The sequence below is a fragment of the Limanda limanda genome, chromosome 4 (assembly GCF_963576545.1).
Source record: "Limanda limanda chromosome 4, fLimLim1.1, whole genome shotgun sequence".
Lineage (NCBI taxonomy): Eukaryota > Metazoa > Chordata > Actinopteri > Pleuronectiformes > Pleuronectidae > Limanda > Limanda limanda.
The window spans coordinates 26,498,146-26,784,128 of record NC_083639.1 but is presented as its reverse complement, the minus strand read 5'-3'; the positions used below and the strand labels follow the sequence as shown (position 1 = coordinate 26,784,128).

The 285,983-nt window shown below is 41.7% G+C and overlaps 18 protein-coding genes across 22 annotated transcripts; 12 read left to right on the top strand and 6 right to left on the bottom strand.

The window, feature by feature from the left end:
- Positions 1-1,026: 1,026 nt before the first annotated feature.
- pdhb (pyruvate dehydrogenase E1 subunit beta) lies at positions 1,027-7,013 on the top strand. 2 transcript variants are annotated; one of them, XM_061069266.1, is made up of 11 exons: positions 1,027-1,091; positions 1,181-1,234; positions 3,029-3,136; positions 3,241-3,303; positions 3,461-3,496; positions 3,590-3,780; positions 4,508-4,602; positions 4,775-4,885; positions 5,095-5,186; positions 5,272-5,413; positions 6,288-7,013. In XM_061069266.1, exons 1-11 carry the CDS (start codon positions 1,053-1,055, stop codon positions 6,431-6,433), a joined length of 1,077 nt encoding a protein of 358 aa, XP_060925249.1. In that variant the 5' UTR covers positions 1,027-1,052; the 3' UTR covers positions 6,434-7,013. The 2 variants fall into 2 exon arrangements, with proteins under 2 accessions (XP_060925249.1, XP_060925248.1); XM_061069265.1 differs by having other exon boundaries at positions 3,461-3,780.
- A 544-nt stretch (positions 7,014-7,557) lies between these two features.
- On the bottom strand, positions 7,558-14,342 carry LOC133000700 (uncharacterized). 2 transcript variants are annotated; one of them, XM_061070656.1, is made up of 5 exons: positions 13,482-14,342; positions 12,427-12,597; positions 12,152-12,330; positions 9,228-9,468; positions 7,558-9,041 (listed from the first exon to the last, which is right to left on the bottom strand). In XM_061070656.1, exons 1-5 carry the CDS (start codon positions 14,076-14,078, stop codon positions 8,544-8,546), a joined length of 1,686 nt encoding a protein of 561 aa, XP_060926639.1. In that variant the 5' UTR covers positions 14,079-14,342; the 3' UTR covers positions 7,558-8,543. The 2 variants fall into 2 exon arrangements, with proteins under 2 accessions (XP_060926639.1, XP_060926640.1); XM_061070657.1 differs by having other exon boundaries at positions 12,427-12,594.
- Positions 14,343-15,596: 1,254 nt separating this feature from the next.
- On the top strand, positions 15,597-21,666 carry kctd6a (potassium channel tetramerization domain containing 6a). Its single transcript, XM_061069558.1, has 6 exons — positions 15,597-15,675; positions 17,265-17,380; positions 17,932-18,101; positions 19,083-19,335; positions 19,615-19,773; positions 20,676-21,666. Exons 2-6 carry the CDS (start codon positions 17,354-17,356, stop codon positions 20,784-20,786), a joined length of 720 nt encoding a protein of 239 aa, XP_060925541.1. The 5' UTR covers positions 15,597-15,675; positions 17,265-17,353; the 3' UTR covers positions 20,787-21,666.
- A 3,940-nt stretch (positions 21,667-25,606) lies between these two features.
- Positions 25,607-38,298, top strand: ccdc71 (coiled-coil domain containing 71). Its single transcript, XM_061069421.1, has 2 exons — positions 25,607-25,687; positions 36,624-38,298. The coding sequence occupies exon 2, from the start codon at positions 36,634-36,636 to the stop codon at positions 37,693-37,695; it is 1,062 nt and encodes a 353-aa protein (XP_060925404.1). The 5' UTR covers positions 25,607-25,687; positions 36,624-36,633; the 3' UTR covers positions 37,696-38,298.
- A 7,379-nt stretch (positions 38,299-45,677) lies between these two features.
- Positions 45,678-101,206, bottom strand: stab1 (stabilin 1). The gene is made up of 70 exons (XM_061070599.1): positions 100,974-101,206; positions 97,303-97,430; positions 96,420-96,535; positions 95,348-95,433; positions 95,158-95,227; positions 94,923-95,018; positions 94,122-94,235; positions 93,472-93,659; positions 91,926-92,062; positions 90,963-91,090; positions 90,634-90,710; positions 89,941-90,063; positions 85,217-85,354; positions 84,831-84,902; positions 84,126-84,239; positions 83,755-83,808; positions 82,745-82,825; positions 82,481-82,639; positions 81,249-81,311; positions 80,441-80,533; positions 80,257-80,343; positions 80,048-80,159; positions 78,757-78,943; positions 77,679-77,772; positions 77,110-77,268; positions 76,757-76,852; positions 74,995-75,087; positions 74,806-74,853; positions 74,493-74,629; positions 73,099-73,210; positions 72,899-72,976; positions 72,664-72,765; positions 72,459-72,563; positions 71,922-72,056; positions 71,634-71,762; positions 71,124-71,177; positions 70,727-70,840; positions 69,985-70,180; positions 69,033-69,128; positions 68,845-68,890; positions 67,515-67,594; positions 67,307-67,432; positions 66,754-66,827; positions 63,609-63,680; positions 63,192-63,311; positions 63,043-63,090; positions 61,984-62,064; positions 61,635-61,781; positions 61,200-61,334; positions 61,067-61,126; positions 60,728-60,904; positions 60,489-60,581; positions 60,169-60,315; positions 59,590-59,646; positions 59,349-59,508; positions 58,397-58,546; positions 56,511-56,615; positions 56,048-56,164; positions 54,875-55,007; positions 54,720-54,780; positions 54,098-54,242; positions 53,100-53,233; positions 52,145-52,310; positions 50,944-51,050; positions 50,473-50,592; positions 49,852-49,986; positions 48,799-48,903; positions 47,700-47,849; positions 47,281-47,385; positions 45,678-46,278 (listed from the first exon to the last, which is right to left on the bottom strand). The coding sequence occupies exons 1-70, from the start codon at positions 101,028-101,030 to the stop codon at positions 46,222-46,224; spliced, it is 7,641 nt and encodes a 2,546-aa protein (XP_060926582.1). The 5' UTR covers positions 101,031-101,206; the 3' UTR covers positions 45,678-46,221.
- On the top strand, positions 86,843-88,437 carry LOC133000471 (E3 ubiquitin-protein ligase TRIM35-like). Its single transcript, XM_061070417.1, has one exon. The coding sequence runs from the start codon at positions 86,927-86,929 to the stop codon at positions 88,328-88,330; it is 1,404 nt and encodes a 467-aa protein (XP_060926400.1). The 5' UTR covers positions 86,843-86,926; the 3' UTR covers positions 88,331-88,437.
- Positions 101,207-106,658: 5,452 nt separating the features above from the next.
- Positions 106,659-125,490, bottom strand: nisch (nischarin). Its single transcript, XM_061070468.1, has 28 exons — positions 125,273-125,490; positions 123,891-123,974; positions 123,149-123,331; positions 121,714-121,762; positions 120,943-121,106; positions 120,736-120,831; positions 119,351-119,446; positions 119,102-119,254; positions 118,701-118,769; positions 118,268-118,453; positions 117,901-118,029; positions 117,414-117,527; positions 116,053-116,251; positions 115,501-115,625; positions 115,004-115,146; positions 114,408-114,671; positions 113,975-114,267; positions 113,580-113,791; positions 112,323-112,762; positions 112,040-112,215; positions 111,853-111,910; positions 111,441-111,579; positions 111,027-111,177; positions 110,761-110,880; positions 110,461-110,622; positions 109,888-110,060; positions 109,461-109,648; positions 106,659-107,705 (listed from the first exon to the last, which is right to left on the bottom strand). The coding sequence occupies exons 1-28, from the start codon at positions 125,351-125,353 to the stop codon at positions 107,378-107,380; spliced, it is 4,575 nt and encodes a 1,524-aa protein (XP_060926451.1). The 5' UTR covers positions 125,354-125,490; the 3' UTR covers positions 106,659-107,377.
- A 3,540-nt stretch (positions 125,491-129,030) lies between these two features.
- On the top strand, positions 129,031-154,868 carry wu:fb55g09 (coiled-coil domain-containing glutamate-rich protein 1). 2 transcript variants are annotated; one of them, XR_009678169.1, is made up of 2 exons: positions 129,031-130,229; positions 154,859-154,868. XR_009678169.1 is itself a non-coding variant. In XM_061069619.1 (1 exon), exon 1 carries the CDS (start codon positions 129,459-129,461, stop codon positions 130,116-130,118), a length of 660 nt encoding a protein of 219 aa, XP_060925602.1. In that variant the 5' UTR covers positions 129,031-129,458; the 3' UTR covers positions 130,119-130,826. The 2 variants fall into 2 exon arrangements, 1 of the variants encoding a protein (XP_060925602.1); XM_061069619.1 differs by lacking the exon at positions 154,859-154,868 and having other exon boundaries at positions 129,031-130,826.
- hgh1 (HGH1 homolog (S. cerevisiae)) lies at positions 142,221-149,665 on the bottom strand. The gene is made up of 10 exons (XM_061069659.1): positions 149,557-149,665; positions 147,375-147,497; positions 146,642-146,780; positions 146,373-146,510; positions 145,319-145,470; positions 144,914-145,014; positions 143,657-143,755; positions 143,287-143,378; positions 143,052-143,174; positions 142,221-142,884 (listed from the first exon to the last, which is right to left on the bottom strand). The coding sequence occupies exons 2-10, from the start codon at positions 147,482-147,484 to the stop codon at positions 142,663-142,665; spliced, it is 1,176 nt and encodes a 391-aa protein (XP_060925642.1). The 5' UTR covers positions 147,485-147,497; positions 149,557-149,665; the 3' UTR covers positions 142,221-142,662.
- zgc:153675 (uncharacterized protein LOC768179 homolog) lies at positions 150,480-156,505 on the bottom strand. The gene is made up of 3 exons (XM_061069621.1): positions 156,172-156,505; positions 153,889-153,979; positions 150,480-151,942 (listed from the first exon to the last, which is right to left on the bottom strand). The coding sequence occupies exons 1-3, from the start codon at positions 156,178-156,180 to the stop codon at positions 151,656-151,658; spliced, it is 387 nt and encodes a 128-aa protein (XP_060925604.1). The 5' UTR covers positions 156,181-156,505; the 3' UTR covers positions 150,480-151,655.
- Positions 156,506-158,534: 2,029 nt separating this feature from the next.
- Positions 158,535-167,325, top strand: rbbp5 (retinoblastoma binding protein 5). Of its 2 annotated transcripts, none has more exons than XM_061069615.1 (14): positions 158,535-158,701; positions 160,939-160,964; positions 161,122-161,294; positions 161,608-161,748; positions 161,834-161,996; positions 162,251-162,360; positions 162,474-162,593; positions 162,696-162,849; positions 163,004-163,075; positions 163,221-163,338; positions 163,524-163,593; positions 163,932-164,164; positions 164,483-164,560; positions 166,955-167,325. In XM_061069615.1, exons 1-14 carry the CDS (start codon positions 158,683-158,685, stop codon positions 167,005-167,007), a joined length of 1,530 nt encoding a protein of 509 aa, XP_060925598.1. In that variant the 5' UTR covers positions 158,535-158,682; the 3' UTR covers positions 167,008-167,325. The 2 variants fall into 2 exon arrangements, with proteins under 2 accessions (XP_060925598.1, XP_060925597.1); XM_061069614.1 differs by having other exon boundaries at positions 158,536-158,701; positions 164,483-164,710.
- Positions 167,326-170,798: 3,473 nt separating this feature from the next.
- On the top strand, positions 170,799-185,173 carry ippk (inositol 1,3,4,5,6-pentakisphosphate 2-kinase). The gene is made up of 14 exons (XM_061069616.1): positions 170,799-170,979; positions 173,845-173,904; positions 175,669-175,764; positions 177,085-177,151; positions 177,263-177,381; positions 177,479-177,568; positions 177,659-177,717; positions 178,065-178,137; positions 180,095-180,247; positions 180,333-180,459; positions 181,228-181,363; positions 181,468-181,570; positions 182,033-182,130; positions 182,356-185,173. The coding sequence occupies exons 1-14, from the start codon at positions 170,899-170,901 to the stop codon at positions 182,606-182,608; spliced, it is 1,515 nt and encodes a 504-aa protein (XP_060925599.1). The 5' UTR covers positions 170,799-170,898; the 3' UTR covers positions 182,609-185,173.
- Positions 185,174-186,774: 1,601 nt separating this feature from the next.
- cenpp (centromere protein P) lies at positions 186,775-258,883 on the bottom strand. Its single transcript, XM_061069617.1, has 9 exons — positions 258,823-258,883; positions 257,695-257,852; positions 257,260-257,414; positions 256,909-256,997; positions 254,183-254,271; positions 249,497-249,593; positions 187,813-187,892; positions 187,562-187,653; positions 186,775-187,198 (listed from the first exon to the last, which is right to left on the bottom strand). The coding sequence occupies exons 2-9, from the start codon at positions 257,850-257,852 to the stop codon at positions 187,068-187,070; spliced, it is 891 nt and encodes a 296-aa protein (XP_060925600.1). The 5' UTR covers positions 258,823-258,883; the 3' UTR covers positions 186,775-187,067.
- On the top strand, positions 188,867-209,968 carry ecm2 (extracellular matrix protein 2, female organ and adipocyte specific). The gene is made up of 13 exons (XM_061069622.1): positions 188,867-189,305; positions 192,601-192,714; positions 193,157-193,318; positions 197,955-198,143; positions 199,712-200,391; positions 200,452-200,587; positions 201,727-201,842; positions 202,068-202,203; positions 202,588-202,745; positions 204,427-204,566; positions 204,662-204,774; positions 205,805-206,018; positions 208,026-209,968. The coding sequence occupies exons 2-13, from the start codon at positions 192,603-192,605 to the stop codon at positions 208,219-208,221; spliced, it is 2,352 nt and encodes a 783-aa protein (XP_060925605.1). The 5' UTR covers positions 188,867-189,305; positions 192,601-192,602; the 3' UTR covers positions 208,222-209,968.
- aspn (asporin (LRR class 1)) lies at positions 219,143-223,817 on the top strand. Its single transcript, XM_061070377.1, has 7 exons — positions 219,143-219,395; positions 219,926-220,038; positions 221,018-221,231; positions 221,567-221,677; positions 221,886-221,979; positions 222,628-222,766; positions 223,617-223,817. The coding sequence occupies exons 1-7, from the start codon at positions 219,143-219,145 to the stop codon at positions 223,815-223,817; spliced, it is 1,125 nt and encodes a 374-aa protein (XP_060926360.1).
- Positions 240,734-245,533, top strand: ogna (osteoglycin, paralog a). The gene is made up of 6 exons (XM_061069618.1): positions 240,734-240,889; positions 243,550-243,613; positions 243,699-243,863; positions 244,139-244,341; positions 245,096-245,188; positions 245,363-245,533. The coding sequence occupies exons 1-6, from the start codon at positions 240,734-240,736 to the stop codon at positions 245,531-245,533; spliced, it is 852 nt and encodes a 283-aa protein (XP_060925601.1).
- A 549-nt stretch (positions 258,884-259,432) lies between the features above and the next one.
- Positions 259,433-268,219, top strand: nol8 (nucleolar protein 8). The gene is made up of 18 exons (XM_061069684.1): positions 259,433-259,464; positions 260,420-260,567; positions 260,850-260,912; positions 261,069-261,147; positions 261,423-261,579; positions 261,989-262,287; positions 262,421-262,770; positions 263,077-264,641; positions 264,865-265,068; positions 265,253-265,381; positions 265,711-265,804; positions 265,954-266,086; positions 266,210-266,290; positions 266,660-267,000; positions 267,090-267,231; positions 267,372-267,436; positions 267,590-267,672; positions 267,833-268,219. Exons 2-18 carry the CDS (start codon positions 260,447-260,449, stop codon positions 267,890-267,892), a joined length of 3,966 nt encoding a protein of 1,321 aa, XP_060925667.1. The 5' UTR covers positions 259,433-259,464; positions 260,420-260,446; the 3' UTR covers positions 267,893-268,219.
- A 1,185-nt stretch (positions 268,220-269,404) lies between these two features.
- On the top strand, positions 269,405-278,575 carry gpr37l1a (G protein-coupled receptor 37 like 1a). The gene is made up of 2 exons (XM_061070001.1): positions 269,405-270,181; positions 277,565-278,575. The coding sequence occupies exons 1-2, from the start codon at positions 269,405-269,407 to the stop codon at positions 278,573-278,575; spliced, it is 1,788 nt and encodes a 595-aa protein (XP_060925984.1).
- The last annotated feature ends 7,408 nt before the right edge of the window (positions 278,576-285,983 follow it).

Below are 285,983 nucleotides of genomic sequence, written 5' to 3'. Positions count from 1 at the left end.
GAGAAAGAGACGTAACCTTTGCAAGCCATAAAGTTTCCTTTGATCTAGGAAGACTGACACTGCAGGAGTGGAGTTGTTTGTTTACGGCTCAGCATCAAAGGATCCATGTATGTCCGCGATACAGAACATCGTGCTTTAATGGCGTGTTATCAAACTTTTGACGCCACGCCACGGTCACACCGTGTGACGGGAAAAAAATCCCTCAGTCAGTTTTTATCTCCATTTTGTTGTGATGACACTCATCTCAATTTGAAGTTGATCCGATGAAAGCCCTGGTAGAAGTACATCAAATTAAAAATGTGGAATATGGCCAAAATGGCCAATAAATGCAAAATAGCAGGCTTCCTGTTGTGTTTTTCCAATTCCACCTCCAGACTTTTTTGTTTGTCTGGTCATGATACACCTGTATATCGATTTTTGTGAAGACCGGTCAATGTGAACACGTTCCAGGGGTCTCGGGGGGCACTGTTGAGCCATTTTGCGACGCCAATTGAAAATTCCTCCAGAATACTTAAATTTTCACCACTTTCTAACTTTCTGCAAATTTTGGTAAGAATTTGAGCATGTTAAAGCCCTCAAAAAGCCAATTAATTTGCCTGAATAATAATAATCCTTACAATTTCAATAGGGCCTCCCCATACTGACTTTGATGTCAGTGCTCGGGCCCTAACTAAAATGCATATTTGTGTAAGACATGGAATTAGTAAGGTTTCTGCATTTAGTTATATGACTGAAGAATACATTGTGGAGTCAAATTCTGTGATAAAATAACATTTTCAGATTCACATCCATACATTTGTTAAACATATATAATGTAATATAATATAATATATTCATTACATGGCACGTTTTGTCCGCCATACCTCTTGACTCTCTGTCCTTGGGTTTTCCTCTTGCGCTTCCTCCCCGCCCCCTTCGACACCGAACCGCTGCGATTGGCTGACTGACGTGACGCAGGACGACGTACAACGGAAGCGCGGCGCTGATTGGTAGCAGCTCTCCGACCTCAGCACAGACCCCGCCCCTTCTCCCCAGCAGAGGACAGGGTGAAGATGGCGGCCTCCGTGAAGAGTTTCTTGCGCTCCGCTAAGGTCTGTTACCCGCTCCACCGTCTCTGTGCGTCACTTTAACCCGCAGGACGAGGTGCTCACTGCCGCTGTGTGTGTCTCTCTCTCCCCAGGGAACCGTGTCCACGCTGCGGGCGTTTCACAGGACCGTCCCGGCCGCGGTGCAGGTCAGTTAGCAGCTAACAGGCTAACAGGCTAACGCTAGCTAAGCTAACACACTTTCCTTTCCTTGATGTTTAAAACTGTGTAGTTCACTGACAGACACACACCTGTGATCAGTGTGTATCCAGGGGAAGTGTGTGTGTCCGCCCGGCCCGGTGTCACCTTGTCGATCCTCCGGGGGTGTGAGTCCATCCCTGAACCGGTTGTGTGTTTTTTTTAGCCTCCTGGTGACACTCGTTTCCTCAGGAGCGAGTTTTCAATGTCAACACAACATCGGACAATGTGTCTCAAACCGTGATCACCTGCAGAGCTCCCGGTGTGTGTGTCCAGGCTCCGGTTCCAGGGCTGACGTGTGGATGTCAAAGCTGTAAAACGTGTCTTTAAAACCCACAAACCCGCTGTAAATGAGATGGTTAAAGGTCCAGTGTGAAGGATGGATCAGCAGACATCGATTCTTAGTGATTTCATGTGTGTACGATCACCTGGAACTGAGATTAATTTGGTTTCGGTGACTTTAGAAAGAGCTTTTATATCCACATCACAAGTGGGTCCTCTTCCCTGGAGGCTGCCATGTTGCAGCGCCATGTTTCTGCAGCAGGATCCTTCCTCTCTTTATCCCTTCCTGTCAGACGTGACCTGCTGGTAAAAGCTGGTGAACTGGCTCCAGAGTTTATCTGGAGTTTTGTTTTCACACATGCACAACAGCAACACAACCTGTGTGTTACTCATGGAGAGGTGGAGCAGACAGGAAGGGATGTTTCACAGCTGTCGTCAGAACCTCCTTTGACATCCACTCCACTCTTTGTTTGTTTGATTTTGGCACCTGTGGCGTTTTAGAAGCATCATCAGCCCCCCCACTCACTTACAGATTCCAGGTGGGGGGGGGGGCTCTGTTCACACATAGACTCCTCCTGCTTTTCTATGGGCTTCATACTGGGAGTCCAGACCATACCAGCCCATATAAAGACTGTCTGTTCCTGGTCATATTAGCCCCTATAAACAATATGTTTGGTTTTGGTCTGACTTGTTGTCACATAATTTTAGTGTTTTTTCACACAACAACTGACAACCTGAATATTTTCACACAATCCTTCAGAAACACATTCTTACCTTTGCACAATATTTTTTCTTTTGTTCTAAGGTTACATTTGAGAATTTACACTCCTAAATAGAAACGCCCTTACCTTTTGCACATTAGAATTTTCAGTTAGATTTTCCTCATTTAAGTTTCAAACTTTCTTAAATATTATTGATCATGACTTGGGTTTTTTATAGGGCTGGGCAAGTTAACTCGTTTTAATCGAGTTAACTCAAGCGATGAGTTAACTCGATTGTTTATCCGCCAATTATTTTCTTTTTTCCTGTTCTGCAGCAGTCAGCAACAGACTTTCACAAAATAAAAGCCTGACTTTCACAATAAAACAATAAATAATCAAACCTGAGTGAATGCGAGATAAAATAATTAATCGAGTTAACTCATCACTTGAGTTAACTCGAGACTCCATTGAAACGAGTTAACTTGCCCAGCCCTAGTTTTTTATCAGCCTTTTACTTCAACTCTGCATTTCTTAAGTGAGTTTCTTTTAAATCTGTCTGTTTGGATGGATGTTGTGTTTTTAACAAACCTTTTATAGAACTTTTTGAAAACGTGAGCAAAGACAAATTTCTGCCTCGACAAAGCAAGACCATAAAGTATTTATCTATATCTATCCCTCTGTCCGCCTATCTCTCTTAGTGCTGTTATCAGAAAGTGGTTTCAGGATAGTGATAACTCTCCTGCTGCTGCTGTTTGTTATCAGATGAACGTCCGTGATGCCCTCAACCAGGCGATGGACGAGGAGCTGGAGAGGGACGAGCGGGTGTTCCTGATGGGGGAGGAGGTGGCTCAGTACGACGGAGCCTACAAGGTGAGTGGACTCTCGTCGGAGCAAGATGGCGTCCAGGAAACTGGTCAAACAGGAACTGAATAATTGTGCCGAAGGTCTAATAAATCCTTAAAATGTGTGTGTAGGTGAGCAGAGGTCTGTGGAAGAAATACGGAGACAATCGTATCATCGACACTCCGATCTCCGAGGTGAGACACTCCACGTTCGACCTCTTGTTCTCTGTTGTAAATAAAACCTGAAAAAACGAATTTGGCTCTTTTCGAGATTGTTTTGTTTGTGATGAAAACACTGGAAACGCACGAGAAACTAACATTCTCCTTCTCTCTCTCTCTCTCTGGGACACAGATTGGCTTCACTGGTATTGCAGTGGGAGCTGCCATGGTGAGCTCACTCAACACACACGGTTATTACACTGAGGGAAGTTATAACCTTATTTGTCAGCACTTATTGATATTCATCTGTCGCCCCCTGCAGGCCGGCCTCAGACCCATCTGTGAGTTCATGACCTTTAACTTCTCCATGCAAGCCATCGACCACGTCATCAACTCGGCAGCAAAGACCAACTACATGTCGGCCGGGCTGCAGTCGGTGCCCATCGTCTTCAGGGGTCCCAACGGGGCGTCGGCCGGCGTCGCTGCTCAGCACTCGCAGTGCTTCGCTGCCTGGTGCGTTCACTGTCACTCTGGTAGCTTTGATAGAACTTAAAGGTTCAGTGAGCGGGGATTTAGTGACATCTAGTGGTGAAGTCGCACGTTGCAGCTGAATTAACGCTGCACATTTCCCAAAGATGTTCTATTGGATTCAGATCTTAAAGGGACTCTTACCTTTGTTGCATTTGAGAATTACAGCACATTCAAATCATCCCGCCTTCCTCCAATGCCCCACCCCCTCGTTCCCATCCGCGGTGTTTTTTTGAAGAAACTTTATTTACAAGCAGACTTACAAGCTACTGCCTCCGCGCACGCACGTGAGTTTTTGTTTACCAAAGCAATGGATTCGGTAAGTTATATACATTTACATTCACATGCCTTGATGACGCGGGCCCGAATGCGCCACAAGAAGCAGACGGAAAACCTGCATGTCCATGCAGCAAACAGACAGGTCTGTCGGCCAATAAGGTCCTTCGGTCCGAAGAATTTTATTGGTTGAAGTTTTCACTAAATATTGTGAAGTGAAAATAATTGTTTGTTTTTACTCCTGGTGGGTCTGTCCTGCATTTTAGAGTGTCATTACCTTATTAATACCAATTTAACCTTATCCAAAAAAAGTGTAAAAATGCAACAAAGGTAAGAGTCCCTTTAACTGAACTCACCGTCACTTACATGAAACCAGGCTGAGAGAATAATATCCTTTGTAAAATTAGTTTTCATTGTGATTGTCGTCTTCATGCAGGTACGCTCACTGTCCTGGTCTGAAGGTCGTGAGTCCCTGGAGCGCAGAAGATGCCAGAGGTCTCATGAAAGCAGCGATCAGAGACGACAACCCCGGTGAGAGACGGTCTTTTGTCGGGGGTGTTCCCTTCCTCCTTCCTTTCAACAGCTTTTTTAAACCTTCTGCTCATTTATATACAGACGCATTATAAGCTCAATTGTGTACTTATTGTCTGTTGATATGTTTTAGCTGTAACCGTTCCCCTGTGTGTGTGTGTGTGTGTTACAGTGGTGTTCCTGGAGAACGAGCTGATGTATGGCGTTGCCTTCGAGATGTCGGAGGAGTCACAATCCAAAGACTTCACCATTCCCATCGGCAAGGCCAAAGTGGAGAGACAGGGTGAGACTCGTGCTGTCCTGATTCACTGAACTTGGCGTCCAGACGGTGAAATGCATCAGTTTGTCTAAGTGTTAAATATATAAAACAACAACACCTCATATTTATACAACACTAGTGGATGGAAATTGACCCGAACTGGTATTTTTTTCCTGTTGATTATCTGGTCATTATCTTGTTTCTAAACTCTGGTCTTGTCCCGTGTGCTTCAGGGACTCACGTCACGCTGGTGGCTCACTCTCGATACGTCAGCTTCTGTCTGGACGCCGCTGCCGTCCTCGCCAAGGAGGGAATCGAGTGTGAGGTACAGGAACCACACAGTCGATGTCTGACACAGGCGACCCGTGCTCAGCGCTGGGTTAACCACTTCCTCTGTGTGTGATTGTCAGGTGGTCAACATGAGGACCATCCGTCCTATGGATATCGATACTATTGAGGCCAGTGTGATGAAGACTAACCACCTGGTGACGGTGGAAGGCGGCTGGCCTCAGTTCGGCGTCGGAGCAGAGATCTGCGCCAGGGTCATGGAAGGTGAGCATGATCCCACAGCTGAGTTCTTTTTTTTTTTTACATGTATTTTTATTGGTTGTTAGACAAGATGTACACTGTCACACATGTTGCAATATTTCAATTAAGTTACTTTTTGTGTCAATGTACAATGAAACAGTAGCATTTTAACAATTCACATTTTTATAAACCCCATCCCACCCTAACATTCCCTGTGCCACTAAAAAAAAAAAAAAAAAAAGGAGGGGGGAGGGGGGGGGAGTTCTCCTAAGATGAAAGCGTGTACTGATGAGAGGGGAGAGTGACAAGTTTGTCAAAATAGACCAGTAAATGGTCCCAGACTTTGTTGAATTTTCCGGTTGATCCTCTAAGAAAGTATTTAACTTTTTCAATTTTTAAAAACATCATCATATCAGAAAGCCACACAGATGCCTTCGGTGGTAATTGTGATTTCCATTCCAAGAGAATTCTCCTTCGAGCAATTAGAGTGGCAAAGGCAATAACATTTTTCTTGTTAGTGGCTGTCGCAGTGTCGTTACCCCTTACCCCAAATATAGCCATTAAAGGGCTAGGTTGTAGATGTAGGCCAAAAGCAACATTCAAAATCCCAAATATTGCCACAGCTGAGTTCTGATCTGTCGGTGAACTTTAAACCTGGATATCTCGATTTAAACAACCTATGAAACTGATATATGTCCTCCTCCTCCTCCGCCTCATCCTCTTCCTCAGTACTATTTGATTCTGAATGTTGACGTGTCTCCAGTAGAAACTTGAAGCCCTGGGGGCATTGTCCCAGATGTTGACAGCAGTTTTGGAGACTTCTTGCCCCTACCTTTTGTTTAGGCCTGCAGATTGGAAACATATATTTTGTGTTTTAACCCCCTGTGTGTGTTTGCAGGTCCTGCTTTCAACTACCTGGACGCTCCAGCCACCAGAGTGACGGGAGTCGACATCCCGATGCCCTACGCCAAAATCCTAGAGGACAACAGTCTGCCGCAGATCAAAGACATCATCTTCTCTGTCAAAAAGACCCTCAACATCTGAGACACACACACACACACACACACACAGGGGACGATCCGACCAGAGTCCTCTTTGTCTTGCTCTCACAGACATCGGTCAAATATTTAAACCTTGTGTAAATAACAGTCAAACACTTTCTTTAAAAACTTCTCCCGACTGTTTAGATTCCAGCCAGATGTTGATCGATGAAACGCACAGATGTTCAACCTGCTGCACCCAGAGCGGCTGACACACACGAGTTCGGTCAAGTCGTCACTTCTGTTACTCATGTACAGACTTAACCCAACTCTGCTGTGTGTGGCTCTGGTTGCTCTGTCCACTTCTTCCTCTTCAAAATAAAAGTAGCTTTATCCTGTAGATTTTTAAACTGTATTCCTGTGACATTTGGTGACAACAAACTTCTGAGTGAGCATAAAAAAGGTGAAGATTTGATCAGTTACTTAATTATGCCGACACTTTGAAAGCAGCAGTGAAGAAGAATGACCCAGCCGATCACTGGAGGTGGAGCGTGGTCAGGATATTTATTGTAGCTGCAGCAGCTCTGTGGATGTTTTTGTTTGCTGTAAATGACTGTTACAGAAATAAAAACCTTTGTCCTTCACGCTGCCTCGATCTCTCACGTCATTTATATTTGGCGATGTTCCCTGTGTCTGCCGTGCACTGGCTCCTCCCACTGTCTGACTACACGGTGACTGAGTTCAGGTTAATAAAACTGTTGGCGTGAATGTGATTTGTTTCTAATTCACTGGTGATCTGTTCAGGAAAAATGTGTTTTTCTGCTTCTGTGCTGGCAAGTCAGAAGCATGTTCACAGATAATCTGTCTTCTTGTGAACACGGTATCTCAAATACATCTTGAAAGAATGTTTTCAAATTCTGAACAATGTGAACTGATGAAATGTTGGAGGTCAAAGGTTAAACTCTGTGACCATGGTGCCTAACAAACACAGGGAATTTCATAAAAATCTGGAAAAAGAAATTCACTTGGACTCAAAGAATGACCTTAAAGGTCAAGGTCACTGACCTCAAACTCCTTGTTTTCCTTGTGAACACATTATCTTAACACCTCCAGATAATTCTTTTGTTTTCATTTAAAAATGTGAACATTCATCCGTTTGATAAAAAAACTACCTAAAATGACACAAACCACATTTCAGAAAATTTTATTCAACGTGTACATTGACTTGTTAGAATGTTGATCCGTGTCCCATCCGCTGAAATGGAGGAGGCGGGGTTTATGACCTGTGCTGCCGTGGATCCAGACGCTTTGGCTTGACTTGTGGGGATCTGACATGTCGTCCATCTTTATTTACAGTCGGATTCAATCTGGTTCGGAAGCTTTGAATCTGTTCAGTTCACGAACAGTAAAGATAAAAATAAAAGTAGAAATCCCAGGTCGTTAACTCAGCTCAGAAACTTTTCAAACAAGAAACACACAACTTCAGATTGTGATCACAAACAGTCTGAGGCTTCCAGTGTTCAGAATCCACCAGAAAACAGTTTCTGCTCCTTCATCAAACTCTGAACTGAGAGAGCTGCTCTCATCGGTCGTATAAAAAAGAAAATCCACCTGAATAAGGATTTGAAAACAAAACAAGTTTTTTACTTCCCCATAACTTGAATCACCCGGCAGCTGGAGAAACATCTGGAAGTTCACCAACAGATATTTGAACATTTACAGACTCATCAGTGGCTGGTGGTTTTATTGAAAGTGATTTCAGTCTCCATGACGATAAATCAAAGAAAAACACAACCAGGAAACATTATTGGAAATTAAAATACTGCTTTTAGGAAACAAGCAAATGATACAAAGTGATAATTTATCGAGTTTACAAATAGTTGAACAAAATGTTATGAAACCATCGTTTATTTAAACCAAAGCATTATGTTATTATTATAATTTATAATAATAATAATATAATAATTAATTTATTATAATCTATCGAGCTGTTCAGGCCAAGAGTCAAAACACTGAATCATAATTTTGAGGCTGTTTTGTAATATTGAGTTAAATTTAACGATGAAACAAAGAAGCGATTTAATGATAAAATGAATAGAGGTGAGGGCGGAGCCTCTTGTTCTGTCTGGTTGTGGGTGTGGCATGTTGAGTTCATGGGTGGGGCCTACAAAGTCTTAGGGAGCTGATAGGTCGGATCGTCCGACCTCTGAATGTCCCTTCAGCAGGCCGAGCCTCACCACCACCACCCTCCTCTTCTTCTGCTCCGACTCCTCATCTTCATCCGACTCCTCATCATCATCCTCCTCCTCTTCCTCTCTCTGCTTCGCCTTTCGTTTGCCTCTCTCCTTCCTTTTCTCTTCCTTCCTCTGCTTCTTCGCCTTCTTCCTCCTCTTCCTCTTCTTCTCCTCTTTTTCCTCTGCTGCTTGATCCTCCTCCTCCTCTTCCTGTGGCACTCCATCCGGCACCTCTGTCTGCTCCACTGCCAATTCTAGTTCCGCCTCCTCTTCCACTTCTTCTTCCTCCTCCTCCTCCTCATCATCATCATCATCCTCTTCTTCCTCCTCCTCCTCTTCCTCCTCCTCTTCGATATCGTCATCCTCCACATCGGACATCTGTTCACCTTTCAACTGCTCTTGCATCAACCTTGCCCTTTGTCGTCCATTTTGTGTTGACTGAACAAAACACAAACACACACAAACTTCAGAAATAAGACCTTGAATAAAGTTCCTAGAAAAGTAGTGACACATTTAATCTCTTACAGAACAACATCATTTATTTGAATTCTGATCTTTACTGATGGATGTTAGATCAACATTCCGTCTCTTTGCACCCCCATCACCGCTGGTCCTGACACTCACCGTCTTCTTGCCGTTCCGCAGCCGGTGCAGCAGCAGCCGGACCGTGTCCTTGTTCTGACACAGTCCCATCGTGTTCAGGGCGTCGAGCGCGGCGCCCGAGCAGCCCTGCAGACGGAGCTCCGCCCCCAGAGCCGCCTGCATGAAGTTGTTCTTCCAGATGTTCCGAGTGAAAAGTGGGATGGAGAGCGCCACCACGGCCCGGCGCTCCAGAAGCGTCTGCGCCTGCTCCTCCGACAGCAGGCTACAGCACAAAGGAAAAACAGATACTCGTCAGACCCTCAACCCACATCCGCTCAGATTCACAGGCTTATGATGAAGTAGATAATAATAAAAAGGTAATTAGATAGATAGATAGATAGATAGATAGATAGATAGATAGATAGATAGATAGATAGATAGATAGATAGATAGATAGATAGATAGATAGATAGATAGATAGATAGATAGATAGATAGATAGATAGATAGATAGATAGATAGATAGATAGATAGATAGATAGATAGATAGATAGATAGATAGATAGATAGATAGATTTAGATTCACAGGCTTATGATGAAGTAGATAATATTAAAAAGGTAATGAGATAGATAGATAGATAGATAGATAGATAGATAGATAGATAGATAGATAGATAGATAGATAGATAGATAGATAGATAGATAGATAGATAGATAGATAGATAGATAGATTTAGATTCACAGGCTTATGATGAAGTAGATAATATTAAAAAGGTAATGAGATAGATAGATAGATAGATAGATAGATAGATAGATAGATAGATAGATAGATAGATAGATAGATAGATAGATAGATAGATAGATAGATAGATAGATAGATAGATAGATAGATAGATAGATTTAGATTCACAGGCTTATGATGAAGTAGATAATATTAAAAAGGTAATGAGATAGATAGATAGATAGATAGATAGATAGATAGATAGATAGATAGATAGATAGATAGATAGATAGATAGATAGATAGATAGATAGATAGATAGATAGATAGATAGATAGATAGATAGATTTAGATTCACAGGCTTATGATGAAGTAGATAATATTAAAAAGGTAATATGAGATAGATAGATAGATAGATAGATAGATAGATAGATAGATAGATAGATAGATAGATAGATAGATAGATAGATAGATAGATAGATAGATAGATTTAGATTCACAGGCTTATGATGAAGTAGATAATATTAAAAAGGTAATGAGATAGATAGATAGATAGATAGATAGATAGATAGATAGATAGATAGATAGATAGATAGATAGATAGATAGATAGATAGATAGATAGATAGATAGATTTAGATTCACAGGCTTATGATGAAGTAGATAATAATAAAAAGGTAATTAGATAGATAGATAGATAGATAGATAGATAGATAGATAGATAGATAGATAGATAGATAGATAGATAGATAGATAGATAGATAGATAGATAGATAGATAGATAGATAGATAGATAGATAGATAGATAGATAGATAGATTTAGATTCACAGGCTTATGATGAAGTAGATAATATTAAAAAGGTAATGAGATAGATAGATAGATAGATAGATAGATAGATAGATAGATAGATAGATAGATAGATAGATAGATAGATAGATAGATAGATAGATAGATAGATAGATAGATAGATAGATAGATAGATTTAGATTCACAGGCTTATGATGAAGTAGATAATATTAAAAAGGTAATGAGATAGATAGATAGATAGATAGATAGATAGATAGATAGATAGATAGATAGATAGATAGATAGATAGATAGATAGATAGATAGATAGATTTAGATTCACAGGCTTATGATGAAGTAGATAATATTAAAAAGGTAATGAGATAGATAGATAGATAGATAGATAGATAGATAGATAGATAGATAGATAGATAGATAGATAGATAGATAGATAGATAGATAGATAGATAGATAGATAGATAGATAGATAGATAGATAGATAGATAGATAGATTTAGATTCACAGGCTTATGATGAAGTAGATAATATTAAAAAGGTAATATGAGATAGATAGATAGATAGATAGATAGATAGATAGATAGATAGATAGATAGATAGATAGATAGATAGATAGATAGATAGATAGATAGATAGATAGATAGATAGATAGATAGATAGATAGATAGATAGATTTAGATTCACAGGCTTATGATGAAGTAGATAATATTAAAAAGGTAATGAGATAGATAGATAGATAGATAGATAGATAGATAGATAGATAGATAGATAGATAGATAGATAGATAGATAGATAGATAGATAGATAGATTTAGATTCACAGGCTTATGATGAAGTAGATAATATTAAAAAGGTAATGAGATAGATAGATAGATAGATAGATAGATAGATAGATAGATAGATAGATAGATAGATAGATAGATAGATAGATAGATACATAGATAGATAGATAGATAGATAGATAGATAGATAGATAGATAGATAGATAGATAGATAGATAGATAGATAGATTTAGATTCACAGGCTTATGATGAAGTAGATAATATTAAAAAGGTAATGAGATAGATAGATAGATATATAGATAGATATATAGATATATAGATAGATAGATAGATAGATAGATAGATAGATAGATAGATAGATAGATAGATAGATAGATAGATAGATAGATAGATAGATAGATAGATAGATAGATAGATAGATAGATAGATTCACAGGCTTATGATGAAGTAGATAATATTAAAAAGGTAATGAGATAGATAGATAGATAGATAGATAGATAGATAGATAGATAGATAGATAGATAGATAGATAGATAGATAGATAGATAGATAGATAGATAGATAGATAGATTTAGATTCACAGGCTTATGATGAAGTAGATAATATTGAAAAGGGTAATAAGCCATCAGCAGGATTCCGTATTCAAAGCTCAAACGCCACTCACTGGCTGCTCTTGGCGAGGGCGTTGAGGTCGGGGAACAGCGAGCGCAGGCAGGTGGTGACGAGAGGAGCTTTCTCCTGAGCCCAGTTCAGACACCGGCGCCAGGGGAAGGAGGTCAGCGGCTTCCTGCTCGTCACCTTCTGATGGAAGGGACTTCCTGTCTGCCGCGACAGCAACTTCATCTGCACCGCAACAGGGAATACACAACAAATAAAAAAACGTGCTCGTAATGAAGACTGAAGCGAGTTGTCCTGAATGACGGGAGCGTCTGTCCTCACCTCCTCTTTCAGCTGTTTGCACCAGAAGTCCATCATGGGCTTCCGGGCGCCTTTAGCCGACCAGAGCATTTTGAACGCCGCCTTGTAGCAGGACTTGCTCACCAGCGCCGCCGCTTTGCTCTTCTTGCCCATCCGGCGGCCCTTCTTCTTCTTGTCCCTCCCGTCTGGCTGCTGGCACCAAAGCACAGGAGGAGGTTTCAGGTATTTTGTCTTTTTGAACATAATGATACTCATGTTGTTTCAAGCAAAAAGATACAACTCCAGACTGTTTAGGTTTTGGAAAGAAAAAGGGTTTGGACACATTTTAAAACACCAGATTGGTTTCTTTAAATGACTTTCAGGAATCTGGAAATGTTCTCCTTAGTTTTGTCGTGAGATTGTCAGAGAAAACAATCTGGGTCAAATGTGGCGCATGCTCATACACTCACACTCACACACACACTCTCTATCACTATCTCTCTCACTCACACTCACACACACTCTCTCTCTCTCCCATCTACCTGTTTGGTGTCCGGTGGTTTCAGCTTCTCTCTCTCTCTCTCACACACACTCACCCTTTGTCTCTGTCACACACCCATCTACCTCTCTCTCTCTCCCTCCCATCTACCTGTTTGGTGTCCGGTGGTCTCTCTCTCTTTCTCTCTCTCTCACCCATCAACCTCTCTCTCTCTCTCTCCCATCTACCTGTTTGGTGTCCGGTGGTTTCAGCCTCTCTCTCTCTCTCTCTCTCTCTCTCTCTCTCTCACACTCTCTCTCTCAAACACACACACCACACTCACCCTTTCTCTCTCACACACCCATCTCTCTCTCTCTCTCTCTCACACTCTCTCTCTCTCTCTCACACCCATCAACCTCTCTCTCCCATCTACCTGTTTGGTGTCCGGTGGTTTCAGCCTCTCTCTCTCTCTCTCACACACACTCTCTCTCTCTCTCTCTCTCTCACACACACACCCTTTCTCTCTCACACACCCATCTACCTCTCTCGCTCTCACACACACACACACACACTCACCCTTTCTCTCTCACACACCCATCTCTCTCTCTCTCTCATCTACCTGTTTGGTGTCCGGTGGTCTCAGCCACACTGACCGCTTCCCGACCTGTTTGCGTTTGCACTTGCTCCGGATGACCTGTGCACACGTCTCGCAGAGGAAGGACCGGTCCTGCACCACCGTGTCCGGGAACACCCAGGTCACGGTGTCCGGGGAGGTGAAGGTGTGCACGGCCCGGCGGTTGAAGCTGCGGCCGTGGCGCTCGAACTGCGACTTGCAGCAGGAGCAGTGGCCGTCCTCCGGGCCGATCATCCTCCGGCGGCCCCGCTGCGGGGTGGGAGAGCCGGCCTGGGTCAGGAGGGAGGTCGCCTCCACGTAGTTCCCCACGGGGCAGTCCACCTCCGCACCCACGGCCGGCTCGGGCAGCTCCACCGGCAGAGAGGCAGCCTGCACCGGGGTGATCTGCTGCTGCTCAGCCGGGGCAGGGAAGCCTTCCCCCGCAGGGACTCCGCTGTCCTCCGCTGACGTCCCGGGGAAGGAGGGCGCCTCGGCGGGAGCTGAGCCGCTGTCCACGGAGTGAGCGTAGTCGTGCTCGTTCGGGTCGGACCCGGGGACGGGGCCGTTCGGGTCGGACCCGGGGCCGTTCTCCCCCGGGTTCATGGTCTCACTCGACGTGACGAGCAGCGGATCTCCGGTTTGAGTCAAAGTAGAACTCTGTCCTCGGTCATCGCTCCAGGCTAATGCTACATGCTAATGCTACATGCTAACGCGACCTGCTAATGCTACCTGCGACCCGCGGGACTCCCAGCGTCTCCTCCGTGGAACCAGTCCGCCCAGTGGGATCAAAGCTCCCAGAAACGCGATGAACGCAGAGTTTAACGCTGAGACCAACAGGATGTAACCGCGTATAAACAAAACAGCTTCCGGTTCCTGTTGGATGTGACGCTGCGGCTGCTGCCCCCTAGCGACGGGAAGTAGATGTAGTTTGTGCAGATGACGTGTTGATCGTTTCCTAGAGGTTTACACAGCTAAGAATGATTCTATGAATATTAGAAAGTGTGTATAAGTACCTAATGCTAACACATTGTTAACATAAGCTAAGAGTTGCTTTAAGATTTTGAACATATTTTGATGTATTTAATATTTGAGTTGTCTCTGTGTCTTCGACTGTTTTGTTTATTTTTCTGCACACGACTACATTGTAAATCAGGCCTCACACTCAATGTATCCTGGAGTTAAGATGAGGGTTGAATAAAATAAATCAATCATTGAATTTAATTATAGTCATGAATAAATTATGAGTGGTACTGATCAATAGAAACTAGATGGAGAGATGGAGAGATGGTTAGATAGATAGATAGATAGATAGATAGATAGATAGATAGATGGATAGATAGATAGATAGATAGATAGATAGATAGATAGATAGATAGATAGATAGATAGATAGATAGATAGATAGATAGATAGATAGATAGATAGATAGATAGATAGATAGATAAATAGATAGATAGATAGATAGATAGATAGATAGATAGATAGATAGATAGATAGATAGATAGATAGATAGATAGATAGATAGATAGATGATAGATAGATAGATGGATCAATGGATATATATAAAGATAGATAGATAGATAGATAGATAGATAGATAGATAGATAGATAGATAGATAGATAGATAGATGATAGATAGATAGATAGATAGATAGATAGATAGATAGATAGATAGATAGATAGATAGATAGATAGATAGATAGATAGATAGATAGATAGATAGATAGATAGATAGATAGATGGATCAATGGATATATATAAAGATAGATAGATAGATAGATGGTTAGATAGATAGATAGATAGATAGATAGATGGATAGATAGATAGATAGATAGATAGATAGATAGATAGATAGATAGATAGATAGATAGATAGATAGATAGATAGATAGATAGATAGATAGATAGATAGATAGATAGATAGATAGATAGATAGATATAGATAGATAGATAGATAGAATGATAATTAGGTAGTAGATGGATAGTCTTTATTTCAATAGACCTTATTATTTTAATATTCTACCTTATTATCCCAAGCTCTTTTGTATACAGTCTTTGATCCCAAGCTTTAAATAACTCTTATTTTGAAAATCTCCCCCTGCTTCCTGTGACCCAGTGTAAATAAAGGAACCATCATGGCTGCTGGTTCTCAGATCAGTGTCTCCTGCGGATGAACCCTGCTCAAGCAGCGATGGATCAGAGGTGAGACTTTTATTTTTGTATTAATTCACGTTTCCCACTGACGCTGTGTCTCTTCCGTGACGCGTCATGCTAACTGGCTAGCTAGCAGCTGCTAACGGTGCACACAGAGAAACATCAGCTCATCATCTGCTTCTCACATCGATGCTGAATGGAGACAAAACAACAGACACGTGTTTCCTGTGTGACGCAGCTCGGTGCTGAACCACCAACATGCAGCTCCGTGGTGAAAGGTTCGATTCCCTGACGTCACACACTGGTAGATTCAGGCTTCAGTGCAGAGACTCAATGGAAATAAATCAGTTTTAAGCCAAATAAAAGGTCAAATATAGTAGAAGAGAAGAGGTTAAGTAAAACAGGAGAGATAATAATAATATATTCTATATATAGAGTAGAAATCACATGTACAAAGTGCTCTACAAGCAGGTCATAGGATCATCAGGCAGCTTGTTCCAGACCTATAGTCTATAGAAGCTTCTTCTCCATGATTTAGATTCTGGAATCTGTGGCTAGATCTGAAACCAGATGTGTATGTGACTGCCAATGTTATATCTTCTGGACTGTTGACAAAACAAGCACATTGAAGATATCATCAAAAGGGCTCTGATAGAAACCCTTGATGCCATTTGTTTCACAACTTTGAAATTAAACTAGAAATTAGTACATAAAGCATTAAGTACTCAAAAGGCACTTCTGGCAAGAATGAGTGTTATAATATGGGAAATATATTTAAGTGTGTATTTACAGACGTCAGTATTCATGATTGAAAATCAACAATTACTATATATTATATCACCTCAATATTAACAGCTAGTCTATCCTTGCTGGCTGCTGTTCTGGAACATCCTCTTCTGGAAGTAGAGACTGATGAAGCAGGACTTTGAAAGAATCCCCTCTGAGGTATTTTCAGGTTTGTCTTCAGCTGGAAGAATGGGAGTTAAATCCACTGGAGATTGAAAAGCAGATAAATATCTATCCCTGTCTTGGAAAGACTGCAGTGACTCCTCCTTCTTTCATTTGTTGAGAATTCAACTATCAACTCCAAGTATTCAATTCTTAAAACAATGGAGAACAACCAGGCCTTCTTGATAAATAGAAACTTTCTTTTTCCAACATATTAAGTGAACAAAGGGATGATTTAACTACTTGGCTGCCTTCTGTAAAAAGATTTATTGTGGTTTCTGTCTTTTGTTTGTGACGCATAAGGAAAAACACTGCACTGGATTGTTTGGTTGCATTGAGTTTGATCTGCTATTTGAAACTGTCAATGAATGAGGAATCAAAGCGTCTCCAGTTCCTCAGCTTCTAACACACAGCCGGTGCACGGTGCAGCCACAGCTCATTAACATGCTCGGTTCCTTCATCAGCCACAGGAAGCTTCATTCATCTGTTTTCAATCTGCTTCTGAGAAAAGGAGTCGACTGCTCCGCCTCCTGCTCCTCACTGGCTGCTGCTGTGTGGACACATCAGGACATCATGGAACACAAGACTAATCATCCGTATGATGTCTGGGCCACGGGGACACTGCTGCATCAGCTGGCTGCTCATCACCATGGCAACGACTTCTCATCTCCTCCGTCCTCTTGTTGCAGGTGTTGGTGGGAAAACGCAGAAACGGATCTTCTGGACAATTTGACCTGAAGAGAAGCAACACAGGCTGTGAGAGACTCCAGGGCTGCAGATGGAGAATGGAGACCTGGGTCACATGGTGAGTGTGTGTGTGTGTTTGTGTGTGTGTGTGTGTGTGTGTTTGTCTCAGCTGCAGACAACTTCCCGAACTGCTGCTTTCTGTTGGCTCAGCCTTTGAATAATGTTTTATTCTGCTACTTCTGTTTTTCTTGGTAGTGGAAGCTGAGGCTACATCCATGACACCATATTTTCGAACTCTGTCCACACAAACGTCTTGGCTCTGTATCAGTTTAAATACTCGTCCGTACTAACACAACTACAAACATGCATCATGTGACCTCTCACGTTTGTAACTGGAAAGCATTTGGTGGTGATTGCTCAAATAATAGCTCGTATCCCATGCAAGTAAATAGTTGTAAAATAGAATTTAACTGCACAACAGTTGTTAGTAAGGACAACAGCTGAAAAAGCTTTTCAATGATTATTAATTTCGTGCTCTACACTGGTAGCCGAGGCTAATGTCAATTGTTATCCTCAAGGAAGAAGGTCGTGTGATAGGAACCAATCAGCGAAGGTCGTGACAAAATACCCAATCGGTAAGCGGCGGTCTGTTCTTCCTGTTTTCTCCAGATGGGGGCGCCAGTGACTCTGAACGTGGGCGGTTGTATGTACAGCGTGACTCTGTCCACACTGCAGCGTTATCCAGAATCCATGTTGGGAGCCATGTTCAGTGGAGACTTCCCCACAGTGAAGGACTCTCATGGAAACTACTTCATCGACCGGGACGGCCCACTGTTTCGGTTTGTTTGTGTGTCCTAGTGTGTGCGTGTGTGTTAATGAGTGTTAGCAGGTTACCAAACTACCACGATAAATGTTAGATTGGAAACCCTTGCCATTCTGATGAGGCTCATCACCGGAGGGCTTCCTGAGTCCATTACAGGATCGATCTTTATATCGGGAAATATCTACAATCACCACATGTACAATGCAAACTATGTATTTTGAAGCTCCTTTTAAAGATATTTAGCGTCAGTTGGAACTTAAGCTCAGGTTTTGAAGCCACATACGTAGTAAGGAAGTGAAGTGCAGAAGAATGAAGAGACAGACGCATCCTTTAGTTTTTTTCATAGGAACAAATCTGGAGATACAAGAGGCTGGAAACACCAAAGTTATCAAAGTGTATTTAATAAGGGGCTTTCTGCAGAAAGGATCAACACAGGGAGTCACAAAGATTTCAGAGTGAAGATGCAGGACAGTCAAATACAAGAGTCTTATATAGGAGGACTAAGGCTATCTCTCTCAGCCAATCCAGCCTGGTTCTGTAGGCACAGGGAGAGAGCTATCTAAACACAGACAACTGATTTACATGTGTTTCCTTTGGAGATAAGCAGACATACATTCAGTTCTTTGGGGAGTCTAAAGGGTCTAACAGTTTTCAGGTCATACACAGTTCACACAATTAAAACAGTCGTCCAGGTCATAAACTATTTGAACAGTTTGTATATGTATGTAGAAAGGTCATTAAAGCCTTTAGACAGAGCTACAAAAACTTACTTTCCAACTACAACATAGGTTTCACACATACTTAGTTAATTTTTCCATTACACATTATTCTCTAACACAGGAGTCAACTACACTGTCAGGAAATCCACAACAAACTTTTCCCACCCTGATAGAGTTTGTATCTGTGTGAATGAACAGCAGCCCCCCCCCCTCTCAGAGTTCTACAGACTCATCAGCTCAGCAGTCCGGACTGATCCCGTCTGTTTCTGCTGTTTCAGCTACGTCCTCAACTTCCTGCGGACGTCGGAGCTCACGCTGCCGTGCGACTTCAAGGAGAGGACGCTGCTCAGGAAGGAGGCGGACTTCTATCAGATCGAGCCCCTGATCCAGTGCCTGGGAGACCCCAGACCCGCGCTGCACTACCCCACTGACACTTATGAGGAGGTGGTGGAACTGTCCAGCACCAGGAAACTGTCTAAATACTCCAACCCCGTCGCAGTCATCATCACACAGCTCACCATCACCACCAAGGTCAGAGGGAACAGGAGGGTCAGGCTGGTCTCATATTGTGTTGAGTAAATATTACAAGATTGTTCAGTTATTACACCTTATTAAAATAATAAAAACATCTGTGTCACATGTAAATAACCTTAAGCAAAGTAGGAAATGCTAATATGTTGATTGAGAGTTTCTGTTTATTACGTATAAACAATTTAATATATGTAATTTTATAATATACGGCTTAAAAGATACTAATCAAATATGAATAATAAATTGCATATATTTTGATCACTCCCTGTCCTTCTTCAGGTCCATGCAGTGTTGCAGTCCATCTCCAGCAGTTTCACAAAGTGGAACAAACACATGATGGACACCAGAGACTACCAGGTGTCCTTCACCTTCGGACCATGTGACCACCAACAGGAAATCGGCCTGCGTGTCCACCTGCTGGACTTCATCTCCAAAGCTGTACGTGGCTTTTATCTCACGTTCGAAATTTAGTTTTTGTGAAGACTTTGTGATGCACCTAATGTTCCAAACGTGATTTTGTGCACTTCCCATTTTGTCCAGGTGGGTAGTGCATTAAAATGAGGCCGGGTAAAGGGAGATTTCGGGTATTTTGGAGGAACATTTGTCTTGGACTTTGCTCTGAGGGCAGACGTCTGCTGCCTCTTTGGTTATTTTATCAACAAGAGACAGAGCAGATGTGCAACAATAACAAAATAATGCTTCATATGTAAATTGTTGCTCTACAACCAATCTAAACATACAAATTTGGCTTAAAATTGTTTTAATGGTATTTTAATCAGGAATGTTAGTAAATATAAAATACCTGTATTTATCTATAAACAACTGTATCCGTTGTCCACAGCTGCTTTATACTATAATTATCCTTCTATTCATTAAACCCCTGCAGCTATCTGGTGGCAACCGGAAACACATTTACTGATAAACCTGAGGCCTCTGGTTCGAGAAGTGAAATGCAAACCCACACTGTCTGCCCCTGGCTACAGAATGTGTGTGTGTGTGTGTATGGGCTGGATGTGAATTTGTTTATCACCTTACTTCCTGATCTACACTCCACTTCAGCCGGTCCTTTAGCACTGGGCTCTGCTGCACCTGCATGACAGTTCAAATAAGACCGAGTGTGTAGAAATGATCTCGACACAAAACGCTCCTTCGATGTCGATATCAACCCCTAGAGATGAGACAGTTTTAGCTTGTGGACAAAATTAAACAATTCATAGAGGTCAGTGAGTCTTACATGTTCAAAAGCTGATTTGTAACATAAATTCAGCATTTTCCACGTCATGATTTAAAGTGAAATGATCACTTATATGATGACTGATTTGTGTCCTGTTATTTTCCAGGGTTTCGCAATACGCAACACACGTGTTCACCACATGAGTGAACGAGCCAATGAAAACACGGTGGAACATAATTGGACGTTTTGCCGACGAGTTCGGAAAGTTAATGACTGACGGATTAACCAGAGGGATGGACTGGACTTTACCATGGTGTCTTCAGAGAGACAGAGACCTGTTGGTGATCGTGGTTTTGTCGATATGTGTTGATGTTTTGCATGATGTGTGTTTGTGAGTCTGCTCAGATGAGTTACTGTCAGGCTAGCACATTAGCCGCTTTTGGTACAATATCGTGAAGATTTAACATAAATCTCATTTGCTCTATTATATACATACAGTATATACATATGGCTAATACAACAATTTTTTAGGAACTAGTGGTCTTTCAGGTTAGACTGTCTGAAGACGAATGACAAGATGGCTTCCAAAGGTGAAGCCAAAATATCTTGAGCGCCCCCTGGTGGCTGGTTACAACAAAGGTCTTAAACCCTTCCTCCTCCACGTTAACAGAGAGGACATGGACCAAAGTACAGATCTGCCCTATCACAAATCTGTTATGTGTCAAAAACTATGAATGAATAATAATTGCCAATAAAACAATCTGAAAAGTGATCATCTTGGGTTCTTTTTACTTCTAAACTTCAGATCTCAACTTGTCTACTAGACGAGTGTAATGGAAAATGTTACCAGTATAGCACGCTTGTATTATCTCTGTCTGTGCAGACTATCTCTCCCTGTGAAACTCAGAGCCACATATCTGCAGAATGCTTGTCTCCCACCACCAAGACCTTGAGGAGGCCTTCAGCAGGTGTTTGGGTCTTATCTCCTGGAATTTCACTATTCACTCAGTTTGCACACACACAACTAACATAGTTAACACACACACACACATTTCTTCATTGTATCTTCATAAAAAGCATACGCCTGCAGCTGTTTCTTTGTCATTATGTATGCCTGTCTGACCTTCCATGAAAGGAATAAAATCATCTCAAAAGACTATGTGTCTCGAATCTCTTTATTTCAGAAGTCTCACCAGGTCAAATTTCCATCCCACAAGCTTAAGTATAGGTTCACTTTCTTTCCAGGCGGGATTTATGTCGTGTCAAATGTCAAACTTATTTTTCCAGAGCAGCAGCATGTTATCTAAAAAATAAAACACTGAGGGAGCAGTAAGCCGGCCTTGTTTGGTTCAGTGTAAACAAGCAAAGTTAGCGTAATAAAAGGGATTCTTCTACTCACATTTACTCATTTGGCAAACGCTTTTATCCAAAGTGACATACTGCGGGACAACAGTAAAGCTTTAGTGCAGTGGGAAACCTTTTAGAAGTGTTCAATGAGACAAAGTGTGGGAGATGAGGTAGAGAAGTGTACTGAAAGTGCACACTTGCTAGTTAAGGTGTCAGAAGAGAAGGTGTTCTTAGAAGATATGTGTCTTAAAGAGGTTCTTGAAAAAGAAGAGGAACATGTTTGCTCTCAGAGCATTTGAGAGGCTACCTCAATCCACCTTCAGGGAACCAGAGATGAGCAAAGTCTGGAAAAAACTGCAGGATCACTGTTTAAAGGGGGTTTAAATATATGTTTAGACACTCAACAGCATATTTAAATTCACAAATGGTAAATATATGCTGCTCTTCTGATCCAAATGTTTATGTTTAGTTAAATTAACAAACAGGGCCGCCTCTGCTGCATATCAGATCAGTTTCTTTTGCCATCTGGCGTCTGGTTGAATTTCATTTAGTGGTCAAACCCACAATTTAAAACCTTGCAGTACTGTGTGAAACAGCACTGTGAAATGGCATCACGGTGTTGAGGCAGCAGGGGTCCTGACAGACAGAGAAAAACTGCAATGGAGTCGACTTTTACCATAAACTACAACCAGAAAGGCCCTTGTGTTCCAGGATCAGTTGGATAGATGATCTCTGTAGTGACTTCTGAACAGATCCCAGGAGACATTGTGAACAGATGCCAGGTCAGCTTCAACTGATTCCCTGGATTCAAAGGAGCAGCGACGGCACTTCAGGCTCTCAGAGCTCTTCACACCCGATGGAGATATCCCATGCTGGCTGTTTGAAAGATCGGCAGATTAGATAGGTATGCCTTCCAGCTCAGCTCCTTCTTCCCAACTACAGTCTGGTACAACTCCCACATTATTGCTGACACCACACCAATCATCTGACCATCCCCCGCTTGATCCTCCCCTCACCAGTTATCTTGGGGCAACAACTCACTCCAACCCCAGAGACATCAAAAGACCATTTCCCAGCACAGAATCCTGGCCTCAGACTATGAGGGACTGACTCTCATCTTGAACGTATCACACATGGCTGCAAACTGCCCCTATGGGCTTGAAGGTTATCCATGGACTAGATGATCCCACAGTATATCTATAAATGAGAAGATATTCTTGAAGCCATCAGCTATTGTCCGATGACAAATTAGACTCAGAGGTAATTGGCCAATATTTTTTGTCTTCTGGTTTAGATATCTGGCCCAAGACTGTCTTACATTTGCCATAGATTGTTTCCAGTCCAACAATTCAACATGAGTTTATCGTTCTAGTGCGGCACCACAGCCAATTCGTTCATAATCTATATCAGTAATCCTTTGAGGGTTGCCAGTCCATCACAGACCATCCAGTCCATATAACAACCATGCTCACATTCACACCAAACACCAATTGCGATTCACGAATGATCCCAAGCTGCACGTCTTTGGACTGGCAAGGGGAGAACACACAAACTCCACATAGAAAGACCTGCATCAGCCAGCAGGTTGGAGGTCGAGGTGACTGTGCTAACCATGGAGCCACTGTGCCATTCCTGAAGCAACCTTAAAAGAAACTAAATGATATATGACCTACAGGGCTCAGCTGGACTTTGAGTTTATAGCAAACAAGAAATAAAAATCTGGATGCTCTTTCATCTAGTGTCCAGATAATGTTTGAGAAGAGAGGGATTTTGTGAGTTTATATGCAACACATTTAAATTGGATTGACATTCATGATTTGAACATGATTAACACATAATATTTAGCATGGACAAGGCATAGGGCGTTGATTAAAACTTACTTTAAAACATTTTAAAGTAAAATACAAAAGATAAAGATGACTAAATGCTGTAAAAAGAGGAAACATAAGGAAATTATTGTAGAGAGTGGCAGCTCGGCCGAAGCCGCTTCTCTTTTCCTACCAAAAGTCTTAATTCTGTTGAAAACTCCAAACTCAAAGTCAAAAAATCCTCTCTCAAAATCCAAGACTTTTGGCTAGAGCAGGCAAAAGTGTCAACAGAGTAGTATCGCCATCCACAGCTCCATCCTCTCTATGTTGAGATTTTAACTCCCCAATATGATTATTCTAAGATAAAGTAGATCTACTCTGTAGAGCTTTCTCTAAGACAAGAGAAGACAGCATTCTCTGTCTCTCGTCTGTATCTGGGAAGAGACTTCACCGGTCAGCACAGCCGCCGCAAACACAAAACCTCTATTCCTGCTAATTCTCTCCTTATATATGTCTTGATATTAGACCCGCCCACTGACTGGAACACTGTGCTGTTCATTAGTAGCTCTGCTCCGCACCCTGTCGCTGGTCCCTGTTGCGTAACGTTAGTTCCTCTTTTACACCGTACTGTCCCTCTTTAGGAACAGGGGAGTGGCATCAACAGATTCCGCAGTGTTAGCAAATCTCACAGAATGTTCCAGTACACACAGTGAGTGACAAACAAGACAACAATACATTGAACTCATTTGACCTCATCCACTTAACCTCATTAATCATTACTTTTAAGAATTTACTTCAACATTTCATTCATTTCACAGAGGCTTTTAACTCTAAACACCCATGACCTCTTTTTCGACAATATATATAATAAGATAATTGCTAAAGAGCTTCAGCCACGAAGACCAACATTTTCATATATATACATCTATATATATGTATATATAAGAAAGTAATCGACACCATGGACATGTGCCGTATATAAGGAAATTTCAAATGAAGATTGACTCTCAAGCCCGATTAATTGTAGAGATATCTAGGATAATGTATAAAATTTGTTAATTGCTAAAGCTATTTAGACACAAACACAAAAAAATAATAATATACATATATATGTAGATATAAGAAAGTATCGACACCCAGGACATGTGCTGTATATAAGTACATTTCAAATGAAATAAGATTGACTCTCAAACCCGATTATTTGTAAAGATATCTAGGATAATGTATATATGTATAGATATTATTAGTTAATTGCTAAAGCGCTTTAGCCACGAAGACAAACATTTTCATATATATACATCTATATATATGTATATATAAGAAAGTAATCGACACCCTGGAAATGTGCTGTATATAAGGACATTTAAAATGATATTAGATTGACTCTCAAGCCTGATTAATTGTAGAGATATCTAGGATAATCTATAAAATTTGTTTATTGCGAAAGCTATTTAGACACAAACACAAAAAAATAATAATATACATATATATATATGTAGATATAAGAAAGTATCGACACCCAGGACATGTGCCATATATAAGGACATTTCAAATGACATTAGATTGACTCTCAAACCCGATTATTTGTAAAGATATCTAGGATAATGTATATATATATATATATGTATAGATATTATTAGTTAATTGCTAAAGCGCTTTAGCCACAAACAAAAAAATCGGCAGAAGCCCCGCCCCCGCCGTGACGTCAGTGTGTTTATTTATCGCTTTGTTATAGATTCAAACACATGTTGGTTTATTTACTCAGTCGTTATATAAACACACCAACGTCTGGTTTTAAATATACAAACCTTCTCGTATAGCTTCTCTTTGTGAGATGATTTAGTTTTGTTGTGCTCTTCCGGCCCCGCCCCCCCCCTCGGAGCGGACAGACCCCGCCCCCCCCGCCTCCTCCGCCCCTCCTCCCCCCCCCGCTCCTCTTCCACTCCGCTGTTGTTGCAGCCATTTTACTGAGGACCGTCGGCGCAGCGGCGGGAGGAGGATGGCGACTCGGCCCCGTTGAAAGGTAACGTTCTGCCGCCACGTTCACCTCGGTGCCTCGCCGGTTTCCTCCGGTTCTCCTCCGGGTCCAGCCCGGGGGGAGGTGGAGGAAGAGCCGGGTGGGGGGGGAGCGGCCGCGGCGGCGGCGGCGCAGGCAGCTTCAACTCGCGGCAAAGATTCAGAGTGTTTGTCGCTTCCACTTCTCAAGTCCCTGTGAGACAAATGACGACGTCTTCGATCGTCGACCAAACAGATGAAAGTTGTGAATGAGCTTCTGCGTGGAGGCGACGTGAAGATTCAGCTACAGTTGAGCAGCAGCTGGAAGCGATTTGACTGTTATCGGCGCGGCCATGTGGGGGCGCTATAGAGCCAGCGAACCGTTCAGGATTGCGCACATCTTGTAGCTTATCCCTCATTTGCTAGATCATTTTCCCATTATGTCAGATTATTTTGTGAAAATGAGTTGACCGTAAGTGTGGTTTCTTTGTTCTCTTTAGTAGAGTAAACGGATCAGTTAGCTTGTTTTGTCGGATTAGCTACGTTCAAATCGAGTCACATGTCCACGAGAACAAGCCACATGAATGTCTTCATTGTGTGGCCTTCACAACTTCGTAACCCGGGAATTCTCCGTAGAACTGCGAGTTCTCTAGTTATGACGTTTTTAAAAAGGTTTGTAATTCGGGGAATGTTATTTTTATGTGAAATAGAAAGTCGATATATTAAGTCTTATGGTTTTTATTCTGAATTGTGTCTGAGGAAACATCTGATATCTCAGGTTTCATCCGCTGTTAATATACCTTTGCATTTCCATCATGACGTTACACCCTAGCTAGCTCACTTTATGGTTAGCAGCTTCAACTCGCAGCAACGATTCAGAGTCTTTGTCGCTGCCACTTCTCAAAGTGCGTGAGAAACAAATGACGACGTCTTTCACCGCACCTGGAAGCGATTTGAGCGTTATTGTCTTGTCCATGTGGGGGCGCTATAGAGCCAGTGAACCGTTCAGGATTGCGCACATCTTGTAGCTCAACACTCATTTGCTAGCACGTTTTCCCAGCATGTCAGATTATTTTGTGTAAATGAGTTGACCGTAAGTGTGGTTTCTTTGTTCTCTTTAGTCGAGTAAACGGATCAGTTAGCTTGTTTTGTCGGATTAGCTACGTTCAAATCGAGTCACATGTCCACGATAACAAGCCACATGAATGTCTTCCTTGTGTGGCCTTCAAAACTTCGTAACCCGGGAGTTCTCCGTAGAACTGCGAGTTCTCTAGTTATGATGTTTTTAAGAAACTGTAATTCGTGGAATGTAATTTTTATGTGAAATACAAAGCCGATATATTAAGTCTTATGGTTTTTATTCTGAATTGTGTCTGAGGAAACATCTGATGTCTCAGGTTTTATCCGCTGTTATTATACCTTTGCATTTCTATCATGACGTTACACCCTAGCTAGCTCACTTTATGGTTAGCAGCTTCAACTCGCGGCAAAGATTCAGAGTCTTTGTCGCTTCCACTTCTCAAAGTGCGTGAGAAACAAATGACGACGTCTTCCACCAAACAGATGAAAGTTGTGAATGAGCTTCTACGTGGAGGCTGCGTGAAGATTCAGCTACAGTTGAGCAGCAGCTGGAAGCGATTTGAGCGTTATTGTCTTGTCCATGTGGGGGCGCTGTAGAGCCAGCGAACCGTTCAGGATTGCGCACATCTTGTAGCTTATCCCTCATTTGCTAGATCATTTTCCCATTATGTCAGATTATTTTGTGTAAATGAGTTGACCGTAAGTGTGTTTTCTTTGTTCTCTTTAGTCGAGTAAACGGATCAGTTAGCTTGTTTTGTCGGATTAGCTACGTTCAAATCGAGTCACATGTCCACGATAACAAGCCACATGAATGTCTTCCTTGTGTGGCCTTCACGACTTCGTAACTCGTGAGTTAGAGCTGCGAGTTCTCTAGTTAGGACATTTTTAAGAAACTGTAATTCGTGAAATGTTGTTTTCATGTGAAATACAAAGTCGATCTATTAAGTCTTATAGTTTTTATTCTGAATTGTGTCTGAGGAAACATCCTATGTCAGTTATTATACCTTTGCATTTTATTAATCATGACGTTACAAGCTAGCTAGCTTGCTTTATGATTAGCATCTGTGGTTTCACCGACAGCAGTGTTTCCTGGCAACGACTTAACCTCTTGTACACCAATCGAACTCAAATCATAAGGCATAAGTTCTGTTTTGAAGGCATCTGTACTGGTTATGTTGTGTGGTCGCTGTTGAAGGCTGTGTGGGCGCTATCAAAACCTAGCCGCACCATGATGGATGAACATTTACTAAATGCCAGTGTGCGCTGTATGAGTCATCTTCAACAGATGAAAATTTGTCATTAGGGCTACAACAACTGATTGATTTAAAAACAAATATTTAGCTGGCTAAAGTTGAACAGCACCTGAAAGCAATTTGAGCGTTATTGGCGCAGATATGTGGGGGCGCTATAGAGCCAGCGAACCTTTCAGGATTGCGCAAGTGAAATACAAAGTCGATATAGTAAGCCTATGGTTTTATTTGAGGGCCAGATTCTAAGTCCAGACTTCAATTCCAACACGTTAACGTCACGATTACTTGAGGTGTCCTATTAGTGTTCAGAGGAATTCACTGGAGATGATCAAAGTTCTTTCAGAAGAGACAAACCCGAGCTGGCTCCGGAACCTTAACCTCGATACTTCTGCTTATATAGCCCAAGCTCGCCTCCTATCAGGTGGGTTTCTCCAACTGCTGCTTTATAGTTTACATTATTGTTTTATCCCGAAAATAATGGTGCCTGTCTCCCCCTACTGGCCATTATGAGCCAATTCTATTGGTGTCAAACCTAGACATGTCCAGTCTTGCCTTAGGCACCCATAATTCTGAGGAGCCCTTCCAGACGGCTGTGGAATCTTGGGGGGGTCAGACTGTTTTGTTGACTGCATTTTGTTTAGGAGACTTCAGACTGTGTTTTATTAGAACTCAGAATATATGTTACTACAATAGATGCATTTCTAGTACAGGGTGTATGTACTGTATCTTTAACACAGGGTATATTAAATAAGAGGATTCCACACACAGAGTAAACATTAAACCAAGGTTTTCCACAACAGTGAGAGCCGGCCAGCTAGAACCGTGTCTTGTGTTGCTGTCTTGAAGATGCCGTCTCCTCTTCAGAGTAAATGTTTTCTAAATGGTGTAGACGAACGTCACAAAAACTGCTGTGGAGACGTCATTAAAGCCCTCAAAGACAAGCGTTGACTGCAAATGTACGAAGCTGATTTTTCCTGGCCTCGCAGCATAACATCACAAAAGATAGGGAACCAGGTCTTTGTTAACCTTGACTTTTGACCTGTTGTCTCCGAAAGTTAACCATTCAGAGATACCCCACAAAGTAATAATCTCCCCAAAAACCTTTGAAAATCCCTCCATGTGTTGTTGACGAATTTTTTCCATAAACAGACAGGTAAAAAAAATCATGGCTTTGTAATTCACTATTAACTCAGGGACAAAACTGTATAGTTATGCATGAGAAAGAGAAATACATTCAAGGTCACACCTGCAGCTGAGCCAATGAGGTCTGCATGGACAGTAAAAACGTTATGAGCCATAGTGCACGCAGTAGCTCACAGTAGTGCGATAAGGCAGTAACTTGCACACATACGCACTCTGTCACGTGGTATCTTAAATAGCGCTGTACACACACATTTAGATCTTTCTGTTTTGGTTTATTATGATACTGTGGTGGGTTGGAAAATGGCGGGCCGCCACAGTCCGCATGATTAATAGGAAACACTGAACGTTATCTCACCCATGTTTGAATTTGTCCAGGCTAGTGTCTAGAACATCCACGGCCAGTTTACCAATACAGAGTTGTACCAACCTAGAGCTGAAAACCTGATCAGAGATTCCAGTCAGCAAGAAGAATCCCGGTTAGTAAGACGACCGAATTGTTCCATAACCCATCAGTCGGTTGTACGAGCCAAGAACTTCTGCTTTAGCTACTAGCTTTACGTTTTTGTTCTTTGCGTCCGTTCAATGGGTAATGGTCCGTCTTGTTGTCGACATTTGGTAATTTGTCTATAGTTCGGGGCAAAATGTCTTTCTCATTCTTTGAAAATGCTTTGTGGGTTATCTCGTTCTCTGCATTGTTCGCATTTTCTTCATGGTAACATGGAGGACAAAGTTTGTTGTCATCTATCTTCAACTGACTGTGGATGTTTGCTTTGAAAGTGGTCTTGCATTTTATTTGTTCTTCTGCTATATTTACGGGCCATAGCAGCAACAGCTGCAAGGGCCCTATTGGGATTGCTCTGATTATTATTAGGACCCAAGCAGCAATTCATCATTGAAAAGACATTTTTATGCCTCTGCTCGGCCCAGTGGCCGAAGACATTATGATTTGAGGTTGTCAATCCCTCCGTCCCACTCTTGTGAAAGTGATATCTGTAGAATGCCTTGAGAAAATTTCTTCAAATATGGTACAAATACTCATTTGGACTCAAGGATGAATACAATTGATTTGGTTGATCAGAGGTCATAGTCCTATGATTTTGAGTTGTTGTAAATGCAGTATATCAGAAATGGCTTAAGTGAATTTAATTATATCTGGCACAAAGATTCACTTGGACTCAAGGATGACCTGAATATAATTTTTTAGGTCAAGGTCACCCTGAGCTCCAAAAGCACATTTTCTGCTTTGCGACATCTCCGGAACGCCTTGAGGGAATCCTTGGCCAGCTTAGATTTAATTTTAGTAGCCACAAGTCTCGGTGGCCTCTTGAAGTATGCTGATGTTTTTCTTAAGCTTGATTTCAGCTTCAGGGAATGTCTTCAAACTTGGTACTACAATCTTTGGGATCAAAGATGAACTGATTTGATTTTGTTGCCTGGCAGTCAAATGTCAAGGTCCCAGTGCAGCACTGAAGAGCACAGAGTAGACATGCCTTTTTACACTTCTAATACTGTCAAAAGATTGCTAATGTTGTGGTTTGTGTTTTGATGTTGAGGTTAGTACAGCTCTCACCTTCTCTTGAACTCTCTCTTACAAACTTAGTGATCTATCTGTCACAGATGGGCCATCGGCAGGGTTGGTAGATAGCCAACCAAATCAGTAGCCAAGTGGTCCATCAAAACAACCATAATATTTTTAACATCCTCTGTGTGCAGGCAGACACCGGCACTGCATCCAGTGCTCATGAGTGTGAATCAATTTCATTTCAACTTCAGAGGCAATGGAGAAGCAAAAGCGAGACAACCCTCCAAAAGGCAATGGTTTTGCATTTGCCAGCCACAGACCTGCTCTCTCCTTATACTTGCTGACTGATTCTTCTCTAGTTTTGTGTTCTGTTAGTGTCCTTGTCACTACTGGTAGCATGAAGCGGTAGATAGATAGATAGATAGATAGATAGATAGATAGATAGATAGATAGATAGATAGATAGATAGATAGATAGATAGATAGATAGATAGATAGATAGATAGATAGATAGATAGATAGATAGATAGATAGATAGATAGATAGCGTACTTTATTCATCCCCGAAGGGAAATTAAGTTGTCATAACAGCCGGTATATTTGAATACAATAAAATACAATACAATAGAATAAAATAAAAAATATTGAGGTAGAAAGAATAAAAAACAGCAGCACAAGATAAAATAAAATAAAATAGGCAGATAAAGTGCAGTGGCAAGATGATGTTAATAGTACTGATGATATGATGGTAATGTTATTGTTAGACAGTATATAAGAATAGTACAGTATATATAGTATATAATATAACATAATATAAATTTATATATGATAGTAATTATACCAATATAAAAGCAGTATATAGTAATAATGGCAGCAACAGTATACATAATAGTAATAGTGATATAATAATAGTAATTATAACATGTACACATGTATAAATATGTGTAAATAGACTTATGTTTACATAGAATATACAGAGAGTATGATATAATATATGATATATAGTAGAGGTATGAATATAAGTATTTGACTATACAATAGGTAATATAATATACTATGAGTGTAAGAATATGTAGACAGAGTGTGCAAAAGACAATATTATTGTATAAAATGATATATAATATCAATATGGTTTATATTAACACATATCACATATGATGTGAAGTAAGTGTTTATGGAGCGGAGTGTTGTACAGGTACACAGTGCAGGAGACAAGTTTAGTGCAGTTCTGTGATGGTGGCTCTGACAGAGGTAGAGGAGTTGTACAGTCTTATTGCAGTTGGGAGGAACGATTTCCTGTATCGTTCCTTCGAGCAGCGGGGTTGAATGAGTCTGTGGCTGAAGCTGCTCCTTAGCTTGTCCAGTGTTTTGTGGAGGGGGTGAGAGGGATTGTCCATGATTGCCAGCAGTTTTGCCAGCATCCTGTCCTCCACCACCTCCTCCAGGGTGACAAGCTTAGAGCCAACCACAGACTCTGCCTTCCTTATGAGTTTTCTCAGTCTGTTGGCGTCCTTTGCCTTGATGCCCGCACCCCAGGACACCACAGCAAAGAAGATGGTGCTCGCCACAACAGACTGGTAGAACATCTGCAGCATCTTGTTGCAGACATTGAAGGACCTGAGCCTCCTCAGGAAGTAAAGCCGGCTCAGGCCCTTCTTGTAGATGGCCTGTGTGTTGGTGGACTAGTCCAGTTTATTGTCCAGTGTGACACCCAGGTACTTGTATGCAGACACCACCTCCACATCCGTCCTACCGATGCAGACAGGAGAGGGCAGGGGCTTGTTCCTCCTGAAGTCCACCACCATCTCCCTCGTCTTCGCCACGTTGAGCTGCATGCAGTTCTCCCCACACCACTTCACAAAGCGGTCAACCAGGTCCCTGTACTCAGCCTCCCTCCCGCCCTCAACACACCCCACAATGGCCGTGTCATCAGAGAACTTCTGCAGATGACACAAGTCAGCAGTGTATGTGGTGAAGCCCAATCACATTGCACAGGTAGAGTAGCTTCTCCAGGATGGCACATCCATATGTGCAGTCACAAGAAGGTTTGCTGTCTCCCAGAACAGTCTCATTAGCATAGGGGAGATATCAGGAGACCGGCCGTTACACAAGGAGAGCTGGAGAGGGCCGTAAAAGGGCGTCGACCCAGCAGCAGGATCGGTATCTGCTCCTTTATGTGAGGATGAACAGGAGGAGCACTGCCAGAGCCCTACAAAATTACCAGCAGTCTACTGGTGTGCATGTGTCTGAGAGCTAGGGCCAGACATCCTCTAGTGGGCCTTTGCTCACAGCCCTGTACTACTTGATTGGCATTTGCTAAGGGAACAGTGGAATTGGCAGATCGGCCACTCAACCCCCGTTCTCTTCAAAAGAGGCGAGCAGGTTCTCACTGAGAACATCTGCCAGGGGTGAAAGAGTCTGGAGATGCTGTGGTGAATGTTATGCTGCCTGTAGCATCATCCAGCATGACCGGTCTGGCGCAGGGTCAGTGATGGTCTGGCGAGGCATATCCTTTTAAGGTCGCACAGGCCTCCATGTAATAGCGAACGGTACCCTAACGGCTGTCAGGTACCTGGATGGAATCATCAGAGATTTTTAGTCCTTACACTGCTTTAGTGGGTCCTGGGTTTCTTCTGGTACAGGACAATGCCCCACCTCATGTGACCACAGTGTGTAGGCAGTTCCTGGATGACAAAGGCAATGAGGCCATTGTCTGGCCCTCACGTTCCCTAGGCCTGAATCCAACTGAGCACCTATAGGGCATTGTATATCGATGCATCCAATGCCACCAAGCACTGCCACAGACTGTTCTGGAGCTCACTGATGCCCTGATCCGGGGTCTGGCTGGAGATCCCCCCGGACACCACCGCGGACTCATCAGGAGCATCATGTCCAAAATGTCTTATCACAATAGAGGCAAAATAGAGAGTTTGAGGCAGAGGTGGGGAGTTGATATGTATTCTTCCATTGTTAACTGCTTGGAAATCAGCCAGTTGCATCAGAATTACCAATTTAGCCTTCTAACTGATTGCTAGAATGTTGAACAATCGAATTGTTATGCCTCCACAAGCTTTACCTTCAAGTACATCACAGCAATATTTCAAGGTCATTCATTTAAGTGGGAGCTCCAGAGATTCATATCCGAGCAGCAGTTTGTACTAACTGTGAAAATATGATATTAGACAATGATATCTAACCAACATACATTCAGAGATTTTGATTTTAATAATAATTGAATTCAAACAGTGACTTGACACTGGATCTGGCAACATGTCATTCTCAGTGTCACAGCTCATCGTTTATAAGACCAAACACAGGCATTTGTCAGCTTAGTCAGGGGGAAAATGATGTCATTGTTTGGATAATTGGAAACTCATGCATGTAGCTTATAAATTGTGACGCTCCTCTTTAATCTCTCATCTGTAATGTTTCAGCTGTTTTGGTTTATCACAACAATGGCAGAAAATGGTACTTTGTAGTTTATGCCATCAGCCCTATCTGGATTCATGTAGGCACAGCAGTATTTTCACCTAAACTCAACTCAATTTTATTTGTATTGAGCAAATCAAAACAGGCATTGTCTCTTATCTTGATATCTATTATTATCTGGTACTTTACATAGTAAATGCTGTTGGGGGATGTTGGTGAGTCCCAGCTGTTGAAATGAGTACTTGGACGAGTGTGATATAACAACTACCTGAAATGACAGAAACCTTCTTTGAAAAATATTTATTTGACATGTAATTTGACACTCATGTCGTCCATCTTTATACAGTCTATGGTTATCACACCAGAGCAGGAAACTTTGATTGGTTTGTCTGAATGTTGGTTGGGCCAGCACCAAGCTTTAGACACTAGTATCAGGTGTTAAAGCAATAACAGTTCAGTCTTTCGCTTCAGTGCCAGCTCGGTTGTATTGTACATTTTAAACTTGCAGTAAAAAACTGTTAAAAACGCTGTTAATTTGTGAATCTGAATCATGGTGGAGGGTCTGTGGACTTTTCTCCCACACATAAATGAAGCAGTATCAATAATGCAGTCTATCCAAAGTTGTCAATCCGAACCCCAACACACACAACACACTCTAAACCCCACCGGCCCTCACCCTCCACTCATCCCCCTTCAGTCACTGTTAATGTAGAGACTTCCTGTAAGCGTTGCACAGTCATGGTGAATCATGGGAAGTTGTCTTGTTTGCAGTCGCATCATGGAACCTGTCCTTTGTTTTTCTCTTCCTTCTTGTTTCCTTTCTCGTCGTCTTTCTTCCCTCCTTTTTTTTGTCATTTCCCTTATTCCTCCCTTCTTGCCTTTCTCTGTACTTTTCACTAACATCGACATAGTCACCTTATTCTGTCTGATCTGTTCAACACATTAGATCAACATCTTTGTGTAATCCTTAAGATGTTTTCTCACCACAATAGAAGAAAGAATGGAGATATCCCACTCGGAGGAGACATGGCACAAAATGTATAAAGTAATCAGCACCTTAGGGCCTTTGCACTTCAATGGCCATGCAAAATTGTGAATGATTCAGAGGAGGACTTCAACACGTCTGCCTTTTCGTGCCTTTTTTTTTGAATATTATCGCGGGGGGGGGAGACAGGATCATGTGATGATTATCTGGTCCAATTACCATATAACATTTTGTAAATTACAATATTGATGAAGTGGAGATCTTTCTTTAATTAGATTTGACAAACTTCCCGTTTTTTACTGGTGGTGCTGCCGGCACCTTGGTAATGACATTAACCATTAGTTTTAACCAAACATAGCATTGAAACGCATGTTAAGAAATCAAACATGCCTATTATTGTGCTGTGACTCAAGGACAGATGCTTAAAGGAGTTCAGAGTGATGGTGCTGCAACTGGTGGCAGTTCTTGTTTGTAGCACTGGTGTCACTGAAGAGGTCAATTTATTAATTCTTCATTTAGCTTGGCTGCAGTTCGTAACCTCATATGGTGATTTCCAAAACGGAAATAAGGACACCTCTTCATTGTTTTATAATAATTATTACCTGCTTGCTTTAAAAACCATTTTAAATTTGGCAGTTTTCCTTTGAATGAGACCTTGAACAACCTTGTCAAGCTTTCTTCTGGTGGAGGAGGATCCCAGGGTTTGGGTTCTCGAGTCCCAAAGGTCCTGGAAGCTTCGGCAGCTTACGATGCTCATTGTGATTAAAGGTTTTAAGGCCAACGCCTTTTTATACCTTTAATCATAAAGGGGAAACTGGGCGAGGGCCATGGTGGCTTCTGCTCTCAGCTCAGAGCACTGAGCCAGCTGGGGTCATTCTCTCTGTAGGATTGAAGCTTTAGTGTTTCTTTTTATTTGCTGGGTTGCTGTCAGCTGGTCTGACCATGTGAGGGGTCTGATAACCTGGGGGCTGAAAGCAAACTAGCTTGTTCTCTGAGCATTTATCCACCCAATGAAAAACTCCACCCTGTGTGTTCAGCAGTACAGGTTCATTCATCACATTTAATGAGGAGCAAGAAAGTCAGTGGTCAGACAGAAGCAGCTGAATGATTGTGATGATAGAGAAATGTTCAGAAAAACACAATCCTCTCCTCATTCCACATCTACCCGAAAATTTAACAATTGCAGTAAGAAATACCCCAGAATTATTATTACTCCTGATGACAAACAGTCAAATTTGCTGTTTGATGAATTACTGCTGTGCCCTGCACTGGAGCAGCAAGATTATTCATGCTTTTCCATTTAAATTTGAAAAGGACTGCCTATTGCAGGTTTAGCATAAGTTATTTTTTATCATATTTAAACTGTCTCCATTTGATTTGGCTTTTTGTTTTGATTGTTCTTGATCTGGAAAAGCAGACAAACTTTACATATTTTTAAATACCAGTTTCCTTTCATCTCATTCAAAAACGGGCATCTAACAAATAAAAGGTTGCATAGTAAATACTCTAGACCTAGGAGCAGTTCCTGAGTAACCAAATGCTGTTTTCTCTTAACAGGACTACAAACATGGCTGACGCGCGGAAAGGTCCCGTGGTTGGCCGGCCATTGGTATATGCGAATGAAGAGCGTAAAGCTGTTCATTCCTGGTCTCGGATCTCGTCGGCAGGGCACAACGTCCTTCTGGATGCTCTCCAGATCCTCAGTCCAATGTCCCATGACTTCTCATGCACGGAGGAGTTAGTCACCTTCCTTCAGGAGCTGAGCGAGGAGGGCCACAAGCCCCTTGTGCTGAGCAGCAAGGACGTCTACAGATATCGCTCCTGCACAAGCCAACTCTTGACTGTAGACATGCTGAAGCCACCCAACAAGAACGTTAGACCGACAGGCAAGAGAAAGGTAAGGAGGCCCGTGACCAAGAAGAGAGAGGTGCACCCATCCTGGAACACTTCTGAGGAGAGCATCCCCATAATTCAAGGGGTCCGCCCTCCAGAGCTGCTAGCGGACCATCCCACCATTGTCTGCAGTAGGACCCCCCTTCAGACTGCAGAGACGTCGCGGACACTGCAGGTGCAGCCATGTCTCAGACTAACCAACATTGAAGGCCGGTCGGGATTCCACACGGCCAGACTCCAGATCCACACCACCTGGAACTTGTCCTCTGAGGCTCCCTCTGTTGCCTTTTCACAGCAACAGCACCCTCCAATGCTATCAGGAATACCTTTGCAGCCTTCCCAGAATGGTGCCGGGGCGTCCACCAAAGCCGTGGCCTTGTTTAGTCAGAAGACCCTGTCCTGCCCTATCCGACTTGATGGTGCCCTCATTGGAGATTCGGCACCAGTCTTCTCCGCTATTGGTGTTGCGTTTCCACAGACTCACACAGAGCTGACCAGCAATGGCTTCCACAGGGACAGTCAGGGCACGTTGGAATTAAACATCCCGGCCCGGCGGAGAAATGGCTGGAAGGACAAGAACCGTTTTAGATGGAAAGTGATAAAGGTGGACGACTCTCGGTCGGTAGCCGACGCTCGCAGGAAAGCGCAGAAGATCCTGCAGGTCAATCTTTCACCCGTGATTAAGATCCAACCTCTCAATCACGTCTTGAGAGACTTTAGATACCAGAATAACTGACAGTTCCCCCCAAAACCCATACACATTGTGTCCTAGCAGATGTTAGTGTTTTAAAGTCCACTCGCCTGTAGCTGGCTGAGCCCCAGTGTTCATAGCAGACATCATACATGGGTTTTTGGGATCTCTGCTGAGTTTTGGAGGTCAAGAAGTAAGTCTTATTGTGGAACTTCTGTTTCCTGACAGGTGCACCCGGGATAGAAAGAGGTTTGAATTTGGATGATGCTTTTACTGGGAAACGTCAGGTGGACGAATACTGGTACATTGTTTCTGTCCACAGAATATTTTGTGTTGACAATTGAAGTGTACGACATACACAATGCTAAAGCTAACCATCATTCTTCCCAAGTCTCCCTTTCAACGAGGCACTGGGTGTGTTCAAGAGCATTAATGCATTTACAAGTGAGTTGAAGTCCAGCACCAAGTGTTTTTACTTGCAGTGCTTATCCACAGTGCTCTCGCTCTGTGGGGCCTATTCTCCATAGCAAAGAAAGAATGAATGGCAGAATAGGACAATCCCACTTCACACCCAGATAACTGGTGGATGAACAAGGCGGGTATGCAAGTTCTTCAGACAAGCAGATGTGATGGTTAACTAAAAGGCAGGGGGGGGGGGGGGGTTTAGTTTGTCTTCCTTTTTTGTATTTTTGTTGTTTCCACTGGAAATCGAGAAAGGCTCTTGGAGCGAGCAGAGCAGGGAATCAAACCCATGGCACACAGATTGATACCTGGATGAACCACAGTCCTTCCTTTTGGTTTATTTTACAAAAAAGTAAAGATTGCAAAGAGTATTTTTGACTGTTGAGAGTATTTGATGCCAGGAACCAGTTCTTATTAAAATACAAATTCTTTCTTTAATCTCAAAGGCGTCTGTTTTCTCAATATTCATTTGAAGTCAGAATATCTTGATTGTTATATCAGAGTTTCTTCTCCACATTTTTGCTTTTCGGTCAAAAGTATAAAGTGGAATAACATGAAAAACAAGCTGCTGGTTCCTTATACGTTTTTGCACTTCAAAGGCAATTAAGGTCAGTTGGACTTCTGATGATTCGAAACATTTGGTTAACTTGAGCTGCAGGTCTTTTTATTTCCTCTCCATTTGAATTTGAAACTGCAGCATATGGATATTTTATCTTCCATCACGCTGCTGCCGAGTATTGCCCAAACAGTTTAGGTTATGGTTTCTTGAATTCTTCGGCTGAAGATCTGACTGTTGTGACTCTTGTAAAGATTAAAAAAGAACTTTGTGAATGTGGCACTGATTTCATTGTCACTTTTTATTTGCTGCAGCTTGTTGAAAATATTCCCTAAAATTTAGTTTTACTTTCCGTGAAACTACACTGGTTTTTGGTACTGGTGCTAACTTTCCCATGTTAGTGCCGAATGAAGTGACTGACACTAGAATGTCCTCCTGTTTCTCTACTGGTTCAGATTGGAGCATTAAAGAGCAATGACTTCCTGTAAAATTATTCTTTGATGGACTGTTAGTTTGGCTGCCCCCTGCAGGTTGGGATGAGAATGCCAAACCGTCTCGCGTGCTTTCCAAAGGGTTTGTTCATGTATTCATCTGTGAGAAACTCTGTGTTGCCCTGAAAAAAATTGTTTGGTGAAACAGCATTCCACAAGATTTTGGCATCGGAAACACATTTTGATAAAAAAAAAAGATCTAAACTCTTGGTCCACATTTTCTTGAGCCTTTCCAGATCTCAAGCAGATAAAGGCCCTGGAAAAAGTCAGCTGCAAGTAAGTTGACCTTGATGTAACTCAACAGCCACATTTGTCGATGTCCTGATATAACCACTAAATCAACATTAGGTCAGTGAACCTTGAAAGGTCTTGTGTTTCAAAACTCATGAAGTCGACACCATACAAAATAAAATTGATTTAAATTCCGGTCACACAGAATGGATTTGATTCGTTGAGGAAATCTGCTTTCAGTTTTGAAAATGGTTTTCTTGAATAAGAAAACCGTTCCTCCGTTGAACCTGACACCAGATCAGCGTTTGGTGCTCAGCTTGAAAAGCTTTTTGTATGTCTCTGTTCCGGTGAGTTCTCGGTTCTGGAGCAGGCTCTTGGTCTCCTTGTCTCCTTCTGTCTTCACGCAGCCATGTCCACGTCCTCCACCAATTCCCTTTTGTAGGTCTTCTTTCTGTTAGTCCTGTTTGTGCAACACTTGTATGATATTGTATTTCCTACATGATCTTTGAAAACCTTTTGTTAAATAAATAAAATATTTAAAAATAATTTGCACGATATTGTCCTCAGATTCGTTTTCCAGAACATGTTGACCTCAGTGAGCGCAGCGCTGAATCGGATCCAAGGCTGAGAACCATATCACGTGATCAGATTGTTTATTTTCAAGGACGTCTGACTCAACAAGCGGAAAGTTGTGTCATTGGGTTGTTGTTGAGCATCTGGGGAATAAACAAACATTCTCTGTGAGACTTTGACCTTAGTTTAGCAATTATGTTGTTAAAGCATCCAAACAGCTATTGTCTGTTTGCAGCTAAACTTCGATGATGAGATTCGTCAGCTTTCATGTTCAAGAAGCTCTTAGGTTTCAGATCTTTGGCTACATACGGCTTCAACCAATGCAGACTATAACAACTTGGATGGATTTGTATTTATATAGCGCTTTTCTAGTCTGATGATGACCACTCAAAGCGCTTTACAGTACAGTTTCACATTTACCCATTCACACACACATTCATACAGTGCATCTACTTGCAGCACTTTGTTATTCTATGGGGAGCTATTGAGGGTTCAGCATCTTGCCCAAGGACACTTCGGCATGCAGATGGTTCAGACTGGGGATCGAACCGCCGACCTTCAGGTTGGAGGACGAGCACTCTACCCCTCAGCCTCAGCCACTTCATGTGTAGAATGTTCCATTTCTTTTTATGACCAAGGCCTTCTATCATTGGGTCGTCCGTCCATTCTTCCCATATCTAAAGAACGCCTCATTCAGTTGTACACAAGGATAAACTGATTGTATTTCGATGATCAAAGTTCAAGGTCCCAGAAAGACCTCGAGCGAATCCTTTCCCATTGGTACAAATGGTCATTCAGACTCAACTTCCTCACAATAGTCATTCATTTTCGGATCATCCCCCATCTGCCAATAACTTGCACAATAAAGCGCTTTGAGTTGTCATCACGACAAAGTGCCAAATAACCATATAACCATAGCATAACATCTTAATTCTTACATGGCAACGTTAACAACCTTCAACATTTACGTGTTCCGAATTCAACTTGAACAAGAGATCAAATTGAAATCTTGATTTTCTTTAGAGCTTATGCTTTGGTGATGAATACAATCCACTCAGCTTTTCAAAAAAAGGCTTTTGGCAAAGTGTATGCTTTCCAGGAACGACTACACACCCAACATTTGGAGAATGAGAGAGAGACTGGATGTTATGCACTAGAAAGTTAAAAAGGGACATGCTCTTCCCCCTCGTGTTCACCACCCTCCCTCTATTTTTTTTCCTCTTGGGTTCTGCAGTTTGGCTTCAACAAAAAATGAAAATTAGAAAACTATTTCAAAAAGCAGCCTTTTCTTCCTTCAGGCAAAGCAGTTCAAGTCTTTCACATCATAGTTTTATTTGATATTTTTGGGGGGCAACAGTCGGTACCCCTGTGGCTAAAAACACTGCCACCTCCAGCTGGTTAAAATGCGCTTGCCTTCAAGTGTCCTCCATGAGGTGACACAGGGTTTTCAGGTTCCTCCTCCTCCTCCTCCGCTTTGGATCGTCAGCTGATCTCCTCGTCGCTGAAGGCCGGGTTGTATTTGGGGGAGGTTGGGGAGTAGGAGGGCGAGCTGGGTGTGTAGGTGGGTGACTGCGGAGTAAAGCGCGGACTGGAAGGAGAGTATGAGGGAGAAGTGGGAGAGTAGTTGGGGGAGGTTGGAGAGTAGGAGGGCGATGTCTGGAAATAGGAGGGAGAGGTGGGGGAGTAACTGGGAGAAGTGGAAGTGTAGTTCGGTGATGTGCGGCTGTACCTTGGACTGGTTGGCGAGTAGGAGGGAGAGGTGGGTGAGTAGTAAGGTGAAGTTGGGAAGTAACTGGGCGAAGTGGGGGGGTAGGAAGGAGAGGTTGGGCTGTAGTTGGGGCTGTTGGAGGAGAAAGAGGGGGATGTTGGGGAGGAGCCTGGGCTCTGTGGGGTGTAGCCACCAGGGGACCGGGGCTGGGGAGGTCCTGGAGAACCTGGGGAGCCAGGAGTCGGGGACCAGGAAGGGGAGGAGTCAGGAGAGAAGCCACTTGAGTCTGATTCTGCGCTGGGAGAGGAACCGGCTGCACCAGGAGTCAAGACGCCTTCTGGACGAGGAAACACCAAAAGAAAAGGGGGGGGAGGGGAGTCAGCGAATGACAACAGACACAAGGAGAAGAGCCAAAGAAACCTGCACATGTTCTCACCGATACCAGGAGACCAAGCGCCGCAGGCTGGTGAAGCCCCGGTGTTCCACGGTGTCATGGCCGGTGACATGCCACTCATGGGACTCGGCTCTGTGCCAAAGAACATTCCAGTGGCTGCAAGAAAAAGATTAGAAAAACAAATTTCATAGCACTCAAGCTATATAGGAAAACAAAAATGCAATGCACCAAACAAATCTCCCCACTTACGTCCATCCACGCTGATGCCAGACATGTTTGTGGGAATCTCCATCCGGTGTTTGCACTTCTCAGCATCCAACAGCAAATCAAAGTGAAACTGACTTTTGGGAGTGTGGCGTTCTCCAGTGGACAGAGGAGGTCCGGCCCTCTCAGCCTGACCCAGCAGGAAGACAGGGAAAACTTTATCTAAATCGAATTTAGTTTCAAAACGAGGCTTACCTCCTTTTGGAAGTAGGTGGTGCTATCGCTATCACTACACTAGACTAATAGATCTGTTCAGGTCAAAAACACTCTTGTCTCTTCAGATTTTATAAATCTTTCACCTTTACATCTAAGACATCAAAGGAATCTAACACCACTGACACTGACATTAAAAGCAAACTGACAACAAATAATTATTTGCTAAATGAATCCTCTGAAGTGTTCTTTAGCAGCCAAGAGCAGTTCATCAAAGTTTAAAACATGTCACTTCCTGTAGCCAGCAGGTGGCGCTGTAATGATGAGTCAATATTGATGGATCTGATCAGGGCGGGACTGTGAATGTGTGAATGAGGTTTTGAGGCTGAAAGAACAATGAACAGAGGAGTTATAACAAATCCCTCCTTTTTTTGGCGAATCTTCAAAATGTCACACCACTGTTACACCGTGTGATGAAATCATACTGAGGTAGTTTATATCTCCATCTTGTTGAGATGACAGTCACAGAAGTTGAAGTTGATCTAATGAATTTGATTTTTTTTACATGTCGGCCAATTTAAACATTTTCACCACTTCTTCACCACTCTAGTTTTCTGCAAATTTTGGTAAGAATTTGAGCATGTTAAAGCCCTCAAACAGCCAATTAATTTTCCTGACAAAAAAAAAAAATAATCCTTACAATTTCAATAGGCCCTCACTGTCTGTCAGTGCTGGGGCCCGAAAAAACAACTTCAAAAAATGGAGGGAAAGTCCATGGTTTCATAATTTTCTACAATAGGACTTGAGCAGGCCGCTAGTGCTTGAATGAGAAAAACGTCCATCCATAAATCCATTGATTGAATTGATTGAATATTTATTTAAGCCTCGGAAGACACATTGAGGGATAAGACCCTCATTTACAATGGTGCCGAGGGTACAATAAAAAAGTTGATACATTAAAAGTTAATACATTGAATAAATAGGAATGAAATAAATATGCATATATCTATATACACAGTAATACAAGGTATAAAACAACTCGTCAATAAAATACTATGGCCAAGTCAACTAGCAGTTACAGTCATTGCAGGAGAAGTCAGCTGTACATGAGACCAGACTCGAGGACTCTGTCAGTGAAACAAATGAGCACAACTTTAAAGATTTTTGGACCTCATTCCCAATGTAGGGTGCTTTATAACAGAAAGCTGTCTTCCCCAAGATGGTCTTAACACGAGGCAGATATAAGGAAAGCCATCCTTACATCCATCCCTCCATCCTTACATCCCTCCGTTAACGACTCATTAAAATAACTCAAGATGTAGACCACATGGTCCAGCGGCAGCATTGAGAGGTGAGAGCATCACCACCCAGTCAGAGCTCAGTATGTAAATGAGGTGTTAATCACCAACATGGCTGCAGGCTTCGGGCTCATGAGACACGAGAGCCAGAGCGACGGCCCGAGAGGAGCCGCTCGGGTCCTTCTCCAGCTCTTTGTCTCAGATCGGATCAGTTTTGTGAGTCACGAGGTCAGACGCGAGCCGGCGTCACTGTTTTTAATGAGGTCTGTGAAGATGGCAGCCGGCAGCAGTGGAGGTCAGCCCCCCCCCCCCACCGCTTCTACCCCTACAGCGTTGATTCTCAGGCAAAACCTTTTCCAGTCTGCTCTGCCGCCAGCTCCGCAGCTCAGCTCTTTGTGTGTTGGGTGGGGGAGGGAGGGAGGGAGCTTTGCATGCGGTGAAGCAGCCGGAACCTCCTCAACTGCTCGTTGTCCATTTTGAAAAGGTTGCCTCATCACAGATGCTCTAGATGTGGCTCATATGTAGAATCACACTGCTCCGTGTTTCCCAGTTAGCGTTGGATCTGCTCACTTGGACGGCAGAGGGACGAGGTCAGGCTGGTTGTTTGGTGTCTTGAATGTCAGCAGCAGAGAAGTCGGGCTATTTAAAGCGAAGGCACAGAGTGACGGAGCGTTTGGGTTCTTCGGCCGGAGCCAGAGTTCAACGCAGCAGAATAACAACAAACGTGTCATCCAGTGAGATCAGAGCAGCCGAGGAGAGGAAGCAGGTTCCATCCTAAACAACATGGCTGCTTTCACACTGTCTGGGTCAACAAAACACGTTTCCTGTGTTCGAATGTTTCTATGTTTACGACGTAGACATCGAACACTGGCCCAGCGTTTGGTGGTTTTCGTGAAAACTACAATAATAGATAAAAGTATTTGTTAGTAAGGAAATCCAAGAAAGGATCATCATTTCCTTTTATATTCAAACAGATGTAGGGTTAGAGGATGTGGAGGTTTTGCGTTTTAAAGCTGATTGTCACTAAAATATTAAATGATTAACTTCAACAAAACCCAACAATAATTCCAATATCAATTCATTTGTGATTATTAGCCAAATACGTAGCTTGACTTTCATTCGTCCAGACTGAAATATTGAGACGTGGAAGGATGCCCATGAAATAAAGAAGAAATCTCCATCGTCTCCCATCCTGATTAAAAATTACGTAATCTCACACCCCCATGAGTTAAGTAGGTTAAGCTTCACTACTCTGCTCTGTAGTGATCGTGGTATGGATCCGTGAATATCACAGATACACACTCAGTTGCCATTCCTGACTTTTCATCCTGTTTTTATGCCTGAAAATACTAATTCAAACCTGCTCTGAGCTGAGTTTCATAGCTTTCACACATGAACTCCAGAAAATATGTGGAAAATTGGGTGCAGACTTTGCCTTTGACATATGAAGACGCGTTCACAACAAGGGGAAGATGTCCGGAGCGTTAAGGTGAGAGGTGGCGACTGAGCAGAGAGATGTCATGATGTAAATCCACTGAGGAATACAAAGTGTTTTTGTTCACAGCACATCGACACACCCGCTTACTCATTGTGGATTTTCCAGACATTTTCCTGCTGAATTCTCACGGGTCCTCACTCACAGTCAAATTTGTGTCAAAGATCTGCAGCAACCGACTCTGACGTTTGCGTCGTAAATAGGAAAATGTCCGGACTTCAGTTCATGTGAGGAAGCAGCTTTACAGACTTGCTGGTGAACAAAGTGGAGAATCAGAAACCGAGGAGCCGGATATTCTATTCAGGAGTCGGTGGAGAACAAGTCAGAGGGAAAATGAGCCTGAATGTTGAAATGACTCCATGGTGTTAATAATAAAGAAAATAAGTTATAAGATAGATGGAATTTGTTTTATAGTTTTATTCTAGTGATCAAAAAACTCTTTACATATCTTTTACAATTCAAATATCCAGTAGACACACAGCAGCATGACAAGCACAGTCATACACATCGGTCCCTTCTATTTACCTGATATTTGTTTCCATCAGGATCCATGAATTAAAGTCCCTAACTCACCATGTGAGTCGGGATACAAAGATCCTTCCAACAAGTTTCATGGAAATCTGCTCAGTAGTTTTTACGTGATCCTGTCGATAAACAAACTGTTTTGTAGTTATTGTTTTTTTAAATCGCATTTGTCTCTGCAGAGACCGGACCAAACAACACGTGCCAAGAAAGAGCAAAACAAGGAGCTGAAAGAGTCACAGCTGCTCCACAGCTCCCAGAAACACAATCATTTAAAATATAAAAATACTTTTTCGTTTCAGAAAAACTGACAACTTTCATTCTTAGTTGGATGTGGATGAACTGTCCAAAGCTGAACCACATTGCAGTCAGTAGTTATTGTGGTTTGTACACAGCTCCAGTTGTTCTGTTTCAACTGGTTTCGCTAATCCAGGTCCAGAATCTTTGGAGGTTCTGCTGGTTCATCTCCTGGACTGGTTTCCTGTAGGAAGGAGAGAGAATGATCAAACCAGGAAACGGACACTAATAATTACTGTTCAGTTTGCAGGGCTGTTCACAAATAACTTTCAACTGTTCCTCAAGTAAAGAGTCGTGAGAACTGACTGAAGTCATAAAGAAACACAAACAGCAGCTGGGTTTCCAATCAACTGTTCAAATCTGTTTTCTATCTTCAAAACCACAATTTGAGGAATCCCTTCTGACATTTAAAACTTACCTACATTAAGTGTTGAAACAACAATAAAAACAAGGTTTTGGTTTTAAACAATTTTTCTTCCTGTGTCTATGTTTCCCTCCTCCCACTGGGGGCCCCGGTCACCGTTGTAACCAGATACTCAGCTGATGACGCAGCAAATGCTTTGAATAAATGGTTGACTGCGATTTGGCTAATTAGACAGATTGATTCATTGGGGCCATTTTTAGTGTGTATGTCACAGACACATTTCTACTAAAATTTGACTATTGACGGAGGCCTGTTCCACTGCCGACAAAAGCCTCATCCAAAGTTGGGAAAAAGGTGTTTTGTTTTTTTTAAAGATCATTTTGTGCATCATCACCTTTAAAGTGTGTAGAATTTAGTGACATCTAGTGGTGAAGTTGCACGTTGCAGCTGAACACCCTCACCCTCCCCTTCCAAACATGAAGGAGAAGCCTTCAGTTTTCATAAAAACTTGAAAGGTTTAGTTTGTTCAGTTTGGGCTCCTGTAAAAAAACATGGCTGCCTCCATAGAGAGTACTCTCTCCCGATGTAAATATAAAGTATTCAAATATAAAGTATTTAAATATAAATTCTAGGCTAAAGAAAACCACAACTTGTACAACAGTAGAAACACACTCATGAAAACATCACTAGGATTGTTTTCAAGCTCCAACAAGAGTCTGTTGGAATCCAGCAACACGGAGGGAAAACATAGAAATGTGTTGTGGTTTAACAAAGCTGCTGATAAAAACAGATTCAGGTAAATGTTGAGATCGGCCCACTCACCCCAAACGGCTCGGTGAAGGCCCTGGAGCCGCTGTACAGAGGGTTGGGGATCGAGACCAGCGCTGGTTTGTTGTTGCCTCCGGCTGCAGCGTCCTCATCCTCATCCTGTCACAGAGGAAACACACAGACAGCTGTTCACAGGACGACACTGAACCCCTGATTAACTTCAAATCTGTTCAAACCACAAGGATTTAAATATCAATATCAGATCTTCCAGCATTAAGATCTGTTCAACAATGATAAAACAACGAGTTTTGTGGAAATCCATCCATGCGTTGTTGAGCTAAAGCAAACCTTCATGTATGGCTACATCGTGCTAACTACGTAGTCCATATACTCGTTAAAAATGCCTAAGAGAAGACTTTACTTTCCCATTTCAACCTTCAGGTCCCCATGAGAACATACTGGGAGAAACTTACCCTGAAGTATTGGAAGCGGAAGGCATCGGTCTTGTGTTTGAAGACGTAGTAACCGAGCGCAGCCAACACACATGCCAATAACAACGAAACCAAGATGGCTGCCACTGTGCCGCTGGAGTGGCCGTGGCCTTTGGAGGCGTCATAGTAGATCTGGAGATGGCAGTTACAACAAACACAAACAGGTAATGACAATTAATACACATGCAAGGACAACAGATGAGCCCTATTGATCACTACCACTTGATGTCACACACCACTACACTGTTACCATGGAAACGTGACTCGCAGCATCGTTCCCCCAGAGGAAGATCAAATCTCAAGTAGGTCAATGATCAATTAGTGTTTTGGATCCGGATCAGAGGACAAACAGGACGTGTCCCCCTGCTCACGTGTCCACAGGGACGTCCTGGTCTGGACCACAGACGGTAAATACACACTCCTTCTTCTCACATGTTTGTTCCAGTGCTCATGTTTCAGGTGAACTCAGTTTTAATTAGTATCCAGATCTTTTTCAGCTTTTTTTCTAGAATGTGAGAGGAAGTGGAGAAGCATCACACATCTTGTGTGGTGTACGGATCTTTGTGATAGTGGAGTGTTCAACCGTTTCCTGAGTGAACAATGTGAGTTCAGACTGCAGTGAAGTGTTGGTGGCTGCTGAGTGCTGTGGAGAACTCGCTGACCTTGTGTAGATGTGTGATAATAATGTGATAACACTCAGAGGAGGAGCACCAAGGCCTGTTCCTGGTTCATCCTCCACAGAGACTCTGCTCTGACACTCAGGATGTGGTTAAAAAGAAAGATGTGTTTGCTAAAACCTACAGTTTGTTGTCTAATGGAAGCTAATGAGCTATCAAATATTCAGTTTAACCTTGAAACATGGCCTCACGTCCCTCCTTTCAGTTGCTGATCAGTTAGGAAAATGGGACATGAAAACCATTTGTCACATTCTCTGTGTTTATATGAATTAAACACCGGGATCACAGCAGTACAAACAGTATTCTGTTCATTTGAGCGTCACTCCCTGAGCGTCAGAGGAAAATGGCCGTCGTGTGAATACGGTCTATTGTCAACAGCTCAGGGTTAAACCGTCTTCACTCACCGCGGGCGGGGGGGCAGTCAGTGGCGCATCGATGATGTGAATGATCCCGTTTACAGCAGGAATGTCCCAGTCCAACAGCAGCCGCTTGTTCACCAGTTTCATGGTCTGAGGGGAAACAAAAGCAATAATCAATATTAATAACATGGGAAAACATTCATTAAGCATTTTCTAAGCTGCAATAACAATTTAATACACTTGCTAACAACTATAACACATCGGCTGGAAACCAGTCATGAATTAAAATATAGGAAAACACTTCAGGACATTCAGAACTTATCCTGTAGAGCACGACATGTTTGATGGTTCAGTTCAGTGTCCATTAATAAGAACATCGGTGGGTTGCCAGGTTGTGGAAAATCCTTCTCCAGTGTGACACTTTTGTCTTATTACCTTATTTCAATGTGCTGCAGAACATCTGGAACATCTGCCACATTTTGATTTTTAAACACATTGACAGCCAGAGGAAGGATTGTTGTTGTCTTGTCCCTGGGGACAAACCCCGAACCCTGGGGAAAAGACGACTAGCGCAGCTGCTTAGTCATTTCAAGTGCTTGTGCAACATGAATGTTAATTCTTTAACTTTGAGGTTGAATATTTACCTCTAAAAATGTCTTCTCCTAAAACAACTTGTGCTAATTCAAAGTCATTTAGGAAAGTCTCCCTGATAAAGTGTCAAGCTGGAGAAGGATTTTCCACAACCTGGCAACCCAAAGGCTGTTATTTGTGGTTGCTGATCAACGATTAAATAAGCTACGTATTACAGCTTCTTAATAGTGACTTATTCATTTGAACTTAAATACTCAACAGTAATTTAAATTTTCTGTTAGCTGCTGACAGCTACATGAATGTGTCACAAGACATTTCTTACATGTGTTGCAAATAAATGCTAAGTTGTGGGACCATGAACGTCTGATGTCTTCTTACATTTTCCTGTTTGGATTAATGGACCAGTGTGTGTGTGCGTGTGTGTGTGTGTGTGTGTGTGTGTGTGTGCGTACGCCTGTGTGTGTGCGCCTGTGTGAGTGTGTGAGTGTGTGTGCGCGTGTTTCTGACCTCGTTGTTGCCGTGGGTAACGGTCAGGTTGAACCCGAGCCTCGATGTGATGACTTCCTCAGGCCTCAGATCTTTGAACAGTCGTCTGCTGTGATTGGTTGAGATGTGATACTCCAGATCTCTGCCAGACAGAGTCTGACGACACAAACACAGAATAGAAACAGAACAGAAGTCACCAGCCGCTCAGTGTGAACCTGTGTCTTCTGATTCAAGTTCAGTTCTGAAGGTTAAAATGAGTGTAGAGCCGACTCTTTCTTCAAAATGGAAGCACAGCATAATGGTAAAAAGGTAAATACTAAACGAAACATCGTCAAATGTAATCAAACACTAAAAACACTTTTAACTGGTGAACAAGCAGAGGTGAGTAAATACAAAATAGTAGTTACAGTATCTCCAAATATGTCTATTTCACAATATGTATTCATACCTGATCATTTCAACCTCATAGAACTTGTGTAGATGTTCTTGTAAAATGTATTGATTAAATGTAAAGTGTCTTGTATGTATTGTATAGTCGTAGTCAGATTAATAGATGTAAGCAACACTTTAACAATCAATAATGTAAAAATAAGTGTTATTGAAATTAGTCATTCGTAAGCAGTGATAGATTTTGTACATCACCTGGTTTGGGCTGAAGCCGTTATTATAAGGAACAAACAGTGTGACCTCTGACTTCCTGTGAGTGAGGAATTCAACGAGCTGTTTGCCATCTGGGGTCGAGTCCCTATAATCCATCAGTAACTAGAGAGAGAGAGAGAGAGAGAGAGAGAGAGAGAGAGAGAGAGAGAGAGAGAGAGAGAGAGAGAGAGAGAGAGAGTAACCTCACAGGCATAAATAAACTAGAAGAGCACTTAACTCCGCCCAACAGTCTCCTGATAAAACCACATTTAAAATCCCTAGGTCAGGATTTTTATTGGGATCTGCACCAAATTGCACACACTCATAGATATCATTCAGATCCATGTATTATTCTCTGAGAGACGCTCTCTTTGCTTAATCCTGCTAACACAAAGACAAACAAACAAACAACAATAAAAACATAACCTCCTTGGTGAAGCAGAATTATCGAAATGGTCCAAGCGTCACTTTTACCTTGTAGAAGATGGAGAAGCTGCTATATGTTGCCAGAACGTTTGTCAGGACGCCGTGACAGAAGTCTCCGTCTCCGACGTAACCAGTGGGACATGTACACGACACATCTGCACACACACACACAAATACCAGTGGTGTATAAAGTACTTGAAAGCCATACTTGAGTAAAAGTACAGATATCTTACCTGAAAGTGACTTCGGTAAAAGTAAAAGTCTCCCGTCAGAAAAATGACTTGAGTAAAAGTCTTAAAGTAGCTCATATTAAACGTACTTAAGTATCAAAAGTATCTGGTGTTGACATTTAGTATCAAAAGTAAAAGTACAAGTACCAGAATTAAAAATGCAAAGTGCTTTTTATAGAAGGTCTAAGTCGTCATTTAAAAGTTGATATGATTGAACGTGATTGAACGTGTAATATCAAAGATTGGCGACTTCCAGTTGCGTTTTCCGTTACGTTCCCTCATGTCTTTAAACGGAACTGTTGTTGTACTGTTCCTTGAGAAAAAAAAAATGAAAAAAATGATAAAAAAATAAATACTATATATATAATATAACTCAAATAGTAATGGACTAGTGCGTAAAGCCCGTGTTGCGCTAACCTCCGCTGCTCAAGTAACGAGACAGTTTTGAGAATGTAGGAAGTAGAAAGTACCGAAATCGGTGTTCAAATGTAACGAGTAAAAGTAAAAAGTAGTCAGAAAAATAAATACTCAAGTAAAGTACAGATATGTGAAAAATCTACTTAAGTACAGGAAAGAAGTATTTGTACTTTGTTACTTCCCACCACTGACAAATACACACACACACACACACACACACACATACACACACACACACACACACACACACACACACACACACACACACTGATATGAAAAGGTTTACTTGGACTCTGGCGTACTAATGACATCATTTATACCATATGATCTTGTCTCTTATCTGATTGGTTGCCCGATTTAATATAAATCCTTTCCAGACTTAAAGTGATGTCATGATGATGTCATTCTTCTTTATGATCATAACATATTGTATCTACGGTCCTTCAGCATGCAGATACCTCAAAATGCTTTTTGAACTACGCATGATGTCATTTCCTGACGTCTCTGTGACTTCATCATGACGTCATTTGGAAGTGAATCATTTTCTGACCAATACAAGCTCTCGATCCCCGACCTGGATCTGAGCTGTGCTGCCGCAGTACCTCTGAGCCTGTAGCAGTAGGTGTCGTACTTGCTGCTCTGGTCCACGGGTTCTTTGTACATCACCAGGCCCACGTGGTTGTCTCCACATCTGACAGAAGGGAAGCGGGTCGGGTAGCCCACTCTCCCCCCCTCGATCCAGCCGGCCACGCACAGATGCATCCCCAGCTGTCAGGACCGGAGAAGAAGGACAGCAGCATGATGGATGACTGATCACATGTCCCAGCATGCACTGCTGCGGTCGGAGCAGCAGATCCATGAGAAGGAATGTTCACAATTAACTGGAACACGTTGTTAACAAAAGCACAAATCACCCTGAAGCTGTATGATACATCCGTCAGGTGCTTTTCTATCAAAAGGTGAACTAAGCATCTCCCTCTGGATTTCTGATAATCGCCTGCGTCAAAAATAAATCTGGCCTCATAGATTCAGGAGTGAGATGATGAGATCGATATTAATGAATTAACAGATTGATGAAGTGTTTGTCAGTGTGTTCATCAGTATTTTCTAAAAGGGTTCTGCAATCTCCTAATTTACAGTCTTGGCTGCGTCTTCAGTTTTCTCTTTCTCCTGAGTGTGTGTGTGTGTGTGTGTGTGTGTGTGTGTGTGTGTGTGTGTGTGTTTCCTGGCTCCCTGATTGCTGACCAGCCTTCACACCTGCGCCTCAACTCCTCATCAACCCTGGTTCTTCCTTGTTTGGTCGTTCACGGGCCACGACAGATGTGTGTATTCGACCCTGTCTCTCTCTCACGTCTCTGGATTAATCACTGGTTGCGCTTTAATGTTTAGGATTTTTTTTTAGGGGAGGTTCCTAATGAGCCCAAGTAAGAAAGTAAGTAAGTCTGCCCAACGCCTTTTCTAATAAATACACTGTGTGTGTGTGTGTGTGTGTGTGTGAGGTGAACTGAGCAGTCGGTTGTCTCTATTGAACCCCCCCCCCCTCTGGAGGTGGTTTACCTGCTGTGCGTCTCCCAGCTGGGTGAAGTTGGCCAGAGCGGCGCCCTCGGCCTGGCAGGCGGCGGCGGCCTCGGTGTAGTTCATCTTGTACTTCCCCTCTGGAGAGCGCAGGTGGTACACTCCAGCTGTGTTGGCTGAACCACAATGATAATATTAGACAATACACGCTGATTACTGACACCAAGTACCAGTCATCTCTGGAAAAATTGACATAATTAAAATAACCAGTGCTCAACGAGCCTTAATGAGCTCAGGGTCTTAACGAGTTGTGGGCGTCGCCCGTTGTTCTCCGACTGGGAGCTTGTGGGTTTTTGTCTACGAGTTCCAGAAACGTCACTATTCAAACCCAGACCAACTAAACCAGGTCTTCCATAACATCCCCATCGTAACATGAACACTCCAAAGGTCAGCTACTGTCGAAGCTACGGTTACCATGGCAACTGCATTGAGCAGCACTGTGGAGACAAAATGGCTCCCGCTCCAAAGAAGCAACACAACACATGATTACACTGGTAGCTGCAGGCTCAGTTCAACTGTGGTTGACACAGTGACATAAATTAACTGGTGTTACAGGATGGATTTTGTGTTGCCATGGTGATAAGAATATCTGGTGTTACAGGGAGGATATGATGGACCTTTTATTGTTAGGTGTTACCGTGGTAACAAGATATTATGGATGAGTTGCTGTTTTAATAACGGGCAGTGCAAGTATGTTACCATGGTAATAAACTTAACTAGCATTGTATTACCATGTTATTGCATTTCTGATGTGTTACCTTGGCGATAGTTAATGTTATGGATGTGTTACCAGTTAAAAAAGACTTAAGTATTTGTTTCGCATGGTCGTTATCGCAGATGTGTTACTATTCTAATACAAATCTGTATGGTGTGTTACCAAGTAACTGCAGGTGTGGGTTCAAGGCACTTCTCAAGTGTTACCATGGTAATAGATCCATCATGTGTTGCTGTTGTGATGAACATCAGTGCAGATGTGTTACCATGATAATGCAGGTCCTTGCAGGAGGCCACTGGGTGGCAGTCTCCGTTACGTTCCAGGCAGCGGTCAACAGGGGGCGCCAGCTTCTCCAGACACTGGACTCCATTCCCCACGTAGCCCGACAGGCACTCACAAGTCCGCTCGTTCTGCAAGAACCAACCACAGAGCGACCAGGTTCAAACCCAAAATCTGTTCTGTGTTCGGATGCAGTTGGTCAGTTAACCTGTTGTCCGGACACTGTGAGGGAGTTTGAACTGACTTGCTTTGAGCAGCCGATAAGACTGATTGTGTTTCACGTGTCTGTTTGTAAGTAGCTAGCAGCTCGACGTGACGAGGCTGGAGGAAAGTCTGTTGTGGACGACTTCTCGCCAACACCCTTGAGGATGAAACACGATCAAATTTGTTTTGGAGTGAAGCCATAAATGTTTGAGCCGAGATCTGAAGAGAGCTGTTCATTTTCATAAGACGCAAAAAAGTCATTGGTACATATTTGGCAAATAATATAAATACACAATCTCTGTTAATATTAGACCTCTACATGTTTAATCTCAATAGAGGTAGGTAATGTATACAAAGTTTGAATTCTATCATCAGATGACTTGCATGTACAGACAGTGACTCACCGGACCGGTGAACTTGCAGGAGGCGAAGTCGCTGCAGCCGCCGTTTGTCTCCTCCACACACCTGGAACACAGAGAGCAAATCCAGCAGTTGGACGTCACAACTCCAACTAACAACACGTTGATATGAAACCGTGTTTGAACGCTGCTCCACCGACCTGTTGATGGGTTCGCAGGAGAAGCCGTCACCTTGGTAACCACTCTGACAGGTGCAGTTGACGACCAGTCCCGTCTGGTTGCAGTCGGCGCTCTGGTGACAGCCGCCGTTGTACTCGGAGCAGAGGTCTGGAGCTGCAGAGCGTTAAATCAAACTTATCTCACGCCGAGGACTGTAAACGTGTCACCTTCAGATTTACACCTCAGCATTATTCCTGCCAAACCTTTCTTTGAAGAGGCTACGCTCAAAGTTTTTATAATAATGTCTGAAAATGATGTCACAATGTGAAAGGAGATTCTCAAAGTGATCAACTGAATCTGTGGCGCCCCTCATCTTACAGAGGGTTCTGTTTAGATGTCCCACATTAAGCTTAGATAAAGTATTTGTCCCCTGGTGGCTGGCTTCGGTATAGGTAATAGACACTGCCTCCTCTATGTTGGTGAATGGGACATGGACAAATATAAAAAACTCAAAGTACTCGTCAAATACATTTTTCAAGATGGTTTCTCTCAGTTCAGGTAGTTCTCATCACACTGATGTATATTCATGTGCTGTTAAAATTGATCATTTATCTCATATAATAAGAGAATAAGAGAAAGTGGATCCACCTCGTCCATCTGTATATCAAATATATGAGTCTGACCCACCTTAGTGTTTTTTGTGAAGTTTCACTGTTCTCTCTGATTATTTTAGATGCAGCAAGTGGCTGTTATCACGGGAAAAAAGCTCCACAAACCCAGAGAACATCACCTGCTCGGCACCAAACATCAGGCCCAGTTACAGACAAGCTGGTGAACGTAGTGCAGCATTTAGCAGCTGAAGAGACAAACTGTTTCCCTCAGGAAGTGGGTAGAGAAAGACATCACTGGTTTGATATAAAGATGGATGATGCATCTCCACTTCCTTCCATTGTGCAAACAATTACAGATACAGATGCCGTCATAGCGCTTTCATTCATCCATGTCCCATCCACTAACATGGTGGGGACGGAGTTTACAACCTATACTGCAGACAGACCCCAGGGGGCGGTCAAGACAATTTGGCTTCACTTTTTGAAATGTCTTATTATTCATGTTGCTACTTTAACTCAGGGTCACTGTCATCATGTGGACAACAGTCTGCAGACATTCATTATCTCGGGCTGGTTAAAGCTCCTGAGCTGCAGAACACTCACGTGGCTCTGGACCGCAGAAGCTTCCGTTTCCACGAAACCCGGCTTTACACCGACACCCAGCACCGAGCACGCAGTCGGCCTGGGCATGACACTGCCGGCACTCCTCTGGGATCGAGCCTGTCGAGACAGACAGATGATTCATCACCGGTGGAAAGGATGTGAGAAGGTTCACAAGGCTCTGAACCGAAAATACAGTCCAGGAGTTCATATGAGCAAAATGTCTGCAAATAACTTCTAGAGAAAACTCATGTACAGCAAAGTCAATTTAAGGGATATTTCTTAATTTTAAGGACACACACACACACACACATAGGTTGCAAAGTATGGAACAAATAACACACTCATCCTTAGTTTTGGTCTTTTCACGAAATTTGTTGACAATAACAAAAATCCAGAATAAAACCAGACTTTTCTCTTTTTAACATCCTGGATTCATGTAGATCGTATTCAGAGGGAAACTCACCAATGTCAATCCGACAGGTGTCGCCCTTCCAGCCCGCTTGGCAGGTGCACGTTCCAGAACCTTCAGTGCCCTGATCACACCTGCCCTGGGGTCCACAGCGACAGGCTGAGAGAGAAGAGAGGGAGAGAAACCATGACTCCTACTGCGGAGGAGTTACTCCTGAGATGCAGAGTTCCTGCAGCAACGGTCGGGTTCATTTCCTTTTGTTTGTCACTTCAAGGCAAAGAAGAAATGGTTTTGGGGGGTTTAATCATCAGTATAAAAGTGATCCCACGTCACAGTGTGCAACAAATGTCTGGTGAACCCTAGTGACATGATATGTGTCTGTTTTGCTCTTACGCTTTGAAGATGCAGGAAAAAATGCTAAATAATTGGCCATCGGGCTGATACTTGAGGGCGTTCACCAAACTTTATTCAGGAAAAGTCTTAAAAAAATCTGCCCGAACATTCTGCTTCATTCACAGTGTTCTGTGACTGGTTGGTTTGGATCACAGCAAAATCAGCCACACTGTCAAATAGAGCACTGTCTCCAGGGATATATTACTAATTCTTTAAGGCATAATTTGATTCTAAACTCTTAGACCCCAAACAAGCTGCTTATGACTGTGACTCGATTCTCGGGGCTTAAGGAGACTGGGACTTTGCAGCGGCTGGATCCCACTTCACTGACACTTTTAAAAACAAAACCCATGCACATGTTTTCAATGGCCCTTGGGTATTACTAATAACTTTTATTGTGTATACATTTATTTAACATTTGTGTATATTTTGATATCATCTTGTATTTTGTCATTGGATTTAAATCTCGTCTTGATTAGTGTCTCATCTCCACTATCGTTCCATTTATCTTAATTTGTACAGCACAGTTTTAAATGTGTTCTATAAATAAACTAGAGGTGATTTAATTGTTTGTCAACTAAATGAAAGTCTCTCACGACTGTAACACGTGTTGTCTTGAAGGAGCTTAAAGGCAAAAGCCTGAAAAACCAGAAGACAGGAAGTCCAGGTAGGAGCCAATCAGAGCTTTACATTATGTTGTGTCATCCACGAGCTGAAGCTTCAGACTTTGTGGAAACCTGAAGACACTTTTATCCTGAATATCAGTAAGTTTCTGACTCTGGATCAGATTAGGTTGAATTCAGTATCCATGACAACCTTTCCTTGTTTCCAGCTAACAACAGCTCACACAGAAGAGGATCAGCAGCTGATTCACGTTTGGGCGTCTCTGTCCTGAGCTGGAAGCACACCCAGCTGTGTGATGGTGAGTGTGCAGTGTTGCTATGGCGACAGTCTGCTGGAGAACTGATGGGGTTCAGTGGGTGGGGTTGCAGGATTAAATCAATGCTTCAAAGATTAGTTCTTTGATAATTGTCTAATGATTTCAGTTTTTTTTTTACTCTGAGCACAGATTCAAAATATTCTCTGATATCAGCTTCTAGAATGAAGCTTCACTGCTTCTCTTTGTCCAGTGAGAATATGAACTGCACCAGATTATTGAAAATACCAATCTGGACATTTCCGAGAGTTCTCGTCCAACATGGCACAGCGGGAGTTTCAAACTGTTAAAAGAGAAGTTAACTTGTAGTAATCCTGATTATATAAGTATGTGGGTGCTGATGATACAAACTGCTGCCGGAGACATTTGTCATTTCAACTAGAAGCTTCTGCTTTAATGTAGTTTTTGCAATTGTCTCAAAGAATATATATAAAATGAGTGCTAATCTGCATATTTATCAATATGCAACTAAACTGAAATCTAACCATCAACTGGGAAGCTTTTAAAATCTGATATATGATGCTAAAGATGATGATTTTGACTGTTTCTAGCATTTATCCAGTGGGTGAAGTATCTCGGAGGATCACCTGCATGCTTATCTCTGCTGTACCTGTGCAGTTGGGGCCGAAGTAGCCGTTGCGGCAGAGTTCACAGGCTTTTCCACTGAAGCCTGAGGAGCACCTGCAGCTTCCTGAACCACGCACGCCATCGTCGCAGGTCCCGCTGGTTCCACAAGGGGCCTCCACGCCACCTGGACAGACTGGAACACAGAGGGAAAGAATAGAATCAAAAACACATTCTGATCAGAGGGCTCATCCAAAAGGAAGGTAAACCAGAGGCAGCAGAGGCGTGTCCACATCTGTATTTGATTGACAGCAGCTGGAGGGTCTGTGGTCGATGGTGCTTCATAAATTGTCTCGATGCAAAACCAGGGGGCGCCATCATGGAACGTAATACAAAGAATAACTTTCTCCCTTTTAGATTTTTCAGGGTTACTTCTGTGACAAATCTAAATGTCTGCCAAACGGGAAGATGACACACAAGCATGAAACCAACCAGAGGTGTCATGGCTACATTCTCACATCCAGTCGATATCTGCCACAGAGGAGGATTCTGATTAGTGTTGGTTGACCCACCGATCGTTCTTGTACAAATGCACCACCAGTCAGAAACAAATATATCATAACACACATGAGCAGAATGCAATGAATGATCCTGATCCTGAGCTACTGGGGAAATGAACTGTTTTACAGGGGATGGACACACTGACAGAAACTGTGGATGGTCTTCAAGTCTTGTATACTTGTTTTCCCCATCCATTGAAAAACATAATAACAATAATTGCCCTCCAGAGGCTCAAACATGGATTTTAATGATGAAATGATTAGGACTAGCGCCACCCTGAGGTCAATCTTTACATTCTTCCCACAAACAGTAAATCTCCACGAATGAACTGTGTAGAGGACACAATATTTCCTCCCATCTGTCCGTCCTCCCTCCCTCCCTTCCCACCTTCCTTCCTCCCTCCCTCCCCTCATCCCCTCCTTCCTCAGCTCCCTTACCCTGACAGTCTCGGCCGTAGTGGTTCTTGCAGCACTTCTGAATCCAGACCGGAGACAGACAGACTCTCTTACAGCCGACTCGGCCGAAAGGATTCGACGGGTAAAAACCAAAACGTCTGTAGTTCCCCCTGTGGCGAATCGCACAAGGCTCCACATTTCCCTGTAATAAAGCATGAATTACATTTATCTCCACAGTTAATGTTATGTTTTTCGTGTTTTGGGGCAGACAGGCAGCTCGTACCGTATCCTGGTGACCGATGGGGCAGGGTGGCGGGTAGCCGCATACTTCACACCTCCCCTGAGACATTTTAAAGACAGGCAGATTCAGTCCACATTCCAACAGAAGGACATTTAAAAACGACAGCAGTGTGGAGTCACACTCGAAACACTGGCACTGATAACATCAGCTGTGGAAGCTGCAGTGTTAAAGCCCGGTCACTCCAGAAAAAAAATTATATTTTCAAACCACAAATTGAGATGATCGGGACATATTTGGTTCTGTGACATGGGGACAGGATTAGTGGGTGAACTACTGCTGTTGCTAAGCTAACGGCTAACACGCTAGCTCCAGTTATATTTTACATCATTTATTAAAGTTATTAAGCTCTGTTATACAGCAAGCTTGTTAGCTCAGTCACTAATAACGGTCATTGACATTCATTGACTTTGCAAACAAATTTGGAAAAACAGTTGCTGTGACATAATGCAAAGAAATATGCAAAGAGTTCAGCGGATTCAATATTACTGCGTCTTGTCTGAGAATGTGAGCACACGGTAAATCAGTTGCACTAATAAGAGTAAAAGTAAAAGCATAACTGACGTAAGAAGTTCTGTTTTCAAGGTCGTCGCAGTGCGCTCCCAGGCCGGGCGGCTCCAGTAAATGGTCAATGCCAAAGGCCACGCCCTCTTTGAAGTTCAGGTGGGACTCCACCACCTTGGCTTGATTTTCATTAATCAACAAAGTCCCCTGAAAACACACACACACACACACACACAAACAAACCATACTGTTTTTTACAACACAACCAGAGGGAGGAGTGCAGGTGAATTTTTGTAATTAAATTTGATTGTAAGCAACATAGTGATTGCCCCCTGGTGGCTGGCTGCAGTATAGGTTTGAAACAGTGTGTATTGTCTCACCACCACGGCCTTGTCACAGCTGAATTTGAGGACAGATCCGTGCATGGTGCGGTACTGCCTGCTAAATCTAGTTAGCTGAAGGGTAGAGGTCAACTGCACACACACACACACACACACACACACACACACACGCACGCACACGCACACAAAGGAAATCATGTATGTCCAACATCCAATATTATTTGATCATATTAACTGTCACAATAATGTATCTTATTTTACCCATGTCTATGTCCTACCTTTGCGTTCCGTATGATGTGAGCCTTCACGGTGGCGGCCAGGAGCGGCTGGTGGTCGGGACTGGAGAGCAGACGCTGCTGCTCGGCCGGCAGCGAGCGGAGCGCCGCGTCCGTCGGCCACAGCACGGTGAGCGGCTGGTTGACGACCATCTGCAGCACAGGGAGCAGCCCTGCATCCTACAGGGTTCGCCACACAGATTACTAGCAGTACTTTCACTCTTCCCAGTACATTTTTTGGACCCAATGTTCATGTAAAGATATCGTATCTTTATTAATATACTGTCAGCGTGGGCAGATGTAGCTGTAGAAGAGAAACGTGTTTTCTTGTTATGGATTTACCTCCACGAGTTTGTAGAAGCGGCTGTAGCCATAAAATGCAGCTGCTGTGGTGAAGTTCATCTAAACAGAGAGGGGGGGGTCACACTCTCTGTCTATTTAATCTGATCAATCATCAATCGTTTTAAACTCAAACCGTGTCGGGCTGGAGAAGTGGTTTGTCCTGCAGCTGGTAAGGTGTCAGCAGCGAGTCGATGTGGTGAATGATTCCGTCCTTCGTGGTGTAATCACTCTTCACAATCCTCGACCTGTTGTTGATCCAGACCGAACCCTGCAGGGCGAGACAGACAGGTACAAACAAAGATGAGATGAGTAGAAAATAAAAGTCAAGACAGGGACAGTTGGACAGACACAGACAGAATCATTTTGACCCCCCTGTAATCAAATCCACCGTTTAAATCCAAATGTCATTATTTTAAATGCAACTAGAAGGAGCATCGACTGAATCGCTGCGGTTTGGTATAAATGAAAAGAATAAAAAATTATTTATAAACTTATATTAATATTGAGTTGATAATTCATAGTCTCTCTCATCCTGGTCGGACACCTGTTTGTGTGTGTTGTGTGTTACCTGCTGCACGCTGAAGTGAAGCATGTGTCCCGACAATGAGACCACACGCTCGGTTGTTTTGAGGTCACTCAAGGTCAAAATCTCACAGCCGACAAGGTGGTTAAGGCTCAAGTCAGGGAGGCGACCATACGACCTCCATTCTTCAATCTGCACGGGCGCACACACACACACACGCACACACACACACACACACACACACACACGCACACACGGATATCAATGATACACATATCATGCAATAGCAACTATGTTCAAGATGTATATTTTAATATTCTTTATTAAAAATACATTTATAGGCAAAACCAATTGTTGCATTAGATTATATACAAAAAGTAGATACTGTACTTACAATAGTTACATTGTAGATTTCCATAACAGGAGCAAAGACAGTGACCGGTCCGCCGTCATTAAGAGTCCGAGTTTTTGCTAACTGAGAAAAAAAAAAAAAAATCAGATGAACTTGTGTGACGATGGATCTGGGATCGGTTTCATGAGGCAAATTAAATCAGGTCCTGTTTAACCAGATTTAACAATCAAAGAACTAAAAACAAACAGAATAATACATCAGTGTGATAAGAACTACACAAAATAAACCTCAAACCTTTCTTTTCAAAAATGTATTAGTAGGACATTATATTATTTTTTTGCTTGGCCCATGCCCATGACCTTTGCTCCTGCCAGCCAACAGGGGGCGATCAAGATGTTGCTGCTTCACTTTTGGGGGATATTTACCAGCAAAAATCAAGATGGCGTCGGACAAAATGCCAAACTCAAGGCTTTAACCCCTTAATACCTGAATTAATTTCCAATTATATAAAAAAAAATATTATTTGTGTTTTTGGCTGTCATACAGATTCTAAATTAAGTGGAGATTGTTAATTTCAATATAGCATATACAATAGATATAAAATGTAGGTATGAGGCAAATTAGCGACATTAGGCATAATGGGGCATAAATGTAATTTACGAAATTTTCCAGTCTCTGGTATGTAGATATTATATTGATGCTGCTTTTGCTTGAAATTGAATAAAAACATATGTTCCTGTACAATCATTTCTGTTCCATCATCACAGTAATACAGCTCAATACCTCAAAATAACTTTGCTGCACAGTTCCAAGGGGCTAGTATGTATTCTCCACTCCGACCACTAGATGGCGGCAGAGTACTACCAATACCTTCATGGTATGTGTAGTATTTGCACCATCAGGCATTAGTGGGAGAAAAAGACTGGAATTCGCGACATTCGTCAACAAGGAACATCAGTTCACAAAGCAATGGCGTCACAGTGAGTTGACACTTGTGTGCAACATAGAAATTCAATGTCTGGCTGATTAGCATCAATTTTAAGCATAAAAATTAGTAAAGTATGTCATTTATGGATTTAAAAGTAAACGACAACAACTCACAGACATCATTCGGTGTAAGTACTGGTTCTCAGGCGATCGATACACCTCCTGTAAGACACACAAACAGACAACACAACTTCCTGTGAAGACGACAGGTGTGGCAACAGGAGGTCAGAGGCAAGTCCGAGGTCAGAAGTCCAGCGACTTACAAAGAAGGTATTTCCACGACAATCCATTCCGTCGCCGATATAATCCCTCTGGCAGGTGCAGTTCTTCTGGCCATCGCCCAAGTACTGACAACGAGCATATCTGCTGCAGCCACCGTTATTCTGCACACACACACACACACACAAACCCACAAATGCTGTTACAGGACACAAATTAAAACACCTGCAAACCACAATCTGCATCTACCACCAGTTGGTTTTCTTTATTTCTATCATATCTTTATGAATTGATCCATTTCTCTGACTGTGTGGAACCCCCACCAGTACCTTGTGTCTGTTGCATTTGCCTATGCTAACAGCCAGATCTTTCCAAAGAAGTCATTCAGACCTTCCAGATTTGTCTCCATAAAACAAGACAAAAACATAATAGATGAAGAAACAGATGATATGTAGACGTACAGTTCTACAGGGGTTGGCAGGATAACAAAACCTGCCTGATCCTTGAGAGCCCGGTCGACAGTTGCAGGCCGTCTGGAAAAGAAAAAGCAAAACAGTCGATGAAACAGTCAGAAAAACCTCATCCATCAGGTCTACAGTAAGCTGTCTACATTTTAAAATGCAGCTCTGATGCAAAATCAACTGGCATCCAGAGATATCCAGGCGGATCATTCTCTTTCTTTCCAGCCTCTTTTGGGCATTCACATTAAAAACATCTGGTACGGAGTGGGACGGACGGCAGAGCTGAATCATTCCATGCTCAGGACGTTGTCTGACAAAACAAACCTGAATACAGGTTAGTGACAGCAGCTGTGATGTATCATCGGTTATCAACGTTGAAGATGTTCACAGAGAAAAATAGAGACGACAAAAAGTTACCATCTTAACTTCCCTGCCACAGATTGAGCTGTGACTAGGCAGCTGAAGACACAGATCCAGTTCTTCCACCCTCCACCAGTGATCTCCTGCTCTCTGTAGCTGTATTGTGTTATTGTGTTGTGTTACACCCACGGTGTAAGGAGAGGTTCCGCAGGTCCTTCATCCCGGCTGCAGTCAGGCTCTACAACACCAGCACCACCTGATAATGTTGTAGTCCCTGTCTATTATCTCTATCTCCACTCAACCTCTCACCATAGCTGTATTTGTATTTTTATTTTTCTTATTTATTTTTTATTTTTTTACTCAGATCACTACTATGCACAATAATATTCAACACTTTACATCTATATTTGTATCATGGTCACTTATAATGGTTACATTGCAATATTTATATTTTCCTTTATACTATCTTGTAGTATTATTTATATTATGGTCACTTACTTTTAATTATTTTTTCTGTATCATGGTCACTACTGTTGCAATATTACTTATAATACTTTTGTTTTCATTACAATAACACTTACATCACTCCACTTTCTCCCCAGTACCTGCTTTTGCACAGTGTCTGTTTTGCAGGTTGTTTTTGTTTTCTGTATATTTTTACTCTCATTATGTGTAGTTTAGTAGTGTATATATTTTGATCTTTCTTTTTTATTGTTGCTTCGGCACTGTTATTTAAATTCTGTTTTTCTCTTTTTGCTGTAACAAGTGAATTTCCCCGTTGTGTGGATAAATAAAGAAATCTAATCTAATCTAATCTAATGAGGTCACATTAACCATATAGATGTTCTCATTTATGTATTTCTCTCCTTCTGTCGTCAGTGGAATGAGTAGGAAACAGTGAGATGTTAACCAGAATTCCCAAGCTGCTGTGGAGCAGTTATAAAATCGTATAAATGCAAAATCTCTAACAAGATCATAAATATAACACATAAAGTGGTTAATACCAACAGCTGTGTCAGAGAAAGTCCTTCTTAATTGAACTGCTGCACAGCCAACGACCCTAAAGCGGGAAGAAGACATCATTGTTTTGGAAAACAATGTTTTCCCGGTTTATAGTGTATAACACCAAAAACTAAAAGTCACTCTGGGGGCACACACCGCTGCCAAGGACAATCTCCCCCTGTCAAAGCAGTGTTCAGGAGGTGTTGCCTAGAAAGTGTCAGTCCGCTGTATTCTGATTTGCCGTGCCACCATTTCATTTGGAAGAAATACAAATTTGTACACTCAGAATTAGGGATGGGAATCGAAAACCGGTTCTTGTTTAGAACCGGTTCCCAGTGAACCAATTCCTTGGAATCGTTAGCGAAATTCTTTAACGATTCTGCTAACGGTTCCCTGTGCCGTTGCGCATGCGCGAACTTTTTCATTCAGACGGCAGCAAACATGTCATGGCGGCAACCCGGAGTAGCTCCCCGGCTTCTGCGGCTTCGCTCGGCAGTAGCTCGCCGGCTACTGCGGCTTCGCTCGGCAGTAACGTCGCAGTAGCTCGGCGGCTACTGCAGCTTCGCTCGGCGGTAACGTCGCAGTCCCTGCAACAACAACAGCTCCCTGAGTCCATGGCCCAGAGAGTGCATCAAGAGGTTCAGCTGTATAGAAGTCTGCCCTCCATCCCCACTACGAATAACGCCACCCTTTGGTGGTGGGACCAGAGACACACTTTACCCCGCTGTCAGGTCTAGCTGAGTCCTATCTGTGTGTTCAGGCATCCTCCACCCCATCTGAGAGAGTGTTCTCCACGGCTGGAGACAAAATTAGTCCTGAGAGATCCCGTATCCTTCCGGAGAAAGCAGACATGCTTATTTTTCTGCACAAGAATTGTTGATTTTGTTGATTACAATTGCTGGTGCAGACTTGATGGTATTTGCCACTGCTAGTTTAATTTTTGGCAGCTCAGTTTTCATATACCCTTTTTAAAAAAGGAAGGAGCATTGTAGTTTCTAGTAACATGTTTAAATTAAACAGAGTAAGTTTTATTTAAGTTATATAAGTTTTATTTTATCGTAATTTCTACAGAAGAATGTCAGGTTTATCTTTAGTTCAAGAGGAATACGTGAATGTTTTTGGTTATTTAAAAAATGTAAATGTTTATGTATACATACTGTATATGGTGTGCATCATTATAGAAAATTATATAAAAGAAAATTAATGTAAATGAACCCGTTTGTGCTCTTTCCCCCCCCCCCTTGCCCAAAAATAATCGATAAGAGAATCGATAAGGAATCGAATCGATTAGCAAGAATCGATAAGGAATCGGAATCGTTAAAATCTTATCAATACTCATCCCTACTCAGAATAACAAGAGATCTCAAAGGTCGTGTTTTGCTCCATTGCTGCATTGTAAAGCTGTGTCTGTATTTAACACTTGTTCACTTTCCATAAAGTTGTTACTGTCCATGCAGATAGTCAGACCTCATAGTTTCAGCTGCAGTTGTGTATTGGCATGCACTACAGTTCTGTCTCTGCACTAGGAAGGAATATATACAGTCGATTTTGCATAATAGAAGAAGAAGAAGAAGAAGAAGAAGACGAAGAAGAAGAAGAAGAAGGAGAAGAAGAAGAAGAGGAAGAAGAAGAAACCTTCAGATGCTATTTGATCTTAACTGCCGCCTCCGGAAACTGAGGAGGAAATTAAACCATGAAATCCAGGTTGACCCAGCGTTGGGTCGTATCTCACACTGTGCACCACGGGAAACTCAGATTTAATTAGAGGACAGTGATATCTTACAATGTTGGGACCTGTTCTGATGCAGTCTGCTAACTTGTGGCAGCCTCCATTGTTCACCAGACAGCCGTCCAGCTCTGTGAACACAAAATATTTATTTGTGAAGTACACAACTTGTGAATCAGAAAGCTTTGGAGTTGTTGGAAGGTGTATTTGATTCTTTTTTTCATAGAGCTAGAGCTGCGCTTTCCCCCCACTCTGTGCTGGACACACACTGTAGACATGAGCAGGAGTATAACTACCCGGGAGGGTTCATAGACCTTAATCTGAACTGGGCTCAGACACTGATGAGGGTCCGACCCGCCTTGGGATCAATAATCTATTTCTGATTCTGATTCTGATGTTATCTTCTCTCAATCAAAGAAGAAAGAGAAAGAGAGGATTCCCAAACATCTCAGAGCTTTTTCCCACAAAATAGATCATCTTGAGGAACATTCAAGGGCAGGAATTTGATAGTTGATATTTCGAGACTTTGTCAGCTCTTGATAAGAGGTCTGGAGCTTTAGGTTGGGGCTGTGAGATCAGGGGTCAGGGGTCAGGAGTCAGGACTACGAACCCAGGCAGACGACTCCGTCTCCAGTGTACGTCTCTTTGCAGGTACAGGTCCTCAATCCTGCCGAGACTTTCACACAGACTGCAAACTCTGAGCATCCACCGTTAGACCTGCTGCACAGATCCAGCTCTGAGAGACAGAGAGAGAAAAGTATTTCAGATTTAATACATGCACAGGGCACGTACATGTTTGTGTGTGTGTTTGTTTTTACCTTTGCAGTAGGTCCCGTTGCCTTCGTATCCAGCCACACACAGACAAGCAGCAGCTGCTCCCTGAGGCCCTGTGATGCAACTACAGCAGAACACAAACATGATTAGGGACTTAGGTGGCGATACGATATGTATTGCGATTTCTGTAAGTATTGCGATTCGATATTACGATTTCCTGGGATTTCTTTTGGTTATTTTTTTTTTTAAATACTGGACCATGGAAAAATGTTGAATCATTCCTTCAAATACAACACAGTCAAATTCATTTTGAGCTTTACAAGTTTTATTTCAAATATTAACATTAACTTAATGACTGCCGGGCAGCCAATAGAGAAAATAAATAAGATGTGCCTTATTATTGTATAGCCCCTGTCAACTGCACACAAACTGACAGATTAAGAAATGTATGCCACTTAGGCTACTTTTAAACAATAAATAAAAGGTAAATTAAATAGAATGAATAAAAGTTTACTTAAAATATAAACTTTGAAATAAACAAAAAGTAGGCTATTGTTGTTTGAGTGTAGGCGATGCAATGCTAGTGCTTGGGTATGTTTAGATTCTTGTGCAAAAACAAGAGCTGGTCAACATGCTCTGGGGTGATGTTGCTCCCCCCATATATCCCCCCGGTATAAACCAATAAATATGTTTTTGAAAAATAAAAAATTAATTTAAAAAAAAAAAAAATCGATTTGGGAGGCAGCATGGCGATTTTAAATCGTCATTCACAAGAATCGCGATTTGTAACAGAATCGATTTTTTCCCCATCCCTAAACATGATGTCACATTCCTACTGAAGCAGCCACAGACGATTCCTGTTGTCTGTGATCATTGTGCTGCGTCATGTAATAAGTCTGGTGATGTTCACTTCAGTGATGTGAAGCCTGACCAGCGCTGTGAGGTGGATTTAGCCTGTTCCTCTGTCCCATAGAGAATCACTGGGACACACTGCTGCCCACTGTTGGGTTTCTCCAGGTTAGCGTTCCGTCCTATCTACTATGTAAAGTGCCCTCAGATAATTTATGTTGTGATTTAGAGCTATACACATTAAATGGAATTGAATCACCATTAACACACACTGTTGTTCATTTTGACAATGAACTGTCTATAAAGATCAATGACTCGTCTCCCCTCCTGGACGTCTTGTTGTGTTGTATCGTTTTAGGAGACATGCGGAGACCATTAAAAAGAGGAAAACGAGCTATGTAGTGAATGATTAACAGACAACCAGGTAGGGTTGCATTTTGGGTAAACTTATAGCCCTGGTGGTTGATCCAAATTACACAAACACATGACACACAACTCAGCCATGGTCACAACAGGAAGACTTACTTGGCATTCTCGTCACACACACCTCCACATGCGTCGTCCTTAATCTCTGAGACACACACACACACACACACACACACAATGATTTCAGGTGACAACAAGGAAGAGAAAAACACTCAGTGAGGTGTGTGTGTGTGTGTGTGTGTGTGTGTGTGTGTGTGTGTGTGTGTGTGTGTGTGTGTGTGTCTTACCTACAGAGCAGGACGATCCTTTCCAACCTTTATAACACAAACACCTGCCGCTTCCTGCTTGACCGTCCTCACACTTCCCATGGTCACACACACACTCTGCAACAGATACACACACACACACGCACACACACACACACACACACACACACACACACACACACACACACACACATTAAACAATGGTGTATGATACATATATTCTGTTGTGTAATCTCAGATTTCTTAAAGTTATCAGTCGTCCTCATAGATGTGTAAGCTTTGCTGGTCTGTGAGAATTGTACGTTGTTGTGCTGCTTTAGATTGTTTCTCCAGTTGGTTTTGTGCGTTTCTTCATGTAAGAGTAGCAGGGTTGTTAGAATTGTAAGGTTTTTAGGAGGAGGACTGTTAAAACAACAACTATCGTGGTAGTCCAGTCTAGGTGTAAACATTTTGCAGGGCGAGCTGGAGGTGAGTTGGCTGGTTTGTGACCGTTCCCGGCCGCCGCAAATCAGGTCTCAAATCCTCCCGTTCATCCTCTAGTGTGCAGCGGCTCCTAGACTCCATCAGTAAGCCTGCATTTCATTACCTCAGTTTTGCAGAGAAGAGACATGCACAGACCTTTTTTGCTAAATATCACTATTTGCATATTTTTTGCCCTCAGGCAGCCGAGCTGTATTTGAGGTTTTATTCTCTCTGTCTTCATTAAGTCACTTGATTATTGGACTTTAAGTCTGAGATCAAATACCTACAGTTTGTATGGCTTTATTATCCACTAACAGATATCTGAGAGAAACAGATGATTTGGATTTTTCAGTCCAACGAGTACCAGATAAATCTCAAAAAGTCTACTTTTGTGTGTGTGGTCAGTTTAACTAAGTAACGGCCCCTTGTGGCAGAAACACATCACTGCAGACAAAGCTTCAGGGCCTCTCTCTGTGTTGAGGAGTGTTTCTGTCAGGATGAGTGTCCTCACTGGAGGAGCAGTTGACTCCGAATCTTCCTGGTTCACAGTCCTCGCATGCGGTGCCATGGAAACCCTCGTAGCAACTGCACTCCCCGTTGCCAAGGACACCGTCCTTACACTGCCCGTTATTGGAGCACCAGCTGCCGACGTCCCCAGGGCATTTGAAGCACTCGTGACCAAAGAAGCCGGGGCAACAGGTGTGATCCTGCAGGACAGACCAATAGTGTTATCAGGATTTGTTTTGTTTTTATGCCTATTAAGTGTCTATTATGCAAATGTTTATTATGCCTTCACCTCATGGCAAAAAACAGGAAACCATCATTGAATTGCAAAATAAAAGAGTTCTCTATATCCAAACTGATCTATAGAATTGAAGTAGTAGCTATAAGTAGCAGCAGCAGTAGTTGTAGAAGTAGTTGATATATCAGCAAACCATGGGAAACCTAATGCTGGATAAACCAATGATATTTCACAGCCTGGCACCAGCTTCCTCCTGGAGCCAATCGGCTTCCTCAGCCTCACTAGCATGTTAGCAACATAGGTTTGTAAGCTCTGCAGGTTTGTTAGAGAAACAACTGAACTACACCAACGGAGCGGCACTGCTGGTCTGTGCATGAGCAAGAAATTAGAAACCAGCACTCTAACGGGACTTTTTTCAATATACAACGTGAACAACTGCATTAAATCATACTTCATGCACGGCATAGAATTTTGGCTATTAGCAGTAACAGTAATAATACAATTTGCAGACCAAGGTGGTATGAAGACATTTGATGACACAGCCTTGCGTCCACTTCCTCCGGAGACTAAAACGCTTCCTGAATTGACAGTTCGACTGCATGTCTGCAGGAAACTTTTCTTGGATCTGAAGTAAAAAGCGTAAAAAAAACACAACAGATACACACAGTGAGAGCTGTAGAATAAGAAAGGTGCCTACAGAGATCAAATACACAACATGCACACTTCAACACTGTGCGATCAAATCAAACTGAATCTTTTCAAATGTCCCTTTGTGAATGCCACAGTGTTTTTGTTAATATAACTCTAAGGTCATTTTTTGTAAGGTAGATCCTCTATCTTTTTTTTATTATGCTACTTGGGTTTTCATCTTATTGTGTCCACACTCTTTACACTGACACCGTTCTTACTGGTTCGTAGCCGTAGTTGCATCGAGGTGCTCCTTTGCAGTCGGTACACCTCCCCTGCACACAAGGAGAGAGAGAGAGAGAGAGAGAGAGAGAGAGAGAGAGAGAGAGAGAGAGAGAGAGAGAGAGAGAGAGGGAGTGGTTTGAGTTGAAGCAAAAAAACAATACAGCTTGATGGACTTTAAGGGGAACTCCTTCAAAATTGGGTGGTATTACACTGTGTTCGTTTATATTGCTCATTGCTTTTCTCTTTGAAGCATCAAGTGTCAATAAATGCTTCAGTTTGAGCCATTTGTGCTTCATCTGATTCATTATCCACTGTCACCGGCCCTGATGCATTACACAAATAATCAGGTTAATCCATTCAATCATGTCTAGACACTAACATGTCCTTCTATTGGCTCTTTGGTCCATCTATCTGCTGGTTGTCTGTTTGTCAGTCCATTCATGTGTCCATCTATGTCTCCTACATTATTCCTTCATAGAACCATCCCTCCCTCCCTTCTTCCTTACATCCTGTCGCAGGTAGACCTCTCTGCTGCACCTGTTGCGGCGGACTTTGAGGACCTGCGGGAGGACGATGAGGACGGCGTTGTACGTCTCAAAGAAGGTTCCTTCAATAGGAACGTTGTTCACAACTGTCTGGAGGATGAGAAACAAATCAGACTCTTTGCTCCGCCTGGCGGGTCGAGATTCACACGCACACACATCAGGTTTGACTTTCACAAATGAGCTAAAATCTGGAAATATTTATATTATTGTTTTATATCAATATAAAAGATGAATGGTGAATGAAGCTACCTGGTTGTTGTGGTTTAAGTGGAACTGGACCTGGTAGTCGCTGCCCAACCAGGTGCTCTTGAGCAAGCCGTCAGACAGCTGGTGAGGGTAGAGCAGGCTCCTGGAGATCACATGGTACTTGAACACATCCCGGTCCTGGACAGATGCAAAACATGCACAGACAAAAAGGAAGGGGTCACAAACAGATTCTGGTTTATTGACTTGTTATTGATTTGTGTTATTGATCCAGTTTTGTTTGTTGGGCCGTGTCGCAGCGGTTTCCCCTGTTGGGAAAAAACTGGCCAATCCCAGCATTTCATGAGTTAAGGATGACGTCCTCTTCGTGTGGCAGAGCCGGAAAAATTAAATTTTTGAAATGAGAATGAGATGTTTTGTTTTTGCAAATGCTTCTGCGTTGACGAAAAAAAGATGTTGATGGGAAAAGTCACTGTTGATTGGTTAAAGCAAAAATAACCCCCATCAACCCAGCATCACCTGATCTGGTTTTATTTATTTTAATGAGGAGTTTTTGAACTGGCTCATATGATCTGGACCTACCAGGACCGAGGAGTTAGTCTCGCTGAGGTGTCGCCTGATGGCGTCGTCTGTGGGCATCAAGATGGTGTTAACTAACTTATTTAAGCTCTCTGATAAGTTGTACATCTGTGAAAACACACACAAACACACACACACACACACAGTTTTAAAACAAACCAGGTTTTGAATCGACACACAGGTGACTTCACCAACAGACATATCTCACCTGAGCGTACTGTCTGAAGAGAGTGAAGTTGGTGGAGGAGTTCAGGAAGCCCATCAGCGTGGGAGGCTCGGGGGGGTATCCTGACATCGATGGTGCCAGTATCTGATCAGATCCAAATTAAAGGTTACCAAGCAAATAATCAGATTGAATCCATCTAAATAAGAAATACACCTTTTCCACAATTTTAGATCTGGTTCTTGGGTGATAGTTTTGCCGTTAGGAAGCTGACACTCACCTGGTCTATGAGGTGAATGTAGCCATCGGTTGCCAGGAGGTTGCGTGCGATGATGGAGGCGTTTCCAATGTGAATCACCTGGAACAAAAATAAGCCAAACCTCTAAAGTTACGAAGATAGCTGGAGGACATGGTGTTGTAAATTGCATGAATGTTGGTAAGGAGCCAGCTGCATGTCAGACACAGTTATCACATCCTTACGCCGCTGCTGTTGCTGATCTCCCAGGAGGTGAGAGGGTTTAGAGTGGGCAACCGGCTGCCCACCAGCCCCTCCAGATTCTCCATGAGGTAGATTCCTGGCAGGATGTGGGCCCTGCAACCAGGAAGAGTAAAGGAACACAGACTCACAACTAGGGTTGCAAAGGGGCGGAAAGTTTCCGGTAAATTTCCGGAAACTTTCCGGAAACTTTCCACGGGAAGTTAAGCTCGGAAATTTGGGAATTTTGAAAAAATACACAAATTAAACGCTGAGCAATAAAAACATCATTCAAAACTCTATTTTAAAGATGTATGAAACGTTTAGTTTCATCCCTCCACTGTGCATTCTTCCATCACATGCACAGATAACTCCCAGCATCCTTCACTCTACAGCAGGGCTATTGAGGCCTGCTGTAGTGTGCAGGACTAGTCAGGTAAGTTTCAATGATATTACTGGGAAAATATATTAGCATGCTGATTGAGGATTGTTCATCTGTTCATCTAGCCTATTTCCATTCATTTATCCATCAATTGTAAAATATTTTTACAGACTATTCCAATTATTTGGCTAACTATTTATATCTCTGGCATTGCATTAGTGTTTTTTTACAAACTTTTTTCTCATCTTATTCTACAGAACAATGCCACGTGCACTATCTCATGTGTGGAGACATTTCACCCCATCCAATGTAGAAGGAAAGGCTGTGTACATTTGTAAATACTGTGCAAAGACCTATGTTAAGAATGACACAACGATGCAGAAGCATATAGTCAAGTGCCCAAAGTTTCCTCAGGACTCAAATCAGCCTATGACACAACAAAATGTTTATATTTATGTCTGTATATGACAAGGTAAATACAGTTAGTATAAATTACCCACAACATTTCCAGTTTATTCCAGTTAATTCCCGTTAATTCCTGTATATTCCCGTTAATTCCCGTTAATTCCCATGGAAAGTTTTCAACTTTGAATATTCCCGGAATTTTGCAACCCTACTCACAACACAGAACAAGAGGATTCACCCTCAGACCTTCTTCTTCCATCCACCTCACTGTTCCACCTGCCTGTTTAACAACCACGGGATCTCGAGCCTTCAGCCGCTCTACCACCAGACATTCTTAACATTGACTCTCTCTCCATTTTTTAGTCTCATCTAAGAACTCATCTTTTCAAACAGGCATATTTAGTTCGATTCTCTTGCATGTGTCATTCACTGCTCATTTTATTCATGAGATGTTTATGATACACAGTTTTTTTGCTGTTTTGTTTTTATCTCTGTCGTGTAAGTGGACCTCGAGTGCTCTGAAAAGTGGCTATAAATAAAATGCATTATTATTATTATTATTATAAACAGGAATATTATTATATCAAAATATTAGTACGTGAGGTGACTGACCGCAGGAAGTGAGGCAGGTGGTGGCGACTGCTCCAGAAATTGATTTCAGATGAAGTCATGTTACTCATTGCTTTTCCTGACGGAACCAACACTGTCAGGTTCCCAGCGCTTAGCTCCTGAAACACAGCAGGACACATCTAACCACACACACACACACACACACACACACACACACACACACACACAGATACACACACAGACACACATTAAACAATGATGTAGATTTGTTAACCTCGCAGATGTTTTAGCATGACAAGCATGTCAGAATCATAGCTTTGTTAGTAGTGAAGATTTGAGTCTGGTGCCTCCTCACAAATAACTGCCTGTGGAATGTGAACATCTGTGGGTTCAGGTCCATTTCCTGCAAACACACACAGTTATTAAAGTAATGAATGTCATTTTCCCCAGCCAGGGAAGTTATGTTTTCATTGCTGTTTGTCTGTCTGTTAGCAGGATTATGCAAAAACTACTCAGCCTGCATGACTCTGATGTGAATACTCACCTCCAGTAAGGATCCATAGCAGAGGATCCCATCTCCAGCGAAGCCATCAGGACAGGTGCAGGTGCGAGTGCCGTTCTTCACCGCACACTTTGCCTGACATGGTGTAAAAGCAGAGAGGGATCAGGGGGGATTTTCACTCAGAACTAGGGTTGCAAAATTCCAGGAATATTCAAAGTTGGAAACTTTCCATGGGAATTAACGGGAATTAACTGGAATATGTGGGAATTAACAGGAATTAACGGGAATTAACGGAAATTAACGGGAATAAACTGGAAATGTTGTGGGTAATTTATACTAACTGTATTTACCTTGTCATATACAGACATAAATATAAACATTTTGTTGTGTCATAGGCTGATTTGAGCCCTGAGGAAACTTTGGGCACTTGACTATATGCTTCTGCATCGTTGTGTCATTCTTAACATAGGTCTTTGCACAGTATTTGCAAATGTACACAGCCTTTCCTTCTACATTGAATGGGGTGAAATGTCTCCACACATGAGATAGTGCACGTGGCATTGTTCTGTAGAATAAGATGAGAAAAAAGTTTGTAAAAAACCACTAATGCAATGCCAGAGATATAAATAGTTAGCCAAACAATTGCAATCGTCTGTAAAAATATTTTACAATTGATGGATAAATGAATGGAAATAGGCTAGATGAACAGATGAACAATCCTCAATCAGCATGCTACTATATTTTCCCCAGTAATATCATGGAAACTTACCTGACTAGTCCTGCACTCTACAGCAGGCATCAGTAGCCCTGCTGTAGAGTGAAGGATGCTGGGAGTTATCTGTGCATGTGATGGAAGAATGCACAGTGGAGGGTTGAAACTCAACGTGCAGCGTGTGCTGCATTCCACACATCTTTAAAATAGAGTTTTGAATGATGTTTTTATTGCTTAGCGTTTAATTTGCATAGTTGTTTTTTTTTCAAAATTCCCAAAATTCCCAAGCTTAATATTCAGGTGGAAAGTTTCCAGAAAGTTTCCAGAAATTTACCGGAAACTTTCTGCCCCTTTGCAACCCTACTCAGAACAGAAACAAATACTTGACATCAGAATCTTGAGATGAAGCAGAATCACAACCTCTGCAGGAGACATTTGAAGATATTTCACTCAAAAGCAGCAATAGAAACAATCTCCGAGTTAGTTCACAGTTAACTACTGTAACTGAGAACTACCTCCTACAGAAGTGTGACCACAATCTGTGGAAGAGGTAGTTTGCCACGCCTCTTAAATGTGTTTTTTTTATTTTTTACGATGGTTTTAATCATAATCTCAAAAGTATAAAAACACTTCATTCATGCGTTGGACATGGGCTTATAACCCCAACCAGTGTTTCAAACCATTTTGGACCTTAGCTTAAGTAGAGTCAACTGCTGGAGACATCTCTGACATTTTTATATATGGAAAATTCCACATCCTTGAATCAGAGGTGGCTGAAGCCCCGCCCACCTGTTACTGCACTCAATTTCAAATCTATGGTGAAGCTATAAATCTAAACCACCACATCATCCACCATTAAGAGACGCATACAGCCACAGTTTTCTGGACGACCGTGGTCTTTGCCTTCGGAAAAGCTCCGAAGCCGAGAAGCCTCCAGTGCACAAGACGTTTCTGTGCAATAGTTTGTCCTGTGTGTGTTTGTGTGTGTGTGTGTGTGTGTGTGTGTGTGTGTGTGTGTGTGTGTGTGTGTGTGTGTGTGTGTGTGTGTGTGTGTGTGTGTGTGTGTGTGTGTGTGTGTGTGTGTGTCTGTACCACGCCATGGCAGCCTCCGTTTTTCTTGCGACAGGGGTTGATCAGGTCACACACAATCCCGTTGCCCATGTAACCTGTTTTACACACACACTCACTCTGCAGTCACACACACAGAGACACACAAACAAACAAAGTTCTCAACAGTCTTCTAAAGTATATACGGTCACGCAGCTGATTCATAGATTGTTCATACTAGATAGATAATACTACTATCATTAATAATAATCAGAACAAGAATAAGAAGATTTATGAAGAACGGTTTTAAACAAAGTTACAAAGCGAATTACAATGTACATGGTTTAGAAACTTAAATTATGACAGAAAAGTGTTAACTCTAAGTTGTATGAACTGACCTGCCCGGGTCCCAGGTGGTTACAGTCGGCGTCTGAGCTGCAGCCGCCTCGACTCTCCAGCTGACAGTTGTTGGTCTCCACACACACTTTGCCGTCACCCGTCCAGCCCTCGACACACACACACGACATGTTGCCCGGACCCACGTACACACAGTCGGCCTGTAGGGAAGCAGAGAGAGGACATGTTGGAAATGCAGTTTGACAGCTTTGAATCCAAGTCCAAGTTTAGATATAAAAATCACACGAGACAAACTGCCAGTTTGACAATGTTGATTTTTCAATATCTGCTATTTTAAACTGAACAGAGCTGATCCAGGTACAGCAAGCAGATAAACGCTGGGTTTAAAGAATGAAACTCTCCAGGATCAAATAAAAATGTCAGAATGAACACTGAACAGACATGGGACCCCTTCTCTCCAGCTCAGGAGAGGCCGATGATTCATCCCAACAGGGCACGTGAACCTGCTCTACCACCTTTAAGGGGGCTTATTATTTCTAGGTCAAATAGAATAGGTCAGATGAAAATATTGAGAACTCCAGGGAGCTTTAACAAACACTGACACACTTACATTGGTGTCGCAGCCTCCTCGGTTGCTCTTCAGGCAAAGATTGACGGGAGAGCAGGAGTGACCGTCGCCCTCGTATCCGTCCCTACACACACACCTGAGGCAACACACACAGATTCATGGGTTGGTTCTAACTAGGGCTGGGCAACGATTAAAAGTTTTAATCGCGATTAATCGCATGATTTCCCCGATTAATCACGATTAATCGCATTTGTATACGCAAAATCCAATAATGAATTAAAAAGTAGTGTATAGCGCAATTTTATTTTCAATGTTCTGCCATATGAACGAAAGTGCCATAACATTTGTTGTGCAAACACTTTTAACATCAGCATTTAATACAGTAGCAGTTAAATAAAATATTCAGTGTAAATCTCTTAACAATGTTATCAAAGCAAATACAAAATTAAAGGTCAATGCCACTGCCAGGGCATTAATGTTATCCTCTACGTTGTGAAAGATGTATACTCCTCCCTGCGTCTAACGTAGTCTGCCGAAGCCTCGCTCCACTTGCTGTTTCGTTGAATAATTTGCTGATATCAACTGTGTGTTTTGCATTCAGGTGATATTTTAGACTGGAAGTTCTCCGGTGATAAGAAAATTCACCTTGGCAGTGGCTACAAATTACTTTGGTTCTGTCGACTCCGCCGTCTGGAAGGACTTTAAAATGAAAATGGCCATGTAAAAGCTCCGTACCCTTATCCATGGTTGTTTATCCGCCAATTATTTTCTTTTTTCCTGTTCCGCAGCAGTTAGCAACAGACTTTCACAAAATAAAAGCCCGACTTTCACAATAAAACAATAAATAATCAAACCTGAGTTAATGCGAGATAAAATAATTAATCGAGTTAACTCATCACTTGAGTTAACTCGATTAAAACGAGTTAACTTGCCCAGCCCTAGTTCTAACACAATCAGGTTCAGGTAACAACAGGAGAAACCTCCGACAATACATTTAGCTGAGGCTTTTATCCAAAGTGACTTCTGATTGCTGCATTCAACATCTAAGAGGGGCCAGTCGGGGGTTCAGCATCTTGCCCAAGGACACTTCGGTATAACTCTAACCCTGTGATGCACATACATGGTTTGCAGGCCTGTGTGTGTACAGAAGGCGTGGATGTGACAGTGCTCCTGCAGCCCGTCAGAGTTACAGGGCGTGGCCGTCTTGTCACAGCGGTCCCCAGAGTATCCTTCAGAACAAGATCCTCTCCGACAAACCCCCCCACTGCCTGGACGGTTATCACACAGGCCGTGGACACAGCGACACTCTGAAGACACACACACACACACACAACGGCAGAACCATTTAACGCCAGTCAAAATACGTCATTTAAAAATGAAGTGGACAAATTTAAACACGACTAAATAATACTGAGAGCAAAACACAGAACAATATCTCATAGAAAATTATTAATGAGTTAAATGAATGTTACATTTCTTAAAATGGAGCAGCTACTCATGACAGACAATCGTCATCTGAGGAATAATTGTAATTCCATTGTTGATTTCCTTAGGTTTCCTTTAGCGCCACCATGAGGTTGACTTTTGTGGTTTTATTCGAAATGTCTCAAGAACTATTGGATGCATTTATGTGTCCATGAGAAAAAAATTTAAATAACTTTCTTTTCCTCTTGCTCCATTCAAGGAAAATTCCCAGTGAGCGAGTGCGAATGTTGATGACGTTTCTAACACGTGACAGATGCAGAAGCTGAAATGAACAAAGAGAAGATCATATCTCAGGAGGAAAAAGAGCTGCTCTACACAGAGAAGACGCCAGTGAAGATGTGACCTTGGAATCCCTTTATGCTCGAGAGCGTTTGGTGATAACGACCCACGTGGGAGCCTCCTGCTGCTCTACTCTGGCTCCTGCAAATGTCCCAATGCTCCGGACATTATCAGGAGTTTGTGTCTGAAAACAGCTTTAGTGGATCATACAGCAATCTGATCCCAAAAAGCTACGAGTAAACACATCCGAGAGGCAGTCGAAGCATCTCTGGAGGTGTTGAGACGATGTACAGATGGTGAGGTGACATGTCTAAATGTATCTCTCACTCCAAGTTGCACATGTTACCTTTACTCCTCCTGCACAGCAGCCTGTGAATAATATCTACCGACTGTGTGATTTCTCATCCTGTGTCCTCCGTGCTAAGAGCAGCTAAAATCAGGTTAAATGACCCGGTGCTCTCCGTCTCATTAAAGCAACTGGGGGAAATGACTGCAGCCATTTCTACTCGTTCAATCGCAGACCAGGAGCACTGAAGCATCGATTTGTTCCCTGATCGCTTCGGCCTCTGAAGACCTGAGTGGCTGAGTATCGATCTGTGGACCATGAGTCAGAGGCCGTGAAGACGAGGAGACTCTCCGGTGTTTACCTTCGTCACAGTTCTCTCCGTGCTTGGACGGATCCGAGCAGATGTGGCAGGCGAGCCCCTTGAAATTTGACAGACACAGGCACGAGCCGTTGCCATGGATACCGTCAAAGCACTGCATGTTGTGAAATAAATAAACAAATAAATGTAAGTGAAGCATTAACACTTGAGAGACGAGACTCCTGTGACCCAGTTGTTTGCTTGTTGCTCACCGCTCCTTTGTCGTAGCAGGGATTCTGGAATCCTCCAATACAGGGTTTACAGTCTGGACCAAAGAAACCTTTACAACACTCCGTTACCTGTTACACACACACACACACACACAAACACACACAGACACACAATGTTCAGTAAGAATAAAGCTCCTGATGCAGGTGTTGGTGTTTCCTCTCTCACCTGTTTGGTGGTGTTGCAGTACTTAGCGCAGCCGGAACTCTGATGGTTTGCCAGAGGAGACGCGAAGTATAAACAACCGATCTGATGTTTGTCCTGGAGAGACAGAATCAAATCTTTATGTGCATGAAAGACAAGGAAATTAGGCAAAGTAAAATGTTTTAATATACAATGTGAACCACTTCATGCTCGGAATGGTGTCCACCGAAAGAATAGACGCAATATTCTGTACATAATAGACTGAAAACAAGAGGTAATCAATTCTCATTGTTATCAATCAATCAAATTTGATTTGTATAGCCCATATTCACAAATCACAATTTGTCTCATAGGGCTTTAACATGGTGTGACATCCTCTGTCCTTAAACCTCAGCAAGAGTCAGGAAAAACTACTAAAAACCCTTTTAACCGGGTTTAAAAATACAGAGGTTATATGTTCAAATACTCTCAAAGTTGATCCTAACATGTAAAATATAATGTTTAATAAATGCACATCTCTGAGTAGCTGAGTTTTGTGCAGAGTACAGAGTAGGACGAGCGTTAAAAATGTTTTATGTTTATGACGCCAAGTGTAATCTGTGCTTTCACAGGTATAAATAGCAAATGACATCACTGTGACTCCATGGAACACTCAGACCTTTAACTCAAACCATTAATACCAGAAGTCACATCGTTCCCATGAGCACGAGCTTTCACCTTTTTCATGAACTACCAAACCCGCTGCATAAATCTATAAATATATATACATTAGATCTCAGGGGGGAATTGAACAGAATAGAAATGATGTTGCAGTAACAATGACGTATTTTACCATCTCAGTGCTGCCAGCTGGACATTCTGTCTCATAGAGGTAACTGCAGTGAACACACTCACCCTGAAAAACACACAATCACACACACATTAATAACACTTTCACAATCTGTCCTTTTAACACCAGCATGAGCTTTGAAGACTTCACACATCTGGTCGATGCTGAAAGGATTTTGACGTAGTTACACAATCCTTGATAGATGTGCACACTTCATCATCACCTGCTTTCACTGTTCCAGAATATGAAGCACAGACTTTGACCTTTCCTGTTCACCAGTGTTGACCCCGAGGCGCCACTAGCTGTGAGCTCATGCAGTCCTATTTATAAGTGTTTTTAAATAAAAACATGTAGTTGAGATCTTGATTTATAGCAAAAAAACTGCTTTGGAGAATAGCCGTGTTTTAATTTATTATTTAATCGATGAATCCGCCACTTTGTGCAATGGAAACAGATTCTGTGAATAATTGTTGCCTTGAGTGGCATTTAAATGTCACTTATTTAAATGTCACTTATTTCTGCTCTGGGAGACAAAATACCAGGAGTGTGTGGACCAATGAGGATTCTGCAAATGAATCAACGAAACAAATGTTGTTAAAACATGCTGCATATGTAACGGGGTAAATATGTTGATTGTTAAAATCCTGTTCAACTTGGAACTGCAGTCATTGTTTTTTGTGTATTTCTTTTATTTTGCCGTGTTTATTTTATTTTGAAGGGCCACAACAGGAACTTCCGGGGATTAGTGGGGATTAGCGGGAGAAAACCTCTTTTTTCCCTCAGATGCAGTTTCCACTACACCGAGTAAGTTGTGTCCCTTCTGTCTGTCAGTGTTTTAGTTGATTATGGTTTATTTAGTGTTTAATAATATGCATTTTTTGTAACTTTTCTTTTATAGATGATTGTGTTCCATTTGTGATTACAGGTATGTTTGTTTATAGTAGTTTAAGGCAAATCTATACGATCACGTGTCAGAGAGATGCAGTTTCCACTACACCGAATGATTGTGTTCCATTTGTGATTACAGAGAATAAAGTTTAATTGTTCTACCAAGCCTGAGTCATGAGAGATGAGTGAAAAGAGCAGCAGTACAAACACAGACCGTCACACATAGTTGGAGGCTTCATCTCGACAAGCCCTCTTCTTCTGCAGTGGTAAAATGGCCTTCGTCTGTTGGGTTAGCACCACCTACTGGTTATCTTGATGACATTACTTAGAGCCCTCGGGCTTCTCACCACGGTGATCTTGTAATCGATGACGTCACAGCGGTGAGGCAGGATGGGGAGGATGGAGGGCGGGTACAGCAGCCCGTCAATCATATGGATGACCCCGTTGGACGCCACGATGTTGGTGGTCACCAGTCGGACGCCCTTCTCCCCCAGCAGGATCTCACCCTGCAGGAGAAAGCAGGAGGGTCAGCCAGTGCTAATGGAAACTGCGAAATGTTTCCTGTGAATTAATCATGACAATTAACTGAGGAACAAATCGGAGACACTTACAGCTTCGGACACAAAAATGGTGACGATCTGATTGGCCATCGTCAGAATCTTAGGAAGGGAGAACAACTCGTCGACTGTCAGCTACAGAGAGAAAAAAGGATCAAATAGAACTTTTAGGGTTTAAAAAAAACAACAACATGCTGTTAACGTCATTATTCTTAGAGCCACAATCCTGAGTGGATTTAAAACTGTAACGTTTCTCCTGAAGGTGGCAGAAGAGTAGAGGTAAAGAGTTTGTTCAGTGATATGTTCACGACCTTTTCTTAGGACTCTTAGGATCCCTCTGTAAAATCTATCACTGGGCTTCTGCAGGTTTAAGCGAGTTAAAATTAAGACCTTTTAAGACCAAAATGCATGGAATTAAAGACCTTTGTGAATTATGACACATATGAACGAATTACTTTGCACTTCCCCAAGATAAGGTGAAGTAGCGGAGTAGAGTACGACGGTTGAAACTCCAGGTCATCTCTCAAACTGCAGGAGGAGAGTTTCCCCACAGCCGAGCTGAGTGTGCTGAGATAAACTCTGACCGGGGTGTTAGTTAGACTCAGTTTCACGTCAGTCTGGATCCACTCTTATTACAGCGTGCTAAAATTAGTGTGGCTGACAAAGAACTACAAAACACACAGACATAAAAAATGATCTTTCTCCTAAGAAAATACAAACTAAGTAGCCTTCTGTCCCTGATCTGCATTAATTGTGTGTATATTTGTAAACTTCCTCTGAAACCTTATTAGGAGCCAAAAAAGGCAAAATGGAGCAAACTTTTTCCCAAGAGCTACATTCTCACAGCCTCCTCCATCGTCTGCGCTGCCCTCTAGTGGATGTATTGCTCAACCACCGTGCCAACGTAAAGGACGCTTGGAAGCGTGTGGGCAGTGATGAGATATCTCGCTGTTAACCATCGTGTTGAGTAGAAAGCAAAAGGCAAAAGGAAAGAAAGACGTAGAAGGAGAAAGAGACGGATTGATGGAGGAAGAGTTGGGTACGGGGGGTCGGGGGGGTCTTACCGCAGCCTTGGAGTAAACGTGGTGTCTGAGGAGTTCCTGAAGTTTGGGTTTGGCCTTAAAAGAAAGAACAGAATTAAACATTGGCTGTTTTTTTCACAGAATTAAACATTGGCTGTTTTTACATAGAACATTGACATTAGGTTTTTACAGTACTGAGCCGTTGTTAATACTAAACCAAGTATTTGGAAACAGCTTTTAAAGATTTACATCTTCAGCAGGAACTGACAAGGTTTCAGATTTAGAAAAACAATGAGAAAAATTAAATATCAGCAGGCTCCTCCCTTTAATCCACCTGGATGATATTATCTCTAACCACAAATAGATAGAAACTGAAGAATGATTGAGACGTGACTCTCTCGTTGTGTCCTCACATCGTTCAGCATGTAGAGGATGCTGCCGTCTCGAGCTCGATCCACCGCCGCGTTGGTGGGAACAAACACCGTCAGGGGTCCGGGACCCCGCAGAGGGGGGGGCGACCCGCAGTTCTACAAACACACAAACATGTCACTTCTGATTAGAACCACGGATTTAGCACAGATTCCTGTTTAGTGCCAGTTCCCTAGTAGTTACTGTTGCTATGGCGATCAACCTGCCCATTGTCACACATGTGCAGTTTGTAATAAGAAGCTTTATCATCCAAAATGTTTACTAGCCGATGATTTCAGCTTTTAATGTCTAGCAAACACATGTTTAGTCAGCAGAAACGGTTTCTTGAATACATCTCCAGCTTATTTGTTTAAGACAAGAATATTAACACGTCCTGTATATGCACATGATGGAGAGCAAACAGTGATGTATGTGATGTGAAGCATGATGACAGGAGGTGGTAACTCCTCCCACAAGTCTCTGTCTGTCTGGGGCTCACATGTCTCGAGAACTGTTCGTCTTATTGGCTTCGCACTTGGGACGTGTAACATCTCACATAAGAGTAGATACATTTAATGTTGAATCGTTTTGTTACTGTTTTTCTTTCTTCTGAATTGTAATAGAGCAGAAGAAGCAGGAGATAGAATTACTGAAAACTGCTTTTGACCAATAAAGTTCGATTTCCTCTCATGTTGAGACAGAACACTCACATCAACCAGAGAGAGCCAGCGGTTGTATTTTCCATCCGTAGTCAGAATCTCTCCGATCGTCTTATCAGCAAACTGGACAGAAGGAAAAAGAGGAAAGAATTCAAATCCCTATTCACACCGACCAGGGGTCAGAAACGAGGTTCCACCGTTGAGTCAGATTATTCCCATGGATGATAAATAGTCATGCAATGGAACCATATTGATTTGTATTACTTTTGAGCACCAATAAACAAAAAGGTTTCATTAAACATGGGAATGACAGTTTAACTGAAGCGTTTAGTTGGAACTGTAAGTCTGAATACAATAATTATCAGTCCTGTGTAGATGTTGTAATTTGTGTCATCACAGAGTTTTCCATATTTGGTGAAATGAACTCTTGAACTCACCTGTTCGTCACGAGGCGACCGATCAGACTGAGGGACTGTGATTGGCCGGTCGATGATGTGGATGATCCCATTGGCTGCTGGCAGGTCTTCCTGGAGGACGGTGTATGGTCTGCTGGGGTCTTCCATCAGGATGAACCTCTGCAACAACAAGGGCACAGAAAGAGAGGCCACAAGAGTCACAGTCAGTGTGTCCATCTCAAATAACCTGGTTAACACAATAATCTCATTTATTTGACATTGTGGGAAGTTTCAGCTGATTTCTTCCGAAAGATTTGTCCTCAGCGTTTAACAAATATGAGCAAAAAAATTGATGACAGGACAAGACGATTAAGAATTCCACAGACAGACGACACCTTCACTGGACGGACTTCTTCAGAAAAGCATTAAAAGGCCACTGAAAGCTGCTTATTCCATTAAGGGCTGAATGGATGAACAGATGAATTTCTACAGCAGAGCCACATCTTCACAAACCCAAAGTAAAACAGGAAATGTTGTCCAAGGCACAGGCCTCTGTCATTTGAGGGAAATGCAGCCGCCTCACATTATAATCAGCAAATGTCCGAGACCATGTCTGTATTTTTGACTATTGACCAGTTATATAAACTCCAAATCATATCTTTACTACAGATACTGCCCTCCACCAACCAGTGGGGGTTTCAGTCCCTCTAGGTTTTACTGACATATTGCATTCACAATAACATCAGGTCACTGTGACCTTCAATCACTGGAATCTAATCTAAATGAATCCGTGAGTCTAAGTGAAGATTTTCATCAAATTTAAATAGATTATCTGGAGGAGTTTTTTTTTTTGTGAAGTCCCAGTGATCTTTGAACACTATCAGGTTCTCCTTGAGTCCCAGTGAATGTTTGATGCAGATGTCATGTGACTCCACACAGATGTTCCTGATATATCATATTCACAAGAACAAAGGGCTCACCGTGACCTTTGACCAACAAAATATAATCAGTTCATCTCTACGAACTCATTAAAGAGAATGTTGGAACCATATTTGAAGAAGTTTCCTGAAGGAATTCTTGAGCTATTGTGTCCACAACAATAGTATAGATGCAAAGACGGATAACCTTAAAGCATAATGCCTCCCACCACTGGCTGTTGCTGGTCCGGGAGTCATAAATATAAATATGAGGAAATGGAAATTCATGCAGTAATGTATATATATAGTCCACGCTCCACATTTTGGTTAAACTGTTATTGACTCAGTACTCCTGCATTAGGTTCAGATCAGTAAGGAATATTGAATAATTATGATTAGTTTAAATGAAATAGAGGAAATACATATGGGTGTCCCTATGACCTCGTAGAAATCCTCTCCTTGACATGTAATAACTTGGTGCCATAAGCATGAGGAGTTTGAAGAAATGCCTGAACAAAGCTCCACCCACTCTAACTCAACTGAGACAAACAGGAAGCAACACCTACTATTCCGTCTTCCTGAGGAGACACACACACACACACACACACACAGAGAAATAAACACAATAAGAAAAACCTCTACACAAAAACAACCACATCCACTGAGAGGACAACGGCTGGAGGAAACACTGGAAACACTGGAATACTTGAATACTGGAATACCTGAACTTCAACACGCTGCGGACTGAGCCACGAGTCAAAGTGAAAGTAAATCTTCCTGGACTGACACACCTCGCCGTCCGTTTGCTGGGCTTTTAGTTTTACTGAGAGACAAAATGTCTTCCAAATCAGACGAGAATTTCTCTTGTTCCATCTGCCATGATATCTACAAAGATCCTGTTTTCCTGTCATGCACCCACAGCTTCTGTAAAGCCTGTGTGCAGAGATGGTGGAGGGGGAAACAGACTCTTCTGTGCCCGTGCTGTAAGAGAAAATCACCAACGAGTGATCCACCTCGAAACTTGGCTTTGAAGAACCTGTGTGAGGCGTTCGTTAAGGAGAGAGATGGCAGAGGTTCAGTAAAGTCTGAGGTTCTCTGCAGTCTGCACGCTGAGAAGCTCAGACTCTTCTGTCTGGATCACAAGGAGGCCGTGTGTCTCGTCTGCAGAGATTCAAAGAAACACACCGGCCACACATTCAGACCCATCGATGAGGCTGCACAGGATCACAGAGAGGAGCTGCAGAAACATCTGAAGCCTCTGCAGGAGAAACTGAAGCAGCTGGAACAAGTGAAAGAAAACTGGGACCAAACAGCACAGCACATCCAGGTCCAGGCCCGACACACAGAGAAGCAGATACAGGAGCAGTTTGAGAAGCTTCGCCAGTTTCTAAAGGAGGAAGAGGAGGCCAGGATCACTGCTCTGAGGGAGGAAGAGGAGCAGAAGAGTCAGATGATGAAGGAGAAGATTGAGGCTCTGAGCAAAGACATAGCAGCTCTGTCTCACACAGTCAGAGATACAGAGAAGGAGCTGAGAGCTGAGGACGCCTCATTCCTGTTCAACTACAAGGCTGCAGTGGAACGAGTCCAGCAGCGCCCCCTGCAGGAGGATCCACAGCTGCTCTCAGGAGCTCTGATAGACGAGGTCAAACACCTGGGCAACCTGACCTTCAACATCTGGAACAAGATGAAGGAGATGGTCTCCTACAGTCCTGTGGTTCTGGATCCCAACACCGCCGACCCCGAGCTCGTTGTGTCTGACGATCTGACCAGTGTGAGATCTGGAGCTCGGCGTCAGCTTCCGAAAAACACGGAGAGGACCAAGTTCTCCTGCTCCGTCCTCGGCTGTCAAGGGTTTGACTCAGGGACTCACAGCTGGGACGTTGGCGTCGGAGACAACAAGGACTGGGAGCTGGGCGTGCTGGGAGAGCACGGCCAGAAGAGCGAAGGCCTGAAGGCCGGACTGTGGAGAATTATGTTCTCCAACACGAAGCTGACAGCGTTCTCCACCTCAGGCTCAGAGCAGGACCTGTCTCTGGAGAAGAAGCTCCAGAGGATCAGGGTTCGTCTGGACTTTGACGAAGGAGAACTGTCTTTCTATGATCTCGACTCCAACACACACATACACACATTCACACACACTTTCACCGACACTGTGTTTCCATACATTTACACAGAGAGTCGTCTCCCAGTGAAGATTTTACCAGTGAAGGTGTCTGTGAGCGTGGAACAGACCAGTTAGAGATCAGGATGACAGAGTAAGACAATATCTACCGAGATAGGAAAATTCTCAAAATTCTTTTCATTTGCCAAGATATCATTTATATTATTATCTTTGGTCATTTTAAAATATTGTGGGTAATGCTAAATTTACAAGATTGATACGTCAATATTATGAATAATCTCTGTTCTGTCAAATTAAATTACATATTTAGAAGTTTAGAAGAAGAAATCGCTTCTTCTGAATCAGCCGCAGCAAGTTGAAGAGAAAAGCTGAACTGTAGATTAATCAAAAAGACTTAGAAATCCAAATGAAGCAGGAAACTTTTGAAATATTATGAATTCTAAACAGAGTTTGGTGGATTTGTAACATAGATATATATATATAAAGACTAGATGTCTCGTTCGACGGAGCTGTACGTCCGCACATGGCGGCCATCTTGCCAAAGGCAGCCGGCTCACCCATAACATTGTGTTGCTGTAGTACTTACTTTTTAAATAACCATAACTTGCTCAATTTTCAACCGATTTTATACCATACCATATCTACATCTCTGACGTTTATAACAAACCAAGCCGTTTAAAAATCGGTTGAAAATTGAGCAAGTTATGGTTATTTACCACTACCAACACAATGTTATGGGTGAGCGAGCTGCCCCCTAGCAAGATGGCCGCCATGTGCGGACTTTCGACTCCGTTGGCCGGCAACACAGACGAGATATCTAGTCTTTATATATATCTATGGATTTGTAACAGCTCTTCTGGTTCAGGGAAGCCGGGGATTATGGGTAATGTCCACAGCTGAGTTGTGTTACAGTTCAGTGAGTGGGACGTCACAGTCAGAGCCCAACAGAGTTAATCTCCACGCGTGCCTGCAGAGGGCGCTGTTGCTCAGTGAAAGCTACATAGTGTTGCTTTAAAAAACGGGATACAGGTTTACTGAGCTCAGATGCTAATAAAAACAATTAAAAAACATCATTAGCATTAGCAAAGCAGTGTTGAACGTCTTCAGCTGCAGCGTCTCATCTCCGGATAAAATATCCGACGTGCTCGTGGTCGCTCGTCGTATCAGCTGAAGCCGATCACCTTGACAACGGGCCTAAATTTAACTCGTGTGTTTGCCTGCTCGCTGCTCACCGCTGCCGGCGCTTGTCAAAGAGAGTTAGCGAGAGAAGAACCGTAAAATCAGACATCTTGACGGTTGTCGCTATAGCAACCCATCCCGAGATGAAGGTGACGAAGCTGTGATGTTTTTACAGATTCTTTGATTCTGTATCATTTATGTTTGTGATGTAAATTCTTGTGACACTGGATGATGGGTTGATATGTTTTTTGATGAAATGCTTAGAAATAGGTGGAAATTCAGTTAATGAGGAAAAGGTGTTTTCATTTAATGTCTCTGGTAGAAGGGAAGTATAACTTCAATGTTTTGTGTTATGTTGTGTTGATAATGTGAATGTCCAAACTGATTAGATAAAAAAATTACTAATCCTTTTGTTTAACAGAAAGCAAATCTATAACTTGTGCATTGTGATTTTTCTCTGATTCTCCTTTGGATTATTGTAATTGTGGGATCAATAAAAATGTAATCAAAGGGATTCAATTAATTTTGTCTCGGTTGGTTATTCTTACCTTGTTGTCTTTGCTCCTGAACCTGGCTCCTCCGTACAGGTTCACGTCTCGTCCCTCCAGATCCTTGTAGAGGTGCTGACCCAGGATCAGGTGGTTTTTACACACCTCCTCCTCATTAACGCCCTGTAAGCAAAGTGTAGGTGAGAATAGAAATAATCTGGGATCTGATGAGCCATTCTTACATGTTCTTTTTTTTTAACAGTAAATTAAGACTCAACTGTTTAATACTCTAGCTTGTCCAGGAGAAGCTAATTTTTAAAGGCCCTTTCTACTATAGCTGCTTTAAAATGCACATATTCCAGTTAAGTAATTGGTTGTATTCATCATTTTGGGAACAATACAGAAATCACAATACTGAGAGGAGGAGGAAAAAAAGAAAGTCAAAGTATTGATCATTTCCTTCCTACTTCATGTGTTATGGATCAGGACGTAGCACTGTCTCTATGTCTCTAAGTATCCACAATGTCACAGTGAAGGAAGCAGACAGACAGACAGACAGACAGACAGACAGACAGACAGACAGACAGACAGACAGACAGACAGACAGACAGACAGACAGACAGACAGACAGACAGACAGACAGACAGACAGACAGACAGACAGACAGACAGACAGACAGACAGACAGACAGACAGACAGACAGACAGACACACACACACACAGACAGACACACAGACAGACAGTCGAACCTACAGTTAGAGGTGTCCTCATCAGGGGGATGAAAGCTGTGAAAGGGCCGTTGTGACTCAGCAGCAGGAAACAGCCTTTCTCTGAAACACACACAGATACAAAGGGCAAAGATCAGAACACCATCACCACGACAACGACACCAAACTGTAGGAAGCTGGTGACAGAGGCAGAACACTTTTAAGGACTCTTATCCCGTAGTTATTGAATACACCGTTTAAGATCCAGATTAAATGTAAACGACGAATCAATAACTGAAGGAAAACTGAATCAAATCAAACTGGATCAGTGAAATCAGTCATTCGGGTTCGGGTTGTAGTTCTGGTTCTTTTTACCGAACAGGGAAACGGCCTCAGTCAGATTTTCTCTCTGGCGTCCGCTCCTGCCAAGCTCAATGAGCCGCTCCATCAGGTTACCATAGCAACGCCGACCATCCCCGATCTGACCTGCCTCACACACACACCTGCAGAAGGAAGATTGGTGACAGGACGACGAATTACACTCCAATACACCAGTGGTGGGAAGTAACGAGGTAGAAATACTTTGTTTCTGTACTTAAGTAGATTTTTCACATATCTGTACTTTACTTGAGTATTTCTTTTCCTGACGACTTTTTACTTTTACTCGTTACATTTGAACAAAAATATGTGTACTTTCTACTTCTTACATTCTCAAACTGGCTCGTTACTTGAGCAGCGGAGGTTCTCTCTCTCTCTCTCTCTCTCTCTCTCTCTCTCTCTCTCTCTCTCTCTCTCTCTCTCTCTCTCTCTCATCTAGGGTTACATTTTTTTACATTATATACATTATATTCATATTGTTGTTATAATTTTTCAGTCAGTTGAGATAAATCTTGAGGAGAAACATTTTGGGTTGTTTTGTCTCTGTATAGACCTACTATAAAAAGCACTTTGCATTTTTAATTTTGGTACTTGTACTTTTACTTTTGATACTTAAGTACATTTCAACACCAGATACTTTTGATACTTAAGTACTTTTAATATGAGCTACTTTAAGACTTTTACTCAAGTCATTTTCTGACGGGTGACTTCTACTTTTACCGAAGTCACTTTCAGGTAAGATATCTGTACTTTTACTCAAGTATGGCTTTCAAGTACTTTATACACCACTGCAATACACACATTCATACAAACTAAACACAGAGCTAGAAGACATAGAGACAAGCGGTGTCTGACATCAGCTGTCAGTGTAGATCTGGTTGTTGTGTATCTAAACAGCCAGAGACAGTAGGCTCGAGTTGTGTAGAAGAAAAAGACATGAACAGTGTGTGTGACTCTGACCGGGGTTGTCCATCCAGCTCAGTCTGACACACAGCTGTGGGGTCACACGTGTCTGCTGAACAAGCAGAAACCAGCCAACAGCCGGACTCAGTCCTGCCACCCATAGGGGACATGCCAGACATGCACTCACAGCTGGACTGAGAGACAGACACACACACACACACACACACACACACACACACACACACACACACACACAGATAAACACAATGTTAAACGCTGTACAACACTCCGCTCCATATACACTTACTTCACATCATATGTGATATGTGTTCATATAAACCATATTGATATTATATATCATTTTATACAATAATATTGTCTTTTGCACACTCTGTCTACATATTCTTAAACTCATAGTATATCATATTACCTATTGTATAGTCAAATACGTATATTCATACCTCTACTATATATCATATATTATATCATACTCTCTGTATATTCTTTGTATACATAAGTCTATATACACATATTTATACATGTGTACATGTTATAAGTACTATTATTATATCACTATTACTATTATTATTATATAAACTGTTGCTGCAATTATTACTATATACTGCTTTTATATTGGTATAATTACTATCATATATAAATATATATTATGTTATATTATATACTATATATACTGTACTATTTTTATTTTTATATACTGTCTAACAATAACATTACCATCATATCATCAGTACTATTACCATCATCTTGCCACTGCACCTTATCTACCTATTTATCTTTTTATTATTTATATTTTTTATTCTTTCTACCTCAATATTTTTTATTTTATTCTATTGTATTGTATTTTATTGTATTCAAATACACCGGCTGCTATGACAACTTAATTTCCCTTCGGGGATGAATAAAGTAATCTATCTATCTATCTATCTATCTATCTATCTATCTATCTATCTATCTATCTATCTATCTATCTATCTATCTATCTATCTATCTATCTATCTATCTATCTATCTATCTATCTATCTATCTATCTATCTATCTATCTATCTATCTATCTATCTATCTATCTATCTATCTATCTATCTATCTATCTATCTATCTATCTATCTATCTATCTATCTATCTATCTATCTATCTATCTATCTATCTATCTATCTATCTATCTATCTATCTATCTATCTATCTATCTATCTATCTATCTATCTATCTATCTATCTATCTATCTATCTATCTATCTATCTATCTATCTATCTATCTATCTATCTATCTATCTATCTATCTATCTATCTATCTATCTATCTATCTATCTATCTATCTATCTATCTATCTATCTATCTATCTATCTATCTATCTATCTATCTATCTATCTATCTATCTATCTATCTATCTATCTATCTATCTATCTATCTATCTATCTATCTATCTATCTATCTATCTATCTATCTATCTATCTAAAGAACACCCTTCCACCAAGTGCTGAGGTAATCGCAATTGTATTATCAAAGTCAGAGTAGCAATTCAAAATAATTAGCATTGTGGTGTGTGGGTTTTGGATCTGGATTTAAATTCTCTGGAGCTCTCTCACCTTGTTGGGTCCTTTAAAGACGCACACAGTAGAGTTCATGGGACACCCGCCATTGTTCTCTAAGCAAAGGTTTCTGGGTACACAGATCCTTCCATCACCCTGGTAGTCGGGCTTGCAGACGCAGCTGACCCTTGACCCCTGTGAGGAGCACTCGGCGTTGACGTCACAGTCTCTTGCTGAACAAATACCTGAACCGGAGAATGAACATTATTTATTTACAGGTCCCAGATGATTCCCTGGAAATAACCCTCAAATATAAAAGAAATCAGGATTACACCCTTGTGGTCATTTGCCTTCACAAACCACAATTGAGATATGGTGTTAATTGGGGGCAGAACTTTTTTTTGCTTAATGTTGTGATGCAACTTGACCGATTGGCAGAGGCAGATAACCGCGAGAAGGTTATTAATATATATATATATATACATACACACATTTATATTGGTTATTATAGGTTTGTATAGGAGGAAATCAGCCTCCAGATCAGCAAATAGCTAAATTAAATTCCAATAGCTGTGTTCCATTCAGTAGAAGGCAGGCACAATGCATATTTACCACATAAAGTATTGAATTCGAACACTTTGCACTAAAATGTTATTTAAAAGCTCAAATAAAAACGGAGAAATCTGAATTTGGAGCAGCTTGTTTACTTCCGCATTTGCCCTGTGCCGTCTTCCTGTATCCGGGCAGACATTCACAGCTGGCAGTGTCTCCCTCTCCGCTGCAGAAGGAGTAGGGGTTGCAGTTGCTGCACCTGGAGTTCACTGTCAATAACACAAACACAACAGCAGCAGCAGTGTGAGCGACAATTACACATCACACAAACAGTAAACATGCACATGGAGCAGTAATTACAACGGGATCTGAGTGGCTGACTCCTGAAGACAAGGCCGACAGTTTGTGTGTGCCCCTCCATCATTTTGAAATCATTTGTTGTTCCCTTCTTTCATCTGTTTCAGTCCAAATTCATCCTTTAATTATTAGTGTGAACCAAAGACTGTAAATAAAGATGCACAGCAAAACGTCACTTCCTCCCTGTATCCAGAAATGAAGCCAAAATATCCATGATCCGAGGATTCCACTGAACCCTCCGGAGCCTGATATGCAGCCTCCACTTTGTTTGTTCCGTGGGGAATAAATAATTTAATCCATATTTTTATTCAGAGGTGTAAATTCAATTTATTCCAACAAGTTCACGGCTGAATATTAATCAGAGATAAGGCTGTTTTAATCCTAGTCGAGATGAAAATAAAACATCGTCTATCATTATGAGTTCTCTGTCAATTTATTCTTCAGTGTGGATGAGAAATTAATACCAGGGATTTAATTGCCTAACATAATCAGAGCAACTTAGAATTTGTGAATTATGCAGTTTAGTTAAACCCAATGATATGTAGTTATACAGTCTGAGCCGAGCATGTTTGGCTGTATGATGATTCAGCATTTCTCACCTTGGTCACAGATCTTCCCGGTGTACGGCGGCTGACACAAACACTGTCCGTCCCCGTCGGGACCTTTACTGCAGACTCCGTGCACGCAGCCACACTCTGTACAGGTGCAGACAAAGTGCAGTTCATCAAACAGCTGTGGGAGGTTTCTGCTGCTTCGAATACACAATATTCAAATCGGGAGGTTATCTTCTTCACTCATATGAGCTCAGAGGTGAGGAGGTAAGACAGAGTTTACCTTTATCACACTTTTCTCCAAAAGCGTTTGGGTCCTTACACTCCTGACAGGCGAACCCAGAGAAGCCGTCCTGAACAGAGAAGGTTTTTCATTTTTACCATTCGTTTTGAAATATCACCACAAAGTCAACAAGATGTTTAAAAAACAACACAACATGTTGTTCCCCTCAACACGCAAACACAACACTGACCTCACAGACGCAGGTCCCGTTGCCCAGGTCTCCGTCCTGACAGGCGCCATGGAAGTTACAGGTCTTCCCTGACCAGCTGGGACAGGCTGCAGAGAGACAGACAGACAGACAGACAGACAGACAGACAGACAGACAGACAGACAGACAGACAGACAGACAGACAGACAGACAGACAGACAGACAGACAGACAGACAGACAGACAGACAGACAGACAGACAGACAGACAGACAGGCAGGCAGGCAGGCAGGCAGGCAGGCAGGCAGGCAGGCAGGCAGGCAGGCAGGCAGGCAGGCAGGCAGGCAGGCAGGCAGGCAGGCAGGCAGGCAGGCAGGCAGGCAGGCAGGCAGGCAGGCAGGCAGGCAGGCAGACAGACAGACAGACAGACAGACAGACAGACAGACAGACAGACAGACAGACAGACAGACAGACAGACAGACAGACAGACAGACAGGCAGGCAGGCAGGCAGGCAGGCAGGCAGGCAGGCAGGCAGGCAGGCAGGCAGGCAGGCAGGCAGGCAGGCAGGCAGGCAGGCAGGCAGGCAGGCAGGCAGGCAGGCAGACAGACAGACAGACAGACAGACAGACAGACAGACAGACAGACAGACAGACAGACAGACAGACAGACAGACAGACAGACAGACAGACAGACAGACAGACAGACAGACAGACAGACAGACAGACAGACAGACAGACAGACAGACAGACAGACAGACAGACAGACAGACAGACAGACAGACAGACAGACAGACAGACAGACAGACAGACAGACAGACAGACAGACAGACAGACAGACAGACAGACAGACAGACAGACAGACAGACAGACAGACAGACAGACAGACAGGCAGACAGACAGACAGGCAGACAGACATTGAGTGAAACAGGATATCTTTCAACAGTTCACTTGACTGATATCAATGAGTGTGTTTTTATTTGGTGAAGTTTGATTGAAAAAATAGGGTAAGGGTTAAATAGATAGATAATTCTAATGTCCATTGTAGCTTTCCATGTGTGTGTGTGTGTGTGTGTGTGTGTGTGTGTGTGTGTGTGTGTGTCTGTGTGTGTGTCTTACGGAGACACAGCGTTCCCCAGTGCTCCGGGCAGCACTGTGGCTTCATGACACCCTTCGCACAGTGGTGCTGACATCCGTCCAGCAGCACGTTGTTGCCTCCGATCTGCACCACGTAGCTGCAGCACACAGAGAACAGGAGGTCAACCAGCTGCTCCATCTACACATCGTATCACTACACCTAACCTAACACCACCTAACCTAACACCTAACACCTAACACCTAACACCACCTAGCCCTACATCCACTCATCAGGTGCAGGTTTGTGTGTAAGAGCAGAATATCGTTATCTGCTTTGATATGTTTAGCGTTTAACGTTAGTAACTAACAGGTGTATAAATATGTATATATATATATATATATATATATATTTAGATATATGTATTTTATTTTCTATTTTAAATGTTTGCTATTCTATTTTATACTATTTTATTCAAATTTTTTTTTTTTGGTTGTAATTACTTTGAGCATTGCTAGAAGAGAGCCTGTGACTATGTTATTGTTGTGCATTCGATAATAAACTCTTAAATCTTGAATCTACCGTAGCAAGATAAATAGTCAAAACAATCTAACTTTATTTCTGTAGAAATTTTTCTAAACAATGTGACAAATTGCTTTATAAAAATACGTGGGGAATAAACAGCACGGAAGCAAAAGAAAACAAAACTAAAAAGGGATTTATAACCTCAAGCTCTGGAAAACATTAAACAAAGATCAACACCTGACACCTAGTGGCCGGAGGAAGAGGGTGAGGAGAGGGGGTGCTCAGTTGGTTGCAATATGCATCTTCACCACTAGATGCCACTATACCCCAAACACTGAACCTTTAAGGTACAGTATCGGAGAAGATCGACTCAGTTACTTTATCCTGCTGCCAGGTGTGTACCTGCAGTTTAAGGTTCCCACGATGCCGAAGCCGTGCGGGCAGCTAGCGGTGGTGACGGCGGCACAGGAAGTGCATGAGGAGTAGGTGTCCAGCCTCTGAGAGATGTCACATCGACCAGGAGGAGGAGTCTGAGGGAACAGAGGAGATCTGTCACTGCACAGCACAATCTGAACATCAGTGATCCTCTGGGTTGCTCTACAGAACGACACAGATCTGCTGAGTCCAGATCAAACTCAGCGTCAGTTCAGTCCCGTGTTTATCAAGAAGCAGCTTCTATTCAAACTTCCACGGAAACTGTCCCGACAGTTCATAGAAGTAGTGATAACACTAGTGTGGTAAAAGTAATGGTACCAGAGGTAGTAGCAGTAGTTTAATGATGAAGCTGGTGGATTTGGAGATATTTTAAATACTCTACAAACTGCATTGAACTTCTACAACAATCCACCAGATTCGATCACAGTTGTGAATAAATGCAGTGACATAAAATGTACAATATGTCCTGTGAAATGTATTAAATTACTTCCGTATAAAGTTATATTATACTGCAAAAATAATTACTACAACTACTTTATGTAAGTAAAATACTTGAGTAAATGTGCCTTGTCATTTTTCCTCACTGAATATTCTTCACAGCAGAGTTCAGCCGTGTGAGGACGAGCTACGCAGATCGTTTAAGTAATGTGGGTAAAAACGAGAATGTTTTCCAATCCAGGCCAAACAGCAAATGTGTGACGCACCTGAACTGAACTGAACTGAACTGTAGAGCAGCTGCAGGTTTTAAACTTGTAACTTGTAACAGTGGCAGTAAAGGAGTTGACTTGTTCATTTGTTAAGTTCAAAAAATTGTTTTATAGATGAACCCAACACAGAGACATGATTCCTGCTGAAAACAATTAGGAGAAAGCAGCTATAAATCTTATCATCCAGGACATCTGAAGGTGAAGGAAATGTTTTTATTGTTAATTATTTTAGTTATAAAGCAAAGTGTTGGACGGATTAACATATGGAGTATCACAAAAGTTCATCCTGAGGAGGAAACAACGGATGGATTTCCAACTCTATCGTGATACTTGAGGTAAAATCAGTGATTCACCAAAGTCTTTAAAGATCCATCATCATGAAGTCTCTAAACAAATCAGACCAAAGTGAGGAGCGAGCAGACAACACTTCCACACACTGATAGAAGGACCTGGGACTTCAGGCCAGAGTCAGTAGATACACTGAGCTTTAAGAGTTGATGTGGGATGTAAATGCTCCTTCATGGTTCCTCTGTGCTGCTGCTTAGCTTCAACAGATCATCATCACACAGCTCATTTCTCTAAGCTCCACTGAGCTCTCAGTAATATGCAGAACAGAGGGCGCCGTGTGACGAGGCGTTTCGTCCCAGGTGAGGTTCTGAAATAGAAAAACCGAGAAGGCAAAGCAGCCAAGTTCCCTGGAGCTCCACACACAGAGAAGGTCTGATTACGTTTGTTCACAACAATGACAAAGATTCAGTGAGAACTCCCTTAAATTCTAAGATTCAAACCATTATAAAAACGAGTTGAATCGTTTGCAGAACCCTGTGAGAACAGATGTAAGATGTTTTCTGTGTGTGAAGAGCAAAAACCTGATGATGATCCTGATCAGCTGCTTTGACCATGACCTCTGGGTTCAAAGCACAGCTGGCACCGTGGATCTATGATTGACAGGTCCAGCACTGTTCCCTTACTCATATTCATGTTCCCCGATGAATGAATCATGATCCTCTGACTTTACCTCTTGCACCACGAGCAGAGGTTTTCATTTATCCTGTGGAAAGTCTCAAAAACGATTGGATGGATCACTATAAAACACACATTCCTGTTCATAGAAGCCGTTATGGCTCAGTTTAAGCTAGGGCTGGGCAAGTTAACTCGTTTTAATCGAGTTAACTCAAGTGATGAGTTAACTCTATTAATTATTTTATCTCGCATTAACTCAGTTTTGATTATTTATTGTTTTATTGTGAAAGGCAGGCTTTTATTTTGTGAAAGTCTGTTGCTGACTGCTGCAGAACAGGAAAAAAGAAAATAATTGGCGGATAAACAATCGAGTTAACTCATCACTTGAGTTAACTCGATTAAAACGAGTTAACTTGCCCAGCCCTAGTTTAAGCACATTGTTGTTATCATCATTCATTGTGTAGGGCATCCTACCGCTATTTTCTACCTCTAAGAATTTTTGTATACACTGTATGTGTGAATTATTGCTGTATGTGAACGAAAAAACTAATAAAAAGATGTGTAAAAAAAAAAAAACCACACATTCCTGTTCTCCTGAGGATACACAGTACACACCAAGCACCATCATCGGGCTGAAGTTTCAATTCATCCAATACTTTGGTTTATGACTAAAAAACTCGCCAAACTACATTCCTATCAAAGCCATGCACGGCTGCGGAGAGAGAGGGGTCGTCTAGGAACCAGGAGGTTGCTGGTTTAATCCCCACTTCCTCAGAGATAGAGCTGAGGAGCCTGTGAGGAAGACAGTGAACCGCTGGCTGTTCCTGGTGCTGCCTCATCCGAGTGCGACACTGGGTCAAATGTTCGGTTTCCTGCACGTGTTTGTTACTGATGAGAAAATGTTAACATGCAAAACATATAAAACGAAGATAGTGAACATGTTAAACCTGCTCAACTTCAGCATGTTGGCATGCATATTCTTATATATTTATATATGTATATATTTTTGCTGTTTTATATATATATTTTTTATTGTACTTTCCACTCCAGCAGCACAAGAACACTTCCCTACTAGACACTGACACAATCACATCATTGCATCCCATTCGTGTATCTGTATATATATTCTCTGTATGTGATTTATGTATGTATGTCAGTGAGGTGTTTAAGTGTTCACTGTATAAGCTACTGGATGTTCTATATTTCCCTCGGGATTAATAAAGTATCATCTATCTATCTATCTATCTATCTATCTATCTATCTATCTATCTATCTATCTATCTATCTATCTATCTATCTATCTATCTATCTATCTATCTATCTATCTATCTATCTATCTATCTATCTATCTATCTATCTATCTATCTATCTATCTATCTATCTATCTATCTATCTATCTATCTATCTATCTATCTATCTATCTATCTATCTATCTATCTATCTATCTATCTATCTATCTATCTATCTATCTATCTATCTATCTATCTATCTATCTATCTATCTATCTATCTATCTATCTATCTATCTATCTATCTATCTATCTATCTATCTATCTATCTATCTATCTATCTATCTATCTATCTATCTATCTATCGTCATAGTGAGTGAGTGCTTGTAAACCAACATTAACATCTGACCTGAGGCCCTGTTGTGCTTTACTACAGCCTCTGGATGAAGACTCTTAATATTTTGGTTAGGGTTTAAGGTTTTTGTTAGGCCTTTACCTTTACCCTTTAAATATGCACTTAATACAAAACTTAAGCAGAGTCCGCATGACCCAAAACTTTTTATTCATACAGTGAGCAAAAGTGATTCTGTACTAACAAACACAAATAATCTTTGAGTTCATTCTGTGCAGGGGAAACAATCTGTGGTGTAACGACTTCCTTCAGATGAAAGGAATCTAACGGGTACAGACAGGTGTCACAGTATCTCAGTGTGAGGGTGTGTGTGTGTAAAGTGTGTTACCGGTTGTTGTAGTGACGTTTGCAGGCGGAGCAGCAGCAGCAGCAGCAGCAGCAGCATGGCTCCCAGTGTCACATCCAGTAGAGAAAAAATAAATCCACAAATCCACTGTCCTCCTCAGTCAGTAGGACAAAAAATAATCAGGAGAAAAAGTGGAATATGTGTCACGGCAGAGTTAGATCTCTCCCATGCAGAGTGAGACTAAAGCACAACCTGCAGTTCGAGCTACAGGAAAAAACACTCAGATAACGACATCCTCTGTGCAGGAATAACACACCAATTAAAAAACAATAGAGTCCAGCAGGAGCGTGGCCAAGAAAACGGCCAAGAAAACTGAAAACAACCTGTTGCTCGAGAGAGAAACTGAGAAAACAGCTGAAAATATGAAAAAATCAAACGGTACAGGGTGGATCCAGGCACCAGGCGTGGGGATCATCAGCAGTTTCTCTCGGCCTGAAGGCAACAACCCCTGGTGTCTGGGAACCAAGAAATAACAAACAGCACACAACTTAACTTTCAGCTCAGTGTCCGGTGAGGCCGAGAGCGACCAGAGGCTGGAGTGGCTGCTGCCGTCTTTTCCTCTGTTCTAGGGAAAAAAGAAAAACAGAAACTGGCACCTCCTGGAACCTCCCAGCAGAGGTCATCTCCTCCTACTACTCCCCTCGTAGTAACAGCAGCAGTACTTGTAGTAACTGTAAGAGTACTGATACACAAAGAAGCAGCAGTCACGGTACCAGTATCGTTAAAGTAAAGTAAGAGTAACATAAATATAAACGCTCACTACTCTCTTAAAAAGCTCTGGATTCTTGTTACTGTTGAACATAAACATCAGTAACTCTCTGTACACAGTGTTTATTAGTTACACATGTACTAATGTGATCCAGTACAACTGTTCTAACATAAATGTATTTTCACAATGTCAATAATGTCATTAATAAAACCTGTTTATGCTTTAGAGCTGAGGTCCAATGTAGAGATGGTGTTGCACCAGTTACACATTCGATTCAGGAGATGTTTCTGAACCTGAGGATCAACAATCAAATAAAAACATTGACCTTTAGTTTGAATCACTTTAAAACTGTTAATATGACTTCATAAGTTAGATTATTACATTTTTGTCCGATAAAAACTGCTCACTTTTAGAATAACTTTGCTGGATTAATTTTTTTATTCAGATTAACTAGATTAATCCGTTTGTCGTTTGGTTTAAGTTGTGTTTTAATTGACTAATAGTTTCAGCTCTAGATTTAATACAAAGCTTTGGAGTTATTATGACCCTGGATTATAGCAAAAATTGCATTTTCTCTTTTTATCTACGGTGTTTTATCCTTTTCTCTCAGAGGTTGTCTACTTTTACACGAGCCCATCTGAGGACTTGGTATCTCCGCCCGAATCTTATTCCCACTTGTTGTCCGGCTCATGTTTTTGTTTACAGCAGATCAGGAGCTGCTGTAAACAAAACCTTTAGATAATGAGACTACATTGGATATAAACATAAGTGGAGTGAGAGAGAGAAAGAAAAGTCTTCAATTGCTTCTACTGCCGTTGCTGAATAATTGTACAAACAGGTAGAATCAAATATCCTTAGAATGTTTATTAGAATGTTTTGCTCTTTGACTGCCAGATCTATCTGGAAGCGGAGAGAGAGAGAGATTGAGAGAAATCCTCTCTCTTCCTGACAGGAAGTTTCGGGCGGATACTCGTCCCAGTGGGGCGCTGTGATTTGGACGGATTTCCTCGTCAGCTGACACAACTCCTCGCTTGCTTCTCGTAACGAAACGAGGACAAACGTGAAAAGCTGTGTTTCTTTCCTGTTTTATCTCAGTTTGATTTTGTCAAAACAGATGACAGACGGATCGGGGGTGATTCTCACCAGAGGGGGTTGAAAGGTCAAACTGCAAACAGGCCGAACAATGGCAGGAAGCCGGCTGGTGTTCAGGGGCTGTCACTAAGCCACTGCAGAGATTTACTGCCTTGCTCACCGGCTCTCCTGCAGTCTAGAAAACCTCTTTAACTTGTTTTGTTTTTTTACCTTCACAGATACAGCTGACGGTGCAAGAATGCAAGATGGAAAGTTCAGAGATCACCCAGAGTTATTACCAATGCTTTCAATCCTGTCTGTTTGTTTGTTGGTTGCTTTTTCAGCAGAAATACGCAAAAGCTACTGAACAAATTTGCCGATGGGACTTGGAGCAAGAAGAAGTCATAAGATTGTGGGGATTGGTATTTATGACTTTGGTAAATTTGGTTTTGGTTTGATTGGATTTCAGGAAACTGTTTGGGTCTCGGCAAAAACTCTCCTGTGTGATATTCTGGATGCAATTCATTTTGAGGGTAAAATCAGTATCTGCACCAAACTGTCTATCACACAGTTGTGGAGACATTTTCAATCACATTTCATGACGATCCCTGGAGTTGTCGCAGACTGATGGACCAACATTGATATGCACAGAGTTACATTTCTAAAAAACGACATATATGAAGTCTAATTCTTTATTCATAATGGGAATACTGACTGAGAAGAATACAGACTGACCTCCCACGGCTTAATTCAATGAGCCCAGAACTAGTGAAGCTCTTCTGCACGTTATAGAACAAGAGTGTAAAGTTATTTCCTCCTGACAAATCACCATCACCGTGATCTTTATGTTAAGTCTGTGTGCTGCCAACTGGATGTACTCTTATCTGTGGTCTGTGATATACTCCAACAGCTCTGTGAAACCTTGAGGTTGTTTGATTGAGTCCGAAACAAGTTAAGAATTCAAACACTTTGGGTTTTACATAATCACACACACTTAAACACACATACATCCTGCTGACTCCTGAAAAAGTAATTAAAGAAATGAAGAGAGGTCACAGGGCGGCGGCAGAGGTCGTGTCTCTCAGCCCTGTGACCATCCAACCTCAGCTCAGGTCCCAATCAGCAGAAAACAGCCGAGCAGACAAGAAACACCAGGAGAGGAAGTGAGGAAGGAGTAACTCTCTGTGTCACATGATCCCTCTGGTTGTTCACTGGTGTCTCTGGGATTCAGTCGTTAAGAATAAACACATCACCTCAAGAAAACCCAGCGTGCAGGGCCGTGCACAGAAGGTTTGGGGCCGGTTTTCTTCACTGTTTCTAAATTTATATGTAGTGTAAATAAAGTAGCCTATGTACACTGCACATGGAGGATATGAGAAAACGTATTGCCTGGTAGACGCTGTAGAGGTCAAGCAGGTCAGGGACACGTAACATTCTGAAAAGTCTCAACCAAAACGTCTCCTTATTTAGTCAAAAAAAAATTGATGCAAAAAATTCTGGAAACCACAATCCTGCTAAACTGAATTATCATCTAATCAGAACCAGGATTAAATCTATTTAACTTTTAACTACAAATGTAACTGACTTGAACCAAACTGTTTTAGCGGCTGAACTGAACCGTTGCTGCTAAACCTGTTAACCTGACCAACACATGCTAATGCTACGCTACCTGAACTACCGACATGTGGATTAACCAGTTAACAAAAACTTAGCACCAAAATCGGACAGGACGATTAACTCACCTGTACCAAACTCTTAAAGCTTAGTCTGAACTGTTAGCTAACTTGAAATAGCTAAGCTACACGTTGCCACTAAACCTTGTTCACTGAACTTATTGGACTTCACAGAACCTTAGTTTAAACTAATCCGTTAACTTTACGTTAACCAACTTAACAGTTCCACTGATCCATAAACCAAAACCCTACAAAATCCAAATGTCAATTACGTAATCAAAGAAAAAAGCTGTTAACCAGAACTATTGGCAAACCTGAAGTGACGTTTTTGCGATTAAGCTAAAGTTACCATAACCACCAATGTAGAGCAATCCACTAAATGTTTATAACTTTTTAATTTGCATTTAAATTGAAAGGATTTTCTTTTTTTGAATGTCAAAATTTGTTTTGAATCCTGTCAAGGTGAATTCTCCACGAAACCAAATTAAATATGTGAAGAAGTTTGATAAATTAGATGCTAACTGCAAAACAATTTATCCGAAGTAGTTTCCCATCTGTGACAGTTTCACCTTTTGCAACAAAATGCTTTGTCATGTCACTTTGTTCCAAACAGAAATCCTGCTCCGATCCAGCGTTTCCATGCGATAAACCTTCAAAATGTGATGATTGTCTTTTTTTTTCCCCCCACATGAAAGCTGTGGCTGAAAGTCTGTCCCTGGTCACGTGACCTACTCGAGCTCATCAATGCCAAGCAGAGGTCAGATAAGACATTTTGCTGATCAGACATTTCCTAGTACAGTATCTCTGCCCTCGGCCCATGGAAGTGTCCCTAAAAAGGAAATCGGTGGAACTTCACGACCAGCAGCTCCGACAGACAGGAAATAGAGGAAGTTGAATGAGTTGAAAGGTGGCTGTGCGTTTCGTGCTGCTGAACTGCCGAGTCATCAAAACCTCACTGAGCGGCGGGAGCGACGAACTGCTGACGAGAACCTTTGGTGAATTCTTTCTTAACCTTTTTGTTTTTTTTTGTGCACCATGAAAAACAGATCTTTCCCAGCAGTGTCGGGCAATGGGAGTCAAAAAACACTGAGGTCATGAAGAGTTGCAGATATCTTCACCACATTTGCCAGGAACTTTCAAAGTCATAAAAAGTAAATTTCCGCAAACAAACTTCCTCAAAGCCGTCAGATATCGATGGAGAAATTCTGAATCCTTTCATACGTTTCACAATTTTCAAATTCCTGGAAGTTTTTTGACAATTTTACAGATTTTCCAGTTTGTAAACCATGGATCTTGATGAAAAGTGAAATAATACATATTTAGAGAACAATAAGTGTTTGCAATTTTTGTAGCTTAATTGAATTTAAGGGGATTACACTTGTTTTGGTAAAAGTAACAAACTATTATTACTGCAAGAATTTCCAGGAAATTGTCATTTCAACACTGGAGTTTCTTCTTTTGTAATGAAATGAGGAATAAAGCACGATAACCAAACCAAACCAAACAGGAACTCTGGAGTTTTCAGCTTCACTTTAATTCAGTGGCAAATCCCCGTTAACAAGACAACGACATGGAACATGAACAGTGAAGAAGAAGAATGGGGAGGGGCCTCCGACAGGGGCCGGCTTCCCATTCGCCAACAGTAAGGTACATAAAACACGACAGACAATAACACAAAACACACAAAATAATAAGCGACGACAATAGTAAATTTGAGACGTTTCAGAGTTCATGTTGGAAATATGAGGGACCTTCATGTCTTAGTACAAAATCTCCCAAAGCATCAATTATATTCATAATAATAATAAAAAGCTTTAATATACAGTTTAGTAATACTGCTTCAATTATAATGTGCAAGAAATAAAACGTTCCGAAAGCAGATTGTGCAGAGCAGCTGTGTGTGCGTGTGTGAGTGTTACTTAAAATAAGAGTTTAACATTTTTGGGAAATCCTCTTGCTTCTTGTGTCAGACTGAACAAATGAAAAAATGGAAACATACAAAAGTGATATTTTGGTTTTAAGATCAAATTTACATAAAGAACAAGTAAATCAAAAAGCTTTGGAGTTGACAATGTTTTTCTGTTTTTTTTTTACACACTTTTGATTGAACATCACAACAAGAGGATTTACCAGAAATGACAAACTATTCCTTTAAGGGATCGAAGAATAAAATCGGACTCCTGTGGACTCTCTGCAGCCCCCCGCCCCCCCCTCTGTGCAGCACCCATCTGTCTGTCAAGTCATCCAATGCATAAATAATTCTGCTCGCTGAGGTTGTGCCAGAAGCTCCCGGTTACACCAGCTCCCTGTGAGATCATTGGTCTCTCTCCTCCTGTAATGGCGCTCTGGTGGTTGTCCAGCCGGTAAGAAGTAAGTTTAAAGTACGCTTCAAACCAAGCGCTTGTCGGTTCCTCTCACACCGTCCGAGACGACTTCCTGTCACAGCTTTCCAGCAAGTTTTATAACTTTCCACTGCTCCACCCAGTTTTAGTGGACGACCGGACCAGTGTGTCACTTTCCATTGAGTCTAAACCTCTCGTGTGTAAACGTTGAAAACAGTTTAAAGCAGATACACTTTGACTCTCTGAGGTATGAAGTGAGGACTTCAGTGAATGTGCACAGGGCTTCGCTTGTTATCGCTGTGTAAACTGGTATTTGGTTGTGATCACTGCTAAAATCAAATCAGACAAATCTCCTCCTCTCTACATGTCGGTTTGGAGGCGTTTCTAAAAGTTTGCTTCTTCATCTTCATTTGAATGATTCGTCGCGTCTCGATGACATCAGACTTCAACTTCCAGTGTGACCAGTAAGAGCCGGGACTCGGAATCCACGTGTCGATAATGCCTGTCACATGATGACTCCACCTGCCAATCGGCTCCCATCAGCCACCGAGGTGATGATGAACAGTCACCCAGCTGTTCCCTGTCGACCGATCAGCCGGTGAGCTCCACAGGAAGTTCCCGGCTGCACAGCGCCTCCCACTGGCGGGCGAGTAGCGAGATCAGCCTCTCTCTGCTGTCGGCTCCCGGGACGAAGACGCACCACTGGACCTCGCCCTCGGCCCCCCCGCCTCCTCCGCCTCCTCTGGGCAGGGCTTCTTCCCCCCCTGCTGCAAAATGGTCCATGGTGAGGTGGCAGAGCAGGTCGGGACCGGGCAGGTCATCGAACACCAGGGTCAGGGCCTGAGGGTAGGTCTGGTAGCCCAGCAGGACGCGGTCCAGGTCCCGGATCCTTCGGGCCTCACGCAGCTGGTACCGCTCCCTGCAGGAGAACGTGATGAGGGAGAGGAGGATGAGGAAGAGGAGGATGAGGACAGACGGTCAATGAACATCACAATAAAGGGAAACAGCTTCGATCAATCGATCCAATTTTCTTCTTAATCACATTTTAAAAGAGATTTTTTAATGCATTAACAAAGACATTTATCTTCTCAAATGTTGTAAGGAAAAACAAACCAGGAGTGTGATTATTCAATCGGATATTTTTTAAGATTTAAACAAAAGGACAAAGCAAAACAATCAAAATGTCATAACGTGTCTATATGTAAAAAGTGCGTCTCAACAAAAAGGTCAAACCAAAAAGATTTAGCTCTGATCGGAGCTGCTAGTGAGTTCCTTGTAAATAATAAATATGCTCTGATTAATATTTATTTCTTTCTCTGCCACAGTCTGCAGTTCTTCCTCCCAGTGACTCAATGCTTCACCGCTCTGTTTTCAGGCTTCAGTGAATATTGATTTGAACTGTTTTTTTCCTGAGGGCTCTCGTCCCTGACTGAACTGTCTACACATCACACTCAGCCTCTCGTCTGCCAGCCAGTGTCTCCTCTTCTTCCTCTTTTCATCCAGCAGACACACGTGAGGAACCGTGCTTTTTTGGGGGTTTTCTTCCAGGGGAATCGTCTATTTTTAATGGATCTTACTGGTTTATGTGTTTGATGTGAGGCTGGAACCGGGTTCTGCTCTTCACCGACTCACTTGAGCTGTTTTCGTAGAATTGACTAAGGAGTTTACCCAGAGTTCCTTTCACACACGCACGACACAGCAGGAGGTTTTCTGCACAGACGCGTCCACAACAGCATCAAATCCTCTTTGCATTATTCAGGCGAGAGGTGGAGCAGCCGGCTGCAGCACAGACACAGGAAGTGACTCTGCTGCGTAGATCATGTGATCATGTTTACACCCTGTCACCATTAACTCTCTTGACATCACCATAGATGAAGACAAGTGGGATACCATTTGGTCTCTTGCTAAAAAGATTTCAATTTGCACTCGGGCTAGAGCAATACAAATTAAGATTTTACACAGATTACATATTTCCCCTCCCCGCAGGTCTTTCTTCAACCGCTCTCTCTCCCCTCTGTGTCTCAAGTGTAAAACTGATGTGGGAACTTTAACTCATTGTTTCTGGTCTTGCTATAAACTTCAAAGATATTGGGCTGAAGTTATAAGTGAAATAGAGAATATATATATATATATATATCATATTAATATAGGAATGGACCCCATATCCCTGATTCTAGGTCTCCCAAGTGACTGTTTGAAAACAGCAGTCAACAAAAGATTGTATAATATTTTAACATTTGCAGCTAGGAAAAATATTCTTGTGCAGTGAATTAGTGACAAGGTCCCTTTGGTCTGTGGTTGGCGCAAAATAATTTATGAATGACATTCGTGCACTGTGAGATTCATCGCCTATTGTATCATTCCATATGTTTATCCCTTATGTAAGAGCTGTCATGTTTGTTTTGTGTCTAGTTTTGTAGACACTGTTTGTTTGTTGAATAGAAACAAAAAACTGCAATAAAAACAATGAAAAAAAAAAAAAGCTCTCTTGACATCTTCTACGTGTGTGTTGCCGCTTTTTCACTGGGACGTTGTTTACTTTTTGTTTACTTCATTTTTGCAGAAAGTACAGAGGATCTGCGGAGTCCAGTGAATGTCTGAAAGCTGCTTTGGTTGAATACAAATATTTAAATGTGATTATATGGGGGAGGGGGCGGAGTTCACATGTGCTCACCTGGAGGGAGGTTCTTTAGCGAAGTCAGGCAGGGGATGGCTGATGTAGTCCTCGTCCAGTAGGAACACGTCGGTGCTGGTCAGGATCAGGGTCCTGGGCTGGAGAACGGGAGACGGGGCGGAGCCTGGAGTGGAGGAAGCCCCTGAAAGGGCGGAGCCTTGGCTGGGAAGACTGCTGGGAATCTGGACCTGTGGGAAAGGAACAACAGGAAGGAAAAGAGAGGAGATAGCGTCAGTGGTCCACTTAAATCTGCAGTAAATTATTTTTACCACTTGGGGGCAGTTAAAACAATCTGTGAACACACCAGTGAAATTATTAACAAACATTTAGCCCTTGACATATCTGGCATATGGAGGGTCTGAGTCTTCAGCAAGAAAATAACCCTCAACTAACTAGTATTAAACTACAGAGGAAGACAAATCCTTACCTGGAAAACCAGAAGATAGAGCAGGACATTAAAGGAGCGTGATGATGAAGGCGATGCACTGCCCAGAGTCTTCCTCTCCGCCACGATGAAGGTCAGGTCTCCCATCTCCTCCTCACTGGGGTAAATGAACTTCACCCGGCTGCTGTGGACCAGCTCGTAGTTCTGCATCTTACCTGCAGGAGGAGACCAATTTACAACAGTCATCAGCTTGATAAATCTGTGTACACATTCTATAATAAAGACAATAAATCAAAATTATTGAATCAAAGGGGACTGCTGGGTCTTTGTGGAGGTATGTTCTCTAATGAGAGACATTCTAGTTTGTCTCTAATCTGGTTTTCTCCCAAAAAGTTGCCTTTTTAAAAATACTTTCTCCCTCACTGAAGAAAATTACATAAATGTCTGGAAGTCAGATTTGTGCTAAACACAAATAACTTTTGCCCTTCAGCAGATCAATACTGGTGTCAAACTCTGCTGAACAATAAAATAAATGTCCTTTTAGTGTCTGGGACTTTCGGGTAGGAGGTTAAAAAAAAACACATTTAATCTATTCTCTGTACCCGGCCTGGCTACCTGTGTTTGTGCTGGTGAACTGGGAGTAGAAGTCCTGATCCGATGGCTCTGGAGGAGGAAGCTGCTGCTGCAGACTGAGAGCTGACATCAGCTCCTGAAGAAAGACGCCCGTCCCATAACTGTCTCTGCTGAGACAGCACACGATGTGATCAGCTGAACGACCTACAAGGAAAACATAGAGAGACAAGAGAGTGAATCATTTAACAGCAGTTCAATGTTCAAATTATAAGAGCTCTGCAGACACTGGGGGCAATGTGTGTGTTTGTCTGTGTGTGTGTGTGTGTGTGTGTATCCACTGACCTACAACTCTGAAGTACTGGTCGAACAGTCCCACATTGACAGACAGCAGCTCAGACAGTCTGATGGACAGACAGCAGCACAGACACACGTCTGGATCTCCAGAGTCTGTTATCTCCAACACTGACAGACACAGAGGGATGAAAAATACATTTAACAAAACTGAAAGTCGACATTTCAAACCCTCTTAGGCAACAACGTTCACTACACACCCGAATACGAACTTACGACCTTTCTGTGTTATGGGAATCTGACTGTGTTCATCCTACCTGAGTGATGGCCGAGGGTGGAGGCGGAGTCTTCCAACAGGAAGTAGATTGTGTCATTGGAGAGCAGCAGACAGCAAGTGAGCTCAGCCTCTGGAGACTTGTAGAGAACCACAGACAGCCACAAGACCTGTCTCACCTCCTCCGCCTCAGACTTACATAAGTAACACAAAGAAAAAGAAAACTTGAGGTGGAACATTTTAAATAACAACACAACAACATGACAACCATTTTAAGAGCTTGAAAAAGTTTAAAGGGATCAATGCAGTGGGAGACAAGACTTTCTTTTTGTCTTACTTTCTTTAACAGTAAAATTACTTTGGGTTTAAAAAACAATTAATCAAGAGACACACAAGGAGCAAAGGAACACAACTGCCTGGCTGTGTGTGTGTATGTGTGTGTGTGTGTGTGTCCTACCAGTGCTATATATTTGTGGAAGAAGGCCAGCAGCTGCTGTCCTCTGAGGCCGACCAGGAGCTTTAGTCCCGGGGACAGACCTGTGAGGAGGTGAGGGGACGGCTGGTTCTCCTCCAGCTGGAGATGAGAGGAGTCCCAGCTGAGGGGGAGGGAGGAGGGAGGGGCGGAACAATTACATTTTTCATCATTACACCGGTTGGGGAATTATCTGTTAGACTCATTGAATGATTATGTCACAATTTCATCAATTCTTCATCAATTCTTCATCAACGAGACCCCTGATGATATTAGTGCATAGAGTGTTGATCGAGGGTCAAACTGGGAAACCCTGTACAACCTTGATCAAAATACAACAGTGATATTAGCATGTTGCTCTACAGCTGCTTAACAGAAACAGTGTTTTAAATTCTACCTGCTGGAGTTGTGTGATTTCCTGCTACAACAGCACTGGTCTCTCGATCTGCATCGTTCTGGAGACACAAACATTTGTCAAACAAAGACGTCACACTGGGAGAAGAAACCAGAGGAGACACAACTAAATGACCCAGTGAGATGAGACCTGGTAGTTCCGAGTGTATAAGCAGGTAGTTGGTGTTCACCATGTGTGTGTTCTCCTTGGTGTGGACAGGTTTGGGCCAGGGCCAACAGTTTGAGCCCCTCCAGAGAGCCTCTCTGCTGGCTCAGCTCCCCCAAGAAGGAGCTCCTGTCCTGGGACAGAGGGAAGAGCAGCAGCAGCCTCTGGTTCCCCAGGAGCAGCTCCACGGTGTGACTCTTCCTGGACACAACAGGATGGACACGTGATTGACAAGCAGGGAAACTGAAGTACACAACAAAGGGATACTATAAGACTACAAAATTGCATAAATCCCTCAGCCGCAGTACCTCTGGTGGTGGTTTGGGCCGAGGCAGGAGGTGTAGCTGGTTCTGCCCCCGAACTGAGGAGCTCTCTCTCTGGGATGAAGCATCACTGAGTTGAGGGGCACACGGACTAGTCTGCACCAGGAGGAGGAAGAGGAGGAGAGGTCAGTGTTGCTCCTTTCTCTCTCTGCCAACTCTCTGAAGTCCATCTTCAGAACCCAGAGGTGTCGGTGGGTGAGGAAGAGGAGAGAAGGGAGGCTGGGTTCGTCTCTCTGGGATAGGAGGTCCCACAGGAGGGATTGCGTGTCGGTGGCAGAGTCGGAGGAGGACGAGGTGGGAAGGAGGTGGGCGGGGTAACCTCCCTGGGCTCCCTGACTCTCCTCTAGCTCCCAGGAGTTGAGCAGCGAACGGGGGAGGAGCTGAGGAGTATTTGGGGGCTCGGGGTCAGTGTTGGAATCAGCAGCCTGGAAAAACAAGTAGGTTTTGTTTTCACAATAAATATAAAATACATATTGACCCAATTACTGGGTGAACATTAGGGGTGGGAATTGGCAGAAATGTGACGATTCAATGGTATTGCGATATTTGGGCCACGATTCAATAGTATTGCGATACTGCAAGTATTGCGATTCGATTCTGGATATATTGCGATTCATGTCCCCCATATTATTCAAAGGCATTACAAAAAAAATGAGGAAAATAAGGCTGCTCAACTCACTTCAAATGTCACATTTAATTCTGTGAACAACATTGTCTTCTACACATTAACTGAACTGCAAAAACTGTGTTTGAACATTCAGGACACAGGACCTTTGTAATTCTTTTCTGAATAGGAGACCTCTCACATGAACACTGAGCTCAATCATATAAATAAGAGTAACCTAGAGCTTCAATCAAATTGAAACCTGCAAGGTCATGACCCAAAATGTTAAATTAATTTGGGAATATTGGCATTTTTGTTCAGAAAGAGGAGTTGGTCAACATGCTCAGATGTTAAAGTTCCTCTGGACCGTTACTATAGCTCCTGCAGTGGAGAACATCCTTTCTGCATACACACTAGGTATCTTTTAAACTCTGAAACTCTCCTCGTCATGCTTTGCCAGCCAGGGGCTGTTACATATATAATTGTAAATATATATATATAAAAAAAAAAAAAATACTTTGTGCTACAGTATCGATATAATCGCGGGCGCAAAATATCGCGATACTGAACAGAATCGATTTTTTCCCCCACCACTAGTGAACAGGTGCAGTGAGTGGGATCTCATCCTGATCTCTGACCTGCATCAGCGCCATCAGCTCGGTCCTGGTCTGCCGGAGCTCCTCAGCCTCGGAGAAAACGTACCAGCGAGTCGGACCGGCCCGGAGCCCCAAGGCCAGGCAGCAGTCAGGGAGCTCGCCTCGGGAGGAGAGCAGGAGCTGGGAGTACGGCAGCAGGAAGTCCACCTGCAGGCTCGACAGCACCTCCTTCACAGGCGGATTCTGCTCCAGGTCTGAGGAGAAGAGGAGGAGAAATCATTTATAACCTCTCAGTTCTGGTTTTCTGCACGAATTTGTTACAAAATGTGATTTGATCTTTCTTTAAATCCCATCAGCAGATTCTTCTTATGAACAGCAGACGAATATAAAAAAGGGGGCACAGCCTTCATGTTTGTTGATGCTGACTGTGTGTTTACCTGCGTCCTGATTGGTCCACGAGAAACTATTTGATAGGTGCAGTATTCCCAACAGTCGGTCTGTGAGCACCAGGCACGCCTCCCTCTGCTCCACCTCCTCCTCTACCTGAAGGCAGTAGCACCACAGAACCCTAGTGATGTGCATCTCCTCCTGCTCCTCTGCACACAGCTCCCCCGGGGGGCCGCCGGGCTCCTCTGCAGAAGGAACAGTGAGCGACATAGAGGAGGAGCAGATCAACTCCTCCACAGAGTCATCCAGACCCATCTCAAAGTATCCGTCCCCGGAGCCGGGACTGGAACAATGAGAATAAAAAAGGAAGGAATCAGGAGTCATTATTTTGTTCTTAAAATAATTAATGTCCTTCTGGTTTAAGAATATTTATCCATATACCCGGTACAAACTTCTGAAAATCCAAGATTCTGGTTGAATTACCTGGAACTGCCCACATCTGTGCTCTCCTCATGGGACTGAACCTCTCTGCATTCAGACCTCGTCACATCCTTCCTCTCCTCCTGCTCATTTCTCTTCTTCTTCTCCTCCTTCAGGGTGGCACTGAGACACTGAGAGAGGTGAGTAGTGAAGTCTTTGTTGGAGGAGAGGGAGAGCAAGTGAGAAGGAAGCAGAGGACACCAGGTGGCGCTGCACGTCGCACAACTGATTTCAGCTGGTCGGGAGGAGGAAGAGGAGCAGAGGCAGCTGGAGCACAGAGAGAAGGAAACATGGATTAATACAAAACTATGTGTTGTGTCCTGAATACAGAAGATACACCTACTGCTGTTCTACACTAGAGGGCAGCCGCGTCTCCTGTTGGACACATAGTGAACTACATGTGCCTCCATCTTGAATCTGAAGTGTATTTGATCAGTGTTTACTAAGACACATCCATGCAGATCTGAATAAATACATATATTCAGTTTAATTTGACTCAACGCACAAACATCAACCAAAAGGGCTTTAAACAAAAGTGTTTGCATTTAGAATTGTTTAGAAACTTCTATTATGGAGAAAATATGTTATTTGATACTGACCAGACAGAACTAGCAGTAGCAGCAGCAGCAGCAGCAGCGGTGGTAGTAGTAGTAGTAGTACTGGTAGTACTGGTAGTGGAAGTAATACTTGACGGAGCGACACAGTTTGTGTGTTCAGTCAGACAGACAGCCGGTTGTTGTCTCTGCAGGCAAACACATTAGGCAACATTAGAACCTTGTTGACATTTAACACAAACATAAAATCAAATTCTACCTGCAACTATAAACATCAAGTGCAGTGTCGTCCTTTAGCTGCACTTAAACATTAAAACACTAAATCATGGAGAATGTCTTTTTAATATCTTGAAATATTTGTATTCTATTTGTTTTATTCAACTTTAAGTCTGTCAAGTGAAATGATCTCTCTCACTTGGACATGCTCCAGATACTTTACTAGGGGTCTGGCAGGGAAATGTCCACAGCAACTGACTCTTGTGTTCTCGCCCGCAGCCCCTTCAGAGCTCAGTGAATATCTGAGAGCAGCTCAACTCACTTACAGTGACCTGGGTGGGTTCATCAGACGGGATGTGTGTGTTGGGGTGAAAGCTTTCAGGGGGGGGTGCAGCGTCCACAGGAGGGAGAACACTGGGGGAAACTGCAGCTTCTTCTCTTATCGTCACTTCTGAAACAGGAAACCAAACTGTGGTTAAATAACTGTGATGATCTGCAGAAAGTTGAGGGGTGTGACTTTGCTCGGGGCTCATGTCAGTATCCTTGCAATGATTTGGACATTTTTGCCAAATCTTATGAATCACAGTCACGTAGGTAGTTAGTAGAGGTTAGTAGTGAGCATTAGCAGATTGTCACGTGACCTGTAGTGAAACATTAGTGAGAATCAGAAGTTGATTCATTATTTTGAAGTCCCACAGCTGTTTGTAAAATCCACCACTCAATCTGTTCCCTGATGGACAAACCATGTGATAGAGACACAGTTTCTATATAATAATTAAATATCATATTTCTGTACTTGCCCATAATAAAAATAATAACAGACTTGTAGATGCACCCCCCTCCCTCAGACCTGCACAGCCTGATACATACATGATTACCTTGGCTGGGGCAGGCAACCTGCTGGGCCGGACAGGAAGAGGCGGCAGTGGAAGAGGAAGAGGAGGAAGAGGAGGTGACAGCAGGAGGAGCGAGAGCAGAGGAGCAGCAGGAAGAGGAGGAGGAGGAGGAGGAGGAGGGGGGATAGGAGGAGGAGAGGTAAGGAGGTGCAGCAGCAGACAGCCTGGTCTCCTCACTGATCTGACGAGAGGACAGAGAGGAGGAAGCCTTCAGAGAGCTGTGTCACCTGCATCATCAACCTGATCACCTCCTAAAACCTGCAACTCCATCAGCTGCAGAGCAACAGGCTGCCACACTTTATAAAGACCTGCTTCAGTAGTACATGTACAAGTATGAGGTTCTGTCGAAATATGTAAACCAAACTGAAGTTCAAGAGCTAAATCTCTGTGCTGAAAGTGATTGTTCTGTTGTAAATCATTGAAAACATTTGTGATCAGTGTTATTTCCTGCTGAGCAACCTCGTAAAACTTCAGGAAATAATAAAAACAGCCAAGTACGACAAAGAGGGCCCAATCTTCAAAATAAAAGCATTTGCTGGTTAAAAGTTGGTGAAATTAACACTTTTCAGTTTGGTCAATGGCCCGTCCACCAACATAGAAGAGGTGGTGCTTTCATTTAATGTCAACTCTGCAGCTGATGTGAAAATATAAAAAGATCTGATCATTGGTCTGCAGCTGTTCTGACCCCAACACACACAGATAGCTGATGAATACAAGCTGCTGGGGTGACTGGTGTGATACATGTTCAGGTTTCATAGATATGTGAGTGACTAACATGTCAGAATCACTAGGAGCCAGATCTACTGATCTCTGATTGGTCCAGGATCAGGTTAGAATCATAAAACCACCACAGCCGGGTTAATCAATCTGAAAACTATGATGATAGAATGTGACACAGTTTCAAGAATGTGAATTCAAATGTCACAGTCAAAGCAGTGCACAACAGGAAGGAATTTCCTCTGATAGTGTGAGTGATTAAACTAAATATTCAGTGCTGAGAGGTGAGATCATCTTAGCTCTGCTCTTTCACAGTCTCTAAGACAGTCAGGTTTTCTTTATTGATCTACACTGAATACATGAATTTAAATGAATCACTTCCTTAAACATTTAAGATTTCTAAATCCTTGAATAATATGTGTGACAATATAACTGACCATATTGACCATATTTCCATGTAAACAGATGTTGAAGATCTACTGGCGCCTGCTCTTTCTTTTTAAGAGACCTTTTTACAATAAATATACAAATATAGTTACACTTACAAATGCAAAAAAGGAGCACAGACAAAATCGGAGACTTCTGAAAATTCTAAAATGGTTTCACTTCAGTGTGACCGAGTGTACCTTCTTGTCGCTGCTGCTCATCCTGTCTTTGACTTCTTTGGCTTTCTGAATGGCTTTCAACACTTCCACTGTGTCCAGCTCCTTCTCTGTCGTCACGTTACTGTCCAGACAAACCTGACGCAAAGTCACAGGGTGAATGAATGGATAACAGTTTCACTTATTTGGTGATAGTGGTGATATTATATATATACTGTATATATAACAGGAGCAACCCTATCACTGTCATATTAGAAATACACGTAACGGTAACAGTACGGAGAGAAAATATGTTAAGGTTGCCTATATAGTAGTTCTACAGGTGTAACATGGACAAGTGGGGTAGTTGTAGTGGTGTATGTCTGCTGTAGTAATAGTAGTATTAATAATATTGGTACAGTAGTAATATGAACAGTGTGTTGATGGTGTTCATGTACCTCTGCTGTAGTAGTAGTATTAATAATATTGGTACAGTAGTAATATGAACAGTGTGTTGATGGTGTTCATGTACCTCTGCTGCTCTGTCTCCAAACTGGGCCAGGACTTTGGTTCTGTAGTCTGGGATGATGCACATGGGATTACTGGACAGGTTCAGTTTCTCCAGACAGGGCAGAGAGCAGATGTTCCTAATCTCCTCCAACTGAAAACATTCAAACATTAACGTATCACTGACTTAGTTATTAAATTCAGCATTCAGGAGACTATAGTAGAGCAATGACAGAAAATGTATCAAAAAGATGGTATGATAAATTAGATACTTGTTTGTTTATAATAGTACATTTAATACCATGTTTTCTTTCAGTTCCTGTAATTATAAGAATGCACAAAATTGACAATAACACATTAAAAAAACACCAGGACATCCTCAGTGTGGTTACCTGGGCGAGCTGGTTGTGGCTGAGGTCCAGGTTGACCAGAGAGTAGAGCTTGGTGAGGCCGGTGAGCCGCTCCAGTTGGTTTCCAGCCAGGCTGAGGGTCTTTATGTTGCCCAGACGGGTGTGAGCAGCCTCAAGGACCCGCAGGCTGTTATAGGACAGATCCACGTGGACCAGGTTGTACAGGTGCTGCAAACACAAACCCACTAGTTCTGTACTGTCCTTTTTAGAACAAAAAACACATGAGGTTCTTTTGTTTTATAGCACCATAAACTCAAAACACGACATTTGAATCTGGACTGATTGGGGGAGACAATCAACTGACACTTAAGAGACTAAACAATTTCTTTAATTTATTTAGAAAATACTATAATATTCTCATTTCAGAACTAGAGATGTTACTGAAGGTCTCTACTGAGCTCACGTGTTCACATACCTGGAGATTTTCCACTGAGGTCAGCTGGTTATGACTCAGATCCAGAAACTCCACCTCTCGAATCAGTTTCTACAGCAGAGAAAAATGCAGTGTCAGCACAAAGAAACTGAAAAATGGAGGGTAAAGGATTATTTACACATCCAGAGGTTTGAGCTTGTTGTCATGACACAGGACAGTGTGCTCTGACCTCCAGATATAACATCTCTCTGACCAATCGGTGTTGACAGGTGTTGTATCTTTAATCAAACACAAGCAAATGTAAAATCATCTTGAACCGCAGGACGCCGACTGATCAGCTGTCACAACTTCTTCTAATTTAAAGTTACTTGAGCTCATGTTTTATATTTATCTAAAAAACTCAAAATTTGTTTAACAAGTTCAGTTGTGCTTGTGTTTCTCACCACTGAGCTATCGATGGTGCTGATGCTGTTGTGGCTCATGTCCAGGGTGGTCAGGTTTTTCCACACAGGGATAACAGCAGTGACGGGACAACCAGACTCCGCCCCCTCTGGCTCCCACTGTGAGAACTCACTCGCCTCCGGGACCAGGATCGACTGTGGGACATCATAAAGATCATAAACACATGTACATCAGTAGACAACACACTTTAAACTGCACAAAATTGCAGCACTATTTAAACTCAGCTTTACCGTCATTGTCTCCGAGCAGTGGTGGATGCTCATGGTCACCAGACTCGACCTCAGAGAAGATAAACCTTGAATCTGCTGCGAGCTGCACTGACTGATCTGAAGTCAGACACAGACACACGTTAGGATGTTCTTCACATCTTGGCAGAATTCAAGTTAATTTTTGAACCGCAATCTACTGTCCTAGTGGAAGGCAGAGAAACATCTTATATCAGTCACAGACTCATTCAACCCCGCTGCTCTAAGGAACGATACAGGAAATTGTTCCTCCCAACTGCAATAAGACTGTTCAACTCATCCACCTCTGTCAGAGCCACCATCACAGAACTGCACTAAACCTGTCTCCTGCACTGTGTACCCTGTACAACCGCTCCTTATACACTTACTTCACATCATATGTGATATGTGTGCATATAAACCATATTGATATTATATATCATTTTATACAATAATATTGTCTTTTGCACACTCTGTCTACATATTCTTAGACTCATAGTATATTATATTACCTATTGTATAGTCAAATACTTATATTCATATTCATACTTCTACTATATATCATATCATACTCTCTGTATATTCTTGTTTACATAAGTCTATATACACATATTTATTTATGTGTACATGTTATAATTACTATTATTATATCACCATTACTATTATTATTATATATACTGTTGCTGCCATTATTACCATATACTGCTTTTATATTGGTATAATTACTATCATATATAAATATATATTATGTTATATTATATACTATATATACTGTACTATTCTTATATACTGTCTAACAATACCATTACCATCATATCATCAGTACTTTTACCATCATCTTGCCAATGCACCTTATCTACCTATTTTATTGTATTTTTATCTTGTGCTTCTGTTTTTTTATTCTTTCTACCTTTTATTTTTAATTTTATTCTATTGTATTGTATTGTATTTTATTGTATTCAAATATACCGGCTGCTATGACAACTTAATTTCCCTTCGGGGATGAATAAAGTACTCTATCTATCTATCTATCTATCTATCTATCTATCTATCTATCTATCTATCTATCTATCTATCTATCTATCTATCTATCTATCTATCTATCTATCTATCTATCTATCTATCTATCTATCTATCTATCTATCTATCTATCTATCTATCTATCTATCTATCTATCTATCTATCTATCTATCTATCATATGCAACAACTAAACAGCATTGTACTTTAATAAAATATTAACAATTGGTTTAACCCACTGGTATTTCTCGTGGCAGCTAGTGAAGGTAACAACATTGTATTGTTTAACTGCTAAGTTGTACAGATCAAACATGAGGTTTGTTGAGGCAGAAAACCTGCATGTGTACAGTGTAGAGGACGAACAGACAGTTACCTCAATCTGCAGCAAAGATTTGAAAACAGACAGGTCGAAGGGGAGACTGTTCTCCTGGATGTTACTGGTTCCAACTGGACCACTGGTACCAGAGATCTGACCAACAGAGACAAAACCAGTGAGAACATTCACCACCGCTGCTGCTAAACGGGAAACAAACAGTAGAGTGTACGATTTGGATGTGAATGAAACAAAGAGATGTGTGACCTTGAGGTATCGCAGCCTGCACGTGAAGTCCAGGATGTGTCCCAGGTCGGTTTTGGCGTCTCCATTGCAGCAGGTTGGTTTGGCCAGACGCAGCTGCTGAGTGACGGAGTAAAGCTGCAGAGGATGGAGAGAAAACACCTCGCCGGCCTGCAGCAGCTGCTCACCTGCAGAAACACACACAAACACACAGAGATGTTACACTCACTGGGCAACATTTCATCTGAACAACTGACATTTTTGTCAGGAAGTCAGATGTGTTGACTACACCTGCAATGTTTTGTATACCTTGTTAAGTTAAACGTGTGTAAAGGCCACCAAAGGTATAACAATCTAGCAATTATTTTGAGGAAAGTTGAAAGATGCATCCGAGACTTGTTCAGCTACAACAACCAAGCTGTTAAAACTGCTATTTAAATATTTAAAAAAAGGTCTAATGATTTAAAATGTATTTAACATAGTGAATAAAATCTGGTATGTTAAGTCACCTCAGTTTTGATTTCTGGAAGACATGCAGCCTTTTTACTAAAGTCCACTTCATATACACCCAAAGTATATCATTTTATATGTATTGTCCCTGATGAATAAAGTAAAGTAGAGTCATAGTGTGAGGGCATCTAGGATCACTGCACTTTATATCTTTACTCAACAACAGTGTGTAACAGTTGTCAGTAAGAGCCTCGGCCTTTGGGAGGCGTCACCAATGCGCTGAGGTGATTTCATTAACAGTTCTGGAAATTCTAGATGAGAGAAAATGGGCCACAGGAGGCGAACCTTTATTGAAGAGCTCCTCAGCCAATGCTGCTGTGATGCCGTTGATTTCCTGAAAGAGACAAACAGCCTGTTAAAACCTGGATTCAATTAAAACAAAAACAAAATTCAAGTTTGTTGTTGAATCATCTTTTCTCTGCAGCTCAACAGAGAGTCAACCATAGTTAATATTTTACTGATGTTGCCTTTCATGATTATGTTTTTCCAAGAGTTCACATGATATTTTAGATAACGTGATGACATCCTTAAACCACATTTAAAAACATCTGCAGTGGCCTGAATCCCCCTTCAGACATTGAACAACACTTCAACGATTTCCTTCAAAACCATGTTATGATTAAATAGAGTTAAAGCATTGAGGCATGTGAATAATAACCACCACAACGTTTCTCTGATTATTTGGACTATAAACGTCTGGGATTATCACGTGTTGATCATCTCACATCATATGAGAAGGTTTTTCCTATTGGCTGTTTACGCTGCAGCTTCTGTGAACTCAGACAACACACTGCTCTGTTGTTCTGTCTTCATCATATGATCAGTCACTGACATCACACAGCCTCAATCTACAGCAGATCCGGAGCAGAGATTCTCAGCCTGGAAAGAAAATCTGAATTTACTACTAAATATAAACCTGTTTGAAGTGTTCTCTCACTTCTATTATATCCTTTAAACACACCAGACAGTTTCCTGCTACTGTGGACAGGACCATCATGCTGCACTTCATAGAAGAATCTGAGTTCAGGCTCAACTGAGGTTAATTCAAGAGAATATTACTTTTTACCTGGTTTTCACTGTATCTTACCATCAGATTAGACATTTATTTAGAAATTAGAGTTCACTTAAATAACTCAGGTTCTCCCTTTTCCAATTATAAAAAAAAAGTGTTGTATTATCTATTAAATGTCAGCAAATGTGTTCAGTTTACAAAAAAAAAAGGAAAATCATCAGATTGAGGAAGCTTTGACAAGTGAATGGTTGTTATTTTCGGTTCATTAAGGCAAAGACCTACTGAAGGACTTTCAATTCCACCAAAGTAGGAGACTCACATGAGACAGTTTCTAAAGAAAAGACTGTTGTGTCAACAGTTTGAGAAAAACACCCTTTCCTGTTTCAACATGACATTGTGTCCATGCACAAATCCAGGTCCATTAAAAAAGGGTTTTTCCCAGTTTGGTTTGACTGGGATGAACCAGAACAAAGACTGTGAGCCAGAACTTATCACACAACATCTGTGTTGGACCACATTTATTATCATGTAGCTGCATGGGAGACTAATCCTAATTTAAAGTGTCCATATACCTTTGGCCTTGTTGTTTACTTGCTGGCTTCAGTTTCTGAGCAGTACTCTAACACATGCCATTATGACTGAGACACAAACAGGCTGAGTTCAGGTTGCAGTACAATGTTCAGAAGATTGTGATAATAATAAACTCACATAAAGGTGAAAGTGAAGGAAGGAGGCGAGCGGAGTGGGCGTGGCCTGTGGGAACTGCTGCAGCAGCGTCTGCAGGTAGAGCTCCAGCTCCTTCTGACGCCGCTCCACCAGACTCTTTGAGTTCTTTCCCAGAATCTTCTTGGGAGGAAGCAGCCGTCGGTCGACCTTCTTCTCTGCCGCCAGCTGGAAGGAAACACAGATATAGATTAAACCAACATTTACTTTCATCGTAATGTAATAATCATTTAGCTAATAACTATTGGACTGTTGGTCGGTAGATTCTGGGGAATTGGGAATTATCTTATTTTTTGGGTAATCAAATAAATGGCAAGATTTATTGAAATTAAAAATAACCATTCATTTTAAATCTAGTCTGTTTTTTTTGCGCCTCATTTCTGGGAAGTTTAATCCCAAAGTCTGAACCACCTACTTCCTGTTTCCTTTTTTGAACTCAGACGTTTATGCTTTAGTAAATTAAACACAACTCAAAACTATTTCACGTCATTATTAACACATTGTTCTGATGGCAGATTTATAATCAGAATATTGAAAGTAAAAAGTCAGCCATTATTCTACTAGGTTTTGAAATTCAATTATTTGTATTGGCCATAAACTTCTATTTTGTGGTTGTCTACTTTTCTAATACCTTAAAGACATTGGATTCAGTGTTTTGTCTTCTTACTCAAACTGAAATCAAGAAGAACACACAATTTGGTGAAAATGCTGAAGTTGAGTCTCTTACTTTCTCGTGCAGGTCGTGGAAGTCACTGTAGCGATGCTTCACCGTCCATCTGTGCTCTCCATCCATCACCTCAATGATGTAAACCTGAAACACCAAACAGCAAAAGATCAAGAAACACCAAAGACCGTCTTTGATCAAACATGAAAGTTATATATATATATATATCACCATATATACTCTTGTTGTGCAAACATACGTTTTAAAGGAAAGAGGAATAGGAGGAAGATTAAATAGTTGGATATCTTCTGAGATCAGTCAGTGTTTGAATTTATTGATTGTCTCGCAGCTATTTCCTCACTCATCACAGAAATCATTAATTCATACACTTGCTATATTTAATAAATGTTTAATACATTATCTTTACTTAATTTACTTACTTATCCTACTTCTATGTTATTTAGTCAGGCTCTGGTCTCCCTGCATTTACTCCTCATATATATTTTTATACTTCACTTGATTTTTTACCATAACTTTAGAGCAACAACTTAGCACAGTTACTTTCTGTGGGATCAATAAAGCTCTATCTTGTTTTAATTATCTTACAAAAATCTTGTTTGCTCATAAGAGAGGGTTGATTATCTCATGTCAACTCCTGTCATCAATAACCTATTCATGGAAGTCTTGACTTTTCCAAATAAGAATGTGATTTAATTTTTTAATAATTTCAAATCCAACTGTTTTATTTTCCTGGTACAACAACACTCTCTCTTAACTTGTGATCAGAAACACTATGGAAGTCTAAAGCACAACTTTGTACAGCTTCGGTTATTTCTCTTTAATTCTGTATTTATATTTGGCTTGAATGCTCTTCCTCGGGTAACTTGTGTCTTCTGATCACATTGTACTTATTAAATACAGAAATATAAATATTAGTATTACCACAGTACTTGTTCACAGTGACAGCTTGTAGTAGCTCTGGTGGTTTTACTTTCATCTCACTGCCTTGTCCTCATTATCTCTCTATCTTTGTATCTGTGGGACTTTGGACTCTCGCTCCTGTTGAACAATCGTGTGATTTTCATAAAACCACAAAGTGTAAACCTTCCAGAACACAACACGTCACCGTGAACACGATACAAATCCTCCCTGACAAAGACGAAGTGTGAGAGGACACGAAGGGAACACTCTGTCACAGTTAGCATTAGCACTAGCAGCTAGCTGTTAGCTTGTCTGTTTCCTGTAAACCACCCACCTCCGAGAGGATAAAGACACAAAGTCCACCATGCAAATAAACAACTAACAACTCAACAATGTGTATGGGTGTGTGTGTGGATGTGTTATCACGTCTCTGGCGTTAGCTTAGCTCCCGGTCACTGTGACACAGCCGAGGCTAGGCTAGCTCCAAGCTAGGCTAGGTGACGTGCGGGCGGGACGCGGCTTACAGTGTAGTTGTCCACCGGCTCCGAGCCGAGGACACACACTTGTCTCTGCGGCAGCTCCTGGGGGAAAGACCCGGGCTCCATCCCGGGACCGAGGGGGACCGACAGGGACCGAGAGGGACCGACAGGGACCCGGTCCGCAGCAGAAACACCCGGGGACACGTCCTGGTCTAACGGGTTCGGAGGATGAGCAGCGTCGTCCCTCCGCTAGCCGCCGCCTCCCGACGCCATGTTTGTTGTGATGCTGACCGGAGCAGCTGATTTAAATTTAAAAACAACTTTATTTACAATGACAATCTCGATCAACGCAATTTTATTTATCATTCTCTATAAAATATGTTTTCTTTTCATCTTTTATGGCTCATAAGAACATAAAGAGTCAAATTAATCTCGTTTCATATTTAATAATTTCCTAATAAATCAGAAATATAGAATAAAACGACTTCTTTGTTGTTATTATCAAGCAAAACATATCACCTAAGTTCATCATACGTATCATAAATGGAACTGAACTCATTGGTGATATGTCTACCATATCTATGATATGGACACAAATATTATCAAGATATAATTTCCACATGACTCAATATCAATAATTATCACAATGTCACAGTATTATTATTTATTTACAGACTAATCCTTAGCTGCTGAGGGAAGGTTGTGGCTCTAAACTCTTCTTTATGAGCAGAGAACGACAAACATTTGAGGAAATTTTAAGAATATGAGATCAATAACAAGCTTCATCGAGGTTTAGACTTTCCTAGAATACTGAGTATTCTAAGAAAAGACCATGTTTTTTGTTTTTTTTCATCTTTTACTCTTTATTCGAACATATAGAGTCAAATTAATCTGGTTTCATATTTAATAATTTCCTTATAAAACTGATATAGAATAAAAAGACTTCTTGTTGTTATTATCAAGCAAAACATATCACCTAAGTTCATCATACGTATCATAAGTGGAACTGAACTCATTGGTGATATGTCTACATGTTGTTGTTTTTTTAGGCATGAATCTGGATGATATGGACACAAATATTATCAAGATATAATTTCCACATGAGTCAATATCAATAATTATCACAATGTCACAGTATTATTATTTATTTACAGACTAATCCTTTTCTGCTGAGGGAAGGTTGTGGCTCTAAACTCTTCTTTATGAGCAGAGAACGACAAACATTTGAGGAAATTTTAAGAATATGAGATCAATAACAAGCTTCATCGAGGTTTAGACTTTCCTAGAATACTGAGTATTCTAAGAAAAGACCATGTTTTATTTTTTTTCATCTTTTACTCTTTATTCGAACATAGATAGTCAAATTAATCTGGTTTCATATTTAATAATTTCCTTATAAAACTGATATAGAATAAAAAGACTTCTTGTTGTTATTATCAAGCAAATATCACCTAAGTTCATCATACGTATCATAAGTGGAACTGAATTCATTGGTGATATGTCTACATGTTGTTTTTTTAGGCATGAATCTGGATGATATGGACACAAATATTATCAAGATATAATTTCCACATGAGTCAATATCAATAATTATCACAATGTCACAGTATTATTATTTATTTACAGACTAATCCTTAGCTGCTGATTGAAGGTTGTGGCTCTAAACTCTTCTTAATGAGTAGTGAACGACAAACATTTGAGGAAATTTTACGAATATCAGATCAATAACAAGTTTCATCGAGGTTTCGATTTTCTAACAACACTGAGTATTGTTAGAAAAGATCATGTTTCACCATTGCTCAGTATTTATGTCATGTTCTGGAGGGGGGGGGGGGTGGACTGAGCAAACAATGCTATCTCCATTAAGAATATTGTTTGAAAGAGACCAAATTGACGAGGAATTCCATTATGATAGATAGATAGAGTACTTTATTCATCCCCGAAGGGAAATTAAGTTGTCATAGCAGCCGGTATATTTGAATACAATAAAATACAATACAATAGAATAGAATAAAATAAAAAATATTGAGGTAGAAAGAATAAAAAAACAGAAGCACAAGATAAAATACAATAAAATAGGTAGATAAGGTGCATTGGCAAGATGATGGTAAAAGTACTGATGATATGATGGTAATGGTACTGTTAGACAGTATATAAGAATAGTACAGTGTATATATAGTATATAATATTACATAATATATATTTATATATGATAGTAATTATACCAATATAAAAGCAGTATATGGTAATAATGGCAGCAACAGTATATATAATAATAATAGTAATGGTGATATAATAATAGTAATTATAACATGTACACATGTATAAATATGTGTATATAGACTTATGTAAACAAGAATATACAGAGAGTATGATATGATATATAGTAGAGGTATGAATATGAATATAAGTATTTTACTATACAATAGGTAATACAATATACTATGAGTCTAAGAATATGTAGACAGAGTGTGCAAAAGACAATATTATTGTATAAAATGATATATAATATCAATATGGTTTATATTAACACATATCACATATGATGTGAAGTAAGTGTATAAGGAGCGGAGTGTTGTACAGGGTACACCTACACCTATTATTACAGTTGTTGTACAACTGTAATAATAATAGTAATAACAAAAGTACTAATAAGGAAAATGCAACACTTAGGTGTAATGATAATAATTCTTAAGCTTAAGGAAATATAAAACATATAGAAAAATTTAATAAACATTATATACATTATAAACAACATGACAGGGAATGGTTTGCACATGAACCAAAAAGTATGTATGATGTGTTTAATGAGTGGGTTTATTTCTTCTTATATATATATATCTTAAAATAAATATATTTTTCTATTTCTTTTTTATTTCATTCTACTTTAACATTCAGATATTTATTGACGTCACCGTGTTAAGGGAATTAAGAACCTCATTGCATTGATAACTTTGTTGTTTCTAACAACAAAGCCTGTGATTTGGATTTTGACCACAGGGTGGCGCTGCACGCAAAGCCAGCGGATCAACAGCGCTGTGTAATATATGCTGACGGCAACAGGAATGTAACTGAACCAAATGTCTGATGCACCAACAGTTGTTGACATTTTTTTTTTTTTTTTTTGCAAGCCTCATAAAATGTGGATGAACCAGAAGCGTCGAGCGTCCGGTTTGTTTCGTCTGGGCCACAAATATTTTTCATTTGAATCCATCCTGCATTTATGAAGATTTACTCAGTCATACATGTTGGAGCTACTGACAGACACTGACACCTCCAGAGCCAAGATGGTGGAAACGAGGAGTTGGAGACTGTAGTTCTTCTGTTTGCTTTGTGGAGACTTGATTCCTTCCCGACTACAGTTTGATTTTATTGTTATTCATATTCAAATGGGCTGGTTGTAGTGTTTGTAAATGACATAATAACGGAAGTAAAGTTGCTGCTGGTTGTTTCTAAACAGTGGGTCTGTTGTCAGAGGAGGGGGGGGGCAGCAGCTGTGGATCAGATTTCAGCTGCTAAAACTGAGGCGGAGTGAACCATCTCACTGCAGGGAGCAGCTTTGTGCTGATAACAACCCCAACACACAACCTGAAGCCCCTCTAACCGATATACACATTCAAATATATTATTATCCATATTTAGGATAGATGCTTTACACAGATTTGTCAAATACACTGTTGTTTAGATTGTGGCCAAACCTGAACATACTGGTCCCCCCCTCTGCATGCAAACCCCTGTGAATGGTTCCGTCCGTTTCTTTATATTCGCTGTGAGAAGGAGGCAGAGCCACAGTCAGTGTCGGTCAGAGCTGAGTGCATCACAGCTGCTGTTCCCTGAGAAAAGAGATCAGCTTCAGATCCAAGAGGCTCAGCTGCCCTCAGCCTTCACCTCAGGTCACTAATCAGAGCCGAGAGAAGCTGCCTGCACCTGAGAGAGGTGAAGAAGAGAGAGTAGGGCAGGCAGAGGAGGGCGTGACAGGCAGCCAGCCGAGCAGCCAAGCTGCTGCTGCAGGGGGAGGAAGAGCAGGCGATGCACCAGCCAAAGCCAGAGGTCAAGAAAAAAAGTGACAGAATAGTGAAAAGGTAGACTCTGGGTGAGAAGGAGGTCATTTGTGATCTGAGCCAGAACAACCCAGACACCAGCCTGTCTTTGTTGTAGTGTGGGCCACCGTGAGGGGAGGAGGATGTGAAGCAGAGGGAGGAAGGGAGGCCACAGCGAGGAAGACCAGAACATGCTCTCAGAGATGATGTGCAGGAGGAGCTGCCAGCAGCACCTCCAGCAGCAGGATGCCAAGGAGGCTCCACACAGGGACGCTGCCAGCCGCTGGAAGCGCGGCTGGTCCAAGGGCTGCAGGGGGCGCCTGCAGGGGCGGAGGACAGGGGGGGGCGGGTGGTCGAGGGGGCGCAACCACCACCACCCCCTACGTCATCAGCATCATCATCCCAGACACCTCCAGACGTCGGTGATGTCTCTCCGGCCCGTCAACGTCAAGGGGAACAGGGTGAGGGGCATGCGGGCCCCCAAGAACACCAACCAGTTCCTGATGCATGAGAAGTACCAGATGCTGCACCTGCGCTCGGACTCGGTGGGCAGCGACAGCGCCAGCAGCTCGGACAGCGACACGGAGCTGACGGACATGGACTCATACCTGGGCATCCTGGAGAATGCCAGAGGAGCCCTCCTGGACTGTCCCAGCCCCCGGGGCTCCACGGCGACACCACCAGGTCAGTTCCTGGTACTGCACGAAGACAGTCTGCGTCTGCAGGAGGAGGACAATCTGCGCCTGCAGGAGGACAGCATGCAGTACTTCCCCTCGGAGGACGACCTCAAGCAGAGCCAGAACTTCATGCAGAGGGACTTTGTCGAGTTCTGTGACATCCTCACGTCCTGATGGGGAAACTCTCTGGAGGCCATTTTGTTCTGCAAAAGACTCCAACGCTGCTCTGACTGTACGGAGTCAGGTTTGTTCTGCTTCATGTTCACAGAAAGTAAATAAATAAATGTCCATCTTATCAAGTCATTTAGCCTTAAAAGTTGAAGGATCTGCCGCCAGACTGAGGTCATTCCACTAGTTTCCTGCAGGAGCAAAGTTGTTTTTAAATTCTCTTAAATCAAGTGTAATTTTCTTTACATTCCTGCAGTTATGAGCCGTATTCCATCTTGTTTAGATTCTGTCTCTGATGTTAAATGAACAACAAGGGAAACTGCTCTGAGAGGAAGTGGAATCATCTCACCCTGTCGGCTCATTTCCAGGATAAAGACACAACATTAACTCTGTTGTAAGATTAAATGATTTTATTAAGACGGATGTTTGTTAGTGGTTTTTTTTTTACATGTCCTGTTTGGTTCATGCTTGCTCGTGTACATTGTGTACGGGAGCTGTAAAGTGTTGCCTTCTCTGTTGTTGTTGTTGCACACAAAGGAAGATGGGCTCGGTGGTGGGAGTGAGTCCGCACAGCCAATCAGAATCAAGCTGCCTGGATTACAGTGCTTTCGATTGGCTGATGCAGACTGTCATTAATACAATTTTAAAAAGCCTTTAACTGTAAAGACTGGAAATAAAAAAAATACGGAAATAATAAACATGTGATTGATGTAACACAGGATGAGTGGTTGTCTTTGTGGATTGAAAGAGTTTTGTTTTAAAAGAGTTAGAGGATGGAGGGGGGGTGTCACTGAGTCTTCATAGCTCAGGTAGAATAAAGCAAAGTCACAGTGGTAATAACTATGTGAGTGGAGCAGTGAAGAAAAACACAAGTGATTTAAACTCTTGTTCAGCTTGTATGATCTAATGAATAATATAACATAACATATAACATACTTTAAAAAAAACAATGAAAACACCTAAAATAGATAAAACTGAAACAAAGATAAAGACACTTAGTTTTCATTACTCCAGAGGGTTCCTGAACGCCTCTTGACATCTGTTTCAGCAGATTTAATTGTATATATATATATATATATATTATGGATATTATACAGTGACATTATTCTGTACTTTTATTATATTTTACTCTTCTGTTTTAACTCATTTAATCTATTTTATTTTATTTAATTATTGCTTTTATAAATCTAATAGTATTTGAGTTCCTACCGTTGTCCACTTATATGAGCTTTTATATTATTATAGAGAAATACAGTACATATTCCCTATATGAGATTATTATTATTTTATTATTATTAATTTTTTAATTTATAACAATAGTATAATTGTACATCAATTCATGGGCTATGTATAGTTTTGACACATTCCAACATTTGAATGTCCTAAGTGGGGGTTCATGAGTTTCTGGATTCTGCTCAATTTTCTTTTCTTTGGAAAACACTTAATGTTGAAAAGTGTGATTAAAAAAAATGAATAACTAGAATTACACAAATATATATTATAACATAATTCTCCCCTCTTCATTTAGGTATTCTGCTTAACACCCTGGCTCTGACTAACTGAACCTGTTTAGATCAAGCAGCAGGTTTATGAATTTCCACTGTGTATTAAACCTCTGATGGTTTCTTGTTTGCACAAACACCTATAAATAGTCTGGTTCATGCCCAGTTGCTCTCGGCATTCATATGCATGTGCTGCAGCTAAACACTTAAACCTTTTAACATTTTGTATCCATTTTTAATGATTCAAAATCTTAGAGACTTTAATAACTTGTATTTATTCTAAAGGGAAATCTTCTTTTGTACGAGAGGCGCATGTTGCTTCTTCAACAGCAGGGAACTCCTGTGTGTGTCTCAGCCATAAGATCCTGTCGCTTGTACTATTGACTTTATATCCGTCTGTTCATAAATGTCAGACGGAGATCGAAGCCGGGAGACGGAGGCTTCATTGTTCCACAGAGCGGTTGGAATGGATTACATAAAGTGGAGTGGGCTGGTCACACCCACTCAGGACGGACAGGGAGGTGTAAGCCTCTTTGTGTTTGTGTGTCATAAACTAAGAATGGAAACGGGTCAAAGTCAGGCACAGGCAGGTTTTCACTTTGATTTCTCTGCTGCTTCATGTTGTAATATGGGATGACAGCACATTAACCGAGATGTTACAGTGATATTTTGTAATAACACATTACAGAAGTGTTCATTTAGCTTAAGCTATGAGCTTAGATGAGGTAATCTTCTCTGTTAGCTGTAGTTCCTTCATGTTAGCTGGTCTTTGTAGATGTATTTATCTATTTTAAAGGGACGGTGGCTGTTTCTGAGGTTTGGTTTTTTTATGTACCGAAAATGACAGAGATACTTTATGGATCCCAGAGATGAAATGTTGTTACAGCAGCTCCATCAGGGACCAAACAAAGAATAGAACTAGCATTCATTCCTGCGCCAAGGACGAAAGAGTCATAGACAGCTCACACGCTTTAATTATTCATATATAAATCTGTCCAATTTTTATCAAGATCCATGAATTATTCTCTAGTAAAATGATCAACATTTTATAAACGCCTGATCTCACAATGGGAAAGAAACGGGAAGAACATTTTGTCCAGATCAACATTTTGGCCTTTTTTCTTTCTCATCCTTCAATGGAGTTTTAGGGGAATTTATTCAGTAGTTTTTTGTGTAATTTTCCTTACGTACAAACTAACTTACAATCCAACAATTTATTCGAACAGACTGGGGTAAAGACATAATTTCCTTGGCGATGCTAACAAGACAAAAGTCGTCCTAATCCAATGACATTAAATGAAAATCAGCTACACCCGTCTCAACCTCAGACCCCTGGATGTGGATTGAAAGTTCAGTTCTCTCTCCGCCAACGTCTACAACCAGCTCCTTGGTCTGAGCCACATTTATCACCAGGTGCTTCCTCCTCACAACACGGAACTTCTGCCAGTGACAGGACTCTGAGTTACTTCAAGAAACTGAAGCGTAAAGAGAAAAGGAGATAGCACTGTCCCTTCAGGAGCTCCCTTGTTCCTCAAATCTGACCATGACACCGAGTCCTGAAGCCTCCCAGACGGAGGTCTTCCTGTCATATGGTCTGTGATCCATGTTGTCATGCTGGAGCCCGCCTGCATCTCCCACAACTTCCTCTCAAGAACCAATTCTTATGAAGGTGCTCCAGAAATCCAAGGACAGTATATGTTTGCAGAGAGTCCACTAGGGAGCTCTGACATCTTCATGCACCAGCCTCTCCATGATCTCCATAATCTGGGAGGTCAGGGACATTGGTCTGTCCTCATTAAAGGCAGATTTTTTTAGGGACTGGGACCAAGAAGAAGTGTTTTCCATCTCAGAGACTCTTCTCAGCCACAGGCTCAGGTTTAACAGGTGCTGGAGAACATGCACCGAGCTGGCTGCCACAGGGTTTAGAGCTCAAGCCCAGATTCAATTGGATTGCTCCACCTTCCCCTGATGCCCTGGTGAGTCTGAGCCGTGGGGTCAGGGTGCTGCTGCTGGCTGGTGGGGGGTTGCAGCGTCCGGGGGGATGGGAGACTAAGGTGGATGGTTGTGGGTGCTGAGTATAACCTATTGAAGAAGTGGGTTCAACTCATTACTCATTAGCTTCTTCTTGTTGTTGAGTAGGGCCTTCAGCTCCCTGGGAATTCAGTGTTTGTTACTGGGGAGGCAGTGACCTCACTTATTGTTCGACCAAATATTCTCTGAAAGGGTCGTTCACATGTTGCTCTGGCCCAGCATCAGGCTTCTGGACTTTTGAACAATCAGAGGAAAATGGATAAACATTCCCACGAATAGGTCCGTTTTTAAATTTTAGACATTTTTCAAGAGTTGCTGCATATTGAATTTTGTTCATTTAATGAACTTTGGAGCATGGAGCGTTCAGGGCGCAGCTTTACGGCCGTGGTGCAGCTTGTTTAATTTAGCTTTGGTTACATCCTTACTACAATATTTCCGTTTCGTCAAACTAAAACAATCTCTGTCCACGTGAGTTTGAATCCCATCCATACGAACATGCCTGAAAACATACAACACGTGATCACTCACAAACACATGTTGTATGCACGTGCGTCGGTGTAAACAAGAAGAATAGCTTGTCTCCTATGCAACAATTGCATCATTGATTTCCCATATTACATTCCACACTGGTAGCTGAGTCTAATGCTGGTAATTTCTTCCAGAAGGGGGTCATGTGATAGGAGCCTGACCAATCAGTGAAGGCCTCATTGGGACAGAAAGGACCCAATGAGGAAGCTGTTGTGAGTGTTTCCGTCATCGTTTCCAAACGTCTTTGTTTCTGCCCGAGCAGATTGAGAGGCAGCTCCGGAGTTTTCAAACTAAAACTAAAACGGGACTGGTAGCTTTTCCAAACTTCTCCCTTTAGCGGCTCTGAAACTCAGGGAGAAGTGTGGACACTGGTGTATTCTCAGCAGGGTTTCAAATGAAAAGGCAGTGGTGTGTGTGTAGCCAAAGAGTTCAACTTCATCTGGCTGTTAATCTGAGTGTGGATGATTTAATTTGTTCACATCATTGTATCGAGTACCTCATCAAACAAATGGTAATAAAACTCCTAAATGGTATTATCTAAGGGAGAACACACGATAAGAAGAAATCCAACCTGTTAACATTCGGTCACACAAGGTCACACTGACCGGCTGGGTGTTTGCACTGTTTCTTATCTAATCACACACACACACCAAGTGTTCAGTGCCTTGCTCAGGGACACGGTAGCAGGTCAAAGCTTTCAGGTCTCCAACGTCTCTCATGCATCAACTGTCTGTCGCTGCTGTTTTCACTTTCTGCTGCTCACGACCACAGGCAGCAGCTTCTGTGGAGGTGTTGTGTAATGCTGCCTCGGATTGGAAAGCTGACTGCCAAACAGGAAGAGAAAGTGAGCTGTCACACGCACACATATTCGCACACACACAGACACACACCACACACATGCACACACACACACACACACACACCACGGCAAGAAGGAGGCAGGTCTGTTTGATTAGAGAAAGTCAATCTGAACACTACAAATACTTCACCACCAGCTGCAGTAACGCCAATCTGCTGACACAATCACATTTGTATGTGTTTACACTTGTAAGGAACCTCACACAATTTTTTTTTTTTAACCTAAAACCTTTATTATATGTGTTAAAAAATATGTAAAAACTATATTAAAACATATTATATTACATTTGTGCACCCAAATAAAAAAATCCAAGTCTTTTGGTAAAGTGAGAAGCAAAAAAATGTCTTTATTTAAATCAGTCTTCGACCACATCCTCATAAGTCCTCATAAAGACAAAGACAAAGAAGAGTCGTCCCCCACACACACACACACATGCAGCTGTGAATTATTGGTGAGGAGGCAGCCGTCCAACAACAAGTACAGACAGTTACTGTATGAACGACAGTTACAAAGATCGCTGACACACCCACAAACTGACATTACAGCTGAACTAGTTGTTCTGAAATATATGAGACACTGTGAGTTTGAATAAAGTTCAATGTGGTTTATGTGAATGATTTTCTTCACACTACACAACCAAAGCTATGTCGACAGATGGAACATCTGAGAACTGGACATATGACTGCAGAATTAAAAGTGTTAATCTGTCACTAACTTTAAGGCCCGGAAATATTGAAAACCTGCACTTTTCAAATTCTATTTTACTTGTGGAGTAACCAACCCTTAATCAGACTGTGACTGGAACAAGGTGGAGACAAATCTGAACTGGGGGTGTTGTGGTTCCAAAGCCACTTACCCTTTATTTTCAGTCTATTGAGGAACACATCTTGTAATATCAAACATAATATAATAAACTGAGATTTTAAACTTTGGAATAGTTACTTATACATTTAAGATTTCTGAGCAAATATCTGTAAATGAGCCACTGCAGCAAATCCAAACATTGTTCAATCATCAACTTGGAAATTCCATCGAGATTTGTTAAATGCCAAATACCTGAGAGTCCAGACCTGAAACATAACTTACAACAGTTTGACATGTGGTTTACTTTGTATGATCAGATAATAAAAGTAACTTCTTATTAGCGTTATTTATTTTGTTCAGTGTGGTTATTCTATAGTTCTGTTTTTATTCAGACATGTTTTAAATAACAGCAGGACAGAGTGTAATGAATGTTGTCGACTATGCTTTCAGGAAGCCAACTTTGTAAAGATCATAAATAATTAAACTTATAGTGCAAGTGCTGTGTTGGATGTCCAGTTACTCTAGTTATTATTATTTACTATATTATCATCTATTTCAAGTTTAGAGACGGATTTCTGCTGCTGAGTGAAGGTTGTAGTTTTAATTTCTTCTTCATGAGCAGATCATAATAAACCTAACCCCAAACACTGAGGGTGGAACTACAGGAAACACACGAGGAGAAACTGTTTGACTCATAAAGGATCTGATGGCGTCTGGAAACATTTTATCAACAGGAAAGTTTCAGGATGAAAATCATGATCTTTCTAAGTTTACTCACAGGAAGAAAATATTGTCAGAAAACTAATTGAAAACCAAAATATGGAAACAATATTATCATGTGTTGTGAAAACACTCGGAACCACAGGGTTGTTGTTTTTCTACCAGAACTTTTAAACAATAGTTGTGGCTCTTTACACGATCAACAAACCACAGACCAAACCTCCATTCCCTCAGTGTGTGTCTGTGTGTGTCTGAGTGTGTGAGTGTGTGTCTGAGTGTCTGAGTGTGTGTGTGTGTGAGGAACATATGAAGTGAAGGAGGGAGGAAGGGGAAAGTAGTTGGAGTTGGATGGTGAAGTGAGCTCGGAGTGGAAAAGTACAGCAGGCTGCTCTGGAGGTGGAGATTTCTCTGTTGAGAACACAAACCGGCCAATCAGAGCGCAGAAAAACACAATGATTGACAGCCGAGCTCAGAACCGTGTCAAACCAACAGTGAGGCTCCAGCTCTGAGCTCTGCCTACACACACACACACACACACACACACACACACACACACACACACACACACACACACACACACACACACACACACACACACATACACACACTTCAGTCTTATGACTCCGACAGTCACTTCATTCCCTGAGGAGATTTAATGTGAAAAGCTTCCGAGCTTCTGAACTGATTCAAATGGAACAGTTTGGATTTTACCAAAGTTTTAAAAGTTTGTACATTTGCACATCAGGAGTATTAGAAGTGTTGGGAGGTATTTTTAAAAATCAATCATAACAACTTCCTTCAAAATGATGAAGGAATAAGTTTCCTAAACTCAGCACATAATTGTACAACCAAACTCTTTTTATATGTAAATGCATGTGTATATATATTTCTTTTAATTGCTATTTTTGTTTATTGATGATGAGTCAAACATGATGATCAGCTGACGGTGAATCCACCAAAAAATGAGTTTACATGTAAATACTGGATCTTCTTTGGCTGCGCTGAGATTAAAATCTTGACTGAAATTACAACATTGCAATGTTTACAAAATACATATACAGTTTACTTTCTTAAATTGTGTAATTCCTGATGAAAATATGTTTTAACACTTTTCAAACCATACACATGTTTCATGTTCGTGCATCATGTTGTTACAAATTATTTTCCCAGTACTATTATGCATTAAAAAAAGTTTTAAAGTGAAACCATAATTCATTGCATCTCGGCTGAGAAGTTGACGTCTTTCTATGTCTTAGTTGATTTGTTTGTTCTCCTACATTGTGCGACTGGGCCTGTGCCTGATGTTTATCTGCTCTATGGCTGCCATGCATAATCTTTTTCTTATCAATTTAATCTGTGTGTGAACAGAAATGTGAAAACAAATAAATAAATGAATGAAGTATCCTGTATCGGGACATTTCCATCTAGAGCCAGATTAGGTGCTGGGCAGATGCATACATGGAATTTAGACAAGACTGTAAACTGTTTGTAAAGATGGACATGTCAACACTTTGTCAACACCCGCAATACACAAGCTCGACCAATCACGAGTCAGTCTCAGCTGTCAATCATGGCGTTTCACACCGTTTTAATAGCATCAAATAACTAATTAAACCAAACTTTGACGTGTATTTTGACTGGTCCATGTCCTATCTACTAACATGGAGGAGGCTGGGTTTATGGCCTATTCTGCAGCCAACCACAAATAACTGATCAATATTACTTTTTTTATACAAAGTCCGTAACTACACCTAAAACTGTTTCCGTTTGTGTAATTATTAAACAAACTATATTCAGTGTGTTAACAGATGTGTTTTAAATGTGCTTGTGTTTTTCTAATACAAAAACTTCAATGTCAGCTGTGTCCTGCTGCATCTTCATGCTAAGCTTCAGGCTAACAATGTCCTGACCAAACAAGATTGACCAAGAAGACCAAGTATTGATCCTCTTACGTAAGAAAAACAAACACACAGACACACAACGTGTTAAACACACACTGTGATAAACCCGGCCTCCAGAACTCATGTGCACAGGGTGTCAGACGACCGGTGTGAGTGTGTGATCTGTTTCATACTGCTCCACTGACCTGACACACACACACACACACACAGACACACACACACGCACACGCACACACACACACACACACACACACACACACACACACACACACACACACACACACACACACACACACACACACACACACACACACACACACACACACACACAGAGGAGCCCAGTTAAGGGGCTGAGGGAGGGAGTTGTTATTCTGGTAGCATGAGCTCAACTTATCTCTCTTGGAGCAGCCTGGTGGTGAATGTGTCACAGCACTGACATAATATTACTCTGAGCATAAAACCAAGTGCTTTGAATCCGTGTCCTAACAAAGTCAAAAAGTCCTCACAATGATGGTACTGAACCAAACTTGGGCCTCATAACTAGAGATAGACACACACACACACACACACACACACACACACACACACACACACACACACACACACACACACACACACACACACACACACACACACACACACACACACACACACACACACACACTCTGTATTTACGACAGAGGGACATACCAGAGAGAATACTAAGATCTGATTGGTTGTGTATTTCATTTCATCCATTTTCTGAGGCCTTGTACATGACTGCTGATGGTTTCAGCTGGTACAGGGCACAGCGCCTCCTGCTGGTTGGATATTCACACTAATTATTTCCCTCTGCTTCACAAAGACCCTTCTGTGTTTGTCTAGTCTACTATAGATATAATATTTAACACTGAATAAGTGGCCCTGGTGTAATCTATGAAACAGAATGCGGTAAACCACCGTATATGAGTTAATCACATACAGAGGGGCAACCTGAAAACCTAGAATGAGTGAAGCTCCACCACATTAAAATTCACTAGATCCAGATCTAAATTTGGTTCTGCATCCAGTTATAAATATCAGTCTGATACATATAAACATTTTTCCACCAAGTTCTGTATTAATCTGTACTGTAGTACTTCCAGATGCAGTCAATTTAAATTTAGTTTCATAAGAGGACAGTTGGGCCCTGGAGGAGATATGCACTTTACTGAGTGACAAATAATCAATAATATTTTCCTGATATTGTATCATAACTTAATGTAAAATGCTATTTTTATACATGTAAACAGCAACCACTCGTTTGGCAAATACAATAAAAGGTCTTGTTCGCAGACATCAGTTTATCAGCAGTAGGAAAATAAAGTTACTGCAGCAAAACAAAGTCAAAGTTTAGATCAGCCGAGTGTCAGTCGTGAAAGATGCAAAGTAATTTATAATCAAACTTGCATCATATTTATTTGCCTCATCATTGGCTGGTTGCTTGTAGATCTTTTATTATGAAGTAAGCAGAAACTCATGAGTTTTACAGTAACGAGTAATGTGAAGTACATGTACAGTTAATATCCAGCTGTGATTAAAAAGTCTCTGAGGTAACATCTCACAACACAAACAACACAAGCGCTGGTGTGTAGGTCACGTAGAACTCGTACTACGTGTGTATCTGCCCTGTGGGTACACAACAGGCAAGTGAAACAGGAAACTGCAGCCTCTGATTGGCTGAGACTCACACACACACCGATCTGACAAATTTCACAAGAGCACAGAGAGGCTGAGCTCCTCCTTCCTCACAGGCCCTCTGTCTTCTCCTTCCTGTCGCCACCTCCCAGTGAAGAGAAGAGTGTTCAGTCTCAACATGTTCGGTGTTTCTCTGATCCAGGAACAGCTCGGCCACAGTGACTCTGCAAACATCCGACTCAAAACTGAAAATACGGCTTTTCACTCAGAAGGTATTCAGTTCTGCGATTGAGAGTTGAGTCAAAGTTTCCTTCATCAACAGACAAGTCATCGGAAGTATTCAATGTAGGAACTGACACGGTTCCTGAGTACATGATACATTATCTGATGGGGGTGTGGGGGTGGCACGGTGGTGTAGTGCTACTGTGTGGAGTTTGATCCCCGTGTGTGTGTGCGTAGTCCGACTTCCTCCCAAAGTCCAAGAACATATCCATGGATTAAAAGAACACTTAGTCGAGCTCCAGCTTCATCAAGGCCCAACAGTCTCCTTATGATCTACATTTAAATTCTCTAGATCCACATTTTTATTTGGATCTGCATAAACACTCATAAATATCAGTCCCTTAAACACGTCAGGTTTCTTCTATCAAGATCCATGAATTATTCTCTGAGAAACCAATGAAAATGTTCAGCAATCTTGCAATGATTCACTTCCTGATCGTGGATCTGCACCAAAATTCAATGGGTTCTTTCCTGATCCTTAAGTTTCATGATAATCCATCCAGTTTTTGTGTAACCCTGATAACTCACAGACTTTACTTTGAAACAAATCACGGCATCTATTCTTATATCCAATCATTTGACAAATGTCTGATTAGTGATATTATTACGGCTGACTGAAGAGCTGCTAAATATTTGTTTCCATTCCAGAAATGGTGTTTTTTTTCCTCTCTGTGTAAGTTTGGTTGTGACCTTGAGCTGAAGTGGAAAACCTCCCAGAGGCTGATAAGGGGGACACCTGCTCTGCAGCCTCACAGGAGGACGAGGACACTCAGTCTTCAGTCCTCACGAGACGCCTCACACACGAGCATATCCTCTGTTGTGAGCTTTGCAGAAAGTATTTGTTTGATCTGATGACGCACAAATACGAGGTTTGTACTTGTGCCTGTACTTCAGGCCTTCTGCCCTAAACCCAACCTCAACTCATTCGACCCTAAAATAAAGTCTGACCCTCAGTTCATTAGAAAAAGTGGAGACAGGACAAATGTCCTCACTTTTTTCCTGAACGTCTCAAACTGTCAACCTTTCCAAAATGTCTTTCTAGTTTACTTCATTTTCCAGAACACAATTTTACTGTCTCGAAAATGTCATCACGTTTGACAACTTTGTTTAAAGGTGTAAACTTTGTGAAGTTATTCATGAGAGTCCATGTTGTAAAATGACAAAAGACGCTCAGACGCCCCCTTCTGGTTGATCAGTGTCATATAAAACTGAGGCCTGATGTTTGGAGTAAAGTTGACTAGAAAAAACTGAATCCACATTTCAGTCACATCTGCATCAGTGAAAAGATCGAGAAGATAAATACGTCATTATTCTAACCACGTGAAAAGGTAGAAATTAAAAGAAAAAAGGTAGAAAACCTTTCATTCGAATTTAGTTATGTGTTCCATCTAAGATAAAGTAAAATCAGATGTTCCCTCAGTGGACGGGAATTTTCTCAGAAGCAAATACAACTTTTTTAATTCAGACACTGACAATTTGTGGGTAATTTAATTAATGGATTTATGAGTTTTCTGCAGGTTATAATTTTTGCCTCATTAGAACAATCTTAAGTAACCCAAATCCTGCTTTTCTTTTTCCTTCCTGGTTTGTTTGATTACTTGGGGGATGTGTATACATGTCAGTATATATATTTTTAATAAAATACAAAATATAATCTCATGGTATATCCATAAAACAAGGACACTGTGGTTAGAATATTTCTCTTGGTATAAACATTGTAAAGCTTCAATTAAGAGCTGCAACAACATCATACACAGTTTGAAATGTTTGGAACTGTGAGGAGCAACTTTAACCTAAAAAACAGAAAACACTCAAATCCTCAGGAGGCAGAGAAAATAGAATAACTTTAATAAACACTGAATGAGCCAGTTCCTCTCAGATCAGGCTACAAAATTATTAGTTTTCTTTGTGTACAACAACCGTACATTCCCAATTTAACCCAAGTTCACTGTCAGATATTATAAAATTGTCTCCCTGGTCGTTGATAAAGGCTTTTAGCAAATTAGGTTTTAAAATTCATCACTGATGCAGCTTCTAACAGAACAAAAAACACGATTCTTCCTTTTGCATCATAAACAATATGAAGGTATTACACATTACTTACAGTCACCTTGTGACTCTGTGTTCCTCCTGTGGAGCTGATGATAGAAACCACATCGTGTTTCTTTCTGTGAATGTCTTTTCATGTCTGAATAAAGCTGTAATGATCTGAGCTCTTATTCTGAAGGACAAGAAGTCGCTTCATCGGACAAATGTAAAAATAGTTTTTATGGTATCAGTCCGCTCTCCTGTTCTCTGTCTGTCGCTGCATCACTGCTCCTCTTGTTCTCCTCTTCCTCTTTCTCCCTCTCCTCTTGTCTCTTCTGCTCCTCCTCCAGCTCCTGCTGTTCTTTGACCTCGGCCTCCTTCAGTTTCTTCTCCACATCCTCAGGAATCTCCAGCTCCATCAGATTCTCCATCCCCGTCTCCGGCTCGTCACCAATTAGCACCTGGAGTGAGTCAAGGAAGAAAGATGGTTTACAGTCACAACTCAAATGATCAATACGAGATTTCACTGTAATAAGGGAATTCATCATTACAATAAAATCACAAAGAGCAACATTTCAGGTGATTACTGATTATTGATATCTCCACTGTGGGATTAGATCATTTCTACCTGGATCACTTTTTCAATAGTTGCTGCAATGTGCACGTCCTTCTCCCACTTGTGATACTCTCTCATGATCGGATAAACGTTCTTCTCTCTTAGTGTCAGTCGACCATCTTTGGTTGCTGTCAGCTACACAAGAGACAAACAGGGAAGAGTTCAACATGAAACAAACGTTTATACATTCTGTTAGTGTGTGTGTGTGTGTGTGTGTGAGGGTGTGTGTGTGTGTGTGTGTACGTACCAGCAAGAGTGTTTCCAGCAGCATCTTTCTGATGCCAGCGCTTTCCTCTCTTTTCTTGTCCTCTGGCAGATACTGCAGGTCCACCGGTAAACCTGAGCATCACATCAATAATAATAAATATATTATTATTATTCTCTCTCTCATACACACTGCTAAAGTGAACAACTGACAACATGTGGCCGTTTATGGGTCAGGAGACGTGTCACACTTCTGTCTTCTGGAATCCCGACACAGAACCACTGACGTTTGGACAACGACTTCTGTCTCATATTCCTCAGATCCCCTCAGGTCTTAGTTGCACCAGCATGTACAAAGCAGAAACTGGTGTGACACGGAGTTAACTGGTTTAACGACAGAAAGACATTCTGACCTTCATTGTCTTCTTCTGACAGCTCCTCTGGGCCGGCCAGCGGCAGCAGGAGGAAGGGCAGGATGTCCACAGCCTCACTCAGCAGCCACACATGACATCCTGGACACAATGAGGACACAGTGAGGACACAATGAGGACACAATGAGGACACAATGAGGACACAATGAGGACACAGTGAGGACACAGTGAGGACACACGTCAGACACCTGGACCAACTGTTAGGATTTACACTGCTAATCTGGCATCTCTTCTTCATTGTAGCTCTTATTATTATTATTATGATTGACTGTGTTTACTCTTTGTCTGGAGTAAACACAGTCCCAGGCCTCACTCTGTATGACACCTCCATCTAGTGTTAGCTAGGGATGGGTATCGTTTGGTTTTTATCCGATACCGGTTCCTAACCGATACTTTTAAAACGATACCGGTGCCTAAACGGTGCCTGAACCGATACTTTTTTCAAAAAAGTGCACAAAACGATGCTTGACTAAGAAAGGCTTTTTTTATTGCCAAATATATTAACTGTTTAAAGTAGATTATAAATCTAAATAAATACAAAACCCTTTATAACTTAAAACTATGAATAACATACGAACTGTTAACAAAAGTTTACACTATACTTAAATAAATAAAAATAAATACAAAACACACACACTCTGACTTGTGACTCTGACTTCGGTGCCTGAGCCAAATGAAGACTGAGGGTCGCTTTTCCATCACTCAGAGACCCCCGTGTCTCCGCGGCTGGGGCTGTCGCAGGCAGTTCCTCCCGCCCCGAGCCTTTCCAAGCCGACCCGGAGCCGGTCGCGGCACACCGCCACGGAGGAAATGCTCCCGGCGGAGGGGAGAGGTCCCGCGAGGAGATCCTCCCCCCCCGCCACCTGCACGGAAGCTCTGACGCACGCGGGGCGCGGGCAGCGCGGAGACAAGAGTTTGTCCACCGGCAGCCACGGCCGACATCCGTGAAGGAAGGAGCGGAAGTGTGAGGAGGCGGGACGAGCGGAGACCTCAGGCTTCGATTGGCTCAGGCACCGAAATGAGGCACCGAAATCTCCGTTGCATTTCGGTCCGGGTAGGTATCGGGTACCCAACCCTAGTGTTAGCGTGGTGATGTCATTGTGTAGAATCTTGTGCTGAACTATAAATCCAAACCTTCACAGTGGGAATCTGCAGCCGGACTCCTCTTCACCACGTGTGTCTGGTTTAACTCAGGCTGATGTGATGACGTGTGTGTTTGTGTGTGAGTGTGTGTCTCACCGTGGTCAAAGCAGCAGTTGCGCAGAGTTCCTACGACTCCTCCTCTTCTAAGAGCTGATGTCTGGTACTGAGTGTAGGGCAACAACCGCTGGAACACACACCTGCAATACAAGCACACACACACACACAATTACAACATTGTGTATGTCATAACACACCCACAATGAGGGTGGTACAATTTCATTTGTCAACACTATAGCTGGAAATGTATTTGAGAATTTTGAAGAAACAAAGCAAAGCAAATCCAACAACAAGCAAGGGTTGTTTGAGTGCAGGCGCAGGAGTGAAAGCAAAATCTGATGGTGAAATCAATATTCTCGAAAACTGAAAAACGAATATCTTGAACAGAGATTGTAGTCTTTCAGTTTCTGACCCCAGTCCCCATCCTGCAGCGTATTCAGTCACCTGTCCTTGTCCAGGATGTAGTTCCTGGCCTCGGGCAGCTGTGTCAGGTTGGACAGCAGAGGACCCAGGTAATGGAGATTTGCCTTCTTGTTGAAACCTTCCGTGCAGAAGATCTCCACCAGTTTAGTCAGACCTACTTCCTCCTGCAGGACCTGAACCAGCACAGACACGTGATGAGCAGGACTAGGGATGGGCATAATTAATCGACGATCGATTAATTGATCATTAAGAATTTTGTCGAGGACATTATTTTGTTTCTTCGACGAAATTATGTTGCGTTCACTGCCAACACTGCGAAGCTATACGTCTCCATGAGCGCATGAGGAGTCCACCGCTCTTCTTCAAGTAGGAGGTCGGAATATCCGAGATGCCTGAACGCAGCACAGTGACGATGTTAGCAGCTATAGGAAGCATCCCGGAGTTATACTCTACAAGCCCGGCTGAAAGACGCTGTGTTTTTTCTATTTTCACTGCATTTTAACAGTCTATAAATACTGAATTTTAATATAAAAATATTAATGATTAATCGAAAATTCGTCATTAACTCTCCCGACGATCGATTAAGACATTTTAATCGAATGCCCATCCCTAAGCAGGACACAAACATGAATCCTTCTAATATTGTCCTTAGAGGTTAAGTGTGTAACAAAGCTCATGTATGGTGGAGTTCAACTGTGTGAAGCCTTTAAATGAGCAGCATAGTAGAGAGAGCACCAGGTTGATATTCACTTTCACTAAATGTCTCTCATGTTTTATCACTTACACAAATTTAATACTTAACAATTAGAAAAGAGGTGACAAGCTTGTGTCGATTAGTAATGTTTAACATAAGTTTGTCTATTTTCTGCTGCCTGCCTGTTATGGAGAACTTTTCAATCTAAATATTTGTGATTTGTGCTGTTTTACAGACACATTCACCGTCTATAAAAAGGCCAAATCAATACATTAGCCATCAGAAGAGGCTATGCTATTAGCAAAGGTTGGAACCAGCCAGCTCCCCCATGCCTCCCCAGCAAAACCTCTCTCCAGGTAAACTGGTTCTGCAGCGACTCACCGGGAACACAGTCTTGCAGGTCTTCACGTGGCGGGTCAGGTTGGACAGGATCTTGCAGCTCTGATCAGAGAAAGAGCACTCGGGATCCACAAAGTTCTTTAATAACACCGGGACAACTTTAACATCTTCCACCAAAACCTGCGTGAGACACAACCAAGAACACACACACGTAACATAAATCATCTCTGAGGGAAGTACAGTTCTTTTCGTTTCGTTTTTATTTGCCACTTACAGAAAAGTTGTGTATAATTTGTAATTGTAAACCTCACCTTGTGTAGAATCTCATCTGCTGACAGGTTGATGAAGATGTGGTAGCAGTTCTTCACGATGGTCATCGAGGGGTCAGAGGTCAATGCAAAGAGCGCAACAAGTATATCAGGTTTAGTTCGGAGGAAGCGGCAGCCATCCCTAAAAACACACAGACACACAAAGACATGTGGGTTGTGTTAGAATTTACATCTGATAAACAAATATGCATCCAACAGTAAAGGTACAGCACAGCAATAGATAAACATGTTACACTTAAAACAAAATCATTTTAAATTATGCCAAGTGAAATAGAAGTTTCTCTTCAAGATTGTTTTTGGTAGATTAATGAGATAGAAAGTAAAGTTGTTCCATTGAGATACGATTCTACAGATTAATGTTAATAAGAAAAAAGATAACAAATGGTTTGTAACACATTATAGTGTAGTTGTGTGAGTGGATTTAAGTCTGTTTTTAGCTGATTATTAATTTCATGTTATTGCAAATGTGATGTACTAAAGTGTTGTTCATTGATCGACAGCAGCCTCTACTGATATGGGGCCACAGGAGTTAAAAATAAACTTTTTCATATACATAATCTAAATGCTTAATAATAACACTTAATATAATATTGCATCTTATCAGTGATCTGAATTATTATAAATACACTTTTACTAATGGTTTTGATTCAGTTTGAGTCATAGCCATCACTATTATTGCCATCACCCCCCCTCTTGCTCCTCCTGGTCAGCCTACCTGTTCCCTGACAGTCCCAGGATGTATTCTGTGGTGTGACCTTTGACATCAGGACGTGTGCCGGGGCTCAGGAAGGAGGGAAGCTCCGCGGCCTCAGAGTCGCTCAACATCTTCTCACCGAGTCTGGTGAAGAGCAGCAACACAACGGTTAAACCATCAGGTCCCACAACAATACTACGGTTAAACCATCAGGTCCCACAACAATACTACGGTTAAAACATCAGGTCCTACAACAATACTACGGTTAAACCATCAGGTCCCACAACAATACTACGGTTAAACCATCAGGTCCCACAACAATACTACGGTTAAACCATCAGGTCCCACAACAATACTACAGTTAACCATGAGGTCCCACAACAATACTACAGTTAAACCATCAGGTCCCACAACAACACTACAGTTAACCATCAGGTCCCACAACAATACTACGGTTAAACCATCAGGTCCCACAACAATACTACAGTTAACCATCAGGTCCCACAACAATACTACGGTTAAACCATCAGGTCCCACAACAATACTACGGTTAAACCATCAGGTCCCACAACAATACTACAGTTAACCATCAGGTCCCACAACAATACTACGGTTAAACCATCAGGTCCCACAACAATACTACAGTTAACCATCAGGTCCCACAACAATACTACGGTTAAACCATCAGGTCCCACAAAAATACTACAGTTAAACCATCAGGTCCCACAACAATACTACAGTTAACCATCAGGTCCCACAACAATACTACGGTTAAACCATCAGGTCCCACAACAACACTACAGTTAACCATCAGGTCCCACAACAATACTACTGTTAAAACATCAGGTCCCACAACAATACTACGGTTAAACCATCAGGTCCCACAACAATACTACGGTTAACCATCAGGTCCCACAACAATACTACAGTTAACCATCAGGTCCCACAACAATACTACAGTTAACCATCAGGTCCCACAACAATACTACGGTTAAACCATCAGGTCCCACAACAATACTACGGTTAACCATCAGGTCCCACAACAATACTACAGTTAAACCATCAGGTCCCACAACAACACTACAGTTAACCATCAGGTCCCACAACAATACTACTGTTAAACCATCAGGTCCCACAACAATACTACAGTTAAAACATCAGGTCCCACAACAATACTACGGTTAAACCATCAGGTCCCACAACAATACTACGGTTAAACCATCAGGTCCCACAACAATACTACGGTTGAACCATCAGGTCTCACAACAATACTACGGTTAAAACATCAGGTCCCACAACAATACTACGGTAAAACCATCAGGTCCCACAACAATACTACGGTTAAACCATCAGGTCCCACAACAATACTACGGTTAAACCATCAGGTCCCACAACAATACTACGGTTAAACCATCAGGTCCCACAACAATACTACGGTTAAACCATCAGGTCCCACAACAATACTACAGTTAACCATCAGGTCCCACAACAATACTACGGTTAAACCATCAGGTCCCACAACAATACTACAGTTAACCATCAGGTCCCACAACAATACTACAGTTAACCATCAGGTCCCACAACAATACTACGGTTAAACCATCAGGTCCCACAACATTACTATGGATGGAAATACCACCACCTTCACTAGGCTGATCTGAAATTAGTAAAAACCAAACTGTGCATGACAGACGACCATAACAGTACATATCAAATATCAAGACTAAATTGACTCTTCTTTATTGTGTTTTATTGTTTATGCAAACCAACATATATTTTCCACGACTCTGAGAACAGAACAGTTTTAAAACTCTCAAATATTGAATGACTCGTGGTAATAAATATGTCATTCGTTAGGTAATTACCATGTTTACACAGTAATAGATTATCTTTAGCTGTCACACTGTCAACACATTGGAAACCAGTGTCAACTCTTCACTCCTGTGTCATAATCAGGATATTAACATATGAAAAGAAGATTCAGTCAAATACTTGTATTTACTGAGTCTATATCCTGTCTATAGTTTATTTATTAGCATTCAAATACGTGTTCGATGATATTTCCCTTCAGCAGTTTCATTCAAAACGTTGTTTTCTTACCAAGCATCAGTTTTTAGTTTGAACTCAACAATCTGTCAGATTAACAATCCCATTGGCTCCTGCTAATGTTGAATAATCATAATAAGCTATAAACAGATGTTACCTTTCAGAAGCTATAGCACGAATCTGCTTCTCATTTCGTTGCTGTTCTTCTTGTAAACATGTATTTTATTCTTCTGCTTGTGAACGATCACAGTTCACATGTGGACACTGCGGCTTCCGGCTTCACTTCCTGCTTCTCTTCTTCTCTTGGTTCGCAGCAGCTGGAGGGTGCCAGCTGCCTGTTGCTGCCCCTTGTGGTCGTGTGGGGATGCTCCATGTTTGTGAACCTCCAGATGTTTCGAGAACTTTCTGGTATTTCCTGCTACGTGTGTTTATGGAGTATAAATGTGGCGTATGTTGGGTTTTCTAATATTATCGAGTTATAATCTCGTTAGCAACATTAGCAGGAGCCAAATTTATCAATTTTATTTCAAATAAATTTTCATTTAACTCTAATTTCACTGTAATTCGGTTTTACAGTTTAGATTTTATTCAATTTAATGTTTTTTTCAATCTTTATATCGTGGTATTTATTTTTATATGAAATTTGTTTTATTTCAAATACAATTTTATTTAACTCAAATTTCTTTGAAATTCTATTTTTTCCGTTTAGATTTTTTTTCTATTTTATCATTTTTTAAATCTTTATATTCGTGGTATTTATTTTTATATGAATTCTAATTTCTGAAATATTTAATTATTGTATTTTGAATGGTTGGAAGCCTGCTAGCCTGCCGCCACGGAGGAGAAGACCGTCTTTATATTTATATAAATGGTCTGGATCAAACTGGACATCTGACTGACACTGCCGTCCTTTGATCTAATACAAATCTTCTTAGGAAATGTTTTGAGAGTAAGGAAATTAATTTCTTACACCTCAAGAACTCACATAATGTGTAACAGTGAGAAACTGTATTTAGACGCAAAATAATTTGACCAAAACTCCTCAAACTTGAAAATCACACACACACAGAAACAGCAGAACAGGTTTTATGTTAAAGATATTTTTACCTTCCAAACTACTTTATTGATATATTGAAAAAAACACATACAAGACATACACATAGTTAAGTCCAATCCGCAACTGCTACCACTCACTCCAAATGTTGCATTGAAATCCTGACATTGCATATTAACATGTTCCCCTTCAGATTAAAGGTACGGTTCAACCTTTACTGTCTCCAGACAACATTTGGCCCTTTAACTCTCACACAAACCAAAAAAAGTCAACGTATCAAACTCCGACGCAGCATTTCAACATTAAGGATAAACAGAAAACTTTAAGAATATCATAGCTGTGGTGCAGACATGAGCGTGGATGTACATGTGATTGTGTTTACCGCCTCCAGACATTTCAGATAAATGTTCCCCCATGTGGACTGGAGGCTTCTGGGTAAAAACAGGAAAAAGGCCCAGGGCTCTTTAAAAGAATAAAGGTCAGACCCAATGGAGGCTGCAGACTGAACAACAACGCTGATCCCTCGTTTTCCAATGTTGAAATATTTTACTTTTCACAAAACACACTATATGTGTCTCACAGATTTTAATATTACCTACATACCACTGCAAAAAAAGAAGAAAAAAAAAAGAAAATAAAGAGTAAAAGTCTTCAGCGTTTTGATTCAGAAAACATTTCACCAGACGTGTGTTGACAGGAGAGAGTGAAGGAAAGATTGAGCATCAGTCAGATAATCAACAGTTACAAAAATATTCAACAGCATCAAGAAGTTCACCAGTTCAGCTGCAGTGGATCCCAGTCCATGCAATCTCCCTGGAGACAGATCTTTTAGTTCCAGCCGCACAAACAAACCCTGCTCCAGGTCAGGCAGGGGTCGTACACAAGAGTTTTGGTGACTCAGCATTTCTTCCTGGTAATTATGTGTTGCCATGGTAACGTGGTACTACTGAACTTTAAGGAAACGACGGTAGTTATATGCGTCGAAGTCTACATCTCGGTATGGTGACAAGACTATTGTGTTCAAGGCCGAGAAAAGGCGTCGGAAGGCACTATGGAGTCTGATTGGCAGACAGAGATCTGCAGGCGGCCTGTCTCTGTTGGCTCAGGGCGGGGCAAGTCCATCATCATCATCTTCATCATCATCTTTATCATCATCATCTTCATCATCATCATCATCATCATCCTCCTCCTCTTCAGACTCTTCACTCAGCCTTATCTTTCCTCTTGGACGTGAACGGGACCTTACTGGCGACTGACGACCCCACCGAGGAGACGCCGCCGGCCACGGCTGACACGCCCCCTTTCACCAGCCCCACCCCCATCGCAGGCACCGTGGTCACAGCCGACTTGGTGATCTCCAGGCTCTTGCCGCCCACCCAGACCACTCCGCCCACCGCAGCGCCCACGACGCCCTTGGTGACGTTGAAGAGGCCGCCGGTCACCCGCCACATCATGCCGGGCGCCGCCACCACGTGGTCCTTGCCAGCTTCTGTGAACAAATGGAACACAAGCATGAGGGATCTATATTTTCATTATCATACCTACATCTGCAACTAATTACCTCCGCCCAGCAGCAGGATTACACAGAACACAATGAAGTGATTTTATTGGAACTTGGCGAAAGGATGGGCCAAGAAAGAACCCATTTGCATTTGGAGCAGATTTGATTAAGGGGGCGGAAACAGGATGTTTGTTTTCTTTCACTTTAACACTGTGAGGTAAGATGTTTTTCAACATGTTTGTGAATTTGTAAAGAAATAAAACAATCTTGATGAAAACCCCCAGGGTATTCTCTTCGTCTATCATATCAGAAAATACAGAAAAATCAACATTTCAAAATACAGAAATTGTCAGTTTTCAATGACAAAGCATCAAATCCTCACATTTTGATGCTGGAACCTGGAAACATTATGAATTATCCAAATAAATGCTGAATAATATTCTGACGATAGACTTAATTAATTAATGTTTAAGAGGTAAAAACATCTGCAGAGTAAATAATCTACAGATTACAGAGAAAAATGTGGTTCTAATCTAACCACTTCTATAATCACAGATTCAGTTTTACAGTGGGTGTGAAATTAAACTCAATTGACCAATAAATAAAAAAATATATATTTTCTTCCTATAGAACCCTAATGAAGTCTGTTTGGAGTTTAAATGTGATATTATTAAGACACATGTATATTAATAATTTCAGACCCTGTTTTTAGTTCCTACTGAAGATGTAAATCTTTAAAAACACCTCACAAACACATACTTTAATAAAACAAATGCAGGCTCCAATAGTTTTAACAAACAAGCTGGTTACTGTAATTATTAGGAAATATTCCTGAAGCAGGACTTAATAGTGAATTTGAAATAAACTAGTGTGTTTATATAGACAAATACGATAGATCAATATGAGCTAATGTATGAAACTTGTGATATTATATACAGTTTGACTGTACCTACATTGGGTTTGAGGTGAGTCAGTTAGAAATCACATCCTATCCCAACCTACACCTCCCGACAACAAAGTCCCAGCTGAGGTCGTGAAATTCAGATGAGAATTGTGCCGAGTTGAGCAGAACTACAGTCCGGAGTCATGCAGGTGGCTGTGTGAGGCTGTGGTTAGGTACAACAGAGCTTTCAGCTAAACGCCAACACCAGCATTCTCTTACAAAGCTAACATTCTTCTGTGTATCAGGCTCAATCCTCATCATGTTCACTGTCCCAAGTAGGCAGACGTGTACTTTGCATAATTGGCAGGAAGTTGGTGGTTTTTGCAGGAGTTTGGTCATAAATCAAGTCGGATGAATTCAAATATTTAACCTCAGGATATTAGATGAAAAGTCACCCGAGTTAAAAGGACGCACATCTACAGAATGTTGGAATATTTCACTTGCTGGTGGTTTCAGACAAAGGTCAGGGAACCTCCTCCTGTACTAAATTTGATGGCAACTCATCAGATGCTCTGTTGAGAGGATTCAGTCGGGACCATTTGACCGCACCTTCCCTGGAGTGATATCGTTGGCATGGCTCAATAATGGTGAGATGATGAGTTTGGTAATTGGCCGTTCCTCAAATGCTTTAACAGTAATCACGATTGTGACTATAAACCTGGGATTTCTAAACAACCCTCTAATGATCAGATCTGCACAACTCACCTGCTGAGTCATGATCCTCAGACCTGATAACATGTCTGAAAACAGAATCCTGACACAGACTGAGAGCTGCACAGGGGACTCAGTCTCTCAGTGAGACACAAATAGCAGGTTGGAGCCGCGGCCGCACAAACAAACAAAAATATTCCCTGGACAAACCGACAGTTTCTGAAATAGCACCGAGCAACATGTGAGCACAGATTGCACCATATTCACTGCTGATGGTTTTAGCATTGAATTGCAGCCCCAAGGGGGGGGTGGGGGGGTTGGGGATGGTCTTGCTACTTACCCTCGGTAGGCGGCTGGATGGAGGCGGGTTCAGCTTCTTCCAAAGCCACGCTGGTCCCAGGCTGAGGCTCCACGTTCACACTGTTCACATTCTGCAAAACAAAGGAAAACCACAGGCTGCTTTACTATGAATACACAGAGTATCCCTGTACTTATATACCTCGCACATGTATACGACTGCATTTACAATCCAAGTACTTATGCGAGTGAATATTTTTTCCCCCCCTACAGTCAATACTGTCCCAGAGAGCAGCATGAAGCAATCCTGCTGCTCTACCCACATGCTCCTCTCCACCTCCCCTGGTCAAGAGCTCTTCACCTCCCAGGACTCCAGGAGCCGAGTACAAGACTCAGCAAATGTAACATGTGGCAAAAACTAAAAAAACTGCGTGTACTTCTCTGTCTCCCGTGGTCACCAGCATATCACTTCTCTGGTTCTCCCCTCAGAGAACCAGGTATCACACAACTCCTGACAGCTGGACCCCATTCCCACCAGCCTTGTTCGGGTCATATCTCAACAGCATGTGATAAACGCTTCACTGGCATCAGGAGCATTTCCCACTGCTGAGGAACAGACTCGGGACACAACTCACACAAAGAGGCTTCACTTGTGCTCAACTACTGACCGGTGTTGTAACTTCTTACATGGGGCTATTCACAGGGGGGTTTTCAAACACGTATTAGTATTTCACAAAATGTCCTCATGATACAAATGATGACTCAATGACTTGTCTGTGACATGTGTCTTTAGAGCGGCAGCTTCACTTCTTATCTACGTGGACCTATCAGCTGCCCTTGATAGGGTGAACCAGTGGTGTGGGCAAAGTGCTGTCTTGGGTTGAATCCTATCTCTATGGGTGTTCCTTCAATGTGTCATGGCGAGGTACCCCAAGGTCGGATACTGGGACCCCTTATCTTTACAACTCCACGTGACACTTCCGGCCCAATAACCCACGGACATTCTCTCCTAGAAATGTCCACATGGACGAAGGAACTAAGAAAACGACTCTCTTAAACTTATCTTTTTAGAAATTCTGGTCTCAAGCTCAATCAAAATGGCCTCTTCACGTCTCTCCCAAACCAAGGGTGGGTGGAGAAATATGGATTTTACTGTTTAATGACCAGCAGCGACCATCCTCTGAACGTGTTGCAACTGTTTCCCAGTCTCTTACATAAGAAATCAAGCCCAACCGGACTCAGTAGGTCACCAAGGTGCTGCCCATGGTCATTTCTCTCCTCTACAGATATAACACCCTTCTGTCAGGCCTTCTTCTAAGCATCGTGAAAACCTGACAGATGGTCCAGAGTGCGGCGGAGCTTCTGGATACCAATACCTGGCGAATGTAATTCTATTAATCAACACATTCCTATAGAGTGAAATCGGGGTTGGCACCGATCTGGAGCCTGTTCACTTCTCAGCTACTGCGCTCCTCCAAGGAATGTTGTTTGGCATTACCGTCCCTGCACCAAGGCAATCACCCTCCAGAAGGTTCTCATTTGTGGTTACTTGATGGTGAAACAAGCCCCAAAATGCTATGTATCGTCAAGAACCTCAAGAAGAACAAGTCCCCTCTTCTGAGAACACGTCCTCTCCTAACCCCTCTACCATGAAGACATGCGTAACAGGACTTCCTGTGCAGGTTCTACCCATTTCTTCACCTGGCGTCCTACTTTTTGAGACATAGCCCTTTAGAACGTTCTTCGAGGTTCCTCAGTGGTAAGTCTCTCCGGATGAATGTGAGTGCTAAACGACATGAAGGTGTTAAGTATCCTAAACATCCTGTAGGAGAACCTCTGGTGCTCGTGCTGTTGGTCTGTGGATCCAAAACGTTCCACTTGTGACCCCTAAAGTCAAAATGTGATGAATTTGAAGTTTAAGGGTTAAGAGATTGAGCAATACTGCAACTAAACCAGCTCTGTGATGACGAAATGTCCTTGTGTCACAAATGCACTAATTCAAAATGTCAATTCCTCGTGGATCTTCCTGCAAATCGTCATCACTCCGACCCCCAGTTTGTCTCTGGGGCCCGAGGTGAGGATCTCTAACTGCAGGTTCTCCTCGTCTCTGATCATCTGCTGCAAACTGTTCGACCTGGACATCCAAAGTAGAACTGCTGAGGAGAACCAGCAGGAGAACCAGCCAGGAGGCCACAGAGGAGCAACCTGTTGTCACGGTGGAAATCCACATCATCACTCGAGTGGCTACAGAACAACATCTGATTAAAAAAACCTGCTCCCTCACTCATGTCCCCACATGTCCAGAAGACGCTCGGTGGCTTCTTACCTTCACCATTGTTCCCAGTGGGTTCTCCTGCGAACACCTGAGAGGAACTCGAGCCTAGAGCAGCTTCTGGTTCAGCCGAGGAGCCCGAACTCTGCCCGGGTTGTGTCGATGTGTTTCGGGGTGAAAGCTGCGGCTCGGACGGGGACAGGAGGACAGAAGGAGGACAGGAGGAGGACGCTTCTTCTTCTTCTTCTTCGGGACTTTTCAGATCTAGTCCAAACCCTAAACCAGCAGCAGCTTCAGAACTTCTCCTCGGACTCCGGATCAGGCTGCAGCAGCTTCTCTCTCTGACTGTTCTGCCGACGTGGCGCCTCCACACACACACATAGACACACGTACACTCATGCACACACACACACACGCTGCCACGCACTACACTTCCGCTCGCAACCTTCAAAATAAAAGCCCATCACAGGCATAGCGGTAAACCATTTTGGAGAGGAGTTGTTTTTATTCATTGAACAGGCACAAGAACATATAATTTCTTATATCATACAATACCTCTTAATACTGTTCATATTCCATATATATTTCTTACTGTACATATCTTTTTTATTTACATATTCCACTTTAAATATGCACAATACTGCCCTTTTTTTGCACATCTGGTTAGATGCTAAACTGCATTTTGTTGTACTGTGCAATGACAATAAAGTTGAATCTTATCTAATTTAATAATTAATATGTTTTTTCATATTTTCGGTAACATGACAATGCCAAAGTTTAAGCTAAACATAAATACATTAGTTAACACATAAATGCATGTTTTAATTAAAAAACAACAACATCAACAAGAAAATATGTTGTTGTTAAAAAACAACAACATCAACAAGAAAAGAAAAAGAAAGTTTAACACACTGGTTCATTCCAAGTTTGCTTTTATGTTAAATCCACCTGAATCAAAACTTGTGTTCTGTGCATTTCTCCTTTGCGTTGCATGACTATGTCAAAGCATATTCAACTTTATCATCTACTTTTCACATTTTTGCAACATTAAGCAGATGCTTGAGTATTTTCTATACCCTCATTTAAAGTATTTTAAACATTATCTTTATCTTTATGTGTTATTGGAGGTGGAACAAGACAAATATGCAGGGAGAGGCAGCTGTAATGAGGGTCCCTTTGGGAGAGGCCCCCACAGAGAGAGTGCACAGAGACCCCCAGACTGCCATAACTCTATGAAAGTTTTTAAACCATCTATGAAGAGTAAAAACATATATTTCTAAACGTTTTACTGGTAAATAAATGCAGAAATAAATACTTGAATACATTTAGAAATTAAATACGGATGGTGATCACAAAGACTGTGTCTGTATTCCTGCATGTATTTATGTATGTATGTTTTTATTAATGTATGTATGTGCTCGATTAAATACAACATTTCAGGTCTTTACTGTGAAGACAGGAAGTGGCTTGTGGGCGGCTGCTGCAGCTCTAGCTCCGGATCCAACACCGGATCCTTCATCATCATCATCTTCATCAGTCAGCTGTTTGAGTTAGAAAGGACTGCGTGTCCTGACCTGTGAACGTGTCTGATGCGTCATGTACATTTAAATGGAGACGTACATGTAAAGTGAGAGGTGCTGCTATCACATGGATTCACATGCAGGTCGTTGAACTGTCAAGTAAACTGAAACCATGACGTTTAAGATAGTGTCGTGTAGTCTAGAGATATGAGTCAAGGGTCAAATGCTGCGTAGAGATATTGATTGAAATAGATTTGGTAACACTGTCAGAGGACACACAGACATCAGGGCTGTAGTATCCGAAAGGTCAGGGTAGATAAAATACTACTCCTAGTAAGGTTAATAGCACTAATATTAATAATAACAACAGTAATATGAGTATTAATAATGATTGTTATTTAATAGTTACTTATAGATATACATAGATACAAAAATGAACGACTCTAATTGATGGCAAATAGATTTTAAAAAATATGTGACCACAGAAATATGTTGCTGCTCAATTCTTTGTTAACTCAACTTTTCATTTATTAGTATTTTATTATTTTTGATTATTTTATGTTTTTAGATCCTTGGTTAATCAAACAGACAAATAACAAGGCTGAAAGGAAAACTTCTTTAGTGGAGGCAAGTTTAGAAGGGAAGGAAATGAATGGAAGCAGCTCTCAGATAAAGATATTTATATTTAATTTATAACAGTTGACTTCCTATTAAAAATAAATTATTTTTTTGATTCCAGTGTAGAGCATGCACTTGTCATCTGTGAGATAAACATGACAGAGGAAATCACATGAAGGCTCAGCAGCTGCAGGAGTGAACCACCTCCAGTAGATGGCAGTAGTTCCGCCCGTCCGTTTAAGACCGAGGAAGAAGAAGGTGAATTTTGTTCAGGCACTTTCTCCGTCGCGTTGTTTGGGGTCCTGACTGGAGGCTCGGCGGCAGTCCCCGGCTGTGGTCGAAGCTCAAGTGAAATCGTGGAGAAATAAACCGAAATATTGATTAATTTAAAGTGTTTAGGAAACTTTGGATCGTCCTCGGTGCAGCGATGAATCTGGAACTCCTCGGTGAGAAACTCAAACACGACATTTTCCCTCAATCCTCCATGTTGTCGCTGTGCGCTTGTTATGGTTAGCATTAGCCTAGCATGTCAACAGCTGCCAGTGCGCGTTAAATTAAAATGAATCATTAGAACCACTCTTTTAACTTTCTAATGGTTTTTTATTTGAATGTCATCCTAACCCGATAAACTGATTCGGATAATTACTTAAATATCGACAGGTGCAATTGAATGGAAGCAGGGAAAGTGTTCGTTAGCTTAGCATTAGCGTCCGTTCGTTTCCCCCAGTTGTGTTTTTATTTGAATGTTTGTTTACGGTTGTGCGGTTAAACTTTATATTTGTTAGTGTCTATGTTATTCTGTTCTCATTAGATGAATGGGACCAGTGTGAGAATAACAACACACAGCTGGTCCATGTGACAGCGTCACTGGTGCCACTGGTCAGGGACAACATTCACCAAACCTGCTTATTGTGCACAATGGAGGAAAAACACTCACTTTTCTGTATCTCAGCTTTCAGTAAAAGGAATAAGGATCAGAAACAGTCCAATATCCTGTGTATCATTAATGTAGAAACTCAGGGGTTGAATCCCTACTACAGGTCTAATGTGTATTAACATTACTACAAGTCTACAGTGTAGTATCCTTAATACAAGTCAACAGTGTAGTATCCTTAGTCCTTACTACAAGTCTACAGTGTAGTATCCTTACTACAGGTCTAATGTGTAATAACCTTACCACAAGTCTATAGTGTAGTATCCTTAATACAAGTCAACAGTGTAGTATCCTTAGTCCTTACTACAAGTCTACAGTGTAGTATCCTTACTACTGGTGTAATGTGTAATAACCTTACCACAAGTCTATAGTGTAGTATCCTTAATACAAGTCAACAGTGTAGTATCCTTAGTCCTTAATACAAGTCAACAGTGTAGTATCCTTAGTCCTTGCTACAAGTCTACAGTGTAGTATCTTACTAAAATTTTACAGTGTAGTTTCCTTACTACAAGTCTACAGTGTAGTATCCTTACTTCAAGTCTATAGTGTAGTATCAATATTACAAGTCTACAGTGTAGTATCCTTACTACAAGTCAGCAGTGTAGTATCCATACCTCAAGTCTACAGTGTAGTATCCTTACTACAAGTCTACACTGTAGTATCCTTACTTCAAATCTATAGTGTAGTATCAATATTACAAGTCTACAGTGTAGTATCCTTACTACAAGTCTACAGTGTAGTATCCTTACTACAAGTCTACAGTTTAGTATCCATACTACAAGTTTACAGTGTAGTATACATACTACAAGTCTACAGTGTAGTATCCTTACTACAAGTCTACAGTGTAGTACCCTTACTACAAGTCTACAGTGTAGTATCCATACTACAAGTCTACAGTGTAGTAACCTTACTACAAGTCTACAGTGTAGTATCCTTACTACAAGTCTACAGTGTAGTATCCATACTACAAGTCTACACTGTAGTATCCTTACTTCAAATCTATAGTGTAGTATCAATATTACAAGTCTACACTGTAGTATCCTTACTTCAAATCTATAGTGTAGTATCAATATTACAAGTCTACAGTGTAGTATCCATACTACAAGTCTACAGTGTAGTATACATACTACAAGTCTACAGTGTAGTATCCTTACTACAAGTCTACAGTGTAGTACCCTTACTACAAGTCTACAGTGTAGTATCCATACTACAAGTCTACAGTGTAGTATCCTTACTACAAGTCTACAGTGTAGTATCCTTACTACAAGTCTACAGTGTAGTATCCATACTACAAGTCTACAGTGTAGTATACATACTACAAGTCTACAGTGTAGTATCCTTACTACAAGTCTACAGTGTAGTATCCATACTACAAGTCTACAGTGTAGTATCCTTACTACAAGTCTACAGTGTAGTATCCTTACTACAAGTCTACAGTGTAGTATCCGTACTACAAGTCTACAGTTTAGTATCCATACTACAAGTCTACAGTGTAGTATCCATACTACAAGTCTAGAGTGTAGTATCCTCATTCCTCACTATCCACAGTATGGTTCTTGTGTTTGGCCTGCTGTATGGGGGAAGACTTAAGGAGATTATCATTTCTGTATTTCTACAAACACAACACTAACTGGGAGGTTCTGTTGTGTCTGAGCCAGCTCTCACTTCATTCCACTCAACATGAATGGTTGGTATATTGTAATGTGAATGTTTTTCTCATCACTGTCTCTTTTGTTCTTCCTCTTCTAGAATCGTTTGGGCAGAACTACCCAGAGGTAAACCAGCAGCTCTCAATGTACACACGTGCATCATACCAGGCGCTGTTCATATCTGTGCACTGAAAATCATCCAGATTGAGTTTGAACTGTACACCACAGTAATGTGATACGCTTCTGTGCCTGCTGGTTTCATTGTGGTTGTGTGTGTTGTCAGGAGGCAGATGGCACTCTGGACTGCATCAGTATGGCCCTCACCTGCACCTTCAACCGGTGGGGCACCCTGCTGGCGGTGGGCTGCAATGACGGCCGCATCGTCATCTGGGACTTTCTCACACGGGGAATCGCCAAAATTATCAGTGCACATATTCACCCAGTCTGCTCCTTATGGTGAGATACATCATACAGTGTGTTGTGGGGGGTGTCACTATCTTGTTAATGTATAAATTAATGATCTTTTTGTTTTAAACGTTTGAATTCAGTATGAGAAAGTGATCTAGTCACAGTTCATGAAGACTGTGACTGTTAAACTTACAATCTGTGCCAAGCTCCTGAGCAGTGTTTATAATATCCCTATTTTATGATGTGATGATGTCTGACAATATCAGCATTTAAACAGGTTATTGATAAGAGTTTTGCTATAAGCTGATGTTATATTGAGTGATCATAGTTGTGACGGATCCATTTTTGTGTGTGTGTGTAGCTGGAGTCGAGACGGACACAAGCTGGTGAGCGCCTCCACAGACAACATTGTCTCACAGTGGGACGTCCTGACTGGAGACTGTGACCAAAGATTCCGTTTCCCTTCGCCCATCCTGAAACTGCAGTGCCACCCCAGAGACATGTGAGTGGCTGGGCAGCATCTGTCTGTACATGTGACACGTGAGGTGATTCGTTGGTAAGATCCATAAATGATGTCTGTGTTTCAGGGACAAGGTGCTGGTGTGTCCCATGAAGTCAGCCCCGGTCCTACTGACTCTGTCAGACTCCAAACACGTTGTCCTGCCTGTGGATGACGACTCAGACCTGAATGTGGTGGCAGCCTTTGACAGACGGGGCGAGTTCATCTACACAGGCAACGCCAAAGGAAAGGTCAGTTTCTCTATCAGTCGAAATTGGAATTTGAACATTTCTAAAATGACGCAATGGCAGATATCGATGCATACAACCCTCCATAGACTGCTCAGTTTTTTACCTGAGATTTACAACTTCTATCAGCGGAAATTACATTTATAACATTTCCCTCCACTCACATTTTATACTCAGAACTGGTCATATTCTATGCAGCTGATTCCCTTTTTTCTGTTTTCCTTCACCATTGTATCTACTTCTGTCTGTTGTCGCAGATTCTCGTGTTGAACACAAACACTCAGGAGCTGGTGGCGTCTTTCAGAGTGACCACTGGCACCAGTAACACGACGGCCATCAAATCCATCGAATTTGCCAGGAAGGGCAGGTGAGAACAGGATCGGAGAACACAAAGAAACCTACTTTAAAGTCCCAGCTGTAAAATAAAAAAATTGTATGCTTGTGATCTAATTTTACTTTTGTCCACTTGTCCCTGTGCAGTTGCTTCCTCATAAACACAGCAGACAGGATCATCAGAGTGTACGACGGCAGGGAAATAATGACGTGTGGTCTAGACGGTGAACCTGAGCCAATGCAGAAACTACAGGATCTGGTCAACAGGTATGTCAACACAGGACAAACCACAGTGTTGTAGCGAAGCATCTGTCTCTTCCTCTTATCTCTGTGTGTTGATTGTCCTCCACTCCTGGTCTCCCTGTTCAGGACGCCGTGGAAGCGCTGCTGTTTCTCCGGGGATGGTGAGTACATCGTGGCCGGTTCAGCCAGGCAGCACGCCCTCTACATCTGGGAGAAGAGCATTGGCAACCTGGTGAAGATCCTGCATGGAACCAGAGGAGAGCTGCTGCTGGATGTCGCTGTAAGGATCTCGGAACTGAAATTCGGTCTCAGTAGAACACATTGTCCAGACTTAACGATTGACACAACACTTTTGTTAATGTATTTTCAGTTATTTTGAGACGATGGTTGTTTACAATGAGAAATTAACCATTTAAACATAAACCTCTCCGCAGTGGCATCCTGTACGTCCCATTATCGCCTCCATCTCTAGTGGAGTGGTGTCCATCTGGGCTCAGAATCAAGTGGTAAGTAGACAGAAATAGTGAAGTTTACATGTACATGAGGGAACTTGTCACAGGTGATTTATTTCACTCTAAATTTTTGAGATGCAGGATCAAAAATGTGGCTTAATTTTGTGGTTAAAACGTCTGAATCTTTGTTCGTCTCCAGGAAAACTGGAGCGCCTTTGCTCCCGACTTCAAAGAACTGGATGAGAACGTGGAGTACGAGGAGCGAGAGTCTGAGTTCGACATCGAGGATGAAGACAAGAGTGAACCAGAGCAGACAGGTAACACACACAACACACAACACAGAGATGATGAAGTTCATTTTCCGGCTCTACAGTGTGCTGTTGTGGTTCTCTTGTCTTAAACATTGAATTAATCCCCATGAGGCAAACTGCCGACTCTAAGTAGGTTAACCAGCTGTCGTCAGATGCACTGGTTTCACTATGAACTGGTTCTCATGTTGCAGGTGCAGACGCTGCAGAGGATGAGGAGGTGGATGTCACCACCGTTGACCCCATAGTTGCTTTTTGCAGCAGGTGAGAGAACGAGGGAACAATCTACTACAAACAAGTACTACAACAGTGTTTCTCTCTGGTCTGAGAAGTATAGGGTTTTAAATCATTAAAAACTTTAAACATCATAATCATGGTATCATAACTGGAAACTAGCAGATGCAGGTTCAGTTGTTTTCATCCATGTCTTCACAAAGATATGTAAATAAAATCAAGCTAACAACATCAGATCTACCCTGCAGGTTGACATGTCAGTGGTTGTACTGTTAATAATTCAGAATCTTTTTTAATACTGTGTCATTTTTATCAGTATTTCATCCGCATTCATCTGCTGAGAGTAACTGTCTGTCTGTGTCCTGTAGTGATGAGGAGCTGGAGGACTATAAGGCTCTGCTGTACCTGCCCATCGCCCCTGAAGTCGAGGATCCTGAAGAGAACCCCTTCGGCCCCCCCCCGGACTCCTCGGTCCAGTCTGCTGCTCCAGAGGAGGCGTTGGCCGGCGGAGACAAGAAGCAGCGTCAGCCTTCATCCGAGGGCCCGGCCAAAAAGAAAGCCCGCACCACCACCATCGAACTGCAGGGGGTGCCAAGTGACGGTGAGAGAGAAGGACACAAGGATCAAATGTGAAAACTGCAGGAAGTTGAAAGCAGATGCGGATGAACAAGAATATTTGTACTCGTTAGAATGATGACGCCGTAACATTCCGTCAATGCACAAAATTGTTTAACTAATACTCAATACTCAGGTTTATGATCCTGAATTCTTAGACCACTGTACCTGTAAAGAACATAGTGACACTCCCATCACCCTCAGCTCTACTGTGGGTTCAGTCTTAGAAAATAATCAGTGATGGGCATTGACCATTACTCTGTGCTCTCTCTCTCTCTCTCTCTCTCTCTCTCTCTCTCCTCAGAGGTGCACCCCCTGCTGGGCGTGAAAGGGGATGGCAAGTCCAAGAAGAAGACAGCGGGTCGGCCCAAAGGCTCCAAAGGTAAAGACAAAGACTTCACCTTCAGACCCAAGCCCTACAGGGGCGAACGACCCTCCTTCCCCGTGGAAGCCTTGGGCAGCTCTGGCCCGGGAGTTGGAGTTGGAGGAGGAATAGGGATGAAGGGCAGGGCAGAGGGGGGCCTGGCCCCAGGTAAGCACGCCACCGGCCCTGCTGCTGCCTCTGGGAGCTCTGCTAGTCCTGCTGCCCTGCTACTCTGACCCCTCCCCAGCCCAGCCTGCCTCCAAAGCACCCCCCCTCCCTGTACTGCTTCCTCCAACACCCCAACCCCCCCTCCCCTCCATGTACTGCTTCCTCCAACACCCCAAACCCCCCCAGCCACGCAGCTCAATGACTACTTGTTGTAAAGCCACAGCCTGGAGGTCAGAACAAAGAGCGTGTGTGTATTTAAATTACGTCTGATCCATTGGGAAAGACTGAAATCACACAGTCTGATCTTTTATCACTAAACAGGTTATGAATCCAGACTGAAGTTTATCTGTCATTAATAGTGATAATGATAATTATCTTCTACTGGACTCGTATTGGGGGAAAGTTACTGAAATACTCAACAGGTCTCTTTTGAAAGCTCTTTTAACTTTGTCATAAAGGTAGCCTTGTAAAATCTATTGTAAACACTGGTGTGATCTGCCTCAGCGCTGGTGACACCCAGTGGCTTTGAGGCATTATGCGCTGAAGTTGTCAGTCCGTCCCATTGTTGTGAACATGATATCTCAACACCGCCTTGAGGGAGTTTCTTCAAATATGGTACAAATGCTCAGAATGTTGTCAAAGGTCACTTCTACTACAAAACATCTTTTTGTTCCTCTTGAAACTGATGAGGAGCGTCTGCCTCTAGGGAAATTCTTAAAGACTTTTTTTCTAGTCGTAACCTGGACTCAAAGATGAATTTCTTAGACTTAAGTGACCGGGACCTCGTGAGTGGACTATCCTTTTATTTAGACTGAAACTGTACTGGTTGGTGGAGGCACACACCCACACTGTGGTATTATGAGCAATAGTATCTGGGATTAGTTGTCTGATTAAAAACGAGCTGTATGTCTTTACGGTCCGATGCAGTTTGCACACAGACAGCTTGTCTCTCTCAGACTGTGGCTTTATGACTGTATTACCTCCGCTAGCTTCACCCTCACTCTAGATAATTCGCTGTCCCCTAAACGATGGTGAAGTTGGACTGTGGTTTGCAGATAGGTGTTGACGTGGCTAAAGGTGGGATGGCGCAGCTTGTTTCCTTGCAGGCTAGCTGGCTAGTCTACATGTACTTCCTGCTTGGCCTTTGACCCTCCTGCTCCCGCTCCCAGCTCCCAGCTCCCAGCTCCCAGCTCGCTCCTCCAGTTTGCCGTGTGACATGAACGTTGTCTGCAGCAGCTTAGATTCTGTCAGTGTGTGTTTCTGTGTGTGTTAGTCCGATGTGAGGTGACGCTGAATGTTGTTTTCTGTCAGCATTAATGTTTGAACTCATCATACTCAAAATTCCACCAAAATTCAAGACATTGATTGGCCTTGATGTCGATTATTAAAGTCCCACTCCAGTTGCTTATTGCACCTTCCTTCTTCCTCAAAATTACCTAATCAAAGGCTTTGTCTTGAAAATTCCCCTCATGGTCTTAAAATGGCTCAAAATGTAACTCTGCACCTTCCTTCCTCATTTTGTTACTAGGATCCTTCAGAATGAAAAATCTGAATAATCTTTGCTGTCTCTGAATCAGCTTTTTCAGACTGGTATTGGTTTGCTGCAGAGTTACAGTGGAAATACTCAGTCATGGGACTGGTTGCTAATTTTGCTCAATATTTCTTTATTATATAAAAAGCAAAAAGGGAACAACATGTTCTAGTAAAACAAACATTTTTACAGGAGGGGGACTTTAAGAGGTAAAATGAATGTGTCATCTGCCCACTAGTTCTATCTCTGAATCAAATGAGTAACTGTGCTGAAGGTGACATGTTAAGTTGGTTAACATTAGTCTGTTTCCAAGTTTATTTATGAAGTTAAGCCACTTGTGACATCTGACTGCAGGTGAAAAAAACTAATTCTCGAAAGGATAATTTTATATTTTGGTAAAAACACTGACTGGATACAGATTGTTTGATGATAATCAGTGAATACAAGCAGTTTTAGTGTTAAAAGGAAAAGCTGAGAACTGCAGAGTACAGGGAAGGACATGAATGTTCAGGTCATCATGTGATTAGTGCTGTGGAAATGCACATTTCACTGTTATCATGTGCAACATCAGATTACATTTTGTTAGTGTTGACTGTTGATTTCTATATATTGATTTTAGAATCGACAGTGGTTCACTTGAAGCAGAACACTGTGTAAACCGTGTTTTCATGATCTCGATGCGTCAGTCTGACAGTGTTTGTGTTTTTCCGCAGGGACTCTGGTCTCACAGTCGTACAAACAGCACGACATCGGAGGGATGGACTGATCGTGGCTGGGAACACTTGTGGAGGAAAAACCAATAGGCTCAGACAAAGACACAAATCCTGATGTCATGTACAGACTGTGAGCTAGCAGCCTGTTTGGTGTACAGACTGTTTCCTCTCACAACCACAGGGAAACTCCTCACGCAGGAGGCGACAGAGGGCGAGAAGCAGCCGAGTCGCCACAGTAGATATCACATGTCCTCTGTCTCTGTAGATTCCCTCATGTATAGAACGCCTGCATCCTGATAGCGTGTGTGTGTGAGTGTATGTTGTCTCTTGTTGTTTTTTTACGTATTAAAACATTCTGATTTATAAGTAAAGCTCTGATGTGTGAACTTCGTTTTTAAGGCATCACATGTACATATCTCCCACAGTCCAGGTATAAGGTATATTCCATATGTTCTTTTTTCTTTATCTGTTATATTTGTTGATAAGCTGCGTCATTCTAAAGATCTCAAGTCTGAGACACTATTTTAATAAAGTAAGAAGATTACAATAACCTTTATTGATTTATTATGGTTAGACAAATAAACTAAAACAACTTTACAAAAACTAAAACATTTTGAAACAAAAGAATCAGACCAAATTCTTCTTTTAGTATCAGTTACTTAATGCAATTATCTGTTTTTACATTGTGGTGTATACTTTGGAATGAAACCATTCTTAAATGCAAAGTTTCCCTAGGTAGAAATTATGTACCTAATAGTAGCAAAACTGCAATATAGAAATACTCAAAACGTGTGTGAGTGAATGTTCTAATAATCCCAGAGAGTAAAAATGTGTAAATAACAAACTATCCAAAGAAGCCAAAGTACATAAATAATGCTGATTAGGATAAGAGATTAAAAAGGCAGTGTAAAAGTCCAACCAGTACGTATCTGTCCTCACAATGAAATGGATAAAACAACACTAAACAACTCTTTAACCTCAAAACAGCAGCTTGAGTAAAACCAGTTTGATGGGTAAGTGACAGTGGTGTATAAAGTACTTGAAAGCCATACTTGAGTAAAAGTACAGATATCCTACTTGAAAGTGACTCGCTTGGTGGTTAAAGTAAAAGTCACCCGTCAGAAAATGACTTGAGTAAAAGCCTTAGAGTTGCTCATATTAAATGTACTTAAGTATCAAAAGTACAAGTACAAGTACCAAAATTAAAAATGCTAAGTACTTTTTATAGTAGGCCTATACAGACACAAAACAACCCAAAATTGTTCAGTTCAGGATTTATTTCAACTGACTGAAAAATTATAACAACACTATATATATAATGTATAATTTTACAAATTTTGAACCCGAGATGCTGAGGTTAAAATAGTATTGGACAAGTGCATCTGAACTTCTAGCGGCAACAAAGAATCAACACAACAGAATAAACAAGTGCCTCTTGATTCTACCTAAGAACACTAATAGACCAAATTAACCTTTTGTGTCTATTAGCTGTATTGTGTAACTTCCTGGATGTTTACCTGCCTGTATATCTGCCCGCCAGCTTGTCCACACATCTACATGTAAGCCTGTTTATTTATCATTAGACTCTCTTCACTGAATAAGCCTGGGTGTGTGTTTGCATTTGTTTCCAGCAGGGTGACAATACACCTGTAGGGTATCTTGCCTGTAGGGACGACAAAGTGAAGACACAACCGTGCTTGAAGTTGTACACATTAGCCAGTTTGTACAATACACATATAAAGACTCAACAGCTTCTAAGTTGTGTTGAGTCAGCACAAAGGGCGACTAAGGATTGGAATTAGCAATATATAGATATATAATATCTTTGAAAAGATTATATTGGCATTATAGTGAGTGGAAAATTGGGCCTGATTACCCAGGGTTCCATTTGGCGAGGTCCATTAAAAAACCTGAATTGTTTGAGTGAATATGCAGTTGTCCAGGACACAGTGTTTGTTTTTGGTTGTGTTGGCTGAAAGTTGTTTTTGCGTTTGCTTATATAACTGGTTGTGTTGTTTGTTTTTCCATCTCGACTTGTTTTAAATCTGTTTGTTTTGTTTACATGGACGTGTAAGACTAAGTAGACACGGCCAACCAATGATAGTCTATTTGCCAACAGTTTTTGTTTAAACCAACTACTTCCAATATTTTCTTTAAGACAAGTTAACCACTTGCTGCTTCGAGCTATGTATTTATGTGCAGATGTCGACACGAAGCAGGAAAAGGAAAACGAATGTGAATCGAAAAAGGAATACCTTCAAAAAATCATGTAAAATCACCTAATAAAAGCCCTCAAAAAGAAAATTCATTTGCCTGAATAATAATCCTTACAATTTCAATAGGGCCTCACGTCTGTCAGTGCCTGTCAGTGCTCGGGCCCTAATAATCAAGACTGAACCGAGCTCCTGCAGGAGCGAGAGAGTGAGAGAGAGAGAGAGAGAGAGAGCGAGAGAGAGGTGCTTCGTGTGTAAAGCTGCACGTTCCGCCAACCTCCGCTGCTCAAGTAACGAGACAGTTTTGAGAATGTAAGAAGTAGAAAGTACAGCTATTTGTGCTCAAATGTAGCGAATAAAAGTTAAAAGTCGTCAGGAAAATAAATACTCAAGTAAAGTACAGAAATGTGAAAAATCTACTTAAGTACAGTAACAAAGTTATTCTACTTTGTTACTTCCCCCCAATGGTAAGTGACTGTGAACATGGGGAATGTTTCCTCCTTCATTCCCTGAATGTCTGTTTAATGTAACTCTGGTGATAAGAACTGAGTCACAGCTTCAACTGTCAGAATCAGGTCCAGTGAGTAGAAGAGTGGAGCTGAACTTTAGATCAGATAAAAAGACTGAGAAGTTAATAAAAACCAGAGTTTATCTCCAATATTCAGCAGGAAATTCTGCACATAACCTTTTAATTGCCCACATCAAACCCTCACGTTACAATCAGGTCATTTCAAAACAACCCCCCCATGATCCTGGCTTTTTATATTAGGGTTGTATATTTTATATTGTAACGTTAAGGTTTGATGTGGGGCAGTTGGATCTCTCTTAATGTGAATAAAACAACAGGATGGGGACAGATCACTTTACTGATCAACACCACTCACTTCCTGCTTCTCACTCTCATGTCACTCAACTCACTCAACTCTTAAATATTAAAATGTGTAAATATTGAAATAATGCATGTGCAAATATAAGTATGTAAATAACTTTTACATACATTTTTTGTAAATTAACATAAACACACGAATTACTTATTTAATTTAACCTTAGATGATTTAAAAACAGTTAAGAAATATTTATAAAAAAGTACTGATTAAGTGGCTTGATGAGACTTTTTGGTTCTCAACTCACTCAACTCTTCAATATTAAAATGTGTAAATATTGAAATAATGTGTAAATATAAGTATGTAAATAACTTCTACATACATTTTTTGTAAATTAACATAAACACACGAATTACTTATTTAATTTAACCTTAGATGATTTAAAAATAGTTAAGAAATATGTATAAAAAAGTACTGATTAAGTGGCTTGATGAGGCTTTTTGGTTCTCAACTCACTCAACTTTTAAATAATAAAATGTGTAAATATTGAAATAATGTGTAAATATAAGTATGTAAATAACTTCTACATACATTTTTTGTAAATTAACATAAACACACGAATTACTTATTTAATTTAACCTTAGATGATTTAAAAAAGTACTGATGAAGTTGCTTGATGAGACTTTTTTTGTTCAAAATCAAAACTTTATTCTCTCCACACACTGTGTTTTACTTTTTGAAGCCATCACCGGAAGCAGTATTGTGATAGGCCGCATGGAGTTCCGGGGCCGGGCAGCAGCAGCAGCGGTACTCGGAGCCTCAGTACTTCCAGTACTTCAGTAGTACTGCTGCGAGTACCGGTGGAAGTACTTGTACCTGCCGTGCACCCGTCGGGCCTGTCGCCGTCATGGAGCTGGACAAAATGGACGAGAACGAGTGGAAGTATCACGGGGAAGGCAACAAGAGCCTGGTGGTGTCCCACGTCCAGGTGAGTGAGCTAAGCTAGCACGAAGCTAACCCCAAGCTAACCCCTCTCCAGCCCCCCCCACCGGGCTGGGGCTTCATGGCCTCCAGCTCGCCGCCGCTGCCGGGGAGAAACTCTGCGGGGAATCTGCGGACATGTTCCCGGAAGAGGTGGACCCGTCCCCCGGCAGGACCTCACCTGCCCTCGGTGCCTTTAGCTCATGTTTGCCGCTGTAGCCTTGAGTTGCTAACCGGGAGCTAAGAGTTCCCATCGGTCCATCCAATGAGAACCGTCCCTCCGCAGGAGCAACAAGTGCCGGAGCAAGTGTCCGGGGATCGGAGTCGTGTCGCCGGCTTGTTTCCACCCAGATAGACCCACCGACCGCGCTGTCATTTTAATGCAAATCACCCACTAGCACAGTGGGAGCTAACTTAGCCGTTAGCATCCCTTCCATCCGGGCGTAGAGAAACTCACACAACCGAGTCTAACCCGGGGTTAACTTTCCCAGGACTGACCCGGGACAGGGGTGATGCGTTCACTGACCACCACCACCATTACCACCACCACCCCCTCGTTCCGGATCAGTGAAAACCAGTTTGTCGGGACTGTGGGAACCGTGTGATTTACGGGACCAGTCTGGACGTGTTGTTATTGAGCAACCGCGGAGTGGAGGTCACATGCGAGCGAGGCAGGGCGTCCCCGGTCCCCTGGCGTCATGGAGCAGAAATGTTCCTGAGCGATGATTCACTGGTTTCAATCAGAGGTGAAGAAATAGATCCTCTGCTGATACACTGTTTATACTGTTCACACACCTTGGAAAAGTTTTACACACACACACACCTTACATTACATGTCATTTAGCAGACGCTTTTATCCAATTAGTGCAACATCAACATCTACGAGGGGCCATGGAGGGGTTCAGGATCCCTAACCCAGGAGAGTGGTCGTCCTCCAACCTTCTTGTTGAAACTTGGAACATTCCTCCTCAGTCTACACCTGATTTCAGTTGAAGTAGTAGTTTGACTTCTTGACCCTCAAGAATGCCAAACATGTAGCTCTAATTGCAGCGCTGAGCTGGAGCTGTCCTTCACATCTGCTGGGGCCCCTGGGCCTCCAAACAGAAATACCAGAGAGAGTCTCCACAAGAGGGTACAAACCCAGAAGAACCAGAATGATAAAGTGCCATGAGTAAGAGCCAATTAAGTGCTACTTAATTGCTAGGTTCAAAGATCTTATTCAAGGTATAGCCGGAAGAGGTGGGTCTATTGTTTGGATCATATATATATATATATAGACAATCAAAGTGTTAAAAGAGCAACTGTCACTTAAAATCAGTGCATTCAACCCCGAGGGTACAAACACAGAACAAGAATAATCAAGAAAGTACAATTTCTTCCAAAATAAAGCAAAACTACAAAGTGCTATGAGTAAGAGCCAATTAAGTGCTACTTAATTGCTAGTTTTAAAGATGTTATTCAAGGTATCGCCGGAAGAGGTGTGTCTTTAGGTTGCGGCGGAAGATTGGTAATACTGGAGCTTGAGACTGTTGTATGGATTAAAGATATCTAGACAATCAAAGTGTTAAAAGAGCAACTGTCTCTTTTAACTTTGCTTTAGTTTGAAAAAAAATGTTAAACATGTAGTTATGGCTCTAATTGCAGCACTGAGCTGAGCTGTCCATCACGTCTGTGGGAGCTGTTCACCCCTCGGGCCAGTTTCCAAACAGAGATACCATAGATTGTCTCAATATATGTTTGAATTTGATCAATTCCTGATAGTACATTACATGACATTTCATTTAGTTGATGCTTCAATCCAAAGCGACTTAAAATCAGTGCATTCAACCCCGAGGGTACAAACCCAGAACAACAAGAATCAAGAAAGTACAATTTCTTCCAAAATAAAGCAGAACTACAAAGTGCTATGAGTAAGATACGATTAAGATACATTTATTTGTCCCAAGTAAGAGCCATTTAAGTGCTACTAAATTGTTAGTTTCAAAATTTGTATTCAAGGTGTAGCCGGAAGTGTTTTTAGTTTGCGGCGGAAGATTGATACTATTGGAGCTTTAGACTGTTGTTTGGATTAAAGATATCTAGACAATCAAAGTGTTAAAGGAGCAACTGTCTCTTTGAACTTTGCTTTAGTTTGAAAAATGTTAAACATGTAGCTATGGCTCTAACTGCACCGCTGAGCTGTCACGTCTCTTTACCCCTCGGGCCAGTTTCCAAGCCGGAATACTTCATGTTGTCGTGAGTTCACTGTTGTCATGATGACCGATCACCCGGCCTTTCAAAGTTAATTAATATTGAACTCATCAAGTGTCCAAATCGCACTATATTCAAAAAATATTAAGATGAACGCTGACTGAGATATTCAAGTCACATACTGACAGATTTCTGGAATTCTAAGAGACACATCAGCCGATATTTATCTGTATCAGACACTTGTTTACTCCTTAATATTTGTATCAGCTTCCGCCTCATAAAACCCAGATGAATCGCTCACTGGTCCCGACCGGCTGCATCGAAGGTGGATGTCCCAGTTCCTGTGTGACTGGTTTGTCTGGTTTCATGTGAACACGTTGATAAAACATCCTGATAACCTTCCTATCAACATCGTCTCAGGTCCATCGCCTTTCCCTAATCTCACCTGAGTGATGACAGGCTCCAAACTGTTTACACAGATCATTGTGCCTGAACCTTCTTTACACAGACACACAAACAGACAGTCCAACACTAGTGTTTGCAGGCCAACAATGGTTTCAGTCAGATTTTCCCCGACTCGCTTCACACTTTGCAGAATGGATTTACGTTTCAAACGCCCTGGACAAACCGTATAAGTATTTACTTCTTAACTCTTCACCGAGCTCCTCTTCTCTTCTTGCAGCTTCCCAGAGTTCTACGTCTGCTCAAGTACCCGGCTGAGGACTGTGAGAACCCACCGCAGGTAAATATCAGTCTGTGTGTTTAAAGCGTTGTCCAAACTCACCACAGCCACCATATCACTCAGCAAAAACATGTTGACGACAAGCACCTGACATATGATTTGGAATTTGACATGTGTGCTTGTTGATCACAGTTTTATTTTAAAATTTGCAAAACAAATTCAGACGCTGGCCCAGTCAAAGCCTGGGTTTGTCTCCTCCAAAGAATTGGTCCTATTGTCACGTGGCAGTTGATCAAGCAACCAGATCAGACATTTAAATAACTATTAGTGATTAAGAAAATATATATTTTAGCATCTATTTGATAGGTTTAGTAGAGAAAAGGTCAGGAAGTGTGTTTGTGGGAAGAAAAGAGGCCTTGACATTGAAAACAGGTTTTCTAGCTGGGGGACAAACTGTGGATGTATGGGGGCGGTGCCTTTACCATAAGGGTCCTTTTGTGCAGGTGGCTGCTGTCTAATGATTCATAAATGTATTAAATATCCTCAACAGCAGGGCTAAATGAGCTAAATCTAATTTCTCCAAAGAGGTTATTTAATAACTGGGTGTATCCTTCACATCGTTACTCATCAGTCAAACCTTCGTGACCTTTTCCGTTCACACGATGAGTTCTTACATCAGCTGTTCTCTCTTATCTCTTTCCATCTTCACATTTTGCCGCAGGTAAAGATCTTCTTGCAGCATCTGACTTGTTTGTTGTGAGGACTCAACCCCCCCCTGTCCCGCCTCTCATTCTTAGACTCTCTCTCCTCATGTTTGTTCTTGTGCCTGTGATCACTGGGGTTACCAGTCTGCCACATTCTTGATGTCTGTGTCAAAACTATCGTATCCAAACCACACCCATGCAACAGAAGCATCCCTTTTATTGAATGAAATAACAGAAACTCAGCTTAAAAATGTTGCTTCACACATGGCTGCACAGGGCGTTCCCATATACACCCTTACAGGTAGTAGTATTAAACCCAGCTGTCAACAGGCCCGTGTGGTGTGAGAACTGCCAGTGATCCCAGTGACGTACGTGAGACTGGTTGAGCTTTGACTGGTGTTTAGGTTCAGGTTCATGCCTGTTAACAGTAGAAATAGGAACTGTTTGCAGAAACAAAAGCAGAGGAACAGTTTTTCCTCAAAGCTTGTGAAATAACAAGCTCCCAAAATATGTGTTTACTTTACTGCTGTAATGTTAACAAACCTGTTCCTGGTTGGTCTGTGTGGAGTTTGCATGATCGCCCCATGTCCGCGGCTGTTTCCTCTGAGTACTCCTCTCCAAAAAATATATATAAGCCCATATGAAACAACATTTGAACCTCCTATATCTAGATTTTTATTTGGATCTGCACCAAATTGCACACACTCATAGATATCAGTCCCCTTATAAATGCCAACAAATACTACAGTGTTTATTTTGTAATAGTTAAAACAAACTAGAATAATTGTAGTAAATCTGGATCCTGTAGCTCTGGAGTCAGTCAAACCTGCAGACTGATGACGGAAGGAAAAGAATTCCTGAAGAGGGAAAATCTAGAAAGCTTCCTGACTCATTTGTTAGAAGATGACGTCTGTATTAGTCAGACTCTTTATCCAACCAGGAAGAGAAAACCTGTCAATGAACACAAGCCTGTTAATCAAGACCCAGTGACACTGAGGACTTTGTGATCTTCCTTGTGAGCTTCGAGTGGAAACATAAGTCCACTTCTCTGTCAACATGTGATCCGGAGTCTCAGATCCGGTTGTGACTTGCCGGTTACCTGTGTGTGTTTGTCCTGCAGACACCTGAGCAGGCCTTCAGGCAGATCCAGAACGTTGTTGACTTCAGCTCCAACGTGATGAGCAGCCTCCTGGGAGAGAAGTTCATCCACAGCGGGGTAAGGCTCTGTTTGCTGTCATTCAGGTTTTAAATCCTTCTCCTTTGTCTGAGTTTTAACTAACAAAACACTGAATGAGTTCCATGGGTTTAGCCTCCTGCTCCCACGTTACTCTCTCTGGGGAAAAACAAATCAATAGATGCAGCACAAACTGAGATATGAGATTGTTTTTCTATTCGTCTTTCTCGTCAAAAACATTTCTCACAGCTCCTCCTGGAACCATGAAGAGCTTGAGTTGAGTTTTTCATTTTGGCTGTTTCCCTCCTCGGGACCTGTGAGGTGGAGTTCCTCTTTAAAACTGAAACAAACAAGACAAGTAATGAACAAACACATGCAGCTGCCGGACGAGAGACTAAAACACACAGAGAGACGAAGGATTCTGTAATACTGCAAAGAAGCAAACACGTCTTTCATGTAGAGCATCAGAGGCTGTGGAATCTTTCTCTGGGATCTATCCGCCAGTCTGATGGTATCAGAGATATGAGATACGACTTTATAACCAGGGTGCACACTTCTTACGTCTTTGTCCGAGTGGAAATCTGCATTTTTCACTTCAAATATAATTAACAAAGGTAAAAAAAGAGACTTCACGTGTAGGTAGTTACAGAAAGATGAAGGAAGAATAGCAGGCCCGTTAAATTCACTCAAGCCTGTGCTCAAACAAAGATGTTTGTCTAAATTAAAAAAATAAAAGACGAGTGAGAAACATAACTGAGCTTGCAGATGTAATTTTCCCTAAACTTATTTTACAAATTAAAACTCTGGGCTGTTTTTGTGAAATCTTGATTGCATTTAATGAAAAAACAACAGTTGTGCATAATGTCTTTTTAAACCTCAGGGTTATCCAGTTGGAAAAATATAACCTGTTCAGAGCTCGGAGATAAACAAGATTTCTTGCGTCACAAATTTCCCCCAAAACACAGTGAGTTAGTGTCGAGGTCTGAAGAGTTGGAGCACATGAGCATCATTCTCCGAGTCTAATTTTAGTTTTGTTTCTAAACTGGACGTCGGAGGTTTTTACGGCTGAATTTATGATTCTGTCACGCAGAGGTTCTTAATGTGGCGTATGTGGACACGTGACGATAGTTAAAAGATTCTGAATCTGTATCTGATGCTGACTGATGAATGTGATTGTTATTATCTGAATGATTTGCTTGTACTCTACGGGAGGTTTTTATCGCAGCTGTTCACTTCAGTGGCAGCAGCAGCTTCCTGAGCCGACATCCCACTGCTGCTGCAACACTATCAGCTGTTCACTGTGTTTTACATACAGACGATAACAGAAACAAAGGCAGATGTTCTGACTTCCTTTCTCTACAGGAAGTGGTCAAACTGCCGCTGGAGTTCGTACGGCAGCTGTCAATCAGAGTTCAGCATCAAAGACCAGGTGAGATGGGTTTTAATCTTTCCTGTGGGAAGCATTTGGTTTTTAAATCTGTTGAATGACCAGTTGGATTGTGTGTGTGTGTTTGTGTGTGTGTGTGTGTGTGTGTGTCAGCGATGCGCTGTGATAAGGTGATGGACATCTACAGCGGCTGTGCTCTCTGTCTGCCCAACCTGACGTCTCCAACTCTGCACCAGCCAACACACACTCTTCCCCTCTGCATTGAGATCAAGGTACACACACACACACACACACACACTCTCACCAGAAGTCCTGAGCTAAGTGTAAGTGTTGCTCAGCAGCTGATTTGTGCGTTTGTTCTCTTTTCAGCCTAAATGTGGCTTCCTGCCGTCCTCCAAACATGTCAGCAAAGACATCAAGACTAAAGTGTGTCGCTTCTGCATGCACCAGCACGACAAGGTAACTATAACAACAGTACAAAAATATTGTCCAACTAATCATACTTTAGGCCAACTAGATATGACCCCCCCCCCCCTCTCTGTCTCTCAGGTGGCCCGTGGGAAGTGGAAGAGACGCAGCCTGTACTGTCCTCTCGACCTGTTCTCAGGGTGAGATTACTGCACAGACTATTGTTACCATCAACACTGCTGCATTATGAAAAGTCACAGGAACAATCAGGAAGAGTTTTGCAACACAATGAGGAAAGTTTACGTTTGAAAAATGTGGAAACAGTAGAAGTTCCTGATTGTTTGTTAGGAAACGTTTAAAATGTTTCTCGTTTCCTTCACGTTTGTTTGTCTGGTCACTGCAGGTGATGTAAACTTGCACATGTTGTAGTTGTTAGACGACTTGAGAAACACTTTCTACTTGTAACTCCTCAGTGTAGATTCAGCTCCTGATAGAAATCTGACTGTTCTGCATCTGAACACAAAGTTCTCTGGTTTCTGTTGATCAGGAACAGGCAGAGAATGCAGTTTGCCATCAGACAACTTATAGAAGAACCTCAGAACAACTTCAAAATCTTCAAGGTGAGACACAACCACAGCCTCAGTCCTACTCTGTGTAATGTGACACCTTTTGTGTGTTTGTATCACAACATCCAGCTCCATTTACAACACAATCAATTAATACAGCCATTGATTGTAAAGGAGAGATTCACAAGTTTTAAAATGATTTTTAAATGACCATTAAAACAGAAACACTGCTCTAGTTCACAATTCCTCCTGTTCATACTGGGAATTAACCTGTAAACTAAAAGGTGACTGTATGTTTAAGAATGAATTTAAGAGTTTTTTAAACAACGCAAAAATTATGATACTGATGTTTCTGCCGATAAAAAATCCTTTTTGACAAAGAAATATAATTGAGTTTTGATATTTCATAGCTTAACAATCAACTTTATCATAAACAACCATAAATACAAAGAAAATTCAAATGTAACCAGATATAAAGAACATATTTCTATGCACAATCTAAACATGAATGCACATTTCTGCACAATTTATTCTGTTGAAGTTTTCATATCAGCAAAGATAAACACGATACTGATGTCAGTGAACGGCTCATATTGACAAATACATCAACCAACCATTTAATGGATCAGGCTCCAGTTGAAATGCAAGTTTCTTATTTTTAATATATCTCTGAAACTCTGAGTGAACCTGAATTCCACAAAGTCAAACTTTAGAAGATACTGACGTTCTCGTCTCACTCAGACGGCTCAGAACGAGGAATGTGGATTTTGTCCCCATCACATAAATCTCTTTGAAAGCCATTTAGAAGGAATCTTCAGTTGTTGGTTTGAACCAAGGAGCAACAGAACCCAGTTTAAAACAAAAAGCTCTCAGTGAAAGATTCTGCCAACGGCAAGAGACAAGTTACAGAATTCTTACGGCCGTGACGACGTGTGATCTCTGCTCCAGAGCGACTCTTTGAAAGGTTTTTATATCTTAGATGAGCCCAGACGTCTCCACATCTCTGTTTGAGATCTCAAGTTGCTGCAGGTGTGAACCAGAGGTGTAAAAAGTACTGAAATAATGTACTCAAGTAAAAGTACCTTTACTTTGATGACATTTTACTTAAGTACAAGTAAAAGTACCCATCTAAAAATCTACTCAAGTAAAAGTAAAAAGTAGTTCATTTAAACTGTACTTTAAGTAAAAGTTACTTAGTTACTTCCAACAGCTTGATGGGGGCCGCTCTTATATAGTCCAAAAAGGGACAATGGGTCATAAATCCAATCCAAAAACAGTTATTTTTAATTAAAGGAGATCTTTACAAATTTAAGTGCAATGACATTAAACATGCCAAACATTAAACATTTAACATGTCGACACAACAGTTTACAACTTTTGGGATTACATGTCAAGTTCAGTTAATTTCATAGTTTTAAGGTGGAAAGTGAGAATGAAAGACTTAACTTGTTTTTTAGAGAAAACTTTATCCATCACTACCCCTTGCCTTAAACTGTACTTCATATGTATCATTATTACTAAAATAGATGTTTTTTTTATTTTGTTTTATTATTGCTAATTTTGCGTGTTTATTTATTTATACCCTGCAAACAGAAGCCACAACCACAACAAATCAAAGTTGATACATTTATTTTGAAATGGTTTCTTTTATTTTGAAAAGACACCACTGCAGTGAGACTTGCCTTGCGACTTGAACTATGTTTTTTCTTTTACTCAGTAACGGCTGTAATTTCCAATGTAGCGAAGTACAATACTTCAGTCAAAATCTACTTAAGTAAAAGTAAAATTACCCATTTCAAAAACTACTCAAAAAATTACAAAGTACACAAAAAAACTACTCAATTACAGTAACGTGAGTAAATGTGGTTCGTTACTTTACATCTCTGGTGTGAACAGATGTTGTGAAAAGTGTAAATACTTAGAGAACAACTTCTGATCCTCTTCACTTTGGGATGATTGTTTCAAGGTGAGTACAGAACCACAGTCTGAAAACCTGTCTGTGTGTCTTCAGGGCGGTCAGTGCATTTACAGTAGTAAAGAAGGAAGTGACGACTCCTTGGACCTGAACTCTCTGCTGCATCAGCTCAGACCGTACTTCATGTACGGAAACAACCGAATCATCAGTCACGTGACCGGCAAGGCTGTTCTCAACGACTTCATCCAGGTACATCCACACGCAGACACTACCACACACACTGTGCATCGTTTGAGCCTGTGGAAAACACAACTCTCTCTCTCTCTCTCTGTAGGTCCTGGTGAACGCCCTGCTGAGTGGTGGTGGAGGAGGAGGGCACGGCGGGGGGGTGGCGGACAGATGTGGAGAGGGGCGGAGCTTCTGTGAAGCCAGTCTCTTCAACAAGGAGAGGATTCGTCACGGTCAGAACCTGCTTCTCTACCATCTGATAGATTTGTGTGTGGCCAGGTCACAGTGAGTGAACTAAGCTGGTCAATTATTAGTTTGTTAATACTTTTAATTTAAATGTTGAGTCAGTTTTATTTATTTTGTTCTACGTTTAGAAATCAAACCCGTCGGCTGCAATAAGAAAAAAAACAAGCAAACACAAAAATATTCTTTAACACAAGTAGTTAGAGCTGCAACGACAGAAAAAAATGATTTACTACTATTTTCAAACTCGATAAATGATTTCCTCTAATTTTTAAAAGAATAATTTGAAGATTTTTATTATTTTTAGCTTTTTGTTGTTTTGCTAGCCAAATAGTTTTTGACTTTTGGATTCTTTGGATGATGATGATGACAAAATGATGAATCAATATATTGAGAAAACAATCATCAGAACAATTAGTGAGGAAATAAGTTAGTTACAGCAGTTACCATCAGTATTTACATTCATGTTTGTTATCTTCATACATGCACATGAGTAAACAGCAGATAACCCCCCCCCCAGGATGTGTATTGCATGCATGCTCACATGTGTTTTGTTTACAGACCAGTCCAACAGGTCTATGTGCTGCTTGTTGGTCCCTTATACAAAGGTTTTCTTTGTGCTGTTGCTTCCTTTCAATATGCTTGTAGTTAGAAAGAAGCATTTGTGTCTTTTCAGCTCAAACATTTAGGTCATGATGTCTGAATTTGTTCTGTGTGGGTGGGTGTGTGTGTGTGTGTGTGTGTGTGTGTGTGTGTAGGCTCTCAGGATTTAAACAGCAACAGCGTCCTGTCCCGGATTCTTCAGACTCAGATGTTGGACTCGCTGAACATTGAAGGTCTTCATCCTTTGTATCGTAGAGTGGAGCAACATCTGCAGGACTTCCCCAAGGAGAGGTAGGACACGCCGAGGCCCAGAGGAGAAACGCTGCTGATTGAACTCACTGGTCTCTGACCTCACTTCCTGGTCTCTGACCTCACTTCCTGTCTGTCTGTGTCAGAACTCGTCTGCAGGTGGACGGGCCGTACAACGAGGCCTTCCTGGAAACGCTGCAGAAATGTCCGGCTGAGGACGACGGCTCCGTGGAGTACGCCGCTGCCAAGGTTAGACTGGATTCAAATGATCCCAGTTATTCCAGTGGCTGAGTCACAGAGGAAACTGTGACAGTGTCAGCTGACTGTGTGTCTGAGGATGTTAATGCTGCTGAAATCATCAGTGCAAACGCTGGGTTGTGTTTCCTTACAACGGTTTTCCTGCTCATTTTCAATCTTAATGCTTAAAAAATGTTTCATTTGGCTGAAGTGGAAAAGTTGATGTATCGATGGAAGCAAAATGCAGCAGTGCAGCGGACACAGACTTTGAAAATGAATCACAACCAGCATGAAGCGTTTGATTCCCTCACATTAATACTTGAACCAAATATAAAAGTCCTATTTATATGTATTTATATTTCATGCTTTCCACATAGCTTTCACAGTTGTAGAGTTTTGACTGTTAACTTGTTTTTAACACCTGAACAGACTCAAAACAGAAAGATAAAACCCTCCTGTATGTTCTGACTCCAGGTTCATCAGTACCGCGTTGCCATGACAGCCAAGGACTGCTCCATCATGGTGGCCTTGGTGCCGAGCCCTGAGGAGGAAGAGGAGGATGACGATGAAGGGTGAGTCTAGTTTTGTCAGAAGTATTTCATTATCTGTTTTGTCGTGGAAAAAGTCGATTTAGAATCACAAAGAGCCGGAGCTGAGATCTTGAAACTGCTTTTGTCCAAAAAGTAATGATGCGGTTTATGATTCTGCTTGTAGTACCTGATTATATCCACCAGGTAGAGCCGGGCGTTAGAGGCCCTTCCTCCTGTTCTCTAACCCTCCTCTTCCTCTTCTCCTAGTCTCTCCGGTCAGACGTGGCTCCGAGACTTCCATTCAACCAGACCTCCCGCCTTCTCCTACTCCGTCTCCATTCTGGATCTGGACCCGAAGCCGTTCGACGCCATCCCGTGCCAGCTGCGCCTGGACCAGAGGATCGTCTCCTGCTACCTGAGGACCGGGGGGGCGCTGCCGAAGGCCTCTCTGCAGCCGCTGCCGGACATCTACACTGCTGCAGAGAGGGACGACTGCACGCTGCTGTTCCACCCGGTGTGAGGGCCACCGAGGAGGAGCCAGGCGACACTACAGGAGACAAAGATATCGGACACCACACTGATGCCTGGAACAGAGACGCCATGTTGATCCCAGAGGTGGAGAAGAGTCAAGGAGCAGAGCTGTTTATTCACTGCAGCCCTTCCTCCTCCTCTTCCTCACTCAGACCATGTTGTATCAACCCTCTGGTTCCTGCTGCTCAGCAACAAAAGAAATCTAAAGCAAGTTGCAGCTAAATCACCGGAAAAACGACAAGCAGATGCATTTAGTTTCCAGATCTTTTGTGATGTTGTGGCAGTTTGACATTTTACTCCTGATCCGAGGTCACTGCTCCGTTCTGCCACAACTCGCATCGACTGGAAACCTCGTACGAAGCATGGCTCTCTCTCTCTTTCGATGACAAAAGTGGAGATTAAAGGACAGGTTCACAGTCCAAGTCTTTAAAACAAAAATCAGGCGTCCATATTGAAACAGCGACTGGTTTTCCTGCTGTGATTAATTCCACTTGTCGTTAAGAGATCTTCTCCTTTCTGCACTTTCAATGTACATAAGTGATGAGGTGCAGAATCCACGACTGCAGAAACAAAGGTTTATTTTACATTTTTACAAATAAAGTTGGTATTTTCTCAAGTCAGATCTTAACAGTGTTTCCCACAGATTGTTAATCTATGAGGAGCGTGGATGTTTATGAATGTTTTTAAAGGAAACCAAAGAAGTGAGAGAGAGAGCCAGCCAGTGGGGCGGAGAGAGTTTATATTGTTATGAGAAGTGTGAAAAGTTTATTGGATCATTATGAAACTGTGGTAGGAGAAATTAGACCCAGTTAGCTGCCGCAGTCAAAGTTATCAGTGGGAAACACTGGTTTGATACTTTGGTTATAAAATCAAATGAGGGTTAGGACAGTTATCAAATGGGTTTAGTTCTGGATGCATTGATTTTAGTTCGGTTAGTTTTCCAGCTTTTGTGTTCTGGAAGTGTTTCCTTGTTGAACTGTGGTGCAGCGGTTGTAACACAGAGAGGGAATTTTATTCTGAAAAGGGAGAAACTTTGACAAATATCAATATGTGTGGTTTGTTTTGACACAAACTGCTGAAGCCTCGACAGTCTGTGGATTCTGACGCACATCGGGATCAGATCTCTAAACCGACAATATGAACGGGATGATTACAGCCGAGGAAACCGCGGCTTCACTCTCACACGGACGCCCGAGTAGAAGGAACCTGTCCTTTAACCTCCTGCTGCTTTTGTAGAGCTTTGATGATGTCATTTCCTGAATGTAGGTGGGTGGGCGGGCCGGAATGTGGGTCCAGGTTGTTAACAGAATCACAAGTTACCATGGTTACAGAGGAAAACATGGTGGATCTGACTGCCAAACAGTCTCAGCAGCTGAGATGGTGTTTTTTATTTTTATAATTCATAACTCTTTTTATTTTCACGTTGGAGTTTTTCAGTCCAACAACTCACATCAACTCAAACTAACTCATGAGACAGCTGCTTGGTCGCGTCACATCGGAGAAGGAAATTGTTAAAGCAACACTATGCAACTTTTAAAACCTCCAAACAGCAGCTTAGTGACTGTGATTCAGGAGAAAGTTTCCTCATCACCCAGTAACCATGAGTGGGTTCGATCTCCTGTGAGAAGAACTGACAGAACCACAGCTTCTACTGTCAGATTCAGCTCCAGTGAGTCGAGGAGTGAAGCTGAACTGATGATCAGTTATTAAAAACATAGAAGTTATTAAAAACCTGAGTTCAAACCCCAAAACTCAGCAGGAAACTGTTAAAATGTGAAGAATTCTAAACAGTTTAGTGGATTTGTTGCAGCAGCAGGTCCAGGAAGCAGAGGATCATGGGTAATATCAGTTCAGTGAGTGGGTTACACAAAGCCAAAAACAGAATGAATCCATGTGTTGGCTGCAGGGGGCGCTGTTGCTCAGTTAAAGTTGCATAGTGTTGCTTGAAGGGTTCGGAACAAACTGAAGACGTCACAGGAGAAATTGTGAAGGTGTTTTTTTTAATATTTCACAAACTAAACAATTTTATTAATCAAGGAAATAATCAGATTAATTGATAATAAACCGTTAGTTTCAGCCGTTGATGAGACGAAGTGACGACGAAGCAGGTGAAGAAGCTGAGGTCTGAAAGTGCTGAGTCATCGCAGCTTCTCTGCCTGGTTCTTCATCATCATCATCATCCTCAGTGGCCGGGACAGTGACCGTCTCCTTTTGACTGATGTGACTCTAACGAGGGTTTTCAAGCAGAGCAGGGGACCGAGAGCAGAGGATTCTGGGTAACTGAGGGTCAGACTGCTGCTCTGCTGGTTGTTGTGCCATAAGTGGCTTGTTGTGTGTCTATTTTGTCCATGTGCCTAAATGTTCTGGTGGGACTGGAGGACGAGGGTTGTGTGTGTGTGTGCGAGTGTATTTTTAAAACGCTCACTTTGTTGCGGGCGGCGTTCCCAGCTGAGGTCAGAGGTCAACGCAACCTTGACGCTCCACGATGCGTTCAGGGACGCTGGGAGGTTTCTGAGGACGCTGACGGAGACTTACAGCTGTTTGATGATTGTTGACGGGGTGTTTTCTGCGGGGGGGGGGGTGAGGGACTTTTCTCGTCCAGATTATTGCAAGTCTTCTCTGTGTCGGGTAGAAACTCCTCTGAAACCAGCAGCGCCCGAGGAGGCTTCAGATAATCTGGTAACACTTGACTTCAGTTCCTCTGGTTCCACTCTCCAGCCTCCGTCACCTCCGTCAGCCAATCACACTACAAGACTGAAACCCCCCCCACACTCCACTCCAAGCCTTAGACGTGTTTTCTGGAAACTGTCGGCTGCTCTGTTCAATCCAAACACTAAACACACAGATTTTAGTTTCAGCTCCACCCAACACCGGACTGAAATCCCACCGGCCACGTTTCCCTCTGAGGTCCGAAGGCTGGAGAGTGAAACCGAACCAACCGCTGATGGTTCTGTTGAAGACGCGTCAGGCAGCCGACGAGGTCTGGACACGTTTAAACTGCTGGATGGAGACATGGGTTTTGGTTTGAGTCATTTTGAAACTCGATCAAAAAGAGAGTTAAAGTTGTGGGACGAGGATTCACTGCAGAGAGTTAAACTTACTGTACGTTAATAACGACAGGAAACATTGAAGTAGTTTTATTTATCTCTAACAACACAAGGCCTCTACATTCACGAGTGCTTTTTATTTATCGCAGCAAAGTTTTAGGTCAAACGCTCGAAACACTTTGCAGGTGCTGGTAAAAAGAATTAATCTTTTGTTCTTCGTTAACACAACAAAGTTTCAACTACAAACTCATCCAGAAGTGCTTGCACGTCAATGTGGCCTAAAAGAAAAAGGACAAATGATGGTTGGACCGCAGCTATCAATTATTTTTACAATTGACACAAAATTCTCTGAAGTCTTAACGTTTTTAGACTCGAGAAGCTGAAACTTATCGAGAATTATCGTACGAAACATTTCCAGATAGTTGAAGCTTTAAAGATTCCCTGTGTAGAAGTGTTTTCATCTTTTTCAGCAACTCCCACGTGAAATAAACATATTTTCTTAACCATAAATCACTGACAAGCTTTTAAAAAAAAACAAAGGTTCGTTTTAGTTTCAACATTTAAAATTTGAATCATTCTCAAAGCATTTCCAACAAAGTAAACATAAATGTTGGGTCTACTTTGTGATGAAAGATTCCTTCTGGATCCTCAACAGCTTTTGACAAGATCTCATCTCAAGGTTCAATCCCAGGCTTTAATCTGTTGAAATGTAAATATCACACTTTGACGTTATTCTGTTAAAAACTGAAATAGCAAACTAAACCAAACTAAAAAAACCTTGAGACACAATATTACCTAACGTTCTTTTTGTCAACTGCTGTTTCCGAGTTCAGGAAGAAACTCAAACATCGAACCTTAAAACGACCTTCTGGGTTTTTAAAAGATCGTCGGGGATTTAATGCAGCGATAAAACTAAGAGAGAAGATTCTAGAGAAAACAAAGTGTCCAGACCTCCGTCAGGTGAGCTGGGCTCTGATTGGTCGCTCGTCGCTGCCTTGAGGTGCGTGAACATCACAGCACTGTGAAACCTACAGACTCCTGAATAACGCTGTGTGTGTAAATAGCTGAGAGAAGAGAACTATTTGAAAATACAAAGGCGACTCTGCTGTTTGGCATTTTGTATTTAAATTATTTATTTTTGTAGATTCTGACCAATGAGCTCTGCTGATACAGTCGTGACAGTCGAGCTCTTTCTATTGAATAAAGATTTCTAAGAGACTAAACCAGCGCTTTGTGTGTTTACTGACCTGTGTGTGTGTGTTTACACTAGAAAATGAAAAAGCTTGTAAACATTCAAACTAGTTTCTTTATTTGCTGCAGATCTTTTTGTGAATCTCTGGAACGTAAGGATAATGGTCTGGAAACAGTTTTTTTTAATTGAACTGCTTCCTCTGGTGTGAGTCACATGACCTGGGAGAGGCTGACCGCTCTGATCACAGACTCCATGGCAGCTTCAGGTCCCAGAATCCTCAGCATGCTCTGGAAGGCCTCTGCAGCGCCACCTACAGCCTGAGAGGGGAACAACTGCAGCGCTGCAGAGACACAGAAACAATTTTGTTTAATCAACAATCCAAAACCTAGAATACAGGTTATAATTTGAAATGAAATCCTGAATTTCACAAATTTTCTGACACTCAAATCATTAAGAATCATAAGTTGCAGCATAAAATATCGCAGTGGCTCAACAAATCTAGACATCCTGGGAGGGTCTGAAGATTTAGATTTATTTAATTATCATTTGTTTCATTAACTGCCTTTTGGGTATCATTAAGGAAATTATAATTATTTTAGCATAAATCTGTGATATGAAAAAAGTGAAGTGGTCTGATAATTCCTGGATGCAGTGAACTGACGGTATCAGTATGTTCAGGTGAACTCCCAGAGGAGCATCTCACCTTTCTCTGGGATCTTTGTCAACAGGTTGATTTTAGGAGTGACTCCACCCTCTCTGGAAACTTCCACCGGCCAATGAATGGACAGGACGCAGCTACGAATCAAAACAAACAGGGAAAAATAATTCTTCACCACAAAATAAAAAAGAAGCTGTCGGCTTATTTGTGAGGATATTAAATAGATTGGACTACACATGGGTTGTGTGTATGAAATATGAATAATTTACTTGATGAATAAAGAGATGGTTATTTACCCAGGGAGCTCGGGGCGATTTAAGTTCATGACCTCTGACCTGCAGCCTCCAGGGAGGGACACGACGGACGGGTACTTCTCCTGTAGAGAGTTTTAATCACATAAATTCATAGAGTTTGAACATCGTCACTTTCTGTCAACAGGTCTGATCTGGAGTCAGCAGGATCATCACAGGTCAAATAATGTGAAGAGTTTCCTTTGGATCCTAAAATAATAAAGTTATATTCTACAAAATGTTAAAGAATTCTCTGTGTTTATACATTTGTTAAGGATAATGTCAGACTGTTTGTTTTCATTTGAACCAAATAACCAGTTTATTATTGAGTCCATTTCTTTGTGACCTGCAGTATCAGAGGTGATTCCTGTTCCAGCTGTTTTTAAATCTTCTTTGACGATTCATGGTTTGGCCTCTGGGGGGCGCTACAACATCTGTCTACCGACCTGAACTCTGTTCGTTTCCTCCATGAAAACAAACAAAAGCTTTTACATGTACAGACACATCAGAGTGTAATGATGAGTCATGAGGGAACCAGGAAACATCTGAGTCTCCATTTTGTTTTTCATCATGAGATAAAACCTTTGAGGAGTTTATGATCCACGACAACACACACAAGCGCAAACAAACACACACACACACGAGCGCACACACACACACGTTTTTCCTTATGTTCGTTTGATTTCTCAGAGAATAATTAATGGATCTTGATAAAATCTTTTCCAGGGACTGATGTTTGTGGGTGTGATCTGGTGCAGATCTTAATAAAAATCTGGATGTAGGGAATTTAAATGTGGTTTCATCAGGGGGTCAGAGGCCAGAGGTCAGAGGTCAGACAGTTTTATAATCAAACGGATTTTACCGTCACCTTCTCATCACTTTTAAAAGTGTTGTTAAGCAGAAACCTGTTTTTCCCATGAAGCTTTTCTCTCCGACACTGAAGCGGGATGTTTATTCTCGAGTGACCTCTGACCTCTGTTCTTCTTCTTCTCCTCCTTCTGACACATTTTTCTGTGACTGAGGTCAAAGTCGTCTCAGTGTTTTTCTCTCCGCTCTGCAACATGTGGGTATTTCACTTCTGCACGTTGGCTTTTCAGTCTTTCTTGGTTTATCCTGCAGCTTGTTGGCCGTGTCCTCCCTCAAACAGGAAGACAGATGTCTGACCTGTCTCTCTCTCTCTCTCTCTCTCCTTTTCTGTCTGTCTGTAACTCTCTCTCTCTCTCTCTCCCTCTTTCACTTGGTCTCAGCTGCAGCACAAATCCTGGCTTTCCTTCACAGCTGTGTTAGCCTGCTACGCTCTACACAACTGTTCCATGCTCTGAGACACACCGAGGCTCACACACACACACACACACACACACACACACACACTACAGTATCATCTCACAGAGACACAAAAGCACACACACACATCTCCTGGAGGTCCTGCAGAACCAGAAGAAGAGAAAAGAGGCTGGAAGAATTTGGCATACAGTCCTGCAGCCGCCTTCAAACTGCTGGTAATGTAGAGTTAATGTCCGTCTGTCTGTCTGTCTGTCCCCGGCTCCTCCCCCTTTCTGTCTGTCTCTCCGTCTGTCCTTTCATCATTTGTCAACATCTGTGTCTGTTGCTGCTGTAGAATTTCTCCTTCACAGATCCAGAAGAAAGAAAAACCCAGAATGATTTTATCCTCGATTAACAGGATCTAAAGTCTCGTCCGTTTGATGCAGAACAGAATCTCATCGTTTCACTTCCAAAATACTTTCACTGATTCAGAAATCTCTCTCCCCAAAAACCCCCCCCGCTCCCGGATGATGTTCCGCTGCGTTTCACAACACGAGCTGTGAGTCAATACGAAGTTCGGAGAGAAGAACTGAACCAGAGCAAACGTCTTTATTCAGGGTTTTTCCCGTCATTTTAACTGAGCTGGAATCCATCCAGGCAACTGCAGCTGGTTATGAAACTGCGATGCAATACCCGACAGACTCGGCTTCATATTCTTTTCATCAGTTTGTAAACAGAGGATCATGAGACTGTTGAATCAGATTCGAAGAGAAAGATAGAAAACGTGTCGTTTAGTTGGTTTTGGATCAGAAACAGTCGACTGACTTCTCGTTTCCTTCGGGACGTAAAGTTTCTCCTGACTCATGAGGAGTGTTTGTCTCCTCAGGTTCATTCTGCTCTGTTCATAGTAAACAAAGGAGGACATGACTGAGTGTTTATCACCCCCTGGTGGCGGGCTGCGGTATCAGTCATAAGTCCCGCCTCTTCCATGTTAACACACGGGACATGGACCAAACTAAAAAGTCTAAATATACGTCAATTGATTTTTCCTCAAAGTTGTTTTCTGTCTTTTTAGGTTGTTGTCTCTGATATGTTTGGTTTTAATGAGACACTAAGAAACAGAGAATAGGATTATTCTATAGATTCACAGACTAAACACAAACTGATATTTAACTCTGATTGTTCTTGGACTGGTTTGTTTTGGAAAAGTTGAACAGTGAAGGTCAAGTGTCTTTCTGGTGGGATTGTGTCACTTAAACTTCAGTCAATTTACATCTGAAGTATGACCTTAAGAGAAGTTTCATTATTGAAAATTAAACCAGACATTTAAAAAGTCACACTTTGAGAAACATGCCCAAAAATCTGATAACAATAACAGATAAAAAGTCACTTTAAGCTATTCTAAGTTTTTCCTTTGGTCCCGTTATTGAGTGAAAAACTGAAGTAAGAAAACAGATCAGTAGATCCCACACACGTCTCCAGGTTATTTTGATCTCCTCCTGTTGCTGCTGGAAGTCTCTCCGTCTGAGCCTGCTCATCCAGAAACTGAAGAGCTGAATATTTTTTCCATTTCTCTTCCCTCCCTCCTGCTCTCTTTCCCCCCCCCCTCTCTCTCTGATATCTGGCTTGTGATTGGCTGGTGGTGAATAGAGGAGGGAGGGTCTCAGAGCTGTTCAGACGACCAGTCTGTGGAACTGCTCACTTTCGTTTTGTTCCATCCAAAGAAAATAAAAAAGTGAATGATTAAAAGAGTGTGTGGGTGGATGTAATGGATCAGAGATTCCTAATTACAACATGTGTAACGTGTGCTCTGGAAAAACCTCATGGGACCTGAACTCTTCCTCTTGTTAACACTTTAATATCAAAGTGCTTTAATAGATAATCGTTTCTCCTGCGCTTCATTAACACCTCAACCTGTTTCCTCTCCTGTGGATTCACAGAACTGTGCTCTAACACTTGTTAATCTATGTATTTGTATTATTAAGTCATGCAAAGCTCCTGAAGAACTCCCACAATGGAAGCATCTCTTTACAGATACAGTTCAGACTGTAACAAATCTAATAGAGACAGATGACGAGCAGCAAAGATCCTGAGCTGATTTGAACACAGGAGTCACAGCTCGACCTTGACCTCTGACACACTGTGGTGCCCCCCCGGAGCAGCGTTCCTGTTCAGCTGTTGCTCTGACTGTGAAACAGAAGCCTCCTGTGGAGACACTCATGCTGTTTACAATGTTGAATTAAGAACAACTATAATAAATGTCATGTTTTCACACCAGGTGCAGAGAAAAGACCAATAAATGGCACTGAGTGGAGATGAGATGTTTGCAGCTGTGATATAAAATATCTCTTACAGACAAACTTATTTATTAAATCAACACGACAAATGTTAACTTCTGTTTTTGGCCACAAGAGGGCGAGGGAACTCGTTTTAAACTCACGATCTCCTGTTAACACCTGATGAAGCAGCTGGGGCCTGATACACATCCAGCTGTTTCCAGCAAACACAGAACATCAGCATCTTTTCCACCTGATGATCAACATCAAATCCAATGATCTACTCCAACATCTGGATCCAGATGTGTTCCACTGTGTTCACAGTCAATCGCTGCAACTGGTGAAGCTCATTATCTGGTTTCAGACCCACAAGAATCAGCAATAAATAAACAAGCAGCCGCAAAAGACTGGAGAATCCATCAGGCTCCTCTTGGCACCGAGCCAGCAAATCTGACAATCCTATGATTTAACACTCCCATCATGCACTGGGGCAAAGCAACACGACATTTATTGCTGTTATTGTGTTTGATACAGAGAACTGGTTCAATCTGCTTCATTCAGAGGACAAAACTATCAGGTGTGTGAAGGTGTGTGTTAGTGTTAGAGCTTTAATAATGACAGGACTGCTGCGAATAGACCAGTCATTACACACACACGCACACACACACACACACACACACACACGCACGCACACACACACACAACCAGCCATTAGGTTCCCAGCTCACAGCTATATGAGGACGAGCAGCAGCAGTGACAGATCTTTTTGTCAGAGAAGCTGCTGCAGGTAAAAACCTCTTTGTGTTCTCTGTTGTTCTCTGTTGTTCTGCGGCTGGAGAGAGAACGTGGATGTGTGTGTTTACTTTCACCTGTTTATCTGCTAGTTTCTACAGTAGAGAGATGGGGACATGAGACTAATGGTTCCCAGTTGGACTCAAACCCTGGTGGTTTCGTGCTCAGTGGCTCCCAATGTTTCTGAGCTCTTGATTTTCAACCAAAGCTACTGGGACAACTGACTGTTTAATCTTTTACTTTTGTTTCTGGGTCCAGGGTTCGGTGTTGAGCCCATTTCCTTTTGGGAGCAGAAAGAAATGTGTGATTGTAGATTAGATCAGAGTTTGTGACCAGATTTAACTCTGAGGAGCTTATCATGTCAAGAGAAAAGTAGATCTGTGGTATTTGGACCTTGTTCAGAATTGTATCAGCCACTCTGGAGGCCTCAGTGTTGTTTTAAAGTGTCAGTGCTGCTCTGCAGGGATGAGGTGGTGGCTGGTGGTGGCCAGTTTGTGGCTGTTGGTGGCGCTGACCGTCCCTGACACCCAGGCCAGGAACATTCGCAAGGATGGGAAGAGGAAGAGGAGTGGACACGGTAAGACTCAGTCTCAATAAAAAAAGAAACATACAAATATCCTTGTTAGCCACCTTACAGTAAGATGGGTTGACTTCTATCAGTTTCATCTCTGTGCGTCTACCTGATTTACATGGATGTGGTTTGCTGAGCAGATGACGGACTAGATTATGTGAGGAGGAGAAGTTTGAGGAGCATCTCAAAGATCCTCAAGTCAACTGAGCTATGTCCTTGTTCTCAGACATAAAAACCTCTAACGACACCAGATCGACCTCCTGCATACGTCCCAGCATCTCATGTTTTTATTTTATTAGAATACATGAAAGCCGTTTCTGCTCAAAATGTGTTAATCGATGATTCAGTCATTATTGGACTGTCCCAACAATCGTGTGGCTTTCTATCTGTTGGTAGAAGTTTCTAGATCCATGATGCAGATTAACGGTGAACCCACAATGTGTTGCAGGTCACGGGGGGGCCAGAGCAGGAAGCTCCAGGACTGTGAAGATCAGACTGGTCCCTGGTCCCATTGTCCCAGTAGAACCAGGACACAACCAAGGACACACTCTGTTCCTACAGCCCTACAGGAACATCCAGGAACAGCACTCCAGCTACAACGTTATCCCAGGTCAGTGACTCAGGTTTAACTCAGGTCAACGACCCTATAACCCAGGTTTGACCCAGGTCAGTGAGTAGGTTTAACTCAGGTCAGTGACTCAGGTTTAACTCAGGTCAGTGAGTAGGTTTAACTCAGGTCAGTGACCCAGGTTTAACTCAGGTCAACAACCCTGTGACCCAGGTTTAACCCAGGTCAGTGACCCAGGTTTAGCTCATGTCAACGACCCTATGACCCAGGTTTAACCCAGGTCAGTGACCCAGGTTTAACTCTTGTCAACGACCCTATGACCCAGGTTTAACCCAGGTCAGTGACCCAGGTTTAACTCAGGTCAACGACCCTGTGACCCAGGTTTAACTCAGGTCAGTGACTTAGGTTAAGCTCAGGTCAGTGACTCAGGTTTAGCTCAGGTCAGTGACTCAGGTTTAACTCAGGTCAACGACCCTGTGACCCAGGTTCGACCTCAAAAACGTCCAATTACAACGAGGTAAAGGATTTCCTTATGTTTTGTTAGTATGCACAATTTCCAAAAATCATCAAATCATTTGTTTCGTTCATCCAACATTCAGAGAATATTTACAACTTCAAGTGAATAATCCTCGTAAAGACGGTTTTAATTTAGAGAATAAAAACATGTAGATTTAAAGACACTAACTATGCAGCACATGAACTAGTTAATACGTGTGTTTGTATGTTGATGTGTGAACCTACATGACAAACACAGAACTTTAACATGACGAACGACACAAGAGTTTTCCAGTCAATGAAATCTCAGAGCAGTAAAATAAAAGTGAATAAAACCTTTGAACGTGTGAGAGCAGTCGGAGACGAGTTCAGCTCCCGTCAGGAAAGAGCTTGTTATTACAGCTCAGCAACTTAATGTCACATCATCACATTCCGACCCGAACAGAAGGGGAAACCATCTGAGGGGGAAAGAGCTCGACAGAAACATACCCCCCCACCACCACTGAGCCACGTGGAGCCTTTCGGTTTCAAACAATAAAAACCAGCTTCAGACAGTCGCTGGCGACAGTTTGTTGCTGGGAAATCAGAACTGTTTGTTTCGGTCTTCGCTGGAGTTTGAAACCCGAGAAGATGTTTGCTTTGTTTTCAGAGTCGCAGACACAAACCGACTCGAGTGAAACAACCAAACAGAGCAGATTTCAGTTTACACAAACAGGAAACTTACAGATGTCGCATCACCACGACTTCTCCTGAGACGTCTGAGGCTCTGAGAGAAATATCTGATTTGCTTTGTTTTGTGGAAAGTGAAAAGTCTGTCCGGTCACCGTGGCAACCAATCAACTCCTTGAGCGTTGAGCAATACTTCAACGTGGAAAGATCCTGACGACACCAGCTTTGCTTTTCCCAACGTTAACAAACAAGCTTTTCCTTCCAGAGCTTTCTACCTTATCTCAGTCTTCATCTGCAGATGGAGTTTACTGCTCCGAGGCCAAAGAGACGGGTCATAAACCTGTCATCAGGTTAACAGTTTGGAACAGATTCATTTATCAAGATGCATTTCAATCAGGGTGTTTTTCTAAATTCCCTGAACTTTAATCAAGAAAAAAATGTTCGGACCACCAAATATAACTTATTGCAAATATTGAAATCCAATTCCAATGACTTTAAAAGACTGACAGTATCTCTTCTCTATATCTATATTTATTTTGATTATAGCTGAGTTTTCCATAGCGAAATAAATTCATTTCAAAGTAATTTACTCAAGGTTACATTATCTAATGTTGTTGATATTTGAGTTCTGTCTGACATCCAAAATATAAAGAAATTCAAGTTTACGCTGACATAAAACCAAAGAAATGCCTCAAATTCTGACAGAGAAGCTGGGAAATACGGATGATAGATGTTTTTTGCTCAAATAATTATGAATTTTAATATTAAAACCATTAAACCGCACGTCCAATAGTTTCACAGCAAAGTAAAACTATACACTCCTCACTGCAGGACGATCGTACAACAGCCGATTTCGAATTGTCGCCGTATTATTTGAGCGAAACCTGCAATTTTACAAGACAATGAAAAGCAAGAGCTCCGACTGCAAGACAATATTTTCTAGAGAAAAGAAAAGCTTTAAAGTATGAGTGCTCCAGAGATGACAGGGCGACAGTCACAGTGAAGACGACTCAGTGTTTAAGAGAAATAACCTGAGCCTCTTAACTACCTGTGTTTCCTATGGACGGGACAAAGAGCATACCATTAGAACGGAGAGATGACAGACAGGACCCACTCACACGAGACACAAAGAGCCTCTTCCTGCTGCATCATAGTGGTTTACAGTCTTTCTGACTGACTCACTCCCAGTCACGAGCCGGCTCGGATGTTGAAAGGTGAAGTTAATGCAGAGGGAGGAGTGGAAACACGACAAATCACTGCTTTGCCTGGTTCTGATGCTAAAGTACAAGCTTTAGATTCGACTAGACCTACACAGCAATTACTGCAGCTGCTAAGGGGGGGGGGGACAAGGGTCTGCAGGTTGTGACCCACAAGTTGCTGCGTTGATTTTGCTTTGCTCTGGACACGTGCATCACCACCCACCTCTCTGATTCACAGACAGCTGTTGCCTCGGTTGCAAAGTCGGCAAATTCATGCAAAGACTCGCAGGTGGAAATAAGAAAGAGAGACGTCATCTTGTGTCGACAACTGTACGACAAAAAACACTTTCAACACAAAAAGTATAAAATGCATCTGCTTCATTTGAAACTTCCGAGCTGCGCGAAAAAAGATCCTGGGTGGATATGATCCTCACCTCTGATTGGTTAGTGCAAAATACTCCCCTGAAATAAACACTGTGACAGAGTCAATAATAAGTTGAAAATTAAATATTATTTTCCTAACGCCTAGAAAATGGCAGCCAGGGGGCGTCATCACAGGCAGATGTCTTCCTACTCTCTCTGTCTCTTGACTAGAGACTCCGGGAATATTCAAACTTGGAAACTTTCCATGGGAATTAACGGGAATTAACGGGAATATACGGGAATATACGGGAATTAACAGGAATTAACGGGAATAAACTGGAAATGTTGTGGGTAATTTATACTAACTGTATTTACCTTGTCATATACAGACATAAATATATACATTTTGTTGTGTTATAGGCTGATTTGAGCCCTGAGGAAACTTTGGGAACTTGACTATATGCTTCTGCATCGTTGTGTCATTCTTAACATAGGTCTTTGCACAGTATTTGCAAATGTACACAGCCTTTCCTTCTACATTGGATGAGGTGAAATGTCTCCACACATGATATAGTGCACGTGACATTGTTCTGTAGAATAAGATGAGAAAAAAGATTGTAAAAAAACACTAATGCAATGCCAGAGATATAAATAGTTAGCCAAACAATTGGAATCGTCTGTAAACATATTTTACAATTGATGGATAAACGTATGGAAATAGGCTAGATGAACAGATGAACAATCCTCAATCAGCATGCTAATATATTTTCCCCAGTAATATCATTGAAACTTACCTGACTAGTCCTTCACTTTACATCAGGCCTCAGTAGACCTGCTGTAGAGTGAAGGATGCTGGGAGTTATCTGTGCATGTGATGGAAGAATGCACAGTGGAGGGTTGAAACTCAACGTGAAGCGTGTGCTGCATTCCATACATCTTTAAAATAGAGTTTTGAATGATGTTTTTATTGCTCAGCGTTTAATTTGCATAGTTTTTTTTTTTTTTTAATTCCCAAAATTCCCGAGCTTAATATTTCCGTGGAAAGTTTCCGGAAAGTTTCCAGAAATTTACCGGAAACTTTCCGCCCCTTTGCAACCCTACTCTTGACACAAAACCAATATTGAACCATTGAGAATTTAAAATGGTAGCCAGAAATAATTAGCTCTTTGTTTGACAAGTTGTGGTTTGTGGGACATAATCAATCTGGTAGTTACGTAGTGATGGTGGGAAGTCAGCTGTCCACGGTTAGTCCAGATTAAACAGGTCTGTGAACACTGGCTGCACATCATTAAATATCACAACTGAGTCAGACAGATATTTTGCAGGATTTCTTGAATCTTTCCTGGTGAACACACGAGAACAAACATCTTCAGGCTGAGAGGAGAACTTCATTCAATGAAACGCAGCAGCACATCTGGATCTTTACCTCACTCACTGACATAAAGTCCACTGTCATGTGACTGGTTGCAAGCTTCATTCTTTTGTTTACTGACACCAAATGTATACTTTCCACATCTGCCCAGCTGCTGAAACACTTCCACTTTGCCATGTGTCCATGTTGGTGACGTCTGATACATGGAAACTCCAAATATTAGGACCATGCAACCTTATGAATAAAACCATGTCTGTTTCCACTGACTGTGGCAGTATATGAAAGATATTTATAATTTTTTGTGTTTCAGATATTATCCACATCTGGCTGGTCTCCACTGAAAATATTTCTGTGTTTCAAGCTTTAAGACAAATTATATACAGAAGATTAATCTAGAAAAGTGACATAATCAACACTTGTCAATTAACTTTTACTTCCTCCACGGTCACGCTGCATCTTACTGAAAGATTTAAAACTAGAATGACAAACTGAACTGACTGTAGTGTGTGTGTGTGTGTGTGTGTGTGTGTGTGTGTGTGTGTGTGTGTGTGTGTGTGTGTGTGTGTGTGTGTTGTTTCAGGTAAGCAGGGCCAGTGTGTGTACCAGGGTCTGACCATGTTCGACCAGGCCGTGTGGTCCCCGAAGCCGTGTGTGACGTGTCTGTGCACCGGAGGGCGGGTGGTCTGTGACGAGACCCCCTGTCCCACAATGCACTGTCACTTCCCCTACACCCCCGCCGGGGAGTGCTGCCCCGTCTGCATGGAGCCAGGTAGAAACACAACATGTGGTAACGCCATGGTGCAACATCCAGAGGAAACGGAGATGGAAAATGATTCAGGAGCAACGTTTGAAGGGTTTCATTCATCATACAAACCTCAAATTCACTTTTACAGGAAAAGTAATGTCATGTTTACATAGGTGTTTATTACACTGACTAAAATCCTTCAGTTTAACATGATGAGCAGTGTAGAAATGATAAAAAGACAAATATATTGTACATTCTTGAAACTATAAAGGAGAATAAACTTTACTTCCACACTAGTAAACATGTGTTAGGAGTCAGTTTTGATTTAATCAAACAGTAAATGTTAAATCTCTGGGATGAAACACTTTTTTACTCCTCATTTCCATCTCTGAGGCCTCAGCATGTTGCCTCTAGTTTCCATCATGGCTTTAAAAATGTGGTTCGCACATTTTGGGTCAGTCAATGCACATGTTGTGATGCATTTCATACGTCTGTATGTTGGGAGATGACGCACGGATCACTACAGATCTACATTCAAAACCACAATCTGAAAGAAATGTCTTAAATAACAATATTGTTCTTCAAAGTTAAAAAAGGAGAAAATATCTTGAACATATCTTGTAAATATGTCATAACTAAACTATACTTTTAAACCTTGTTGGTTGATTGATAAGGATTTCATTTGGTTATTAAACACTTGTGACCTGGTTATGTAGCTTTCCCAGTTTATTAATTTAAAAAACTTGATTTTGAATGATTTTTAAACCTTATTCGATTTAGATTCCGTAGCAGCCAACGCCAACATCAGCTAATATTGTTATTACGTATTAACCGTTAGTAATAGAGGAACTCTACCTGACTGGGGCAGATCAGGTGGAGTTCAGTGGGATTTGATCCAGACTGGTCTACAGCAGCCGTCTGCTCTGTAGCTTCAACAAGCCGGACTTGTACCTGTCTGTGTGTCAAATATGGGCGTCTGTCTGTCTGCAGCACTAACACACAGCCGTCTGTCTGTCCACCTCCTGTCTGTCTGTCCACCTCCTGTCTGTGTGTCCACCTCCTGTCTGTCTGTCCACCTCCTGTCTGTGTGTCCACCTCCTGTCTGTGTGTCCACCTCCTGTCTGTGTGTCCACCTCCTGTCTGTGTGTCCACCTCCTGTCTGTCTGTCCACCTCCTGTCTGTCTGTCCACCTCCTGTCTGTCTGTCCACCTCCTGTCTGTGTGTCCACCTCCTGTCTGTGTGTCCACCTCCTGTCTGTGTGTCCACCTCCTGTCTGTGTGTCCACCTCCTGTCTGTCTGTCCACCTCCTGTCTGTCTGTCCACCTCCTGTCTGTCTGTCCACCTCCTGTCTGTGTGTCCCACTGTCTCTGCGCTCGCCACCTTTCATCTGTCCTTCTCCTTTAGTTTTCCTTATCTCTTCTACATTTACTTCTTCCTCTCCTGTCTCTCGCTCTACTCTCCTGTTTCCATCCCTTTCCTTCCTTCCTTCTTTCTTTGCTGTCACCTTTTTCTTTCTTATGGAACCACTCCTGCCTCCTCCCGCCTCCTGCCATCCGATTGGCCGCCACGCACCCCCCCCAATCCCACCCTAGACCCTGACCTCAGCCTTGACCTTTCCGGTGACTCTCCAGTTCCCAGTGACCCCAGCGTGCCCGTGACCCCGCTGACTCAGGAGGAGATCAGGCGAATTATCTGGCGAGAGGAGGAGGAGCACCGCGAGGAGGAGGAGCGCCTGAGGAAGAAGGACGAGGCGAGGAAGAAGAGGAGGAAGCTGAGGAAGGAGCAGGAAGACAAACAGAGAAAGATAGTGGAGGAGAGGAGGAGGAAGGAGCAGGAGGCCCTGAGGTTGCAGGTGGAGAAGGAGGAAGCGGAGTGGAGGAGGCAGATCGAGGAGATGAAGAGGCAGGAAGATGAGAGGAGGAGACTGGAGGAGGAGGACAGGAAGCAGAAGGAGGCAGCGGAGAGAGAAGCAAGGGAGAAGGAAAGAAAGCTAGAGGAGAAGAGGAGGAGGCAGGAGGAGATCCTGAGGGAGGAACTTCTGGCTCTGGCCGAGGAGGAGGAAGAGGAGCACCAGGAGGAGGCGGATGAGGAGGTGTGGCTGAGAGGAGACGTCTTTCAGATGCTCCCAAAGGAACCAGAAGAACCAGAAGAACCAGAAGAACCAGATCTCATCCCTGCTCCAATCCCAAGACCCCCTGCTGCTACAGAGGAGGAGCTATATGAGGTGGAGGCAGTGGAGGAGGAGCGGGAGGAGGAATTGGAGGAGAGGGAGGTGGAATGGGAGGAGAGGGAGGTGGAGGTGGAGGTGGAATGGGAGGAGAGGGAGGTGGAGGTGGAGGTGGAACCGAACAGAGGAGGCCTCCCTCCAGGCTGCGACATTTCCGATGTCACTGTGACATGTGAGAACGCCAAACTCTTCCACTTCCCTCCTCTGTCCATACGTGAGCTCAAATCTCTGAGTCTGGAAGGTGAGTCCGCACCAGAACACCAGAACACCAGAACACCAGAACACCAGAACATCAGAACACCAGAACACCAGAACACCAGAACACCACCAGGAGCTGAAACACACGGCAGCTCCGAGGAGAAGCCAGCATTTAGAAAAGACTCCACAGTATTTTACAGAATCTAAATCCAGAACTGAATCTTATACTGTATAGATCACGATTGGTGGAGGTTTGAACTCTGAGAGACATTCTTCTCCCTATAATTTAAAGATGAGGGTTAAAATAGATATGACAGATAACAGATTAAAAAGGCAGAAACTCAGCATGTGTCAGTATATGTCTGTAGTAAGTAGCTTCCAGCAAAACTGAAGCTGAATGCAGTCCATCGAGAAGAATCCATCATTTCAAAAAGACTCCACAGTATTTTAGAATCTAAATCTAGAACTGAATCTCACACTCTATAGATTTTGACTTTAAACTAGAATGGCACTCAGTGGATGCACACCTCCGACATCAGTCCACAAAAGGCCCCTTAAATTCAATTGAGCTTCAGAAAATTTCACCTAGTGATACCTCCCATTCACACTGGTATTAAAATCCATTCTTAGAGATCTGAAGTGATCATCACTAAGTTCAGGTTTAATACATCCTGAGATCCAGTCACTCTCTCTGGAGGAAACTATGGATCTAAAGTTGATGAAAGTGAAAAAGAGAGATCCTCACTCCACACACTGATCTGATGCAATCGGCTAATCGTTTCACCAGAGAACAGAAACCGCTCAGTCTGTCGGAAAAACACAAACACACGCTCCACTTGTGATTAGGATTTATAGAGGTCTATCGCTGCGTTTACCTCACAGATTATCTTTGGCTGAGTTCAGACTTGCAGGGAGGACATGAACCAGACAGCCGGCTCTCACCATGCAGCATTAACATTATTTATGTCCTTTAAAATGACAAAACTGAGGTTATCACCGACCACGAGTGAGGAGCTGCAACCTGATTCCTCTCAATCGTTGCAAGGAGAGATAAATATCCAGTGTGAGATGAGGTAGACTTGCAAATCCAGGAACTAAAAAACCAAGAATAAAAATAAAGAAACCTGCGACTCAAACACACTTCAGTGTTTACTGTAAACTAACGGAACATGTTCTGACCAGGAAACAACATCAGCAGCATCCCAGCAGGAGCCTTTAATGGAATCCCCAACCTGGAGTGGATCAACCTGAAGAAAAACAAACTCACCTCGGCCAGCATCGATGCCAGAGCCTTCAAAGTAAGATGAACTAGCACACTGAAAAACAATGCTTCCCTTCAGAATAAAAGCAAACTTATTTCCCCCTATAATCTGTCTTCCACTCCATATAAAGCAAATCATGATCCACCTACAGCTGTCAAATCTGCATGAGTCTGAAAAAAAGATGGGCGAGTATTTCTGCAGACTTCCCCATCACAGACCTCCCAGTATCCCCAGTACCTACAGTACGTGTGTTTGTCTCAGGGCCTGAAGATGCTGAGTCGTCTCTACCTGGACGGGAACCTGCTGGAAGCCGTGCCCTCCGCCCTTCCCCCCTCCCTGCAGGAGCTGAAGATCAGCGAGAACAAACTGAGGAGGATCGATGAGAACAGCTTCCGAGGTACTGAGAGAGAATCACGTGCTGACCTCACTGTTAATGTCACTAAATACTCTGTTATCAGTTATTTACACTCAACTACTACGCAAAAAACTTGCAGACTACATGTTTAAAAATGACATGAAACAACCACCCACATCGTTTATGGACGATTAAAAAAGATCCTTGAAGGTCAACTTTGAAAGAGACAAAACCTTTAATCCATTAATAATCACATCTTGTGTTTCCTGAGTCAAAGTATTTTTGTGTTTTGTTTAATATTTGACAGGTTTCTGTTGTTGAATCAAACATTCTTCCTCCGCTCTACACAGATATTTCCTGCCACATTGATTTCAAGACTAATTTCCAGCTGAGCAGAATACTTATATATTTGTTTTATCTTTAAAGATATGAGCAACCTGGTGATTCTGGAGCTGGAAGGGAATCTGTTGAGTGAGGGGAATGTGGATCCTCTGGGCTTCACTCCCCTAGTCCAGCTCTCCTACCTCAGATTGGGAAGAAACCACTTCCGCACCATCCCACAGGGGCTTCCTGCTTCACTGCTGGTATGAAGTGAGATCTGTCTAACCATCTCTCCTCATACCTCACACAGCCAGGCGTTGGATTTCCTTTATAAAAGTCATTTTGATACCAGAAGAACTGGCCCACGTGAAACCTTAACCATTGCTCAATCTGCCATGGACTCCAGAACTCATTCTGAACTCTTAAAAATATATATAGACTATAAATATCAGAGGGTCCATCAATATCCTGGCAGGCTGATACAAACCGAAGCCCACATATCATTTCCACGTCTCTAGACATGTGATTGACTTTGTGAACATCCAGTTAAAGTGGAGCCTTGAGAATCTCTGGGCCTTTTGAGCAACAGTTGGTAGAAATAGGTGAATTGCTCAATTAATTAATCTTAATTAGATCTCTCATCAGGTTCAGTCACATCCTCAGAGGACGTCTGGGGAACTGGCAGCGTTCTGAGTTATAGTTTGCTGACGCATCAGTATTTTCTTCTTGGCTCCAACGTTTAAGACTATCCTCCACTGAGTAAACTCGGCCTCTACCTGTGGGAAACCAGAGCGCCCGACCTGTAATTACGGCCTCTGGTTAACCACAGAACTCCAGCAACATGCTGCTGCTGTAAATCCAACTTAAAACCAACTTCATGTGATGACTTTGGACAGTTTCTACACGCTGTGAATCCAAAATACCACAACTCTTTGTGGTCATTAGTTCTGGAGATCATGTTCTACCTTTAGTATTTGTTTCTTTCAAACACTTACATTCCAACACAAGTGCAGCCAAGAGGGATCATGACCTCCGCCTGTTTGTTTGTAAACAGGATTAATAATCAACCGCTTTACATGAAGGTTTGTGGAGGGACCTATTACATTTTAGAGCTCCGGATCAGAAGGCAGATCCAGGAATCCTTTTTCACTTTCTCTAACACTGTGTGGGCGTTGTTAACAATTTACCAATTGTTAAATTGATTGATATTTACGAGTCTGCGCTATTTGAAGCAGGACAAAAAAAAAATGTAGTGAATTTAGAGTTGGTTTCACAAGGAGACTGCTGGTGCTTGGTGGAGGTTTGAACTTCTAATGAGAGACATTCTACTCATGGTAATTTAAAGATGATGGTTAAGATAGATATGACAGATTACAGATTAAATAGGCAGAAACTCAGCATGTGTCAGTATATGTATTTAGTAAGCAGCTTCCAGCAAAAACTGAAGCTGAATGCAGTTGTATAACCTTTGACCTGAAACTGTCTCATTAAGTCACAAACCTTTCTGCTAGTATGAAGCTGTTTAATTATAAAACTCATAAACACCCCAATGGTCTCATTAAAAAGTGAAAATGAATGAGATAATAAAATCCAACCATGATACTGACACTAAAGTCCAGTCATTATTCCAGTAATTATTATAACTCAGTGCAGACGTGGGCCAGAAAACCAATTACATCTTTGCAGATTGAGTCGAAGGGCAGATACAAGAATTTAATCACTTTTAAGAGGTTTTCAACAATTTCTGTGTAATTAACACATGGATCCTGGTTTAAGAAATAGCTGATGAGATGAGTTTGTGTAACTTGGTGCAGATAATCAGTCTACGTTTCTTTTTCCAGTACAAGAGCTAGACATGCAATAGGATTGATGGTTGAGCTATATCCTTTCCAGTTATTAATGAGGTCCCCCCCCCCATCTAAACTCCTTGTTTCATGTCTGAAGGAGCTGTACTTGGAGAACAACCTGATTGAGGAAATCTCGGATTCAGTTTTGAATCAGACCAGAAGTCTGAACGTGATTTCTCTGAGACACAACAGGCTGGATGAGACCAGAATCGCCCCGATGGCTTGGATCAACCACAGGTACGACAAAGCAAGATATGTCACAATTACCCAATCTGCTTTTTATACCTTATTCCAACTTCATCTAAACCTCCTCTCATCTTCCTTCTCTGCAGGAGTATTGAGTCCATCGACCTTTCAAATAACCAGCTCTACCTGGTTCCGTCCTACCTGCCCAGATCGCTGGTCCACCTCGTGCTGGTGGGAAACAACATCGAGAGGATACCTGGTCGGTGGAAACTCTTTATGCACATCTGGATGATATATGATATGATATCTAGCAGATGGGTTGTCTTGGTAGATAACTGGAGGATTTCCTCAACAATCTTTAGGGCCCAAAAATATTAAGAATGGGAAACTGCTGGTTTTATTTGGAGGCTCTAAACAAGCAAGTGGATTTCAAACCTGATGTTTTTATAGCTGTATTTGATAAATATTTGATTTGTGGTATGATGATCTGCTTTGACAACATCAGGGAATAAAGGAATAGATAATAGACTTTATAGCTTTATCGTTTTCCTCTGCAGGAAATATCTAAATCTAATATACTTGAGTATTGCTGTTGTTTCCACTGGTCTCCTCCTGCTTCGGTAACGAGCTCCTGGAACCAAACTGCCAAGGAAATGATACTTAATCAAGGTTCCAGGTACTTTCAGGGGTTGGCTGCAATCGCATTATAAGAGGGAAAAAGATGGAATCAACCATTTTAACTACTGCACCTGCAAAGAGCAAGACACTTTAAACAGAATAATGAGGGATGTGAGCTGGACAGGCCAACACGTGCAGGGCTGTAAAAGAAAGAATCTGGAGGCAGCAAGTCACCAGGGCTGTAGAAGAGAAACTACAAAGTGCTTTTACGGACTTGGATACTAATTTTAAACAAATGAACTTGCTCCAGCCACAGCAGGCTCTGGATTCTACTGTGGACTTCATATCATCATGTAAATCTGATGTTATCAAACACCTTAGACAAAGAAATGTAAAAAAATAAAACACAAATACAAACAAATATATCAAAATTAGATTAAGAATATAAAGACAATTTTTGATCTAGTAAAAAGTAAATTATAATGCATATTTTCTGCATCGTTTATCCTGTAAATTACAAGTTATCACATGTGTACAAATCCGCAAATATTAACATAGATACCAAAATGTCTGTAAAATGGTCGGTTTAAGCCAATAAATCGGTCGGACTTGAATCAAGATATAAATTATCAAGAGAATGATGAAAGTTACAGTTTCCTTCCTCCCCACAGGCTACGTCTTTGCCCACATGGACCCCGGGTTGGAGTATCTCTACCTGTCCTACAACAAACTGGACGGAGAAGGGATCGAAGCCGAGTCCTTCTTCGGCTCGTATCACTCCATGGTGGAGCTGTGTCTGGATCACAACCAGCTCATGGCTGTTCCGTCCGGCATCAACGAGATGACCAACGTGCACTTCATCAGACTCAACAATAACAGGATCAGGTGAGAAGACAAAAATCCATGAAAATGATCGGTTAAGAGTTCAAGGATCTCCAGATAACTACTTTCCGGGGAATACATCTTTGTTTTGCCGGGATTCCACAAATTTCTCACCATAAACAATTTGATATTACCCTAATGTTACTCTTTTGTATTCTCTGCAATTATGCATTTTGGGAGGAGCATGGCTGAGCAGTGGTTTGTATGTTCCACATCTGTCTTTATGGTTTTCCCCGGGGAATTACGTCTTCCTTCCATAGTCCAAAAACATGCAGATTGCGGTTGAATGTGCTCTAAATTGTCTGTAGGTGTGAATGTGAGAGTGAATGGTTGTCTCTGTATATCGGTCCCTGTGACACACTGGTGACCGGTCCAGGGTGTAGACAGCTTCTCGTTTAATTTCTGCTGGGATCGGCTCCAGCTCCTACGACCCTCAAAGGATCAGCGTGGCAGCAATCACACATTTTGTGCAATTTTTTTGCATCATAACCCCTTATGAGTGCTTGTTTTAGGTGTGAGTGGTTCTACAGGAGTGTATAAATGACTAAGTGGTGACCCGAGATCATTCTGTTTGACGTAAGAGCAACAATCCTTCTCATGTAGCTCATGTTTCTGAGCCGTTTCCATGGTAACACAGTAACTGTGATTTTAACGTTGAACAATTAGGTGATGATCTGCACCTGATGTGTTGAATGTCTGCTCTGCTCCCTCATCTTGGAGGACGGCCCACAGATCTGATTAAGACAGTTAGTTGGACAGACTCGTCCCTATTGACAGATGTGTTTTCCACAAATTGAGTCTAAACAGAGTTTTTCCACTGAATTGCTAAATTAGATTTTAGCATGACAAGTAACTGGAAGAAACGGCTGCGGCTTCAGTTAATGACTTTTCAGGGTTTAGCTACAGTTGAGTAATAGTGTTAATTATTTTTTGGAGAAGGCTTCTCAGTTCTCAGTGAAGACGCAAATTCAAACACCCAGGTTCCTGCAGGTATAAGGAAATACCAGGATCTCAGTTACAAGGATTTTTCATATATCCATCCATTTTCCAAAATGCATATCCTGTTCAGGAACTGGACTCCATCCCAGAATACACACTCTTAGGTCTGTGGTCTCTAGTGTCCCCTCCCAGTGGATCTATACCTGAAGGAATCCCATTGATCATTAAGCCTGGAGCCTCCTGAGATTTGGGAACTTATTGTGCAATAACATTGGGAAGTTCTGGTATCAATTATTCACCAACTACAAACATATGACCCAAGTTTTAAAGATAAACGGAGTTCACGGCCAATTTAAGTAGCAAAAGACAATCAAACCAGCTGACTAAAGACAGGGTGACCCTTTAAGTCGACACAATCCTTTAATACCAACAATAAAAAGTCCCAAAACAGATTAGAGCCCGAGCGACTGACTCATTCATCACTGCCTGCCAGACGATATTAAAGCTCATCGGTCATTCAGAGAACAGTCGTCCTGACAACAAGAAACAAAACAAGTGTCTGGGAGTCTCCCTGGATCTCCTCATCGCCCTCTCACAGATCCACAGCACACACTTCAACCAGGCTGTGGGATTTACATTAAGTAGCTTTACCACTGAAGCTCTGTACTGGGCTCCAGCTCCCCGGCCAACATGGGAAACAGGTGGGAAACTGGAATCAGCTGGCAAAACAACACTGCAGATACTTTGCAACATATGTGGTGCAGTACAAGCAAAAACTATAAGTGTTACTAGATGTTAGAGAATTTAAACTTTGAAAGGATGGACTGAGGGGACATGGACTACGCACTAGAACTTTTCATGTTCCTAATTCCTGTTCTCCGGAGAGTAATAAAGGGTAAACTGGTGTATACTTATGTGTGGTTGTATTGTTTGTGTAAAATCTTTGTGTCTCGGACTGATGATCAGACAAAACAGCCACTAAAGGGCATTGGGGCATTAGAACGATGGATTAATAAAGAAAATCTTTTGTTCATTAGAGATCTAACGGCCTTTCAATGCTTTGTCCTCAAGGAGCATCCCGGAGGAGAGCATCTGTGACCCGAACCACAGCGGAGACTCCACCCTGGTGGCGCTGAGGCTGGAGAACAACTTCATCGACCCCCAGAAGGTTTCACCGTCGGCCTTCTCCTGCGTCTGCGCCTCCTCCAGCGTGGTTTTAAAACCTCAGCAGACCGAGCGCCGGAGTCCACACAAACCCAAACACTAAAAGACATTTGTTTGTAAACCCTTGAAACACAGGAATGAATATATTGGATTGTAATGTGCCACAAAGGACGTAGAAAGTCAAGATAAATGTCTTTTATTAGCTTCCACTGCTGCTGCATGTTACTCAGATAGCAGGGTTAAAATAATAAGAAAACCTTCCTCAGAAAGCCTCTCACATTACAGTCTGATGTATAGACTGAACATGGACATTTTGACATGTCTCAACAGAGTTATGGCTGATGTAATTTGGCTCGTCTCCTTACAAGCTGCATAAAAGTATGATTTTCTTCTTGTCTGGCTCTCTCATGTTTTTTGAAGGTCTGGTAAGTTGTCACCTGAATCCACTCAAGTGAAGGAAGGTGACAGAACATGGTCAGACTTTAAACACATCTGTCTCCTTTTGTGAAATGTGAAACTCTCTCAAATGGAAAGAATCCCTGCAGCCATACACAGTAAAAAGGAAAAAATGCTAATAAAGAAATGGAAAGAATTCTATGAAGTGATACCACAACCCCAACACATCATTTTTTAACAACCTCAGCACCTTCATGTTCGTGAGCAGTAAAATGTGTGCCTCATCCTCCAGGCTCACAGTGTTTACGATTCAGAGGAGGTTAAAGCATTAGGTTGAAGTGAGCGCTGCGGGAGATAATCTGACAGACAAAGACACGGGAGGTGCAGTGACACATCTGCTTATAGGCCTGATGCAGAATTTATAGGGAGTTTTTCCATATGTCGTAGGTTTTGAGTCATAGTTTAGCTTCAGATTTCACATGTCGACGGCACGCTACAATACTGAATGCATTCATTGTCTGTAATTTGGCCATTTTGTGCTTTAACTATATTCCCAGTAATAGCTGTTTCACTTCAGTCTGTTATTCAGAGGGATGATGGGTAAATTGGAGATAGAGCTACCTGTCCTCTATTCCCCCTTGTCTTTGGACTGAAGGACACTTTTCTGCACTTCATAATAACATAATAAATTAAACTTTATCCAACGACACTAATTGAACACTAAGTAACAGTTTCAGGACACAATACAACTCTAATGGCTCAGCTCCAAACTGTCTTCCTGCCACCAGGACCTCCCTTTACACAGAATTGTTCTCTAACGTTTGCTGCACGTCCTGGTGTTGGAATCCTTTGACGTGGTTTCATTTAATGCTGAATGTTGTGATGAGCAGAGCGTTTGCTGTGGAGCTTTGTGTGGATGGTGTGGTCTGAAGAGACAATCAATCAAAAGCCTTTGACCTTCAGTTGTCTGTAAGAACTCCATAAGAGCTGAGCTGTGGGGACACCGCTGGTTCCAGAGGTCTTTACCTCACTGTAAAATTTCCACTTCAGGGTTTTCTTTTCCAGATTTCCTCAGCACAGACAACACAAGAATCTCCTGGGTGGTGGAACCATAATTCAGCTCTTTAGCTCTAAGTTCATCCTTCAACCATGAACGTATGTAACCGAGCTGCAGTGAAGTAATAAGCAAACAGGAGATTTGACAGTGGATAAAAGAAGGGATCTGAACTCATGGAGAGTAAATCCTTCATGTGTGTGTGTGCAGGGGAGATGTGGATTAAATGCTCTTACTGTTGTAACTTTGCTTTACGTTAAGACGTTTTGTGTTATTACAAACACGTTGCTCTTGGTCAACTTGTTTCAACAATGTTATAATGTACAATAAACATCACTATGTTCCCAGTACTGCCTGGTTCTCAAAAACATGTGAATAAAAACCATAGACACTATGTAAAGATGTTAATTCCACGGCTTTATTCTACGATCATTACTGTGCGGACTCCACATGATGTCAAAAGGTGGCAACACCTCTACCAGGGATATTTAAGCTTTATTTTCGTACAATTGGAGAAAGTGTTCTGATGTGGAAAATGGTCTGATTTCTAAATTAATACGGTATAATGAAAATCAAGGCAACACTAGTACTCTACAAATCAAAGTTAAAGTTATACCAAACCTAGATAATGCACGTTTCAGTGAATCTCATCATAAACTATCACCATATTCTGGGAACTGCTGTGAACGAGCACAATAACAAAAGTATTTGAATAACTGGTGAGTCAGAGGTCTGGAAGCAGGTTACATAAGAATCTGCAGAACACCTTGAGAATTTTTAGGATTAGACTCACGTTGACAATAGAGGCAAATATTCAGCCCCTGAGGCTCATGAGTCACATCTCTCCAAACAAGGGATTAGATTATGTGCCTGTAGAGCCCCTGAATCTCTTCCCTGTCAACACAGTGAAGAGGGCATGATATTTATTTTCATGTTTCCAAATCAACACCTCGGTCCCCTGACATGAGGTGAAGCCAAGATGACTCAAGAGAAAGTTATGATAAAATGCCACGATCTTTGCCTCACATGTCTTCTGTCCTCATGCAACACACAGTCACTGAGAGCTGTAATTATCAGAGCAGGAAAGCCAACTTGATCATAATATTTTCCTCTGTTAGTCTGAGGTTTAGGATCGTTTATTCCAGTAGCCGACAGATCGAAATGACAACTGGAACAGAAGAGCGAAAAAATGTGTAGAGGACAGAAACCACAGCCCCTTCTATGGTAAGACAAATTGGAAATATTAGGTTATCATAAGCAGACAAAATAAGTAGAAAAGCAATAAAAACAACAATTGGTGATTTCTGGGCATTTTCCAGATGCTGGACAGTCGCCATCTCAGCTGGAAAACGTTCTGTCTATGAGCCGAAGCTCAGAGATCAGAGCTTTCCTGCAGAAAAGAGAGAAAAGGCTTTTTCTGCCGAGGTGAACAGCTGCTGTGTTGATCAGAGTCACAGATCAGACACAAAGGAACAATCTAATACTCAGTAGTCACATGATCTCACCAGTGTTCGTCAGGGTGAGGACACACAGCTCAAAACTTCACCCACAAGTTCTGTTTTTTGTTCCAAGCAAATGATTTATCAGGCACAGAAGCAGGTTTTGTTCAGGAGATGATTTACATCAAATAAAAGCTGAAAAATATATTTTTCTCCCCAGATTTTTTTTCTTCACGTAGATTACTGGATATTTTCAGGTTTGCAGCCCCCTAAAGTTTATTCTACTACAATTGTGAAAAACTACTAATTGAGTTGACCTTTTTTATAACTTATAGACGTAGATACAACTGCTCATAATAGATTTTGCTTCATTTAAGGAGCGAAAGACCAAAACTAGATTTGCACTCAGGAGAGAGCAAACCTCCGCCAAGGATTCATCAGTCCAACCGTTAAATTAAAACAGGCTTCAGGCAACATTACAGTTTTTAGGATCATACAGCGGTGGAAAAAAACCTCCACCCCAATGAAACCACATTTAAAGCCTCTAGATCCAGATTTTAATTTGCACTAAATTAAACACAACTCATCTATACCCACCACATAAATGTGTCTGAATGTTTTCATCAACATTCGCGGCTCAGTGAAACTCTTGAAAGACCTTCCACCAAGTTTCCTGGTAATCGGTTCAGTAGATGAACAACTGACAAACAGATGGAAACATAACTTCCCTGGTGGAGGTAAAACATCCTGAAACAAGGAGAATTGTTTTAAGGTAAAAACTGAAAGGGGCACCAGAAAGTAATATCTTGTGATATTAAAATCACAAGATATGAAATGACTGCTTCCCTGCCTTTATTTTTTATTATTAAACTGCTACTTATACTAACACATAAGTGTGTGCAGAACCTTGGGTCTTATGAGACTATACTTTTTTATTTTCTATTAATAATCTGCCATATTTCAACTAAAATATTATCTTTATTCTTATATTTCCACTGACTGGTTCAAATATCATTGAACTCAATCGAGATGGTTAAAAAGGCGAAAGGACTACGATTTATTTCATTTTACTCACGACTCAACAGATGTTGTATTTATTTTGACTCAGGTTATATTATTACACATGTCCCTGAAGTCTGAGGAGGTTGAACACTGGTCTGTTGTGCAGCCGGGTTGAGAAACACTCTGAGCAGCTGCTAACACAGCGAGTTCCAAGGTCGCAGCTCTATTAAAAGTTTCCTGGCACCTAAACGTTCTCGGGGTAGAACAGCGACAACAACACCGAGGTGAGTCCTTGCCCGGCGAGTTGCCCCGGTGACTCAGCTCTCACGGCTCTGACGGAGGAAACATCACAGACGTCTGATGGGTTCGGAAAGAATGAGATCCAGAGAGCGACGGGACCTCCTGACCGCCTCCCATCACGAGCGCAGACCATCTCACATCAGGAAGTAATCTCAAACATTTAATTTGTAGTTTGAAGACTGTAATTCCAACACCACCACAAACCGATCCCCCCCTCTTCTGACATTCAAAGCTTCGGAATTAAAAGTTTTCTGCGGCGGAGCAGTCAGCTGAGGAATATGAGACTTTCATGAGATATCCCCCCCCCCACGAGAAGATGACAACTGTCTGGATGTCCCACTTAGAAACTTCAGTTCGAAGGTTTTAAAAGATGTCTTGGACTTTGAGGATTAACAGAGGAGCAAAGGCAAACAGTTTGCTTTACAGTAAGACCAGTGGTCCTCCCAGAGCTCAGGGCTCTTTACATCAGAGTTCAATCAGATCCCTACGATGTCCGGGGGAAATGGTTCTTTAATCTTAAAATCTGGCTCGAGACACAGTATTGTTTCAGCTCACAGTTATGGAGCTGTGATTATGAGCTGGGAACTGGGCCTGAGGTTTTAACGGGGGAATAAATGTGGGCCTGCATACATATCACAGAGTAGTAGCTCTTTACTTGGTTCCTTAAGACTTTTGAGACAAAGACTCATTATCAGCTCATCTCACAGCGGAAGTTCATTATCAGCTAAGTGCTGGTTTAACTTCAGCTGTGATTGAACAGCAAATTACATGTGAAATTCCGTCATGGTGATCAGGACGCTCCCTCTCCACTGGGAACCTCAAAAATGTTCTGATGTTTTAATAGTGAATTGTTGATGCTTTTTGTCGAAGCTGCATTTTATTTTGCATTGTAAAGTGACCACTGAATATAAAACTCATTTAAGCTGATTTCAGAACATTTGGAACGTGAGAACACAAATGTCAGATTTGCTTTTCCTGCCAGTCCCCTGGTAAATCTTCCATTAAATGTCCATAAAATGTCCGGGTGAGTCCAGGTCAGAATACAGCAGAAGGAATCCTGGAAAGTTCACAGCGAGTGAATGTTGATGACCTTTCTAACATGACGGATCCAGATCTAGAAGAATAAAATGATCTCAGGAGGAAAATGAGGACCCTTGCACGTAGAAGATGCAGACACAGATAAAAAATAAAACAAGAGTTTTTGATAATAAGGGCCGACACCAGCGTTGATGTACAGTAAACTAAAACACTGATTTCCACAGTGGGATTTATAAATCATGTCCTGCCTCCTGCATGTTCTACATCCCGTCGTCTGAATGCTCTGGATATTTCTGGAAACTGTGTCAATTAGTCCAGGATCAAAGAAAATAGTTTTCTCTAATTTGTTCTTAAGAAGATTCCTAAGAGAACTCTACGTCAGATTCATGACGTGTTCCTAAACTGCAGAATTGTTCACATCTGTGTCCTCATATTGATGAATGCCGTGTCTTTGTAATTAGCAAAGGTAAACGCCCGCCAATTCCCACGAGCATTTCAGTGATGTGCTCTTCAGTGTGTGTAGATTCTGTTCTTGCATAAGAACAAATCCCTGATGAGAAAGTATTGGTGAATGTCAGAGTCTTCATAAAACTGTGTAAGAAGATTCTTTCTTAAGAACAGTTGGTGAACATGGTCTCTGGTAATTAGCACATCTTAACACTTTTAGAATTTTTAGGCATTACTGTCTATTTGATCTGTGTGAGACGGGAAGTGAAGGAAGAGTAGAGTCAAACCAGAGACCATTTGATTACACAGTCATGTTAAACCTCGAGACACCATATTATACATCACAATTTATCATTTTTGACAAACAACTAAAAATGTTCATCAGCAGAACTGTGCTTTAAACTCTGAAGACAAAAGTGAAGAAGAGTAGAAGCTTTCTAAGGTATAAACAGTAAAAATCCCCACAGATCAGCATCTGGGCTAAAAGGGACAGAAACAAGATTTCAATTTCAGTTTTTGCACAAGTTGTTAAATATGAAGCTTGAAGGAAATGATCTGGGAATAACAATTTTTCCGTGTTGCAACAGTAGTTTTGACATTCACAGGGTCAAGTGTGCAATGTAATGTAATTCAATCTGTTTTAAAATGTTAGTTTTATGAATCTCAGTGTTCTAGGGGGAAATGGTGAGAATGACGAGACACATTTTCTTTAATTCTTCTAAGTGTAGGAATTTCCTTCAAAGAATATTTTGAACATGACACACGAGAGGCTCCATGTTGACGATAATAATTCCACCAGATCTGTGATGGGTTTGGAAAATATGAAGATCCATTGAAACCAGAAAGAAAAGAGCCGCTACGGTCACAGTTGACCTCACTTGCCAAACCAGGGCATAGTTGGCTGGTCCGGCTTCACCATGAGTTGCCTCACTCGGCCTTTTCCAGCTCAGCTCAGCAGAAAACACCAGCAGCGAATGGAAAAAAGAATCGTTTAACACGTGAACCCCCGAGGGAGCAGGCTCCTGTTAGCTTTTCCATTCTTGGGAGGTATTTCTCATTTCTGCCTTTAAAGTAAAGCTTCAGGTTTCCCCTTTTGTGCCTTGTTAAGACACATCAACATACGATAAATAACGTTGACATTGCAAAACGTCTCGTCCGTTTCTCGTCTGTCTCTGCTCTGGAGTTAAGGAGGAAATGTGTAATAACACACTGAGAAATCTGGCATCTCTCACTGACTGTACTGGCATCGTTGTACCACCTTAAGCTAGTATGACTTAACGTCTAAAGAATCATCTGTCTTAACAAATCATTCATCACATTTTCCTGTAGCGTGAGACAATCCCAGTTGTTTCCAGTTCAGCTTTATTTCATTTCGTCTACAACTGAAATCTGTGTTTTGAACTAGAAATTCTTCTCGTAAAAGTGATGTCTTTTATTCATTCAAACATAGTTGTCTGTTGTTTCACTTTTCCTCATGATTTTTCCAGTCAGACAGAGCTGTGTGATTCTGTGTTCAGCATCAGGTCAGTAAAGACAGAGCTGTCGCTGTTAAAAAAGAGTGAGAAAAGTGCAGAGTGATCAATTGAGAATGAGAGTAGGAGATATTTTCTGGATATTTTAACTTTCCTCCATACAGTTGGAATCAATCCATTCATTGTCCATAGCCTTTATGCTTTCAGGGTCATGTGGGGACTGCATGGATTCCAAGAAATTTAAATGAAGCGTGTTTTGCTTATAAAATTGCACTTCTTTGTATTATATTGTATTATCACAAGTCTTGAATGTTTATATATCTGTTCTCATTTACCTCTTTGCAGTGAAAGAGGGGAGGTATATGTACAAAGTTAGTGTTAAGTGACTATTTGAAAACTGAAATAAAGAAAGAGAATGAAAAACGCACCATGAGGCGTACATGAAAAACAGTGGAAGTTAAAAAAGCAGTATGAGACGTCCCTTAAGGACAAAGTTGTAAAGTTGTAGAGGGACACTTGACAGTGTCCTTTTATTTGTCATTTCAACTCAAGGTGTATTCTCTTGTAAATAGGGGATTAATCATTTATATGATGACGATCACATCTCAAACATCCTCCTCCTTGTACAGATGTGTATCTTTACCGTATGGCACCCTCCGCTCTTCAGGTTCCTTAACGTTGCCACATTAAGGAACCTTGAAGAAAACAACATATTACATCTTGCACCACCTGGTTAGTACCAGTACCAGCCCACCTCCACCTTCTGACTGTCACTGGTTTCCCTGAGGAACGTGTACAGCAGCTGTACAGTCCCACTCGCCTGGTTTAACCCAGTGCCAATGGGCCTCACTGTAAGAACCATTCATGCTGATGTAAAATATTTGACATGGCACCAAGTCATGAAAGCAATGGAGGTGACAGACCCACCAGTATGTTCTATATAAAGACCTGAAGCTAACTATCCTGGCATCACATCAAAGCTCCTGATGAAAAGCACATGACTTATGTCCCAACAATGCTTTTTTCATATCGAGTCCCTACAGAGACGTACAGATGTTGTGATCTCACAGAGACGAGAGCTCTTTGCTGAAACTGAACCTCTCACCCTCTCAGAAGAGCTTTCCCGTCGGTGGGGGTGTTTGGGGGCTGTGTTTTTTCTCCTGGAGAGGGGGTGATGCTGTTCTCTGTTCACTGGAAATGTATTGACTGAGGATCCAACTCTCTTCCAGCTGGAGCCTGCCGCTGCTCTGCTCACTGCACGGGGTTTAAACCAGGACACAAACACACACCTGACGGCTGAGGTAGGACACTCCCTGGATTTATCAACACAACAACTAATGCATTAGTTTGTATCTGGTCGGTCTGGCATGTTTTATTTTCTTAGAATTCAGCATCTTTGAGATGTAAGGGTTGGTTTCTGCTGGGCACCTCCAAGGTCGTGCAGAAGTTAAAGTGTATTTTGAAAATCTTGATTTTATCAGCCAATCAACTTTTATATTGGAGGGAAAAGTTATGTGTTTATGCGAGTTTGATTTGCATGCAAATCTTTTATTTCTATAAGCTCAACACAACAATGATCACCAGTGTATATGGATCATGTTTTAAAATCAACAAAAAGGACTAAATCTGACTTTGATGATGGATTTGTTATTGAATTGTGTGCATTTCTTTCCTGGAGGCTTGATTAAAGTAGATCTCACTAGATGATATGATATGAAATGATCTCATTAGATAGAAATGTTAAGTAATTTTCCATGAAGTACAGTCACAGTCATTAAGTCTTAAGTACAAACACATGAGAGGAAACTATCTGAATCACCTGAATCATTTCAAGAACAAAGCAGACACATCTGTGACTGCTTTACTATATTAGTACTGAAACTATTCATTGATAACAAGATGAGTAGAAAAAGATCTACAGATTAATTGTCCTCAAAATTAATTGTATTTTGTCATTTAATGACTTTAATCACCAAAGCAAAAGTTATCAAAATATCAAAAACATTCTCTGGTTCCTGCTCCTCCACAGGTTTTTCTTTACTTTATATGATTGTAAACTGAGGATATTTAGGTTTTGGAGTTGTGGTCAGAAACAATGAGATGTCTGAAGATGGAGCTGTAGGGGAGTCCTAGTGGAGGCAGGAGGGATCAGATCAGGGATCAAATCTTATAATAAAGCAACAATTATCAACATGCAAAACATTTTCTAGTTCCAGCTACTCTGATGAGGATTTGCTGTTTCGCTTTATATGCATTATCTTGGACTCTGATCAACTGGAGACCAGATTTTTCATGATAATAGACGATAAACAGGATTAAATATTGAAATAATCATTGTAGTCATAAGTGGAACTGTATGTGAGTCCTGACAGATCAGAGAGGAGTCACTTCCCTCTGATTTTGATGTTTTATGAACCGCAGACCTCTGAAGAAACATTATTTACCTGCACTACTATAACTGGAGTGAGATTTACGTCCATCTCCCTTTATTTAGCCTCTTTTGTGCTAAACGTGCACATGTGGAGTGAGAGACCGAGGGTTCGGAGGAAGGGTCTGTGCTCAGCGGTATTTGCTGTCGCAGCAGGATCCTGAACCACCACCACCACCACATACTTGTGGCTTCAGTCAACGCTCGACTTAAAGAGCTGAGACTCCATCAAGATTACCAGAGGAAAGCAAAGCAGACGCAGTCAGCCTCACTCAGAAAGCTGCATGAATGCGTAATACAGGAAGATATGTATCATTCTCTGAATCAGTGCAGATGGTGAATAGGTGAGAGCTGGCAAAACATTTGTGTTGGCTGCAAGAGCTTCTTTCCAATAGATGTTTTCAGAGCTTCATGGAAATACCGATAGAAATAAAGAGCAGCACTTACTGAAAGTGATCGCTCAGACTTCTCAGCCCTTTCACCAAGTACTGTTTTAACTATCCCCTCCTCAACCAGGCTGCAAAACTAACACTGGGCTCTGCAGGACAAAAACAGCAACAGAAGTAACTGACAGTGTCAAAATGCTTGTATCATGTGTGTAAGTTCAGTTTTTCAAACCCACAGGAACTCTAATCAACATCTAACATATAGAAAGTGTTGGACTCAGGTATTGGCTCAAGATACAGGGCCCAAAGTTTGATGGTGCAACCAAATAACTTGTGATTAAAGAGCTAAATTCGTTTTGCCGTCAGGAGATCAGGAGGTAAATCGATTCAGAAATTAAGGTAACAGCACAATCTTTACAAAATAGGACCGATGCCCTTTCTGTGTTGCAGAACTATCTGTTTTGAATCTCTCCAGTCCGGATCTGTTGTGATTGGAGGTTTTTCTTGTGACCCCATCAAGGGGTCCCTGTTACAAACAGCAGCAGATGTTGCTGTAAAGCTGCATTCAGACATCACTGGGAGCTTGTGTTTTCGGACGTGGAAAAATGAGGACACAATGAATCGGGCCTCACGGGTCCACTTGGCTCCTCGGAACAGGACTAGAGTTTGGATGGGTTCTGGTTCCTGTCACTTCGGCGCAAGCTGAGAACCTATCAAGACAATGTGCTCAACACTGAAGAAGCTAAAACTGAAAAACAGACGCTGTTATTTCCTTGTTCTCTTTTGAAACATTGTGTAGGAGTAGATTTTGTATTTCAAAACCATGTGGAGAAAAACAGACTAAATATCAAAAGGTGGCCAACTTGCACAGGCTTCATCATTAACTACAGGACTCTCTCTGTATTTCCATTCTGTTGATGTTGGAATAAAACTGCAAGAAAAACAAGATTCTACTGCTTCTCAATATCATAACATCTAATCCTGACCGCTGATTTGAGAGCTAACCCGACCTCTGTCTTTCCCTACAGCTCCCTCTGGTCGCTGCTTCACTGACCACTAACCATGAGGGTCTTCCTCCTGCTGTGCCTGCTGGTGGTGGGCAACGCCAAACCCTACCATCCAATCAACATCATGGAGTTCATGAAAAACTATGACATCATGATGGCTGATTCCAGTGACGACGACCACGACGACGACGACGATGATGATGATGGCCATAGTGACGAAGACGATAATGACGATTTAGATGATGATGACGAGAACTGTCCTGCTAGTTGCCATTGTTCACCCAGAGTGATGCAGTGCTCGGACCAGGGTGAGAACACACTCACTCAGGATCCACTGTTGACACGTGTGTTTAAAACTAGATAGAAATGCATCCTGAGCATTCACAGATAGTGTTAGATAAGTATAGATGGATGGAACGAGGGTCTCAGGGGCAACTGGAACCAACGTACTACCAACCCTTCTCCCTCTGGATGTCTGAACTCTTCATTCTATCTATAAGAATGAGCACAGCCACCCGATGAAATGGAAAAAGCCTGGGGTTTTGTTATTTAATGAATATATCAGTTGATACCGTTCCAATCCTTTGAATCAGACTTTCTTAAACTACAGTATGGTGCAGAGACAACAGAGATCCGTGGTCTTGATACAAACTAATCATGTTTGATCAAAGAAAACCCAGATACATCATTATTTCATCTTTGCTGGCAGACTTTCAATCAGAAAGAACAATGTATATCTCAGTATTCTCTTCTAAACCTTTAGATCCCTGAGCTCTGACTTCCATCAGTTTAGGTTTGACTCCGGTCTCTAATCAGACATTTGTGTTTGTGCCGACAGGTCTGATCTCCATTCCTGAGAAGATCCCTGAAGACACTGTGATGATCGACCTTCAAAACAATGATATCACTGAGATCAAGGAGGACGATTTTAAAGGCCTCAACAAACTCTATGTAAGAAACCCTCCACAGACATTCAGAGCTGGTTTACATTGCACATAGTGACAAACACCACAACCCCTTCATGTTAACATCAAACACACACATGGCTGGAATCAGGGAAGTAAAGAATGACATCAGTCCATCTGATTGAAACATGAGCAAACAAGTTCCAGGAAACAGGATATAAAGTCATTTAAGGATATATTATATCTATTTTATGTGGTAAAGAAAATAACTTGTTCCAAAGAACAACCTAACACCTGCACACACGCACAGTTGTAGATAATGAACACATTTTTTCCCCTGCATTCATTCATTAATGACGTCAGATCCTGAGTTCAACCAATGACTTCTCACAACAACAATACAAGTCTATTCAGACTCAATAAGACCAGAGAACTGTTGACGCTCTAAAGGATCTTTAAGGAACCAGACAAGAGGAAACATGTCCATCAGCCTCTAGAGATGACAGTTCCTTTATGAAGCTTCCAGCTGAGGAGGGGGGGGTGTCTTTCATCCAGCTGTTGTTTATCCAGATGGGAGCAAACCACATCAAGGCCTACAACTCCTAAATGTAACTCAACAAACCGTGAGAATCTGCAGACAGTATTTTTTTACTAAGAAAAACCAATGTAGAACAGAGAGTGATTTACATCAAAAAAGGAATTCCGATTCCTCCTCCAAAAAGTAAATATGTTTGAAACAAAAAACAGCTTTACATTACAACAGATTTCAGCTGCTATAAACATTGATCATTAATTGTTGCCAAATGATATTTCCTCTCTGTCAAGCACAGGTTGGATATCAAGCATGAAAGTTTAACCTTGACCTTGAAATAAGGTGTTTAAAAGACTATTTAATCTCAAATACCTGAACAAAAAACTGTGCTGTTAAATTTAATTGAGTTAGTCATCATAACATCAGCGTCATCTGCTTCAGGAGATCCAGTAAAAACTCTGTTTGAATCATTTTTTCCTTTCTCTCTCAACAGGGCCTGTTCCTCATCAACAACAAGATCTCCAAGATTCACCCCAAGGCCTTCAGGAACATGGACCATCTCCGACTGCTGTATCTGTCCTACAACCTGCTGACGGAGATCCCTGCCAACCTGCCTCCCAACGTCATCGAGCTTCGCTTCCACGAAAACAAGATCAACCGAGTCCAGAAGGACGCGTTCAAAGGCCTGAGGAAACTCCACGTGCTGGGTGAGACCTGCTCTCAGCACCGGGGTTCTGATTAGAAAGGATCAGTGTTGTGAAGAACAGATGTTTTCGTGGTTCTTTGCCAACAAAATGTCTGCAGCAATTCATTTGACTGATGTAACAGTATAGAGCAGTTATAGAGCAGTAATAGAGCAGTTATAGAGCAGTTATAGAGCATAGATGGATCATGACTCATATCAATATTATGTCCTACTTGTTTACACTCAAACCCAGGACATGCATCATCAAGCAGTCACTCACCATTGTATGTGGATGACGCAAGAACATATAATGAATCCTTAGTAATCAAACCAGATATTTTGTGCCTGTCCAAACAGAGCTGGGTGCCAACCCACTGGCCAACAGTGGGATGGAGCTGGGAGCTTTCAACGGCTTGTCCACTCTGTACCTCGGCGTCGCAGAGGCCAAACTAACGGCCGTACCCAAAGGTAAATAACACTCACTTTCTCCTGATGTGAACAATGTATTGTTACCTTGACTTTCTCCTAGAGTCACCCAGTTATTACTCTGACCCTCACCTGTACACCTGATGTGATGAAACTGACGAATTTATGCTTTGATTTGTTTTCCAACTAATGAACTCAAGTATTCTTAAATGACAGGTTAAACCGGTTGTGTTTGTTTTGTTTCTCCCAGACTTCCCGACGTCCATCACAGAGATGAGCCTGGACTACAACAAGATCACTAAGGTGGAGGTAGAAGACTTCATCAGATATAAAAACCTGCAGAGGTAAACACCAGCCGCATTCTACCCCAGAATCTGACATGACCACACTTTAATGAGCCTGTCACGGCCGTTTCTCAAGTTAATATAACGAAAAGTGTATTTAATTTCTGTATTTTAAAGGTTTCTGGGGAAACAGATTCAGTTTTGAATAGTAATCGAATCGTAGGCACATATACATTTACACATATATTAATGGATAGACATTTCAAGAAAAATATGAATTGTAATGTTCAGAGGTTACGCTTAATTCAAAAAACTAAATCAACACCCAAATTCTTAATATAAAGACTATACAACATTGTGTGTGTCCTTTAAGATCATTCACTTTATCTATATTACCACACATTGATATATTTACATCGGTTGAGGGTCCTCTCTAAGGAGGCAGCCATGTTTTTTACAGGAGCCCATACTAGACAAACTAAACCTTTTGAGTTTTTATGACAACTGAAGGTTACCTCAGGTTCTCCTTCATGTTCTGAAGGGGAGGGTGAGGTAAGGGGTTTTCAGCTGCAGCATGCAACATCACCACTAGATGTCACTAAAGTCTTCACACTGAACCTTAATTTATAGGTACATATTTAAATCTGTTGTCCGCCTCTAATTTCTTTCTCATTAACCAGTGATAACACCTGTTACTATCTTTTGCAGGGTAGGACTTGCTTTTAACCAGATTAAGTCTGTGGAGAACGGCAGCTTTGTCAGCATCCCAAACGTCCGTGAGATGCACCTGGACAACAACCGTCTGAAGAAGGTCCCCCCCGGCCTCAGCTCCCTGCGCTACCTCCAGGTACAGACATCTGTTCTCCACCATGTAGTCACTGTCTCCGGTGGTTGAGGGTTGACGAGCAGCTCTGAGCCAAAGTGTCCAAACAATCTGCTTTTCATATTTATATTTCAACAAATCAAAAAGTTTGGATGTTTTATGTCTCCATTTTTCACTTAATGTCTTCGTACTAAAGTAGACTAAACATATCCGGGACAGATCTCTATACTTGATGCACAGAGATTAATATTTCAGTGGCAGCAAGTTAAGTTAGACAAGTAGCTCAGACCTCGTCTCCTTCCTCCTGACCATCTCCTGCAGCTCCTCCTAATGGATCCTATGGTTTTATCATGCCAGACTGAATATGTAATTTTTCAAGTGTGTCCTGGATTTGCTTGCAGTCTCTTTACAGCTGTAGGTACCCAAGAAAACCTCTTAAGGAAAGTATCTCGATAACATGAAAGAACAAACTCAAGTGGGTCATTGCAATCAATGTTCCTCTCAGGGCGAAGGAGCACATGTTTCTCAAACTGAGCCCAGGCACCCCCTTGTTCCCATTATCCTGTTATGACCCAGAGTTTATCATCATAGACCAATTTAAATCAACTGCTATATCCTGTATGTAGACGTTGAAGAAAGAGAATGTACAACCTACACTATGTTGTTGTCACGTAAGCAATAAAGAGAAACAGTAAGGTTGTTTGTTTTCTCCAGTTCAGACTGTCCAAAATGTTGTTTCTTGTGAAAAAGGTTATAATTCTGAGTTTCAATGTTTTCTTGAAGGCAGCATCAGAAACTCTCTGTCATGGTGTGGGCACTAATAAAAAGCTGGAAAATATCTGATTAAAAACAAAATTCCTTTCTGTCTCTTCAGGTGATTTTCCTCCATGGCAACAAAATCAACAGTGTGGGAGTCAACGACTTCTGTCCCGTCACGTCCGGTGTGAAGAAGAACCTGTACACGGGCATCAGCCTGTTTGCCAACCCGGTGAAGTACTGGGACATCCAGCCGGCGACCTTCCGCTGCGTGACCGGGCGGAGGGGCGTGCAGCTCGGGAACTTCAGAAAGAAGTAGAGAGCGAAAACGAGGAGTTCCGGGGAAATAGAGAATGGAGAACTGCCAATATGCTTGTTACAGTATAAGGAAGAAACTGGAAATAATTTTTAATAGATCAACAAAAAAGAAAAGATGAAACTGTACATTTAAGTGTTTAAGTTCATGGTGATAGTTCTCAGCCAGGGGGAGAAAAACTAAAAGAAAAATCTAGTCCGACTGTTGGTGCTGATAATGTGTAAAATAACAAAAACTAGAAACCAGGCCAAACAGTCCCCTTAAATTCAATAAAGCTGCACCAAATTGCACAAACTCATATCCGCTCTCTAAATATGCTTAATTGGTTTAAATATTGATTTAAGGAAATTGCAAACAAACAATCTTGTCATGTTTAAGAAAGTTAGAAAATCTGCTTTGGCTGCTTTGTTCAGATTCATGGAAAAGTTGAATGAATCCTTGTCCCATTTGTGGAAATCTGTTCGGTAGTTTTTGCAAAATCCTGCTGACAAACAAACATAACGTCCTTGGTGGAGATCCGTCTTTTCTCTGTCCCTCAACATTTGCTGGGTAAACTTTACTTGGGGTAGAGCGCCTCCCTCTGGTCCTTTTGAGTAACACCACCCAATAACTTGAGTAGTGTTACATTCTTTGTGACTTTTTCCATGAAAGACAAACGTTTTAAATGTTTTCCTTCAATGTAAAAATCAAAACAACTTTTAATGAGATACAGTTATGTAGAAAGATTTAAGTTGTTTTCATATCAACAAACAAAATATACCTTTTTGTGTCATTTCTTTACATAGAGTATTATATTGGCGCCAGTTCTTTTTTTTAATTGAGACAATAGAATTATCACAGAAAATTCACTTTAGCCTTAAAACCACTTCAGTTGAAACTAACACATGTTTTCCAGTCAATGATTCTGGGTTTATCGTGTAACATGTCACTTTTAAGCCCTGTGTCTTTCTCTATGTCGATGTTTTTCATTATCTCACTGCATGTCTGTATTGTCTTAATTTAGAAACTGAAATTATACATTGTCCTTGATTTATACGTTTTCCTCTGCAGGGCTGGGGATTAATCTGTAATCTGAAATGTACCCCTTGAATTCAGTTTGTTTTAATAACCTATAGCAACCAAATTACCACCACAGTTGATTTTGAAATTATAAGCAGGTAATGATCGTCTGAGAGCATCTTCCTTCTAAACTTGTCCCTGTTTATTCCAATGTGCTATCGTCCAAAATGGTGCTATATTTATTTAGTCTGTCTTTAAATAAACCTGGATCACCTCCCAACTTCAGTCTCATCTTATTTTTTTAATGAATGTAGGTTGGGAGTTGAGAAGTTCATATTTGATATAATAATTTCAGCAATTACTGTCATATCCTCTTATACTCAATAATTAATTTGATTTGATTTAATATGCCGAGTACTCACCTTAATGGTTGAATACCAAAGATTAGAAATTCCTTTTCCAAAATGTTTAAAATGTCAGAACTGTATAAACTGATTTGCAGACGGATATAATAGAATCTCCTGCTCAGAATCAGAGTAAGATGTTGATTGTATTCATCAACGGTTTTTACAACAGAATAAAAACAAAGCAAATGCTCAAGCTTGAGAAAACTGGAAGCAAAATCAAAATTAAACAATTAACAGTTGATAAAGGTTTTGATGAACGATCCAGACAGAAGTGACTTTATTCTGGTTTCCCTGGTAGGAGGTAAGTGAAGCTATTCCCTTATCAACCAGCAGATGTCACTCTACACTAAAGAGTTAAAGTCCATCATCTTGGTGGAGGCTTTAACTCTACGAGCTACACAAGCTACCTCCCTACCTCTCCTTCCTTAATGTGGTTTCCTGTTGTTGTTTGTCATTAATTGGTGACAGATCAATCTCTAGTAAATCAATGGGCTGTCAGTTAGACAGACAAACATATTTTAATCCAACCATTATCCAGAAACGATGCCAAATTCAACAGCCACTATCTTGGGTCTTTTTGGAAGCTGCTTCAAAACACATTTCGCTGATCACAGATTCTCGACACCAGGAGTTACTCATTCCTGCCTCGCTGACAGCAGCAATTCAAACACACTCACGGGAACAATGAATGTGATGAAACCAGTGTGAAAACGGGACAAAGTCAATGTGTTTTCTTTTTCCTCTGCGTCTCTGTGGGAGGCCGAGGCTGTCGAGCAGCAGCCAGCTCCAGACACTCGACACCTGCCAGCTGCCTTCATCATCTCTACCTCCACCTGGAACTGAAACCTGCAGTCCACAGAAAGTAGGACCAAGCTGGAGTACAGTTCCATGAGTTGGTTTGACTGGTTTGTCTTTTTAAATGAAGACTCGTAGAGCTGTGGGTGGGGTGGAGGGGATCGGCCCCTCTCTCTCTCTCTCTCTCGTTCTCCAGGAAACATATGGAACAGATCTGCTGGTTGGCCAGGCCTCGTTCTGCCACGTCTCACAGCCACACGCACGGCCAGAAACCGGTCCTAGCTTCAGCACTTCTACCTCTCTTCCCCCTTTTCTTTTACTATTCTCACACTTCTACTTTATCATCACCCATCCACGATCTCTCTCTACCTGCCTCCCGTCCTGCACACACAAGTCTTTCAGCTGGTGAAGTAAGTCAGAAATTAAGCTCATGAACGACATGAGGACGATTTGAATGTTAAATCAGAGCACATGTTGGATGCAGCCGAGAAAAATGCAGCTTCTTTCCCAGAATTTTTCCCATGACAGGGTTTGTCTCATAATGGCAAAAGTATCAGTGTCCAACAACTTTCTGAATGCAACTCACTATTTATTCAGTCCTTCTGAATTTATGATGAAGGAGCCTCACCTGAAATAAAGAGCTGTTTCACTATTCTCAAAATATATTATAGGCTTATCAAGAGAAAGCAAGCAGTGGTGTTAATTCAATTTAACACAGAGTCCTGTAATAAATCCACATGGTGACTCAGTTTAAACCAACATCTAGGGGCATCATTTAAAATGAGAAGAGCTGCACCAGGATCTCCTGATTCAGCAGCAGGTGAATATCTTTTCATTCTGCAGTTCTTAAGAGGTGGAAAGATGTTTAAAAATATGGACCTACTTCATTAGAACGGTTTCTAGTGTGTAACTAATTAAAATGGATACGATTCTAGTTATTTGTTGATATTTGTTTTCTGTTTTTCAGCATTTCTTACATAATTTAATATAAATGCATTACTATTATGTTATATCCAGTAACTAGTCAGAGCCACACATCAAATTTGTCGAAAACCTTTTATGATCTTGTACAAACCTAAATATAAAACACTTATGATCAGTAATCTATAGTATGGATAATCTCAAGCCTTTATAACAGTGGAATATTTGACTTATCACAGTGGAGAGGCCCAGGTGCAGCTTCTGTTTTATTCCTACTGTGAAAATGTCTTCTATGAAAAAGGTCTTTTCATTTACCGTGAAACACTAATTCAAAAATTAGTTCAGCTTTCAACCATCATGGCTCATTTACTTAGAATAAAAGCACCTTATTTTCCCATAACTGGAATAAGTCGTCGCCATCCTTCATTATTTTGTCACTTTATTGTTATTATGAGCTACTCTTCATCAGATTCTGCAATATTTCAACGTCTAATCATGAGTAGATGTAATGATGCAATATCCCCACATGTCGACTTTAAAAGCCCGAGGAGATAAATCACCTCCCTCTCTGCACTTAGAATATTTTAAATCCAACAATAACAAATTCAGAACAAGTTTCCAAGCTTCTCTCTTCTCCTCCTTTTCCCTCCTCTTCATCCTCCCTTCACCCCCATAAATCAGGACCTGTCATATTACACTATGATTATTGATCAACTGAAGTTGGAGTGAAAGCTCAAATTCACTCACATACATTCATATAGCACAACCTTATGCAGCACTTTATCTGTCACACACCACATAGCAACATCAGAGGCAGTTTGGAGTCAGCGTTTTGCCCAAGGACACTTAGGAAGGAGAAGTGAACGAGCCGGGGATCAAACCACCGACCTTCTGGTGTGTGAACGTACTCCTGAGCCACCGCTGCCCACATGGTTCTCATCTCAATCATAAGGCTATAGAGAGAATGATGTTGACCAGGGACTGCACATAAAGATGGATGACAAGACAGCTCTCCAAAAATGAAGCTGAATCCTCTTGATCGCCCCCTGGTGGCTGGCTGCAGTAGTTCAAAAACCCAACCTCAACTTTAGTCACACCATATTGGCCAAATTAAAAAGTCAGAGGAAATTTCAAATAAATTACAATACATTGCAATACAAATTTGATGTCACATTTTTTTACAATATGTATTTTTACCAGTTCAAAGTTGGATTATTTAAAATAAGATTAGTTTCAGACTTGCTGTTCACAAAGTTCACAATCCTATCTGCCTTGTCATAATAAATTGACTTGAGCTTTAATTTTAAAAACTTGGCAGCATTCATGAGTTGGTTGAAAAATGAGACTCAATCCTGCTGAACTCCAGTTTGATGGTAATTAGGTATTTGAGTGTATGAAATATTTTCCATTAAGGAAATGTTGGGAGAAACATTAGGATTTCATGGTTTGCCATTTTTGACATGTTTGTCTTCAGAGTGAATGACCTTGATTATACTGTGATCCTGGAAGAAGCTGGTTAGAGGCCAGCACACGAGGCAGAGGAGGCAGAGGGGGGGACGGAGTTCAGGTTTCTACAGGATAAACTCAGGAGTGAGTGGGCACTGGTAGAGTCATTAGGCAGGAGAGGACCAGTGCTCCCAGCAGCACCTCTGATTAAGGATTCCTGAAGCCTCATCAATCACTTCACAACTTCACTGATGGATTCAAGCCCACTGAAATATCACACTGCTTTTTAGAAAAATTCTAATTAACTTTCCAATAAGGACAATGTCAGCATCTCCTTCTTAAAAAGGATGTTGCACCCATTAAAACACTTACTGGTCCAATAGTTCAAAGTGGGAGTGTAACGATTGTGAAACAGAGACTGAAACTGAATTAAAAATGTCAACAATCAAAGGCAATGGAACCCATGATCCCCCAACCCTCTTATTTTTCATTTCAGAATTAAGACAGTAGTACATCTAAATAATGAAATGATAACTAGTTAATTTAAGGGTACCCTCGAGAAAGCTACAGGTGAGTTGTTTCTCTAAAGGGAAAAATAAATGCAGCTAACACAGCATTGCTTAAAGAAACTCTCCAGGGGTGGCTGCAATGTAGTTAGGGTCACGTGACACCAATATTTATGTAAAAATCTCCCAATAGTTGTGTGAGTACAAGCTTAAACTACGGTAAATAGGTTATGTCAAAGTTGAACTAGGTATTAAAAAACACAATACATGATAGTATGTATTGTTTGGTTAGTGACCGTCGGTTGTACACTACTTTTCACAATGCATTGTGGGATACAATGAGTCCACTACAGATCAATAAACTCATAATATAGCAGAGAATGATTTTGTAAAAGTTCAAAAGGATTTCCACAATGAGCTGGCTTAATAATAAAAAACAGTTTCTCATCGAAGGCCCCAAAAACAACATGGAAAATAATTAAGTTATTTTGTCATTAAGATGAAGAAAAATTATGTAATCCTGACCACATTTATAAAGACCCACACAAGGATGAAAGAGCTTCACTGCCAACAAACCCAAATATCTAGTGAGGCAGCGGCTGCCAAGACGTCTGTGGACACTTTCACAGAAGAATCAAACACTTCAAGGTGCCAACACCGCAGAAAAAAAACTCTCAAAAGCTGGAGAAAATTGGACACTTAGTCTGTCGGCTCTCATTCAACACACATTCACTGTCCCAAAAGACACACAAACACACACACAACTGAAACATACACCAGCAGCTCATCCAGAGCAGAGCCAGGGCTAAATGAGGCCAGTGGAATTAAAATGTTTAGAGGCGACGACTGAAAGGCCTGTTTGTTCATGTGAGAGAATCCCAGCCGTGGTGCTTTCTCCAGAGAAAAGACTGACATGAAAAATGAGCAATGGGGACAACGCGCCAATTGCTGTCTGGCTCTGAAGTGGAAAAACCTGGCCGATGAAGAATGTGTGTGAGTGTGTGTGAGTGTAAGTGTGCATGTGTGTGTGTGTGTGTGTGAGAGGGGAAAGGAGGGGGAGATGTAATTGAAAGCATCAAATAGTCAAATAAAAAGTAAAGGAATAAAAACACCTTAAAAATCAGTAGCTACTGAAGTTGTTACCAAACTTGAGTTTTAACACTGAACCAGATGAATTCTTTATGTAGTAAAAACTATTTAAACCAACTAACAGTTATCATCAATACGTATAATGTATATTAATTAGTTCCAAGGAGAGAAACCATGAATCTGTTAATTTCACATTTAACCCACAGGATTTTGTTCAGTTGTAACACCTGTGTTTCTCCTGATTCATCATTCAGGTAAAGGTGAAATAAAAAGAAACTGAAATAGATAAAAAGAAACTGACTTACATGATACGATACATGTTTGTCTACAATTATTAATTATTACATAAAGCATAAATTACGTGAATATAGAAATAGTCTGGATCTGCAATGACACTGTCACACATTATGAGTTCAGCAACATTAACTGTGTATTTCTAAACTGAAAAGTTTATCTTACAAGCAAACAACTGATAACTACGATGGATGAGTTGTGATTTTCAATTAATCGTTAATATTCAATGCAGAGTTAATCTGACTGCCATCTTGATTTCCGTGCACTTGATGGTATATTATGCTTTGCTTTTGCCACAATGGGGCAGTATTGTAATTAAATGTTTGCTAACTGCCAAGAAGAAGACGAAGAAGAGGGTATAAACAATATATGAGTTATACATGTGTGGTGCACAGGTGTGGTACTAATTGCAAAATGTTTTAGTGTTTATGGCAGTGTGTGCATGTGTGTGTATGCGTGCATGTATTTGTGTCCATTCCAAATAACATTAACTTTAATTAGTTTGACCAATATATTGGCTGCCTATGAGCATATTTATATCTTATTAGTGACTCTTGTTAAATACAACACAACACAGGAAAAAAAGATGGTTGTCGTTATTCACAGTGCTGACATCATCATCAGCTTCACACTTCGAGTGTAGATAAAAATAAATGGGTTCATTTTAGGCTTCAGGAACAACTCAGCCAACTTATGGGTTTATGCTGCACTTCCTCGGGTCCTCAGAAACTCCCAGAGAGAGTTTGTCAAGTAAATCAAAGAAAAGACACATTTCTGGACTCATGGCTCCTCCATAGGACAGGAAGGAATTCACAGTTTGCAAGAGTTATGTATCTTTTCAGAGAATTTACTGACATTTCTGCACTACACAGCCTGAACACCTGAGAGACAGGTATCCTGCAGCGTTAATACAAAAACAGAGAGGAGGGTAGAAATAAAGAGACAGACAGAGAAGTCCAAAGACAGACGCTGTTATTTTAGCCAGTAGCGATCCTAAAGCCAGAGCTTTTGAAGAGCAGTCCAATAAAAAGAGATTTTATCCAGATGGAGTCTACTGCTGCGGAGACGGCCGTGCACTCCACATCACAATTAGCTCGGAGGGAAACATTCACGACCACAATGTCCCATTAAACAGACATAATTACATTAACATGGAACTTCCCAGAATTCCCCTGCCTGCACACACACATGAAGAATGCATTGGCTTTAACCACAAACAATAATATAGAGGAACTGTAACTGTAGTAGGGAGAAGATGGAGTGAGCTACTGTTCCGCTGGAGGATTATGATTCATCCACTGAAAGAATGGCAACAGATTCACAGGCCAATAGTACAATGCACCTCAGTCTGCACCGATAGATATCCAAGAGATAATTGAAGCAATTGAATAATTGATTTAGCGAATTACTTTATTTTTGCAAACTACAGTGTGTTCAATTCTCCCCATAGGCGACAGAAAAAAAAAATTGGCAACTACTAAATAATTAATTGTGACATAAGTTTTCAGTCAAAATGCCAAAACAAATCGTTTATTTCAACTTTGAAATCGTGAAGTCTGAATAGAGACACAATGGAATGTCTCATGTGCTCATGATAATGTAACTTCTACTGTTTGCACGAAGACAATGTGAGAAGGAAATTGTGAATCTTAGTTCTAAATATTAAAAAAATATTCTAATTTGACCTGAATGTTCAGACCAACTTGACTCAGTCTTTTAACAGTGTTGTGATCCTGGGAGCCTCCTCCATCTGTCTGCCGTCATCAGGGAACAGAGAACCTCAATGCAATACCGCCCCAAAGGAAACCAGTCAGGAAACCAGTCAATAAATAACACTGTCCATGTGTCCATGCACTAACCCTAACAGATTTTTAATTATATCATACTTCATCTGAAGACGGTCAGACAGAAAGTGGGACTCATTAGTTGTTACGAGGATATTAATAAACTGCTTAAAGTGGGTTCATTAACTCAACAAGTCAACAAGAACGAATTGATTCCAGGTGGTAAAGAACTCAACGCTGCGCAGAATGAAGACAGAGACCACCTACTACAAACAGGATTTTTAACGTGTTTTAATAACAACAAATTTGCATTCAGACATGCACACCAGATAATCTCCTGAAGTGATATCCGGAGGGCTCGTATGTGAGAATGCAAATGTGGGATTGGATTGATCGGTGGAGGATTTTCCTTCAGCCCCAGTGTTTGATCTCATCCCTTTATTTCACATGGGTGAGCAGAAAAAAACCCTTATAAACATAATTCTATTCTGAATCCTTCTCAGCAGCCTGGAAACAAATGTTGACTTCCAGCTCCATCTGTTTTTATCTCTCAGCAGGATGAACACAACACAAAGAGCCTTTATCATCCAACTGATGAAGATGTTAAACACTCGGCTGTGAAATGAGACCTGAGGGAAAATGAATCACGGTCACTAAAATAATCAAGGACTCGATTGTAAACCCCTGATATTTAATAGGTAAACTGGTTCAGATTCAACGTGAATCACTTCGGAGCTAACGGTAAATTGTCCTTCAGCTTCTCTCTGGGAGAGAGGGAAAAAACGCTGGGATAACAACTCCAGTAGTCATCAGAGAACAGAGAACAACTATCCAGTACCACCGCAAACTGGAACCCAGTCAGCCAATAATACTCTCCACATGTCTCATACTGGTTTAGTCCAAACCGTCATGTCTCGGTTGACAGTTTAATCAGCGCTGGTTTCTGTGAGTCCAGTACCAACAGAGACCATCATCAAGACACCAACACTGCCAACCGCCCACAGATCCAAGACAGCAGAAAGGATCAGAGGGAACAAAAGAACTTGTTCTATTCACCAGGAACTCACTTTTTACACTTTTTAACTGGAGCATTCGTTTGTTTACAACTCCAACAAGTCCATGTGTTTTTAGATAGTTCAAACAGGCTGTTGATCAATGTCCTTAAATACTCATTCATAAAACTAGAATTGGATCTCGCCAAGGCACAACCATCCCCTTAAATTAAAACGATGCTCAGCTACACACTGGTGTTGGTTACAGGTTTCTAGAGCTACTGGTTATCATTCAGTGGCTGATTCATTTGAATTCCCTCTGTTAATTTAACAGTTCCAGGTATGTGTTGGTAAATCAGTTTGTTGAAATATATTTCTTGACTTATTAAACAAACCCTCTAAGGACCAAGCTGCAGATCTCCAAAGCAGATGGAAGACGCAATTTATTCATCATGTCTCACCTCCGTCCTGTGTCTGCCCCACATGAGAACCAGAAAACATTTACTTATATTTGACATTATTATATATTTGATTGTTCTAACCATTTCCACAGGACTCAAGAGTAGTTTGATAATTGAAAGTTCTTTCAACTTCCGTCAAGGACAATCTAATAAGTGCAAGAGAAGTGTGCGAGCTAAACTCAACTCAAAGACTCCAGCGGACGCTCGTGAACACCGAGGTGGTAAAATATGTTTACGTGCATTTACCCTACAGCCCAACCATGAAGTTTAATAGATGCTGACCTCAATGAGAGTTTATTCTAACTTATTCTGGCCTCCTTTATATCACAAAGGAACGGAAATCTTAATTTCATTAATTTCCATTTCATTTGAATCTCTGTAGTTACAGACCTGGCCACCCGTCCCCAGTGGAACTAAGTGGGAGTCCCTTCTTCTGGGGTTCTGAGGTTTGAGTAAAGAGCTGATAGTAAACCTCAAGCTGGGATAAGAACTACCAGGCTTGGGGAACTGGGAACAGGCTCTTTACAGTAAACAGTAAAGTCCGTTAATATCCGGTTCAACTGCTTCGGACATTTGTCTTCACACATCCAGCTCCTTCAGGTGAAGCCTCATTGGATGACACCAACTGTCAATCACACAGTATCCTCATCCAAAGGCTTGTAATTTGACTCTAAACAGGACCATAACTTACAATATGAACATGATGCTGTATTGAAGAAGACTTTTGCATTGGCTTCACTTTTCGGAGTTTACATTCAGTCTGACTTAGTCATACTTGAGCTGTGCTTCTCGCTCGGGGGGGCAGGAATGCTGACTGGCTTCAACAGAAACTAGTCTGTCCGAAAAAAACGTGAGATTTATTGCTTGGAGCTTTTTTTGGATTTGAAATATAAAAAGGTTAAATTGCTTAAACAGGTCTGACGATAAAAAAGTGTGTGCGTGAACACTTTGAAAGAGCAACAACCAATCAGGAGACTTCCTGGTGTTATCTCAAACTCAGACTCAACTCAGTCACCGGCCTTCAGGGAGGTTGAGCTGGACGATGCCCAGTTCAGCCAAAGAACAAGAGAACAACAGAACTCAGTCTCGATCCTCAGACTCCAGGGCCTCCCTGTTTGAAAAGAGTAATAATTTTTAACACAAAATACTTTGGGACTGAGGAATGTAGTGAAAACAAAACACAATTCAACTCCAAATGTGGATTTGCTTCAAATTTCAACCACACTCCAGCCTGAGAAAGCTGATATATCTATTGTATTGGGGAGATAACTGTCCAGGCCTGAATGTTCAATTCCCGCACCTACTATAGTTTCATTCTAACAGCAGTTTATCAGCCGTCCTACACAGAACAATTGTAGCATGACAGATTCATATGTGCAGCAGCATCCCTCATTAATCCGGTCTTCCTCCCTAACCCAACATCTGCTCTGCATCTGGCTCATCCTGAAGACACAGCAGTTTCTAGTAGATGCTCGACGGTACTTTTCAACACAGCATTACAGTGATACAACACATCAATTAAACAAGTCATCAAAGCAATGAGTTGTATAACATGATCCTTCATTTTGCTTCAAGAATACATTTGACAGGAACAAAAAAGCTGCATTCAAACTGAATAGTTCTTTAACTTGTAAAATGACTATAAATAATGATAATGAGTATAATATTAGGTGGAAATGGGCCTTAAGTTACAGGCAATGGAACATTATGTGTGTTTAAGGAGAAGGAATAATGTCAAAAATACTACAAAAGAAAGTCCCTTTTCTTTGGAAACTAAATAATTGCCAACAAATTCACTATTAATAAAGATATTATGTGGAAAAGACATTTTAAATGTCAGTGAAAATAATACCCTGCGCTCAGGGGAAAGTGTTACGGATATAATAAGTCTATTGTTAATAAAACCAAAGTGGTGGTCTCCTTGTGGAGGCTCCATTTGTTCTGTTTTAACCATCAGGTCGTCCTCGGATCCTCTGGGACTGGATTCCACGGCTGGAAGCCAGTACGTGAACCCAGACTCAGCATAAGGGAAATGACTCAAACCTACAGTAAATAGGGAGACAGAATACTTCTCCTGCATAGGTAGACTTAGAAATGGAAAACGATGGACCTTCAGTAACACAGAGCTCGAAACTAATTTAATTTAACATTGTAAAAGAGGAAACTCGACTGTGGGGACAACTCATGCATCTTACCAACCATAACCCTAACCCCATCTTACTGCACTGTCCCAGCTAATTACCTGTAGTAGCATTTAGAAGGCAGTATTTGAGGAAGTTGAGGTGGATGGAAAGACGATAGCTGTGTCCCCATTAAGGGGCCACCTCCTTTAGAGGACGCTGAGCATGCAAGTGAAGGACAAACCGAAACGAGACGTCTGGTCTACGGAGGATTTCAGATTCGTTTCACCACCTTGTCCTGCTCTTACTTTGGCATCGTTAGCTACTTTAAGCAGCGGCACTTTACAGCTCAGACACCTGGATAGGCAGCTCGTAGCCGGTAAACCCAGGAAGGAACTTTCGTTACTCAGGAATGGAAGGACACATTCATCTGCCACATTTGAAGGAGTCCTCGAAATGGGACATCGCTGTCACGCAGTTGTTTCCTGTTTTAAAATGGCCGTTTTATTTCTATAACTGACGATATAGGATCATCTAAACTTAACCATTTTGGGGCCCGAATCTAACCAATATTATAACTATATATAAAGTGGTTTTACTGTTTAAAATGTACAGTGATTGAGGGCAACTTTAACAAGACATGCTGAGATACAATCTCTTCTTTTAGCTTTGATTTGGTCATCACCAAAACACATCTGGCTATTCCTCTTTCTTCACCAGCTATTCTTCAACTTTGCCTGGTGCTGGTCAGGTGGTTAACACTGGACTTATCAGAGCTTAATGTCCAGAATGAACCATCATTAGCTTCAGGTCCGATTATTCTCCTAGCTTCACATGGAGCCTAATACGTTAACTTCTAGTAATAGTTTTAAACCATTTAATAAAAAAACAAGAAAACATTCGACCTGCATTAGATAGAAAGCTTCTGAGCTTAAACAACAAGACGCTCTGTGGGGCCCAAACTTGCTGGCGGCCCCCCAGAGCTGACGGACGGCTCCGTCGCGACCGACCCACAGAGCTCTCAGTCGAGGGCTAATGCATCATGTCAGTTGTCAGCCAGACCCATGCAGACCAACTCAGCTTAATGCCAAAGCAGGTGGTCGGCTGCGTTGAAAGCTCTGCAGTCAAATGGGCGTCTGTGTGTGGAGGTAATTCCCCCACGTTGTTTGGTCTAGGCTGGCTTCACTCGACTTCTACATGTCGCCCGTTTACACCTGTCACCCTAAAACCAAGCTCATGTTAACAACAGAAATATATACAGTTTGATGTTTTACATAACCCGCTGTTTTATCTTCTCTTACGGCAGTCAGTATATTCCTTACTTGTTTCTTTCTACTGAAATGATATTCAGATATACTTACAAACAAGATATCAAGTGAGGTGAAGGCATTGTGGTTAATTTTACAGTATTAACACAATAGATTGCTCGAAATGATCATGCAAGCAAATATAAAAAAGGTTTATATTGTCAGTAATTTGACAAGTTTGATAAATTCTCCAACCCTATTTCAACACTGCGTTTATAAAAGTCATTGATCAAAGCTCTCGATGCATTTTAAGACGTCTAGGTTAGGACTTTCATCTTTTCAATCTCAAAATATTTGCTGGGTTGTTGTGTTCAATCATACATTCACCATCTCATCTACATTTAGAACTTTTCTTTTGCTTCTCAGCATTTCCTGATCAAATTCCAGCATACGTGAACAAAATGAAGACAAAATTCTTTCAAAGTATTGTCCCTGAGCTGCAGATCCAAGTTTTTAAAAAGATTCACTCGTGTTCACAAACACACATGGAGCAAGTCAGCATGACACATGTAATTTGTGTTTAGTGTGTTGTTGTGGGTGGCTTTCACCATTGGTTCCCCCCATTTTATTGTGCTGAGGAATACCAGTGAAACCACCCTGACAGCTCAAATCTGGTGTAGAAAATTTGTGACAGTAAAAACATTCTCCAGTTGCTGGCCCTTTTCCCGGAGTTGTAAAAGTTTAAAGGTGTTCATAATTGCTAACACACCTGTAACAGTCCGGGCTCAGGTTCCTTGGATGTTTATATCTGGGCCCCCTTCTTTTTCCTCTCCTCTTGAAGGCTGAAATAGTCACATGTTTTCTATTTAACTGTTTTGCCGTGAAACCTCAGTCTTTCACTCAGCTTGTTTATGCAGAAAAAGTGTCTCTCGTCCTTTCGCTTCCCCATGTCTTGGGACAACGGCAGAAACAGCAAATTCTCAAGAAGTGCTCTGGGGAAGCCCAACGTCTCCCACTGATTTGACAAGCAAGGTTGAAATCAACCTGAAAACAGCTGGACTGGAGCAGCTGTTGAAAACACTGAGTGAACACAGTCCCTTCCATTTTATTCTAAGAATCTCTTGGCCTTTCTGTTTTGGAAACTTCTCCCATGCTTTGCCATTTCCAGTAATCCTGTTTTTGATTCATTTCTGGCGGGTTTTTTCTTGTTTATTATATTAACTGTTATTTATTCATTTAGAGAATCGCTGATTAAAAGAGCCGAGATATGACTTGCCCAAAATGTTCTCCCAATATCTTCGAGGGATCATTGTTGTGATTAAAGTTCATTCAGATCACTGAGAACCTGTTCAACTTCTTCTACCCTCTTTAGAAGCATTTTTATCATATTCATTATTACTCTTATTCAATTTTAAGAAGTAGCTGATTTATATGACTCTACCTGTTTTTTACATGTGAACTTCGAACAATGTCTGGACCCAATTCTCGAGACTCTGCCCTTTCACACGTGCAAAACACACAACCGGATTCTGAGTGTGTGACATGTGTTCACACCTAGAGGAAATATTTGGGTTTGGCTTGGAATCGTGTGCACGGGGCTGAAGTGACATTAACACCTAATATTACAACCAAATTACTCAAGTTCCCTGAATCAAAACCACTGAACCTCGTTAGTCTCAGGAGGTGGTTATGGGATGTGATGAGGAGTCTGCCTGGACACGTTTTTTGGAGATTGTCTGGCCACGTGTTACAGGGAGACTTCAGGGTAAACCCATAATAAGCAGGAGAGACTATATGACCCATCTGTTCTGGGAACAACCACGGAGAGCTGCACAATCCAGCTGAGGAAGAGGCATCTAACCGCTTGTCAACTCCAAGTCCATTCCACTTTTAAGAGGTCTATGCAAAGAAAGGACAAACCTTATCACAGTTGTTTGCCTATCTGCTAAGTAACTGTATATAAGGCAATCAAATGAATTATACCCATCAGAAACGCTGAAAGGAAGTTAGAAATTCTGAAAGCCGAGAAGCATCTGACCTTAAGAACAACATTCATATTCAAGACACTTCAGCATCAGGAAGGAAGCAGCAGACGCTGAAGGGACAGTCCTGTCTTCGGTCTCACATATTCCTCAGTTGGTTAAGACAGAGCTAAGTATGTGAGAAACCCAAATTAAGGCTGTACACACAACATAACACTTTAAAAACCAACAGGACACGCATTAAAGCTGAATGTACGGAGAAACACATGCCTACAATTGAGCAAGTGTTTTATAGCCTTACAACTATGAGGGGAATGAGGGCACACTTAATCTAAACCTGTCCACTCCACTTCATGCTTATAACCACAGTTTAAATCTATTTCCTGGATATTACACACGTAATTTAACATCCAGATGCGTGACAAATCAAAGTCAAAACCATCACAGGGTGTTGGTTACTATTGTTTATCTCAACAGTAGTTTCCCAGACCTTAAGAATCCAGAACACTGCATTGAAGCTGTTGTAGAGATTCCCTCATATTGTGTTTTGATGCATAATGATGTTGTTCAACACGTCCATACAAAATAAATAACCAAGAGATATCCAAAATACATGGATGGTTGATAGATGGGCAGTAGGTTATCAAGCCGAGTGACGGGTCCACAGTCAGATTTACCATTAGCCTCATCGTACCATCAGGTTTCAGATTTTTAACGTTATCGCGATTAAAAGGCTGAAACACCTGAGGACACCGAGGTACAATTGAAGATTATCAATATTCTTTTAATATAGTTTCAGGCAGATGGCCGCCCACACTGAGTGTAAAGGTTTCTTCCAGTTAATGAGGTGTAGAGTGGTTACTCATTGTGGGAACTGTTGGGTCTCTTTATACATTCTAGGTCTTCTTCACCTTATTATGTCACGATTTTGACCCTTAAAATTCAACTGAACCTTTTATTATAATTCATTCTTTTTGCCATGGATTTGTTTTTGTGAAGCACTTTTTCACATTGTGTAGATAACTGCCCAACAAATAAAGTGATCATTATTATTATCATAAAGCAGAAGCTGCTGGTTTTATATCTACCTGCCTGTTGTGAGCACTAACAACTTTATGGATATTTCAACGTCATCATTTCAGCTGAGAAACACTTTTTCTGCACAATTCAAATGGATTGATCCTTTTAAAGTGGTGTGGGCACTGAGTGAGATCTAGCGTAACCTGAACATCAGTCACTTTGAGAGGAGTTGTCCGCAAACCAAAGAAAATTCTACTACTGGTCAGAATTTATCACATGAATAAAGCTGCTAAATGTGTTGCCTGACCAACGGCTCAAAGAGAAACAGAACCAGTGAAGAAGAAGAGAAAAAAACGAATGTAGCCTAATGAAACATAGGTTGGTTATAACGAGCTATTACTGAGCGGCTGGGCAGAGACCACAGAAATTCCTCCTGACAAAACACACTCACACTGTGGTTGTCAACTTTCAATTTTTCTGCTTTCTCTGCAGTTCTCACTGAACGTGTTTTTTCCTGTACACATTTAAGGGACATTTAACTGAAAAAAACAGACACTTTATTCTCTCTTTTGACTCTTTCCATGTGTGTGTCTTTTTTTGTGCGTCTACCTCCCCGTGCACATCTTGTCTGTGTGTATGTCTCTCTCTCTCTCGGAGCAGATGGATGGTGGGTGGTCAGGGAAGGGTTAAGTGCTGTGCTCTATAAACGCTAAGAGTCTGCTGGAAGCTACTGGTTCAGTCTTTAAATCCAGTCATTTGACACATCCCAACTGGGGCTGTAGCTGAGAGCAACCACTGACCCACACTCAGGCTTCGAGGCGAGCTGGTGTGTCAGCACCACACTGCTGCGGACGGCATGAAGGCTTTCTTATTCACCTGTGTGCTGGTACCTTGGCTGATGGCGTCCACGGCCAGAGGCTTTAACCAGAACCAGCAGCTGATATCAGGATCTCTACCTGGCAACGAGCTGGACACATACTTCAGTGACAATTTCATATCAAGGAGAGCTCGGGTAAGAACTTTCTAATTTATGTTAATCAAGCTTTTCTGCCAGGAAATTATCAATAACTCTGAATAATAAATGAAGCTACAATTTACTTTTAAATCTATGTATTTTTGCAGTGCCTTCACATAATCAATTAATTATACACCTTAATTAGACATTGCCTGTTTTATAATTTGTGCATTTATACTACTTTTGTACTTTATACTTTAGACTATAGATACTGTATAAACACTACTATATTTTTCTTCATATACTTTCTTTAGAGGTATTTTATGCTTCTAAGCTGTACTTTTATTTCAGTAAATGGCAAGTAAACTGTTTTGATCAGTGTTTATACCACTCACCTGCAGCACAATATAAAAAGACAATCTTTACAATTGTGACTGTTGGTGAGTTAGTGAGGTAAAATGGAGCTGAAGTAAAAGAGAAATAATATTCTGCAATTTTTTAAAGTCAAGAAAATGTTATGTCAGGGAAAGAAAATAATAGATACAGGTACATTCATGAATTCATGAATGCACACACACACACACACACACACACACACACACACACACACACACACACACACACACACACACACACACACACACACACACACACACACACACACACACACACACACACACACACACACACACACACACACACACACACACACACACACTTTAATGAAATACTTTTAAAAGTTGCATTCCTCTGGTGTCCGTTCCCCCTAACCATAACTTAGCCTTAATCATAAAAGAAACAATTCATGCCCAACTCTAATTCTACTTCAAAGTTCACACTTCACCTTACCCAGCACCTCAGACATGGTGTTTTGCCTCCAGGCTCTGGTTCCAATGAGGAATACCAATGAGGTGTTAGCTAACAAGGTCAGTGTTTACACCGAGAAAGGTCCCAGAGAGTCAACTATGCGTCTACACACACCTTGCCATGTCTAGCTTGTTCTTTCCTCACATGAGCCAAACCCTGAATCAACCACACTCACCCTCAGCTAACCACACAAAAATATTTGGATAAACCAAAACCAAACTCTGGTCTCATTCGTCCTCTGGGAGAAAAGCTTCAGGATGTGAAAAACCCACAAACAACCCAGAGAGTGAGAGGGAAAGAAGTGAGTGTGAGGGAATATGGCTTTGAAATGTTTCTTCAGTTTTACTGAGTCAAAACCTAATTTGAGAGCAGCTGTTTTTCATAGAAGATTGTGTGTGTGCCAGAGCTCTCAGAGTCAGACCCCAAACCCGCCTGCTGATAAACCTAACCACTTAGGCTGAGGTCTTAATCCAGCATGTAGAAAGTTTTGATTGGTCTAATCAATTCAGAGACCAGAAGCAGAGTTGATGGAGGACTGGTAATCTGCTCAGGGAAACTTTGATTGGTTGCAGCCATTTAACTGGACTGAAGTCAGACTTTGATGCAGGAGGAAACTCTAAGATTCCTGAGCCCCAGTAGCAATGTAAGTTACCCAGGCACCTCAGTTTAGCTATTTGAATTCAGATCCAAGCCCAAAGCTGCTCAGGTTGAAGGATGAAATCCATGACATCCTCCAAAAGTCTACAAAGATACAGCTAAAAACAACGGATGAATAACCCAGACATGGTTATTTATCCCCCAACAGATAATTCATGAGGAACATCAGTGTCTGACATCAGAGCCAGCTGTGAGAAGACAGCTGCAGGATGTAATGCAGATTGCTTAAGAGCTCTGCTGACAAATATATCCAAGGAATCAATGTTGGATTGATGATAATAAAGTTTACTGAGCCTGTTTCCAGGCTGATGACAGATCTGTGTCACAAATCACAGCCTCCTCATTATTCTCAGGCGGACTGATGTGATATCACAGCGATGGACAAAGGAAAGCAGAAAATAATCCAACCACTTCTGTGGAAACATCATGCGAGGACACACCTGCAGAGGCCAATCAAATACATCCAAGCACACATTCCTGGCAAACGACTTTTGTAATATGAACAAGGTTCTTCCACTTTTTACATGGAGTTAGTGGAAACAACGGACCAGTTGAATATCGTAATGAAAAATGCTGGCACATAGTTTTATAACCTGCTATTTAGTGTTGTGGTATCTGTAATCTCTGTAACTCGGGATCTGAGGCTGGATTCAGATTCAACGTCTTACTTGTGTTTGAAGCGACACACAAACACACAAACCAGAATAGACTCTTTTTCAAAAGCAGCTGTCATTACAGTCTGAACGGCTTCTCAGTCATAACTTATTAGACCCAACAAGCCTCCACAGGTGTTTAGTGTTTACAGAAAATTCACATCAGTCACACTTTAGTGTAAACCAGGGTTCAGGTCTGACAAGAGAAAGTCAGCGATCATGCATTTCATCCACAACATGAAACCTCACCTGCAGACCTGTTTTAACTGTACTGGCTGAAGAATAGCTAACTTATATTTAATCGTATTATTATTCATCGTAGTCAGTGTTTCTTTTGGTTGACAGCTTTGCAGGGGGCAGGTGGTTTAGGGGTGATGGTGGAGGGTGAATCACTGGCCAAGTAGGGTCCATGCCTGTCCTCCTATGCTTGTCAGGGCAGGAGAGCTTCTAGTGCTATGGTCAGGAGTAACTCCTCCTAACCCAGAGAGTGTTACGTGTTGTGCTGATGAGTAAATGAACCGGCCGTGTGTTCTCCTGCAGCGGGACCTGCCTCCTGCTGATGAGCCTGATGACAGCTCGATCTCTGAGGGAGCAGACACTTCAGGTGAGAGAGAGACCTGATTCCCATCCTACCTGCATCAGTCAGATCACTCAGGGCCTGATGTCTGTGTGTTGACTCTGTGTTGCAGACCTGCCCACCTGCCTGCTGTGTGTGTGTCTCACTGGCTCTGTGTACTGTGAGGAGGTCTCTCCAGACATGACTGCTGTTCCCATGATGCCCAAAGAGACGGCCTACCTGTACGCCCGCTTCAACAAGATCAGAAAGATCAAAACCAAAGACTTTTCTGAAATTGGTGAGTCTTAGAAGACCATCTGCATCACATGACCAGAGCTACAGAATCTAGGTCCGACGTTTTTGCTGATTATCTGGGTTATATTTTATATCTGGGATTTTTGCTGGAGTGCAATGATCTGCAGAGGAACAAATTGTGTGAATATCCGCAAATGGCAAAAAAGTTGAATATTCAGACAGCTACAGAGATACTTACATTTAATGATACCTAAAGTAAGTGAGAAATTCAAAACATCTACACGTTTCTTAGCTGCTTTTTTCCCCATCTGCCCACAGTGACTCTGAAGAGGATTGACTTGACTGGGAACCTGATCTCAGAGATTGAAGATGGTGCGTTCTCTAAACTCACCCTGCTGGAGGAGCTGTCTCTGGCTGAGAACCGACTGGTCAAACTTCCAATGCTTCCTGCCAAGCTCACCGTCTTCAACGCCAACAACAACCTCCTCAAAACCAAGGGTGTCAAAGCAAACGCTTTCAAGGTACACACCATCACTTCCAACTTTTCAAGAGAAACTAGAAACGAAAGGATGAGGGGAAATCAAAGCACTTTAAACCAGAACCAGACGCTCGTGCATCTATCTCTATGATTAGCAAGTGATCTGCAGAGAGATAACAACCAAAAAGCTTCAGGTTCCGCTCAGCAACAAAACACAGTGGATTTCCGTGACCAGATTATTGACAGCCGGGACATAAGAGGACCAGGGACACTGAAAGAGATAGAAGTGGAGGGAGGGAGGTGAATTAGTAAATGAGTCGGCATCCTGCTTTATCACTTTTTTTACCCATCCTGACCACAAAACCTTCTAGACAGCTGACCTGAACCCACTTCATCTGTTGGTCAACCCACACATCGGCACGTCTGTGCCAAAAACCACAGTTCCCAACAGCTGTGGTTAGACAAGAGATATTTGTAGCTGCTAACCTAACCCCTAAAACCACAAACTCTTACATTTGTTTTCCTGGTTTTTCTATGAATAAAACAAATGAGATCCACATTGTTACGGAGTGAGTCCTTAGGGTAAACACAATTAACCACATCCAGACTTCAGTTCCAAACTTGATATCAGTCTTTTCCTCTCAACTCAGAAAGAAAACAAACAACATATTTTTGAAAATGTTACAGATCCATATAGCTGATAGTCACCATCAAGTGAATCTGGTTTAATCTTTAACAATCGATGGCAACTGTTTAATCCACTGAGACTCCATGACGTGAATTTGTTTCCCCAATAGAAAATGACCAAGCTGACTAACCTGTTCCTGGCCGACAACCAACTGGAGGCCGTTCCACAAATCCCAGAGAGTGTTCGGATCTTACATCTACAGGTTTGCATCTTATACACACAAATACATTGACTAATTCATCTAATCGTTGGAACAAGTAGGAACATTTAATTAGATAGATTACATCTATACATTTTTGATAGAACAGAAGGTGACTCCAGAAGCTAAGATTTGATTTACTCTGTTACATTCATGTGTTGTTTTCTTTTCCACCAGAACAACAACATCACCCTGGTGAACAAAGACACCTTCTGCAAGTCCAACGACACCTACTACCTGCGCCTGAGCCTCAGTGAGGTCCGTATGGACGGGAACCCGGTGGTGTTGTCCACGTTCCCCGACAGCTTCACCTGCATGAAGGTGCTGCCTGTGGGACGGTACCGCTGAGGAGCCAGATGTTTTACTGTAGCCCCTCCGACGAAGCAGTTTTCCCACAATGCTTAGGGGGTGGGGACACTGTGACGTTCTGGATGTCGGGGCACTGGTGCCATTGTGTCAATGATTTACTTCAGCAAACCTACAAACAGCTTGTGACATTGTCAGGTCGAAATGAAACCATTCACCGGACTGAAGGAGAAGAATTAAACAAACTCTTCTATGGTGGCTTTGATCAGTCTATGGGTGGAGTTAAAAGATAGGAGTTCTGAGAAATAGTCATATAAATTGGTACAAAACCACCTGAGAAGGTGTGAAGACATCAATATGCTTCAAACTAGTTTGTCTGACCTTGTGTAAAATCAGTGCTTCAGCTTATTATGAATGTCTTTAGTGAAAGGGAGGTGAAGAGCCTCATGGCCTCATCCCTCTCTTCCTTTGTGCATTAAATCATACAAATGGGCAAAATAGCACACTTTCAGACAGTGTCTCCTTCAAAGTGTTTTAGAAAAAAAGGGATGGAAAAGCTTAAAAAAGTTGGAAAAGTTAAAAAGCTGCATACTTTTACACCTCTGTCAGCTTGTCTGTTTTGGATCTAACAAAGACTTTGATTTGGCCGTTGGAAAAGGAGACTCTGACTCTGAAGAGACACTTGGTCTGAAGCATACAGACGTATTCACACGTAAGAGACAGATACACCACAGCTCAGGTGTCTTCTACACAAGTGGCGCATCACCAGCAGCACTAATGTAACCCTGATGTGAATGAGTGGCCAAGCACCATCGCCCTCCACAGCGACAGTCCCACCTTTTGTTTAATTTTGACCTGACGCTGTTCTACCTGGATGAAGGAAACAACACAAACTGCTTGTTACACTGAACAAACTCACACCTGCAGCCACAGGTCAACACAATTACAGATATTATTGCAACTTTCTAAATATCTCTGCTGCTTTTAACAAGTATCGTGTACAGTGTAAAATCTCTCATGTGTGCATAGATCCAAAAAAAGGTGAAAAGAATTCCTGGATTCACCATTTATCCAGATATCATTTTATGGCTTCTTCACAAATAATGAATGAAGATCAGTTTTTGCATAATCTTGGTTACTAAACAGACAAACGCTGAGGACACGTTGAACTGCCAACAGGAATCATCTGTAAATACTTTTCTCATTAAGTGTTGTCAGAAGAAATTAGACATATATTTCAACACTCTGGGCTTTGCTCGCCCACGGTGTGAATTCATTTGACTTATAATTATTCCATTACTAATGTTTCTCCATAGAGGCAATGGCCAAGTAAATCAGTCCAGCTGCAGGCTCTTTCAAGTATCTTGTGACTTAACTCTACTTTGTTCATTTTAATTTATCGACTCCAGTTGAAGTGACCTGGGGAGCAACGTAGCTATGATCTATAGTAATGTGAAAATTAATCTTTTTTTAATGTCTTTTTTGAAAACTGTCTGGCTTGTGTCCCTAACTCTTCTCCCTTCCAGTAATAACAAGAAGTTATCACTGATGTGAATAATATAGTGGTATACAGGAATACGTGTATGTGACATGGCTTGGTTTTTAAGATATTTTAATAAAGTTAAACTTTTTTTTAATTAAAATGTGTTGGCGTCTCTTTAACACTCAAGGATACGTGTTTCTAATATTTTGGGGGAAATGTAGGCACAGGCAGAAAAGGAATAACCAAAGACATAATCATCTATTATCTACACCTGTTATCCATAGAGAGCTTGGAGGGCTAGAGCCAATCCCAGCTGACATGCATGAGCGGGGGGGTAACAGGTCACCCATGTATTCCAGGCCAGACATATAGAGACAAACAAACATTCATGCTCATTCTCCAAAGCTGCTTTCAGACATGCACTGAAGTCTGAACTTCTCCTTCCAGCCCTCAGGTGAAACGTCTGGAAAGTGTCTGCGTGATCCCCGGTGAGAATAAAGCAGAATAATGCGTGGAAAATTCCCAGTGAGCGTGTTGATGACATTTCTAACACACAGTGGACCCAAAACTGAGAGATTACAAATGTCTAAGGAGGAAAAAGAGGAGCCATACACGTAGAGGACATTGACAAAGATGTCAAATTGAAGAAGACGCCAAGAGTCGATGTGCTATAAACACAAACAGGTAACTTGGCAGCAGAATTTAAACATCATGTCCTGCCGCCTGCAAACTCTACCAAGGTGCCCCCCCCCCTTGCCTGAATGCTGGAGACACTGTCCTGTTGTGAACACGTATGACCCAGAGAATCTCCTGGTGCGTTCTTCATTTGAGAAAGGCAACCGTGGAAAATGTCTAGACCCAATTTTCTGGTGCTCATGTCTGAAACAGTTAAATTAATCTAACATGCATGTGTTTAGACCTTAGAAGGAAGCTGATGTCGGCATGTTTGTGTGTCTGTGTGTAGACAGATTTAAAGATAGTACTTCACCGGAGGAATGCTAATCGGTGATTGGCCACATACTCCTGAAGGTCTGTCGTTTAAAGCGAGTACGTAGCCAACCGACTGGCTAGTTAAAGTCCTGGTCTACCACCAACAAAGATGTGAAGATTCCTGGCCTGGATTGTATTTGTGAATGCTTAGTAGTTTTTTAATTTTATTTGTTTATTCCTCCAAATGCATTTTAAAGTCTGTGTGTCATTAAGGCCTGGAAATTAGACTAAAAGGAACAGCCTACATTAAAGCTGAACAGTTACAAAGGGAATGATATTTTTCCTCAATAACACTCGAGGAAATGCAAGTGAAGCTAAATGAGAGTTTCGAGCACACAGGGCCGTTATGGAAAATGTGGGTTAATCCTCCTCGAGTGCAGCCAACTTGGCAGAACTTCACATTCTCAGAGTAAACACCAGAATAGATTCCATATTGCCTCTGCAGCGTGATTTATTATGACATGGCAGTGCTTCCTCTTCGTTACAGTCCCACGCTGATATTTACTACGTCCACACCGGTTCACACCCGCTGCATGGATCTGAACTTCTCTACTCATCAGTCTGATACACAGTGTTTGCACAGATAAGCTTGTTAGGACTTTGCATTGCCTTCCATTCATTGTGGACAGCCCGACCAAGACCTCAGAGATGATGCATCACCTCAATAAGACTTGTCTTTCTGCAAAATGAATTCATTGCATTGCAAAGAGTATCCGGTCTATCAGTCTAAAGAAGCTATAGTATCTTAAGTACCTACTAAGAGTATCTATCATATTGATGGCTACAACCATTCATCCATCACTCAGCCAACGGTAAAGCTTCTGTATTTCCCTCCTTATTTACCCCAAAATTGGCTTAAAATTGAAATGTTTCCAAACTGTCGATCAATTTCCCAGAACATCTGAGAAGAGTTTCATGAAATCAACCATTTTAATGTTACTTGCACGGATAGAGGAGACGGTTTTAAAGGGTACAGAGACACAATGTTTTTAAGGCTTCATTTGTATATTCTGATTGAACCTAAAACAAATACTGAAATGATACGACACTGATCTTTTGATAGATGTATTGTATTTTTAATGCATGCAGCAGTTTACAGCTAAAGTTCTACAATAGTGTCCGAGCAGTGTGAGTGAAACTGTGGGTGGTGTGGGGTCATCTCAGGAAAGTTAAAATGTAAAACCTGAAGCCAGTTCATCGTGGACCACAAAGACAAAACCCAGACCTCCAGGTTTGACCCTCCGACCTCTCGTTGGACAAGACAACAACAAGGCTCCTCCTCTGATGGACGAGGGTGAAACTCACAACAATCAACAAACAGCTTTGGAAATGCCATTGGGCCAAAATGCTGCCATTTATTGCCATCCTGCTGTTGACACTCATCAACTCAACTCAGCCAAATCCAGAGTCGGTTGTATTAACAGCGAGTGGCATGTGACAACAAAACACAAATGATTTAGCAGCATGGAGAGCAGTTGGAGAGCAGGTGTGTGAAGGTGAAGACGCCAGTTTAAAGTGAGTTTTGAACGTACCTGGAAGTGCTGGAAGGTTCGGCGGCGATCATCACATCTGTCTGAGAAAGTCCTGAGAGTCCTGAAGAGTAACAGCAGATCGCTGCTCTCCTCCACTCTGAAAGGACACAGTACACAAGTGTAAATTGTTTTTAAGTTCCCCTGGTAGCTGAGTGAATACAGCGCTCTTCCACTTCCACATAGAGTAACTGCAAAATCCACTGTTCACTTCCAGACAGAGACATGTCCCTCTCCCTTCACTTTCCACCACCCAATAAAGTTGAAAAAGATTTGAAAAAATTGGTTTGTTTTGCTCCTCAAAGCTGAAAATCATGTCCGTCCTTCATTAATCGGTGAAGGTCCAAATCCCAGAAGGTGTTCATTAACACTGGAACACTGATATCCTCAATTCACAGTCTTTACCAGAGTGAGCTAGTTGCTAAAATCAGAATGTTAAATTATATTTACATGCTCACAATGGTGTTATTGATCTGCTGATGTTCAGGGTATATATAGTCAAATTTTAGCCACCTATCGATAGATTATAAATTGTTAATGTGTTAGCATGCTCCACAATAACAGGACCAGTCAATCTGCAGTCAGTGCAAACTGAACATTTGTCTCATTATTCCAATAATGTGGATGAACAGCAGTAAATAAATAATAAATTCCTTAACTACCTACTCAACGACTGTAGAAGTATAGTTTATAAATAGTGCTTCCTTATATTCTACAGTATTCTGTACATTGCTAATAGCAAAGAAAGAAAACATGTTTTGGTCCGATTCCCTCTTAGTGAACCGGGGACATTCTGTCAAAATCTTTCCAGAGTTTTCCACGGGGGCCCAGGGCGAGACGGTAGTCGGGTGAATTTTCCAGACGACTGTTATTCCACACAGGGCTGATGGAAACATGGCAGCACCCTCCCACAAAACAGAGCACTACCAAGAGGACAGATATGGAGCCTGGTGCCTGGTTTGATGTTGCTGGATTAAACCTATTTGGTCCAACTGCTTCTGAAAGATCATAACTGTCAGAAAGCCAGTCAAACTATAAATAGAACAACTGTATCAGTTTCCTGATTCTAGTGATGTATGTAGACAGTGGTGTTAAGCTGATTATCCCAAAGAAGGAACATTCTGCGCTGTCGATCAACGGAACACTTTGCTTTGATGGATTTCATTTCTGTGAATCGACTGACAGCAACCTGCTGCTGAGTATAAGTCATCCACACCTGCCATTTTAATGGCAGTACTTCAGATGTTATTTTACTGGCTCTGGTACAGAAAGATTAAATCTTCAATCTGTTTTTTAAATATATTTATGGGCCTTTTTGTATTTATTGAGGACAGTTCATGCGTGAAATGGGCAAAGTCGAAACAGAACCTGTGGCCGCTGCAGGACTCAAGCCTCCGACAGAGTGAGCTGATCACATTCTATTAAGGGGGGGGGATAAATCCTCAATCCTTATTATTGGTAACAAAGCTGTTTTCACCAGGTTACTTCACATGAGGGAGAGAACAATCAACAACAGCAGAACAAAGTTTGTGCTTCAGAGAACCAGTCGATGGACTTTTTCATCCTGCTCCATTTTTGAGTTAAATTAATCATTTTTCACATTGAGATCTTTAAATCTGATGTAAGATACATTTAACCACAATACAAAACCTTTTATTTACACTGTTCAAAATACATGCATGTCTTTAAATAAAATGTCTGAAAATAAACTTTTCTTTTGGCTTAGGAGGTGACTGATATCTCCTTCAGGCCTGGACCAGTTTAACCGAAACTGTAACTGCCTGGATCACTTCTTCATCGAGCTTTTGGTGATAAAGTCCGACGTCTGTGTCAATGTGTGGTAAATAAGAACATGTGATAACTGCAGCTGTATTTTTACGTTAGGTGCTTCCTCCTGCACGCTTTACCCGGGTGCCACCCGTCACACTGCGGCCGGGTGCATCCTCTGTGACACTGACCGACTGAGGCTGAAGTGACACGGTGCTTTCACTACACTGCCTGTGCGAGTTACGACCAGGACAGATGTGTCCAAACAAAAGAATAAATAAATATGTCCCACAGTCCGTGTTTATTTTAAACAGTTCAGAGTCTGATTTGGACTGTTAAACACTTATTCCCTTTCTCTCTCACACACACACAAATGTAGAGAGAAGGCAGCAGTGTGTCAGAATCATTATCTCCAGGATTTTTCCATCGGTCTCCTGCCAGACTCTGCAGACTGGACCATAAGATCCAGATGTGGTTTGGCCTCCGATATAGAGCAAACCAGACTTCAGGTCTGTGGCGCTGATCCACCGAGGGAACAGACGCTTTCTGCCACACGGTGTTTTTAAGAGGAGAAAATGCACCTGGGCGCATAAACTGAACACATATAAACATTTCATCTATATTTTTCAACGGAGTTAGGGCATCACTTGGATCTTATAGAAGTGAGGAACCAGGCTGATGCGCCTGGTGTCTGTGAACGTTACACTGGAGGTCACCAAAGAGTCACGGCTGCACGGTGGGAACATTTAACAATTCCTATTCATTCAGTGTCAATGCAGGATTTTCCTTCATCCAAATTTTAAACAGCACTTGTGAATATTTTTAGACACTATAAATCATATGATGTTAACGCTTCCAACATCTAAATCCCCTCCACATGCTGCCTGATCCTACCACTTGGTAAAAATAGTACGTGTTAATAAATGATAATAGCAATGCAGTTGATATTTATCCACATCTGTGTCAGTTGACAATTATATGTAAATACAGAAATGTCACCGATATGTTAGAGGTCATTTAGAAAGACAGTCTCAATAACACAGAGAGAACTGAGCAGTTTAGTTATATGCTGTAAAATGAACGGCAAATCTCAGTCACTAATCTTTAAGAACCAAATTCAAGAGATCTAATATGTTGATATCCTGGGTTTCTGGTAGAAAGATATCAGCCATCATACAGTCAACACCCTCTGCTGTTTGTCAGCAGGATTATGCAAAAGCCATCAATTTGATTCCATGAAACTGAATGGAAAGATGGGACATGGACCAAGAAAGAATCCATTATTTTTTATGATTGTGACACTTTGACATTTCCACCATTTCCCCAGGGAGTAATTCGTGGATCTGTCGTGTTTAGAGGATTTATTTGTGTGGTAGTGGATCCTGATGGTGGCGGCTGATCGTGGACTATGATTAACTACAAGACTGCTTGATATACAATACACTTACCCACATATTCTACTATTACTATAACAATAAGTCCTCAATTCCCGTTGGATTTGCTCCTCCCTTCATCTCTATCAGACACTTTCTAACATGTGACATTGACACACTTCTCCATCATGTTAAAAACTATTTTGATGTTGTAAATATTGTTATTTTGATAAAGTTGTCAGTTATACGCAACATATATTGTACTACTGTCCGTCCTGGGATCAGGCACATGTGGATCTCTGAGGTTTCTACGTTTAACCTTTTAATACATTGGATTGATTGATTATTTATTTATTTATTGATTCATTTATATATGGGCTTGATTGATTTCAGTGCCGATCCAGATACTGGATTTTTTTTAAAACAAAAATTAAATATCAGTAGAGGTCTTAAAAAATGTCTAGTAACTCAGGCTCCGTTTCATATTTATTTATTTATATTTATTCCTTCACTGTGCCTTAATCAACAGAAGAGAATTTGGACTTTTGAGAATAATTTCCCACACTCAGGTTATGGTCTGGAGAACAAGAGTTTCTTTACGCCACTTTAGAAATTCAGAATAAACGATGAAACAGAGATTCTGTTCTGAAACACCATCTGTAACACTGAGGTGTTTTTCGACACGGTGTAAAAAAGCACCTGGTAGGAAAGTAACAGGGATTAATCCTCAGGATACAGGAGAGTAAATCTCAATATAGCAGATGCAGCTCAGGTATTCTGAGCAGTCACAGCTCAAACAGGTGAAACCAATATCAGCGATGGCAGCGCTCTGTTTACGGGTAAGTGTGCCAGAAAACCAGCACACCTCAATGGAACGCAGCCATTATAAGTGTAATGAGTTGCACCTGTGTGGTCCGCTGCAGGAGAGGTGGGTTGTTTGTGGGATGAAGAGAGAGACGACGTGTGGGTGAGAGGATTCAGCTGGAAGACGCTCATCTGACATGTTTTTCTACTTTAATAAACTCTTGAGTTAAACTAAACAGGACGCTTCACCCTGACAGCAGAGATGTCCAGTATCAAACATGCAGAGCTGGACTCAGTGAACAGACAGTAAATAAATCACTCGACACAGAGATCTCTCTTCCAAACGCCGTCTTTTCAGTCGTTACACAACTATTGTGAAGTAAACACGCGTTCAACAATATGAGCGTCCGAGTGCTTCGTTATCTCATATTTAAATGAGAAGCTCCTCACCACGTTTACAGGTGTAGAAGTTCAAAACAGAGACTGTATATAAAGATGACAGCTTTAACTTCAGCCTTAAATCCAGCATGCAGATTATTTTGTGGAAACCCTCACACTTCAGGATTATTTGATTGATTAATGTTGATTAGAAACCGGTACTTTTTAAATCTTGACAATACTTAAAACTCGGATTACATCACATTAAGGTTAATCACTTGGAAGGTTGAATTCCTCTTACACGTGACAAGAAAAACTCAGGAGGGTAAAGGGTCAGATGAGGTTTTCATCAAGCGTTCATTCTTACCCAGACAGGAAGCTGCCGAGGCTGCTCAGCTCACCGGCATCCATCACCACGTTCAGATCACTGATCGTCCTCTGAGATCTCTGATCCAGCTGCAGAGCAAACACATCATCATCATCATCATCATTCTACCTCAGGTACAAGAAGAAAAGTCACTGTAGCAAGTGTAGGGTTGCAAAATTCCGGGAATATTCAAAGTTGGAAACATTCCATTGGAATTAACGGGAATTAACGGGAATAAACTGGAAATGTTGTGGGTAATTTATACTAACTGTATTTACCTTGTCATATACAGACATAAATATAAACATTTTGTTGTGTCATAGGCTGATTTGAGCCCTGAGGAAACTTTGGGCACTTGACTATATGCTTCTGCATCGTTGTGTCATTCTTAACATAGGTCTTTGCACAGTATTTGCAAATGTACACAGCCTTTCCTTCTACATTGGATGAGGTGAAATGTCTCCACACATGAGATAGTGCACGTGGCATTGTTCTGTAGAATAAGATGAGAAAAAAGTTTGTAAAAAATCGCTACTGCAATGCCAGAGATATAAATAGTTAGCCAAACAATTGGAATCGTCGGTAAACATATTTTACAATTGATGGATAAATGAATGGAAATAGGCTAGATGAACAGATGAACAATCCTCAATAAGCATGCTAATATATTTTCCCCAGTAATATCATCGAAACTTACCTGACTAGTCCTTCACTCTACAGCAGGCATCAGTAGCCCTGCTGTAGAGTGAAGGATGCTGGGAGTTATCTGTGCATGTGATGGAAGAATGCACAGTGGAGGGTTGAAACTCAACGTGCAGTGTGTGCTGCATTCCATACATCTTTAAAATAGAGTTTTAAATGATGTTTTTATTGCTCAGCGTCTAATTTGCGTAGTTTTTTTTTTTCAAAATTCCCAAAATTCGCCAAGCTTAACTTCCCATGGAAACTTTCCGCCCCTTTGCAACCCTAAGCAAGTGTAACCAGGATATCACTAATATTTAACCCTTGTCCAGTCTTCTCAAACTTGTGGACACCACTGTATTCCTCCAGCGGATCGGAACCTTCCTTCTTTAAAAGTCAACAAAGACATGAAGTTGTTTGTCCATTTGTTTCTATCATAGTTGAGCTGCTGCGTGTATTTTTATTTTTATTGTATCACACAGACATGAGGTCAAAATCTTTTTGCACATCTTCTTAAGAGGAAATGGAACAAGCACATGTTCCTTCAAACATCCTCCTCCATGTCAAGACAAAAGCGATTCCGTATTTGAGGATCCACAAATCATAAATATGATTGGTTTTGAGTGGGTTACAACACTGAAAACATTTTTTAAAGTTACTGGCAACTGTACTAGCCAACATTGTTGCAACACAAAACAACTATTAATCAGACTATAATAAAAGGTTGAGAGGCGAGGGTGTGTGTTTAGAAAATGACTTTGTTTCTAAAGTGCAGCACCAAATAATTAATGTCTTGATCAAAACAAGTTGAGACTTCAGAAGAGAAACTCAGATTTTAATGGCACTTCATGAGCCAGACGCAGGAGAGGGATTCAATGAAACCAGCTGTTGTGGTAAAGAGTCAATAGACAATGAAAACCAGAAGACTGCTGGACCTACACGAAGGAGTTCCACAGACGAGATTAATACTGAGTTTCCCTAAAATAAAACTACAATTAGTGTCGACTACACATGTGCAGCACTGGCACATTTCAAGGGTCAAATCTGATTATGTTCACAATGTGCATGTAACTCACCAGGAGGCTGAAAACTGAAAGAAAGAAAGTGGCCAAAACACTAAGTATATACAAAAAACTTTAATATAACTTCTTCATATTCTATCATGAAATGGATCCTGATTTAAATCTTAATTTTGACATTGTTTCCAACTTAATGGGTTCTTCCTTTGGGCCTTTTCCCTCCACAAACTGTTATGCAAAAGCATTTGTTGAGCATAATCAATAAAAGATGTTTAACGGTCTAATTTATAAATTACTCTGTTTGGAACTCTCTTTTATCGAGAGTGATTGAAATATATAAAAAGACCCTGGAGGTCTACCTTTATTTTGAAGAGATGATCTAAACCTGAGGACTTTTAGTTGCTGGCGACACAAACATGACTTCACCTGATCTCACTGAGATGATGCACGGCTGATACCTGACATTTCCTGTGCTCTCTGAATGAGACATGACCGGATACTGGAGTGTTTTTGCAAGTCTGAAAAAATTCTTACCAGTGCAAGTGATGCCTCGTCAGTGAACCTGTGTCACCCTCTGCTGGCTGAATACAGCATCAGCACTGAAGTACAGTCCAGTGAAGTGTGTCCCTCAGTGTGTCACATGTTACCAGAAGCATTTTCCACAGTGTTAAAGAAAAGAAACGGAACTATTTGGCCAAAAGCCTTGAATGTCACCCAGTAGAGCTCAAACTTCTGCAAAGGCCCAACAGTCCAGCACCAAGTTTCACACAATGCATGATTCACTGGGGAAACTGGGGAAATGTTGCCAATGCCCTATTTAACACCGTTAAAGAAAATGAAAAATCTAATGGGTTCTTCCCGGACTCAAATCATATCACTTCGCCAAGTTTGGTGCTGATCCATTGAGTTGGCTTCGCAAAATCTAGTTTACAAACAAACAAACAAACAAACAAACAAACAAACAAACAAACAAACAAAGGGACGGGGGTGAATAAAGGCTCCTTGGCAGAGTTAAAACAAACTCACCGTGAAGTCAGAGAGCTGGAACTCAACCTGGAAGACCAGTTCAGAACAGTGACCTGATACAGAGAGCTGCTGGACCAACTTCCTGCTACCTACACACACACACAGACACACACATCACACAATTTCAAGTATTATCACATCACGAGGGACCCAATGAAAGGTGACCTGTATTTGCTGCCAAATAAACAAGCAATAATTGAGGTTTACCTATGATGACAACAATCATATACTGTACATTAGATTTACTACATTATTTTAATGTCCTGGTTATTCTCCTTCACTGGTTCGGTGATCATTTTAATTTGTAAAGTCAGAAAACGCTGAAGGCTGTGGATTCAGATCCTCTCTTACTGCTCTGCAGCGTCTTGGTGGTGCAGCTGCTCAGACTGATGCCGTTCATCTGTGTCTGCCGCTTCAGGTCCTCCTCCAGCTCCTCCACCTCCTCCTTCAGCCTGGACTCCACCTCCTCCTTCGACCCCACCTGCTTCTGTCCGCACACATACGACCTGTGGAGATGAATAGAAGTATTTGATTTGACCTCTCCCCCCTCAGAAGTCTGTGGGCAGCAACTTACTTGCTTCTAAATGAAATATGAGGCGACATTCTGATTAATTAGTCCATTGCCTGTTACGCCCAAATTACTCACATGATTAATGACAAATAGAATTTGGACACAACCTAAATTCACTTGACAATGTGCTTAAATCTAAAATATGTGACTTTTACTGGCACGGTTGTTTACGTGAAGTTGCTACAGGTTGAAAAATAAAGACATTTGAAACTTACAGTGCGTCCTGCATTTTCCCTCTGAAGTTGAACGTCATGTCCTTGAGGTTCTGCTTCTGTCGGTCCTGCAGTTCTGCCACTTCAGCCCGGAGCTGATCGATCTGAGCCTCCAGCACTTGCACCTCCTCCATGTTCTCCTCACACATGTTCTCCTCCATCTACAGGTACAGAAAACAATGAATACACTACACAAAAACACAATCTATGCTACTATATGTGCAGGAAGGGGCAGGAGGCTATGTGAGATTGGTTTAAAGTCTTGCTAGTTGGTACTTACAGTAGTTAGCACTGACGTATTTTTAATTATTTTTTAAAACAATCGAATATGTGCGTTACACTGAAAATACAACTGACTTCAGTAAAGGTATTCACATCTTGTGTAGCGCTGGTAAACTTTGTAAAATGAATGCACACACATATATTTCCTATTGGATTTTTCATTACGGTAAAAAAGGGAGGTGACAATTCAAGAATTTTAAAAATATTTGTTTGGAAAACCCTACCAGACATAAGTTTTTAATATGATGTTATTATTATTTGCCAGGAAGGGATCTGTAAAGTTGAAAACCCAAAGACACGTGATGGAACATTTATGACAATTAAAAATATAACCCATATATCCCACCTATAGTGTATTCATATTTATATATATATATATTTATCTTGCTCATAGTGTATCATTGTTCTTATATCATACAATACCTTAATACTGTTCATATTCCATATATATTTCTTACTGTACATATCTTATTTATTTACATATTCCACTTTAAATATGCACAATACTCTTCACTTTTACTGCCTTTTTTTGCACTTCTGGTTAGATGCTAAACTGCATTTCGTTGTATAAGTACTTGTACTGTGCAATGACAATAACGTTGAATCTATTCTAATCTAATCTTATATTCATATTCACAGAAACACATTATCATCAATAGTTAAATAACAAAGGTTCATTAGACATCGATATATTAACCTATGTGTGTTCATTTGTGTAAAAACCAACGTGGGTCATGATGACTCTAACTCTCTTAAAGGTTAAATAACAACTTTAAGACCAAACTAATCAGTGTTAATGATTCTCATCTTTGTGATGACCGATCTAAAGTCTGTTTGAATGAAGCTCACCTTCCGTCTCCGCTGTCACGTTCACTTCCTGGAATTAAAGTCCCTTCAAACTTCCTGGTCCACTTATTTAAACACGAACTTTTCAGTTAAATCAGATAAATTCTCAGTTAGAAGCAGAAGGAAAGTTTCTTCAGTTTTCTGAGGAACCAAAACAGTTTGGAGCATCGCGCCCTGTGGACGATACCACTTGTCATGAACCGGAGGGGGAAACAAATCATTCAGTGAAGATCGGTGATTAACTTTGCACCTCATTGGTGATACAATTACTGCAAGTTGTCATATATATTTGTTTTAATTGTAAATTTATTAGTTTATTTATTTTAATAGACAATAAACAAATGTATGTCATACAAGGAAATTATGAGAGTCCCCTCTTGTGGTTTCAGCTTGATGAATCAGGAAGTGATTTGTTTCTTGTTGTTTATTAGCGGTGAACAGTTAATAACATCTTCTCTAAACATTTGCTTACATAGAATTTATTATTATTCTTTTTTAAATGCATGATGTTTTATTTAATTTCCCTCTAGTTCGAATTGCACCACATCGGAACCTTTCAGGGGCTGCGGGGACAAGCACGGACGGGAAAGTCGACTGGACCGCCCCGGACAGAGTTGACGGTGACACCAGCTGGACACATGTGAGGTAAACATTTGAATCTTTTTTCTCTGGCGATAATATGTGTGGATATTTGTTGGTGACGACACAGTCTCCTCCGCTATAAGCACCTGTAGCTCCAGGTGTGTGGGACTAGGAGTGTAGTGGGATTGGTGGGAGTGTGGTGGTGGAACTGGGAGAGGTGGGGTGGTGGTGGTGGTGGTGTGAAGTCTCACTGGTGAAGCATGCTGGGTGGGATCTGCCTCCTTCAGCTTCATGGTTCTTCTGGAGGCTGCAGGAGCTGATCTGTAGTGTTTTATACTGAGTACATGGCCTAGCTCTGAGTTTATTAGAAACCGTGTCTATGTATATCTGCTGTTTTGAAACCCAGGTTGGAGTTTGTGTGTCCCTAAGTATTTCAATGTTGTTGATTTTGGAAAATAAATACACAAACTCTGTTTTAGATGCACTCCACTGCGAATAACAATGGTTAAGCCAGGATGTGAACTTCAACATGACTTAGGTTAGATTTCATGGAAACGTGTCTGCAGCTTTACCACGGGGAGAAATAAAAGTATTGTCGGCAAACATTAAGAAAACACATTTTCCCAAAACAGAAGGCGGATTATTCATGTATATACTGTACAGGATTGGGCCAAATGGAGAGCTCTGGGGGATACCACTTGAATCAAGCAAGGGGGTCCGATTTATAATTATACATTTTTGGTTATATGGGTATGTGATGAGAAGTAACTAATACAGGTGCAGCAGGACCTGGCTGATCCAATGCTGCTGCGGTGTTGAATACAGCACAGAATTAAAACTGACAATTAATTCATTGTTATTATTGTGATTTCTAGTTTATCAACTTACAACTGATTGATCAAACCTAACTGGCACTGCAAAGAGTCCAAGCCTTCTGGTTCATCAAACCCTGCTCCCATCTATTGCCTGATGGAGTGATGGTAGGTGGCTGATGCTGGTGTTGTTTACTGTTGTGCAGTGACAGCGTCGTCGTGGAAACGGAGCAATGCAGCGGCTGTACATCGGTGGCTTGAGCCACACAATCACTCAGAAGGATCTGAAGGATCGATTCGGGAAGTTTGGAGACGTGCAGGATGTTGAGCTACGGACCAGGAGAGACGATGAGGGTGAGAAATTCATTGGACACTGACATTCACCCGCTATTTATAACTACACAATTCATCCCAGTTATTATGGTTGGTATAACAGGAGATTTTTTTGTTGGATAGCATGTTATCTGTAATTGAGAAGCACCTGATGAACAGCAATCTTATTGAAGCACGAAACTAAATTCACGTCATAGTTTTAAGTAATTTGAATTTTAAATCTTAGGCATCAAAACTCAGTGTTGATTGTTTGATTACAATCCAACTGCTGCTTGTGTCCTGACTGATGCTGTTCTCCTGCAGGAGTTCCTTACAAAACCTTCAGCTACATCAACATCAACATTTCAGAAGCTGACCTGAAAAGATGTGAGTGAATAACAGAACCTCAAAGATCAGTTTCCCTTGTTTCTCCTGAGTATCAGTATCTTGAAACAAAATTAAATCATGCATAATACTCGTATTATTATTATATGTAAGGCACCATGCCAGAAGAGTACATGTGTTTACTTCCTTCCTCCTCAGGTATGACGGTGCTGAACAAATCCAAATGGAAAGGAGGAACTCTGCAGATTGAAAATGCCAAGGAGAGTAACCTGCAGAGGTAAAGCCAGGTTCATCTCACCATGAAAGTCTTTGGACTTGACTGAACCGAGAGGAAGAGGAAATAAACTAATCTGCTAATTATTACTTATTGATCAATCTATAAATTTAGCTGTAAAGAGTCAGAGGTTTGTCATAGCTCCTCAGCCTCCAACCTCAAATGTTTTGATTTGTCAAAACAGTTATTCAGTTTATAGTGAAATCAAACAGAGTTAATCAGTTAAATTAGAGAAGCTGAAGCCAGAGTGGTTGAGATTTTGAACTTTTGTGTTTCAGACTAGCTCAGGAGCGTCAGGAGGCGGAGGAGCAGCGCCTGCAGCCGCCTGCAGCTGAAGACAAGAGGAAGAAGCTGCTCGACTCCCTGAGCAAAGCCGGCGTGGACAACTTCCACATGAACGCTGCAGTGCCAGGGACCGAAGTCCCGGGTCACGAGGTCAGGTCATCAACAGCTTCCTGTTTCTATCAGGACCACAGGGAGAGAGAGAGACTATAAGACAGGACATCTACAGTGTAGCTGAGAAAGAATATATATAAAAACATCTTTTATAACACATTTTTACAGCTGTATCCTATGAATCGATGTCACTGATGTATGGTTTGGCTCATGTAACTTTTATCATATAGTTTGACAGTCAGAACTGAAAACACAAATATATACATCTAGGAATACACAACAATTAGGTTAGTTCTCTTTCTTGCTTCCTGTCTGTCTTCGGGCTGTATTGTGTCTTATTTTTGTGTTAAATTACGACTTTATCCTCAGTCTTACCCAGGCCAGTGCATGTTGAAATGATTTCCACAGTCCCCTGGTGTTGACTTTCCTCTGGCTGCTCTGCTTTCAGGACTGGGTGGTCAGTAAGTTTGGACGAGTCCTCCCCATCCTGCAGCTCAGGTGTCGGAAAGGCAGCAAAGCTCGAACCCTGAACTACGACCCGTCCAAATACAGCCACAACATCCGCAAGCTGGACAAAGGCGAAGAGGACCAGCACACCCCCGTCACCCAGCTCACCTGGGAGGTGCCGGGAGGGGACGATGACATCAGCAAAAAGAGGCGGGGCGAGTTCCCTCCATATGTGCCACCAAAACCCAAAAAGAGTCGGAAAAGCGTGACCAGCTCCAGTGATGCAGTGAGCACGACCAGGTAGGAATGTGTTCTGCTACTCAGAGTCGGTCCTTGAAGTTCCACCGGTTTGGTATTTAGTTTGAAATGTTTTAGGAATTTTATGTGTCACTCTGCTCGTATTAAATCCCTCCTTCCTGTTGTTTCCTCTCAGATTGGAGCCGATTGTTCATTCCATTCCTGTCCCTATCACTGTCCCTATCACTGTCCCTATCACTGTCCCTATCACTGTCCCTATCACTGTCCCTGTCACTGTCCCTGTCACTGTCCCTGTCCCCGAGTCCAAACCTGAACCTGTCAGCAACGGATTTCAACTCCCAACCAAACAAAGACCGCCTCTGAGGAGGTTGATGCCTTTCAACAGCTACGATTACGATTCGGACGACGAAATCCGCATGCTGGTGGCCAATCAGAACACCTCCCATGTTGCACTGAGCCAGGAAGTGGAGGATGATAAACTGGAAGTGGTTGGATTAGACTACCTGGTGAAGTCGGGACGTTCCTGTGAGTTTTCATCTGGGCTTTCACTTATTTTGAGATTAAGAATCTGTCTCCTCATCATCTGTTTGTGTGGAGTTGCTTGTTCTCCCGTTTCTAAGATATGTTCCAGGGATTTAACCGGGTGGGGGTGGCCAGAAGAGTTCAGGTGTCTAGATTGCTGACTCTGACCTCCAGACTGTAGTTTCTGTGCTGGCAAGCAAGGCCACACAAATTATAGTAATTAAATAAGAAGGAACTGTGCAAATATCAAGTGACCAAACAAATCTACCTGTGCTTTGAAATGTGATTTGTTTTTCTCTCTGTTTCCAGGTGAGAAAGACGAGGACGACTATGATTCTGCTGACACAGATGAACTCTTTGCATCCAGGAAACCTCCTCCTCCTCCAGTTCTTCCTCCTCCAGCTCCATCGCAAGAGAAACAGACACAGCCCACTGCAGAAAACAGCTCAGGGAACAACAAGGATAGGAAGAAAAAGGTGAAGAGGAAAAGTAAAGTTCATGTAGCAGAAGAGGAGGAGGAGGAGGAAGAGGAGGAGGAGGAGGATTCAGCCGATGCTGAAGATCATATAACTTCTGCCCCTTCTCAGAAAAAAAACAGCAAGTCAGCAGTTCTCCCTGTTGTGAAGTCCTCTTCCTCAGAGTCTGATGATGATGAAGATGATGATGAAGATTATGAAGCCATGTTTTCTAACGTCACCCGCCTGGAGATCTCCATGGCTGATCTACAGAGGCTAGCTGAAGAAGCCACGCAGACCTCTGAGACTACAGCTCCCAGCATCCCTAGCGTCAGCACCGAAAAAGAAGCTAACCTCATATCTGGCGTCACAAAACAACCCGCACCCAAGAAAGGCACAACGCCAGAGGAGATCCTCGCCTCCCTCATGAAGGGCTACTGCAGCGATGATGACAAGAAGAAGAGGAGAGGGATGCTGCCCGCCTTCCAGGGAACAAAAACATTGTACAAGGGATTAGAAACAAACGACTGCCAGAAGAGACAGAGAGAGGAGGAGCAGCAGCAGGAGGAGAGAACAGGAAGTGTGGTCAAAAAACACAAGCTGCACTCCGAAGCTCCTCAAGTGGACCAGAAAGCAGCTGAGAGCAAAACCAGTAAAAGTTTGATCAAAGGAAAACACAAAGAAACAAAGAAGCCAGAGAGCAGTGAGGAGGAGGAAGAGGAGGAAGAGGAGGAGGAGGAGGAGGAGGTGGAGGTCGTGAAGAACGTGAAGAAGAAGGCTGCTACTAAAGTTCCAAATAAATCTGCTGTTAATACTGAGAAACCAGAGACAAGTCCCTCCTCCAGCAGTGAAGAGGAGGAGGAGGAGGTGGAGGTCGTGAAGAAGAAGGCTGCTACTAAAGTTCCAAATAAATCTGCTGTTAAAACTAAGAAACCGGAGACAAGTCCCTCCTCCAGCAGCGATGATGATGATGATGAGGAGGAGGAGGAAGTGAAGGTCGTGAAGGTCGTGAAGAACAAGGCTGCTACCAAAGTTCAAAATAAATCTGCTGTAAATACTGAGAAACTGAAGAAGGCCAGTCGGGCTGTTCCATCAGCAAAGACTTTACCTTCATCCTCCAGCTCCTCCAGCTCCTCCGGTGAGGAAGATGAGGACGAACGAGAGATTGTCTCTTCCAAAGTTGTTGGGAAAAAAGCAACTCCCCCTGTTCCTCACAGCAAGTCGTCCTCTTCCTCTTGCTCCTCCTCCAGCGACGAGGAGGAAGAGGAGGTGCAGGTTCCCTCCCGGGTGAAGTTAGGAGCCAAGGAGGAAGAGGAGCAGCAGAGGAAGGCCAACGTGAGGAGACTCGCTGCCGTCCAGCAGAGACTGAAGGAGGCCGAAGAACACAAGAAGCTCATACAGGGAGCTCTCTCCAACGTGGTGAGTGTGATGTTATTAGAATAATTAGAGATTAGTAGAATAGTAGACATGTTAAATGTTGTCTGTTCTCGTTGACAGTCTGATCAGAGAATTCTGTGGATGCACTGCTTATACATCTTTAAATCATCTGTAATTGGAGGCTGAGGAAATCAAGCTTTACATTGATGTGGAAGACCTGTAAACAATTAATTTAATATTTTCACATTACGTTATTCTCCATCAGGATACTCCAAAATCAGGAGCAGGAAAACATATTGTCTTTGGCTCTGATGATGAGGAGAATGATGATGAAGATGTGCAGCAGAAAACCTCAGATGTCACAAAGTCAAAAAAGAAGACCCTGCTCAAGGACAGCCAATCAGAATCAGAGGACGAGACCACGGATGATGAGGCTTCAGCCAATGAGAAGAGCCAAACAAAAGAGAAGGTGAGAGAACCAGCTCAGATGAGGAATAGTTCAAATCTACCTGCAAATTTATTTCTATCATTTATTCATTCATCATTTATCACCTATTACAAACATTTAGTCTGAAATAGCCTGAAAATTGTGGCAGCCTCATAGTTCCTCATGTTCCATTATTGTGTGTGTGTCCCTGTGTGTGTGTATTTAGGTGCGTCAGAAGCAGTCAGGCCCTCAGCTGTTTGGCGGCAGTGATGATGATGAAGAGGGTGGTGATGAAGAGCAGGATGGAAGCAGATTTGACATCAGACCTGAGTTTGAAGGTCGAGCCGGTCAGAAGGTGAGAAGACGAGTTCACATGAGGCTGCGCTGTATGTTCCCTCTTACAAGGTCTCCTGTTGTTCTTTTATATTTTAATATCTAAGTGTCCTGTTCATAGTCCAGACACATCATCAGATCAGGAGAACGGACAGGGCTCAGATAATTTGTAGAACGGAATGAATAAGATGTGTAAATAAACAGAAAATCACCAAAGATCCCAATATAGAGATTTATCCTCTGGAGAAAAATAAATATCTGATCCAGGTTTAAAGTTATAAAACATTTTTATAAGATAATGTGACGTACATGTTTCTGATATTGGTTTGACGCTTGTGTGTGTGTGTCCAGCTGATGAAGCTACAGTCTCACTTCGGGGCAGACGAGCGATTCCGAATGGATTCTCGCTTCCTTGATGAAGACGACGGCAAAGACGAAGAGCCAGGTGAGGGTAGGTGGTGCAAATTATAGAAACATTTGAGTCCAGTTATCTGTTGTCTTTTTTATTGTTTATAACTCCTTCCACTTATATGAAACCTGTCAGCATCTATTAAACCATTTGTTTACATAAATAAACAACGTTTTATGATTCAGAGATGAAGATGACAGAGGATGATGAGGCTCTGGATGAGGAGAGGAAGAAGAACCTGTTCATCATGCAGAGCGTCCTCGGCAGCAGCCAACAAACCTGCACCACCAAGACTGCCGGCAAAGCCAAGACCTTCAGGTCTGACCCACACACACACACACACACACACACTGGTCCCAGCACCACTTCTGAACTGGAACTTTGTGTTTCATCAGGTTACGTTCAATAGATGAATGAATAAATGAAAATGTGTGTTTGCAGAGACGTGTCGGCGCTGCACTACGACCCGAGCAGAGAGGAACATGCTGCGTTCGAGACCAAACCAGAGGAAAACAAAGAGAGGTACGAACATGGAAACTATGAATTAAGATGTGTTGGATTGGTATTAGCACCAATGCTTTGTCAAAAAAATGTTTTTTATATATTTGTGGTAGTACATGCAGTACTGACTTTCAGTTAAGTCAATTTAATCCGTATGATGAAATGTCAAAAGAGTGAAGTTGTTAAAATTCTTTGCAAGCTACTTTAGAGAACGATGGGATCCAGGACTGAGCCTTGTGGCAAACCATAAATCAATATGCAAAGAGTCATATCTCAATGTTGCTGCAGTTCAATTGAAAGTCCTCGTATAGAACACCATCAAAGTACTCATTCAATTAGAATTTACACTCAACTGCATCATGTGGAGTAAGAGTCTTTCGATCTCCACAGCAAGTCGGCCAGGAGGAAGAAGAGGGAGGAGGCTCAGAAGCTCCCGGAGGTTTCTAAAGACATTTATTATGACGTGTCTGGAGACCTGAAGGCCGTGTTTGGTTCGACAAAGGATGAAATCGCCGAAGAAGAAGTAGAAGAACAACAAGAAGGAGAAGAAGAAGAGGAAGAAGAGAAGACAACCTGGGACCAAAAAGAGGTAGAGGAAAATAGAGGGAATGAAGAAGAAGAGGCGCCGACTCCATTGACGTCTGTCGTCTCTGCTGAGGCAGACAAACAGGAATCTGGATTTAAATTCTCCTTCTTTGAAGACGATGCAGAAAAAGAGAGTAAAGAAACGGGTAAGTTGAATCTCAAATATTTACCTCAGACTGTCTTGGAGGAAATATTTGTTTTACGAAATATTTGTAATCTGTCTCTCTCTAAACAGCAGAGTACAAGGTGGAGAATATCCAGGGTCCAAAGGTGTCATGGCAACAAGACCCTCGTTTCCAAGACAGCAGCTCGGAGGAGGAGGATGAGGATCAGGAGATGGTTGAGGAGCAGATCAGTTCTACACCTAAAACCACAGAGTGAGGATAACTGAGAACAAATCCTGTCAAATTCCCTGCACACACGATCCATACTTTATTACAAAACAGAAGATCGACTCTATAATTCATGTCTTTTCAAATCAAGCCTTGTCTGAATGTGTTTGTGTTGCTGTTAACAGAGCAGAGACTCCTGCAAAGACCGGTCTCCTCTTCTTCTTCTACCCTGAGGACAGCAGATTGGCAGGTGAGGTGTTATTATTCAAGCTCCATCAGGGACCTTGGCACTTCATACATTATGCGGAGATTTGATCATATAGCGTTCTGGAAGCAGGTTAAATTATCATGTATATTTAAAATGTTATGTTGATGTCTTCTCCCTCCTCTTCACCTCCATCAGAGGGCCCAAGGTTGTTCTGTCGTCCCTCTCAGCTGGAGGAGCAGATGGAGCAGTGGGACGAGCGGAGGACCACACTCAGACAGGTACACAGCCGTTTACATCACATATTTGTTAATAATATAACTTCAAGATTGAAGCAGCATTTCCACAAAACAAATTTTGTTATTAACAGAAGCCAGAATTATTAAAGACTCAACTTTATTACAACCTGAATTGGTGATTTCTATGTTGATATTTCTGCAGGAGTATCGCAAGAAACACAAGGACGCCCGGAGAAAGCTGAAGGTCTCCCTGAAGAGCTGAGGATGATGGGAAGTCTGTTTCAGTTTGATTACTCTGGTCTGGACTTTACAGTTAGCAGATTTATTTCCTCTCGTTTGATTTGTTCTCAGACTGATTTCAACAGTCAACAGGAGAGAGAACAAACAGCAGCTGAAGACGCAGACTTGAAGCAAAACATCGAGATCATCAGAATATAAAATGTGTTTTTTTATTCCAGTAAATCCTCAGATATATTTTGCAATCAGAGCCTCCTGTTGTTCTTGTTAGTTTCCTGAATGAGTCAGCAGCAGATACAGAGGATCTAACGAATCGAGATTGAATTTAATAATAAAATGAATATCAAAGGTCGGACAACATTTCTTCATCATTTTATCTTTGACTCTTGTCTCAGGATTCAGGGTGGAAGTAATTTCTTGGCCTATTATCTACTCATTCTCAGTTTGATCCTCCAAACATCTCTCGACTCGTTTCTCTGGGCCTGAAACTGAAGAATGTCATAAGATTGTTCTGATTTGATTGTGACTCATTTAGGTTTTTTCATCATGACAGTAGTTCTGATGAGAGGATTCAGTGTCACTTTGTGGTTTAAAATAAAGTGAAATGATATTTTGTATATTTGAAAATAAATCTTTGTGTTTGTGAGAATACATTTGGTGTCCTGTTAATTAGATCCACCGCAATGGGTCTAAATACAATAAATCATAAAGGTTATAATGTTAATTTTCAATTAGGTGTTGGTTCTACTTTGTTCATTTTGGAGGCAGCCGGTTTTCCATTAAATGATGAATCATTGCAGCTCTGGTCTGTGTCATCAAACTGGTGGGGAAAGTATAATGAACAGTAGATTCTATACATTTACTTTTGATATTTTCACCTTGTTTGTTTGTTTTTAAGCTAAATTAACTACTGGACAGATTACCAAGAAATATGAAGATGGTTTACTCTTTTACTCTTTTACTACTTGAGGAAATTGGGAAGATGATGTGAAAAAGTCAGATTAAAACTCCTTGTGCTTAGTTTTCTAATAAATATCCTGTAGTTATCTTGTGTTACGAAAATTTACATTTATTTACATTAAAAAGAGAATTAGAAATGCTCTGGTTTGCATGGAACATTAGCTCTTTGATATTCTGTATTTAAAGCATATATATATATACTTTTAATATTTATTTGTTTTCATATAAACTATTAATGGTTTTTGCCACACGTTTTTTTTTTTTTATGTTTTTATCTTTTTATTATTTCTTATTTATAATATTTACTAAACTTAACTAGATTTAAACTTCTGAAGCGACTTTCGTGATTAAAAGGAAAAAGTTTTCATTTCCGGTTTTTGATTTATGTTGAAGTTTACAGCCGGAAGCTGAGTGTTGATGCAGACGAGGAGCATGTGAAGAGGAGGAAGAGGAGGAAGAGGAGCCTCAGAAGACTCAGAAGTTTCCTCAGGACCAGCTCGTCCATGGAGCCTCTTCATCTCAGGACCTCCACAGCAGCTCCAGTCTGAGGAAGAAGAACACGGACCAGGCGGTGAAGATGTTCCAGGTTTTATTTCTGCTGTTCCTCCTCTTTGTCCAGAGTGCTGAGCTCCGTCACCTCCACCCGGAGGCTCACCCGGAGCTCCGTCACCTCCACCCGGAGGCTCACCCGGAGCTCCGTCACCTCCACCCGGAGGCTCAACTCCACCCGGAGGCTCACCCGGAGCTCCGTCACCTCCACCCGGAGGCTCAACTCCACCCGGAGGCTCACCCGGAGCTCCGTCACCTCCACCCGGAGGCTCAACTCCACCCGGAGGCTCCCCCGAGGCTGGAGGAGTCCTTCTCCCCGGAGAGGACGCTTGCTCACCGGGTGCAGACTCTGAGAGAAGCCGAGCTGAAGCGAGTCTCCCGCGGGGCTAAGGATGGGGTCTCCGGGAGAAGAGAGCCGGACCCCCCGCGGCGCTACGACGACCCGAGCGGGTTCTTCACCACCCCGCGGACCGGCCGGAGCAGCACCGGCCCCCCGGGGAACCGGTCCTCCGGGCCCGGGCTCCTCCACCCGCTGCTCCCGGTGTGGGACGGAGCTTACTGGGCCTACGCCGTCATGCTGCTGGCGCTGGTCCTGTTCGCGGTGGGCATCGTGGGGAACCTCGCCCTCATGTGCATCGTCTGGCACAACTTCTACCTGAAGAGCGCCTGGAACTGCGTGCTGGCCGGCGTGGCGCTGTGCGACTTCCTGGTTCTGTTCTTCTGCCTCCCGGTGGTCGTGTTCCACCAGCTCACTCTCAAGAGGCTGCTAGGAGACCTGTCCTGTCGGCTGGTGCCCTACCTGGAGGTGAGAAGGTCACACAGGTGTTCTGGTTCCTCTTCTTCTACTACATCTACTTGTACTTCTTCTTCTTCTTCTTCTTCTTCTTCTTCTTCTTCTTCTTCTTCTTCTTCTTCTTCTTCTTCTTCTTCTTCTTGTACTTCTTCTTCTTCTTATTCTACTTCTACATGTTCTTCTACTCCTTCTTGCTCCTTCATCGTCTTCTTCGTCTTCTTCAACTTCTACTTCTACATGTTCTTCTACTTCTACTCCTTCTTCGTCTTCTTCAACTTCTTCTACTTCTACTTTTACATGTTCTTCTAATCCATCTTCTTCGTCTTCTTAAACTTCTTCTACTTCTACTTCTACATGTTCTTCTACTCCTTCTTGCTCCGTCTTCGTCTTCTTCAACTTATTCTTCTTCTACTTCTAGATGTTCTTCTACTCCTTCTTCGTCTTCTTCAACTTCTACTTCTACTTCTACATGTTCTTCTACTCCTTCTTACTCCTTCTTCGTCTTCTTCAACTTCTTCTATTTCTACTTCTACATGTTCTTCTACTCCTTCTTGCTCTGTCTTCGTCTTCTTCAACTTATTCTTCTTCTACTTCTACATGTTCTTCTACTCCTTCTTCGTCTTCTTCAACTTCTACTTCTACATGTTCTTCTACTCCTTGCTCCGTCTTCGTCTTCTCCAACTTCTTCTACTTCTACTTCTACATGTTCGTCTACTCCTTCTTGCTCCGTCTTTGTCTTCTTCAATTTCTTCTACTTCTACATGTTCTTCTACTCCTTCTTACTCCTTCTTCTACTTCTACCACTACTTCTACTTCTTCAACTTCTTCTACATGTTCTTCTACTTCTACTCCTTCGTCTTCTTCAACTTCTTCTATCATCTGCATGTTCTTCTACTTCTACTCCTTCTTCTTCTTCTTCGTCGTCTTCTCGGCTTCTTAGTTTGGTCCATTGGCGAGTGGCAACCAACATCAAGGTGCAGCTCCTCCATCCACTGGATCTGCCTCCTCTTCCCGGCTCAGCCTGCTCAGTTCATACTCGGCATTTGAGAACTGTCATGTTTAATAAAAATCCATAATGACCACAAAGAGGCTCAGAATTCCTCCACTATGATGCTAAAATTATCCATAAAACATAGAGACACCACTGATACTAGGATGATCCATAAAGGCAACTACGTCAAGAGACGCCATTGACTCCATTAACAACCAGAATGAGCTTCAAAGAATCAAAACAAATTCACAGGGATGCTAAAATTATCCATAAAATATTACGACTTAAAGCAAAGTGACACTACTGATCCACAAAATACTCAAAACAAATATGCTGCTCAAAACACCTTTTAAAGAGAAAGAACAAAATATTCAAAACAACCGTTACAGTCCTCAGAGACTCGACTTGACGTCAGAGAGATATTACAATGATCCATAACAAAGCATTTAAAGTTATAGTGAGAAATGCTCATCACATTTTTCCAAAATCCCAAGTCTTATTAGAGACGGAAAAGATTATTTATTTATCACACCTGCAGGACAAAACCAGATTATAGTTAATTTACAGTAATATTAAAATCTCTCACTTCAGAGAAACTCAAACGAGAGACTGGACCAGAACTGTGAGAATATGAATCTGCAGCTGTGAGATGGAAAATGAATCCAACACGTTTTAACAGTTAAAACAAACAAGTTCTTCTGATGATCAACAGCCTGGTTTCACACTGTCACTGTTGTTGTCACCCCCCCCCCCCCCACGATGGACTCATTCTGAAGTTTAATAAACACACTGTGGTGAAAGGCCTGATTGTGTCTCCATGCTCCTCACTCTCTGAGTCTTTTACTTAGAACAGACGAGCTGTTATGGACACTTCACCCGTCTGTTGTGATCGGGGGGGCCGGGGGGGGTCGCCCACCGTGAAGCGACTCTTCTTCTGCAGCTCAGAGACAAACGGTGAAATACACAAATGTAGTAAACAGCAGCTGGGCTGTTTGTTTACAGCTGCAGAGTTTCCAACGAGACACAGAGAGACGGAGAATTCTGATCGGCTGCTGAATCAGAATCAGACTGAAAATGGGAAAAAAAAACTGGAGAGAGTTTATATCAGAATCAGAATTTTTTAATTTGCCAAGTATATTTGTACATACAGAAAATTGCCTTGGTGTGGTTGGTGCACTGTACATAAAACATAAAACAACAATCTGACATCAACCAACAATGTATACAGTAAGACAACAATATATGGGTGAATGACATGACGCATGATTTTTCTGTAACTAAGTGTAAATGTCTATTTAGATGCATTTAACCACATAAAAAACACATGGATGTGATGCATATTGTGGTACTTTGTTTTAAACTTATGATTTTGTATGAAATATCTGTTATGTTTTGATTATATTTTAAGGTAAATACGCAAAATGTCCTGCGGTGTGACCGTAACATAGGTGAAGCATTAAACTTACATATTAACAAAATAAACCAGAAATATATGGAGCAGGTTATAACTGCCTTGGCATTATATTGTATATAATGACTTTATTAATATTAGCTTTTAATATGCACAAAACTAGTATATTAGTTTTTACAGCAAAATAACATTATTATGATTATACAAAAAATCCATGGAACACTAGCAGTTTAAAAAAATTCAGCATTTGAAAATTATAATTTCATACAACTGTAATCCTCATTAATCTGTGTTTAAAAAAATACTGTTTCACCCTTATTTGTCAACTACCCATATACAGGTGTATAGATATATCACATTTTATAACATACACATAATCAAGGTTGTTTTTAGGCTGCCAATTATGTTTTCAATTAAGCAATTAACTGTAAATAAAGTGTAATAAAATCAACTAATCAATAAATTAATTATAATGAAACAATTTGCAAACGAAAAACAACAGTTAACAAAAATCCTGCACAATGATACTGTGCACACACATTTCCAAAAGATCAGAGGTTCACGTAATGCATTTAGAGCTGAGACCGTCGTCCCAACCAATCAGACTCCGGGGGCAACGGCCTATATTTGGGGTCTTCTGGTGGACCCCCTGTCTGTCCGGGCCAGGACTCTGTCTTCTGTCCACCGTCCCACGAGTTTCCTGAGATTAAGATACATTTATTTGTCCCACACGAGAGTCCAACGTTTCTCCGAACAAAACACAAACCACGATACTTTTTGTCGGTGTTTTGGGTCCAGATGAGATTTTGAGCTAATCTCTACTAACGACTTCCTCCATACGAATGAGGATCAATTAAAAAACTAGCTGAGGTGTGTGCTCCGCCTCTTTTCTCCACACGGTTTACTCCTTCTTACTCCTTCTTACTCCGTCTTCTTCAACTTCTTCTACTTCTACTTCTACATGTTCTTCTAAATTCGTATCGTTTATTTATATATTTCTTTTCAAATCAAAATCTGTTTATTGAAGGATTTTCAATCTATATAAGTGCAATGCTGAATGGACATTACAGAGACAGGAGGTAAACATGAGTACAACAATCAAAACCAATGTGTCCAGACAGACATGGATTGGGCAATATAACTTCAGGAAAAAAAAAAAAAAAAAAAACACAACGTAACAACAGAAAAAGAAAAACAGAAAAAAACAAATGCAACGTTATACAGAAAAGAAAGAGAATATATCAAATAAAATCTTTAAATGAAAAATAACAATCTTCTTCTACTTCTTCTCCTTCTTCGTCTTCCTCAACTCATTCTACTTCTACATGTTCTTCTACTTCTTCTCCTTCTTCGTCTTCCTCTACTCCTTCTACTTCTTTTTCTACATGTTCTTCTACTTCTTCTCCTTCTTCGTCTTCCTCAACTCTTTCTGCTTCTACTTCTACATGTACTTCTACTTCTACTTCTTCTCCTTCTTCGTCTTCCTCAACTCATTCTACTTCTACATGTTCTTCTACTTCTTCTCCTTCTTCGTCTTCCTCTACTCCTTCTACTTCTTTTTCTACATGTTCTTCTACTTCTTACTCCTTCTTTGTCTTCTTCAACTCCTTCTACTTCTACTTCTACATGTTCTTCTACTTCTTCTCCTTCTTCGTCTTCCTCAACTCTTTCTGCTTCTACTTCTACATGTACTTCTACTTCTACTTCTTCTCCTTCTTCGTCTTCCTCAACTCATTCTACTTCTACATGTTCTTCTACTTCTTCTCCTTCTTCGTCTTCCTCTACTCCTTCTACTTCTTTTTCTACATGTTCTTCTACTTCTTACTCCTTCTTTGTCTTCTTCAACTCCTTCTACCTCTACTTCTACATGTTCTTCTACTTCTTCTCCTTCTTCGTCTTCCTCAACTCTTTCTGCTTCTACTTCTACATGTACTTCTACTTCTACTTCTTCTCCTTCTTCGTCTTCCTCAACTCCTTCTACTTCTACATGTTCTTCTACTTCTTACTCCTTCTTTGTCTTCTTCAACTCCTTCTACTTCTACATGTTCTTCTACTTCTTCTCCTTCTTCGTCTTCCTCAACTCTTTCTGCTTCTACTTCTACATGTACTTCTACTTCTACTTCTTCTCCTTCTTCGTATTCTTCAACTTCTTCAACTTCTACATGTTCTTCTACTTCTTCTCCTCCTTCGTCTTCCTCTACTTCTTCTATTTCTTCTTCTACATGTTCTTCTACTTCTTCTATTTCTTCTTCTACATGTTCTACTTCTTACTCCTTTGTCTTCTTCAACTTCTTCTACTTCTACATGTTCTTCTACTTCTTCTCCTTCTTCGTCTTCCTCAACTCTTTCTGCTTCTACTTCTACATGTACTTCTACTTCTACTTCTTCTCCTTCTTCGTATTCTTCAACTTCTTCAACTTCTACATGTTCTTCTACTTCTTCTCCTCCTTCGTCTTCCTCTACTTCTTCTATTTCTTCTTCTACATGTTCTTCTACTTCTTCTATTTCTTCTTCTACATGTTCTTCTACTTCTTACTCCTTTGTCTTCTTCAACTTCTTCTACTTCTACATGTTCTTCTACTTCTTCTCCTTCTTCGTCTTCTTCAACTCCTTCTACTTCTACTTCTACATGTTCTTCTACTTCTCACTCCTTCTTCTTCTTCGTCTTCTTCTTGGCTTCTTAGTTTGGTCCATTGGCGAGTGGTTAACGTGCGGCCAACCAACGCCGGCTCAACCGTGGTTGGTTAAACTAGAAATGGAAACCAGAAGCTTCCTGCCCCTTAACAGCAGATTGTGTAAATCGGACCGTCAAGGCCAATTTATGCTTGTACGTATTTTGTAAAACGGATAGATAAGACCGCCCTATCCGTCGTGGAACGCCCTCTCCGAGCGCCTCGGAGAGCTTTTCGTACACCTCTGATTTTTCTAACTCTCCGTCTTCATGTCGGACAGCTCTTCTCTGAGCTTGTCTTCCGTTGCGCCACCTATGGGTTTGGCGGTGAATTTGTTTCGACGTACAGTGGTCGGAGAAGTAAAAATCAAAAAGACTCTTCGCCCCAGTGGAGCCCTCTCCGAGAAATGGAGAACGTAGAAGCATACTGGAGCCTTCAGTGTATTTCCTGTGAGACTAATTTGTAATACCAGCTTGTATTAAACAGCCTTTAACGAGTCCAGGTTGCCGCCCCCCCCTCTCCTCTTCCGTCGCTTCACCTATTTTCATGCTAATGAATTTGAATTTATTTCTTGCTAGCGTGTGGCAAAAGGCTCTTCAGCAGTTTGAATTGAACAGTTGAAAGCGGGTCAGGCTGCCAGCTGCCACTGGGCCACTCTGTTAGTTTGTCTATTCTCATGCTAATTAGAGCTCGGTGTTAATTATCTCGAGCTGTGTTTTAACTGTTTGGAGTCATTAAGCTCTGACAGAAGGAGGACAAGTCTCTGGTTTGGGCCAAAACCATCAGCGGCGTTAATGTGCACGAGGCGTCGATAAACTGTCCCTGAGAGCTGTTACGACATAATTACTCCGTGTTCTCTCGTGGCTCCCGGTGTTTCCTCCTAGCCGAATTCAAAAGGTTAAATAAAGCCGGGGTTTGTTTTCAGCCAGGCTCTCGTTGCTGTAATTGTGACGGATTCTCTTTCACAATAAGACTGAGGAAAGTCTCTAACTCGGGGTTCAAGCAGCAGGACGTCCCCTGTGCTCCGTGTTGATCTGTGTGACGTCTTGTTCTGCTTCACTTCAGCAGCTGCATGAATCTGTTCCGTGCACCAGGAAAACCTGAAGAGCCTCAAATTGATTTATACAAGGGACGGGAATCGGCAGGGACCTCCCGATACGATACGATCACGATACTTAGGTGGAGATACGATATGTATTGCGATTTCTGTGGGTATTGCGATTCGATATTACGATTTCCTGGGATTTCTTTTGGTTATTTTTTTTTTTTGAAATACTGGACCATGGAAAAAAGTTGAATCATTCCTTCAAATACAACACAGTCAAATTCACTTAGAGCTTTACCAGTTTTATTTCAAATATTAACATTAACTTAATGACTGCTGGGCAGCCAATAGAGAAAATAAATAAAAATGTGCCCTATTATTGTATAGCCCCTGTCAACTGCACACAAACTGACAGATTAAGAAATGTATGCCACTTAGGCTACTTTTAAACAATAAATAAAAGGTAAATTAAATAGAATGTATAATAGTTTACTTAAAATATAATCTTTGAAATAAACAAGAAGTAGGCTATTGTTGTTTGCATGTAGCCGATGCAAAGCTAGTGCTTGGGTATGTTTAGATTCTTGTGCAAAAACAAGAGCTGATCAACATGCTCTGGGGTGATGTTGCTCCCCCCATATATCCCCCCCGCTATAAACCAATAAATATGTTTTTTTAAAAATCGATTTGGGAGGCAGCATGGCGATTTTAAAATCGTTATTCACAAGAATTGCGATTTGTAACTGAATCGATTTTTCCCCCCATCCCTAATTTATACTTTATATCTAAAAACGGTAATAAGTCATATAAGCAGAGGTTATTTGAATTTTTAAATAACCTCTGCCACTGCCATATCACTTTTTACTTCACTTTTTATATCTTTTATCTTTTATATATTTTTATATAGATATGTTTATGTCTAAATAAATATTACTTTGCATAAATATTAGAAAAAGTGAGTAAATAAGAAGTAAATAGTGAGTAAATATATATTGTTTTTTATTGTTTTTCTTATGTGTGGTGTATTTATTGTGTTTTTATGTTTCTATGTTCATTGTATGCACCAATAACCAGAGCAGATTACAGGTAGGTGTAAACCTACTTGGCAATAAATAGCTTCTGATTCTGATTCAGAGTTTCCACTATTAGCTAAAATGTTTTAACTTCCACATTTCCATAGTTTCACAAGTGGCTTTATTCATTCATAATAAATATTAACCTCCACCAAGTGTCCTTATCTTCCGTTTATACACCGTCTCTCTCTCTTCTCTGTCAGGTGACGTCTCTGGGCGTGGCCACGTTCAGCCTCTGTGCTCTGAGCATCGACCGGTTCCACGCCGCCACCGGCCCCGGGCCCCTGCAGGCGCCCAAGGTGGAGCCCTGCCAGTCCATCCTCTCCAAGCTGGCTGTCATCTGGGTGGGCTCCATGGTGCTGGCGGCCCCCGAGCTGCTCCTGTGGCAGCTCTTCCAGGAAACTGTCAGCCTGCCAGCGCTGCCCAGCGACCTGCTGCAGAGCCAGCCGGCCGCCTCGCTGATGGCGGCGTTCAGAGGCCGAGCCGATGCGTTCACAGTGGACGTCTGTGTTCAGGAGCCGTCTGCCGAGCTGCCGGAGGGCGTCTTCTCTCTGGTGCTCACCTACCACGAGGCCCGGACCTGGTGGATCTTCGGCTGCTACCTCTGTCTGCCGCTGCTCTTCACGCTGGCCTGCGACCTGGTGACCAGGCAGGTGTTGGCCCAGCGTCTGCTCCAGAGACCCGAGGGCGGCAAGGCGCCCGGCAGGTGCTCCTCCTCCTCCTCTTCGTCCTGCTCCTCCTCAAAGAAGAAGCCGCACGTGAGGGAGCAGCGGCTGCGCTCCACCGTGATGGCGCTCACCATCTTGTACATCACGTGCAACCTGCCAGAGAGCATCTGTAACATCACGCTGTCGTACATCTCCATCCCGGAGTCCTCGGTGCTCCCGGCGGTGGTTCTGCCGGCGCTCAGCCTGATCGGACAGTTCCTGTTGTTCGTGCGTTGCTCGGCGACGCCGGTGCTGCTGCTGTGTCTGTGTCGATCCCTGGGCCAGGCCTTCATGGACTGCTGCTGCTGCTGCTGTGAGGAGTGCCTCCCCGACGGCAGCTCCTCTTCCTCCTCCTCAGCGTCGGCCACGGCCACCTCCAACCTCTCCTCGCCCACTTCCCTCTCTCCATCGTCCCTGTCTCCGTCCAGCAAGGAGGACACGATGAAGAGCCTGTTGGGGACAGAACCGGTTAAAGACTCTTCAGCAGCCATCGGCACGCCGTGCTGAGACTGAACCGCCACACGAGGAACTTTAAAGGATCGTTTAGGTTTATTAAAACTTTGTTCTTATTTGTCGTTTGGTGCATCACGTATGTCAGTAACAACAACATGGCCGTCCGGAGATAAATTGCTGAGATCGTCACTGAAAAGAAGTCGGACAAGTCAAGTGTAATAAAATGTCAGTTGATCAGATTGGAAACGAGATAAAAGTGAACTCAGATTAAACTTTAAGGCCAAAAGTATGTGGACATTTCTGTCTGGTTCTGGTCCTTTTTGGTTTGAGCTCCAACATTCAACGTCTTTTTAGACAATATTGAGTTTCCAACATGGTCCTTTGGTGTTTTCACATAACAGAAGCATAAAGTTACGTACATACAGAACTGTTTTCATTGGTTAATGTAGAAGAACTTGAGAGGCCTACACTACTGCACTGTAAAGACGATAGATGGACCAGCTAACGTCACCAAACCTGTCATTTCAGAAGTTATGTCCAAACCCAACCCGGACCTCCCAGGCTGGTGTCGGGGGTCCACTCGCTAAACCAAACCTGTTTTTATCACTGGTGAAACAGCAACTAGAGTGAGAAGAGTCATATTTGAGTGAAATGCTGATCTGAATCATATTATTTGATGAAATAAAGATAATCTCGGTTATTTTCTCTCCTCTCAGACATGATGTTCTTGCTGCTGATTCACTTGATGCACAAAACCACCGAAATAAAACCCAAGCTGTGATCAACTGGAATAATCTTTTAGTCGCAGTCTGTATGAACTCCTGGAGCAGAGACTAGAGTTAGATTTAAAAGTTTAGATGGATTTAATCCTGTTATTAAAGGACTCAGTAGTTTAGCAGTTTTTTTATGCTACGTTTTACATTTTGTAGTTTTTAATAATTGTCTAACACTCATTCAGGATATTGGGAGTACTGTGAGACAAACACTGGATAGTTTTGATATTTTAGACTGATGTGAAACAGAAGATGAAGACCTACTGTTTGTTTTGACTGTATTTTGCTGCTCACACGTGGCTCATGTATGATCCACTCACATGTTTCAAGTGTGAATCGTTTTTTTACTTTTATTATGTCTCATTGTGTGTTTCAGTAAAATTTAGATTTTCTTTTTCGTTACCTGTGTGATCATTAATGTCTGGTTTACACTTTATTAACTGATACTAACTTAATGGAAGCTCTGTGATTGTTTGCTTTTATTCCACGAATAACTGCAATAGAATCTTTTCCACCTTTTACAATACAAGACATGAATCTGTGAAAGCGCCTTTATTATTTAAAATTCTAATATAGGAGTTTAAAAACTGTGCAGGGCCAATAGAAAGAGGAGAAACCCAAAGGCTTCCTGTTGGTGGATCGCCATATTTGATCCTAAACAGTAGTTTTATTCAGTGAACGTGTGAAACCAGCTCGTGTGGATTCGTTCTATCTGGAGACGAACAGAGAGTTGGCTCTGAGCTCCTCTGGAAGGAATGTTTCTCGGCTGCGCTCTCGACTCCCACTGGAGGAGCAAGCGGCTGTGACGCTCCTTTTTGTCATCGTTCAATTATTGAAGGTCACAGCTTCACAATCACACTTGGCCTTTGAGTTTCTGCAGACTGAATGAACACAGTCGCTCTGTGACCGGTTGCTGGGGGGAGCAGACAAGAATTCCTCTCTTACCCAAACATTTTCAGACCTTTCTCTGACCTCTTTCTCGATTTTGATCAATTTAATCTAAACATTTGGGGCTTGGTGTGAATCAGAATCATAAAACTCGAGGATATTTTTTTTGTTTGGTCTAAACAAAGTGTAAACGCCATAAATACATCAAATATTAACCATCAAATTATACAATTCCTTTTTGGTTTGAAAGTTTAATTACATTTAATTCTATGTAAAAACACAAAAAATACACATCCTATTGCTAAATGGATGTATTTACATTTGTATCTATATCTTTATTATATTCTATATATTTTTGTTAATACAGTGACATTTGAGATATATAATCCAAATATCTGCAGTTGTAAATAAACTCCTGTACATTTAGAAATGAAAACCCTTTGAAAAAGGTGTGAAAAGAACAGAGTAGTTTAGCGTTTACATCGACATCTACAGATGCTCGATTTGAAAACAAACTGAAATCAAGAGAAAGTGATGAAAGCGAAACAAAATTAACAAAATGTCATTTTAATTATCACACTGGACCAATCACTGACTGAACATTTGTCCAAAGTAAAACCCAGTCTCTGTGTTATACAGACATATGTATGGCGCCATAATTTGTTTTTATTGGAAGTCTATATGATGATCTTTGGGGCCCAAGATCCATACATTTAGATTTTTTAAAACAGTTTCTTATACTTCATATTAATGTATAAAAGTTTGAGGCACTTTCAATGTTGTTGTCGTTCCATCAGGGAGGCGTCTGATTGGTCCAAAACTCATTCAGAACCACAATCAGAAATACTCTCTATATATATATAAATCAGGTTTGAGTCGTAGAGAACCGCAGAATCTTCAGAGACAAGATCAGAACATAGAGCTGGTTTGACCTCAGAGGCCTGAACATGAAGGAGTCAGTCTGAGATCATGAAGGAAGCTGACGACACAATCTACAGACCAACTGTGACCACAACAATTGTGCTGACTCTAAATTAACCATATAGGAGTGTGATGGTTGTGTGTCTCTACCTGGTGCCTGAGGTCAGCTCGGCTTTGTACAAATTCTGGGACACAAATATAAATGTGTCTTGATTTCCGTGCAATTCAATGAACGATATCTGCTCTGACACTGAGAAACGAGAGCCAGGTCTAGCTCCTTGTTTCTGCAACATAAAGAAATCAGTTTTTTCTGTGGAACTCAGACTTGAACAACCAGAGCACCCGTCCACATTGGAGGATGGAGGGAGACTGAGGTTCTATCCACACGATAAAATCAGGGATCCCAAATGCTAATAATTAAGATCCCAAGGCATTTAATCCAATAAGATCTCAGGAGGCAGAAGAGGATTTGAGCTGTTTCAGTGTATTAAGGTTATGGAAGGTAAGAAGAAGTTTGAAGGACCATAGATGAGATGCTGCTTCAGTCACTCTGTGGGTATAAACCATCATTTCCCCCCCCGGACACCTGGAGACCCTTCACACACGGCAGCTCCCTAACTTACATTTCCAGGCCCGGGGCAGTAAGAGGAGTCTCGGCCCCTTGGAGCAGAAATATTTGTCCTCCCACGTCGTTGTGCCTGGGCAAAGAGGAGGAGGAGGAGGGGAAGCTTCAATAAGGCCGGCATTGTTCAGACGTCCCCCCCCCCTCTCCGGCTCGGAGGGAGAGACACTTGAACAAAGCTGAATATCAATTGCCATCCACCAAGGGAGTTGCTAAGCTACACGACTCCCACCGACTCCCACCAGCTGCCCCGGAGGAGGGAGGAGAAGGAGGTGCAGTGGAGGAGAAACCGCTGTGCTCCGGCCCGATAAGCCCAAACCCAAACTCCTCTCTTCTCGGTTGCCCTGACAACCAGCGGTGGGTTCAAGTTTGAGCTACATGGTCTCAAACAAACAGGGTCCTGGGTTTGAACCCGGCTGAGGCCTGTGTGTGTGTGTGTGTGTGTGTGTGTGTGTGTGTGTGTGTGTGGAGGCTGCATGTTCCTGCTGATGTGGTCGGGTGGGTTCCTGCAGTTTCCATCACAAACATCACCCGCAGATTCCCAGTAGTAATCTGATTACTTATATCAGTTTATAAGTATGAGAAGATCAATGCAAAAGTTGATCACACAATGTTCTATATTCTGAGTATTCCTTCATATTTGAAAGTCTGGATTCTGAGGGAAACTCCGTTTGCTCGGAATGGGAATTGATTTCTAACGGTGACGTGCAGAGAAAATGTTGTTTTTCAGAGAAGCCGATAAAAAAGAAATCAAATTCTCTTTGTATGATGTTTGATTTCAGATCATTTAACAACATAAACAACATGAAGCAGCTGTAAATTGACTGACTGCTTTCTACTGACTCACATGTCGCTCAGTGAGATGATCATTCGTTTAGTAAAGCATGTGTTTAATAGCCAAACTTTTATATTTTACTTATCTTTAAGTTTTACCAAGATTTTACCTCCTTTACATTATCTGTAGGTGTGAAAATGAAACAACTTTGTTATCTTTGCAGAGGAGGTTATGGGTTCAGGATGCTGTTTATGTGGCATGGGTACGTTTTCATGTTGATCCGGGTCAGGGGTCGGATTCAGGAAGTTTCTATCACTTTCTTTAACATTGTGAGCGTTTTTCAACATTGTCCTTGCTTTATCAGAGAATCATTCATTTATCTTGATGAAAAGATCCAGACATGTTTTAGGGCAGGGGTTCCCAAACTTTTCAGTCTGCGACCCCCAAAATAACGGTGCCAGAGACTGGGGACCCCCAACGACACTGGAGGTGGTTTATAATGTTCCGAACAGCCACGCACATGCACTATGCGTGCGTGCGTGCGTGCATGCTTGTCCATGTCTGCTCAGGTAGCCTCTCCTTCTCCGCTAGCCTGTCCTGTTCCTGTGGCCTCCTCGATTTGGTTGGTATTAACCAACGTTTCATTGTGACTGTTAATAATTTTCAGCTGCTTTCCAAAAGAGTTTTGGCCAGCTACCGTGTGACTGGTGCTGCTGTAAATTGAACTGTCGCTAACCTGTGTCGTAAGATAAAAAAAGGAAATGTTTTTTTTTGTGGAGGAGAAAAAGGGGAGAAAAAAGAAAAAAACTGATGGGAAATGTGTAAGCTATTTTATTTAGTGACTCTTATTTTGAAGAGGGGTTTTACCGGAAGGATGTGCTGTACTAAACGGCTGCTATGTCTCCTGTGTCTTCTTTAGGCTGAGGCCTTATTCAATACAACAACTAAACGCTCGGCTAAAATTGCATGGTTTTATTCTAATATCAACTCATATGTATATATTATACAAAAAAATAAATAATTGAATTTTTTTTTTGGAATGCATTTCGCGACCCCGCCTCTGTGCCCACTTTGGGAACCCCTGTTTTAGGGGACTGATATTTTTGATGTGATGCAGATCCAAATAAAAATCCAGATGTAGTGAACTTCCTTGTGGTTTCTGAAAGAGACGCTTGAGGTCCTCTGTGTCGTTCCACAGCTCTGCTCTACATGATCCCAGTGTAATACAATGAATGTGGTGGTTCAAAGATAAACAATACTGGACCTGGTCTGTAAACACATGATCAATATCAAATAATATCAGTTCTTTCTCTTCAGAACTAACATATAAAGCGTGGTTGTATATGGACGAGCCGGCTCTGCTCTGTGTCAGTAGCTTTATGAACCTCGTCCAGTCTCAGCAGGCTCAGGAAACACACAACACAATATGTGTGTCTCCAGCGAACCATTACCACGACGACAGCCCAGTGCTAATCAGCCACGCTAACACAGCCCGGTCCTCAGATGTTGACTTGAAGCCGAGCCAGCACGAGGCATCAGCTCCCTCACGGGTTGCTTAGGACCCCAGAGCTTCTGGACAAGATGAGGGATCAGCAAATAAAATCATTCTGCAGTTCTACACATTAACTGTTTAATTAATTGCTTTATATCAATCAACAAAAGATTCAAATGCTTCTTACACGTTAATCCATCAATAATAAATGAAGTTAATAAGAGTAAGACATCATTACAGCCTCAGTCCTGTTCGTTTAGCTCCGTCTGTAATGTCTCTGTCTCATGTCTCTCACCAGACGTCCTCTGATCTTCATCTGCCAGAACTGTCCCTCATCTTCACCAATCAATAGACCAGGATTTATACCAAGCCCAATTTTCCCATCAGGATCTGAACCTGCACCTTTTTACTTCCCTGTTCACCTGAGGACTCTTGGTCACTTCAGTCTGGATCCGCTCCCTTTAACCGTGGACTCATGATTATTGCCACTGATTAATTATTGTCTGAATTTGGGTCATTTTCCTCAATGCATCATTCAAACTGTGTCTTATCTTCTGAACCAGATGTTAGTCATAGACTATTGAGAAAATGGATGACTTGTAAAATTCAGTTTTCTCACTTCACTGCACTGGCAAGGGGATTTTAAATCCACAGCCCAGTAAACCTCAGTGTCACATTTGATTCACAGCAGAATTTTGAAGCCAAATGTCAAAACCCTGAATAAATCGTGCTACTTTCACGAAATAAATCAGCTTTGCTCCGTGTTCCTGACCCGTCAAAGCTTATTCTATGGTTCATATCTCCAGTTAAACTCATAGAAGAGTATTTTTACATCATGATATTACTTGAATACTTCAGTGGTTCCACAGAACACTTGGTCCGTCCCTGCTTGTTTCTGGACTCCTGCAGCGGCTCTTTGTCTCTGAGCTTCTCATCAGAACCAGAGTTTTCCGGATGTGTCCATGTCCTCTGTCACCAGAACACAGAGGAGGTCCAGTTCCTCTGTCCTCATGTCACTGAGGGCCGGCAGGCGGTGGAAGCTGAGTGGAGCCCCGGCCGTGCACCGGCTGTGGGGGGGGGCCTGACCGGACATGGGAAACATCAGTGGACTGTGGGGGGGGTCCTTTCAGTCCTGAGCAAACAGCTTCCATTCACACGACAACTCTCAGGGAGGAGAGAGGGAAAAACCTGAGAATGTTCATTCAAGAAAATCCTCCAACAAGGATTTAACCCAAATTAAACTCTGATTTGTTTTTGTCCAGTTAATCTGGGATCAGCAAAACCAGCACCAGGACTTTTAATATTGAAAGCAGCTTCTTGGAAAACATGATGGAACAAATGAATGTTATCATTAAGTTTAGAGCCGGACCACGACATTCTCTGTTGATATTAGAGAACGCTGATACCAATATATATCGGTCAAAGATTATTTATCCCACCTCCCTCCAAAGAAAAGGAAAAAGAGCAATGAACTCCAAGAGGTCGTTATTACAAAAATGTAAATGAGGCTCATGAACTGTGGTAAAAGCCCCTCCCACTTCCCCTCCACTGCACGTCTTTCTGGCAAAATGAGTTTTCATATCATCAACATGAACACTGATACCGATACGTCTGTGAAAGGCTCATAAATCAATTATTGAAACGCAAAACAAGACTGATAATTGTTAGAAGTTGAATTCATTGATCCTTCAAAGCTCAGTTTCAAACAAGAATTTAAGTTCTATGGGTGTTGATGCAGATATTTAAGAATTTTGTTTTTGAAGTGTCTCAAGTGATAATAAGGAATATTTATAAAAGTTACAATCACTTCATCACTGTAAATATCTACTGTGGATCCAAATAAATGAAAGGATGGAAAAAGGTGTAAATATCAGAGGGAAAACCTGTCAGTGAAATCAGAGAAATGATGGAAGAAGTGACGTGTTTTGAAGTTCATCTGAAGTTTTTACAGGGGTGTGTGTCTCTGTCCGGCCACACGAGGGCAGTGCTGC

Coding starts and splice junctions, on each gene's coding strand:
- nisch (XM_061070468.1), bottom strand. CDS start 125,353: ATGGAGCCCGGGTCTTTCCCCCAGGAGCTGCCGCAGAGACAAGTGTGT. Junction 118,030..118,267: donor GCCACAACCAGCTCGCCCAG/GTAACCACACTG, acceptor GAATGTTTTCAG/TTGGAGGAGATTAGGAACAT. Junction 115,626..116,052: donor GGTTGCCTGCCCCAGCCAAG/GTAATCATGTAT, acceptor TTCCTGTTTCAG/AAGTGACGATAAGAGAAGAA.
- zgc:153675 (XM_061069621.1), bottom strand. Junction 151,943..153,888: donor CATCCAGCCGCCTACCGAGG/GTAAGTAGCAAG, acceptor ATTTGTTCACAG/AAGCTGGCAAGGACCACGTG.
- LOC133000700 (XM_061070656.1), bottom strand. CDS start 14,078: ATGAACCCGGGGGAGAACGGCCCCGGGTCCGACCCGAACGGCCCCGTC. Junction 9,469..12,151: donor GCCCTCGCCAAGAGCAGCCA/GTGAGTGGCGTT, acceptor TTTGTGCTGTAG/CCTGCTGTCGGAGGAGCAGG. Junction 9,042..9,227: donor TGCGGAACGGCAAGAAGACG/GTGAGTGTCAGG, acceptor TGTTTTGTTCAG/TCAACACAAAATGGACGACA.
- rbbp5 (XM_061069614.1), top strand. Junction 161,295..161,607: donor CACCCAGTCTGCTCCTTATG/GTGAGATACATC, acceptor GTGTGTGTGTAG/CTGGAGTCGAGACGGACACA. Junction 164,165..164,482: donor GCAGGGGGTGCCAAGTGACG/GTGAGAGAGAAG, acceptor CTCTCTCCTCAG/AGGTGCACCCCCTGCTGGGC.
- stab1 (XM_061070599.1), bottom strand. CDS start 101,030: ATGCTGCTGCTGCTGCTGCTGCTGCTGCTCCGCCTGCAAACGTCACTA. Junction 94,236..94,922: donor CGGGAAGATCTGTGACCAAG/GTGAGAAATGCT, acceptor TGTTATTGACAG/TGAACTCCAGGTGCAGCAAC. Junction 90,064..90,633: donor TGATGAGGACACCTCTAACT/GTAGGTTCGACT, acceptor CTTTGCTTACAG/GGCGTTAATGAGGAGGAGGT.
- ogna (XM_061069618.1), top strand. CDS start 240,734: ATGAAGGCTTTCTTATTCACCTGTGTGCTGGTACCTTGGCTGATGGCG. Junction 244,342..245,095: donor TCAAAGCAAACGCTTTCAAG/GTACACACCATC, acceptor TTTCCCCAATAG/AAAATGACCAAGCTGACTAA. Junction 245,189..245,362: donor TTCGGATCTTACATCTACAG/GTTTGCATCTTA, acceptor CTTTTCCACCAG/AACAACAACATCACCCTGGT.
- cenpp (XM_061069617.1), bottom strand. CDS start 257,852: ATGGAGGAGAACATGTGTGAGGAGAACATGGAGGAGGTGCAAGTGCTG. Junction 257,415..257,694: donor GGGAAAATGCAGGACGCACT/GTAAGTTTCAAA, acceptor TCATCTCCACAG/GTCGTATGTGTGCGGACAGA. Junction 249,594..254,182: donor CTCGGCAGCTTCCTGTCTGG/GTAAGAATGAAC, acceptor GTGTCCTTTCAG/AGTGGAGGAGAGCAGCGATC.
- LOC133000471 (XM_061070417.1), top strand. CDS start 86,927: ATGTCTTCCAAATCAGACGAGAATTTCTCTTGTTCCATCTGCCATGAT.
- gpr37l1a (XM_061070001.1), top strand. CDS start 269,405: ATGTTCCAGGTTTTATTTCTGCTGTTCCTCCTCTTTGTCCAGAGTGCT. Junction 270,182..277,564: donor GGCTGGTGCCCTACCTGGAG/GTGAGAAGGTCA, acceptor CTTCTCTGTCAG/GTGACGTCTCTGGGCGTGGC.
- ippk (XM_061069616.1), top strand. CDS start 170,899: ATGGAGCTGGACAAAATGGACGAGAACGAGTGGAAGTATCACGGGGAA. Junction 170,980..173,844: donor TGGTGGTGTCCCACGTCCAG/GTGAGTGAGCTA, acceptor CTCTTCTTGCAG/CTTCCCAGAGTTCTACGTCT. Junction 177,718..178,064: donor CCTCTCGACCTGTTCTCAGG/GTGAGATTACTG, acceptor TCTGTTGATCAG/GAACAGGCAGAGAATGCAGT.
- hgh1 (XM_061069659.1), bottom strand. CDS start 147,484: ATGTTGAGCGACTCTGAGGCCGCGGAGCTTCCCTCCTTCCTGAGCCCC. Junction 146,781..147,374: donor CTGGGACTGTCAGGGAACAG/GTAGGCTGACCA, acceptor GTGTGTTTTTAG/GGATGGCTGCCGCTTCCTCC. Junction 143,379..143,656: donor GTCAGAAGAAGACAATGAAG/GTCAGAATGTCT, acceptor TGTGATGCTCAG/GTTTACCGGTGGACCTGCAG.
- kctd6a (XM_061069558.1), top strand. CDS start 17,354: ATGGAGAATGGAGACCTGGGTCACATG. Junction 17,381..17,931: donor ATGGAGACCTGGGTCACATG/GTGAGTGTGTGT, acceptor TGTTTTCTCCAG/ATGGGGGCGCCAGTGACTCT. Junction 18,102..19,082: donor CGGGACGGCCCACTGTTTCG/GTTTGTTTGTGT, acceptor CTGCTGTTTCAG/CTACGTCCTCAACTTCCTGC.
- aspn (XM_061070377.1), top strand. CDS start 219,143: ATGAGGGTCTTCCTCCTGCTGTGCCTGCTGGTGGTGGGCAACGCCAAA. Junction 219,396..219,925: donor GATGCAGTGCTCGGACCAGG/GTGAGAACACAC, acceptor TTGTGCCGACAG/GTCTGATCTCCATTCCTGAG. Junction 221,232..221,566: donor GAGGAAACTCCACGTGCTGG/GTGAGACCTGCT, acceptor CTGTCCAAACAG/AGCTGGGTGCCAACCCACTG.
- pdhb (XM_061069265.1), top strand. CDS start 1,053: ATGGCGGCCTCCGTGAAGAGTTTCTTGCGCTCCGCTAAG. Junction 4,603..4,774: donor GATCAGAGACGACAACCCCG/GTGAGAGACGGT, acceptor TGTGTGTTACAG/TGGTGTTCCTGGAGAACGAG. Junction 5,414..6,287: donor CTGCGCCAGGGTCATGGAAG/GTGAGCATGATC, acceptor GTGTGTTTGCAG/GTCCTGCTTTCAACTACCTG.
- ccdc71 (XM_061069421.1), top strand. CDS start 36,634: ATGGCTGACGCGCGGAAAGGTCCCGTGGTTGGCCGGCCATTGGTATAT.
- nol8 (XM_061069684.1), top strand. CDS start 260,447: ATGCAGCGGCTGTACATCGGTGGCTTGAGCCACACAATCACTCAGAAG. Junction 265,382..265,710: donor AAGGTCGAGCCGGTCAGAAG/GTGAGAAGACGA, acceptor GTGTGTGTCCAG/CTGATGAAGCTACAGTCTCA. Junction 266,087..266,209: donor GGCAAAGCCAAGACCTTCAG/GTCTGACCCACA, acceptor GTGTGTTTGCAG/AGACGTGTCGGCGCTGCACT.
- ecm2 (XM_061069622.1), top strand. CDS start 192,603: ATGAGGTGGTGGCTGGTGGTGGCCAGTTTGTGGCTGTTGGTGGCGCTG. Junction 200,588..201,726: donor CAAATCTCTGAGTCTGGAAG/GTGAGTCCGCAC, acceptor TGTTCTGACCAG/GAAACAACATCAGCAGCATC. Junction 204,775..205,804: donor CAACATCGAGAGGATACCTG/GTCGGTGGAAAC, acceptor TCCTCCCCACAG/GCTACGTCTTTGCCCACATG.
- wu:fb55g09 (XM_061069619.1), top strand. CDS start 129,459: ATGCTCTCAGAGATGATGTGCAGGAGGAGCTGCCAGCAGCACCTCCAG.